Genomic DNA, 287045 nt, shown 5'->3' on the forward strand with positions numbered 1-287045 from the left:
TCTGGGACAGGGCTCAACCATCTGTTCCACGTTCCCAGGTGATGTTGATGCTGCTGATGTGGGGACCACACTTTGAGAACCACTTCTCTAAATTATTTTAGATACATAATGTAAGGAAGTATTTAAACCTCATTGACTATGATACTGCCACTGCACAAAGCTGGAAGTATTTAAATAAAGTAACGTAATAAAAATTTAAAAGTAAATAAAAGCATTTAAGTTTTAAAATAAATTTGAAATAGTATAAATAGAGGGTTTTTTGTTGTTGTTGTTTCTTTTTCTTTTTTTTTTAGACGGAGTTTCCCTCTGTCACCCAGGCTGCAGTGCAGTAGCGCGATCTCCGTTCACTGCAACCCCCGCCTCTGGGCTCAAGCCATTCTCGTGCCTCAGCCTCTCAAGTGGCTGGGATTACAGGCTTGCACCACCACTCCCGGTTAATTTTTGTATTTTTATTAGAGACGGAGTTTCACCATGTTGGCCAGGCTGGTCTCAAACTCCTGACCTCAAGTGATCAGCCCGCCTCACCTCCCAAAGTGCTGGGATTAGAGGTGTGAGCAACCGTGACCGGCCTTTTATAAATAGAGTTTTCAGGATTTATTTTTCCTTCATAATCAGTTTAACACTCACTTCTGCACAATCTACTTGTGCCAGGGAACGTTTCTGACAGTTCTGGATTTGTTGCTTGACGTATGTTTTAGGACTAAAATAAGAAAAGTCCTAAAAGTAATGGTGTGACTACAGTACACCTGTCCACGGAGCAAGAGAACTTACATTCTTCTGCATCATTCTCCATAGAATTTACTGGGTTTTCCAGATTTCACTTACTTTTACTGAGCATACACTGTGAACTAAACATTGTGTTAACACGGTAATGAATTGCATTTCCTTTAACCATCACAGCCCAGTAAGGAAGACGTAAAATCAAATTACCCAAATCACATTCTTTGAAATGCTCACCAGGAATGTGCAGCCGGGAAACCAGTAAAAACAAGCAGGGCCTTTTTCAGTTTATATCTTGTTTTATTTTTGAGAATAATTATTATTTTGTAATTGGCAGACCAAATGCATTTATTACTTCTTCATTTTAGAATCATATAATCTTAGAGCCAAAAAGAGCCTTGCAGCTCATCCATATAGTGAATTAGTCGACAAATACTAACAGAGAGGCTGCTCTGTGACAGGCAGCAGGCTAGGTGCAGGGGACCAGGCAGTGAACAAAATCTGCAGGGCTCCTGTCTTCATGGGGCTTATGGACTAAGGCCAAACTCTTTTTTGTTGTTGTTGTTTTTGTACCTTTGCAACTGAGGAGATTTAGACCCAGTGAGATTAAGTGACTCAGGTAAGGACACACAGAAGAATTGGCAGCCCTGGTGTTTTGAACACTAAGACTAGGTCAGAGCTCTTTCAATGATGCCACGTATTTCCTACACTACGGTCATTAAGTGCTTTTAATATAATAAACATTCCTAAGACCCATCCCCAACCTCAGGAATCAGAACCTGTAGGAATGAGACCTGGGATTCCATAATTTTAAACAAGCATTGCAGTTAAGTCTTATGATCTGATACATCTGAGAAACACTGCCCTATATCATCAGTTGTCCAATTTTCATGCTAAAAAATAATCCTAGGCAAATTAGCATTAAAGCCTCCTTCCTTTCTGTCTCCTCTTGTCACTCAGTCTTAAGGATTAGATAAAGGAATCTGGTTTAAAATGATCTGGCTTAAAAAGTGTGTTGAAAAATTATACTGGTAAATTTTCCAAGTAAGGCAAAAAATAAAGTAAAAAACTGCATAATTAACTAAGCAGACACCTAATACTGCTATCATGGAAGCCTAGTAAAGCATTTGATGAAGTACACTTTTAGAAATCAGGTTATTTCATCTTGATCTAATGCCATTTCAGTGTATTTCTAAAACTTCTCTTGCAATAAATAATTATTACAAAAATAAATTTATGTGAATTGTCTAAAACTTATTTTGCAAGTGTCTAATTTTTATTACAAAGTGAATAAAGCTCTTTAGCTATTTGAACTAAATTCAGATTAACAAGGAATGCAGCTGTACTATCTGATTACATTACCCAAGGAAATCGTCTTGTCAGTGTGACAGGACTTTTTTCTGCTTGGCTATCTTTCAATGCTGATAGCATGTCTTCATGAATATGTGTAAAATGGAAGGAAACCTATTTTACAAAAGGTTATTTAAATTAAACCAGTACATACTGAAGGATTTAGACAAATTATCCCGTGCCCATTTATGCAAGGATTTTGGACTAGAATGCCATATCACGTCAATTTTTGTGACAACTTTTGAGTGTAATTTGTAAGAGTTAAAGAATATCTGTACACTGTCTTAGATAATCCTTCTGTACCTCCCCTTCCAGCTACCCCCACCCAAGACACAACATCTTGGATCCATTGCAGGTATAGACGTTGGGATGCTAACTCACAGAAAAATCATTTAACCTCTATTTTTATAAAAGTGAACAATGCCATTTTGTATAGTCTGTGGATGTCGTAGATGGTAGTTATGTAATGAATGCTTTGGACATTTTTAAACATTTACACATGCAAGGCTTCAATGTTTGGCCATGCAGGGACATTTATTACTTAAGTCCAGAAGGTGACTTTTACATGGACAGCTGTACAATGCCAATTATGCCCCCTAGAGTTGTACAGCAAAATGGTCCTGCAGAAAGGTGCCATTTGATGTGCGGATTTCTTGTTTGTCCAGCATTTATTGACATTTACTATGTGTTAGACATTGTGTGCTTTAGGTTGGTTCATATTATTGTATAAAATACTTTTTAAAAATCCCTATGTGTCCTCTCTCTTCTATCTATTTTTTCTTTTTTCCTTCATTCTCTGTGATGTCTGTAACAGCAGAAGATAGTTTGAGGTTACTTAGGACGATAGTCCATATATATGATTTAACATACACAGTTTTTGTACTACTTTTTCCTTTTCAGAACCTATATTTTAATCCTGGACTTCGAATATTCTTTTTAACATTCACAGATTCCTAAAATTCTGTATTTTTCGTCACTCTGTGGAAGGGAAATGACTCTCATTACTATTCATGTCTAATAAACAATGTATTACTTAAGACGCATATGCAATTTGAAAAATGTTTCTTTTGTGTTTATAATCTGTAGTTTTAACAGTTTATTTTTTCCTCACTATTGTATGGTTGTTTGTATATTCTTTTTAAGTTGGCCAAAGCTTAGGTCAGATACAATAAATTCAGCGAGATCAGTGACTGAGTTTAACTGTTTTTCCTTCAGTAGTGCATTCAATAACATAGTGCACTTAATAGATACACTACTTAGTGACCCATTATTCATTTATTCATTCATTTACCAAGCACCTCTTATATGCCAGACACTTTACTAGGTGCTAAGGATACAATGGGTAAGGGAAAAAACACTCAAACGTGGTCTCTACTCTTACGGACTTTACAGAATAGTCATGGGGGGAGAGAGAGATAGAATAATAATATCATGACACAAATGAGTGTGAAAAGAGTAATGGGTGAGAGGAGTTATTAAGGACATCTTTACATAGTCTGGGTGGTCACAGAAGTCTTACCTAAAGGAGCGATCACAGTTCTGGGGCTTGAAAAGTGAGAAAAAAAATAGCAGAGAAGAAGATGGGCGTGGGGGAGAATGTTTTTGGCAGAGTAAAGAGCATGCTGAAGGGTCTGTGGCAGGAAAGGGTACAGCATGTTCCAGACACTAGAAGAAGCCTGGATGGGTGGAGGGGAAAGCATGAGAAGCCTCTGCAGAGCAGAGAGTACTCATATCATGGGAGGCCTTTTAGGTACCTTGAGGAAGTTGAAGCCAAGCGCGGTGGCTCACACCTGTAATCCCAGCACTTTGGGAGGCCAAGGTGGGAGGATCACTTGAGCCCAGAATTTTGAGACCATTCTGGGCAACATAGCAAGACCTTGTCTCTACTAAAAATAAAACTAAAAAAATTACTGGGCCTGGTGGTACCTGCCTGCAGTCCCAGGTACTCAGGGGGCTGAGTTGGGAAGATCGCTTGAGCCCAGGAGGTCCAAGGCTGCAGTGAGCCATGTTTGTGCCACTGCACTCCAGCCTGGGCAACAGAGCGACACCCTGTATTAAAAAAAAAAAAAAAAAAAATTTGTTACATGTCCAAAACACAACAGGAAACCATTGAAGTGCTTGAAGCCAGTGGGGTGGCAGTGGATGACACAATCATACTTGCATTTTTAAAAGACCACACTGGCTGCAGTGAGGAAAACAAACAAAAGGACTTTGTGATAGAAGAGATATGTGGGGTGAGGAAGACAGAAGCCACAGGAGTCTCCCACTTTCTTGGTTTCCATCGTCAAACAGATGGTATGGCCAATCACTGAACACTGGAACAGGGAATACTGGAAAAGGACCAGGGCTGAGGAATGCTCATGTGTGCGATTGCTGGTTCATATGTTGTAAGTTTAGTTTTGTAGGAAACTGCCAAAATGTTTTCCAGAGTGGCTGTACCCTTTTGCATTCCCACCAGCAATGTATGAGGGATCCACTTTGTCTAATCCTCACCAGCAATTAGTAGTGTTACTATTTTTTATTTTAACCATTTGGATAGGTAAGTCGTGATATCTCATTGTGGTCTTAATTTGCATTTCCCTAATGGCTGATATTTTCATGTGTTTATTTGCTATCTGTATGTAATCCTAATGAAATGTTTCTTCATATCTTTTGCCCATTTTCTAACCAGATTATTTTATTTTTTAATACTGTGTTCTGAGAATTTTTTATATATTCTAGCTACAAGTTCTTTGTCAGATACGTGTTTGCAAATATTTTTCTCTCTACAGCTTGTTTTCATCCTTCTAATAAGGCCTTTCACAGAGCAATAGTTTTAATTCTAATGAATTTTGATTTATAAATTTTTGTCTTTTACAGATTGTGCTTTTGGTGTTATGTCTAAGAACTCTTATCCAAGCACTTTTTACCAAAGACTTTCTCCTATATTATCTTCTAAAGGTTTTATATGATCCATTTTAGGTTAAATTTTTTTTTTTTTTTTTTGACAGAGCCTCGCTTTGTCGCCCAGGCTGGAGTGCAGTGGCGTGATCTCGGCTCACTGCAAGCTCCGCCTCCTGGGTTCACGCCATTCTCCTGCCTCAGCCTCCCGAGTAGCTGGGACTACAGGCGCCTGCCACCACGCCCGGCTAATTTTTTGTATTTTTAGTAGAGATGGGGTTTCACGGTGTTAGCCAGGATGGTCTCGATCTTCTGACCTTGTAATCCGCTCGCCTCGGCCTCCCAAAGTGCTGGGATTACAGGCGTGAGCCACCGCGCCTGGCCTTGAGTTAATTTTTGTATGACATGTGAGATGTGAGGTTTAGGTCGAGGTTCCTTTTTGCCTATGGATATCCAACTGTTTTTCAGCACCATTTGTTGAAAAGACTATCCTTCCTCCACTGAATTGCTTTTGCACTGTTGTAAAAAGTCAGGTGGCCATACTTGTGCTGGGCTATTTCTGGGTTCTCTAGGCTGTTACATTGATCTATGCATCTATTCATCTGACAATACCACATAGTCTTTGTGATGGCAGATATATAATACAGTTGGCCGTTGAACAGTGCACAGGTTAGGGGTACCAATGCATATTTTGTATGTTATATATTTACAGAGTGTATTCTTACAATAAAGTAAGCTAAAGAAAAGAAAATGTTAAGAAAATCTTCATGAAGGGGAAATATATTTACTATTCATTAAGTGGAAGTGGATCATCATAAAGATCTTCATCCTTGTCATCTTCACATTGAGTAGGCTGAGAAGGAGGATGGAGAGAAGGGGTTGGTTTTGCTGTCTCAGGGACGGCTGAAGCAGAAGAAAATCTGTGTATATGTGGACCCAGACAGTTCAAATCTGTTGTTCAATGGCCAACTGCAAATTTTAAAATTAGGTAAAATAATTCTCCCCATTTTGTTTTTCTTTTAAACATCGTTTTAACTACTACAGTTCATTTACTTTTCCACATACATTTTAGATTAATCTTGTCTATATCCATAAAAAAATCTTGCTAGCATTTTAATAGGAATGTGTTAAATCTGTGTATCAATTTGAGAAGAACTGACATTTCTATTACCTTAGAGTCTCCCTTCCAGTTCATGAACACGGCATGTCTTTTTGTATATTTATTCCATTATCATTCCATCCATATTCCATTATAGGTTTTTTCCATTATCATTTCATAGTTTTTGGCTTACAAGTCTTATATGTATTTTGTTAGATTTACAATCACGTGTCTCATTTTTCCGGACAATTCTAAATGGTATCATATTTTAAATTTCAGTGTTTATTGATAGCATGTAGAAATAAAATATATTTTTGTATGTTGATCTTGTATCCTACAACTTTGTTGAAGTCCCTTATTAGTTTTAGAAGGCTGTTCGTAGATTTAAAAAAAAATCTTTGTAATTTTTTTTGGAATTTTCTATGTAGATGGAATTTGTCATCTGCAAATAGGGACAGTTTTATTTCTTCCTTTCTAATGTATACGCATTTTCTGTCCATTTCTTTCATTATTACTCTGGCAAGACCTCCCATTACTCTCATAGCAGTGGTGAGAACAAGCAGCCTTACCTTGTTCTTGATCTTGGGGATCTCATTTAAAACATTTTTTGCTACTTTCTTCTAGCTTCCAATGTTTCTGAAGAGAAACCTGTCCTTTGAATTTTTTTTTTCCCAGAAGTAATGCTTTAAAAAATTTGCTTTTCAGCTTTCAGAGGTTGAGTTATGATGTGTGTTGGTGAGTATGTGTTCCGTTGTTGGGGTACCTCATTACAGCCTGGCCAGGGTGGAAGTCCAGGTTCCCTATTCAGCCTTTGCTGGTGGGAGTGAGGGCACAGTTTTCTTCTGTGATTGTTGGTGGAGTAGACGGGTTATTGTTTAAAACCCTTCTGTCTTGCTGGGCTGCCTATTTCTTGGTTCTTTGGCTACAGAGACCAAGGTTTTGGGAGCTTTTTCCATCTGTGCCCATTGGCATTTCTGGATTGCTGACATCTCCGTTACCCAGTCTTCATACACCCAAAGATGTATGAAGTAAAAGAAAGTAAAAAGAAACCCAGGGTACTTACTGCTCTGTCCTTCCTCATGTCCCAGGTCCCTAACCAGTCTGCCTCCTTCTCTCTGCCTTTCAGAGTCATCTTATATTTGTTTTATTCGTAAAGTCCAGAGTTTGTAACTGTATGTAGTGAGAAGAATAGCAAAAAAGCATCCCTACTCCATTTTTCTGCAAATGGAAGTCCTTGTTGGGCTTTAATGTCAAGGTGATGCTCGCCACATAAAAGGAGATGGTGACCACTTTCTTTTCTCTACAAGCCTTTGTTTCAAGTGAAACTATTCATCCTCACATGTTTATTGGAACTTGCCAGTGAGGCCAGTTGGACCTGAAGGGATTTTTTTTTGTTGTTTTCTTTCTCTCTCTCTCTTTTTTTTAATAGGAAGGTTTTCAATAACACATTTGTTTTTAAAACAGTTATATTCTGTTTTCTTCTATTTTTCTTATGTATTACATATTACATATATATCTTTCTATAAGTTATCTATTTTATATAAATTTTCAAATTTGTGAACATAGTTATATAAAATATATACATTGTCATTTTTAAATATCAACCATTTTCCTCAAATTTTATTTATAAATTATTTAAAGGACATTACTAACCAGCATTCTTTCAGTAAATTATTTTCCCCCTTAGTTAGCCAGAGTTGGTCAGAGTTGGATTCTCTTACTCATAAACAAAACACCCTAACTAATACACTTATTGTCCAGAAAATGGAGAGACATGTATAGTGTAGTTGCGGCAAATTGCTTTTCAATAAATTTCCACAAAAAATCTATTCCTTCTGTTTTCTGAGAGATACCTAGAGCCTGATTTAAGAGGTGTGAGCTAAGGCCCTCCCGTTTCTTTTCGACACACTGCTAACAATTGTGTTCTCAGCAATAGGAACTGAAAAGTGTCCATACAACTCATAAATTGTTCCCACTTCAATAGAACAGAAATTACTTTGCTTTTCAGGAGTTACTACAAAAAGTCCTAGAGAAAGAAAAAAGAAAAAAACAAAAACAGAATCCCAAAAAAGTCCTAGAGAGTGAGAGGAAGGAATGCTTTTTCAGTTGCTTCACATTTAGAATCCCATTCTAGCTTTGAATTTTCCAAACAGTACTTGGCATAGAGTAGCACTAAATATATGATTTCTATGATTTTTGCATATATTCTTGAATGATGAGGGTTATTTGCATTTTGTAATTTTTAATCATACATTTTCCTAAAAACGATATACAGAGGAAATACATGAATGGTTTTGGCTCCCTCTGCTGGCCATTTATATGCACTTTAGGTTTTACACAGAACAAAATCAAGACCACTTTTTCAAATGGATTTGGAATTTTTTCAAAAAGATTATTTAAGGCTGGGTACCATGAGATTTTTATCTTTTCTTTGGAATAAAAGATGATTTTCTCAAGATTTTGTTTCTTTTTTTAAAAGTCAGGGTCTCACTTTGTTGCCCAGGCTGGAGTGCACAATCATAGCTCACTGTAACCTCAAATTCCTGGGCTCAGATGATCCTCCTGCTTTAGCCTCCTGAGTAGCTGGGACTACAGGTGAGAGCCACCACGCCCGGTTAACTTTTAATTGTATTTAACTTTTTAAGATCAGGGCTCGAGTGCTATGTTGCCCAGGCTGGTCTCTAATGCCTGGCCTCAAATGATCCTCCTGCCTCAGTCCTCCAAAGCCCTGGGATTACAGGTGTGAGCCACCATGCCTGGCACTATTTAAACTTTTCAATTTAATTTTTCAAATTTATACTTCAAAAAACTTTAACATTATAACTGTTATAACATTATAACTTTAAAAAAGGATACATTTAGCACAATAAATGAAGTTTAGAAAATGTTTTAGATAAAAGGCCTGACTCCTGCTATGTCTCTTTCTCAAGCTGTCTGTGGTGAAGGTACCCAGTTATAGAGACTGATGCCATTCCATATTGCCATAACAATGCCTCCCTCAGTCCAGTCAATTCCTCGGCCATTCTCCAAAGCAGCTATTTAAACGTTTGGCCTTTTTAACTCCCGACTTCTTTATCCTCTTCTCAATATTGCTGTTTTCTTGGAAATGATAGAGACCATCCGATACATAACTTTGACATTCTGATTTTTTCTCCTGCCCCCAATCCTACTAAGAGTCTCTATCCATACCTCTTTTTTGCCTCCACTCTTGTAGTTTCAGTGAAACAACTTTCTCTCCTGTTAAAGGACAGTCAATTGGGATGGATCCCTTTTCCCTGGGTTCTTTAGGAACAGCACTGTATGAAACATTATCATCTCTCTCTTTTCTATATCTTTGTTGGCTTTTAATGATCATGTGATCATACACTTATTGTTTACGTCAGCTGGGATCTTTCAACTGCAAACAGCTCTGGCTAATTTAAGCAAAAAAAAAGGGGGGTGGGGGGCACTAGATCTAAGAAAATGCAGAAAAGGTTGGCCTCAGGAAGAAAAGGCACCAGGCCAGTTTTATGAGCTGGGTAGCCACACATCATGAAGCAGGGACCAACCATCAGAAACTTTGCTGAGCTGGGGGAGAGAGCTGAACTGCCAGGTGTCAGACTAGTTAAAACAACAAGACAAATGTGAAAGAGGTAAGGGTGTAATCACTTACTGTGATGGTATATGCAAGAATCTAAAAGGAGATTGCTGTGAGATTTAATGAGATAATGCTTGTAAAGCATCAGAAACAATCCTGGGTACACAGCAAACATAACTTGATAAATGATGGCTATCGTTACGTATTCAGAGCATCCACAGTGCCCTGTATTCAGATGAATCATGACACTTTTTCACTTCACTGTTGTTTTGTGGCCTCATACTGATGTGTAAGTTCCTTAGAAGCTTAGGAGAAGGGATTGTGTTTTTTAAGCGCAAGATCCCTAGCACAGAGCTTGGCACAAGGTAGATATTCAATAAATGCATGCTGGATAATGGTAAGAGACAACCTGGATTACATGTTAAGCGCATATGAAAGTAAAGTAAAATAGGTGTGGTTACAAAAGGTCCTCTAGGTTTCCTAAATAGTAGCATAAATTATTTACATTAAAATATTTGATTATTAACAGGCATGGAGGTGCATGCCTGTAATCCCAGCTACTGGGGAGGCTTAGGCAGGCAGACTCCCTGAGCTTAGGAGTTTGAGATCAGCCTGGGCAACATAGTCAGGCCCCATCTCAACCATATCATCTTGGTTATCATTTTTACTTTTTCAAATACTGACTCCTTGTATAAATAGAATTTGAGAGTCTGTCAGACAAAATCTTTTCCTTTCCTTTGTTGTCCTATGACCACCACCACCAGCATCCTCATCGCCAACATAATTGTCTTCAAGTGCTTTAAGCAATCATTGAATAATAATCTTCTTGGTTAGTTTGTCCAGCAAGAAATCCCTGTTGCACGTTAGATTCCTCAGGAAGCAGAATCTGAGATGAGATTCACAAGCAGGAAGTTGAGTGCTGTTGAGTTGAATGCTTAGAAGGGATAGAAGGGAAACAGGGTTGGGTAGAGGGAGAGATTGGGCTGCAATGCAGTCACAATAAGCCCTCAGCTGGCCCCCCAGGAGCTGCGAATTGGAAATGGCTCTTCAGTGTTGTTCCAAGTTGATATCAAAAGGACACAGTGGTGTGCTAGAACTGACTCATTCCAGCTTGGGAGGTGATTGTGTGCATCTCTTCCCCAATGGCCATTCATTGATCACACTTTGGTACTTGATATGGGCTATAGTAGAAATATCAACACTATAGAAACTGGTTAAATGCTACAAATTAGGGCATTTTTCTCTCTTCAGAGATCTGGTTGTTAAATATTACCAGTCAGATACAGACTGCACTGAGAAGTGGACGTGGCCTTGGGCTAAGTGGTACTCTTTAGGTGAGGCAATTCCTGAAGAGGACTGACAGCTCAGCAGTGTCAGTCAGCACCCTTCACTGCAGCTGTGAGAATACATCCTTCCCTCAAAGGGAGGCTTTGGGTGGCACCGCATAGCATTCACAATGGTGCCTGTGACGGATTTGTGCTGCTATGGAAAGTGTAACGGTGATAATATTTCTAAGTTTTGTAAGTGTCATTTTGACAGTAGTACTCCTTTCATAATTCAAAAAGTTGAAAATAGTTAATAGGTTTAAAATAAATAAACTTTATCTTCTACAACTGTTTTAGAAACAGAAAAATTGTGAAGACTGTAAAAGTGGCCATATACTCCACACCCAATTTCCCGTATTACTGACAAATGAGTACGGCATATTTGTTAAAATGAAGGAACCAATAATAAGAAATTATTGTTAACCAAAGTCCATGCTTTATCCATATTTCTTACTTATTGCCCAGTGTCCTTTTTGTGTTCCAGGATCCCACTGAAAATACCACATTACATTTAGTCATCGTGTCTCTTTAGGCTCTTCTGGACTGTGATAGTTTCTTGGGCTTTTCTTGTTTTTGATGACCTTGACAGTTTTGAGGAGTCCTAGTCAAGTATTTTGTAGAATGTCCCCTTGGAATTTGTCTGACATTTTTCTCATAATGAAACCAGAGTTATGGGTTTCTGGAAGAAGACACAAAGACCAATTGCCATTTTCATGACACCATACCAAGAGTACTTACTAGCAACATGATTCATCACTGATAATGTTGGCCTTGATCATCTGGTTGAGGTGGTGTTTGTCAGGATTCTTCACTGTAAAGTGACTCTACCCCTACCACCCTTACAAACTGCACTCTTTGGAAAGAAGTCACTATGTGTAGCCTATAATTAAGGAGTAGAGAGTTATGCTTCCCTCTCTTCAGGGATGGGTATTTATATAAATTATTTGTAATTTTACGCAGGAAATTTTGTCTTCTCTCCCTTCTATTTACTCAATAATTATTCAATTATTTAAATAATGGAATAATTTATTAAATTATTTGTTTAGATCAGTATGGACTTGTGGATATTCATTTTATCATTTGGTTTTAAGCTATTAGGAGTTTTTTTCAGTTGCGTTCTATGGTCCTTTAACATATCTGAATCATTGTGAGTTTTAAAATTTTATTTTAAATTTTTAGCACTTCCTTACTCCCTGCACTACAAGGTGTCCCAGGCTCATTTTGTACTTACTGCCCCAGTCCTAGAATCAGCCATTTCTCCAACAAGTCCAGGTTCTTTTTATTGGAGAATATTAGAAACCAAGATTAGGGCACTAGGTGTGATTGAGTTAATAGGCTTTCACACTAAAGTTAAACCTCAAATCAAATGTTCCACAATTATATATTTACCAAGTTGACCTTGATGAACAAATTCTGCCATACAAAAATAAGGAAAAGTCATGAAGGAATCAAAAAAAATTTTATACACACATTTGAAACACAGTATTTTACCATTAGTTTGTCGAAACATGAAAGTATTGTGAAGCGTCTTGAATTCTGGAAAGACAGCTATGAAAATACAGTATTTCAACTCATTTTTCAAGATCTCAATAAAACTTACTAACTTCAAAGTAGAATAAATCAAGGAATCAAATAAAGTTATGTGTTTAGGGAAACACTATTTCTCTTTGAATGTAGTGTTCACAGATTTCTGCATCCTTAGACATACCATTTAACTAAATTGGCTGTCCAACCAAGAGCTTAAATCTTCACTGTAAAAGGGTTTGAAATAGTTTTATTTTATCTATCCCAGGCACCCATATGATACTGGGTATGATGAGGTCTCTAAAGAAGTCTAAGGATGGATCTATGCCTTTACAACAGTTGGCTAATGAAGAAAGGCAATCATATAGAATTCCTTGCTAAAATGTTTGCTTCATATAAGAAACCCTCTCAAAGTCCAGAGAAGAAGGTGAGTAGGTGGTGTACATTTTAGAAAGTGTGAACTGAGTTGGATCTTGAAGTCTTGAAGGTTTGGTTTCTCCACACAGATGCTATTGGCACCTTGGGTGGATAATTCATCATTGTGTGAGACTGTGATTCCTGCTATGTATCAGTAACATTTGTAAGGCATTGGAACAACTCAAATACCTCTACATATTCCCTTCTGGAGATGTAGGAACTGTGGGGAGAGTATATTACAAAGAAGAGACTACAAAACTAGACACAACTGAGAATGGGCATGGCATGCTGGAACAATGAGGAGACTGGGTAGAGTCATTCAAATAATCTGTATTTACCTATGGCTCTAAGGGGCAGATTGGAACCTCTCGAGCTCTTTGGCTTGTTAGAAGCACCACTTTGTCTTTAGCAATGCCACGCCGACTCTGATCCTGAAGGAAAGTAACTGTACCCATCTTGTTAATTTACTAATCTAAGCAAACTGTAAAGAAAAAACTTTTTAAAATCTTGTGTAAATAAAAAATAGGCAGTTACTCTGAAGAGATATATTTGCCTTTTTCCCAAATGCAATAATATTAATAATTTACTTTAGACCTTTCATTTAACACACAAAAATCTTAAGTATATTTTGATAATAATAAATTAATATTATTTACAAATTACCATAAGAATGATGTTAATGTTAGGTCCCACAAAGAATTTTTCTTGGCATGTAAAATATGTTAGTACCTAATATAAAATATCCTGGGCACATAACTAATTATCTTGGTCTTCATGATCTTTTGAATAGTAACTGATGGTAAAAATAATTAATTCTCATCATTGGAAGTTCAAGTAATACAGAGAAGGTAAAAACTTACAGAAAATCTCACCAGCCTGAAATAATTGTGGACATTAACCAAACCTAATTTTAGTAATCACTGTATGCATATTTATATCTAGATCTCAATCTATATGCTATATATCTAATATATGTGATACAGATATATAGAAATGATTTTATTAAAGTGGAAAAGAGAAGAAAAAAAACTATAGAAATTGCTGTATATTAAAGAGTTGTTTCCTTAACAAAGAGATGTTTGTCCCTAAAATATTCCTCTAAGATGGGGGTCACAAACTTAAATGCCTTTAGGCATAGGGACTTTATGACTCATGCAGCAAACTATAAAAATTAAGTTGCTTCTATTGTTTTCAAAATAAGAATCTCTCTGGTTACATTGTCTATGTCATCACTGAGTAGGTTAAACAAAATAAGCAAGCACAGTATTTCTATAGCCCATGAGCCATATTCAGACTAGAGTTCTCTAGAGTGCCACCTCTGCAAAGTTTTAAAGAGATTATGGAAACATTTGGGGCCTGGCATGGTGGCTCATGCCTGTAATCCCAGCACTTTGGGAGGCTGAGGCGGGCAGATCAAGAGGTCAGGAGATTGAGACCATCCTGGATAACATAGTGAAACCACATCTCTACTAAAAATACAAAAAATTAGCCAGGCGTGGTGGCAGGCACCTGTAGTCCCAGCTACTCAGGAGGCTGAGGCAGGAGAATGGCATGAACCCAGGAGGCGGAGCTTGCAGTGGGTGACAGAGTGAGACTCCAACTCAAAAAAAAAAAAAAAGATTATGGAAACATTTTAAGATGTTATAATCAATTTATTTTTTAAATAATGTATTTCATTTTAATTTTTTAAATTTTGTTGGGACATAGTAGGTATAGATATTTATGGGGCACTGTTGTATTTCTTTAAGAGAATGTTTGATTCATAGCATTTGCTTTGAAAGATAAAGAAATAAGTACTCTTAAAACTTTATTCCACCCAATTTTGTCCATTTAAAAATCAGTTGTCTAAGCTATATGATGATTCTATATTATCAAACATTATAACATTTCTACTTAATTTCATAAATTAACTAAATTTTAGTTTTATATGGATTTAATGTTCACTACATGCCACCGCATCTCTGCTACTGAGTTCTGTATTTTCATTAATCTCTTGGTTGGCTTGTTCTCAACTATTAGTTTTAACAAAAAGAGCCCATGAAAACTATGAATGCAGCCACGCTTAGTAAGATCTGACTTTTGCTTTAATATTGAATAGCATGTTCGCTTTTCTCGACCCTTTGTAGACATTGCTATGAAGAAGTCTGAAAGTTGTTGATTATTTTACTCTTGTAAGTGACATGCTTTTTTCACCATGTCGCTTGAATAAATTTTTCTTTATCCTTGGAATTTGATAATTTTACCAGAATCTGTCCCATAATCATCATATTCTATCAGTTTTTCCAAAAAATAATTTGCTCTTTCATTAGACTGTATATTCAGTTTTTCTGACATTACAGAGAAATGGTCTTCTATTAAATATTTGTTTTGATCATCCTACAGAGGCAAAATGGACTTTGTACACCAAGTTTGGTTAGGTGTTGATATGGTTTGGCTGTGTCCCCACCCACGTCTCACCTTGAATTGTAGCTCCCATAATTCCCTCATGTTGTGGGAGGGACTCACTGGGAGATAATTAAATCATGGGGGCGGTTCCCCCACACTGTTCTTGTGGTGGTGAATAAGCCTCATGAGATCTGCTGGTTTTATAAGGGGAAACCACTTTCACTTGGCTCATTCTTGTCTGCTGCCATATGAGACATGACTTTTGCCTTCTGCCATGATTGTGAGGCCTCCCCAGCCACGTGGAACTATGAGTCCATTAAACCTCCTTCTTTTGTAAATTGCCCAGTCTTGGGTATGTCTTTATCAGCAGTGTGAAAACAGACTGACACAGGTGTCTAGACTGATGATGCCATTCATGCAGCAGGGAGGTATGTAACAAGATTTATTACTTACATAATGAGGTTTTCTGGGGAGAGCAGAGCAGACTCTCAAGCAAAACCAAAAATGGCTTACGACAGCAGGGAAGGCCAATTGGCCTGGGGCTTTATGGTGGTTGGGGGTCGGGCCAGGATGAGGTTTCCCTGTTGCAGTCAGGGGCTTACGTGGCTTGAATTTCTCATCAGTGCCAGAGAAGGAAACAGCTGGGCTTAACACTTTGCCCAGATGTGGGGCAGAAGGGGAAGAGGGAGTAGTGGGGCTTGAAATCTGTCAGCCAACATCAAAAATGGAGTCAGACTCCTTATTATCATATTTGAAAGTATTTTTGTGTCTATTTGTTGGGTTCTTTGCCTTGGAGACAGTAATCTTTAGGTTGGTTTTTGTTATTAGTATCTACTTTGTGTTTGTCTCATTCTTTGCATTCACTCTGAATAGCCCCTCTGCCCTGTCCATAATTCAATTTAAAATTGTGTGCAGTCTTTTCCTTGCAGTTTCTAATTTACATCATAAGAAATGGTGTTTTTAATCCTTTCTTTGATTTCCGTGTTTTACATCTAATTTTGATATTTTGTCAAGTTGTCTTTTAGCTCGTTTCACTGAATTAATTTCCTTCTTAAGTTCTATCTCAAGAAGGATTCAAGTGGAATTTTTGTTTTTTGCATACTCTATACCTTTTATGTATTTTCCTGTAAAATTATTACACAACTGTCATGGCATTTCTTCCTATCCTACTTGTGTTTAGCATGAACAGCTCTGCCCAGACCTCTATTTTCTCTGGTATGTCTTCTTGGTTCTTTTTAATGTGAGATTGATTTGTCTTTCCATCTATGCTAGCTTGATGACTCAATATTCCATTCTACTTTTTAATAAAAGCTTAGGGTTGAGGGTAGCATTTATTAGTGGCTTTAGTTTTTACTTTCTTAGTTCTGAGATTTTGTCAACTGTCTTGTATCAAGATTCACTTGACTGGTATGGGCATGTCCAGTAGCTGAGGGGGTATCCCCCAGGCTTCAGATCAGTCCTCCTTTAATGGTAGAGTCCCGGAACCTCTGATTCTTCCTGAGTCAGCCCTGGTTTTTACTTCCCCATTTCATTCTTTCATTTCCACTTAGTATAGAGAAAGAATCAGAGTGCCTGTGGGTTTCAGCCAGTGTTAACATTAAGGCAGGCAGGGTGAGGGAAGGCTATTTTCACTGTAGCTTCAATGTAATCATCTTTTCCACTGGCTTTTTGTGTGGGTGTCTTATTTTTTATTTTCTCTTTTATCTTCAACTTTCATAGCTTCCTATTCATCATTTGAGATAATTAGATGTATTTTGTTTTTCTGCCTTTTTGCTCTACTTTTTCCCTCACTCAGATACATCAAAAGAGTGACCTCCGGAGCTTCCTCTGGACTCCGCTAGTCCTGCATCAGCCTCAGGCATTTATATTCTCCAGGTATTTTTCATGATTTCTTCTTGGCTGACTATATACCTCCAATTCTGCTCCTCTCCAAGTTTGGGGATATAAAGAGAACGCTCATGGTTTTGTGGAAACCTTCTTTTCCTAGCACAGTTTCAGCAAGTTGGGGACCACCTTTAGGATCCAGCTTAGCTAAGGCAGAAGTTCGGTTTCTTTTCTCGTCAGATCATTTTTCAAGTGTAGTATTAACTTATGCTTGTTTGTTTGTTTGCTGTTAATAAGTTGATTTCTTTTTCCTGTTGTCTATTTATGATGTTTACTTTTTTTAGTTTTTTTTACTAGCTGTGGCGTAAAAGGGAGTCTGTAATCTTGCCTCACTCTGACATGTCCACCGATTCTTTTCAAATGGTGTTCACAGGTGAAAATTACTGAAGAAAGCACTCTGTCTTTCACACATCCTATGTGTAAATATCGGTCCTGTTAATGGCACAGACCTCTGGGAGGCAGGACGGGAAAAACTAGGTGCAAATGAAAATGGACGAGTGATAATTTGAGATGGTCTTCAACTTTTAAGTTTGAGAATACATTAGGAGGGGATCTGTTCATATATTATAAAGTGTATTTTTGCTACATTTTAATAAATATTTCCCTCTCATCCTCTTCCCCACCCTCCATTTGTTTAAGGGTGGGTGAACATAAATATTGTTTTTTATGGGAAAATGTGGCCTACACCCTGGATACTATTCTCTGTTTCTTGCTTCTGTTTTTTTTTTTTTTTTTGAGACACAGTCTCACTCTGGCACCAGGCTGGAGTGCAGTGGCACGATCTCGGCTCACTGCAACCTCCACCTCCCGGATTCAAGTGATTCTCCTGTCTCAGCCTCCTGAGTAGCTGGGACTACAGGTGCGCACCACCATACCCAGCTAATTTTTGTATTTTTAGTAGAGACAGGGTTTCACCATGTTGGCCAGGATGGTCTCAATCTCTTGACCTCGTGATCTGCCCTCCTCGGTCTCCCAAAGTGCTGAGATTACAGGCGTGAGCCACTGCGCCCGGCCATTTCTTGCTTCTTTCTACAGTACAGCCTGTTGTGCAAATATTCAGAGAATAGATTGTGTTCAAGCATTCTTTATTCCCTATGTGTATCACATTAAACAGGAATATTCACATAAGTAACTCATAAATAAAAATATGTAATTTTAAAACTTTATCCCCCTAGGACTCTGGGGAGGCAATGTGAAATGAACAATTACATGTTTACTATCTAGAAGGCTGTTCTTCAGTTCCACTTCAATTGATTCTCTCACACCTATGAGGCAAGTGCTGACTGCAGAGCTAAAAACAGGGCTAGAAACTGCATGTGTGTGATGGTAAGGAGAGGGAGAAGAGCGTGTGCAGTGCGGGGTGGGAAAGAGGAAAACTGGGGCAACAGCGTCTGCAGGTGAACGTGACAAAGCTGTTCAATATGAAGTTTGTGTTTTATAGTCAGTCTGGCAGTCAGACATGGGTAGCAGATAGTTTGAGTCTCCTGCCTTTATACGTCTCTTTGCTAGATGCATTTGATGAACTCAGGATAAGTTGTAGGACTTCAGACTTTCAAAATGTTAAGGAACTGGGTCACATAGTTGGGCAACCCTTTGCCAGAACAATCTGAGGTACATAATAAAATGCCTGCATCCCCCTATTTGAGAATATATATCAAAAAATTACTTAAAAGATCATTTCAGCTGGACTAGGTTTCTGGGGACACTATTCTGGTGGGTGAGTAGGTGTTACTCTTCCTCCAAAGATAATCATTTGCATTTGGGACTGGAATGTCGAAGGATAGATTTGGGTGAGGATCCCTGGTGTCTTCAGAGTTCCTTTAGGGTTGGGGGAAGACTTCTGGGAGAAAAACACCCCAGATCTTGGCTTTACATCACTGGGTGTCAAAAATATAAATCACGCCTGATGGGGGGAGGGCGAGTGTACAGTGGCGCTGTAGGTAGAGGCCACTAAGGAGCCCTTCCAAACAGGACAAAGCTCACACTCAGAGGGAAGTTTTAGCTTCCAGGATACAGGGAGGGCTGACACCAGAACTTACTCCAAGTTGTGCCATGATGTACTCTGGGCAAACTAGGTGAATGTGAATTGAAAAAGCTGCACAGTAAAGACTGAAGCAGTTAGGGCCTAAGCACCTCTTGTTTTGAGACTCCACTAAAGGCTAGAACTGTCTCCAAGTTATGCCCCTCCCCAGGTAAGTTCAGCCCCACTTGTTTCCAAGGCTTCAGCATGTTGCTCTACTTTCCTGACAAAATGGCCCCTGGAAACTCTGACAGTTGCCATGGTTTAAAGCTCCTGTCACTCACTGCCACCCTTGGCAGGGCAGAGGGAGGGGGATAAGGAAGGGGCTATGGGCAGGGACTGAACCATGGGTTCCTCTTCTGCTATAGCTTCAGGACTCAGTTCCTATTCTATTGGAACCAGGGAAGCTCTGAATTTTCCAGTGGGGCTGCCTAGAGGCACCAGGTGACATATCCTAGAAATGCAGGAGCATGAGTTATAGGACAAATTTTGATGAAGAAAGAAAAAATTGGAAAGAGTTCACAGACAATTTCTTTCTTCCACTCCCACGCCATGTTGTTCCAAGACACAGTGATTCTGAATAGCCTCTCTGGAAATATCCCAGAGTACTGAGAAATAAGCTAGGTTTTGAAGCTGTAACCAGTTCGATAACATGCCACCCTGTATTTGCTTTCTCCTTACCTTTCCTTAGTTTCCCTTTTGCCTGCATTCCTACTCCCTTGCAATTATAGTTCCTGATGAAGGATGTATAATAACTAGGCTTGTTTTCTAGAAAAGTCAGGCTAATACAGAATGTAATAAAAAGTGGACTTCATAAAAGTTTGCAATGGATATTTTACTTGGCTGGCAAGATGGCCGAATAAGAACAGCTCCAGCATGCAGCTCCCAGCCAGACCAACGCAGAAAGCGGGTGGTTTCTGCACTTCCAACTGAGGTACCCGGTTCATCTCATTGGGACTGGATAGACAGTGGGTGCAGCCCACAGAAGGTGAGCAGAAGCAGGGTGGGACATTGTCTCACCCGGGAAGTGCAAGGGGTCAGGGAACTCCCTTCCCTAGCCAAGTGAAGCCTTGAGGGAAGGTGCCATCCGGCCCAGATACTACGCTTTTCCCAGGGTCTTCACAACCCGCAGACTAGGAGATTCCCTCAGGTGCCTACACCACCAGGGCCCTGGGTTTCAAGCACAAAACTGGGAGGCCGTTTGGACCGTGCTAGCTGCAGGAGTTTTGTTTGACTCCAGTGGTGCCTGGAATGCCAGCGAGACAGAACTGTTTACTCCCGTGGAAAGGGGGCTGAAGCCATGGAGCCAAGTGGTCTAGCTCAGTGGATCCCACCCCCATGGAGCCCAGCAAGCTAAGATGCACTGGCTTGAAATTCTCACTACCAGCATAGCAGTCTGAAGTCAACCTGGGACGCTTGAGCTTGGTGGGCGGAGGGGCGTCTGCCATTACTGAGGCTTGAGCAGGCGGTTTTCCCCTCATTGTAAACAAAGCCGCTGGGAAGTTCCAACTGGGTGCAAACCCACTGCAGCTCGGCAAAGCCACTGTAGCCAGACAGCCTCTCTAGATTCCTCCTTCCTGGGCAGGGCATCTCCAAAAGAAAGGCAGCAGCCCCAGTCAGGGGCTTATAGATAAAACCCCCATCTACCTGGGACAGAGCACCTGGGGGAGGGGTGGCTGTGGGTGCAGTTTCAGCTGACTTAAACATTCCTGCCTGCTGGCTCTGAAGAGAGAAGCGGATCTCCCAGCACAGCACTTGAGCTCTGCTAAGGGACAGACTGCCTCCTCAAGTGGGTCCCTGACCCCCATGCCTCCTGACTGGGAGACACCTCCCAGCAGCGGTGGACAGACACCTCATACAGGAGAGCTCCAGCTGGCATCTGGTGGGTACCCTCTGGGACAAAGCTTCCAGAGGAAGGGGCAGGCAGCAATCTTTGCTGTTATGCAGCCTCTGCTGGTGATACCCAGGCAAACAGCATCTGGAGTGGACCTACAGAAAACTCCAGCAGACCTGCAGAAGAGGGGCCTGACTGTTAGAAGGAAAACTAACAAACAAAAAACAATAGCATCAACATCAACAAAAAGGACACCCACATAAAAATCCCATCAGAAGGTCACCAACATCAAAGACCAAAGGTAGATAAATCCACGAAGATAAGAAAAAACCAGCGCAAAAAGGCTGAAAGTTCCAAAAACCAGAATGCGTCTTCTCATCCGAAGGATCACAACTCCTCACCAGCAAGGGAACAAAACTGGATGGAGAATGAGTTTGATGAATTGACAGAAGTAGGCTTCAGAAGGTGGGTAATAACAAACTCCTCTGAGCTAAAGGAGCATGTTCTACCCAATGCAAGGAAGCTAAGAACCTTGATAAAAGGTTACAGGAACTGCCAACTAGAATAACCAGTTTATAGAAGAACATAAATGACCTGATGGAGCTGAAAAACACAGCATGAGAACTTTGTGAAGCATACACAAGTATCAATAGCTGAATCAATCAAGCAGGAGAAAGGATATCAGAGATTGGAGATCAACTTAATGAAATAAAGCATGAAGACAAGATTAGAGAAAAAAGAATGAAAAGGAACGAAAAAAGCCTCCAAGAAATGTAGGACTATGTGAAAAGACCAAACGTATGCTTGATTGGTGTACCTGAAAGTGATGGGGAGAATGTAACCAAGCTGGAAAACACTCTTCAGGATATTATCCAGGAGAACTTCCCCAACCTAGCAAGGCAGGCCAACATTCAAATTCAGGAAATACAGAGAACACCTCAAAGATACTCCTCGAGAAGAACAACCCCAAGACACATAATCGTCAGATTCACCAACGTGGAAATGAAGGAAAAAATGTTAAGGGCAGCCAGAGAGAAAGGTCAGGTTACCCACAAAGGGAAGCCCATCAGACTAACAGCGGATCTCTCTGCAGAAACCCTACAAACCAGAAGAGAGTGGGGGCCAATATTCAACATTCTTAAAGAAACGAATTTTCAACCCAGAATTTCTTATCTAGCCACACTAAGCTTCATAAGCGAAGGAGAAATAAAATCCTTTACAGACAAACAAATGCTGAGGGATTTTGTCACCACCAGCCTGCCTTACAAGAGCTCCTGAAGGAAGCACTAAATATGGAAAGGAAAAATCAGTACCAGCCATTGCAAAAACAGACCAAAATGTAAAGACCATTGACACTATGAAGAAACTACATCAACTAATGGGCAAAATAGCCAGCTAGTATCATATGACAGGATCAAATTCACACATAATATTAACCTTAAACGTAAATGGGCTAAATGCGCCAATTAAAATACACAGACTGGCAAATTGGATAAAGAATCAAGACCCATTGGTGTGCTGTATTCAGGAGACCCATCTTGTGTGCAAAGAAACACATAGGCTCAAAATAAAGGGATGGAGAAATATTTACCAAGCAAATGGGAAGCAAAAAGAAGCCGGGGTTGCAATCCTAGTTTCTAGCAAAACAGACTTTAAACCAACAAAGATCAAAAAAGACAAAGAAGGGCATTACATAATGGTAAAGGGATCAATGCAACAAGAAGAGCTAACTATCCTAAATATATATGCACCCAATATAGGAGCACCCAGATTCTAAAGCAAGTTCTTAGAGACCTACGAAGAGACTTAAGACTCCCACACAATAATAGCAGACAACTAAAAGGACTTTTCATGGACATAGATGTCTATATTCCAGAGAATGCAGAAATATCTTGGGTGAGGTTCTCATTTGAGGTGTGAAACTATTCACAGCATCACGCCTTTATAGAAACATGGTAATAAGAAGTAATCAGCCCATCATTGAAAATGAAGAGCATTAGAGTGAGTCGCCTCTGTGTCCACTGGAGACTTGCTTTTGTGAACACCTAAGAGGTCTGGGTTTTGTTTTCTAAGGAGGGTAGAATGTTTCTTTTACATACGTACCACATTATTTAAATCTCATTAAGATCCAAGGGAGCAGACATTATTCTCATCCCCATTACAGATTGGGAATGAGAAACTTGTTGAGGTTAAGTACTTTGTCCAAGGTTACATGGATTTGGGATTTGAGCCATCTTGATGCTCTTTTGCTCAAAATTCTGGCTATATATTTTTAAGGCAATCAGAGGGTGAACTTCATTAGGGATTTGAAACAGTTTTAGTTGGTTAGTGGTTCTACTTCAGGTAAGGAATCAAGACAAAAGGGAAATGATTCAAAGAATGAGGGAACTGGGACCCTTTTAAGTTGCAGATGAGGTCATCTGTGTTTGGATCAGAGACCTATAATTTATGTAGATTCACATACATCTTTTTCAGATATGCATACATTGGGGACTGTAGAGTGTTGTGGAACTAAATGTATTTGTATGTGTTCAACACACTGTATAATTGACTCAATTATCCATGTGGAGATTATTCAGATTTAATGTGCAATCTGGTTTCTCCTTTCAGTTAGGTTGTTCTTGGGCTGCTCCAGGAACTCCAACTAATTTAAATAATAATTTAAGTAAAACATAATTAGGAAGGAAAATTAAATTCAATTTTTTGGCAGCTCTTGAATATTCTACTGCTGAAACGTAACTAATCCATCCACTATCTTTTAATTCACCAATGCCTTTTTAGTACCACAGGATTTTACTGCTTTCTATAGATTATTGCAGTAGTTTCCAGGTAGCTCTCCTGCTTACCTCTTTCCATTTCAATCATCATTCTGCTGACAGCAACCTTCAAAAATCCAACTCCCACTGCAAAATTTCTTTGGTTCAAAACATTTAATGGATAGAAAAAACATTTAATGCTTACCCATTTCTCACCAGATTAAGTGCACATGCCACAACCAGTCATTAAAGGCTTTTTCTAGTCTAAATTCCTGTTCTTCAAACGTCAAACCGCCCTTCTACTCTACTGACCTGAAACACACAGCCTCACCCTCCACATCTCTGCAGACCCACCGCATTTGCCACCTGCCCTAGGGAGCTTTTCCTGATCTTACCTCGGATGCCTTTCACTGCTCCCACATCTGAATTCCTTTAACTCACTCCATGTTTTTCTCAAAGGCAGACCAAGGTATTTATGCAAACATGGTGTCTCCCTAGTCTTGGGTGAGGTCTTTGACATCACTCACTGCAGCGATTCATCTCCCCTACTCTGCACTGTCAGACTCTAAAGAAGGGTGCAACAAATACTTGTCCATTTAGACTGCCGGCAAACCCTGAGGGCAGGAATTTTGGCCTTTTGTATCTCCAGTGCCTAGAACAGTGCTTGGTACACAGTAGGCACTCATTCATTGAACGTTGCTGAAGGAATTGAACGTACATACTACAAGCCCTGCAGATGCAGATACAGGAGGGGTTGACGGCACAGTGCTTAGGGTGGAACTGGAGGCACCACCTCTCCTGAGGGGTGATGCGCCGCTTCCTGGGCAGGCTCGGGGGAGCTCGCTCAAATGCCTGCCTCTCTGTAGCCCAAACGCTGGAAAAAAAAATACTCACAAATCACCTATCCAAGTATGTACACACAGGCTCACTTAAACCCGCCCTATTAAAAAAATATACACACGCACACACCATTTATCCAAGTATGTATACACGGGCTTGCTTAAACCTGCCCTATTAAAAATAATAATGTATATATTTATGCACGAACATACACACATATATCTATACAGGTCTGTACATAGACTTGCTTAAACCTGCCCTATTAAATACAGACACACACCCCTATCCAGGTATGTACATACATATATAATATATAAATATAAAGACATATATATGCACAGACTTAACTCCAACACGATTGGAGTGTCGGGAGGGCAACTGGGCTGCCCTCTCCGCCCTCCAGGACTGCGGGACAAGTCTCCCGGCGCCCGGGTCGCAGGAGACCCGGAGCCCTAAAACGGCCCCTGCGCGGCTTGGGCCTTCCGGCTTTCCGTCCGCCGCGGCCGCCATTGGCTGGGTTCGGCGCAGCTAACAGACGGCGGCAGTGCGAGAAAGCCGAAGATGGCGGTCCCCGCGGCGCTGATCCTACGGGAGAGCCCCAGGTAGCTGATCCGTTAAGCTCTTGCGGTAGCCGCGCCCAGGAAGGCCCAGATCGGGCTCGCACAAGGCTGTCCTTGCTGCCTGCCGCCTGGGCGCCGCGGCGGGCCCGGTTGAGTGGGGTGGGGTGGGGTGGGCTGCCGAGGTTGCGACGCTGCGTCTGCGGAGTGCGTGGGGCCGTGTAGCGCCTCTACAGTCACGGTGGTCCACCTGTGGGGCTCACAGTGCGCCTGGCAGCTGAGGTCTGTACGGAAGCGTGTGGTCTGCAAGCGTGGGGTCTGCGTCACTGTTCGCGGAGTTTGGTATCAGAAGTTCCCGGGTGCTGCCTTCAGTGCTGCCGAATCACGTGGAACGGTATTCCGTTTCCGATTTCAGTTCCGGTTCAGACACTCTGGTGGGAAAGGCTCACGCTGCTGCTGGAGGGTCTTTAATAGCCAACATGTGTTAATACCCCTTTTAAATCAGTATCGAATAGGGGACCGAATTTTTGGTTGGTAGAAGAATCTAGCCTGGCTTTGGTAGCATTTGCTTTTATTTGCATTTTAAACAGATTTTTAGTTAATTTCTACTTATGGTAGATAAAGTTGGTTGTCCATGGTAGTGATATAAAGCTCCCCTTTAACATTATTTAAGTAAAAAAAGACTCAATTTGTGAAAAAATAAGCAATAGTGCAGGTAGCGTGTGGATACAGAAAAAGTACTGAAGTATATAGGCAAAATAGTGTTCGGAAGTAATTTCTTTGTGCTTGGATTGGGTAGAAATCTTTCAGAAGAAAAGAGTTATTTTAAAGTTTTTCCTTCTTTCTGGATTCCTTTTGTTACCAGTGGAGGGTGTCCAGGTTCTTGGCGTCTTGAACAAAGAACTGGAGAAGACGCACAAAGAAAGCGAGGAAAGAATGAAGAAGACATTTATTGAAAATGAAACTACCCTCCACAGTGTGGGAGCTGCTTGAGCATAGGGGCTGAAGGGCCCCTACAGAATTTTTGGGAATTTAAATACCCTCTAGAGGATTCCATTGGTTACTTGGTGTACTCCCTATGTAAATGAAGAGGATGAAGTAAAGTTACAAAGTCATTTTCTCCGCCTATGCCATATGGAGAGGACATTTCTTGTCATAGCTGAAGTGGGAATCAGCTTTATGTTCCCAGCCTCCTGACCCTATTTTCCTGCCTCACTTTGGTTCTGATCGCCAGTTTCTTTCCTCATACCAGTGTCTTGGGGAACACCGCTACATCAGTAAACTGTATCCAATATGGTGCAGTATAGAATTGTTCTCATCACATCATTTAAAGTTGATTATTACAGGAAAGGTGCTGTGGCTCATGCCTGTAATTCCAGCACTTTGGGAGGCTGAGGCGGGCTAATCTCTCTCTCTTTTTTTTCCCTGAGAGGGCGTTTCCCTCTTGTTGCGCAGGCTGGAGTGCAATGGCGCCATCTCGGCTCACTGCAGCCTCCGCCTCCTGTGTTCAAGCGATTCTCCTCCCTGAGCCTCCTGAGTAGCTGGGATTACAGGCACCCGCCACCACGCCCAGCTAATTTTTTGTATTTTTAGTAAAGATGGGGTTTCACCATGTTGGCTAGGCTGGTCTGGAACTCCTGGCTTCGGGTGATCTGTCCTCCCTGGCCTTGCAAAGTGCTGGGATTATAGGGGTGAGCCACTGCAGGACTGATTGAGCTCAGGAGTTCAAGACCAGCCTGGGCAACAGGGCAAAACTCTGTCTCTACAAAAAATACAAAAATTAGCCAGCGCTGTGGCCCGCGCATGTAGTTCTAGCTACTTGGGAGGCTGAGGCACAAGGATTCTTAGAACCCAGGAGGCAGAGGCTGTAGTGAGCTGAGATCGTGCCACTGCACTCCAGCCTGGGTGACAGAGTAAGACCCTATCTCAAAATTGATTACTGTTGTAATAATAAATTTGATTTTACAGTTGAAACAGGGTTTTAAAATAACTGTGTGCTTAGTGACCCCAGATGATTTTGTACATAGTATTTGAAAAGTTATTTGCCTTGCAGTATTCTTTTATGTTTTTGGTGTAATTGCCATAATTGCTATTCCTCTCCTCCCACCCCTTTCAGAGTTCCATTTTTGGGTTAAGTGTTTATATAAACGCTCTACTAAATTAAGGCTCTTCCCTGCGCAGTACAAGGTTTCCCTAGTAGTTTGGTTTGCCCAAAAGAAAGAGAAAATTTGCCAAATGGACCTTTTCAGCAGAAGTAATTTTGGGGGCATCTTTTTGGAAATGTACCCGTTGCCCTGCCTTTTTTGCTGGCTGTCATCTGTTTTTATTTCACTCAGATTTACCATATAGCATTCAGAGTTGTTGGAATGAAAACTTATAGACAACTATAGAAAGTGCAGTTCAACTTGGAAAACTCATTTCAAAACTCTGTTTTATAATTTTGTTTAGCATGAAGAAAGCAGTGTCACTGATAAATGCAATAGATACAGGAAGATTTCCACGGTTGCTCACTCGGATTCTTCAAAAACTTCACCTGAAGGTTTGTATTTGTGTGTTTCCATGCCTTGTAATCTTCCTTCTGATTTAATTGAAAGTCTGATTATTTGGAGAACTTTTTGCAAAGCATAGTGTTCTCCAATATGTTCTTAGAGACACTGGTTCTGTGGAAGATTTGGTAATGTTTCATGGTCAGAAGTTTGAGAAACTCTGTCTTCAATAAAGTTAAATGTTTTAAATTATGGAACTTTTCAGAGTATTTTATATGCTAGTGTTTGTGGTATGTATTCGAGGGTGATTATGGCAGGTAACATTTTCCAAATGTGTTTGACCTTGGATCTGTTTTATTATGGTATATATTTTGGGACTAAAGTTCTAAAAATATACTTTAGGGAAAAATTCTGATGTCTTGGTTTTATTTTTCCGCTTAAAAATAATTCTGTGGTATTTTCTATCAACTGGTATTTAATCTTTCACTTAATTTTGTTTCTCTTTCACTTTTATTTTAAGGATATGGTTGTTTTGGACATGTGGATGCTTTGTAATTCTCTACCTGGCCCAATCCAAGTTAATTTAGTTAATTTCTTTATCAGGTTATAAAAATTTGATTCCATCTCATATTTATGGAGCACCCACTAACTGCTCTGTGCAGTGCCATGTATCACCATCCATTGAGAACCAAGACTCTTACTCTGTCATCTTGTTTTTCTTGGCCAAGAGCCAGCCTCAAAACTGTGCCTTTCCCCTTTGAAGTGTCTTTCAAATCCAAGTTCTCACAATTCTAGGTCAAATCTTTAGTACCTCTTTTTTAGATGACAATAGTTACCTTCAAGCTGGTTTCCCTGCCTATAGTCTTCTTGCTTTCTACTGCTTCATAATACTATGTAAATTACTTTCTAAATTTTTTTTCCTGAAACAAAGATGTATTATATTTTTTACAGTGTTCAAAGCCATCAGTGACTGTCCATTGCCCTATGGAGAAAAGTTAGAAATCCTTAACATTGCGTACAAGTCCCATTGTAGTATGGCTGCAGTCTACATTCTCCTCATTTTGTAAGTGCTGCAGTTACACTGGATGGTACCCATTTACTACAACTTGCCATGAACTTTTTCAGCAATGTGTCTATGCATATACTCTTTCCCTTGCCTATAAATGTCCTTCTTCCCCTTTACTGAGTAACTTGTTCATCCTTCAAGGATTTCACAATCTCAGTCTCAGCAGTTTGTTCTTTCTTCTGTGCTCCTAGTTCATTCTCACCTGATTTTAGTACTGCATCATAAGTATTTGTTTCATGATTAGCAGGCAACCAAATCCCCAAACCTATTAATGTGTCTTCCTCTGGTTTTAAATATCTTGAGGATTATGTCTTACTCATCTTTATGTTTCCCATTCCTAATACATTGCTACTAGTATAGTTGGCACTCAGTAAATGTTCTTGAAGTTAATTATTTTCCTTGCTGTGGAAAACACAAAACAAACCTAAGTCTTCTATAATATATTCCTTTTTCTAAGGAATTTGTGAGGTGGATGGAGAGAAAGGAGAAACTGCAATGATAGCGGCAACATTCTGTGGTATTTGCTGTTCATAAAGTTACATTGGCTTGTTTTTGACTGTTGTGGTGCTAATGGCTTTGTGTTACTAACTCATCTAATCCGTATGGCAACTTGAAAACATAGGTACTGTGGTCATCTCTGGTCATCTTCATTTTATCTATGAGGTAACCAAGATAGAGATAGAGATCAGTTAAGTAACTTTCCCAAGGTAACACAGCTAGCTAGTTGGGCAACTTGGCTCCGTAACTCTCTCCCTTATTACACGAAACCTCAGGAAAGAGTATGGAACATTTCATAAATTGGCCCAAAAGTGAATGATGTGGGTAATACAGATATTCTGCTTTATTTCTTCAGCTGGTGGGTGCTTGCTTATGTATAAAAATATGGGACAAGAAACTCTTATACATGTCTTTTGTTCTTCACACTGAGGGAGTGGAGAACTTGCACAGAAAATTGTGATGTTTAGTTTGTCTTTGACACTCTCAGTCATGTATGGAGTTGAGAATAGTTAGTATCTATCTTAGAGTTAACTGAGTGGCTAAAGCATTCCATGGAGGAGCTTGAATGCTTTGCCATCAGAGGTAGGGGAGTGGAGAGGAGAAGAGGTGCTTGTTGAAAAGTGAAGTTACCCGTCCTGCTGGCATTTAATGTCCAGGGACTTTTAAATAAAGAAACATATGTATGTGAATACTTGCCTGCTAAGAAGACGTCAGGAAAGGTCTAATTGTTTTTTTCCTGTACAGTTTCAGGGGATCTTCTTTTAGAGGGGCTCCTATTTTGATAAGGGCTTTTCAGTCAAGTTTGCAGTGCATTTCAGGATCTGCCTACTTTCATTTATGTATCCCGACTCCATCGAGTTGGCCTTTACCTTGAGACAGAATTCTTAGAATAGTGAAACTGAGGCAGGCAGATTGGTGAAGAGGTTTAGGGATTTTGTTGCCCCTCTACTGGTACTTTTATTTTATTAAGTTTGACCTGTTTATGGGCAGAAGAGATGTATTTGTCCAGACTGGTTCCTTGGAATCCCAAGGGGGAATCAATATGAGGGACTAAGACAACTTAGGTATAGAATGTGGGCATGCCAGATTATGGATCTGGGAGTCCTCTTTGGCCATCTTCTTGGCTCATCCTGGCATATACAAATACATGGAGATTTTGTTTCTTTGTTTGTTACAATGTGTGGAGGGTGCTTCTGGTATTTAACGTCCAGGGACTTTAAAAATATTTTACAGTGTTTAGGGCAGTCCTGCACAAAGACTTGTCTCATCCAGCGTGCCAGCGGTTTGCATTGGGAAATGCTGATGGAAGTCAGGTGAACTTGCATAGCTGGGAACTTAGAAATAAACATTTGTGGCCTTTGCACTTCAAAAATAACTGTCACAACTCATGCAATAAAAAAACTCATGTACTTGGCTCCATAGGAGAGATTTTGAGGCCCTCACACAAAGCCTGTTGAGATAACAGTGCTGTATATCTAGTTTTGAGAGGTCAGCTCTCTGGGTTCCTGACCATGGCAGACTAAAAATAGCAAACTGGGGGTTGAAGGTACTGTCATGGGGCATGTAGGCAGCTTCAAGAAATGACTGCTGATCATGAAATGAAATGGGAGAATTATGAAAATCACACCCAAGAAACATAAAAGGACAGAAGTCTGAGATTTCTGTTTGCTCTGGTTAAAAATTATCCATGTATCTCAGCAGTTCTTTAGGATAGATGAGCCCCTTAGCACAGGGCTCTGATGCTTGTAATTATGACCTGCGTCACCACAAGATATTTGTTTAATCTAATTTATTTTGTTTACAAAGGTCTAGAAATGAGCATCATATGTTTTATAAATTTACATGCACATCAGTTTCTTTTCACCATGTATTTTTCTTTAAAGTTCTCATCTCATATACGAATAAATGAATCTTCTGTCAAGTATGAATTTTGAATGCCTGAATATGTGCTAATATAATAGATTGCTATTTGTATTATAGGCTGAGAGCAGTTTCAGTGAAGAAGAGGAAGAAAAACTTCAAGCGGCATTTTCTCTAGAGAAACAAGATCTTCACCTAGTTCTTGAAACAATATCATTTATTTTAGAACAGGTATTTTTATTGCATCAAATTTTCTAGCCATGATTTGTTTACTACATATTTGTATTGTTATGATATCTATGACATTCTGTTTTTTTTAATTAAAAAGTATGCAAGATGGAAGCTGTGAATGTATTTTAGTTAAGAATTTCAGTGTAAAAATATTTGAATATTGTAAAGTATTTAAATATGAATTGAGACTTCATTGATTTGAGACAGTTATACAAGATTTTAATTCATTGGTACTTGGTATAATGGAAAAATGGACATATTTTACTTAAGATATTAAATGATTTGGGGGATATATTGACTAGGATGGTAAGTAAGACATTTAGAAAAGAAGTATTGTCATATTATGTGCCACTAAGCTGCCTTCTGCATCCCTTTTTCTCATCTAAATTCACTTCCTGATTTAAGCTCCTATTCAAGGCTCATCTCCTTTACTTGAGCTGTGACCCCTTATACTTCCTTTATTTGGATTTTTAAAAATCCTTGGCTCATCACAGTAGAGCACATTGTTAGTCTTTCAGCAGTTCATATGCGTTAGTTATACCTCCTTCACCAGATTCTAATTTGTGGGGAGCAGGATCATATTTTTTGTGTATCTTATATAAGCCTACCACATTGGTGTGCTTAAAATAGATCCTCATAAATTCCTGTTGATTAAAAATAATACTTGTGAAATAAAAGTTTAAATAGTTTTGTAACTTCATGAGCATTTTAATGAACATATTAGGAGGACAAGCTACCAGTTATCTACTACAGCCTTACATACATTATAGATCACAAAGATAAATGTGGTTCTAATTTTTGGTGGGTGTTCAGTAGAAGAAAAGGATCATTGAGTAGGACAGCATAGCATGGTGTTCCAGAATAATGTAAGAAACAGAACAGGTATCAGTGTTAAAATTTTTTACAACTTTTAATCATATATTATGTAGGAAATTGGTAGATAAGGTAATTTTGAGAAAGTGCTTCTGGGAAAAAATTTGTTAGTTGGGAAACAAAACTATTGTATACTTATTTGAAATTATTAAGTGAAATAAATGAAATTTTAATTAGGGTACCATTTACATAGCCAAAGCAAAGAAGAAGTTTTTTGGTTTTTAAGTGGATTTAGGATTACTTAAAGCATAGGTAAGAGTGAGAAAAAAATTCATCTTGAATAATTTAGGCCATTTAATCCTGAATCTTCCAGCCCTTGGTCGTGTATTTTATTATGTGTAAAATAACCAAAAATGTTGGTAATAGGACTATGAAGTTTTCTTTTGACTTAAGTCATTTAAAAATAGTTTTGTATTTAGTATAGTTTAAAGTTTCAGTATGAAGATGAGGGACATATGTAATTTTTTGTTTCTTTTTAATAGGCAGTGTATCACAATGTGAAGCCAGCAGCTTTGCAGCAGCAATTAGAGAACATTCATCTTAGACAAGACAAAGCTGAAGCATTTGTCAATACGTGGTCTTCTATGGGTCAAGAAACAGTTGAAAAGTTCCGGCAGAGAATTCTGGCTCCCTGTAAGGTATAGAACATACTGTCTTAAATATGTTTTTCAATAACATATGGCATAAATTATTATACCTGAAGAGTTTTTAAAGTGATAATATTTTGTTGAGAGGTAGAGTCAGGCAAAAGAAACACAGATGCTCCTCAACTTACAATGGCCTTACATCCTGATAGACCTGTCACAAATTGAAAATATCGTTAAGTCAAAAACAGAGTACACTCTAGAGAATCAGTTGTTTACCCTTGTGATCACATGGCTGACTGGAAACTATCGCTCGCTGCCATTGCCCAGCATCATGAGAGAATATCATACATATTGCTAGCCCAGGAAAATACAGAATTCAAAATATGAAGTATAGTTTTTGCTGAATACATATTGGTTTCATGCCATTATAAAGTAAAAAAATTGTCTGGTATGGGCCCTGACTTAAGTTTAGATTTTACAGTAGTGCAAAACTATCGCAATTTCGATATACTTTTACTTTTGATCTCTTCTTCGGCTAGTGGTGTGGTACATAAGATATTCCTGTTTTTGGAGGCTTTTCAAGATGGCTGACTAGAGGCACAGGACACTTCTCCACAAAGAAGAACCAAAATAGTGAGTAGGTAATCACACTGTAAATAAAACATCTAAAAGAGAATGCTAGAGTTCAGTAGAGAAGTGACCGGAAACACCTGAGGAGAGGGAGGAGAGGTGGACAGCCTTGCTGGGATCAACCAGAAGCCTGGAGAGGCTCCTCAGTGTGGAGTTGGGGTAAGTGAGAGATCCCTAGCTGTCCACATTCTTGCTGCAGACTCCTGTAATCCTAACTGTGGGAGAGTTCTTGAACCCCATGGGCCCCGAGACTGGCATAGGGAGCTCCCTGAAGTTCATGCAATGGTATTGCTCTAGAAAGGGTGCTCTTGCTGGGTTCCATGCTCCCCCTGAGTCTTAGGTAGCTGGAGCACGGCTCCATTTTAAGAGTCTAATCCCTGTTAGAAACAGAATAATCTTAAAATTTGTATGAAACCAAAAGAGAACCCAAATAGCCAAAGCAATCCTAAGCAAAAAGAACAAAGCTGGAGGCATCATATTCCCTGATTTCAACTTGTATTACAAGGCTATAGTAACCAAAACAGCATGGTGTTGGTAGAAAAGCAGACATATATACCAATGGAACAGCATAAAATACCCAGAAGTAAACCCATGTATTTATAGCCAACTGATTTATTACAAAGTTGCCAAGAGCATACAACTGGGGAAAGGGCACCCTCTTTAATAAATGGTGCTAGGAAAACTGGATAACTATGCAGAAGAATGTAATGGCCCTTCTCTCTCACCATGTAAAAAATCAACTCAAAATTGATTAAAGACTTAAACATAAGACCCACAACTGTTAAAATACTAGAAGAAAACAGGAGAAATACTCCAGGACATTTGTCTAGGCAAAAATTTTATGGCTGACCTTCCTAAAACATGGACAAAAAACCCCAAAATAGACAAATGGAACTATATTAAACTAAAAATCTTCTGTACATTAGAGGAAACAATCAACAAAATGAAGACACAACCTGACAAATGGGATAAAATATTTACAAACTATTGACTTAGCAAATGATTAATATCCAGAATATACAAGGAACTCAAACATCTCAACTGCAAAGTAACTAATCCCATTTAATGTGGACAAAGGATCTAAACAAATGCTTCTTGAAAGACGATATATAAATGGCTAACAGGTATATGAAAAAATGCTTAAAATCACTAATTATCAGAGAAATGCAAGTCAAAACCAAACATGCCATATCATCTTACCCCAGTTAGAATGGCTATTATTAAAAAGAGAAAAAAATAATGGATGCAGGTGAGGATGTGGAGAAAAGGGAACTCTCATATGCTTTTGGTGGCAATGTATATTAGTACAGCCATTAGGGAAAAGCAGTGTGGAGATTTCTCAAAAAACTAAAATTAGAACTACCACACAGTCCAGTAATTCCACTACTTGGTATATATTCAAAGGAAAGGAAATCGGTATATTAAAGAAATATTTGTACCCCTGTGTTTGTTGCAACACTGTTCACAATAGCAAAGATAAGAAATCAACCTAAGTGTCCATTAGTGGATGGATGAATAAAGGGAATTTGGTATAATTACACACTGGAATAATATTCAACCATAAAAGAGAGTGAAATGTTGTTTGCAGCAACATGGATAGAACTAGAGGTCTTTATGTTACGTGAAATAAGCTAGACACAGACAAATATAACAGGCACTCACTCCTATGTGGGAGCTAAACAAGTTGATGTCATGGAGGTAGAGAGTAGAATGGTAGTCACCAGAGGCTGAGAAGAATGCATGGGATGTGGGGTCGGAGGGTGGATGAGTAGAAGTTGGTTAATGGGTACAAACATATAATCAGAAGTAATAAGTTTAATGTTTGATAGTTTAGTATGGTGCTTATAGTTGACATCAATATATTGGTCATTTCAAAATAGCTAGAATTAAGGAAGTGAACTGTTCTGAACACACACAAATGATAAATGCTCAGGGTGGTGAATATCTTAAATACCCTGACATGATCATTACACAGTCTATGCATATAAGAAAATATAACACATATCTCATAAATATGCAAAAATATTATGTATTGATTAACAAATAGGCTTTGTGTTAGATGATTTTGCTCAACCACAGGCTAATGTAAGTATACTGAACATGTCTAAGGTTAGCTAAGCTAAGCTGTGATGTTTGGTAGATTAAGTGTATTAAATACATTTGTGAATTATTGTATTTTAACTTAACGATAGATTAATTGAGGCATAAGCCCATTGTAAGTCAAGGAGCATCTGTATATTCTCTAGAAGTCCTCTGTGAGATATATGATTTGCACGTATTTTCTCCTAATCTGTAGCTTTCCTTTTCATTCTCTTAACAGTATCTTTCCCAGAACAGAACCATTAACTTTGATGAAATCTGTTGTATTTTTTTTTTCTCTTTTCATGAACCTACTTCTGGTTTTCTAGGAATTTGCAGCCTAATCATGACATAAATATTTACTGTTTTCTTCTAAATGTTTTACATATTTATATTTTATGTTTAGATCTAAAATCCATTTACTGTTAATTTTGTATGATACATAAAGTGCAGGTCAAAGTTCATTTTTTCTATGTATGGATGTTCATTTGCTCCAATGTGATTTGTTGTTAAAATTATCATTTTGTCATTGAATTACCATGTGTTTGTCTAAAATCATTTGATATTTTTGTGAGTCTTTTTCTGGAATCTCTCTTTGATTTCATTGACTTATTTGTCTATGCCAATATCACACTGCCTTAATTATTATAGCTTAATAGTAAGTGTTAAAATCAGGTATTGTGAACCCACTGACTTTTTTCTTCTTTTTTATAATTGTTTTGGCAATCCTAGTTTCTTTGCCTTTTCATATGTTTGAAAATCAGCTTTTGTATTTCTGTAAAAAATCCTGCTTGGGGTATTGATTGGGGTTGTGTTTAATTTGTAAATAACTTTATTGAGAAATGACTCCTTAATAAGTATTGAGTATATCTATTTATTTAGGTCTTCTTTGATTTCTTTTATCAGTGTCTTTTGTTTTCAGCTTATCAATCCTGCCCTTATTTTGTTAGGTTTGTACCTTAAGTACTTTTTCTTTCTTTTTTTTTTTGTTGTTGAACTATTGGTAGTATTTTTCAAATTTTGTTTTCCAATGGCTTATTGATAGTATATGGAAATACAGTAGACTTTTCTATACTGATCTCTATCCTGTAACTTGGTAAATTCACTAATTAGTTTTAGCAGCTTTCTTATAGGTTTTTTGTGATTTCCTTTGAAGGCAGTCACGTTGTCTGTGAATAAAGACAGTTTTATTTCTTCCTTTTCAATCTGTAGAGCTTTTATTTTTCTTGCTTTATTTTACTGACAAGGACTTCCAACGTGATGCTGAATAGGAGTGGTAAGTCTGAATATCCTTGCCTTGTTCCCAATTTTAGGGTGAAAGCATTCAGGCTCTTATCATTAAGTAGGATGTTAGAAAATGCCCCTTTATTGTTTTCACTTCTCTACTTCCCTTTTTAAAAATTCTGTATTCTTACTACTCTCAAGTGTCTTCTATGTCATTGCTTCATTTTTTATCATTTTAAAGTCTACTTTTTCCTATATCCTCTATAGATTTTAAGCTTTCCATTTGTTTCCCTGCAATTCTTTTTTTAAGCCATTTTCATTTTTAAAAAAAATTCTTGGCTTTTTAATAGTAGCCTGTTTTCTGTTTATATTTTTCCTATATTTTATACAGTCCGTTTTTTTCCTTGCACTTTAGTAGTCATAACAATTAAAAATATTTTTGTTTTCTGCTTCTAATAGTAAATTACTTTTTAGTGTCTTCATGATGAAAGTTTGTTTTTTTAAAGGTAATATTTTTCCCATAGTTGGATTACAGAAGCTTCTCTTTAAGAAATTAATTAATCATTTGTCATATAAAATATGCAAATAAAGAAGTTGGAATGATCTGATTAATTGTACATTGTCCCATTGAGAATGCTGGAAATTATCTTTTGGTAATTCTGGGTATATCATAGGATTGCTAATATACTATTTTAAAGTCTGAAATGCTTAAATAATATAATGATAACAAGCATTTATTGTGCTTATTGTGGGTCAGATGTTATAATGAGTTCTTTGTATGTTACAAAACCCATTAATAGTTCTAGTTTATACATGTACTTATAAAATTGAGGCTTAGAGAGGTTTAAAAAGTTGCCCATGATTGTACAGCTAAGTAAGTGGCTGAGTTGGGATTTGACAAGAATAGTCACATTCCTAAGCTATTATGCTATCCTAACACATAGATGTTAGCTGCGGAATTTTTCTGCGTCAGGCATTATGCAGGGTGATTTATATAGTTGTTTGTATGTACTTCATATTAGTCCATTCTCACATTGCTATAAATAACCTGAAATAGGGTAATTATATAAAGAAAAGAGGTGTAATTTGCCCACGGTTCTGCAGGCTGTACGGGAAGCATGATGTGCTGGCATCTGCTTGGCTTCTGGGGAGGCCTCAGGAAACTTACAGTCATGGTGGAAGGTGAATGGGGAGCAGGTGTCTTTCATGGCAGGAGCAGGAACAAGAGAGAGAGGGAGGAGGGAGGGGCTACATACTTTTGAACAAGCAGGTCTTGCGAGAACTCAACTATCACAAGAATAGCACTGAAGGGATGGTGCTAAAGCATTCATGAGAAGCCTGCCCCCATGATCCAGTCACCTCCCACCGGGCCCACCTCCAACACTGGAGATTACAATTGCACATGAGATTTGTTGTGGTCACAGATCCAAACCATGTCACATACCTTTTAAAAGTGAGGAAATAAAACTTTAGAAAATATTAGTCACTTTATCATATTATCCCAAGTGGTCCATGATGAAACTGAAATGAGGATTGGATCTGTCTGTCTCTAAGTCTTATTCCTTTTATATCATGCTACCTCTGGCAGCTGTAATGCTATCTTTCTTTTTCATTCTGAGAACTGTTTAGGATACTGTGGCCAAAATAGCCAGATGTGAAAACAGATCATGCCATTTAAATTGTAACAAAAATATATTACACTGACTTATATGATGAAAAAAGGTGTACATGCAATGACTTTAACTGTTTTATGGTAACTTAGGGTCCTACCCACATAAACTGTGGGGTGCTTGCAGCAGAACACATGTTGGTAGTACAGTCAGCCCTCTGTATCCCTGGATTTCGTATTCATGGATTAAACTCGCAGCAGATCAAGAATATTTGGGAAACAAAAAATTCCAAAAAGTGAAACTTGAATTTGCCATGTGCTGAGTACTATGTTAAATCCACAGAAATGATGTGTTGTCATTGTATTAGTTATTATAAATAATCTAGAGATGATTTAAAGTATAAAGGAGGATATGTGTAGATTATATTTAAATACTGTGTCATTTTATATGAGGGACTTGAGTATCTGCAGTTTTGGGTGTCTGTAGGGGGTCCTGGAACCAGCCCTCGCTAGATACTGAGGAAAGACTGTGATTCTGAATTCAAAGAGGGTAAGATCAATGAAATAATGTTAAAAAATCAAAAGGTGTTTATTTTTATTCCATTTTAAAAACTTCTTTTTTAAGCTTTATCGAGGTATAATTGATAAACAAAAATTATGCGTATTCAGGGTGTGCAATGTGATGATTTGATAGCTGTATACATTGTGTAATGATTACCATAATCAAATTAATCAACATATCTGTCACCACACAGTTACCACCTTTTATGTGTGGGTGAGTGTGTGCGTGAGGACATTTAAGATCTACTGTCTTTGAAAACTTAAAGTAAACAACGTGGTATTATTAACTATAGTCACCATGCCATACATTAGATTCCCAGAACTTAATTTGTTTTATAGCTAAAAGTTGTACCCTCTGACCAGCATCTCCTCATTTCCCTCATACCCCATCCCCAGGCAACTACCATTCTACTCTCTGCTTCAGTGAGTTAAACTTTTAGAGTATGCGTATAAATTAGCTCATACAGTGTTTTGTCTTTCTGTGCCTGGCTTATTTCACTTAGCATAACACCCTCCAGGTTCATCCATTTTGTCACAAATGGCAGTGTTTTCTTTTTAAAGGTTGAATAATATTCCATTCATTATCTGTTCATTTGTTGACAGACACTTAGGTTGTTTCCTTATCTTGGCCATTGTGAATAATACTGCAGTGAACATGAGGGTGCAGATATCTCTTCAACTGATTTCATTTCCTTTGCGTATAAACCAGGAGTGGGATTGTTGGATTGTATGATAGTTTTATTTTTAATGTTTTAAGGAACCTCCATACTGTTTTTCATAAAGGCTGTACCAATTTACATTCCCACCAACACTGTACAATGGTTTCTTTTTCTCTGCTGTCTTCCTAACACTTGCTGTCTCTTGTCTTTTTGATAATAGGTATTTTAACGATGTAACGTCATGTTGTATTATGCTTTTGATTTGCATTTCTTTGATGATTAATGATATTGACCACTCTTTTATATACCTGTTGATCATTTTTATGCCTTTTTTTGGTGGGGAGAATGTCTGTTCAGTTCCTTTGTCCAGTTTTTAAATGGGTTATTAGTTTTCCTGCTATTGAGTTTGTGAGTTCCTTATGTATTTTGTATGTTAACCTCTTATACATGGTTTACAAATACAGGTTGGGTATCACGTATCTGAAATGCTTGGGACCAGAAGTGTTTTGGATTTTGGATTTTTTGAATTTTGGAATATTTGCATATACATAATGAGATGTCTTGGGGATGGTAAGCAAGTCTAAACACTGAATTCATTTATGTTTCAAATACACCTTATATACATAGCCTGAAGGTAATCTTACACAATATTTTAAATAATTTTGTGTATGAAACAAAGTTTTGACTGTGACCTGTCATATGAGATCAGGTGGGAAATTTTCTGTTTATGGTATCATGTTGGAGTTCAAAGAGTTTCAGATTTTGGAGTATTTTAGATTTTGGATTTTTGGATTAGGGATGCCGAACCTCTGTTTTCTCACATTCTATAGGTTGCCTTTTCATTTTGTTAAGTTTCCTTTGTTGTGTAGAAGCTTTTTAGTTTGATATAATCACACTTGTTTGTTTTTGCTTTTGTTATGTATTTCATATCCAAAAAGTGATACGCTTTTGGTGTCCTATCCAAAAAATCATTGCAAAGGCCAGTGCTAAGGAGCTATTTTTCCTGTATTTTTTTCTAGAAATTTTATAGTCTCAGATCTTTCATTTAAGTCTTTAATTCATTTTTAGTTAATTTTTGTGCATGGTATAAGATAAAGGTCCAGTTCCTTTTTTTTTTTTTTGCATGTAGATTTTCAGTTTTCTCAGTACCATTAGTTGAAAAGGCTTTTTCCCATGGTGTATCCTTGGTGCCCTTGTCAAAGACTGGTTGAAAGACACTTCTTTTTATCTCTTATTGTTTAGATTTAATAAATGAGAGGGCCAATTGAAAAAAAAACTTGACATTAATAGCTTTTTGCAGAATATGATTGAAGGGATTTTAAAATTTCATCTCATCTCACTTTAATACGTCTGTTTTTTGCCATTTATTTATTTTTCTTTGTATAAATTCATGGTGTACAACTGAAATTTTGTTACATGCATAGATTTCATAATGGTGAATTCAGGACTTTTAGGTAATTTCTCATTATCCACCCTCGCAGCACCTCCTCTCCCTTCTGAGTCTCCATTGTCTGTCATTCCACTTTTTACATCCATGTGTACACATTATTTAGCTCCCACTTATGAGTAAGAATATGCAGTATTTGTCTTTCTGTGTCTGACTTGTTTCACTTAAGATAATGGCCTCCAGTTTCATCCAAGTTGCTGCAAAAGATATGATTCTGTTCTTTTTTATGGCTCAATAGTGTTCCATTGTCTATATATACACACCATATTTTCTTTATCCAGTCATCCAATGATGGACACTTAGGTTGATCCCATATTGTTGTTATTATGAATACTGTGATAAACAGGAGTGCAAGTACCTTTTTAGTACACTGATTTCTTTTCCTCTGGGTAGATGCCCCATTGAGGGATTGCTAGATTGAATGTTAGTTCTAGTTTTAGTTATTTGAGCAATCTCTATACTGTTTTCCATAGAGTTCCCTTTTCTATACTATTTTCCATAAGAGTTCTCTTTTCTCCACATCCTTGTTAACATCTATTATTTTTTAACTTTTTTATTTTTTATTTATTTATTTATTTATTATTTTGAGACGGAGTCTTGCTCTGTCACCCAGGCTGGATTGCAATGGTGTGACCTCGGCTCACTGCAACCTCCGCCTCCCAGGTTCAAGAGTTTCTCCCACCTCAGCCTCCTGAGTAGCTGGGATTACAGGCGCACACCACCACGCCCGGCTAATTTTTGTATTTTTAGTAGAGATGGGGTTTCACCATGTTGGTCAGGCTGGTCTCGAACTCCTGACCTTGTGATCCGCTTGCCTCAGCCTCCCAAAGTGTGGGCTTACAGGCGTGAGCCACTGCGCCCGGACTTTCTTCACTTTTTAATAGCCATTCTGACTAGGGTAAGATGATAGCTCATTGTGGCTTTGATTTGCATTTCTCTGATCAGTGATGTTGAGCATTTTTAAATGTATCTGTTGGCCATTTTTATGTCTTCTTTTGAAAAATGTCTATTCATGTCCTTTGCCCTGTGCCCACTTTTTAATGGGATTATTTTTGTTGTTGTTGTTCAGTTGTTTGGGTTTTTTGTACATTCTGGATATTGGTCCTCTGTCAGGTGCATAGTTTGCAAATATTTTCTCCCATTTTGCAGGTTTTCTATGTACTATGTTGATTATTTCTTTTCCTGGGCAAATCTTCTTAGTTTAACTAAGTTCCATTTGTCTATTTTTATTTTTGTTTTCTGTCCTTTTAAGATCTTAGTCATGAATTCTTTGCTTAGAACAAGGTCCAAAAGAGTTTTCGCTAGGTTTCTTCTAGTATTTTAAATTTCAAGTATTCCATTGAAGTCTCTTAATTCATCTTGAGATTTTTTTTATATGATCAGAGACAGGGGTCTAGTCTCATTCTTCTGCTTTTGGCAATGCAGTTTTCTCAGCACCATTTATTGAAAACGTTGTCTTTTCCTCAATTTATGTTCTTGTTGACTTTGTCAAAGAACACTTAAATGTAAATATGTAGCTTTATTTCTGGGTTTTCTAGTCTGTTCTCTTGATCTATGTGTCTATCTTTATACTAGTACCATGCTGTTTTGGTTATTATAGCCTTGCAGTTTAATTTGAAGTCAGAGAGTGTAAGGCCTCCAGGTTTGTTCTTTTTGCTTAGGACTGCTTTGGCCATTCAGGTTCTTCATTGCTTCCATATGAATTTTAGGATTGTTTTTCCTAATTTAGTGAAAAATGACAATGGTATTTTGATAAGGATTGCATTGAATCTGTAGATTGCTTTGGGCAGTATAGTCATTTTAATAATAATTCTTTTTATTATTATGTTTTAAGTTCTGGGGTACATGTGCAGAATGTGCAGGTTTGTTACATAGGTATACACGTGCCATAGTGGTTTGCTGCACCCATCAACCCGTCATCTACATTAGGTATTTCTCCTAATGCTATCCCTCCACCAGCCCCCCACACCCTGACAGGCCCCAGTGTGTGATTCCCCCACCCCTTATGTCCATGTGTTCTCATTGTTCAGCACCCCCTTATGAGTGAGAACATGCGGTGTTTGGTTTTCTGTTCTTGTGTTAGTTTGCTGAGAATGATGGTTTCCGGCTTCATCCATGTCCCTGCAAAGGACATGAACTCATCCTTTTTTATGCCTGCATAGTATTCCATGGTGTATATGTGCCACATTTTTTTTTAATCCAGTCTTTCATTGATGGGCATTTGGGTTGGTTCCAAGTCTTTGCTGTTGTGAACAGTGCTGCAATAAACATACATGTGCATGTGTCTTTATAGTAGAATGATTTATAATCCTTTGGGTATATACCCAGTAATGGGATGGCTGGGTCAAATGGTATTTATAGTTCTAGATCCTTGAGGAATTGCCACACTGTCTTCCACAATGGTTGAACTAATTTACACTCCCACCAACAGTATAAAAGCATTCCTATTTCTCCACATCCTCTTCAGCATCTGTTGTTTCCTGACTTTTTAATGATCACATTCTAACTGGCATGAGATGGTATCTCATTGTGGTTTTGATTTGCATTTCTCTAATGACCAGTGGTGATGAGCTTTTTTTCATGTGTTTTTGGCTGCATAAATGTCTTCTTTTGAGAAGTGTCTGTTCATATCCTTTGCCCACTTTTTGATGGGTTTTTTTCTTGTAAATTTGTTTAAGTTCCTTGTAGATTCTGGATATTAGCCCTTTGTCAGATGGATAGATTGCAAAAATTTTCTCCCATTCTGTAGGTTGCCTATTCACTCTGATGGTAGTTTCTTTTGCTGGGCAGAAGCCCTTCAGTTTAATTAGATCCCATTTGTCCATTTTGGCTTTTGTTACCATTGCTTTTGGTGTTTTAGTCATGAAGTCTTTGCCCATGCCTATGACCTGAATGGTATTGCATAGGTTTTCTTTTAGGGTTTTTATGATTTTTAAGTCTTTAATCTATCTTGACTTAATTTTTGTATAAGGTGTAAGGAAGGGGTCCATTTTCACTTTTCCACACAGGGCTAGCTAGTTTTCCCAGCACCATTTATTACATAGGGAATCCCTTCCCCATTTCTTGTTTTTGTCAGGTTTGTCAAAGGTCAGATGGTTGTAGATGTGTGGTGTTATTTCTGAGGCCTCTGTTATGTTCCATTGGTCTATATGTCTGTATGGTACCAGTACTACACTGTTTTGGTTACTGTAGCCTCGTAGTGTAGTTTGAAGTCAGGTAGCATGATGCCTCCAGCTTTGTTCTTTTGCTTAGGATTGTCTTGGCTATGTGGGCTCCTTTTGGTTCCATGTGAAATTTAAAGTAGTTTTTTTCCAATGCTGTGAGGAAAGTCAATGGTAGCTTGATGGGGATAGCATTGAATCTATAAATTACTTTGGACAGTATAGCCATTTTCACGATATTGATTCTTCCTATCCATGAGCATGGAATGTTTTTTCATTTGTTTGTGTCCTCTCTTATTTTCTTGAGCAGTGATTTGTAGTTCTCCTTGAAGAGGACCTTCAAATCCCTTGTAAGTTGGATTCCTAGGTATTGTATCCTTTTTGTAGCAATTGTGAATGGGAGTTCACTCATGATTTGTCTTTCTGTGTCTGTTATTGGTGTATAGGGATGCTTGTGATTTTTGCACATTGATTTTGTATCCTGAGACTTTGCTGAAGTTGCTCATCATCTTAAGGAGATTTTTGGTTGAGATGATGGGGTTTTCTAAATATACAATCATGTCATCTGTAAACACAGACAATTTGACTTCCTCTTTTCTTTTTTTTCTTTTTTTTTTTGAGACGGAGTCTCACTCTGTCACCCAGGCTGGAGTGCAGTGGCACGATGTCGGCTCACTGTAAGCTCCTCCTCCCGAGTTCATGCCATTCTCCTGCCTCAGCCTCCCTAGTAGCTGGGACTACAGGTGCTTGCCACCAAGCCCAGCTAATTTTTTGTATTTTTAGTAGAGACGGGGTTTCACTGTCTTAGCCAGGATGGTCTAGATCCCCTGACCTCGTGATCCGTCCGCCTTGGCCTCCCAAAGTGCTGGGATTACAGGCGTGAGCCACCGCACCCAGCCTCCTCTTTTCCTAATTGAATATCCTTTCTTTCTTTCTCTTGCCTGATTGCCGTGGCTAGAACTTCCAATACTGTGTTGAATAGGAGTGGTGAGAGAGGGCATCCTTGTCTTGTGCTGGTTTTCAAAGGGAATTCTTCCAGTTTTTGCCCATACAGTATGATATTGGTTGTGGGTTGTCATGAATAGCTCTTATTATTTTGAGATATGTTCCATCAATGCCTAGTTTATTGAGAGTTTTTTTTAGCACAAAGGGCTGTTGAATTTTATCAAAGGTCTTTTCTGCATCTGTTGAGATAATCTTGTTGTTTTTTCATTGGTTCTGTTTATGTGATGGATTACTTTTATTGACTTGCATATCTTGAACCAGCCTTGCATCCCAGGGATGAAGCCGACTTGATCATGGTGGATAAGCTATTTGATGTGCTGCTGGATTTGGTTTGCTGGTATTTTATTGAGGATTTTTGCATTGATGTTCATCAGGGATACTGGCTTGAAATTTTCTTTTTTTGTTGTGTCTCTGCCAGGTTTTGGTATTAGGATGATGTTGGCCTCGTAAAATGAATTAGGAAGGATTCCCTCTTTTTCTGTTGTTTGGAATAGTTTTAGAAGGAATGGTACCAGCTTCTCTTTGTACCTCTGGTAGAATTTGGCTGTCATTCTGTCTAGTCTGGGACTTTTTTTGGTTGGTAGGCTATTAACTACTGCCTCAGTTTCAGAACTTCTTATTGCTGTATTCAGGGATTCAAATTCTTCCTGGTTTAGTGTTGGGCAGGTGTATGTGTCCAGGAGTTTATCCATTTCTTCTAGATTTTCTAGTTTATTTGCGTAGATGTGTTTCTAGTATTCTCTGATGGTAGTTTGTATTTCTGTGGGATCAGTGGTGAAGTCCCCTTTATCATTTTCTATTGTGTGTATTTGATTCTTCTCTCTTTTCTTCTTTATTAGTCTGGCTAAGGGTCTGTGTATTTTGTTGAGCTTTTCAAAAAACCAGCTCCTGGATTCATTGATTTTTTTGAAGGACTTTTCATGTCTCTATCTCCTTCAGTTCTGCTCTGATCTTAGTTATTTCTTGTCTTCTGGTAGCTTTTGAATTTGTTTGCTCTTGCTTCTCTAGTTCTTTTAATTGTGATGTTAGGGTGTCGATTTTAGATCTTTCCTGTTTTTGTTGAGTTTTGTTTTATTTTTTTTTTTGTGTGGGCATTTAGTGCTATAAATTTCCCTCTGCACACTGCTTTAAATGTGTCCCACAGATTCTGGTACCTTGTGTCTTTGTTCTCATTGGTTTCTAAGAACAACTTTATTTTTGCTTTTATTTCGTTTTCTACCCAGTAGTCATTCAGCGGCAGGTTGTTCAGTTTCCATGTGTTGTGAGGTTTTGAGTGAGTTTCTTAATCTTGAGTCTAATTTGATTGCAGTGTGGTCCGACAGAGTGTTTATTAATGATTTCTGTTCTTTTGCATTTGCTGAGGAGTGTTTTACTTCCAATTATGTGGTCAATTTTAGAATAAGTGCGTTATGGTGCTGAGAATAATGTATATTCTGTTGATTTGGTGTGGAGAGTTCTGTAGATGTCTATTAAGTCCACTTGGTCCAGAGCTGAGTTCAAGTCCTGGATATCCTTGTTGATTTTCTGTCTTTTTGATCTGTCTAATATTGATAGTGGGGTGTTAAAGTCTCTCACTATTATTGTGTGGTAGTCTAAGTCTCTTTGTAGGTCTCTAAGAACTTGCTTTATGAATTGGGGTGCTCCTGTATTGGGTGCATATATACTTAGAATAGATAGCTCTTGTTGCATTGATCCCCTTGCCATTATGTAATGCCCTTGTCTCTTTTGATCTTTGTTGGTTTAAAGTCTGTTTTATCAGAGACTAGGATTGCAACCCCTCCTTTTTTTTGCTTTCCATTTGCTTTGTAGATCTTCCTCCATCCCTTTATTTTGAGCCTATGTGTGTCTTTGCATGTGAGATGGGTCTCCTGAATACAGCACACCAATGAGTCTTGACTCTTTATCCAATTTGCCAGTCTGTGTCTTTTAATTGGGGCATTTAGCTCAGTCACATTAAAGATTAATATTGTCATGTGTGAGTTTGATCCTGTCATTATGATGGTAGCTGGTTATTTTGCCCATTAGGGTTTCTGCTGAGAGATCTGCTGTGGGTAACCTGACCTTTCCCTCTGGCTGCCCTTAACATTTTTTCCTTTATTTCCACCTTGGTGAATCTGACGATTATGTGTCTCGGGGTTGCTCTTCTCGAGGAGTATCTTTGCGGTGTTCCCTCTATTTCCTGAATTTGAATGTTGGCCTGCCTTGCTAGGTTGGGGAAGTTCTCCTGGATAATACCCTGAAGAGTGTTTTCCAACTTGGTTCCATTCTCCCCATCACTTTGAGGTACACCAATCAAACATAGATTTGGTCTTTTCACATAGTCCCATATTTCTTGGAGGCTTTGTTCATTTCTTTTCACTGTTTCTTCTCTGATCTTGTCTTCTCACTTTATTTCATTGAGTTGATCTTCAATATCTGATATCCTTTCTTTTGCTTTATCGATTCGGCTATTGATACTTGTGTATGCTTCATGAAGTTCTCGTGCTGTGTTTTTCAGCTCCAAGAGGTCATTTATGTTCTTCTCTAATCTGGTTATTCTAGTTAGCAGTTTGTTTTACCTTTTTTTCAAGGTTCTTAGCTTTCTTGCATTGGGTTAGAACATGCGCCTTTAGCTTGGAGGAGTTTGTTATTACCCAGCTTCTGAAGCCTACTTCTGTCAGTTCGTCAAACTCGTTCTCCGTCCAGTTTTGTTCCCTTGCTGGCGAGGAGTTGTGATCCTTTGGAGGAGAAGAGCTGTTCTGGTTTTTGGAATTTTCAGCCTTTTTGTGCTGGTTTCTCCCTATCTTTGTGGATTTATCTACCTTTGTTCTTTGATGTTGGTGACCTTTGGAAGAGGTCTCTGAGTGGCCGTACTTTTTGTTGATGTTGATACTATTCCTTTCTGTTTATTAGTTTTCCTTCTAACTGTCAGGCCCTTCTGCTGGAGTTTGCTGGATGTCCACTCCAGACCCTGTTTGCCTGGGTATCACCAGTGCAGGCTGCAGAACAGCAAAGATTGCTGCCTCTTGCTTCTTCCTGAAGCTTCTTTCCAGAGGGGCACCCACAAGATGCCAGCCCCAGCTCTCCTGTATGAGGTGTCTTTCGGCTCCCACTGTGGGGTTTCTCCCAGTCAGGATACACAGGGGTCAGGGACCCACTTGAGGAGGCAGTCTGTCACTGGATCAGAGCTTGAATGCTATGCTGGGAGATCCACTGCTCTCTCCAGAGCTGCCAGGCAGGGGCGTTTAAGTCTGCTGAAGCTGCACCCACAGCCACCCCTTTCCCCAGGTGCTCTGTCCCAGGGAGATGGGGGTTTTATCTATAAGTCCCTGACTGAGGCTACTGCCTTTTTTTCAGAGATGCCCTGCCCAGAGAGGAGGAATCTAGACTGGCAGTCTGGCTGCAGTGGCTTTTTGAGCTGCAGTGGCTTTTTGAGCTGCAGTGGGCTCTGCCCAGTTCGAACTCTCTGGTGGCTTTGTTACACTGTGAGGGTAAAACCGCCTACTCAAGCCTCAGCAATGGCGGACGCCTGTCCCTCCACCAAGCTCGAGCTTCTAGGTCAACTCAGACTGCTGTGCTAGCAGCGAGAATTTCACGTCGGTGGATCTTAGCTTGCTGTACTCTGGGGTTGGGACCTGCTGAGCCAGACCACTTTGCTCCCTGGCTTCAGCCCCCTTTCCAGGAGAGTGAACGGTGATTCACTGGCATTCCAGGTGCCATTGGGGTATGAAAAAAACAAACAAACAAACTCCTGCAGCTAGCCTGGTGTCTGCCCAAACGGCCACCCAGTTTTATGCTTGAAACCCAGGGCCTAGGTGGCATAGGCACCCGAGGGAATCTCCTGGTCTGCAGGTTGTGAAGACCGTGGGAAAAGCACAGTTTCTGGGCCGGAGTGCACCGTTCCTCTCGGTACAGTCTCTTACGGCTTCCCTTGGCTGGGGAAGGGGGATCTCCTGACCCGTTGTGCTTCCCGGGTGAGGCAATGCCCCACCCTGCTTCTGCTCACCATCCGTGGGCTGCATCCACTGTCCTATCAGTCCCAGTGAGATGAACTGGGTACCTCAGTTGGAAGTGCAGAAATCACCTGCCTTCTGCATCGATTTTGCTGGGAGCTACAGACCGGAGCTGTTTCTTTTTGGCCGTCTTGCCAGCATATCATCATAATAGTTCTTTTGACCCATGAGCATGGGATGTTTTTCCATTTGTTTGTGTCGTGTTCAGTTTTCTTTCGTCAGTATTTTGTAGTTCTCCTTGTGAAGATTGTGCATCTTGGTTAAAAAAATATTCCTATGTATTTGGCTGAGCACTATGGGCTCATGCCTGTCATTTCAGCACTTTGAGAGGCTGAGGTGGGTGGATCACCACTCCTGGGTGATCCCCAAGAGTTTGAGACCAGCCTGGCCAATATGGTGAAACACCATCTCTACTAAAAATACAAAAATTAGCCAGGCGTGCTGGTGCGTGCCTGTAATCCCAGCTACTTGGGAGGCTGAGGCCTGAGAATTGCTTGAACCTGGGAGGGACAGGTTGCAGTGAGCCGAGATAGTGCCACTGCACTCCAGCCTGGGCGACAGAGTGAGACTCTGTCTCAAAAACAAACAAACAAAAAATTCCTATGTATTGTATTTTTCTTGTAGCCATTGTAAATGGGATTGTTTTCTTGATTTTGTTCTCAACTAGATTGTTACTGGTGTAAGAAATGCTACTGATTTTTCATGTTGATTTTGTGTTGTGCAGCTTTACTACATTCATTTATTAAATCTAAGAATTTTTCATGAATCTTTAGGTTTTCCTAGATATAAGTTATATCTTCAGCAAACAGTAATAATTTTACTTTCTCTTTTCCCATTTAGAAGCCTTTTATCTCTTGCCTGATGGCTGTGGCTAGGACTTCCAGTACTATGTTAAATAGGAGTAGTGAAAATGGGCATCCTTGTCTTGTCCAACGTTTTTGAGGAAATGTTTTTAACTTTTCCCTGTTCAGTGTGATGTTGTCTGTGGGCTTGTCATATATGGCATTTAATATTATGATGCATATTTCTTCTATGCCCAGTTTGTTGAGAGTTTGTATCATGAAGGGGTACTGCATTTTATCAAATGCTATTTCTCAGTCTATTGGTTTGATCATAAAGTTTTTCTCCTTCATTCTTTTTATGTGATGAATCACATTTATTGACTTGTGTATTTTGAACCACTCTTAGATCCCTTGACTAAAACCCACTTGATTGTGGTGTATTATCTTTTTAATATGCTGTTGGATTCTGTTTCCTAGTATTTTGTTTAGGACTGTTGTGTCTATGTTCATCAGGGTATTGGTCTTTAGTTTTCTTTATTCGTTGTGTCCTTGTCTGGTTTTGGTATTGGGATGATACTGGAGAATGAGTTAGGGAGAATTCCTTTCCCCTGTTCCAACTTTTTGGAACAGTTTTACAAGAATTGGTATTAGTTCTTTGTATGTTTGGCAGAATTCAGCTGTGAATCCGTCTGGTCCTGCGTTTTTGGGGGGAAGATTTTATTACTGATTTAATCTCACTACCCATTATTGGTCTATTCAGGCTTTCTGTTTCTTCTTTGTTCAATCTTGGGAGGTTGTGTATTAGTCTGTTCTTACATTGCTACACAGAAATACCTGTGACTGGGTAACTTATAAAGAAAAGAGGTTTAATTGGCTTATGGTTCTGCAGGCTGTACTGGAAGCATGATGCTAGCACCTGGGGAGGCCTTGAGAAACAAAACAATCATAGCAAAAGGTGAAGGGGGAGCAAACCCATCACATGGTCAGAGCAGGAACAAGAGAGGAAGGGGGGAGGTGCTACACACTTTTAAACCACCAGATCTCAAGAGAATTCACTATTGTGAGGACAATACCAAGAGGGGTGGTGCTAAATCATTCCTGAGAAACCTGCCTCCATCATCCAATCACCTCCCATCAGGCCCCACCTCCAACATTGGGTATTACATTTCAATATGAGATTTGGATGGGAACATACATCCAAACTATATCAGGTTATATGTTTCCAGAAATTTACCTATTTTCTGCAAGTTTTCTAGTTTATGAACATGTAGTTGTTCATAATAGTCTCTGATGATCTTTTGAATTTTTCTCATATCATTTGTAACGTCTCCATTTTGATTTCTTATTATATTTGGATCTTCTTTCCTCTGGTTAGTCTTGCTAGCACTTGATCAATTTTGCTTATCTTTTTAAAGAACGAGCTTTTTGTTTCATTAATTTTTTAATTTTTTTTTGGTCTCTGTTTTATTTAGTTTTGCTCTGATCCATGTTACTTCTTTACTTCTGCTAATTTTGTGTTTGGTTCGTTCTTGCTTTTCTAGTTCCTTTAGATGTATTGTTAGGTTGTTAATTTGCAATCTTTCTACTTTTTTGATGCAGGTATTTATTGCTGCAAAATTCCTTCTTAGCACTGGTTTTGCTGTGTCCTACAGGTTTTTGTATGTTGTATTTCCAGTTTCATTTGTTTCATAAAATTTTTTAATTCTCCTTAATTTTTTCATTGATCCAAAGGTCATTCAGGGGCATATTGTTTAATTTTTCTGTATTTGTATAGTTTCCAGAGTTTTTCTTGATATTGATTTCTTGGTATTGGTTTTATTCTACTGTGGTCTGAGAAGTTACTTGGTATGATTTGATTTTTAAAAATTTGTTGAGGCTTGTTTTGTGGCATAACATATGGTCTATATTGGAGAATATCCCATGTGTTGATGAGAAGAGTATTTATTCTGCAGTTGTTGGATAGAATGTTCTATAAATGTGTGTTAGGTACATTTTGTCTGAAGTCCAATTTAAGTCTGATGTTTGTTGATTTTATGTCTCAGTGAGCTGTCTAATGCTGTGAGTGAGATGGTGACGTCCCCTATTATTGTTTTTCTGTCTAACTCTCTTTAGGTCTAGTAATATTTGTTTTATGAATTTGGGTGCTCAAATGTTGGGTGCATGTATGTTTAGAATTGTTATGTCCTCTTGTAGAACTGACACCTTTAATATCAGGTTTTATACTTTTGTGTTTTCTTGATGGGGTTGCCCTGTCTCTTTCAAGTTTAGGACTCCTTTGAACATTTCTTGTAGAGCTGGTCTACTTTTGACAAATTCTCTTAGTATTCTGTTAATAATCTGTCTGGGAAAGAAGATTATTTCTACTTCATTTATGGAGCTTGATATTTCTCGATGTAGAACTCTTGACTGATAATGACTTCATTATTTTTTACTATTTTTATTTTAAAGTATGCTTTATCTGATAAAAATATAGCTACCTCTGCTTGCTTTAGATTTTCGTTGGCCCATAATATCAATCAATATCTTTTTCCACCCCTTTACTTTTAGTCTATGTGTCTTCACAGATAAGGTGGGTTTCTTGTAAATAGCATATAGTTGATTTTTTTTCTTTTTTTTTGAGATGGAGTCGCGTGCTGTCGCCAAGCTGGAGTGCAGTGGCGGGATCTCAGCTCACTGCAACCTCCGTCTCCCAGGTTCAAGCAATTCTCCTGCCTCAGCCTCCTGAGTAGCTGTGACTGTATATAGGTGCGCGCCACCATGCACAGCTAATTTTTGTACTTTAAGTAGAGACTGTCACCATGTTGACAGAATGTTCTCTATCTCTTCACCTCATTATCCGCCTGTGTTGGCCTCCCAAAGTGCTGGGATTACAGGCATGAGCCACCGCTATATGGCCTATAGTTGATTTTTTTTATTCATTTAGCCAACGTGTATTTTTTAGTAGGACATTTAATCCATTTATGTTTGAGGTGGTATATGAGATTTTGTTCCTGTCATATTGTTTTTTTCATCATTTTGTAAACTTTTGGGTTTTTTGTCTGTCTAAATTTATGGTTTGTTGGAATTCTGTAATGGTTTCATTTGATTCTTCTTCTTTGTATGATATCTTTACTAGTGTATTTTATATTTTTGTGTGTTTTCACAATGATAAATATTGTCCTGTCTCTTCCAAGTTTAGGACTTCTTTGAGCATTTCCTGTAGGACTGGTCTAGTTTTCATGAATTCCCTCAGTATTTGATTGTCTGGGAAAGACTATTTCTCCTTTATTTATGAAGCTTAATACTACCTGGATATACAATTCTTGGCTGACAGTTGTTTTCTTTCACACTTTGATTATGTCGTCACATTTTTTCCTGCCTTGTAAGGTTTCTGCTGGGTAGTCTGCTGTTAGTTTGATGGACTTTCCTTTATAGATGACACTTTTCTCTTGATTGTAGAATTTGTTCTTTCACTTTGACATTAGACACTCATTATAATATGTTGTATTGAAGTCCCTTTTATGTTGTATTTGCCTGCAGATCATGGAGCCTCCTGTATCTATTATGTCTGTATCTCTTGCTAGCCTTGGGAGTTTTTCAATCTATTATTTTGTTAAAGATTTTTGATGTTTCTGTCCCTTTGGGAATACCAGTAATTCATAAGTTCAATGCTGTATGCAGTCCTAAACACTTGGAAAGCTTTGTTCATTTTTTTCTTATTTTTAAAATTTTTATCAGACTGCACTGTTTGAAAAGACCTGTCTTCATGTTCTGAAATCTTTTCTTCTGCTTGGCCTAGTCTATTATTGGAGTTTCCATGTATTTTATATCTCCTTCAGTGAATTTTTTAGTTCCAGGATTTTTTTAAAGACGTCTATCTCCTTGGTAAATTTCTCATTCATATCCTGAATTGATTTTCTGATTACTTTGTATTAGTTTTCAGATTTCTCTTGTATCTCATTGAACTTAATTGAAATCAAAATATTGAATTCTTTGGGGTTGTAAGGTTTTCTTTTTGGTTCTGCTCTATTGTTGGAGAATTATTGTGTTCCTTTGATGGTGTCATATTGCCATGCGTTTTCATGTTTCTTGTGTTTTTATGTTCATTCTAGCACATCTGGAACAATTGCTTTTTTTTTCAATTTAACTTTTGTTTGGAGTAGACTTTGCTCCTTTATATGTGACTTCGATGTTGGTTGAGTAGGGCCACTTGTTTTTATTTCTGGGTGTGCGCATTGGTGAATACTTTATGATATTCTTGGCTATAAATATTGTTATTGGTATCTGTGGATTCCTTTGTGTGTTAGGGTGTGGGTTTTGATGGAGGATGTGGTGAAATTATGCTAGGGACTGGAATGCTTGATAGGTCCTTCTTCAGGTTTCAGTGGTAGCAGTGGTTGTCTAAGCAGGTCTATATCTAGGGCAGTGTGTGCTGGCACATGAGTTGGCAGTTCCATGCAGGCTGATTATTGGGGGCTCTGGGTGGCTCTTTTGGATACCAGTTGTGGTAGCAGTGTACTGGGCAAGTGAGTGGGCTCATGAGCTCTTGGGTAGCTGGGTGGCCTCAGTAATGGTGGCAGCAGTAGTGGTAAGATGCTCTCCCCAGTGCCCTTGTGTTGGGAGTGATTGCAATTGGCTGTGTGGGCTGACCTCCAGGCTGGGTGGCACTTGCAGATAGAAACCAACCGAGAGAGTAATGGCAGGGTTTTTATGCCCAAACTCTGTCCCCTGGGAGAAGTGCTTGGGTGTCTCAGGCAGTGGGCTGGACTGTGGGACCTCCAGAAGTCCAGATCCTGCATTGTGTCTCAGAGAGTAGGGCAAAGCTGGGTAAATCTGGATTGGGAAAGCCTGGGCTTGTCCTATGAAATGCTTGCATGAGGGGTGACAACACCTTTGCTGAAGTACTGCCATGATGGGAGAGTGGGGCTACTGGTCCCAGTGGTTTCAGCATTGGCTGGCAAGTGGGGAATCTGTGTCCCTCTCATGTCTCAGTCCTGGTGGGGCTTCCTCCCTTATCCCGACTCTTGCAGCTGATCCTGTAGTTTAGTCGGACTGGGTAGTTGTCACCTATCTCATAACTCAGCCCTGCCCAGGTCAGGACCAGACTGCTTTGGCGGCTCTTATTCTGCTCACATCTTGGGGGTTGCCTAGCTCCCAAGCTGGGGGCTGGAGTTTATGTCACGCTTGCTTTTCAGTCCTGGTTGCAGAATCCCATTTCCTACACAGGCCCCAGTTCAGCAAACCACAGATTGAGTTACTCTGATACTTAGGACTGGTGCTATAGGTTCCCAGGTCACACAATTTGTTAAACCCTAGGATTGAGAATGGCATCTTACTGTAGCTGCTTAGGTCTCAGGGAAGGTGTGGAACCCAGGGTGTGTTATTTCCCTATAGCAGTTCCTTTATACAGTCTCCTGGTTGCTTCCCAAGTCAAATTCAAGGTTTGGGAGGGTCAAGATACACTCCCATGGCCTGGATTATACAATTGATTCTCCAGTAGGAAAGTGAACCACAGAAAGACACTCAGTTACCTTCTCCCACGTTGCAGACTCCCTTTTGGTTGCCAGCCTGCCCTGTCCACATTAGCTGTTTGTTGTCCTCTCTTTTTGGAGTTTCTGTTTGCTTTTCTGTTAAATGCCTGTGTTCTGTCTTGGAACACTTACATTATAAGTGTGACTTTAACACTTTATCTTAACCTCTTTGGAGACTTGAGACTGAAATGTCACTACCACTTATTAGAATTTGTATTCTTCCCTCTTGAATCTGTGTTGACTGTTAGCAGTGTTCTTCTAACAGGGTTTTCTGTTTGATTTTGTTGTTGTAATACCTATGTGTTCATAACATTTATTAAATCATGAATTCTTTTCAGACAGAAATTGAATGCTATGTTTAATTTTATTCCTGAAATTCTATTTGGAGCTCTTTTACGTGTATTCCTGCCATACTAAATGTAAAAACTGACATGTCAAATGTTTTTGACATCAATGTATCTTTTCTGGGAGATACCTAAAGGAAACGACTTGAGTTCTTTTATATATATTTTCTAAAATATTTTTACAAATAAGATTATGAGACTTGTAAATAATATTTTAAGCACTTCTGAGTATCTTGCTCTTTAAAGCATGCATTTATTGACTCCTTAAAATGCACTTATGGTTTTGTCAGGGAGTTTTAAAATATAAATTCAACAGTTCTGTCTAGTTTGAATGTTTAGAATGTGTTTAATGTGATTTTCTCCTGCTAAGAATGTTCTTTATTTCGCCAAGTACATGGCAGATTTTCCATAATATAAACTATTATATAGTGAAACTTTGTATTTTCTTACAGGTTCTTGAGAAATCTACATGAAAAAATGGATAGACAATAGTCCTAAGATAATAATGTTCCTATAACATTAAAAAAATCCCCTTTAAGCCATTGTAAGATTTACTTTATTGTTAACAACTAGTTGTTTCATTAATTATTGAATACCTATCTTTTATATGGAGTATAAGAAATTATAAATTGTTACTTTAAAAACTTATGTTCTCTTGTTTTATTATTTTCTTTAATTTGATTTCATTTCTTTTGGCATTCTATGGATGGTCGAATGGCTTTGTCCTAAAGAGGACAGAAAAAGCATACTTTATGCAGCTAAAGCTTGAAACACAATATGTAACTGTGAATACATATCTGAGAGCTTCTTCAAGATTTAAATGCTTCTGAACATTATTGTCTTTGTTTATAGCAAGGGTATTTTGTTGTAATTATATTCACATGCAATTCAAATTTCTGCCTTTTTTGTTACTTTAGTTTCGGTATGTTATGTAAAAGGCATAGGTTTTCTGTATGCTTAAATTCACTGACTATACGTGGTTGTGAGCTTTAAATGCTGCTATGTATTCTCTACCTTTACTGAAATGTTTATCTGCAGTAAAATGCAGAGATTTTTTTTTTTTTTTTTTTTTTTTTTGAGACGGAGTCTCGCTCTGTCGCCCAGGCCGGACTGTGGACTGCAGTGGCGCAATCTCGGCTCACTGCAAGCTCCGCTTCCCGGGTTCACGCCATTCTCCTGCCTCAGCCTCCCAAAATGCAGAGATTTTAATTTAATTGTTCAGTCTGATGGGTTTTAGAAGTTATATACACACATTTAATTATGATACCTAACAAAGTATAGAAAATTTTCATCAGCAGGAAATTACTTTCAACCTCATCCTCACTTTTTTATTTCTGTCACCACAGATTAGTTTTGTCTGCTCTTGGATTTAACGTAATGGACTCATATAATATGTATTTGACTGTCACTCAAAATAATTTTTTTGATTCATTCATATTATTACATTTATTAGTAATTCTTTTATTGCTAAGTGTCATTCCATTATATGAAAATATCACAATTTGTTTATCTGTATTTCTGTTCATGTATGTTTGGGTTTTTTACAGTTTCTGGCTAATATGAGTAAGATTGCTATGAACATTTGTGTTCAAGTCATTTTATGGATATTATATTTTTTTCCCTTGCGTAAATATCTAGTAATGGGGATTGCTGATCCCCCAAGCCAAAAAGTCTGAGACTTCCTATTTAAGTTTTAGTCTCTCCATGCTACATGGATTGGGAAAAGTCATATATGTGTGAATCTCACCTTGAGTGGTTTCCTTTAAGAGTCAAATTTCCTTTAACTTTTGCCTGATTTTAGTCATTCTTTTTTGTTTGTTTGTTTTTGAGGTAGGGTCTCGCTCTGTGGCCCAGGCTGGAGTGTGCAGTGGCACGATATCGGCTCACTGCAACCTCTGCCTCCTGGGTTCAAGAGATTCTTGTGTCTCAGCCTCCCGAGTAGTTGGGATTACAGGCACGCACCACCACTCCTGGCTAATTTTTTTGTATTTTTAGTAGAGGTGGGGTTTCACCATGTTGGCCAGGCTGGTCTTGAACCCCTGAACTTAAGTGATCTGCCCGCCTTGGCCTCCCAAAATACTAGGATTACAGGTGTGAGCCACCACACCTGGCCTGATTTTAGTCATTCTTAATGCATTCAAATTGTTGTTTTAAAAAAACGTTTTGTATAGAGATTATATATTTTTATATTCAAGGAGGTTGGTGTGATATAGGCTATTTCCCAACCATTACTAGACTAAGAACTCCAAAAGTGATTTTTTAAAAATGTGTCTTATTTTATCCACCCCACTCCATTTCCATTTTAGGGTTTCCATGTTACTCATTGTAGAAGTTGGAGTTCTTACAATTGTCTTTAAGGAACTACATGCCCTGTTGTCTCCTCAGCCCACAACCTACATTGTTGACCATCTCCTTTTAACATCCTCTATCTGGCTTATTGAATACCTCTAATCTCTTTACTTCAAAAGTTCTGCTGGATGTTCATAGGGCTGGCTTGGTTCCTTTTTCCAGCTGATTGTTTAAATGTCACATTTGTCAGTGAATCTTTCCCTGATAGTGCCACCTCCTCTGTGGCATTTTATTATCTTATTTTTCTCCATAATATTTATTTTTTTTGTGGCCCACTATATATTTTACTTATTTACTTTTTTGTCTGTCTCTACCACCAGAATATAAGCTCCTCAATGGCAATAATTTTTGTCTGTTTGTTTACTGCTGTTATTTTCACTACTTTTGGTCTTTGGGAGATAGTAGAGTGTCAGTAAATATTTGTTGAATGAATGCATGTGCAATATTCCATCCTTACAAACTGTGCTATTTTTAAGTTCACTTTATTCGGTTTCCTTATGAAGAGGGATATTTTTTTTATTGACAGAGAAAGGACAATAAAAGGAGGAGGCTATGAACTGCATTTTGTATTTCCTAATATTCTTTTGTGTTTTCATTTTTGGTTGTACTTCAAGCCTTTTTGTGGTTCATTTATTTTATGGCTCTTGAATTTTGCTAGAGTACTAGATTCTAGTCATTTAAAAAATTTTCTCTTTAAAAGTGAAAATATAGAAAGAATTGCTTTAGGTTGAAACAGATGGAAATTCTCCAGGAAAAAAAAAAAGTGATGGACTTAGCTGTTGATGCAGAAATCAATTTAAAAATCTTTAGATCTAAGAGACCCTTAATCAGTCTTATTTGAAACAGAATGTATTTCTCCACTGCATAAGTAATTGGCTGAAACCAGAACCATTAACAAATTGAATGAAGATTTCGTTAATGCCAGGGAACTGTGCTGTTAGCAAAATCACTCTTATTATGTCACAGTATTCAAAGATGTGCATTTGTTAAATAGAGTTGATGTACTTTTTCAGAGTGTTGCCAATTGTGAGAACATTTGTTGAATGACATTTCAGTGTCCTCAAACTTGTGCTATTATCTTCATATATTCTTGGTATGCAGAGGTGACAAACAATTTGAAAAAAAAATACATTGATGATTTCCCTCACTTCCCTCCAACTTGAATATGAAGGCCAGTCTTATGATTTGGTACTTTGGTCAAGTCTGTGGGTCAAGGGATATAATTAAGTTCCTTGTCACCCTAACAGTGAGACTAGGCCGACTTTTGTGGTGTCTAAACTTGAGGGTATTGGTTAGGGAATATCCCTGAATTGTGTTTGTAATAAGGCATTTGCACTTCTTATTGTGATTTGATGTAGCAGCCAAATTAAAAGTACAGAGTGCCAAAATGAATGTGTTGGCTTAGTCACTTTTGGAGTTTTGCAGAGGGCAACAGACTCCTGAGGTCTTCTGGAGGCTGCCTAATGGGTAACCCTGTTGGAGATTTGTGCAGTATGTCTTATGAAAGTAGGCAGTCACTTGGATATGGTAATATATTCACTTCTGTGTTTTATAGGTTATATATTGTATACCAGTCATCTCTGATACCCTGGCCCTGGCATCTTATTATTTTTTTTCCAGAGACAGGGTTTTGCTCAGTCACTCAGGCTGAAGTGTGCAGTGGCTTGTGGTGTGATCATAGCTCACTGCAGCCTTAAACTCCTAGGCTCAAGGGATCCTCCTGCCTCAGCTTCCCAAGTAACTAGGACTACAGGTGTATGCTGTCATGCCTAGATACTTTTTAAAGAACATTTTCATAGAGACAGTGTCTTGCCATTTTGCCCAGGCTGGTCTTGAACTCTTGGCCTCAAGCAATTGGTCCCCCTGCCTCAGCCTCCCAAAGTGCTAGGATTACGGGTGTGAGTCACTGTGCCTGCCTTGTATCTTTAAAAAATAATGTTTTATAATTATAATTTGTATAGTATATACTGTATTCTTTTGAATTGTATGGTTCCATGAATTTTGATAGCTGTATTTCCATGAGATCACCATGGTAATCAAGATACAGAGCATTATGTTTATAGCGGCACAATTTGCAATTGCAACAATATGGAACCAACCTAAGTGCCCATCAACCAACAAATGAATAAAGAAAATATGGTATATATACACTATGGAGTACTACTCAGCCATAAAAAGGAATGAAGTAGCGTTTTTTGCAGCAACTTGGGTGACACTGGAGGCCAGTTTTCTAAATGAAGTAATTCAGGAATGGAAAACCAAATATCTTACGTTCTCCCTTATTGGGAGCTAAGCTATGAGGTTGTGGTGGCATGAGAATGATATAATGGACTTTGGGGATTTGTGGGGCAAGGTTGGGAGGAAGATGAGGGATAAAAGACTACACATTGGGTACAGTGTACACTGCTTCGGTGACGGTTGCACTAAAATCTCAGAAATCACTGCTACAGAACTTACCCATGTAAGCAAATACCACCTGTACCCCAAAAACTATTGAAATAAAATTAAAAAAAATTTTTTTTAAAGATAGAGTATTTTCATTACCCTCAAAAGTTTCATTTTCCTTTGCAGTCCCTTACTGCCCTAACCTAGCCCCAAGCAACCCCTGCTCTACATTCTGTCACTATAGATGGCATTCTCTAGTATTTTATATAAATGGACTTACAGATATACTTTTTGTATGTGTCTGGCTTCATACACTGATTATAATGATTTTGAGACTGATCATTTTGTTACTTGTATTAGTACTTTTTTTTTTTTTATTACAGAGTAGTATTCTACCATTTGGATATACCTCAGTTTGCTTATCTGTTCACCTGTTTGTGGATATCTGGGCTATTTCTAGGTTTTGGCTATTATGAATAAACCTAATTAATGTTTATCTGTGATTAACATTTATGTATATGTTTTGTATGTTTTTGTATATGTTTATGTATATGTTTTGTATGTGTATATGTATATGTTTTTGTATAGGCCTATATTTTCTTTTTTTTAATTATACTTTAAGTTCTAGGATACATATGCACAACGTGCAGGTTTGTTACATAGATATACATGTGCCATGTTGTTATGCCGCACCCATTAACTCATCATTTACATTAGATATTTCTCCTAATGCTCTCCTTCCCCCTGCCCCCCACCACATGACAGGCCCCGTGTGTGATGTTCCCCTTCCTCTGTCCAAGTGTTCTCATTGTTCAGTTCCCACCTATGAGTGAGAACATGCGGTGTTTGGTTTTCTGTCCTTGTGATAGTTTGCTGAGAATGATGGTTTCTGGCTTCATTCATGTTCCTGCAAAGGACATGAACTAATCCTTTTTTATGGCTGCATAGTATTCCGTGGTGTATATGTGCCACATTTTCAAAATCCAGTCTATCATTGCTGGACATTCGGGTTGGTTCCAAGTATTTGCTTTTGAGAATAGTGCCGCAGTAAACATACATGTGCATGTGTCTTTATAGTAGCATGATTTATAATCCTTTGGGTATATACCCAGTAATGGGATGGCTGGGTCACATGGTATTTCTAGTTCTAGATCCTTGAGGAATCGCCACACTGTCTTCCACGATGGTTGAACTAGTTTACACTCCCACCAACAGTGTAAAAGCATTCCTATTTCTCCACATCCTCTTCAGCATCTGTTGTTTCCTGACTTTTTAATGATCGCCATTCTAACTGGCATGAGATGGTATCTCATTGTGGTTTTGATTTGCATTCTCTGATGGCCAGTGATGATGAGCATTTTTTCATGTGTCTGTTGGCTGTGTAGATGTCTTCTTTTGAGAAGTGTCTGTTCATATCCTTTGCCCACTTTTTGAATGGGGTTATTTGTTTTTTTCTTGTAAATTTGTTGGAGTTCTTTGTAGATTCTGGATGCTAGCCCGTTTTCAGATGGGTAGATTGCACAAATTTTCTCCCATTCTGTAGGTTGCCTGTTCACTCTGATGGTAGTTTCTTTTGTCATGCAGAAGCTCTTTAGTTTAATTAGATTCCATTTGACTATTTTGGCTTTTGTTGCCATTGCTTTTGGTGTTTTAGACATGAAGTCCTTGCCCATGCCTATGTCCTGAATGGTATTGCCTAGGTTTTCTTCTAGGGTTTTTATGTTTTAGGTCTAACATGTAAGTCTGTAAGCCATCTTGAATTAATTTTTGTATAAGGTGTAAGGAAGGGATCCAGTTTTAGTTTTCTACATATGGCTAGCCTGTTTTCCCAGCACCATTTATTAAATAGGGAATCCTTTCCCCATTTCTTGTTTTTGTCAGGTTTGTCAAAGATCAGATGGTTGTAGATGTGTGGTGTTATTTCTGAGGCCTCTGTTCTGTTCCATTGGTCTGTATCTCTGTTTTGGTACCAGTACCATGCTGTTTTGGTTACTGTAGCCTTGTAGTATAGTTTGAAGTCCGGTAACGTGATGCCTCCAGCTTTGTTCTTTTTGCTCAGGATTGACTTGGCAATGAGGGCTCTTTTTTGGTTCCATATGAACTTTAAAGTAGTTTTTCCAATTCTGTGAAGAAAGTCATTGGTAGTTTGATGGGGATGGCATTGAATCTATAAATTACCTTGGGCAGTATGGCCATTTTCATGATATTGATTTTTCCTATCCATGAGCATGGAATGCTCTTCCATTTGTTTGTGTCCTCTTTTATTTCATTGAGCAGTGGTTTGTAGTTCTCCTTGAAGAGGTCCTTCACATCCCTTGTAAGCTGGATTCCTAGGTATTTTATTCTCTTTGAAGCAATTGTGAATGGGAGTTCACTCATGATTTGGCTCTCTGTCTGTTATTGGCATATAGAAATGCTTGTGGTTTTTGCATATTGATTTTGTATCCTGAGACTTTGCTGAAATTGCTTATCAGCTTAAGGAGATTTTGGGCTGAGACGATGGGGTTTTCTAAATATACAGTCATGTCATCTGCAAACGGGGACAGTTTGACTTCCTCTTTTCCTAACTGAATACCCTTTATTTCTTTCTCTTGCCTGCTTGCCCTGGCCAGAACTTCCAACACTATGTTGAATAGGAGTGGTGAGAAAGGGCATCCCTGTCTTGTGCTAGTTTTCAAAGGGAATGCTTCTAGTTTTTGCCCATTTGATATGATATTGGCTGTGGGTTTGTCATAAATAGCTCTTATTATTTTGAGATAATCAATACTTAGTTTATTGGAATACCATCAATACCTAGTTTATTCCAACAAAAGCCAATGGAAACTAATACAAATGGAATCTAATACCTCTAATACCATCGATACCTAATTTATTGAGTGATTTTAGCATGAAGGGCTGTTGAATTTTGTCGAAGGCCTTTCCTGCATCTACTGAGATAATCATGTGGTTTTTGTTGTTGTTTCTATTTATGTGATGGATTACGTTTATTGATTGGCGTATGTTGAACCAGCCTTGTATCCCAGGGATGAAGCCGACTTGATTGTGGTGGATAAACTTTTTGACGTGCTGCTGGATTCGGTTTGCCAGTATTTTATTGAGGATTTTTGCATCAATGTTCATCAGGGATATTGGTCTAAAGTTCTCTTTTTTTGTCGTGTCTCTGTCAGGCTTTGGTATCAAGATGATGCTGGCCTCATAAAATGAGTTAGGGAGGATTCCCTCTTTTTCTGTTGTTTGGAATAGTTTCAGAAGGAATGGTACCAGCTCCTCCTTGTACCTCTGGTAGATTTCAGCTATGAATCTGTCTGGTCCTTGGCTTTTTTTGGTTGGCAGGCTATTAATTATTTCCTTAATTTCAGAGCCTGTTATTGGTCTATTCAGAGATTCAACTTCTTTCTGGTGTAGTCTTGGGAGGGTGTATGTGTCCAGGAATTTATCCATTTCTTCTAGATTTTCTAGTTTATTTGCATAGAGGTGTTTATAGTATTCTCTGATGGTAGTTTGCATTTCTGTGGGATTGGTGGTGATATCCCCTTTATCATTTTTTTTTATCTATTTGATTCTTCTCGCTTTTCTTCTTTATTAATCTTGCCAGCAGTCTATCAATTTTGTTGATCTTTTCAAAAAACTGGTTTCTGGATTCATTGATGTTTTGAAGGGTTTTTTTCTGTCTCTGTCTCCTTCAGTTTTGCTCTGATCTTAGTTATTTCTTGCCTTCTGCTAGCTTTTGAATTTGTTTGCTTTTGCTTCTCTAGTTCCTTTAAATGTGATGTTAGGGTGTCAGTTTTAGATCTGTCCATCTTTCTCTTGTGGGCATTTAGTGCTATAAATTTCCTTCTACATACTGCTATAATTGTGTCCCAGAGATTCTGGTACATTGTGTCTTTGTTCTTATTGGATTCAAAGAACATCTTTATTTCTGCCTTCATTTCGTTACTTACCCAGTAGTCATTCAGGAGCAGATTGTTCAGTTTCCATGTACTTATGCAGTTTTAAGTGAGTTTCTTAATCCTGAGTTCTAGTTTGATTGCACTGTGGTCTGAGAGACAGTTTGTTGTGATTTCTGTTCTTTTACATTGGCTGAGGAGTGCTTTACTTCCAACTATGTGGTCAATTCTGGAATAATTGCGATGCGGTGCTGAGAAGAATGTATATTCTGTTGATTTGGGGTGGAGAGTTCTGTAGATGTCTATTAGGTCTGCTTGATGCAGAGCTGAGTTGAAGTCCTGGATATGCTTGTTAACCTTCTGTCTCATTGATCTGTCTAATTTTAACAGTGGGGTGTTAAAGTCTCCCATTGTTATTGTATGGGAGTCTAAGTCTCTTTGTAGGTCTATAAGGACTTGCTTTATGAATCTGGGTGCTCCTGTATTGGGTACATATATATTTAGGATAGTTAGCTCTTCTTGTTGAATTGATCCCTTTACCATTATGCAATGGCCTTCTTTGTCTCTTTTGATCTTTGTTTAAAGTCTGTTTTATCAGAGACTAGGATTGCAACCCCTCCTTTATTTTTGCTTTCCATTTGCTTGGTAGATCTTCCTCTATCCCTTTATTTTGAACCTATGTGTGTCTCTGCACGTGAAGTGGTTCTCCTGAATACAGCACACTGTTGAGTGTCTTGTGTCAGTCTGTGTCTCTTAATTGGAACATTTAGCCCATTTACATTTAACGTTAATATTGTTATGTGTGAATTTGATCCTGTCGTTATGATGTTACCTGGTTATTTTCCTCGTTAGTTGATGCAGTTTCTTCCTAGCATTGATGGTCTTTACAATCTGGCATGTTTTTGCAGTGGCTGGTACCAGTTGTTCCTTTCCATGTTTAGTGCTTCCTTCAGGAGCTCTTGTAAGGCAGGCCTGGTAGTGACAAAGTCTGTCAGCATTTGTCTGTAAATGATTTTATTTCTCCTTCACATATGAAGTTTATTTTGGCTGGATATGAAATTCTGGGTTGAAAATTCTTTTCTTTAAGAATGTTGAACATTGGCCCCCACTCTCTTCTGGCTTGTAGAGTTTCTACTGAGAGATGCGCTGTTAGTCTGGTGGGTTTCCCTTTGTGGGTAACCCGACCTTTGTCTCTGGCTGCCCTTAACATTTTTTCCTTTGTTTCAACTCTGGTGAATCTGACAATTATGTGACTTGGAGTTGCTCTTCTCCAGGAGTATCTTTGTGGCGTTCTCTGTATTACCTGAATTTGAATGTTGGTCTGCCTTGCTAGCTTGGGGAAGTTCTCCTGGATAATATCCTGCAGAGTGTTTTCCAACTTGGTTCCATTCTCCCTGTCACTTTCAGGTGCACCAATCAGATATAGATTTGGTCTTTTCACATAGTCCCATATTTTTTGAAGGCTTTGTTCGTTTCTTTTTATTCTTTTTTCTCTAAACTTCTCGCTTCATTTCATTCATTTGATCGTCAGTCACTGATACCCTTTCATACTGAATGGGCAAAAACTGGAAGCATTCTCTTTGAAAACTGGCACAAGACAGGGATGCCCTCTCTCACCACTCCTGTTCAGCATAGTGTTGGAAGTTCTGGCCAGGCCAAGCAGGAAAGAGAAAGAAATAAAGGGTATTCAGTTAGGAAAAGAAGAAGTCAAATTTTCCCTGTTTGCAGATGAGATGATTGTATATTTAGAAAACCCCATTGTCTCAGCCCAAAATCTCCTTAAGCTGATAAGCAACTTCAGCAAAGTCTTAGGATACAAAATCAGTGTGCAAAAATCACAGGCATTCCTATACGCCAATAACAAACAGAGATCCAAATGACGAGTGAACTCCCATTCACAATTGCTTCAAAGAGAATAAAATACCTAGGAATCCAGCTTACAAGGGATGTGAAGGACCTCTTCAAGGAGAACTACAAACCACTGCTCAACGAAATGAAAGAGGACACAAACAAATGGAAGAACATTCCATGCTCATGAATAGGAAGAATCGATATCATGAAAATGGCCATACTGCCCAAGGTAATTTATAGATTCAATGCCATCCCCATCAAACTACCAATGACTTTCTTCACAGAATTGGAAAAAACTACTTTAAAGTTCATATGGAACCAAAAAAGAGCCCTCATTGCCAAGTCAATCCTAAGCAAAAAGAACAAAGCTGGAAGCATCACATTACCGGACTTCAAACTATACTACAAGGCTACAGTAACCAAAACAGCATGGTACTGGTACCAAAACAGAGATATAGACCAATGGAACAGAGTACAGCCCTTGGAAATAATACCACACATCTACAACCATCTGATCTTTGACAAACCTGACAAAAACAAGAAATGGGGAAAGGATTCCCTATTTAATAAATGTTGCTGGGAAAACAGGCTAGCCATATGTAGAAAGCTGAAACTGGATCCCTTCCTTACACCTTATACAAAAATTAATTCAAGATAGTTTAAAGACTTAAAAATTAGACCTAAAACCATAAAAACCCTAGGAGGAAACCTAGGCAATACCATTCAGGCCATAGGCATGGGCAAGGACTTCATGTCTAAAACACCAAAAGCAATGGCAACAAAAGCCAAAATTGACTGATGGGATCTAATTAAACTAAAGAGCTTCTGCACAGCAAAAGAAACTACCATCAGAGTGAACAGGCAACCTACAGAATAGGAGAAAATTTTTACAATCTACCCAACTGACAAAGGGCTAATATCCAGAATCTACAAAGAACTTGAACAAATTTACAAGAGAAAATCAAACAACCCCATCAAAAAGTGGGCAAAGGATATGAACAGACACTTCTCAAAAGAAGACATTTATGCAGCCAACAGACACATGAAAAAATGTTCATCATCACTGGCCATCAGAGAAATGCAAATCAAAACCACAATGAGATACCACCTCACACCAGTTAGAATGGCGATCATTAAAAAGTCAGGAAACAACAGGTGCTGAAGAGGATGTGGAGAAATAGCAATGCTTTTACACCTTTGGTGGGAGTGTAAACTAGTTCAACCATCGTGGAAGACAGTGTGGCGATTCCTCAAAGATCTAGAACTAGAAATACCATGTGACCCAGCCATCCCATTACTAGGTATATACCCAAAGGATTATAAATCATGCTGCTATAAAGACACATGCACACGCATGTTTATAGTGGCACTATTCTCAATAGCAAAGACTTGGAAGCAACCCAAATTTCCGTCAATGATAGACTGGATTAAGAAAATGTGGCACATATACACCATGGAATACTATGCAGCCATAAAAAAGGATGAGTTCATGTCCTTTGTAGAGACATGGATGAAGCTAGAAACCATCATTCTGAGCAAATTATCGCAAGGACAGAAAACCAAACACTGCATGTTCTCACTCATAGGTGGGAGTTGAACAATGAGAACACTTGGACACAGGGTGGAGAACATCACACACTGGGGCCTGTCTTGTGGTGGGGGGAAGGAGGAGGGATAGCAGTAGGAGATATACCTAGTGTAAATGACATGTTAACGGGTGCAGCACACCAACATGGCACATGTATACATATGTCACAAACCTGCACGTTGTGCACATGTACCCTAGAACTTAAAGTATAATAATAATAATAATAAAAAAGGTGGGAAACATAACAGATTATCAGAGAAGACTGCTCTGGATAAAAATTGTTTTGTGAAACCTTTGTGTATGTGTGTCAGTTCGCAGCATAAAAAGTATTCTTGCTGTGGGACATAGTCGAAAAAACTTTAATGCTGCTGTTTTTAGAGAGCTTCTAGTAAAAATTTAGCTGGTAAATTTACATTTTCTTTTCCTATTTTGAGGAGTTAATGTAGTAATTTTGTCTAATTTGAGATGTGCTTAGAATTTTGGTTTACAGAGTAATTGTAAGAATTTAAGATTATATTGAAGTTATAATATTTTGAGGTGACATTTTAGTAACATTCTCAGGTAAAAGGTAATGTAAGTGAGATGCCTAACTACTGTGTTAACAGTTTTGGCATGGGTTGAAAACCATTATAAATATTAGTGGCTTATTTTCCTGTGTTTTATATTATTTTGATCATATTTAAACCTAGGACATTAAAGTGTAAGGACCCTCAGATTTAAATTTGAATATGAAATAATAAAGAAATTACATTAATATAATTCATTGATATGATGTACACAGGATAGTTTTATTTTAAATAGAAGCAAATATAATTAGCTAACTTAAGGCAAAACTCTATACTGGGTTTTATTTCACATGTAACTAAAATATTGGTGATTGTCTTATTTGCTTAGTTATGAGTCTCAGGAATAATTAAATGGTATGAGATTTTTCATCTTTGTATAGTAACTGTATCTTGTTTATGTCAGCAATGCCTACTATAGGTCTGGCAAATAATATAAGAATATATTCTAAACAATGTAAGGAATTATTTATTCCCTTTGCTTTTAGGACATTGATATTTCTGAAGTATACGTGCCACTTATTTTATGGCGTATCCCTCAATTTTTATTTTTCTGTTGTTAATTCATGATCAGATTTAGATTGTGATTTTTTGGTTAGAATACTGTGTAAGTGACGTTGTGACTTTTGCAGAATATCACACCTACAGGTGCTTGATGTTCATTAGCCACTTTTTGATAATGTTAATTTTGATCCCTTGGGTAAGGTGAGGTTCTCCACTGTATCACTACTCTTTTCTTTTATAAATAAAGAGCAGTCGTGGGTAGATACTTTGTGACTATGTAAACATACAATTCCACGTGAGACTTTCTCCACTTTGATTCAGTATCTACTGATGATTCTTACTTGATTGAACTTCTTGTAACTTTTGATTTTGATATAATTTATATAATTTTAAACTTACAGAGAAGTTGCCATAATGATGTAAGGAAGCCCCATATATTCTTTATCCTGATTCACCAATTGTTTACATTTGTTTTACGTTTTTAATCTGTAAAATGGGGGTAATAAGCGTTACCTGTCTCACAGGGTTGTTAGTTTTCTTTGTCTTCTTTTTTGTATATATAGTATAGTATATATATGCTATATACTATAGTATTTTATATATATTAGTATATATACACTATATACTATGTAATATACATTAGTATATATATACTATATACTAATGTAATATACATTAGTATATATATACTATATACTAATGTAATATACATTAGTATATATATACTATATACTAATGTAATATACATTAGTATATATATACTATATACTAATGTAATATACATTAGTATATATATACTATATACTAATGTAATATACATTAGTATATATATACTATATACTAATGTAATATACATTAGTATATATATACTATATACTAATGTAATATACATTAGTATATATATACTATATACTATGTAATATACATTAGTGTATATATATACTATATACTATGTGATATACAGTATATATATATACTATATACTATATAATATACATTAGTATATATATACTATATACTATATAATATATATTAGTATATATAGTATAGTATATATACTGTGCTATGTAGTATAGTATTATATAGCTATTAAGTATTAGTTTGTAATAATAGTTATCCTTTCTATATTTTCTATTCATTTAAGCTTTCTGAATACTGATTATTCTCTGTGAAGCTGTGTGTGTGGGTGTTTGCATGCACAAACACATATGAGGTCAGCAATTTTATTTACTTTTTTTATTACTCTGTCATATGGCCATGGAACAAATATTTTTCAATGACAAAGTTTAATAGAAAAGGCTCTGGAAATTAAGAAAGCCAATCCATGAATACTTTTAGTCATGACTCTTTTAAAAATTACTTTCCTTGTGCATACTCTTTAATTTATTTCAATTCAATTCTACAGATAGATGTAGAATGTGCTTACTGTATGCGGGACATTATTTTAAGTGCTCCGGGTATAGCACTGATAAAAAGGGCAAAATCCTTTGTTCTCAAGGAGTTTAGAATCTTAGGTGGTAGTCAGCAAGCAAATAAATACTATATGTTATGATAGATGGCAAAAAGCCCTAAGAAAATAAAGTGAGGCAAGTAGTGACACAGTTCACTTATTAGTTTTCTGTTATCCGGGGACTGAGAATACAGTTTGTTAATTTATTGACCCTGCTTCTCCGTCTTCTGGACGTTTGTTATGTCAGTCATTCTTACTGTTAGTTGAGGCCAAAGAAACTGTAATCTAGAAGTTATTTAGTCCTCTACTTAGGGAGTGGGTAGTGAATGAGTCTTTCAAAATTTGATGCAATTATCCAAAATTAGTGAATGTGTATGCGTTTTTCTGAGACAAGTTTCTATACTTTTCATTCAGTTATCAAATAGTCTGTGACCCAAAATATTTAAGTGGCGACTCTAATTTGTCCTTTCTTCTAGCCACATGGCTAAGGAGTTTTGTGAATGAGTAACACAGTCTTGATTAACATGAGGTTTGCAGGCTAGCCTTTGTGTACCTATCTCTAGTTAGTAACTTTTAAAATTAGAGTTGTATCCTTTTGTCAGATGGCTTTCTAATAATTTTCTAAAATGAACATAATAAGTATAACATTGTAAATATTTAAAATATGCAATTTTGTTTGTAGTTTTAAAATCAAAATACTTGATAGTTTCTTGTGTGATGATATATATTTTGAGTAGTATTTTCCAAAGACAATTTATAATATCAACAAAGAAGGCTAACTCATGGCAATATTACAAATATACACGTATCTAGTTGGGGAAAGAATATACTGATTGGACAGAACACTTAATTGGAGAAATTGGGAAAGGAGGTGCCACTAACTCAATATTTGACAATGTATCATTTAACCCTTTACAACTTAGTGAGGCAGGTCTTATTGTGTCCATTTTGCAGATGAGAATATCGAGGCCCAAAGAGGTGAATAGAATATGTAACTTGCTTAAGGTCAATTAGTATGGAACTTCACAGCCCACACTCAGCTGCTACTTTAGCAAACCAAATGAAAGCTAGGGTAATGTTTACTCATTATAAAAAGGATTTCTGGACATGCTTTGGCCTGCAGATAATATTGTATGTGTGACAGGTGGGAGGGGTATGTGTGTGTGTGTGTATGTGTGTATGTATGTATGTATGTATGTATGTGTATGTGAAGAACCAACCAAATATTAGCTCTATAGGTTGCAGTCCTGCCTCCTACCAAAGCCATAGCCAAGTGGAAATACAACTTTTTTTCTTCCTCTTTCATACATTCATTTTCATGTGAATACTTCTCCTTGAAAGTTTGTATATGTTATGTGATTGATCACTTGTCTGAGAGGAATCTTTAGTGTTGACTCTGTCAGAGGCTGTTGTAGGTCACAAGGATATAAAGGTGAATAAGACTCCAGCTGTCTCCTAATGGAGATTGCACTCTACTCTGAGGAGATAGACATGTAGACAAATTATTGCAATACACTGATCTAAATGTTAATAGAGAAAGATGCAGAGTGCTGAGGGAACAGAGTAGCAGACTACAGAGGGAAGGGAAAGGAAAAAATAACAGAGGAGGTGACACTGGAGTCAAAGAAGAGGCATGTGAAACAGCATAGTATGTTTTGGGAATCTTATTTGTTTCACTGTGGCTAAATTATAGATAATTAGTAATATGTTTTAGAACGTAGGAGTGGAAAGGTTGTTATCCCATCCTGAGGGGTTTTGTATATAGAGTTTGGATTTTATTTTGTAGGTAGTAAGGAGCTATTGGAGAATTTTAAGAAGGGAAGTGGGATGATGGGACGAGGTTCTATAGGAGGCAGGTAGCCCAGTTAGAAGACTATTGTGATAGTCTGGGAATATGTGGATGATGAGAATCTGAAATGAGTCATGAATTTTGGAAAATATTTGAAAAATATTTAGAAGATACTGTAGAACAAATTAGGTGACCAAAATGCCTTATATTTATAATACTTTATAGTTTCCAAAATCCTTTAGGTGTGCATGTTATTGGATATTATCAGTAACCCAGAAAAGTAGGTAGTTCAGATGGATTTATTTCCATTTTATATGAGGAAATTGAGATCTTGAAAGATTGTGGCTTAGCCACGGTCACATAGCTGGTGATAGTTTAAGCATGAACCAAATCATAAACTTCAAATATAGGGTTCTTTTTAATTTGTCTGCATCATCTCTATGCAGTGCCTAAGCATACATTAGTTAATATCAAGGCCTGATCACAGTGGGGTGTGAGTTTTAATTTATTCACTTGATATCTCTCTTCATTAGTTATGTTAAGTGCCTAATGGAGAGGGATAGGATCAATTAAATAAGGTAAATGCAACATTTTACAGGTCTATATAAATACCTAGAAAGTGCTTTTCAATTAAGACGGCATGTATGCCAGTGCTTTTTTATATATGAGAATGGTTATGACATTTATTCCTATTTTATTGGAGAGTCTATTGCATGGGACTTGATAATAGTGGCAGGCTGGTATCAGAGACTATGCTTGCTGTAATCAGTGTTAAAGATCAGTATGTAAAGAATCCTTACTTAACATGTACCATGAAATTGATTTTTTATTAGTTATTATAGAGATATTATAGATTATATCTCTACAACATCTTCCTTCTTTTTACCCATAACCTCTAAAAGGCTTAGTGCCAGAAGGAACAGAACTGTATCTTTATTTTCTCATCACATCCTCTCTCAAATAGATAATACTTCCATTGCTGTCTTTCCAACTTGGCTTTGAGTCACTGCTGTGATTCTAGCTGTTGAACAGTCTTTCAAATTAAGTGATTAGTATTCTAGTCAAGGAAAAATTGTGAGCCTGCCATTCTTACCCAGTATTGCTAAGGTAGTTTTACTAAATCTATTATTAGGGTCATGTTCTCAGAGGCATATGACAATTGCATTTCACAAAACTTCCCTAAATATTGATACTTGAGATTTACAGGAAATTAAATCTAAAACCTTACACTTCTGAAGCTGGAGGCACCATAGAGCTGTGAAGTTCAGTATAAAGTCACATCTGTGCTCAATACTTTATAAGAAAAGTTACTCTGCCTTAGTCTTCCTTTACTATTTTTGTCTTACTTGATTAAAATTTTGCTGTTGTATTAACTAATAAATTCAAAGGAAATGTTCTGATTAGTTTCTGTCATAACTGGGAACGATAGTAAGAGTACCTTGGAAAGTATGATAGTCTGTTGCGTAACACTTGCTGGGTAGTAGATATCAATTCTCTGCCTGTTTCAATCTCATTGTGTCTAAAGGTGTGAACCTCTTACCATCTGGATACTTTAGTTTCCCTCTAAATTAAAAAGAAAAAAAGCAAATCTTACCTGTATAGTACCTACGCAAAGATTTTGGAAGATAGTGGGAAGTCATTAAAGTGCTTTTCACCAATTTATGCAATTTACTAGTTGAAATTTGTAACTATTTAAAAATCATTAGTTTTAAAAAATACTATTTTAAAATAGTAATTTACTATTTAATATTTAAAAACCATTGGCTCTTTTAATATATTTCATTGCTTGGTATTAGAATTTTTTATTTTTAGAATAGAGTATATTTAAAGATGACTTTTGCTGTTAAATTTGACAGGCGTGGCAGGAGGCCAATCTAATAAGCCCAAAGGGAGAATTCGCAGAGTATGCAGGTTAAAAGAGCCCTGGAACTGACTTTCTGTGAAGCCTAGGCTATCCATATACATTCCTGCTGAGTGGAGATTTGCTTAAAGTTGACTGTTTTCTTCCTTCTGTACCATCTGATTCCAATCTGCACCTGTCTTTTATAGCTAGAGACCGTTGGATGGCAGCTTAACCTTCAGATGGCTCACTCTGCTCAAGCAAAACTAAAATCTCCTCAAGCTGTGTTACAACTCGGAGTGAACAATGAAGATTCAAAGGTAAGAAATGGTATCCCATTAAAAGGATGTATTTTGTTTGTTAGGACTTAAACTTTTTATTCTTAGCAGTCTTTGCTCTCTGGATTTAGAATTTAAACATAATTCAGTTAAACAGTTATTAATAAGTGGATCTTTTTTGACAGAAATAGCTTATCTTGCAAGGTGCCTTTCTTACAAAAACATTTCATAATGTCTTCTTTTAAATTCTGCAGTGAAAAAAAATTGTTGAAGACCATATAAAATTATGATTTTAATGTTTTAGGTATTTGCAGATATTCCTGAGTGTTTCATGTTTTAAGCTGAATATATGTGGTAGAGAGAATATTGTTTGTTGTCCAGCTAGAGCCTGGAACAATAAATATGATGGTGACCTGAATTGTGTTTTTGTGTGTGTAGTAGTATAGTATGCCTGCATGTGTTTAAATCCCAGCTTTTGAGAAATACAATTTATTTATTTTTTTTGAGACGGTGTCTTGCTGTCGCCCAGGTTGGAGTGCAGTGGCGCGATCTCGGCTCACTGCAGGCTCCGCCCCCTGGGGTTCACGCCATTCTCCTGCCTCAGCCTCCCGAGTAGCTGGGACTACAGGCGCCTGCCACCTTGTCCGGCTAATTTTTTGTATTTTTAGTAGAGATGGGGTTTCACCGTGTTAGCCAGGATGGTCTCGATCCCCTGACCTTGTGATCCACCCCCCTCAGCCTCCCAAAGTGCTGGGATTACAGGCGTGAGCCACCGCGCCCGGCCTACAATTTTTTTTATACCACAGGATTTTACTTTATTATTAATTTCAGAACAACTTGAACGTGATTATTAAAGATCAAAGCATTGCTATGAAATACTTTTTGTTACTGCGGCATATAGGGAAATATATCTTTCAGATATGATAAGAGCTTTTTATCATATTTTATACTGTAATGGATTATCTTTTAAGGTAGAAAAGGGGGAGTGACTTTTTCCTCCTAAGTAGATAAGACTATCTCATCTTAAGACAAAATAGAATTGAGAATGAGGTATTAGAGAAGATCTGAGGCAGGAGATTACAGTGACTGAATGATAATAGAATAATGGAAGAAATGTTATTATTTATAACAGGAATTGAAGGATGGGAATATTATTACTTTTTTGTTAAAACTTTCGCTATTCATTCTATTATGCAGGTTTCTGGCTTCTTTAAGAAGTATCTAGCCCAGATTATATGACTATAAAATTCTGTGGAATTGACTTGAGTCTTACATATAATGTATTAGTTTATTACAGTGTTTCAAAAGTATCATTTTATTTCACACATTTTCACTGGAACGTAATATGAACTTAGTGGTTAGAGTCAAGCTATTAGAGTATGTCTGGTGGTTTCCCTTTATGTGCAGTTTCACTTTCCATAGTTTCAGTTACCCGCGGTCAACTGCCGTTTGAAATAGGTGAGTACAGTACAGTAAGATGAGAGAAAGAGACCACGTCCACATAACTTTATTACACTATGTTGTTGTAGTTGTTCTATTTTATTATTATTGTTGTTAATCTCTTACAGTGCCTAATTTATAAATTAAACTTTATCATAGGTTTGTATATATGGGAAAAAACAGTATATATTGGGTTTAGTACTATCCATGGTTTCAGGCCTCCACTGGGAGTTTTGGAATGCATCCCCCCACAGTGGGCAGGGGGACTACTGTGTGCTCTGCAGTTTAGTGTAGTGTAACCTCAGGCAAATTACTTAATCTTTGATTCTCAGTTTCTTTATCTGTAAAATATAGGTAATAGTATCTATCTACACAATTTTTATGAAGACTAAATACCTAGTATATGTAAAGTGTTTAGTCCAGTGCCCAGTATTACAGCGTGTGCTCAATAAATGCTGGCTACTACCATCATCATCAATAAAACTTTTTTGTTTTTGGCTAAAATAAAGAAATCAATCCATTTGTTTTAATTCAGAGCTCTCACTAAATTTATTTCCTGATGAAGTTATTACCTCTTCCCTTGTTCCTTGCATTCCCTCTCCCTTTTTTCTTGATTATATTTTTCACATGTATCCTTACTGGAAATTAGGAGGGGAAAAAGAGCCTGAAAAGTCCCTTTTGTTTCTTCTGTGAACTGAGTAAGTTATTCCTTTAGGTGTAGGATGATGATCTGGAACTCACTAGCATAGACTGGAGCTATTCCATGAGTGAAAATACATACATACATGCACATTCCAAGTAGCTATATACTTCCTTTGTTTTATTTTTCGTGACTACCTAATGTTAAGTCTGCGTAGCTAAAAGCATTTTGTATGTTGGAAGTGTACTATTTTGACCACATACATTGGATATGCTTTAAGCATCATGAGTTCAGCAATGCTTGTCTTTGGGATTCTCAAGTCCTTCTAGCTTCTTTGTTACATCTTCAAAGTATGCCTATGTGTCTGTTATATTTTTAGGCAGTAGGAATAAAAGAGTAATGCTTCTAGTAAGACAGCCATGTTAATAAGACATTCAGATTATTCAGGAAGATGTGAATATCTAGATGTGAAATCTAACTCATTTGAAATATGAGCTTGAGTACATTTATGTTTTTCTGTGTTTGTATTTTGAGATTTTGGATAGATGCATATATGCACATTGATTAATCTTATAACTTGCAGAGCTAGAGCACCATTTTCATTAACAAATATGCTGAGGAAGAAGAGGAGAAGCACACATACATAAAAGATATTTCTCTTTCATCTTGTATGTAGACTTAAGTGACTTCTTTGTATTGTCTTTCTCTTCTATGGCATTGTACACATTTTGTGCCTGTGTCTTATATCTCCTAAACAATAGACAGACACATAATGAGGTATAGAGCTACCATCACCTAGGCAGAAGCATGCCATCTCCAAGTGTTATGGTGTGCCCTAGCTGTAAAGGAACAGTTAACTACTATACCTCTTTTCCTCAATGAACTGCTGCCTGGAATTACTGCTCTTTCTCTTGTTTACCTTCTCCTTGATTTTATGATTTGGTATTCTATTCTTTGTACTCTTCATCTTATTCCTTATGTTAATTTTTATGTGACTCCTGTTATTAAGGACCACAAACTACTTTTCTTTCAAATATTTACAAATATGAAATGAGAATTCTTCACAGGTTGGAATATTAAGTAAAAAGGAATGAGGGTATAGAGCATGTTTTAAAAAACAAGTTTATTAAAGGAAAGGAAAGCTTTTACAAAAAGGGAGATTAAAAGTTACCACTGCTTAGTTTATGATATAAAGTATCTTAAAGTACAAAACTGTCATACTTATGAAGTTGGTGTTGGTTTAAAACAGGAAGCATTGGGTACAGTTCTCATAAATGTGTATTTTATAGGGTAGTTATCCTGAAAATATACATATATTAAACTACTGGGAGGATTAGAATCACTGTAAATTGTGAGGGATTATTTTGGTTGTATTTACTTTTGAGCTGTTGTACTGAAAACTTACTGTAATTCACTGAAGAGTACGGTTTATAAGGAGCTCCTTATCTTCTTTTTCACTTCTAACATACAAATGAAAAATGCAGCCTGCAGTGAAGTTTTAATTGCTATCACACTGGATAACACTGTTTGACTGTGGTCTCCTTTCTTAGAACACTTCTGTCTCGAGGCTTTCCTGTTTTGCTATTAATTTTATCACAAAAACTAGGTGATTGTAGCTTTCCTGCAGTATTTTGATATGTATTCTAGTTGTTTTTGGTTAATTGTCTTAGTGTTTGTCTACTGTGTTTAGCAAAGTGAGATTATTTTCCTGTTCCACAGATACCTCAAATCGAGTTTTCTGACTTAAAGTTTTTTTCGTTAGGGGGCAGTAGAGTGCTTTGCTTACCTAGCCTTTTCTGGCATTCACAGTGTTATTTGAAATAACATTCAAAATAATTTGTGAAGTCAGTAGTTGAAGGAAATGCTAAGTGTTTACATTTCAAATCTTTATAGAACAATAGAGTTCTCTTATTTATTTCCATAAACAAAATTAATGCTTATTAATCATATACATATAGAACAAATAAATGAAATCATCATGATTTGGCTTTTGAAATTTGTATATGATCATTTGCCAAAATGAAATATATTAAAAGCTTTCTACATTATTGACTTTTTTGTTACATTCTGTCACTTGTATTAATTTCTTCATGAGAAAAAAGAATAAAATAGTCCATAAGATAATTGAATGGCTCTATTAGGTTATGATGTAACTAGTTCTAGGCCCATTGTAGTCAGCTGAAAATTCTTTATTTCTAGAGAGTAATGTCATTTGTAACAAATGTTGATAATTTTGACTGACACCAACACTTTAACTTTGAATATCTTAAAATACTTAAATTTTGCTATTAATCTTAGTACATTTTTTTCCCCAGTAAATTTCCTGTTAAAGACAAACCTGTTTTGTTAATACAGGGATTCCAAATTTTATTTGTGCATCTTTTGAGGAAGGATCCTTGTGTTTCATTTTTTTTTCTTTTACAGTAACTGTGGTAAAATCACCCTGACAGTAGAATTTTTATTTATCTTAATGTTAAATTAGATTATAATCAGATTGCAGAAAGTACTTTATGTAGAAGTAATTATGATTTTGAATGAATTTGGGGCTTCTAATACTAGTTTTCTGACTTAGAGCTCTTCATTCTTATTTCCAAAATATATGACAAATTCTGTTTAGTGTGAGAAAATGGGCAAAAGTTCTTTTTTAAAGTGTTTACTCTGTGCTACACATAGTATCACTTCTTTTTGTGGTTAAAACCTCTCTTCCAGGCATGATTTCTTATTATTCTTATTTTATTGATAAATGGAGACACGGAAGCACAGAGAAGTTAAATAATATTCCCATGTTATACAGATAGTAAACAGTAGACCTAGGATTTGAATCCAGGCAATTTTATTTGAGTTCCAGTTTATCAGTAGGATGCTGTATCACCTTGTTAATTTAATAACTTAGCAGTTGAAATTGTAATATGTGTATATGTTTCAAGGTGTTGAAAGCTGTTGTAAAATGTAAGGTTGTTCATAGGATTATCGTTACATGGACTCTAGATTTAATTTTTCTTTCCCCTTTATTTGACTAAGTTGAAACAATTTTACATTTTTAGTCAATTAGAAACACCATTTATTCTTATGTAGTAAGTAAAGTATAAATGATGTCAGTTCAACAGAGGCTGCCTTTTATTAACAAATATTATTGTAAGGGCTACATGACATCAATGATGTTGATGTGAGCAAATAACTGCATCAGTTAAAAAGAAAAGATGTCCTCAGATCTATTTAGGATAGATTTCTCAGAGAAAAATATGTATGCTATTCAAATCATGAATTCTTGTTATAGAAATTTAAATCTTTTCATCTTAAAGGTGGTGTTAGTATTGACTGATTTGGAATGACCTTCACATTTTTTAGCTACTTATGTGAGTTCGTCTGCATTTTCCTTTTTTTTTTCATTGAAGTATCACGTATCATATCTTTATTAGAATAAATCACACTAAAGCATACTTTCTCACCCTTAATTACACATACAAATGAGATAATTCAACTGATAGGACATAATTCAAATATAAATAAAATCATTCTCTCACATATTTAACATTGTTGAGTGGATTTTAAATTGTATATATTTAAGGTATACGGCATGCTGTTTTGATATAAATATACATAGTAAAATGATTGCTACTATTAAGAAAATTAACCCACCCATCACCTGCCATTATTACCTTTTTTGTGTTTGTGGTTAAAGCACGTAAAATCTATTTTCCTAGCAAAATTTCAGTTTACGATACAATATCATTAATTATAGTCCTGATGCTGTACATCAGATCTCCAGACTTATTTATCCTACATAACTGCAAGTTTATATGCTTTAACCTGCTTCTCCCCATTTTTTCCCTTTCCTTGTCTCTGATAATCTCTGTTCTAATAGGCATTTTTAAAAAATTCCACATATAAGTGAGATCATGCAGTATTTTTCTTTCTACGTCTGGCTTATTTCACTTACCATAATGTCCTCCAGATTCATCCATGTTGTTGCAAATGGCACTATATCCTTTTTCAAGGCTGACTCATACTACTATGTGTGTGTGTGTGTGTGTGTGTGTATGTGTCTGTCTGTATATATGTCTATGCGTATATATATGTACACATATGGACACATACACATACCACAATTTATCCATTGATAGATAGTTACGTTGTTTCCATATCTTGGCTGTTATGAATAATGCTGCAACAAACATGGGGGTGCAGATATCTCTTTAACATACTGGATTCATCTTCTTTGAATATATACCAAGCAGGAGATTCCTGGTAGTTCTAATTTGAATTTTTGGAGGAACCTTCAAACTGTTGTCCTTAATGGCTATACCAATTTACATTTCCACCATCAGTGTACGGGGTTCCCTTTTCTCCACATTCTCACCAGCGTTTGTTGTCTCTTGTCTTTTTGATAATAGTCATTCTAACAGTTGTGAGATAATATTTCATTTTGGTTTTGTTTGCATTTCCCTAATGGTTAGTGATATGGAACATCTTTTCATGTATCTGTTGGCCATTTTTATGTCTTCTTTGGAGAAATTTCTATTTAGGTTCTTTGCCCCTTTTAAAATCAATTAATCTTAGTACATTATTATTATTTTGCTATTGAATTGTGTGAGTTCCTTATACATGTTGTATATTAACCCCTTATCAGATATGTGGTTTGCAAATTTTTCTTCCAGTCTGTAGGCTGTGTTTTTTGTTGATGGTTTCCTTTTCTGTACAGGAGCTTTTAGTTTGATGTAGTTCTACTTGTTTATTTTTTGCTTTTGTTCCTCAAGCTTTTGGTGTGATAATTCAAAATATCAGACTAGGATGAACATCAAGGAGCTTTTTCTCTGTGCTTTCTTCTAGGAGTTTTATGGTTTCAGATCTTATGTTTAGGTCTTTTATCTCTTTTGAGTTTGATTTTTGTGTATGGTGTAAAGGTCCAATTTCATTGTTTTCACATGGATATTCAGTTTTCCCAGCACCATTTATTAAAGAGACAATTCTTTCGTTATTGCATCTTCTCGGTAGCCTTGAGAAAAATTAATTGAACATGTATGCTTGGGTTATTTCTGGGCTCTCTATAGTATTCCTTTTGTCTGTGTATCTGGCTTTATGCCAGTACCATACTATTTTGGTTACTATAACTTTATAATGTAATTTAAAATTAGGAAGTGTGATACATCTAACTTTGTTTTACTTTCTCAAGATTATTTTGGTTATTCCATGCGAATTTTAGAATTTTTTTTCTCTATTTCTGTGAAAAAATGCCATTGGAATTTTGATGGAATTGCATTGAATCCATATATTGCTATGGGTAGTATGGACATTTTAACAATGTTAATTCTTCCAATTCATGAACGTGGGATATCTTGCTATTTAATTATGTCATCTTCAATTTCTTTAATCAGTGTGTTATAGTTTTCAGAGCTTTCACTTCTTTAGCTATATTTATTTATAGGCATTTTATTCTTTTTGCTCTCCTAGCAATGGTATAGTAGCGGGGGGCTGGGAAGAGGGGTGGTGGCTGGGAAAGTGGGAGCACATAAATAAGATTGTTTTCTTGATTTCTTTTTAAGCTAGGTCATTATTTTTGTGAAGAAATGCATCTGATTTTTGTATGGTGATTTTGTAAGGTGTATGCTACTTTACTGAATTTATTTGTTCATTTAACTTTTTTGTGGCGTTTTAAGGGTTCTTTTTCTTTAAATGTAGGATAATGTCATCTGCAAACAGGAATAATTTTATTGTCCTCTCTCAAGTGAAATGATTTTTTAATATTGCCTGCCTTTTTTTAAAAATCATGATTCATTTTTCTGTTACCAAAGCTGTATGTGCTTACTGTAGAAAACTTAGAAATTATAGAAACGTGAAAGGAAAAACTGTTAAACTTACCACAAAGATGCAGGTAATCCATTTGTTTTATTTTATTTAGTGTTTATTCAACATAAACTTTTTCTCCAGTCTGATTATAGGACTTGTTTAATTTTATATTCTACCTTTTTTCACTTAATGCTGTAACAAATCATTTTTTATATCATTTCAAACTCATCATTAATATATTCTAAATGACTGCATTATGTTATGGCTATGACAGACATATTAGGATTTCTTAATAATTCTTACCCTGTCAAATACTGGGTTTGTTTCTAGTATTTTCCTGTTACATTGTAATAAACATCTTTGTGAATATATACTTAGATGCTCAGTAAACCTTTATGCATTATGAATGAATTAGAGAAGCCTTCTTAGGATTTAGGGTTATTCCTCAAGAGGATGATTACTAGGTGAAAGGGTATAAACCAAAATAAAACAAAACATCTTATTTAGTTTGATAAATGGCTTTCTGAAATCATTTTGGGGAATATACACAGAAACGCAAACGTTGCATTCAGAAGATTTCTTAGCTTCTAGAGAAAGATATAACACTATTTCAAAAATAGGTTCTTTAATAACTAGGTAATTAATTACTTTGGATTTTAGGAGGCCAGTAAAAAGCCCAGATATTTTTGTAATATTATAGCGCCCCCTCTTTTAAACTTTTGTATTACTTTAGTGCACAAATTAAACAAGCTTTTGTTATGTGTATTTTGTTTTATTATAGAACATGTAGAAGGAATCTGATCAAATACTCAAGCAGTTAGAGAAAATAGAAATAACTCTTATGTGTTAGATAATTGCCAAGATACTTTGAAAACAAAGCCTGCTTCTTTGGAATCAAATTTATTTAAATATTTTTAAGGCTTTGTGACTCTGGTTTCCTGATTCTTTGTTTTGTATCCTTTTTCATTGTGATCAATTTCTCAATGAAATTATCCTTCAAGGTTTTACGTTTTCTAAATAACAGCAATACAGAAATGTTTTCCCTCAATTTAATGTGTGTTTTTGGTTTTTTTTTTTTTTTTTGGTTTTGTGGTCAACATGACTTTTTAAAAGACAATATTATGTAGTCAGGTATATTGATACAAATCATATGTATATAATTTCTGCATAACGCAATGCAAACTTCCTCCATATATGTGGGTGTGTGTGTAAGATTTTTTCATATTTCAGGCTGTCAAGTGGAAAGTCTACATTTATCCATAATAAGATTTTATAAGCTAACAAAAATACTGTTTCAGATGCTACTTACCTTTGAAGAGTGAAAATACACAATATTAATACACCATTAGAGGTTAGTATTTATGTGGAGAAAATGATAATAGAGACTTGGAGGAGAAAATCTCTGTTAAAAATACTCCAAACATTTTAGGCAATTTAGAATTAAAATATTGTTTTACTAAAATTCTTTTAAAAATTTTGTGGGATTCCATAGTAAAGAAACAAATACTGTCTTCACTTGTCTTTTCTAGCTTCTGAATCGTGTAGTCTCTGAAACCCAGAGGCAGTTGATAAATACAGAATTTTTAAAACAGAATATGTTTAGAAGTACCTTTAAATTTCATTAGATACCTTTTCATGTATTAGAAATGACAGTAATGTAAATGAATAATATAAATATTTTGACATAAAAGTATTAACAATGAATTAGACATCTGGACAAGTAAAATGCTCAATTCAATAAAGTAAATATGCACTAACTTTTTAAACATCTTGAATTCAGTTCCAGAAATAGTTTTTAAGCATTTACTACATGTGAGTTACTAGGCAAGGTATTCGTGATATAGGCAGGTTTTATTTTCTGTCATGGAGCTTATGGGCTAGCAGGAAATACATATGTTAAGCCAGTAAATATAAGTTTGATGACTAGTACAAAGGAGGAAGTACATGGAAACCAATAGCAAGGAATTAGAAACTGTGACAGGCAGAGAAGTTTTCAGATGGAGGAAAAAGCACCTGAAAGACGACAGGTTTATTTTTTGAGCATTTCAAATATGGAGGTACCTGAGATATCCAGGTGGAGATTGTCAGGTTTGTAGTCTGAGACATGGGAGCAAATTGTAAACTAGAAATTGAGGTTTGGAAATCATTGAGTTTATAATTTCAGTCATGAGAATGGAAGAGATCACTTAGAGGATATATTAGAACTAACATTTAAATGACAAGTAGAATTGAAGGAGCTTATGACAGTGATTGGGAAGGAACAGCCAAATACCAAAGGAAGAGAGCATTTCTTAGGGGTGAATCATGTCACATGTTGCTACTAAGTAAAGTTAGAGGGAAGCAGGGTCAGAGAGAGAAGATAATAATTCTCACAGCCATGAAGTAGGTGCTAGTATTTTCCTATTAACTAGATGAAGAAACCCAGACTCAGTGGTTAAGTATCTTTCTCTAAATTGGATACTAGAAAGTGATGGTGCTATAATTTGAACCCAGGTCTGTCTGACTCCATAGTCTGAGCTTATAATCACTACATAGTGTTAAAAAATGAATTTAGTGACATGGAGATCATTGGTGATCAGTTTGTGGGACAGGAGAAGGAAATATTTCAAGATGGAGGGCAGTATTGGATGCTATTTGAGAGGTCAGAAAAGAGAAGAATGGACATGTGACTGTTGGATTTTGTAAAATGGACTTCTCTGATAACCTAGACAATTATGATTTCAATAACAATTGAGAGGAGAAGAAAGAAACCTAATTGGGATAAACTGACGAAAGAATATGAGGTGAGAGTGGAAGTAGTGATACAGGTAACTTTCGGAAATAGGACAGTTTATGTAGGGGAATGTGGATTCAGTAAATGGAGATACTAGAGGAGGTTTGTATGCAGATGCCACAGATCCATTGGGGGAGAAAATGATGCAGAATGGAGAGGGATATATTAATACATTTCTTGAGAAAGTGAGATGTGAGATTCAGAGCACAAACGGAAAGGTAGGATTCAATCAGAGTGGGAACATTTCACTTGTCTTCATAGAGAAGAGTATGGGTCAGGTGAGTGGTTTTGATGGTGGAAAGAGAAAGTTGCAATGATCTGATTGCTTCTGTTTTCTCAATGCTGCTGTCATGAGGTTGGGAGAATGGGGCGGTTCTAGTAGGTTTGAGAACAGAGGACAAAGTGTGAAATGGTTATTTTGGATATTGGACAATTGAACAAACTGGGTATTTTAGGGTATTTTTACTATTACTACACAGTGCTGATTGCCCAATTGTGATTTGTGATCACGACTTTGAGAGGAGAACTGTTGGCAGGTTGTGTAGTTTTCTTCATCTATTTTTAATTGCTCAGGTGCACATGTGGAGTAGGTGGATAATTGGGTTTAATCATGCTTTTATCTTTGCCGGGTGTTGTCAGTGGAGGGTGAAAAGGACAAAGGGTTTGTCTGTGTCTATGAAAGAGTAAATTTTAGTAACTGACCCTGGAGTCTAAATTGGGCCAGGTGGAAAGTGAGGATATTGTGTATGTGTGTTCGGGGCAGGGTGGTAAGTGATGAGAGGGAGAAACTATCTAGAAATATGCTGGAACCTAGCCATACTCTCTGATGTGGTTAGGCTTTGTGTCTGCACCCAGATCTCATCTTGAATTGCAATCCTCACAATCCCCACAATCCCCACGTGTCAAGGGAGAGACCAGGTGGAGGTAGTTGAATCATGAGGGTGGTTCCCCCATGCTGTTCTCCTGATAGTGAGTGAGTTCTCACGAGATGTGATTGTTTTATAAGGGGCTCTTACCCCTTTGCTCAGCACTTCTCCTTCCTGCCAACTTAAGAAGAAGGTGTCTTGCTTCCTCTTCGCCTTCTGCCATGATTGTAAGTTTCTTGAGGCCTTCCCAGCCATGCTGAACTAAACTGTGAGTCAATTAAACCTCTTTCTTTTATAAATTACCCTTTCTTGGGCAGTTCTTAATAGCAGTATGAAAATGCAGTAATACAGCTTTCCTAGAGGTTTATAGAGGAGCCTCAAATAGATGCATTATTTTCCAGGATCACTCAGTGACTTTTAATTTGAGTCTTGAGATGTCTGTGGCTTGACCTGGTGTACAGTTTATCTGTTAAGACAAAGAAGTGGATACATGTAAAACTTGAAAGCTGGTCTTTTGCGAACCTTTACCCTGCATCACCTTGGAAACAAGTGGTCTAATTATATGAAGATTTATTCTGTATCCTAGGAGTTCCCAATGTGTGTCCAGTGGCTACTCGTTGATCTCTTGCTTCCTTGGTTGATAATATACCCAGCATCTGCTGGAGATAGTAGAGTATTAATTTCATAATGAGCCCATTACCCCAGTGATACTATATCCAGAAATCAATTAAAATGTGAGAATTTTGTATGTTGTTTGAATTATATTAGCTTTTGAACATCAGTGGTGATTTTTGGAATTGTTTTTCTGAATCTGGTATTCTTATTTTGAGGGTATTATTGTAAATTTTACTTCAAGACAGAGTAAAGATGTCTAGATTAAGTTTTCTTATGAGTAATTTGCATTATTGGATACTGAATCCAGTCCCAATTATTTTGGCAATAAAAGGAGTTGACAAACACTTCTTTCCTGGCATAGTTTAAATAAGATTTTAAGCATGTTTACGGTGTTAGTTACTATGTGAATACTTAAATATGTCTTTAATGGATTGTGGGGATTTTAGTCTTTTCAGATTTTTTCTTTCCTTTATATGAGAATTATTTAGAGGAAGTTAAACTTATATGAAGAGGAAGAATACTTGTAACTATATATTTCTCAGAAGAAATTATTGGGCACTTTTGGCTGTTTTGATGGTATTGGGAGAAGGGAAGATTATTCTATTAAGTTTTCATATAAAATCTCTTTATTTTTGTTTTTCAAAGTTTCTCAGCTGTCCTTAATACTTATGATCCAAAGCTGCAACCTTTCAGAAATGCCATGTCCATATTTTAAAAAACTAAAATGCTTTAAGGATTTAATCAGATCCTCGAGTCTTATATCACAGGACTTATTTGGAAATGTGGCCATCCCGAGATAGCTAATGATGATGAGTCTGGTTTGGGTGTTTTCTTTTTGCATATTTAGCATCAACCCAGCACCATCGGTTCTGTGTTTTTGGTGTGTATCTGGATGATGTATTTGAGAATCTGCTGAAGACAGCTGTTCGGTTAGTGCACAAGGAACAGTCAATTTTAGTTACTTTATCATATGCTGGAGATTGATATTCATAAAGCAGTGGGAATATACCGTAACTAGGGTCATTGATGAACAAAGGGATAGAAATGGGGTTGATGAAGCAGTATTATTCTTTATCTCACGAATTATCCTAACCTTTGCTACCAGCACAAAGAAGAGACAGATAGGATTAATATAATCGAATTTTTACAAACTCATTTTAACTTGCTTGTTTCGTAAATGTTTGATTCCTAAGTATAATCAATGAATAGCAAATTATACAGTATTTTAAAAAATATATCATATTTTAAGCTTTTAAAAATTGGTTGACTATCTGAAATTGACATAAATTTTGCTTATAGTCAGTAACTGCTATTATGACATCAGTGAAACTGTATGTTGTGATTGTTGCGGCTGGTTAACCAAAACATGTATTTCACAAATGACATGTAATGGGTGAAGATGAAATGTAATGGAAAATGAATGTGTAGAAAGAAATTCTTGTTTATTTCATGTTTAAAGAACCTTGATTTTGTCTTTTAAAAAATTATTTTATACTTTTTAAAAATTACACAAGTAATTTACATTGAGGAAAAATAAAAAAATGTAAGAAAATAAAATTCACCTAGAATCCTACCTAGAGGTAATCACTTTGAGTGACGTATTTAATTGGCATATATCTTTCCAAGTCTGTCCATTGTAAACTAGTTGTCTTTCCCCATAAAGCATTATATTGTAAACAACATCTTTTATTGTCAGTACATGAGCTTCTACTCAGCAACATCATTTTAAATGACTACATAGGATTCTGTTGTTTGTATGTTCCATTTCTTATTTCTTTTTTTGGTAAATATAATTTATTTATTCAAATAGTCCTTCAGCAGTACATTTGCCTTTAAAGCCATATTTAAAATACTATATACTAACATGTTGACTAAAGTGATCAAGAAGATTTTAGAAATTCTATTCATGTAAATTCTGTTGGAATTCTAGTAATTGCTAAAATATTAGATTTTTATTGCTGAGAGACTTCCTTTTTCAGGGATTAACATGTTTAGACATATAGTTTAGAATGTCTTTTAAAACTATATGTGTGTTTGTTAATTCATGAGGTTTCTAAACCATGAGATTTTGCTCCTTCCCTTTCTTCCTCTCTTTCTCTTTCCCCCTCTTGGCTTCTTCTTTATGATAGAGTAGATACGAAGTTTCTTTCAGACATAAAGAAGTTCTACCCTATCCATTATAAAGGGGTAATTTTACCCATATTTAATGTGCTGCTACCTCCTTGGTGAGAGCAGTACCATAAATATCCCAGGATAACACCTTTGTTGTTGTCAACAGTAAAATGACCAGAATTGTCTAGGTACAACTTCATTTATGGAATCAGCAAAGGCTGGTGGAATTTTCTAGCCGAAAGGGATCTTAAGTGGATTTGTCAATGGATTCTTTTTTTTTTCTTTTCTGACAATGGATTCTTAATATGACACCAAAAGCATGAGCAATCAAAGAGAAAAGATAAATTGAACTTCATTAAAATTGAAAACTTTTGTGTATCAAAGAACATTGTCAAGAAATTGAAAGGACAACCTGAAGAATGGGAGAACACATTTTAAAATTACATATATTATGGGATTTGTATTTGTTTTTTTGTATTTTATTATTATTATACTTTAAGTTTTAAGTTTTAGGGTACATGTGCACAATGCGCAGGTTAGTTACATATGTATACATGTGCCATGCTGATGTGTTGCACCCAATAACTCATCATGTAGCATTAGGTATATCTCCTAAAGCTATCCCTCCCCCCTCCCCCCACCCCACAGCAGTCCCCAGAGTGTGATATTCCCCTTCCTGTGTCCATGTGTTCTCATTGTTCAATTCCCACCTATGACATAGTGAGAATATGCGGTGTTTGGTTTTTTGTTCTTGCGATAGTTTACTGAGAATGATGATATCCAATTTCATCCATGTCCCTACAAAGGACATGAACTCATCATTTTTTATGGCTGCGTAGTATTCCATGGTATATATGTGACACATTTTCTTAATCCAGTCTATCATTGTTGGACATTTGGGTTGGTTCTAAGTCTTTGCTATTGTGAATAGTGCCGCAATAAACATACGTGTGTGTGTGTCTTTATAGTAGCATGATTTATAGTCCTTTGGGTATATACCGAGTAGTGGGATGGCTGGGTCAAATGGTATTTCTAGTTCTAGATCCCTGAGGAATCGCCACACAGACTTCCACAATGGTTGAACTAGTTTACAGTCCCACCAACAGTGTAAAAGTGTTCCTATTTCTCCACATGCTCTCCAGCACCTGTTGTTTCCTGACTTTTTAATGATTGCCATTCTAACCGGTGTGAGATGGTATCTCATTGTGGTTTTGATTTGCATTTGTCTGATGGCCAGTGATGGTGAGCATTTTTTCATGTGTGTTTTGGCTGCATAAATGTCTTCTTTTGAGAAGTGTCTGTTCATGTCCTTTGCCCACTTTTTGATGGGGTTGTTTGTTTTTTTCTTGTAAATTTGTTTGAGTTCATTGTAGATTCTGGATATTAGCCCTTTGTCAGATGAGTAGGTTGCGAAAATTTTCTCCCATTTTGTAGGTTGCCTGTTCACTCTGATGGTAGTTTCTTTTGCTGTGCAGAAGCTCTTTAGTTTAATTAGATCCCATTTGTCAATTTTGTCTTTTGTTGCCATTGCTTTTGGTGTTTTAGACATGAAGTCGTTGCCCATGCCTATGTCCTGAATGGTATTGCCTAGGTTTTCTTCTAAGGTTTTTATGGTTTTAGGTCTAACGTTTAAGTCTTTAATCCATCTTGAATTAATTTTTGTATAAGGTGTAAGGAAGGGATCCATTTTCAGCTTTCTACATATGGCTAGCCAGTTTCCCCAGCACCATTTATTAAATAGGGAATACTTTCCCCATTTCTTGTTTTTGTCAGGTTTGTCAAAGATCAGATAGTTGTAGCTATGCAGTGTTACTTCTGAGGGCTCTGTTCTGTTCCATTGATCTATATCTCTGTTTTGGTACCAGTACCATGCTGTTTTGGTTACTGTAGCCTTGTAGTATAGTTTGAAGTCAGGTAGTGTGATGCCTCCAGCTTTTTTCTTTTTGCTTAGGATTGACTTGGCAATGCGGGCTCTTTTTTGGTTCCATATGAACTTTAAAGTAGTTTTTTCCAATTCTGTGAAGAAAGTCACTGGTAGCTTGATGGGGATGGCATTGAATGTATAAATTACCTTGGGAAGTATGGCTATTTTCATGATATTGATTCTTCCTACCCATGAGCATGGAATGTTCTTCCATTTGTTTGTATCCTCTTTTATTTCGTTGAGCAGTGGTTTGTAGTTCTCCTTGAAGAGGTCCTTCACATCCCTTGTAAGTTGCATTCCTAGGTATTTTATTCTCTTTGAAGCAATTGTGAATGGGAGTTCACTCATGATTTGGCTCTCTGTTTGTCTGTTATTGGTGTATAAGAATGCTTGTGATTTTTGTACATTGATTTTGTATCCTGAGACTTTGCTGAAGTTGCTTATCAGCTTAAGGAGATTTTGGGCTGAGACAGTGGGGTTTTCTAGATATACAATCATGTCATCTGCAAACAGGGACAATTTGACTTCCTCTTTTCCTAATTGAATACCCTTTATTTCCTTCTCCTGCCTAATTGCCCTGGCCAGAACTTCCAACACTATGTTGAATAGGAGTGGTGAGAGAGGGCATCCCTGTCTTGTGCTAGTGTTCAAAGTGAAAGCTTCCAGTTTTTGCCCATTCAGGTATGATATTGGCTGTGGGTTTGTCATAGATAGCTCTTATTATTTTGAAATACGTCCCATCAATACCTAATTTATTGAGAGTTTTTGGCATGAAGCGTTGTTGAATTTTGTCAAAGGCCTTTTCTGCATCTATTGAGATAATCATGTGGTTTTTGTTTTTGCTTCTGTTTATATGCTGGATTACATTTATTGATTTGCGTATATTGAACCAGCCTTGCATCCCAGGGATGAAGCCCACTTGTTCATGGTGGATAAGCTTTTTGATGTGCTGCTGGATTTGGTTTGCCAGTATTTTATTGAGGATTTTTGCATCAATGTTCATCAAGCATATTGGTCTAAAATTCTCTTTTTTGGTTGTGTCTCTGCCCAGCTTTGGTATCAGGATGATGCTGGCCTCATAAAATGAGTTAGGGAGGATTCCCTCTTTTTCTATTGATTGGAATAGTTTCAGAAGGAGTGGTACCAGTTCCTCCTCGTACCTCTGGTAGAATTCGGCTGTGAATCCATCTGGTCCTGGACTCTTTGGTTGGTAAGCTATTGATTATTGCCACAATTTCAGAGCCTGTTATTGGTCTATTCAGAGAGTCAACTTCTTCCTGGTTTAATCTTGGGAGTGTATATGTGTCGAGGAATTTATCCATTTCTTTTACATTTTCTAGTTTATTTGCATAGAGGTGTTCGTAGTATTCTCTGATGGTACTTTGTATTTCTGTGGGATCGGTGGTGATATCCCCTTTATCATTTTTGTTGTGTCTATTTGATTCTTCTCTCTTTTCTTCTTTATTAGTCTTGCTAATGGTCTATCAATTTTGTTGATCCTTTCAAAAAACCAGTTCCTGGATTCATTAATTTTTTGAAGGGTTTTTTGTGTCTGTATTTCCTTCAGTTCTGCTCTGATTTTAGTTATTTCTTGCCTTCTGCTAGCTTTGGAATATGTTTGCTCTTGCTTTTCTAGTTGTTTTAATTGTGATGTTAGGGTGTCAGTTTTTGATCTTTCCTGCTTTCTCTTGTGGGTATTTAGTGCTATAAATTTCCCTCTACACACTGCTTTGAATGTGTCCCAGAGATTCTGGTATGTTGTGTCTTTGTTCTCATTGGTTCAAAAGAACATCTTTATTTCTGCCTTCATTTTGTTATGTACCCAGTAGTCATTCAGGAGCAAGTTGTTCAGTTTCCATGTAGTTGAGTGGTTTTGAGTGAGTTTCTTAATCCTGAGTTCTAGTTTGATTGCACTGTGGTCTGAGAGACAGTTTGTTATAATTTGTGTTCTTTTACATTTGCTGAGGAGAGCTTTACTTAAATGAATATAGAAGAAGAATACCACTTCCTTAATTACTAATATTCTATTGTAGGCTACTTGAACTCTCTCCCTGTGGGATTTTTTTTCACAGTGACCTTTCAGAGAGTATGAGCTGTGAAAGAAGAAATCCACAGGGATAGTATGGCAGTGTGCCAACTGTAAATGTAGATAAAAAATCTGGCTACTATATCATCATCCTCAATTTTAATACTTTGTATTTACTTAGTAGCTTTCAGCTATAGGACTCAAAAGTCTACAAATAGCCTCAAAACACCCCATTGAGGCAAGCATAGAGTAATCATTATTTTTTGTTAAAAGAGGAAGTGAATGGTGTTATTTAATTGTCAGTTTTAGAATAAGAGAATAAAACATCTTTTAAAAATATGCTGCTAGTTACAGCATGGTCTTTTTTTAAAATGAGAAACCAGAAGTTTTTCTCCTTCATGTTAAGGGATGGTCCAATTTTCATCCCCATTTTCCTTTGGTTATTTTTGCCACTTTTTTACTGATTGTAATTATGTGTTGACCTCATTTGATTCTAAAGTATAAGAAAATATGAGAATTATAAGCATAAACTTTAAGTAGTTTCATTGACCTATTTTAATTTGTGAAATCTTTTTTTGCTATAAACAGATGAGTACAATAATTTATAGGTAGCTTTGTGAGTGGGTATTTTGTTTCCAGCTATACAGAAGTTGCATAATAGCTACCCACTCAGGTATTTTAGATTGGCATGGTAGTAACTGTTTAATAATAAGACTGCTACTACATAATAGCATATTTGTGCATCTTTTCGACACTACACATGAATGACCTTTATGAATAAAATAGTGCTACCTAATTCTATATATTTTGGCTATATGTTTCCTAAAAGTGATAATCTTTGGAGATGGACAGATCTTACATAGGTTAAGATACAGGATAAGTTTAAAAATACAAATTAAAATGGAGTCTAATTAATAGTCGTTCCTGAAAAAATATAAGCCTTTCCCATGAGGACATTTTCTGTCAAGAGGTAAGTGTGGGTCAGGCTCATTTGGAGGCTGAGGGGGCATCTGATTTCTTCATAATATTATATAAAATTTGTGAGTGGCTAAGCTACCTCATTGTTTCTTCTGTGGATAAGGGCCTGCTGCCTTGAATTCTAGTCAGCCTGGATGGGTGGGGCTGATCTAAGCTGAGGGTCTTGATAGCTGCAGAGCACACAGTAATCATCATACCTGATAACACCATATTGAAATGATCAAGACAATAATGATAATAGATAGCATTTATTGACCAATTAATATGTGCCAGGTATTGTTCTGTGGGCTTTTATGTTTTTTTCTCATTGGAGCTTTGCAATTAATAAGCAGTGAGTTACTTCTTTTATTGGCCCAGAGGGCTGAAAATAATTTGCAGCTTAATAAAGTAGCTACTTTGCTTCTATAGTGATTGGTTTGCCACCTGTTTTAAGTGTGGGCCATGGCTTCTCTAATAAACCCTATTCTTTATCTTGCTCTTAAACATTTTGTTTTGATAGCCATGAAACCCTCCTCAGGGTAGGTGATTTATTTCCATTTGCCAAATGTGAAGAGTGAGAGAATGACCTTGATAAAGGGTTGGGTTGAGAATTGTTCCTGTTTTTTTCCTGGTGGGGCTTTACGGGTGATGGAGCACTTAGAATACTAGAGAATTAGAGAATTTAGGGGCATAAAATAGAATCCATACTGGATTTTATTAGAGCTTAGCCACTCAACCACAATAAAAGTAGGCAAGAGGTCAGCTGAGATACTGATTGACTTCATATGCCCTTGGAACAGACAGGCAGTGTCTGAGGGGACCTGAGTTCCCAGCCACCCAGCCTCAAGCTGCGTTATTACTTAACTGCTTTGTAGAGTGTAAACATTATCATTTTCTGTCAGTGCCAGAATGTGAGTTAGGCTTGGGAAGCATAATTTCACTCAGAAATGGAAAGAAGAAGAAATGTTATTTTGTTACTTTTATTTTTAAACTAGTTCTCTCTCCTATTGTTTAATTGATGATGAGATATATAAATATTCATATTGGATTTAAAACTTGAAATTTGTACTGGGTAGTTTATTGTTAGTGATGTCAAAAGTTATAGCATAAAAGTTACTTGCATAAAAGTGTAAACATTTCCTGAGCAATGCAATATGTGGCCACCAGTCAGTTGTGTTAGTTGACAAAGGGCAAACATGACCTGTTTTCTGAGAGTGCTGTTCACCTGGGTTCTTTTCATTTTCAGTACTCCTTTTGGAGAAGTTTGGTTTACTAGTAGTTTCAGGTAATCTTTGGAGCTCTGATATAAAAATTCTTTCAGATAGTTTAGGTAAGACTTATACATTAAGTGATTTATATGGCAAGTTGGCCCAAAGTCGTATACATAGGCCACCTTTATTCATCACACAGTTTTCCTTAATCCTCATCTCTGCCAGCCTTGACCACAGAACTTACTTTTCTTTTTCTTTTTCTTTTTGCACATACATTTTAAAGTGAGTGATAGCCCTTCATTTTTTTTTTTTTAATATACAGTGGGACCTCGTTTAGGGAGGGATGGAATTTAGGGTCTCACTTTAGTGCAAAAGGTAATAATCTCAGAGACAAGGCTGTTCTTGAGAGGGAGCGGGAGTGCTTTGGGAAAGTACCACATTGGATCCCAGTATAACATTTCTAAATAAGTCCATGATAGCTATGCTATTTTTCTTTAGCAGTTTTGTTGGAACTGTTGCTGTTTCTTTAGTTAAGCACTCAGAATACATTTATGTATCTTTTAACATTGGTATCATCTTTAGCACACATGAGATCCTGGAAACATATGAGACCTTGGCATACATTGACTGAGTAAACAGCAGATTCACCTTTTCCATCTCACAGTCACTCTAGGGCTTACACTTTTTCAGGGGAATTGTGGACTTAATTGTCTGCATTATTTAGTTATTCTATTTCTGGTTGCAGAGTTTATAGTTGAATTAATACAAGTGAATCATAGTTAAATTCACATAAATATGAAGTTTCTATTAACTGATGACTTGGGTTGTTTGTGCATTGTCCTTATGTTTTATTTATATATGCCATCAGAATCTTCAGATTCTCATTTCTTTGAATTTAAAAACGCTACTATTTTCATTAAGAAAGTCTCCTGTCTGTTTCCATTTTCTACTGATTTTAGCATCAGAGGCTGTTAGGGGAGATAAAAGATTCTTAAATATATATTCTATATTTGTTAGATAAATGTATTTTTGTAAAAATTTTGTAGATAAACAGACATCCTGTGTATTCTGGTAAGAAAAAGAGAGGATAGTATAGATGATTGCTGCTAATTTTTAAATTGACAAAGTGAGGAATGTGACTATATTGGTTTAATGAGTGCCTAATTTGAAGAATTCTAACATAGTTGTTTTTTCCCCTCCATATGTGTTGATTGTGATTCTATTGCTTTCAGCCAAATTATTTTAATTAGATTTAGATTCAGGAATGACTGCCTCCCACAGTTTCTACTCTTGTAGGCTTTACTTACACTGCTTTAAACAATAGGGGTTTACCTTTATATTAGGAGCATTAATTATCTATTAATTTTCCTCATTTAGAACCATTAAATTTAATATATCACATTTATTAATATAAGAGAAAATTATAGAAGTCAATTATCTTAACAAATTGAGGTCCTACAATTTTTGAGAAGTGTTAAGTTTATTATATTTAAAAAAGTCTAGCTGAGGATTACTATTTGTGGTTTCTTTTTTCTTCATGTTAATAATAATGTAGAGAGTGCTTAGACTTTGTTACTAAATAGCTGTGTGCCCTGAGACCAAAACATTTCACCTCCCTGGCCTTCCTGCATTTATGTACAAAATAAAGGGTTAAGCTGTCCTACTATCCAGTTCCAAAATAACTCTGTATTATATTTTTGACAAATAATAGAGAATAAGGTGAAGGACCAGTGGTGGCACTGGTATGTAGTAAAAACAGTACAGGGTTTGTTATCACACTGTCTTGACACTTAGGAAGTTGCTAGAGGATGTCAAGCAGATTACTTAACTGATTGAGGCTCAAATTCTGATCTGAAAATTGGAACAATAGTAGGTGCCTCACAAGGTTTTTCTGGAAATTAAATATGACAGCAAATATAAAAGCATCTATTACAGTACAGTTTCATTCATTGATATCTTCATTTCCTTGAAGAGGTCTTTCCAGATTGGGGCTGGAGAATTAAAATGCTCAGGTTCTTACAACACCATTATTTGAGCTGGAAAATATGCCCTTTAAGCAACATTTTCGTTCTACTTCATATCTATAGAAAGTTGGGGGCCTGAAGGCCTTTTGAATTTTGAATACTTTCCATCTCTTTTAGTCTAGGTGGTATCACTTTGGCCAGTACAACTCTTAGAATTTTTGTAGGCATTCTTTAATCTAATTCCATAACCCCCTCAAGTTAGAAGAAGTTCTTTATAATTCTTTTAGAGACATTAACAAAGGGTTTTGTAGTTACTCTTCTGCTTTGATCTGTCCCAGACTATATTGTATTTGGAGACTATTTTGCCAGCTTATACACTGGAGATGAGAAGAGTTGTATTTTCCAACCCTGCACAGTCCTTGCCCCCTTTATTTTTTCTAAATTCTCCTTGTAACTGATCAGTTGTTTGTTTAGCTCATCTCTTTGTTGCCATATTGCCTTATGGTGTACAGTTAGGAACAACCAGTTGATTTTCAGTTTTCTGCCTAGAGATCTCAGGCAAATCCAAATGTTTATTAAGTAAATATTTCATCCTCTGAGTTTTATAGGGAACACAATTTTGCCGATTTTTTGTTGCTACATATCAGAAGTTCCTATTTTTTCAGCCACCAATAACAATTTTTTAATGAATTTCTAGTTTTTCCTAATAGATTGCTCACTGTTTTTCAAGCTGAAGGCCACTGTTTAACTCCAAAACCAATACTACATATTTTATTTTTATTTTTTTAAATTGTGGCAGGACCTTACCTTTGGTAACATCAGTTAGCTATTGCTAATAACATACCATTTCAAAATGTAGTGGTTTAAAACAATAACCATTTATTATTGTTCACAAGTCTGTAGGTGGGCAAGGCAGTTGGCTGGCTGGGCTTGGCTGATCCAAGGCTGACTTGCTCATGTTTCAGCAGTTTGCCGGGTCTAGTTTGGGATGATTTTAATCAGTGGGATGAGTGGACTTTATGTCGGTTATCATTTAGCAGGTTACCCTGGGCTGTTCACTTGGTTCAGAGACAGCAGAAAAGATGTAGGATAGGTCTTTGGAGATCTGGTACAGAACAGGCACACCGTTATTTTCATCATATTCTGTTGGCCAAAGGAATTTGAAAGAATAGGCCAGATTTAAGGAATAGGGAAGTAGATTCTAATTGTTGATGGAACATGCTGCAAAGTCACACTTCAAAGGTTATGTTTATAGTGAGAGGTGAAGAATTGGAGTCATTTTTGCAATTTACCAAAATATATGTGTTTAATTTTAAAGTAGTTGTACAGTTTATACTCCCACCAGCAGTGTATATAAGTTGTGATTGTTCTACATCATGTCCAGAACTGCTAGTAACAGTCTTTTTAGTTTTAGCTATTTTGGTGGGTGTCTAGTGGTATTTTATTGTGGTTTTAATAGTCTCAATTGCTAAGATGGCTTTCCTTTACTTTTTTTTTTTTTTTAGTCAACCATTTGAATATCTACTTTTGTGAAAGGGAAGGGGAGGTGTGCCTCCAAAGTCTGTGTTACCTTTTGGGCTGCCATTTCTTCTAGATCCTGGCCTGTAAATCATGACTTGTTAACTCTCCAAGGCCTTCAAGCAGATGCCTGCCTGCCTGCAGATTCCTTCCTCCCTCCCTCCCTTCCCCTCCCTCCCTTCCCCTCCCTCCCTCCTCTCCCTCCGTCTCCCCTCTCTCCGTCTCCCCTCTCTCCGTCTCCCCTCTCTCCGTCTCCCCTCTCTCCGTCTCCCCTCTCTCCGTCTCCCCTCTCTCCGTCTCCCCTCTCTCCGTCTCCCCTCTCCTCCCCTCTCTCCCTCTCCCCTCTCTCCCTCTCCCCTCTCTCCCTCTCCCCTCTCTCCCTCTCCCCTCTCTCCCTCTCCCCTCTCTCCCTCTCCCCTCTCTCCCTCTCCCCTCTCTCCCTCTCCCCTCTCTCCCTCTCCCCTCTCTCCCTCTCCCCTCTCTCCCTCTCCCCTCTCTCCCTCTCCCCTCTCTCCCTCTCCTCTCTCCCCCTCCCCCCCCTTTCTCCCTCAGGCTGAAGTGCAATGGCGTGATCATAGCTAACGGCAGCCTTGATCTCTTAGGTTCAAGCGATCCTCTGGCTTAAGCCTCTCAAAGTGCTGGGATTATAGGAATGGGCCGCCATGCTTGGACAGCAAAACTTTTAAAATTTTCATTTTAAATTATGTTTTCTTAAGTGTTTTTACTTAATCCTTAGTGTGAAAGTCTCCTATTACTGAAAGACTAATTCATTCCTGTCTTTGTAGTTTTGACTTTCATTAATCTAATGGATTTGAGGATCCACATCTAAAACTTTAAGAATTAATGTACATTATGTAATGTCATTTGCCTTGCAAACAGTTGTTTTTTTTTTTCCCCCCCTGAGGTCAGACTAATTTATTGACAGTTTTGTTGTGCTTGACAAGTAACAGGTGCTAACATCTTTTTCAGTCTTGTCACAGGGACTAGAGGGTCTAGGTCACCATGTTCATTAATGTAGTCCAGGAAATTTTATTTCTCCTGTGGCTAATCATTTACATTTGACATGAATCTGTCATCTGTGCCTCTAGTCTCTCTGCTTCCACCTTTGTCTTCTATAGTGTGTTGTTCTCATAATAGTCATACTTTTAAAATATAATTCAGATTATTTCTTTGCTCTGTATATTTTACAGGCTTTCCTTATAACTCAAAGTGAAACCCAAAGGCCTGTAAGAACCCACATGATCTAAACTCATGCTGCCTATTTGATTTCACCTCTTACCTTGTTTCCCAGCCCCTCCACTCTGTTATGACCATAGAAGTTGCCTTGTTTTTCCTGACACTCCAAAATGCTCTTGCCTCATGGCATTTGCACTTTTCATTTCCTCCTCTAGAATGCTTCTTCCCTAGATATACACATGGATTGCTGTTTCCCTTCTGTTAGGTCTCTACTCAAGTATCATTGGAGAGAGGCCTTTCCTGAACATACATTGCAAATACTTGCAGTGTCCCTCCTGTCACTCTTTATCCAAGTTCTGAGCTAGGTGCTGAGCAGATAAAAAGGATATTAAGGTTCCTGCTCTGGACAAAGTCAGTGATGTGAGAGAAAAAGGCTTGTATGCAGTGCAGTTAATTGGGAAATGTGTTAAGCCCCTAAAGTGGTGCCCCAAACACTAGATGCTTGTACATGATAATGAACTGTGGAGGTTTATTCCAAGTACAGGCTGAGTGCAGAGATGCATGGGGTTGATATTGTCTAGATCCATAGAGAAGACTCCACAGAGGAAAACATCTTTGAATTAGGCCTTAAAAAGTAAGTGAAAAAAGGAATGCATGGTCTGGGTAAAAGGAAGAGTATACACAATGACTAAATTTATTAAGATTGAAACTTAAATGTATTGCCTGGAAAAATGCTTAATTCTCCTCCCTAGTGGCTTAAAAAAATAGTTAGAAAACATGTCATTTACAATATGAATAGATTGTTCCAATAACATTGTATTATGACTTTTCAGGATGGAATAGTTATGGACCAGGAATTGGAGGCAGTAAATTACCTAATGTGATGTTGATATGCGAGACACTTATAAATGGTAGTGAATTATAGAGGTCCATTTCAAGTGCAGTGGGATAGCAAACAAGAGGTTGTTTTCTGCCCATTTGCCTCCTTTACTAGACCCTTGAACCTATTTTCTGCCTAAAGAGTAAATGAAACTAGAAATAGAGATATGGGAGAGACTGTAATGAGTATTTAGATATACGTGTTACAGAATTGTTACAACTTTTGCTGCAGGTTACTGTTTTGAGGACAAACTATGAGTTTTTAAAAAATATAAATTTACTCTGAAAATTTAGCTCAAATTCATTTGTTAATGAATTTGTTCCTGCATTTGGCAATGAGCTAAATCCATTGTATTCTGACCTTCTCATAGTAACTTAGCATCCTAATATCAGGTGCTGTATTAAAATGTGAAGAAGACAAGATGCTCTTTTTAATTAAATGTGATTGATAAAGCTAGAAAGACAGGAATGCAACTGAAGTTGGATGAGTCTCTTAGGTACAAGGTAATAGATTTATACTCTTTAACAGCTGGTTTGATTGCATCAGATCTAAAGATTTTATTTGAAGAAAAAGCCTAAGGAAGAACTGCTATCTGTGAAAGTACAAAGTAATGCCTGTATTGAAAATGAACAATCTGCTGATACTAGAAACTTCTTTATTTTTAAAGCCTGTATAATTTTCTTGGTCATCAGAACCTTGGCATATAAAAATTTCAGAAATCTCATGGCTTTAATTAAGGCAACATGCATTCTCTGTAATGAAAGTAGGAAGAGGATGTAGGAGAATGTTTCAGGTTCTGTTTTCTGCCTCTCTGTTACGGGAAGCAGTGTGATTCAGTACAATTGTTCTCCCTTGCCAGTTGGTGAACCTGTGCTATTCTGTGTTGAAAATATTGGTATGAGGCTTTTTTCCCCAGAAGGCTTTTTTCTTAATTTCAGGTATTTTTTTCATGTTAATATCATTTTTAAAAAAATAATACTGATGGTAAATAGTAGGGCTTTGAAAAAATATCTCATTTCTTGGGAAATAAAATATTTATGGGCCCATGAAGCCTGCCGGTTGGTTGGTTTGTTTTTGGTATATGTGTATGTGCATGTGTATCTGTGTATCGTACTGATCTGTGAAATCTAAATGTCTGAAAACTACTGATTATGTAGAAGGATCATGGGCTTTGGATTCAGCAAACCTGGTTTAAATTCTTTCTCTGCTTTGTTCTTATCTTCGTCATCTTTAAAATGGGGATGTGAATGCTTATCTCCTAGGGTGGTTGTGAGAATTGACTAAGATAATGGATATATAATGGTTTAGTGCCGGCTGTATAATAGAAGCTGAATAAATGTATTTCTTCCTTTTTCTTATAAGTTGTTGGGGATAGAGAGAATTTCAGGTGAAGTTACAAGTGCAGTTGACCCTTGAACAATACCGGGTCTAGGGGTACCAGCCCCTGTGCAGTGACAAATCAGCATATGACTTTTGACTCCCCGAGACCTTTATTACTAGTTGCCTACTGTTACCCAGAAGCCTTACCAATAACAGTCAACACATATTTTATATATTATATGCATTATGTACTATATTTTAGCAATAGAGTAAGTTAGAGAAAAGAAAATGTTATTAAGAAAATCATAAGGAAGAGAAAATATATTATTTCTTCATAAAGTGAAAGTAGAAGCAGATCTTCATAAAGATCTTCATCCTCATCATCTTCATGTTGAATAGGAGGAAGAAGAGAAAGGGTTGCTCTTGCCATCTCAGGGGTGGCAGAGGGAGAATAGACGGAGGAGGTGGAAGGAGAGGCAGGTGCACTTCATATAACTTTTATGGAAAAAATAAACTCACGTATAAATGGACCCCTGCAGTGCACACCTATGTTCTGTGGGCTTTTAAATCATCTTCTGAAAATATGCTGCTAGTTACAGCATGGTCTTTTTTAAAATGAGAAACCAGAAGTTTTTCTCCCTCATGTTAATGATGGTCCAATTTTCATCCCATTTAAATTGGTTATTTTCGCCACTTTTTGACTGATTGTAATATATGTTGACCTCATTTGATTTTAAAGTACAAGAAAATATGAAAATTATAAGCATGCCCCTTAAGTAGATTCATTGACCTATTTAAATTTGTGAAATCTTTTTTGCTATAAATAGATAAGTACAATAATTTATAGATAGCTTTATGAGTGTGGGTATTTTGTTTCCAGTTATACAGAAGTTGCATAATAGCTACCCACTCAGGTATTTTGGATTGGCATGGTAATGACTGTTTAATAAGACTGCAGTACAAGAAAATATGAAAATTACAAGCATGCACCTTAAGTAGTTTCATTGACCTATTTAAATTTATGAAATCTTTTTTGCTATAAACAGATGAGTACAATAATTTATAGATAGCTTTGTGAGTGTGGGTATTTTGTTTCCAGTTACACAGAAGTTGCATAATAGCTGCCCACTCAGGTATTTTAGATTGGCATGGCAGTGACTGTTTAATAAGACTGCTACTACATAGTAGCACATATAGATAAGTGATATATCTATATATGTACATAAATAGATTTTCTCTTTTTATCATTTATCATTCTCTATAACTGAGCTTACCAATTTAGAAATAATTTGGTTGAAAACGTTAAATTGTAGAAAACACTATAATTAGCAACAAAGGTGTGTACTTTTCTATCCAGAGGGACAGTTTGTATACTGTTTGGTCAATTTTGTGAGATTAAGTTGAGAAACCTAAGTGTTTTAGAGACATAGTGGTAAATGTCTCCATCAGTGTTGGGTTATCGCACAGAACACCTTCTAGGGTCTACTTCAGAGTAGTAGTTTTGGAACTATTTTAGATACAACACCTTTTTAAAAAATTATCAGATATTCAGAGCCCTAATATGTATCTGACAAAAATGGAGCAACTCTTGTTGGGTGAATGGGAGTGAAGGAGCCAGGCATTGTTAAGAATTTGTCCTGCTTATACTCCTCTCTCAGTTTCTAGAAACCTCTCTGCCACCTGTGGGGCTCCTTACCACTTCTTTAGAGGTTCAGATAAGAAGAGTCTTGACTTAAAGACTAAGCTAAAGGAAATACTAATTATTTTACCAGAGTGAGTAATTTTTAGATAATTCAGCATTAGATATATACAAATAACTTTTAATATCAAAAGATAGAATGTATTTCTTAGTGTCTAGTAGCTGGATCTTAGATTTTTAAAAGCATCTTTGTAATTAAAAAAAGTATTGGCGTTTTCTTCTTGAAAATGTCTTATAATTTAAAAAAAGATAAACCAGGGCCAGGCATGGTAGCTCACTCCTGTACTTCCAGCACTTTGGGAGGCCGAGGCAGGTGGATCACCCGAGGTCAGGAGTTGGAGACTAGCCTGGCCAACATGGTGAAACCCCACCTCTACTTAAAAAAAAAAAAAAAAAAAAGCCAGGCTTGGTGGCGGATGCCTGTAATCCCAGCTACTCAGGAGGCTGAGGCAGGGAATCACTTGCACCCGGGAAGTAGAGGTTTCGGTGAGCCAAGATTGCACCATCGCGCTCCAGCCTGGGCAACAATAGCAACACTCTGTCTCCAAAAAAATAAAAATAAAATAAAATAAACCAAAAACTCAACACAAGGAAACTATCTTGATGATTTTGTGAATAGTTTATAGTATATAGGGTTAATTTTATGGTATGGCATTATTGAATTAGTCAGAGATTATTCTTTTATTATAAAGCACTAAGTTATGTCTTCTTAAACCACTTTTTGTTTAGAATACTTTCTATGCTTTTGAGTAAAGATGAAATTATATGTCTTTTTTAATTTTTTAAATTGAATGATGTTCAAGGGAAAAGCTACCCAGTTTCCATTTGTGTGAAATTTATGTATATTTTTGGTTTTGTCTTGTATATGAGTAAATAAACGTAGTTTCTACCCTTTTTCTACCCTTTCCCATTGAAGTTACAGGTTTATCTACAAAGGGGTGATGGAAATACTTTGTGTAACTATTTTCCTTAGTCAATATAACACTCTGAGGCCAGGCCTGGTGGCTCACGTCTGTAATCCCAGCATTTTGGGAAGCTAAGGAGGGCGGATCACCTGACGTCAGGAGTTCTGGACTAGCTCTGCAAACATGGTAAAACCCTGCCTCTACTAAGAATACAAAAGAAAATTAGCTGGGTATGGTGGCGCACGCCTATAATCCCAGCTACCCAGGAGGCTGAGGCAGGAGAACTGCTTGAACCCAGGAGGAGGAGTTTGCAGTGAGCCGAGATTGGGCCACTGCACTCCAGCCTGGGCAACACAGTGAAACTCGGTCTCAAAAAAAATAAAAATAAAATAAAAAACCACTCTGGATTAATTTCTATTTTGTATTTCTGGTTAATTTTTCCCCTACCTCCAAATAAGTGGGGGTAATTGACAGTTGTTCACACAAAGGTTAGGTAATTCTATAATTAATTTTTCATTGGTTTAGAGAAGTCTTCTCAGTGAGCATGCCTTTGTTGTCAAATGTTCATGCCATTACTGCTAATGAAATAAAAATGTTAAGCAAGAACAGTAACTGTCTATTTTAGTAACTGTCTATTTTCAGTTACTTTTTAAAACCCTAATTATAAAAGCCAACTTGTAGTTTACAAATGACCACATGTATCTTTATTTCAAGGAAATTCTGGATTACTTCATGTATTTACTCATAATAATATCTGAAATAGTAAAAAGAGTGTGGATCTGGGTATCACCACTTAACTAAGAGTTAGTTGCAAAATTTTGGGGGAAAAATTTATAATGTTCTTAGGGGGGTTGTGTTGCACAGCTCAAATATGATATTTTATGTACTGCCACTTAATAAGCTATAATGTGCCCTTGGCAAGGAGGATGAAGAGGAGGTATAGCCTGAGCCCTGGAATTTGTCTGAAGTCCTTGCAGACTAAAGTACCCATGAAGACTTGGATTTACACAGAATGAATCATGGCCAAGACATGAAAAGTCAGTGATAAAGTCAGTATTGATCTCAGTCTGTAGCTTACAGCTTTTCTAATTTTTTAAACTTATTTAAGTAAAGTGTATATCCCTCTCAAGTTTCTGACATATCCTTATGCTGTTGAGGCCTGAAGAGAATCTCTGAGACTAAGATGAGAATTGTCATTGAGCAATGAAAAGGAATTAAAATGAGAAAAGTCTGAATTATCTGGTTCCATTGATGAGGGAGTGCCTATGGTGAAAAGCATACCTCAGGCTATTTAAAATATCCCCTTAATCGAGTTCTCCTGGCTTTCATGCTTTGCTTGAAACACAGCTCTGATAATGCATATTTTTGGTAATTGTATTTAAGGAGTATTTTTGGTAATTGTAATTTCTTATTACAAATTAATAGCCACTCACATACATCTTATGTACTTGGTGTATTAGTCTGCTAGGGCTGCCAAAACAAAATATCACAGGGTGGGTAGTTTGAAAAACAGACATTTATTTCTCACAGTTCTGGAAGAAAGTTTAAAATCAAGGTCTTGGCAAATTTGGTTTCTGGTGAGGGCTGTCTTTCTAGCTTGTAGATGCCTGTCTGCCTTGTCTTCACATGATCTTTCCTAAGGGTGTGTGTGTGTGTGGGTGTATCTGTGTGTGTGTTTGTGCGCACACACACGCGTGTGCACAGGGCTGGTAGAGAGTGAGCTCTCTGGTGTCTCTTATTGTTTCTTTTTCTTTTTTCTTACCTTGTTATTTTCTAATCTAGTCTTCAGAGAGATGGTGTCTCTTCTTATAAAGGCACTCATCCTAACAGATCAGTGCTGTACCCTTGTGACCTAATTTAACCTTAAATACTTCCTTAGAGGCCCCATCTCCAAATGCAACTACACTGCTGTTTAGGGCTATAACATGAATTTTGGGGTATACAAGAATTCAGTTAATAATACTTGATTACCCTTTATCTGCCCCTGAGAGGGTGGTTCATCTTACCCTTTTTTAGTCAAATCACATTTGGTAACATGAATTGAGGTGGGTCAGCTATGGTGGCAGACTCACTAAGAGTGTCATCCTCAACTATCCTGTATTGCTTGTGGCATACCTAGACATTCTATGGCCGAAAGAGCTTGCATGTTTAAATATTTCTATAGTTTTAGTCCTTGGCACATGGACTTGAGTCCATTTCTCTGTCAAATGGCGATAGTTGTTCCTCAGAGTTGTTACTGGTCATAATTTAAGGGAAAATATATTTTGAACCATAAGATGCAAAGATTGTTTTTTATAAAAATGTACAATGTTCCTTTTTCTATTATTTGTAGAGCTTAAGGACTTGAATCCAGATCTTCTAATTACAAGTATAAGACTCTAAGTAGCCAGACATACCCATTTTTTTCAGGATAATTGGAATTCTCCATAGACAAGCACTCTAGGGGAAGTTCTGGCAAGTTTTATTTGCACCATGTAATGCATTGAAATAAATTGTACCATCTAATAAATTGAAATGCTGTGCGTTTAGCCCTCAAGCTCTGTTAAGGGACAGACTGCCTCCTCAAGTGGGTCCCCGGCCCCCGTGCCTCCTGATGGGGTGACACCTCCCAGCAGGGGTTGACAGGCATCTCATACAGGAGAGCTCCAGCTGACATCTGGCGGGTGCTCCTCTGAGACGAAACTTCCAGAGGAAGGAACAGGCAGCAATCTTTGCTGTTTTGCAGCCTCCTCTGGTGATACCCAGGCAAACAGGGTCTGGAGTGGACCTCCAGCAAACTCCAGCAGACTTGCAGCAGAGGGGCCTGACTGTTAGAAAGAAAACTAACAAACAGAGAAAGGAATAGAATCAACATCAACAAAACGGACATCCACACAAAAACCCCATCCGAAGGTCACCAACATCAAAGACCAAAGGTAGATAAATCCATGAAGATGAGGAAAAAAACCAATGCAGAAAGGCTGAAAATTCCCTAAACCAGAATGCCCATTCTCCTCCAAAGGATCACAGTTCCTCACCAGCAAGGGAACATAACTGGTTGGAGAATGAGTTTGACGAATTGACAGAAGTGGGCTTCAGAAAATGGGTTATAACAAACTTCTCCGAGCTAAAGGAGCATGTTCTAATCCAATGCAGGGAAGCTAAGAACCTTGAAAAAAGGTTGCAGGAATTGCTAATTAAAATAACCAGTTTAGAGAAGAACATAAATGAGCTGATGGAGCTGAAAAACACAGCACAAGAACTTCATGCAGCCTACACAAGTGTCAATAGCTGAATCAAGCAGAAGTAAGGATATCAGATTGAATATCAACTTAATGAAGTAAAGCATGAAGGCAAGAATAGAGAAAAAAGAATGAAAAGGAATGAACAAAGCCTCCAGGAAATATGGGACTATGTGAAAAGACCAAACCTGTGTTTGATTGGTGTACCTGAAAGTGATGGGGAGAATGGAACCAAGTTGGAAAACACTCTTCAGGATGTTATCCAGAAGGACTTCCCCAACCTAGCAAGACAGGACAACATTCAAATTCAGGAAATACAGAGAACACCACAAAGATACTCCTCGAGAAGAGCAACCCCAAGACACATAATCATCAGATTCACCAAGGTGGACATGACGGAAAAAATGTTAAGGGCAGCCAGAGAGACAGGTCAGGGAAGCCCATCAGACTAACAGCGGATCTCTCGGCAGAAACCCTACAAGCCAGAAGAGAGTGGGGGCCAATATTCAACACTCTTAAAGAAAAGAATTTTCAACCCAGAATTTCCTATCCAACCTAGCTAAATTCCATAAGTGAAGGAGAAATAAAATCCTTTACAGACAACCAGATACTAAGGGATTTTGTTACCACCAGGGCTGCCTTACAAGAGCTCCTGAAGGAAACACTAAATATGGAAAGGAAAAACTGGTACCAGCCACTGCAAAAACATACAAAATTGTAAAGACCATCGACACTATGAAGAAACTGCATCAACTAACAGGCAAAATAACCAGCTACTGTCATAATAACAGGATCAAATTCACATGAAACAATAATTAAACTTAAATGTAAATGGACTAAATGCCCCAATTAAAAGACACACACTGGTAAATTGGATAGAGTCAAGACCCATTGGTGTGCTGTATTCAGGAGACCCATCTCGTGTGCAAAGACACACATAGGCTCAAAACAAATGGATGGAGGAATATTTACAAAGAAAATGGAAAGCAAAAAAAAAAAAAAAAGGGATTGCAGTCCTAGTGTCAGATAAAACAGACTTTAAAGCAACAAAGATCAAAAAAGACAAAGAAGGGCATTACATAATGATAAAGGGATCAGTGCAACAAGAAGAGCTAACTTTCTTAAATATATATGCACGCAATACAGGAGCACCCAGATTCATAAAGCAAGTTCTTAGAGACCTATGAAGAGACTTAGACTCACACACAATAATAGTGGGAGACTTTAACACCACACTTTCGATATTAGATCAATGGGACAAAAAATTAATAAGGATACTTAGGACTTGAACTCAGCGCTGGACCAAGCAGACCTAATAGACATCTACAGAACTCTCCACCCCAATCAACAGAGTATATATTCTTCTCAGCACTGCATCCCGCACTTATTCTAAAATTGACCACATAATTGGAAGTAAAACAGTCCTCAGCAAATGCAAAAGAATGGAAATCATAACAGACTCTCAGACCACAGTGCAATCAAATTAGAACTCAAGATTAAGAAACTCACTCAAAACCACACAAATACATGGAAACTGAACAACCTGCTGCTGAATGACTACTGGGTAAATAACGAAATGAAGGCAGAAATAAAAAGTTCTTTGAAACCAATGAGAACAAAGACACAATGTACCAGAATCTCTGGGACACAGCTAAAGCAGTGTGTAGAGGGAAATTTATAGCACTAACTGCCCACAGGAGAAAGCGGGAAAGATCTAAAATTGACACCTTACCATCACAGTTAAAAGAACCAGAGAAGCAGGAGCAAACAAATTCAAAAGCTAGCAGAAGACAAGAAATAACTAAGATCAGAGTAGAACGAAAGGAGATAGAGACATGAAAAACCAATTCAAAAAATAAATTCATTCAAAAAAAAATCAATGAATCCAGGAGCTGTTTTTCTGAAAAGAATTAACAAAATAGACCTCTAGCCACACTAATAAAGAAGAAAAGAGAGAAGAATTAAATAGACACAATAAAAAATGATAAAGGGGATATCACCACTGATCCCACAGAAATACAAACTACCATCAGAGAATACTATAAACACCTCTATACAAATAAACTAGAAAATCTGGAAGAAATGGATACATTCCTGTACACATACACCTCCCAAGACTAAACCAGGAATAAGATGAATCTCTGAATAGACCAATAACAAGTTCTGAAATTGAGTCAATAATTAATGGGCTACCAACCAAAAAAAAGCCCAGGACCACACAGATTCATAGCTGAATTCTACCAGAGATACAAAGAGGAGTTTCCTTCGGAAACTATTCTGAACAATAGAAAAAGAGGGACTCCTCCCTAATTCATTTAAGAGGCCAGCATTATCCTGATACCAAAACCTGGCAGAGACACAACAAAAAAAGAAAATGTCAGGCCAACATCCCTGATGAACATTGATGTGAAAATCCCAATAAAATACTGGCAAACTGAATCCAGCAGCATATCAAATAGCTTATCCACCATGATCAAGTCAGCTTCATCCCTGGGATGCAAGGCTGGTTCAACATATGCAAATGAATAAACGTGATCCATTGCGTAAACAGAACCAATGACAAAAACCACATTATTATCTCAATAGATGTAGAAAAGGCCTTCGATAAAATTCAGCACCTCTTCATGCTAAAAACACTCAATAAACTAGGTACTGATGGGACGTATCTCAAAATAATAAGAGCTATTTATGACATACCCACAGCCAATATCATACTGAATGGGCAAAAGCTGGAAGTATTTTCTTTGAAAACCGGCAGAAGACAGCGATGCCCTCTCTCACCACCCCTATTCATCATAGTATGGGAAGCCCTGGCCAGGGCAATCAGGGAAGAGAAAAAAATAAAGGGTATTCAAATAGGAAGAGAGGAAGTAAAATTGTCTCTTTTTGCAGATGACATGATTGTATATTTAGAAACCACATTGTCTCAGCCCAAAATCTCCTTAAGCTGATAAGCAACTTCAGCAAAGTCTCAGGATACAAAATCAGTGTGCACAAATCACAAGCATTCCTATACACCAATAATAGACAAACTGAGAGCCAAATCATGAGCAAACTCCCATTCACAATTGCTACAGAGAGAACAAAATATCTAGAAATACAACTTACAAGGGATGTGAAAGACCTCTTCAAGGGGAACTGCAAACAACTTCTCAAGGAAATGAGAGGACAGAAACAAATGAAAAACATTCTATGCTCATGCATAGGAAGAATCAATATCGTGAAAATGAAAATACTGCCCAAAGTAATTTGTAGATTCAGTGCCATCCCCATCAAGCTACCATTGAACTTCTTCACAGAATTAGAGGAAACTACTTTAAATTTCATGTGGAACCAAAAAAGAACCCGTATAGCCAAGACAATCCTAAGCAAAAAGAACAAAGCTGGAGGCATCACACTACCTAACTTAAAACTATACTACAAGGCTACAGTAACCAAAACAGCATGGTACTGGTACCAAAACAGATATATATACCAGTGGAACAGAACAGAGGCCTCAGAAATAATGCCACACATCTACAACCATCTGATCTTTGACAAACCTGACAAAAACAAGGAATGGGGAAAGGGTATTCTATTTAATAAATTATGTTAGGAAAACTGGCTAGCCATGTGCAGAAAACTGAAACTGGACCCCTTCCTTACACCTTATATAAAAATTAACTCAAGATGGATTAAAGACTTAAACATAAGACCTAAAACCATAAAAACCCTAGGAAAAAATCTTGGCAATGCCATTCAAGACATAGGCATGGGCCAAGATTTCATGGCTAAAACACCAAAAGCAATGGCAACAAAGGCCAAAATTGACAAATGGGATCTAATTAAACTAAAGAGCTTCTGCACAGCAAAAGAAACTATCATCAGAGTGAAAAGACTAGCTACAGAATGAGAAAAATTTTGCAATCTGTCCATCTGAGAAAGGTCTAATATCCAGAATCTACAAATAACTTAAATAAATTTACATGAAGAAAACTGCATCAAAAAATGGGCAAAGGATAGGAACAGACACTTCTTAAAAGAAGACATTTATGCAGCCAGCAGACATACGAAAAAAAGCTCATCATCAGTGGTCATTAGAGAAATGCAAATCAACATCACAATGAGATACCATCTCACGCCAGTTGGAATGGCGATCATTAAAAAGTCAGGAAACACCAGATGCTGGAGAGGGTGTGGAGAAATAGAAATGCTTTTACACTGTTGGTGGGAGTGTAAATTAGTTCAACCATTGTGGAAGACAGTGTGGCGATTCCTCAGGGATCTAGAACCAGAAATACCATTTGATACAGCAATCCCCTTACTGGGTATATACCCAGATGATTATAAATCATTCTACTATAAAGACACATGCACGTGTATGTTTATTGCAGCACAATTTACAATAGCAAAGACTTGGAACCAACCCAAATGCCCATCAATGATATACTGGATAAAGAAAATGTGGCACATATACACCATGGAATACTATTCAGCCATAAAAAAGGGTGAGTTTATGTCCTTTGCAGCATCATGGATGAAGCTGGAAACCATCATTCTGAGCAAAGTAACACAGGAACAGAAAACCAAAGACTGCATGCTCTCACTCATAAGGGGGAGTTGAACAGTGAGAACACATGGACACAGGGAGGGGAACATCACACACTGGGGCCTGTCACGGGTGTGGGGCTAGGGGAGGGATAACATTAGGAGAAATACCTAATGTAGATGACGGGTTGATGGTGCAACAAACCACCATGGCACGTGTATACCTATGTAACAAATCTGCATGTTCTGCACATGTATCCTAGAACTTAAATTATAATAAAAAAATCTGTCCGTTGTTTTGTGAATTATCATATTTAAACTCAGTTTCTGGTGGTTGATGTCCAAAATAAGATTTTGCTTAGTGGTATGTCCAGAGCTTACAGAAGAATAACCAAAGGCTGGAAAAATATATCTTTCAGCCCAGCAACTTTATTATAGTACATATGGTAAACTGTGTAGAATGTTAAGGAAACATCCCATATTGGCTTACCAGCTGCTATTTTTATGGCAAGATTTTATTTAATATGTAAGGCTGGAGGGAGGTGTGAGAGGAAAGTAAAGAAAAGCTTTGGATTATTAAAGGTGTGGGAAAGCTATTTACACTGCTTCAGGGATAAATAGGAGGGAAGGAGTACTCAGACAGAGGGAGCGAGTGATTATATGAAGAAAAATACTATGATGATACTAATTGTGTTTTGTAGGAATATGGATGCTGCCTCTTTGTCTCTAAATGTGCTACCCTGAATTACAAGTTACCTTTGGCTTTTTGATTCTACAAAATCATAGGAGCTCCCTGAAATCTGGAGCATTTGCTCAGACTATTGCTTTCTGTTATCTACCCTAGGTCGGAAATATTTAAGTGTTTTTTCTTCAGTCCTACAGAGTTTTAGTCTGATACTTTAGAAAACAGAACTGAGTTCCTATTCGAAAAGATTTACTCACAGTGTTTTGTGTTATAAAGTCATACTCCAGGGTATCTTTTAGAGCAACAGCCCTGAACCAGGCTAAGAGGCATGGAGAAGAGCAGCACAGGGCTTCTGAATCCTGGCTGTGCATAGATGTGGGTTAAAATTAAAATATTACTAACCTTTCCTCATCTGAGATAGTAAGATTTTGGAGCTTGAATTCTTCATGCTTTTTAATTACAAAAAATACGATGAAATTTCAGTGTTCTTGCAAAAATTTGACTAATACAAGAATTGACAATATGAGAGGATGTCTTTAATAATTTTATGTAACACAATCAGATCTTTAACTTTTGCTCATGTAAAGTTTATAAAATTTAAACTGCTTAAAATAATGGCAGTATTAGAATACTGAGATTCATAATAATGTAAATTAACACATATAACCCTTTTTTCTGTTTGTATATTATCTTTTAATATATAATGAAAATGTTTAGGTAGTAAATACTAAGGTTAAGGTAAAGTCATATAATCTTAATTCATCTAACAGCTGCCTGTTGTTTCATATTTATTCCATTTTTGAAGTAGTTTACAAATGAAAAAAATTGTATGAATGCCTTGGCATTAAACAGCAGTTCTTGGAAATCAGGAAATTCCTAAGTTATACTTCCTCTAGCAGTGATATATCAGCGTTATTTCTATGAGTTTAGTTATATTCAATTTTCCAGTTATATATACACCTTTAAAGTGTTATATAAGCCAATTTAAGCAAGTTAGTATTAGAGTAGAAGTGTAAACTTTGGAATTTCCTGATTTTTAACATTTTACTTTCTATGTTATTTTGGTGAACTGGATCATGCAACTTAATTTATACAGTTAGTATGAATATACTTACAAAGAGCTAGATTTTATTTTCAGCCATCACATTATGAATAGCTTTTTTTAAAAAAGACTATTTCATCCTCTATAATGAAGTACTTAGTGTTTGCCATTCACTTTTGGTAGCTTTTAATTTTTACCTCTTCAGCTATGATCTGAAGTCATTCCAAAAGTTATGGTCTGTTCTATGTCTTCAGTAGAGAGTTATAGTTTCATAAATTATCCACCTGCTCTAGATGCGTTGTAGAGATACAAATAGAATTGCACATACTAACTGCAGAAGCCAAAGCATTGGGTATCACCTTCCTTGTTAATCCATTTTTTTTCCAACTGTTTTTGGGTTTTTGTTTTGTTTTGTTTTGTTTTTGTTTTTTTTTTTTTGGAACAAGGACAGTCATAATATAGTAATATGAATTCATTCCTTAATTCTTTATTCAACAAACATCTATTGAAAATATGCCATGTGCCATATACTTCCAGGTATTGAAGATACAGCAGTAACCAAAGCAAAGTCCTTCTCTCTTAGAGCATTCATTCTAATAAGTGGAAAAAGAACATAGATTGAATAAGTGTATACTCTATCAGGTTGTGATTAACACTATGAAGAAAAATTAAGTAGGATATGGAGATGGAGAGCAATAACGGTACTATTTTAGGGAAGGCTTTTCTTCCTGATAATACCTAACTGGATACCTGAAAAAGATGTGCATGTCTTAAGGAAAAACAATCCAGTAAGTAAGAACACCAATTGCAAAGGCCCTGAGATGGAAGTGTGCTTGCTAAATTCCCAGAAGGAGGCCAGTGTGGCAGGAGTAGAGTATGTGGGAAGAGAGGTTCAGATGATAAGGTGAGAGTAATAATGGGTATGGGAGGACATGGAATTCTGTATTGCCTTATAGGACTTGGTAAAGACTTTGAATTTTCCTCAAAATGGAGGATGTTGAGCAGAAACATACATGTTCTGAATTATAGTCTACAAGGATCACTATAGCTACTGCACAGAAAACAGATTGCAAGGGAGCAATGATATAACTGATGGATAATCAATTAGTAGAATAACCATTCAGTCACGAGATGGTAGTGGTTTAGACCAGAATGATGATGGTGGAGGTAGTGAAAGGGGAATTCCAAAATACTTTGAAGGGAATATGGTAGGATTTGTTGGTTAGATACAAAGTGTGAGATAAAGTGAGTCATTAAAGATAACCCCAAAATTTACCTGGATAACTTGTGTCTCTCTTACTTGCCTATAGTTGTCTTTACAGAAATCCTTTCCTAACCATGTTGGATCTTCTCTAGGTAGTAGCCACTCTTACTCAATTTTTAATCAAAGCTAACAGTTGTCCTTGAAGTCTATTAATGTGTCCTATTTTAACTTCTCTATAAAGAAATGGTCAGTTTCTAAATGTTTACCAAAGTTTGAAACTCCTTTAAGCAATTTAAAACATAAGATTAACTTTTCGTTTTTTTAAATAATTGTACCTTATGGCAGATATAATATAGCTTGCTGACTAAGAGATGTGGAGAACCAGTTTGCTGGGGAACAGAGCTCTTTGTGATCTTTCATAACTATTTCCTTTACTTCCTGAATGTCTTTCTAAATGCCACATTCAGAGTGGACTTTTCTCACCACCACATTTAAAACACTCCCGCATTACTTTCTATCTCCTTACCTTGTTTTATTTGTCTCAGTTGTATTTAATATATGATATATATATTTGTTTTTTATTTTTGTGTCTGTATCACCTCACTAAAATACAAATTTCTTAAGGGCAGTGGCTTTAAAAAAAAATTGCTGCAGCTCAGTGGGCTAGGTAGTTAGTAACTTACTATAAATGAATTGAATGAATAGATGGTTTTAAGTAGATGTCCTTATGTCACATAATGGGTGTTTATTAAATGGCAGCATGAAAAGAATAATGGGTATCCTTGTACATTACCGGTGGCAATGAATGTAAAATTGTATAGCCACTCTGGAAAACAATATGGCAGTTCATAAAAAATTATACATAGAATTACCATATGACCTAGCATTGCTACTTCTGAGTGTATATTCAAAAGAATAGCAAGGACTCAGATATTTATCCACCCATGTTTGTAGCAGCAGAATTCACAATAGCCAAAAGGTGGAGGCAACCCAAGTATTTATTTGGCAGATGCATGGATAAGCAAAATATGGTATATATATGCAACGGGATATTATTCGGTCATAAAAAGGAATGAAATTCTGCCATACGTTGCAACATGGATGAAACTTGAAGACATTCAGCTAAGTAAAATAAGCCAGTCACAAAAGGACAAATGTGGTATGATTTTATTTTATGAGGTACATAGAGCGGTCAAATTCATAGAGACAGAAAGTAGAATGGTAGTTGCTAGAGGCCAGGGGGAATGAGGAGTAGGGAGTTATTGTTTAATGGGTACAGAGCTTCAGTTAAAGAAGATGAAAAAGTCTGGAGATGGATGGTGGTGATGGTTGCACAACAATATGAATGTACTTGTTGCCACAGAACTGTACTCAAAATGGTTAATTTGGCAAATTTTATGTTATGTATATTTTACCACAATTTAGAAAAAAAAATGTTCTGAGCTTGAATGTCACATTCACCTTGTTGGCTTTTTGGACTTATTCACTGTTTGTTTATTTGTTGAGATAGATTGTCTTTGTCTCCCAGGCTGGAGTGCAGTGGCACGATCTTGGTTCTCTGCAACCTCCACCTACAAGATTCAAGCAATTCTCATGCCTCAGCCTCCTGAGTAGCTGAGATTACAGGCATGTGCCACCACGCCTAGCTGATTGTTTTTCTATTTTTAGTAGAGACAGCGTTTGCCAGGCTGACTAGGCTGGACTGGAATTCCTGGCATCAAGTGATCCACTCTCGTCGGCCTCCCAAAGTGTTGGGATTACAGGTGTGAGCCACCGTGCTCAGCCTGGACTTATTCACTGTTCTGCTTTAGGCTTTTACAAATAGAATCTAAAACATTTAACCTAACATCTGAGATGTGGGTTTACCACTGTTATTCCAAGTCCTTTAATTTTGTATGTCTTCATTTTAAAGTCCCTAAGTTCATGTTATTAATGGTTATTTTCCTATATGTTTTACTTTCTCATGTATATAAAATTCATATTTTAAAGTCTTAAATTCTGTTTTCTGATGTTGAGGGTCCTATAAGGTTGTACTCTTAATGGGTGGCTTACTTTCATTTTCTCATTTAATTATTATTTTTAAAAAATTTCCTAGTTATTGATTCTCATGTTATTTCTTATGATTGTTGTCAGTATCTCCCTAAATCTAATAAGGAGACAGAAACCACAAAGTAATTTTAAACAGGGGAAGTTTAATATAAAGAATTAGAAAGCTATGATACGTGAGTAACTATAAAAGTGTAAAGAGAACTGTAACAAACATACTAGGCCTGAAGGAGGAGAGTATTTAAGGAAAAGAACAACTTGGAAGAGGGTCCTTCCCCAAAGTTAGAGTTCAGACCTTGTTAGAGAAGGTACAATCTGCTAAGGCCAGAGTTGGTCTGTAGTTGCTGGGCAAGCAGGAAACAATCTTTTGGGGGTGCAGTCAAGCTGAGGCTCCTGGATGGGCTTGCAAAGGTAGTCACAGTGCCACTGATAGGTAGCATGTTCTAGATCACGTACTATTGTGTTGGAAGAGCCTCAGAGTGGTGATTAAGACAGGGATCCAGTGGACAAAGTGTCTTAATGGAGATGGGAAACTTGGGAGGGGTTGATTGTATTGGGTGGACCAGAAATAAGCTGGGACATTTGGAATGGGTTTTGAGAAAGGAAAGAAAGAGACAGCTTTCTCTCTCATCTTCATATGTTTAAAATACATGTAAATGTAAATGCTCTTTGCATTAATATCTTTTCATCTTCATTGCTTCAACTGAAGCTTTTATTATCTCCATCCTAAGGGACTGCATTATTCTCCTAATTTATCTTCCTGCCTTCAGAATCTTCCTCTTCCAACCTAGTGTCATTTTTCTAAAACAAAGTTCTGATATGATACTTTCCTGCTTAAAATGTCTAAGTGACCCCCCCCACCCCACTGCAGAATAATGTGACTTTGTAGGATCAGATCTCTGCCTACTCTGTTAGTTTCTTTTCATCCCACTTTCCCATAGTCATCCTAGGAACTTTCTGTATTCAATTTTTCAAAGATTTTCAAGCATCATTTTCTTCTCCTTTGCATATTTTGTCCCTTCTCTTCTCCCTTACCTTTGCGTCTGGAAAAATCTATCAATCCTTTAAAACTTATATGCTACCTTGTTTGCCCAAACCTTTCTCAGTACTAAGTGGCCATTTCACTTTGAACATGCTTTCATTTGTATATGTATCTCTCATCCCACTTCATACTGAGTTTTGTTTCCTTATTCATATTTTTCCTTTTGGAATTTACACAGCACATAGTGGGTGCTTAATAAACGTTTATTATCTGAACAAATAAACCTGCATACTTGGCTTTAATATTCTTTTACTCAGATAATATGAGCATGTACCTTAACTTAAAAAGATAGGGTTCAGAATGGTACACACTATACTTGAGAGTTATTTGGGCTCTTTTGTGTTTTCTGCCTGTAAAAGAAATAAATACTTCATTTTCCTAATGTTTAGGTATTTAGCTGTATGATAGATAAAGCAAGTTAGAGATAAGGAAAGTAAGGTGAAAATGAGCCAACTGCTTAAATGAATGATGGAGTTGAGATAGAAACCACTTCATTTTGGATTGTCTTCTTTTATTCTCATTAGTATTATAAGATTGCTTAGATAAGTATTTATTTATTGAGCCTCTACTATGTAACAAACATTGTGTTAGACCTGTGATTCTAGGTTCTTTCCCACTTCTTAAGATTCTGCGATTAATTAGTAAGATTAAAGCCTTAAACAAAACTTACTTTATAAAATTGTTCTAAAGTATATGATTACATTACATATTTGGAGTTATTATAAAGTTACTATCAAATTAACGGATAATAAAGTACAATAAAATCCCTGAAGGCACCAAAAATGTATCTTGGGTATGCAAATGTAAATGTGTAAATATTTATAATTTTAAAAATGTGTGCATAACTATAATAACGGGGATGATGCCCCCTATTTGAGTTCCTGTCCCTAAAAACATTCACTATTCTAATTCCTAAGAAGCACTTAATATTATAGCATCAGGAGATATATCATCTCAGGCCAAGTTTACTTTCTAGCCTAGATGGGCCTTTTGCAGTTAGTTGACTCTGCTTTTCTTAGCAGCATTAAGGAAAGTTGGTTTATAATAAGGTTTTAGCACAAAAGTTAATGCCCTGATTTATTCTCAGAAGTGGTTAGCTGTAGTTGATGCAGATGGCCACTAGAATGTATTCATATAAACATCTTCCATTCCAAAATGTTAAGAAAATATAACATTGTATACCTTAATTATTCAATTACATTAGATACATGTTATTTAATAATATACCTGAACCAGAGGCTTAGGGATTTCAGACGCTCTGTGTTAAAGGAATACAAAATAAGCTTGTTTTAAAATGTAATACATCATGCTTCTGTCCCCATGTTTACCTATGTAATTTTATGATTCCATAGGTAAAATAGCTGAAAGAGAACCATTATGTTATCAAACACTGTGTCATGCTTGCTGAGTTTGCAAAAATGTAAAACGTACAATGTGTAACTTTTATCTTCAGGAAGTTTATAACCTAATAAATAAGATTCAATACACATAAAACCTTTAATGTACGATTAAGTGATAAAGTATTAAGACTATAAGTGTTGTGGGAGTTAAATAATTTTAAAACAGATTTTAGGAATAATCTAATATCTCATTTTATTGACGAGGAAACAAAAGTCTGGACTAGCTGTTTAACTCAAAAATCTGCCCAGAGTTACACTACTGGATAATGTCAGAACCAGACTAAGAACGCAGGTTTCCTGACTTTGGCCTGGTACTCTTTCCATTCGTAAATACCCACGAGCCTGTGTGGAATGGGCTTGATTCAAAGCATGTAGAAGAAATGAGACATTGAAGGTTATGGGTAGGTGGTGGGGAGAAGAGCTGTTCCACAATGGAAGGAACAAGAAGGAAGCTTAAAAGACCTGGCACAGAGCATAAGGAATGGCCTAATGAGAGTAGAAGGTATACAATAGGAATTAATTTCAGTTAGTAACCTGGGCCTGGATTGAAGCAGTCCTTGCAAACCAGGTAGTTTTTATGGGATAGGCACCAGAATGCTTTTATAGATTTCTTGAGCAGGATGACTTGATAAAAATTATATCAGTTTTATCAACTGGAAGGTCAGTGTGATGGTAACCATGAAAGATTGAAGTAATATTGAGGCAGGAAAAGGTAGTAGTAGTAGGAATGAAGTAGAAAACTCAAATCTACAAGACATTTCTTGGGGGAAAATGATTGGACGAGATGGCAGTTTTCTATAGAAAATAAAGGTAAGAAGAGTGTAGCAAGCAGAATGCTATTTCCATGGACAGAAATAAAATAACTTGGAAGGAGGGCTGGGATGAATTGAGGTTTTTTGTTGTTACTCTTGATATTAAAAAGATTATTACTCAGTATTAAAGCTTACTGTAAAATATAGGATTTTAGGTTTTTGAGAGCTTTCCATATCTTTGGACAGTCAATACTGAAATTTTTGAATTTAGGGTTAATTGATTATATCTGTTGTATACACTTAGAGACGCTTGGGTTACCTCTGTACATTTTCAGTTATATGTATAAAACATTTTTGAATGGAATAATACGTACATTCAGGTTTATAGAAACCTTGATGGATATGATTTAATACAAATTAGCAATAGTATATCTAAATTTGTAATTGTCACTGATCCATTGCTTAGGATATATTTTAAAATATGTTCACTAAATTCTGTTTTCAGTTAAGTTATTCATTTATCTTTTGTTTAGGTCCTAGGCCACTGAAATGGAGTACAAGAGAAGTGGGTATTTTTTCTAATTTGATTTTTTTCCTGTATTAGTGTTGGGATAATGGATTTGTATTTCATACATAATTTTAAGTGCCTCATATTTTTAATAATAGTTGCCTAGACAATACAATTTATTGTGAAATTTTCTATTAGCAGTTCATTCTAAATGTTTAAGAAATTATACGTTTTTCTCTTTTTGTGACCTTCAATCTTAAAAGTTTATTTGAAAAACGAATTTAGTGAAACCAAAATTAAAAAAAAATAAACTCCCTAACTAAAAAAATATATTCTTAAAACTATTTTTATAAAATCAATTTTTTTGACTTGGGATCATTTAGGGGGATCGCATATATTGTAGTATATCAGCTATTGACGACATTTTAATTCTTATCATTTTAATGAGTTTTTTGTTGTAATTTTTAGGAGAAAATGATGAAATGCTTATTTAAAAAGTCTTTATTAGGCTCATGTCTCTCATCCCAGCACTTTGGGAGGCTGAGGCGGGCAGATTGCCTGAGCTTAGTAGTTCGAGACCAGCCTGGACAACATGGTGAAACCCTGTTTCTACAAAAATTACCTGGGCATGATGACACACACCTGTAGTTCCAGCTACTTGGTGGGCTAAGGTGGGAGGATCACTTGAGCCTGGGAGGTTGAAGCTGCAGTGAGCTGAGATTGTGCCACTGTACTTCAGCCTGGGCGACAGAGTGAGACCCTGTCTCCAAAAATTATAAAATAAAAAAGTCTTTATTATTATTGCTGTACTTTCATTTTAATTAGAAATCTGTTTCTGTAGTGTACTTCTCTGTTGGATTACATTGAGATCTCTGGAAGTAGTATGTGAATGTATGGTCAGTTGATAATATGTGAATTCTAAATGCTGAAATTTATGCTTTTGGGGTGTTTGTTTATCAGTGTTCTTATTATTGACCAAGATTATGCTTTATATCTTCTATCTTCTGAAGTTGTGTGAAATAGTGATACAATACAAATTAAAGCTGAGCTGGTGTTTTACATCTAGTATGAAAGAAATTAGCAGAAATCAGAGCAGTTTAAACCTATCTACATTATTGCTACTGAGTTTTGAGTCATAGATTTTTTTAAAAAGTATGAAACATGGTTAATCATAAAAATCCACATAAAGAAGGAAATAATAATAGGAAGTCTGTTTTGTCGAATTCTAGAAATATTTTTAGAGAACTATTATTTTGAAATGTGCAGGATGCTTCTGGTCCAAGGACCATACTTTGAGAATCATTGTTATAAATCATGGTGGAACCGTTTGACCTAATCAAAATTAAAATGAGAAGGAAGGTTTTTTAATTTAAGAAAGTTATCTTTAACTTCTGGCAACATGATCTTGCTTATCACAGTAGTAGGATATTATAAAATTGGCCAACATCTCAGCATTTCTTTAAACTTGCTACTATATTCATTTATTCAGTAAATATTTACTAAACATCTAATATGTGCCAGGCATATTTCGAGCTGGAGATAAAGAGTAGGATAGACATAGCTCCTGCCCCCATGGAGTTTATATTCTCTTAGGGGACATATATATGAACAAAAACAGGTAAACAGACAAATTATGTAGTTGCCAGTTGAAATATGTCATGTGAAGGACAAGAACAAGGAGATGATTGATACTATTAGCAAACTATTTTAGGTGTAGTGATCTCTGAGGAGATGACATTGAAATTGAGACCCACAGAAGAGAAACAACTAGGTCTGTTAAGAGGAGGGAGGCGCATTATTCAAGCAGACAATTGAATGTATACAGGCTTTGAGGCAACAACAACAACAAAAAGTTTCTTTACTCTAAGAACTGATAGTAGTTTAGCTCTAGGCTACTATTTAATATTAAGATTATGGATGGAAGGCAGGGAGGGAGGTGAAAGAGAAAGAGGAGAGAAATTAAGAACAATAGGTTTCCGATTTATGTAAATTAATTAATGGTAGTATTGTTTACTGAAATGGGGAAGAGGTGTGGGGGGTGGGTGTCAGTGAGCTCAGCTGTTTTGAGAGAGTTTGAGCAAAAAAAAAGTCAGTTGAGGTGATTAAAAATTGATACATTAAAGTGAGAAATCAAAGAAGAAACTTTGTTGCTGAGACATTTAGACTATTTCTCAGATATTAATAAAATTTAGAGAACAAAACAGTATTCTAGAGAAACACTAAGGTTATTAATTAAGAGGAAAGCAATCTATTTGGGGAGGTTTAAGGGAATGTTGACATATACAAATACTAAAAAATTAGAAAGCCAAGTAAAAAGGGATTAAAATTCTATCTCCAAGTGGAAAAAATCAGGTTGTCCAGAAAATAATAAATACATGATTGATATGGTTTGGCTGTGTCTCCTCACCCAAAATCTCATCTTTAATTGTAATCCCCATAATCCTCAAGGGCAGGACCAAGTAGATGTAATTGGATCATGGGGGCAGTTTCCCCCATGCTGTCCTTATGATAGTGAGTCTCAAGAGATCTGATGGTTTTTTAAGCATGTGGCATTTCCCCTGCTTGCACTCACTCCATCCTGCCACCCTGTGAAGAAGGTGCCTGCTTCTCCTTTGCCTTCTGCCATGATTGTAAGTTTCCTGAGGCCTCTCCAGCAATGCAGAAATGTGAGTCAGTGAAACCGCTTTTCTTTGCAAATTACCCAGTCTTCGGTATTTCTTCATAGCAATGTGAGAACAGACTAATATAATGATCATAAAGAGATTGTTGGTGAGAGAGGCCATTGACTCACCAGAGAACCTAGAAATAAATTACCATGGGCATATAATATCTAACATTATATTGAGTTAGTCAAAATATGAAATGTTAATATTTATAGGGGAGACTAAGGATGATGCCAGAACTGAAAGAAAAATGTTTCTAGAAGACCTAAAACCTAAAGAACTTAGCAGACTCCTTGAGAAAAATGTAAATGCCTGAAGTAGTTTTGAAAATCTGGGTTTAGCTAGCTCATGCCCTAGAATTTCAGTGACTACATAGACTCATTAAAATGAAATTCAATCTTGTTTTTATTTTAAACATATTTTTCAGGTATCCAAGGGACTGTTAGGAGGACTTAAATAACCCATATCCTTATGAAAGTGAATTATAGGCCTCCTTGAAATTAATAAAAATCTTCAAAGTAGTATTTAATTTAAACTTGTAACTTTCTTTGTGTTCTGAGAGAGTGCTGTTTCTTTATATTTTAAAGAAATAGACCATTTCTGTTTTGTTCACCAATATATTCACTGCACTTAGCACACTGACACAGAGTAACCATTTAATAAATACTTTCTGAATGAATGTATAAATATAAATTTTACATTTAGTTTTGGGTTACCTGGATAGCTGATAATTAATGAAGCAGTTCCTTTGTGGCCCTTAGGAAATGTCTCTACTGTGACCATATTCAGGTATATATGGTGGCAGGCTATACGTGAATAGAATTAGTGCTTATTAGAAATGAGGTAGGATGTTTTTGAGATTATATGTTTCCATGCACTGCAGAGCATACTGGTGTTATTTTAAACAAAATATAAATAACTTTTGGATTTTGTGTGGATTTTAATTATTTTAATCAGTCATCCGTTAAGGGTTAATAATCCAGTTAACTATGTTGTTCTCAAATTCCAAATACTAAATTACTGAGGTCATGATGCTTTGGGGAACAAATACTATTAATGACTAGTGAAAGAAGTTTTATAGATCTCACATTGTTTCTGGAAGACCAATAGATGTATTTATTACCATAATAACACGTAGAAAAAGGACAGACATTTCTATGTGGTTCTTAGTTCTGTCTCTCTTTTTTTTTTTAATCCAGGATGTCAATCCTTTTGTGTTCACTCCCTAATTATGTATTTACATTTTCTTTATTTTTCTTAACTATATATCTGACCTTTTTTTTTTTTTCTCAAGGTCTTGATTAAAATCAGCTTTACTCTACAATAAGTTGAATTGATTTGGGCTTCTTTTTCTCATGATCCTATTATTTAGTGACTGTTTTCTTCAAATATTTGTTTCCATGACTTTTGTTACTTCTTTATAGACATATTTTTAGTAGTTGCAATTTCACCTCCACCCCGCCTTTCTGGGTTGATAATATTGGTTAACACTGACTCCTAGGGTACAGTCTCATCAATGTTGGTGTAGAAATAAGATATAATGAACACCAAACCTAAAAAAGCAGCGTCAACTTTTACTCCAGCAGCAGTGGAGTTGTTATTTACCAAAAGAAAACAGATTCAGCAGAGATCTGTTAGAATGCCTATGTTATGCCCTATTAATCTAAAACAGTTCCATGATAATTCTCTAGGGTTGAACTGTTTTTAATGGTATGTATGAGAAAACGTTTTATGGGCTTTTAGCCAGAAGATTTTATATATAAATGGTAGTAGAGGAACATTGTTAAATTCATGAATCTTGGAGGCAATGTAATATAATCGATTTTGGGGCTTTTAAATCAGCTTTGAATCCTGACCCCTTCACTTATTAACTTTGTGACTTTAGGCAAGTTACTTGACTCCTCTGGGCCTTAACTTCCTATTTTGCAAAATGAGAATAATATGACTTCCTGACAAGAATTTTGAAAGAATAGAAGGCAGTTATACAAAATGTGTGATAAAAGTTTTGGCACATACAGGTTTCTTCCCAAAGATGAACAAGTCCTACTGCTAAGTATAGAAAGGGAGATATAAGTACAAGTTCCTCGTTATTTCTTAGAGCTTTGCGCCCATAGATCTTTATATTGTCTTAACCTATGTGATCCACAATGACCCAAACTACAATGTATGTCTTAAGAAAGCATAGAATTTTTACTTTTTTTTCAGTTTGAACAAAAATGGTCAGTTGTGCTCTGAGTCCTAGGTGTCTTCTAGATATAAATATGTGGGAAGGACAAAGGCAAGGGGCATTTAACAGAACCTCAGGTCCTACTTCTAGCAGAGCAGCTATACTTTTCTGTTTTACCATTTGTATTTCTGTGCAAGATATTGATTGAACAAAGGGGTCTGTGTATTACAAAAAAGCTTGAAAAAACAAAAGCAGGGTCAAGCAGTCTATTTCTTGGCTTTCCTTTTTCTCCGATGCCACCCTGCTTTCTCCTTGGCGTTTTAAAGTTTGTGGGAATGGGTGGGAGTTAGGGTGGGGAAGTAGGGAGGAATTCCATTCTGTCTTATTGCATGGAGTTCTCTGAGAACAAAACATAGCAAAAGGACAAGGGTCCTATGTAAAGAGGGCATTTCTGGTGGAAAAATTCCTTGACCTCCTTAGCTCTTGCGTTGAACTCTATCAACAAAGAGCTATGTTTTGAGCCTTGATTACAAATTTTAAAACTGGTAAATAACAAATACATCTTGCCTCTGATTGCTTCCTCCTCTGACTACATTGAGATATCTTTATTAGACCCTTAATATTTTCATTATCTTCTTATCTTAGACTCTAATCACTTTACTCTCATTTCAGTGTCTGCAAGTTCTTTTCCCATTAGTCTTCTCTGTACCAACCAGCAAGAACTCTGACCCTGGATGAATGTTACCTGACTTTACTGCCATCAAGCATTTTTGGAGAAAATAACACATTGGGCTAATGGTTACCTATGATTTCCTGAGGTCTGGGTTCGACCCCTTTTAATCATCTGAGGAATTTTTCTTTCCTCCATCTTCATTATCTTTCTCCCTGTAGACTTTTTACTGTCAACGTTTAAACATGTTCAAATAAATCCAAGCATCGAATGAAGGTAACAAATTAATCAACTTATTGGTTCAGCTGCAACTCTGTTTCTCACCCCGCAGTCAAACTTTTTAAACAAATTGTTTATTTTCATTGTCTTTAGCCCATTCCAATACAGCTTCTGCTCCCATAACCCCAAACTGCTTTTGTAAATTTGTTTCATTTCCGCACTTAACAGCTTTCCCATTACCTTCTGATAGTCTCATATCCCTAACATTATATTTGCACAATTCTACCTCTCCTTTCTAGCTCTAAGCACTTTTTTCATTTCATGAAATACAGTTAATATTCTCCTTCTCTGGGTTTTTGCAGGTTCTATCCTTTAACTGGGAAACACTCTCTGCCTTCCTCAACTCCTCCCACCTAACTGTTCAGTTATCAGATGTGATCTTCTGAAGGAGGTTTACCTTGACCTGAACTGGCTGAGTTCTCCTACTTCATACCTTCTCTTCACAGCACTTGTCACATTTGTAATAATGTATTTGTCATTCTCCCTGTGCCTTTTAATGTTGGCTTCTAGAGATTAGGGATCCCACTGGTTATAGGACTGGAGAGGGGAGCTCAAGAAATATTTGTTGAAGAAATGACTGAATAAATTAACAACTGTAGCTTTTCCCAGTTCAGTGCATCAGTTGTGTCCTTGGCCTTATTGGAGTTTCTCTTCCTTAGCAGCATAATGAATTTTAAGTGGAGGAAAAACTATTAGTGATTCCACTAGAGTTATTAAGCACTGTAGCCCGTAATGCATCATAGGCGCACAACATATATACTTTTCCATTATTGTCCTCTCCTTTTTGCTTTAAAAATAACTAGAAATATGTAATAATTTCAAATACTAGGAAGCTGAGTATTTTGTTTCTTATGGCACTTTTAATCAAATCACATTATTTATTGAGTACTACTCAGTGTATATCCTAAAGTAAAAAATAATAATAAACAAATGAATCAAGTTTCTAAAAATCAAAACAAAAAACTTTAAAAACAGTATGGGAATACATGTGTTCAAAAGAGACCCCAGAAAGTGTTTTCTTCCTGAATATATTAGACCCTTTTCAGCTCCTAATGCTGTAGAATAAATGAAGTGTTATGAAACTTATAATTAGGAACTATCTGAAAGCCAAATGTTTAGCTAAAATGTGTGATAAATTAATGAACATACAAATGAATAGATAGCAGTGGCAGTGTATTTGTTTTGTGAATTTTATTTATATGCAAAATAATAATTGTATATGCATTTAAATATAATTGAATGGTATACATATGTATAGAGATTGCTACCATATTTGATGGATTGGTAAATAGTATTAGAGGTAATTTCTGAAGATATTTTAGTGTAAAGATATTGATGTAAAAAAAAATTCAGCAACCTATCTATATATGGCTGTAACAAAGAAGAGTGATTTGGACTACTGCTACAAAGTAGGTTAAATGATCTCTACATTACTTCATGCATTAACATTCTCTAAATTACTTCATATATTAACATTTACATGTAATATATTTGTAGTATATTCTAATTTAAATATCCAACGGAAATTTGGAAATGAATATAGTTTGTGTTTAACTGAGTTGAGAAAGCATAGTATGGTAATTAAATTCTTTTTTTAACCAAACATTATTATAAATAAAATTGCTGAATTCCAAGTATTTATACTTAAATAACTTTATGTTGTAAACAGTGTTTTTTTAAAGTACTTTCTTTATACCTTACACTTTATTTTAGTTAAGTTATAGCCATGTGTCTTGGGTAGAATTCTGAGAGAATAATAAGGGACTTTACCCTGTAATCACAGAAGCAGTTTGGTAATATAGGAACCAAGTGACAGCTTTTCTTTTTCAAGTATATAGATTCAGATCTGGACAGGAATCTTTAAGGGTGACCTAAAACATCATTACGTCAGTTTACAACAGAAGGTTTACTCTGTTAGTTTCCAGTAACTATAATGGAAACTAACCTAGATGAACATTGGTACCTACTTTGCAGTTAGTGACTGATTTTATTTGACCAATTAGTACTCATGATGGAGAGGAAAATAACTTGTCTGTGACCTGTCATGATCAACTCCTAAGGGACAAGCTTTGATTACCTCTTAGGTTTATTGTTTTTGCCTTATCAAGTCCACTTGACTTAAAGTATGTTCTACAGGCGGAATACACTGGGGGTGGCGGGCATGGAATTTTTTTTTGCTAGAATTAGAGCTAATAAGTTTGATTTAGAGTAATCAGTTTTTGCCTCTGTTCTCCCAACAATTGTGTGATATTAGGAATATCTTTCTTGTGTTTCTTTTTAATAGTTTTTATTTTATTTAAAAAAAATGGAACACTTCACAAATTTGTGCAGGGGCCATGCTAATCTTCCCTTTGTCTTTCCAATTTTAGCATATATGCTACTGAAGTAAGTGAGCACATGGTTTTTCTCTTTCTTTCTTCTTTCTTTCTTTCTTTCTTTTCTTCTTTTTCCTTCCTTCCTTCCTTCTTTCTTTCTCTCTCTCTCTTTTTTTTTTTTGACAAGGTCTGGCTCTATCATCCTCCAGGTTGGAGTGCAGTGGCACGATCTTGGCTCAGCTTCCACCTCCCGGCTCAAGCAATCCTCCCACCTCAGCCTCCCAAGTAGCTGAGACTACAGGTGCACACCACCACACTTGACTAATCTTTGTATTTTTTTGTAGAGAGGGGGTTTCTCCATGTTGCCCAGGCTAGTCGTGAACTTGTGAGTTCAAGCAGTTCACCCACCTTGGCCTTCCATAGTTCTGGGATTATAGGCGTAAGCCACTGCACCCAGCCCATATGTTTGTTATTAATGAAGGTTGTGCTATCAGACACATAATATCACTGTGAAAACAACATTTGCCACCTAATTCCTTAAACAGTGTTCTACAAGAATAAAAAATTTATTGATGGCTCATTGTATGTTAGGGTTTATTCTGAGTGCCTTAGGTTCCACTTCCCTCTGTGGAAGCCAAAGTGGGGCAGATAGTTCCTCTCATAACTCCTGTGACAGCTAGAGTTTGGGGCATATGACCTCCTGTGACAGCTAGAGTTTCCATCAACTAGTTGGAAATCGCTGCATGAGACTTCACATCTAGGAAAAGTGATGCAAAGACATAGCAACAGTTTAGAATTTATTCTTCTAGTGGTTTCCAACTCCCAGGCTCAAGCAGTCCTCCCACCTCAGCCTCTAGTGGCTAGAGCAGCATCCAGTGTCTCATACCAGTGGAGATACTGGTACCAGCAGTGGTGGTGGTGCCACATTCTCAGCAGAGGCTTCCTAGGCTGTCTTTTTTCCAGCATGATTTTGGTTGCAGTTCTGGCTTCCTAACCTTCTTTAGTGCCATCTTGTTTCCCAAGTCTGTTTCTTCAGCTTCATCATTTTGTGTGCCATCCGAATTGTTTCCTACTTAACTTAACCAGAAATCACTTCCATTCTTTGTGACCAAGAACTGGACTAGTACAATTCTCTTGGAAAAATTGGCCTTAATCCCTAGCTGTTTGGCAATATCTTATTATGATTAATTTTTTATAGCCACAGCTGCCAGAACCCTAAATTTCAGTTAACACTGTAAAGAGAATTTAAGAAAGAGGAAATAAGTTTATTTAAGTCATGACATCAGAAGAAAACAGTAATGAAAATCTAATGAACAGTACTATTTTCAAGAAATTGTTCATGTATTTTAGCAAAATGAAAACCACTTAAAGCATATTTTCAGTTGTTGCTGTTTATTAATATTATCTTTATTATGAAAGGAGGTAATTTGTACTAGGCATGTACTCCTGACCTTCTGAAAAACCTCCCTTCATTTTTCTTTGAAGAATCTTTCCCTTTCCTGCTCTTAGAGTAGGGCTACCTCCACCAATTCAGAGGTGATGTATGTGACCTATGCCTAAGCAATCAGCACGCTTTATCTCCTTCAACACAGTGATTGGTTGAGATTGGATGAGTATATATCAGGGTACCTCCACTGAAAGATAGCTATTGCAGCTTCAAGCACCACAGCCTCACACATCACATGGAGCTGAGAAGACCAAAATATCAGAAAGTAGGACTGAGAGGATGGAGGGAAAGAAACTGAGTCCTGATGGTGTATTTTGAGGCCTATATATATATATCTAGTAGAAAATGTTATGAAACTTTTATAATTAGGAACTGTTTGAAAGTTAAATATGCAGCTAAAATATATGATTAATTAATGAATGTACAGAGGAACAGATAGCAGTGACAGTGTATGTTGTGGAATTCTACTTACATACAAAATAATTGTATGTGCATTTAAATGCAACTAAGTGGTACACATATGTACAGAAATTGCTACCATATTTTATAGTTTGATAAATACCCAGCTATTTTAAAAACTATTTCTAATCCTACAGTTTCAGTTCCATAACCCATTACACTGCTTTTTTGCCTATGCCAGTTTGGGTTAGATTTTCTGTCACTGGCAACCAAGAGTTCTCTGTTTCTTTGGAATATAAATGCTAAATCATCTTGAGTTGGGATTGTAAAGTCTTGCTACCATGTTTTGAGGAATACCTCTTATTTATGTTTTAGTTACATATAACTTTTGTACCTAAAATATTAACAAGGAAAGCAACTAACAACTTTAAGCTGAAATACTAATCCTGAAAGATAAGAATGAAAACTCAAACCTTAAGTTCTATAAAACTTTGAGATAGCTACATGTTTACTTTCAGAATAATTTAAATTGGTAGAGTACAAGTTGGGAAACAAACACTTTAAGTGAATATTTAAGTCATGTAAAATATGTATTTTTAAAAGTCAAATTAAACATATTACCAAATTTGCTGGAACTATATATTTTATTTATAATAAGCACTTTTCTACATTTTACACCCTGTTGCCTTACATAACTTTCCACAGTTTTGACATTATAACATTGTGATTTTCTGTCAAACATGAATGAAAATACGAGTTTATGGATGATAGACTCATGCTATTTCCAGATTTCAGAGGGGTAGAGGAAGCAGCAGAAAGGCCCTGGAGCTCGCTGGATCCCCTAGCAGGCCATTCCTGCATGACACCACAGGGATCCATCAGGAGGGTGGCCAGAGGAGCAGGGGGCAAAACTCCACAGAGAGAAGTAAATCTCTAGCTGAACTTTGTAACAATTTGAATGGGGTGAGAAGCCTCCTGGCCAGAACTCGGGTGAGGACACAAATCTGGAGGGCACACTCAACAGGTGGGGGAAGAATGAAGCCCTATTCTTTTGCAACTGGGTGGCGGATAGCCTGGGGCAAGTTTTCAAGCCTGTGTCACCCACCACCTGGAAACAGACTTGGGGCTCTTGTGGGGCTCGGTGGGAGTGAGACTGGCCCTTTGGTTTGCATAAGAGCTGGGTGACGCCTGTGACTGCCAGCTTTCCCCCACTTCCCTGACAACCTGCATGACTCAGCAGAGGCAGCCATAATCCTCCTAGGTACACAGCTCTAGTGACCTGGGAATCTCACCCCAACCCCCAACAGCAGCCACAGCAAGACCCACCCAAGGAGAGTCTGAGCTCAGACATACCTAGCCCTGCCCCCACTTGATGGTCCTTCCCTACCCACCCTAGTAGCGGAAGACAGAGTGCATATAATCTTGGGAGTTCTAAGCCCCTGCCCATTGCTGGTCCCTCTCTGCACTACTACAGCTGATGCTCTCTGGAAAGCACCACCTCCTGGCAGGAGGCCAACCAGCACTAAAATAGAGCATTAAACCACCAAAGCTAAGAACCCTCATGGAGTCCGTTGCACAACCCCCCATCCTCCCACCCCCCACTAACTCCACTGGAACAGGTGCTGGTATCTACGGAGAAGAGACACATAGATGGTTCACATCACAGGATGTGATATTGTGCAGACAACCCCCAGTACCAGCCTGGAGCCGGGTAGACTCGGTGGCTAGACCCAGAAGAGAGACAGTAATCACTGCACACAGTAATCACAGGAAGCCACGTCCATAGGAAAATGGAGAGAGTACTACATCAAGGGAACACCCCATGGGACAAAAGAATCTGAACAACAGCCTTCAGCCCTAGACCTTCCCTCTGACAGAGCCTACCTAAATGAGAAGGAACCAAAAAACCAACTCTGGTAATATGACAAAAGAAGGCTCTTTAACAACCCCCCCCCCCAAAAATAACACTAGTTCACAAGCAGTGGATCCAAACCAAGAAGAAATCCCTGATTTACCTGAAAAAGAGTTCAGGAGGTGAGTTATTTAGGTAATCAGGGAGGCACCAGAGAAAGGTGAAGCCCAATGCAAGGAAATCCAAAAAACAATACAAGAAGTGAAGGGGGAAATATTCAAGGAAATAGATACTTTAAAGAAAAAACAATAAAAAATTCAGGAAACTTTGGACAAACTTATAGAAATGTGAAATGCTCTGGAAAGTCTCAACAATAGAATTGAACAATTATAAGAAAGAAATTCAGAGCTCAAAGATAAGGTCTTCAAATTAATCCAATCCAACAAAGACAAAAAAGAATAAGAAAATATGAACAAAGTTTCCAAGAAGTCTGGGATTATGTTAAACAACAAACCTAAGAATAATCAGTATTACTGAGGAAGAAGAGATTTCTACAAGCTTGGAAAACATATTTGATGGAATCATCCAGGAAAACTTCGCCAGCCTTGCTAGGAACCTAGACATCCAAATACAAGAAGCACAGAGAACACTTGGGAAATTTATCACAAAGAGATCATGGCACACTGACTGTCATCAGGTTATCCAAAGTTAAGACGAAAGAATCTTAAGAGCTGTGAGACAGAAGCACCAGGTAACTAACTTATAAAGGAAAGCCTATTGGATTAACAGCAGATTTCTCAGCAGAAACCCTATAAGCTAGAAGGGATTAGCCTTATCTTCAGCCTCCTCACACAAAACAATTATCAGCCAAGAATTTTGTATCCAGCGAAGCTAAGCATCATATATAAAGGAAAGATAGTCTTTTTCGGAAAAACAAATGCTGCGTGAATTCACCATTACCAAGCCACCACTACAGGAACTGCTAAAAGGAGGTCTAAATCTTGAAACAAATCCTGGAAACACATTAAAACAGAACCTCTTCAAAGAATAAATAGCACAGGACCTATAAAACAAAAATACACCTTAAAAAGCAAAAACAAAGTACGCAGGCAACAAAGAGCCGGATGAATGCAGTGGTACCTCACATATCAATACTGACATTGAATGTAAATGGCCTAAATGTTCCACTTAAAAGATACAGAGTGGCATAATGGATAAGAATTTACCAACAAACTATCTGCTGCCTTCAGGAGACTCACCTAACACCTAACACATAAGGACTCACATAAACTGAAAGTAAAGGGGTGGAAAAAGGCATTTCATGCAAATGGACACCAAAAGCAAATAGGGAAAGCTACTCTTATGTCAGACAAAACAAACTTTAAAGCAACAGCAGTTAAAACAAAGAGGGACATTATGTAATGGTAAAAGGCCTTGTCCAACAGGAAAATGTCACAATCCTAAACATATGCACCTAACACTGGAGCTCCCAAATATATAAAACAATTACTAATAGACCTAAGAAATGAGATAGACAGCAACATGATAATAGTGGAGGACTTCAGTACTCCACTGACGGTACTAGACAGGTCATCAAGACAAAGTCAACAAAGAAACAATGAATTTGTACCTTGGAACAAATGGACTTAGCAGATACATGCAGAACATTTTATCCAACAACCACAGAATATGCATTCTATTCAACAGTGCATGCAACTTTTTCCAAGATAGACCATATAATTGAGGCCATAAAATGAGCCTCAATAAATTTAAGAAAACTGAAATGATATCAAGCCACTCTCTCAGACCACAGTGGAATAAAACTGGAAATCAACTCCAAAAGGAACCTTCAAAACCATGCAAATACATGGAAATTAAATAACTTGCTCCTGAATGAGCATTGGGTCAAAAACAAAATCAAGATGGAAATTTAAAAATTCTTTGAACTGAACAACAATAATGACACAACCTACCAAAACCTCTGGGATACAGCAAAGGTAGTGCTAAGAGGAAAGTTCATAGCCCTAAATGCCTAAATCCCTAAAAAGACTGAAGGAGCACAAACTGACATTCCAAGGTCACACTTCAAGGAACTAGAGAAACAAGAACAAACCAAACCCAAACCCAGCAAAAGAAAGGAAATAACCAAGATCAGAGCAGAACTAAATGAAATGGAAACAAAAACAATGAAAAAGATAAATGAAACAAAAAGCTGATTCTTTGAAAAGATAAAAAAATTGATAGACCATTAGCAAGTTTAACCAAGAAAAGAAGGGAGAAAATCCAAATGACCTCACTAAGAAACAAAACAGGAGATATTACAACTGACACTCCTGAACTACAAAAGATCATTCAAGGCTACTGTGAACAACTTTATGCACATAAACTAGAAAACCAAGAAGAGATGGATAAATTCCTGGAAAGATGCAACTCTCTTAGCTGCTTACATCAGGAAGAATTGGATTCCTTGAACAGACCAATAACAAGCAGTGAGATTGAAATGGTAAGTTAAAAAATTACCAACAAGAGAAGTCCAGGACCAGACAGATTCACAGCAGAATTCTACCAGACATTCAAAGAATTGGTACCAATCCTTTTGATACTATTCCACAAGATAAAGAAGGAGCCCTTCCTAATTAATTATGTGAAGCTAGCATTACCCTAATACCAAAATCAGGAAAGGACATAACCAAAAAAAGAAAACTACAGACCAATACCCTTGATGAACATAGATGCTAAAATCCTTAACAAAATACTAGCTAACCAAATCCAACAACATATCAAAAAGATAATCCACTATGATCAAGTGGGTTTCACACCAGGGATGCAGGTATAGCTTAACATATACAAGTCAATAAATGTGATTCACCACATAAAGAGAATTAAAAACAAAAATCACATGATTATCTCAATCGATGCAGAAAAAGCATTCAACAAAATCCAGCATTCTTTATGATTAAAACTCTCAACAAAATCGGCATACAAGGGACGTACCATAATGTAATAAAAGCCATCAATGACAAACCCACAGCCAACATAATACTGAATGAGGAAAAGTTGAAAGCATTTCCTCTGAGAACTGGAACAAGATAAGGATACCTACTCTCCCTACTCCTCTTCAGTATAGTACTGGGAGTCCTAGCCAGAGCAGTCAGACAAGAGAAAGAAATAAAGAGCATCCAAATTGGTAAAGAGAAAGACTGTCAGTGTTTGACAATATGATCGTTTACCTTGAAAACCCTAAGGACTCCTCCAGAAAGCTCCTAGAACTGGTAAAAGAATTCAGCAAAGTTTCCGGATACAAGATTAATGTACACAAATCAGTAGCTGTTCTATACACCAACAGCGACCAAACAGAGAATCAAGTCAAGAACTCAACCCCTTTTACAATAGCAAAAAATAAATAAGTAAGATACGTAGGAATATAACTAACTGAGGAGTCAAAGACCTCTACAAGAAAAACTACAAAAGACTACTGAAAGAAATCATAGATGACCCAAACAAATGGAAGCACATCCCATGCTCATGAATGGGTAGAATCAGTATTGTTTAATATTACTCAAATCAGTAAGAAAAAAACAATCCCATCAAAAAGTGGGCTAAAGACATGAATAGACAATTCTCAAAAGAAAATATAACAAATGGCCAACAAACATATGAAAAAATGCTCAGCATCACTAATGACCAGGGAAATACAAATCAAAACCACAATGCAATACCACCTTACTCCTGCAAGAACAGCCATAATCAGAAAATCAATAAACAGAAGATGTTGGCATGGATGCAGTGATCAGGAAACACGTCTACACTGCTGGTGGGAATGTAAACTAGTACAGCCATTATGGAAGACAGTGTGGAGATTTCTTAAGGAACTAAAAGCAGAACTACCATTTGATCCAGCAATCCCACTACTGGGTATCTACCCAGAGGAAAAGAAGTCATTATTTGAAAAAGACACTTGCAAACACGCATGTTTATAACAGCACAATTCACAAATACAAAGTCATGGAACCAACCCAAATAAATGCCCATCAACCAACGAGTGGAGACTATTATTCTAAGTGAAGTAACTCAAGAATGGAAAACCGACCATTGTGCGTTCTCACTGTTTTGTGGGAGCTAAGCTATGAGGACACAGAGGCATTAGAATGATACAGTGGACTTCGAGGACTTGGGGTGAAGAGAGGGAGGGGGTGAGGGATAAAAGACTACAAATATGGTGCAGTGTATACTGCTTGGGTGATGGGTGCACCAAAATCTCACAAATCTCCACTAAAGAACTTACTCATGTAACCGAATACCACCTGTACCCCAGTAACTTATGGAAAAATAAATATGTTAAAAAAAAAAAGTAATAGCCAAATCTGTTAACTCTGTGATTCCTGCTTTGGTTAATGTAGATTATTATCACATGATATTAAAGAGTCAGGATTATGGAGTTAATGTTTTACTGGTGCTTTTTTTTTTAAAAAAAGAAAAATGTTTATTATTTAAGGCTGTGTGCAGTATGTGCTTATATTCAAACATCCCTTATGCTGTTAGTCACAGAAATACTAACTATGTGTATATGAATGGCTTTTCACAGTCTATATAATGATTGGAAAAATAACTAATATAGTATATTCTAAATGATGAATCTTTATCTTCCTATATAAAGGACATCATATTACTAATTTTCAAATTTATCAGTAAGACACTGAACAAAGCCTAAAAATTAATGGATATTGTTTTAATGTGATGTATGATTTACTAAATTAAGCTTAGGAGCATTTCTGTCGATGTATTCCTATCTTTCAGTATGTGCTTACATACAAATAACAACTTTGTAAGTATTTTCTTTTTACAGATTTTCAGTAATTTATATCAGAAGTATATAATCAAGAAACTTTAGTGTTTCTGTCCGTTAAATATTTAAAATATTTTATTCTAAAGTAAACCCTTTTGGCATTTTTTAATGTGGGGTTGCCTCATCAAATTTTGCATAGCCTACATTACAATCATAGAATCTTGAGTTTTGGAAGAGACTGTAAAGTTCATTTCATTCATTCAGCATCCATTTGGTGGTAGTGTGCTTTGAAGACTTACTAAGAAATTAACACCTAGGATAACATTTTTTACTTTGCAAAATGTCATTGTATTAATATTTTACGCAAACAATACATGAAATTACAGTACTTTTTTTCTGTTTCTTGCCAAATTGTAAGTAGAGTTGAAAACAGAATTATTTTTTGGAGATATGATCTTGCCCTGTTGCCCAGGCTGGAATGCAGTGGTGTGATCTTGGCTCACTGCAACCTCTACCTCCTGGGCTCAAGTGATTCACCCACCTCAGCTTCCTGAGTAGCTGGGACTTGAGTGCCACCAAGCCTGGCTAATTTTTATTTTATTTTATTTTTTGTAGAGACAGGTTCTCACTATGTTGCCCAGGCTGGTCTCAAACTGAGCACAAGTGATCCATCCCCCTCGGCCTCCCTACGTTCTGGGATTACAGGTGTGAGCCACCGTGCCTGGCCCCAGATTTTTATTGTCTTTGAAACAGAAAATTCATGAAAGGATTCTGCCATTTTATTCACCTTTCTGACACTGCAGTAAAGTGCAGATTAAAGTATAGTTCCCTGTGAAATAGCCAGTTACCCTTTGAGTAGACTCCAGTTCACATAAAGAAGTACAGGGAGATTACATGACTTGCCTAGGTTATATATTGAGTCAGTAGGAGAAGTAGAAATACTAAGTGCAGATTCACAGTTCAGTTTAGCCCAGAACTATGGATGCTTTCCTTATGGTTATTACCTGGAAGGCTTTACAATCACTGATGTACCCTCCCTGCTGTCTCCTCTCACTTACACATATGCAGTCTTGATTATTTTGATAATTTTTCTACATTTATACACACTTCACACATAATTTTTGTTTTTTTAAACCTCAGTTTATAGCCTTAAGTTATACTCAGGAATGTACATTGTACTCTTAAGCAGAAAGACCTTAATATTAGTTACAGCTGAAGAGTGAGCTTAATTTCTAAGTACATTTTGGTTTTTCCCTTTTTGTATGCCTTTTATAGGTGTTCACCTTTAGCAGCCAGTCTCTTGACTTTGCCTAATACTATAAAGAATAGCAAACATTGTATTGACATAATTGGTTGTTATGGAAGTCATTTTTAATAGAATGACCATACCTTATTTATTAAAAAATAATAAACTTTATTTTTCAGAGCAGTGTTAGGTTCACAGTAAAACTGATAGGAAGGTATAGAGATCCCCCGTATATTCCCTTCCCCTATGCATGCATAGCCTATCCAATTATCAGTATCCCCTATTAGAGTGATATGTTTGTCACAATAGATGAACCTATATGATTATCACTCAAGACCCTAGTTAATATTAGGGTTCACTTTTGGTGTCATACATTTCATGGATTTGGACAAGTGTATAATGACAGTACATCCACCACTGTAGTATCATATACCATAATTTCTACTACACGGAAAATCCTCTACAGTCCTGTTTTACATTTTCAGAAGTGTCATATACCTGGAATCATACAGTATGAAGTCTTCTCAGGTTTTCTTCTTTCACTTATTAGTATGCATTTAAATTCTCCATGTCTTTTCATGCATCGATAGCTCATTTATTTTTAGTACTAAATAATCTCTTGTCTGAAGGTACCACAGTTTATTTATTCATTTACCTACTGAAAGACATCTTGATTGCTTTCCAGTTTTGCTAAGTATAAATAAAGCTGCTGTACCATCCATGTGCAAATTTTTGTATGCACGTAAGTCTTCAACTCCTTTGGATAAATACCAAGGAACATGTTTGGTGGATTGTATGGTAACAGCATGTTTAGTTTTGTGAGAAATTGCCAAACTGTCTTTCATGGTGGTTGTATCTTTTTGCATTTCCACTAACAATGAAATGAGGGTTCTTGTTGCTCCTTATCCTCACCATCATTTGGTGGTGTCAGTGTTCTAGATTTTGGCCATTTTAGTAAGTGTGTAGTAGTTTCTCATTTTTGTTTTAATTTGGATTTCTCTACTGACATACGGTGTGGAGCATCTTTTTATATATTTATTTGGCATCTGTGTAACTTCTTTGATGAGGTTTCTGTTTAGGTTTTTGGCTCACTTTTAAGCTGTGTTTTCTTATTGTTGAGTTTTAAGAGTTCTTCATATATTTTGGATAACATTCCTTTATATCAGACATGTGATTTGCAGATATTCTCTCCCAGTCATCTTTAGCTTGTCTTTTTATTCTCTTAACAGTGTCTTCCCCAGTATAGATTTTTTGTTTTTAATTTAATGAAGTCCAGCTTGTCACTTCTTTCTTTTATGGACTGTAGCTTTGATATTGTATCTAAAAAGTCTGTTTGTTCAAAATAGTAATGATTTGGATCTGTTAGATCAATTAAGAATGAAACAAAGTTATTTTACCATTATGTATTCTTTCCCTAATGCTCCCTCTTTATGTAGATCTGAGTTTCTGACCTGTCTCCTTTAACATCTTTTAAAGAACTTTAAAAAACATTTCTTGTGAGGCAGGTCCACTAGCCTAAAATTTTCTTGATTTTTATTTGCCTGAGAAGATATTTATTTCTCCTTCAGTTTTAAAATAAACAGGGTCTCGCTATGTTGCCCAGGTTGGTCTTCAACTCCTGGGCTCAAGCAATCCTCCAGAGTATCTGGGATTACAGGTATGTAGCACCATGCCTGGCTTTCTTCTTCACTTTTAAAGGGTGATTTCAAAGGGCACAGAATTTTAGGTTGTTGGGTTTTTTCCTCAACACTAAATATTTTACTCTACTCTTTTTGTATTTTCAATTTTTGTGGATACATACTAGGTGTATATATTAATGGGGTACTTGTGATGTTTTGATACAGGCATACAATGTGTAATAATCACATCATGAAGAATGGGGTATCCATCCCCTCAAGCATTTATCCCTTGTGTTACAAATAAATTATATTATTTTAGTTATTTTAAAATGCACAATTAAATTATTATTAACTGTGGTCTCCTTGTGCCATCAAACAGTAGGTCTTATTCGTTTTTTCTACTATATATACTTTTTTGTACCCATCACTCCACCCTTTTTGCTTGTACTGTTTCTGAGGAAAAATTGGATGTAATTATCTTTGCTCCTCTGTAAGTAAGGTGTTTTTTTCACCACTTTGGCATCTTTCAGGATTTGTCTTTATCTTCGATTTTCTGTAATTTGAAGATGGTATCCTTAAGTGTAGTTTCTTTGGCATTTATCTCTTTTGGTGCTCTGTGAGCTTCCTGGATCTATGGTTTCGTATCTGACATTAATCTGAGGACATTTTTAGTCACTATTGCTTTACATTTTTTTCCTGTTCTTTTCTCTTTCTTCTTCTACAATTTTTATCACACATACGTTATACCTTTTGTAGTTGTGCCACATTTCCTCCTGGGTTTTTTGTTTTGTTTTGTTTTGTTTTTGTCTTTGCTTTTCAGTTTTGAAGTTTTCTGTTGAGATATTTTCAAGCTCAGAGGTTCTTTCCTGAGTTTTGTCCATTCAACGGCATTCTTGATTTCTGTTACAGTGGTTTTTTTGGTCTCTAGCATTTCTTTTGGTTATTTCTTAGATCTCTCTTCTTGTACTTCCCATCTGTTATTGCTGTCTTCTTATCCCTTAGAGCCCTTAGCATATTAATCACAGTTGTTTTAAATTCCTGATCTTATGATTCCAACATCCCTGCCATAGCTGTGTTTGGTTCTGATGCTTGTTCTGTCCTCTTCAAACTCTGTGTTTTTATGTTGGGAGAAGAGAAGTGTTCTGTTGTCCTATGATTAGGTATCACTTTTTTAGTAAGCCTGTGCCTCTTGACTGTGAATTTCACAAGTGCTTCTCAGTTTTTTTATCCTTCTCCAGTTGGACAGATGGCTAGAGTGAGCTGGAGTTGGGTATTTTCTTTCTCCCACCTGGAAGGCTAGTGCCAACTGGAGTTGGATATTTTCCTTCCTGTAAGTCAGTTAGGCTCTGATAGAACTCCAACAGGTTAAGCTCTGTTTAAATAGTTTCCTCTATGGGCAGACCTTGGTAAGAAGCACAGAGTGATCCGGCATATTTTAAAAATGGCGTGTCCTTTCCTTTGCTGGAAGCATGAGTGGATTTTTCTCCAGTATTCACTGTGAGAACCAGATCAAGTTTCTGGAGGTTAAACTCAACAGAAGTGAGGAGCCTCCTTATGGCTGGGTGCCCCTGCATTTTTCAGTTTTTACAGTTGTCCACACTGACTCCAGCAATTAATTGCTGTTTAAGTTTTCTTACACTGGCACTAGCTCCCATGGAGGTTTCTACTTCTGGGTTTCTACTCCAATAAGTTACAATTCTCTGTATTTACATCTGTCTCTCCAATCTGGGGGGCAATGGTTTACCCTATGACTTGACTTCTCTTATGGATCCGAGAAGAATCGTTGATTTTTCAGTTTGTTGAGATTTGTATTTGTTGTTAGGATGAAATGGTGACTTCCAAGCTTCTTACATGCCAGACCAGAAACCAGAAATCCCAGCTTAATGTCACAGACTGACATGGACTGCACTGCAGCATTAAAGAGAATAAGAAGTTGTCGTTGGGTTTCAAGTCTGTGAAACAAAGTAAGGTTTTTAATTTATCCAAAGTTACACACCCTGCAAGTGACACAGGTGGGAATAGAATCTAAATATTTGGACTCCCAATTAAATTATCTTTCTTTTTATTTTATTTTATTATTATTATACTTTAAGTTTTAGGGTACATGTGCACAATGTGCAGGTTAGTTACATATGTATACATGTGCCATGCTGGTGTGCTGCACCCATTAACTCGTCATCTAGCATTAGGTATATCTCCTAATGCTATCTCTCCCCCTCCCCCCACCCCACAACAGTCCCCAGAGTGTGATGTTCCCCTTCCTGTGTCCATGTGTTCTCATTGTTCAATTCCCACCTATGAATGAGAACATGCAGTGTTTGTTTTTTTGTCCTCGCGATAGTTTACTGAGAATGATGATTTCCAATTTCATCCATGTCCCTACAAAGGACATGAACTCATCATTTTTATGGCTGCATAGTATTCCATGGTGTATATGTGCCACATTTTCTTAATCCAGTCTATCATTGTTGGACATTTGGGTTGGTTCCAAGTCTTTGCTATTGTGAATAGTGCCACAATAAACATACGTGTGCATGTGTCTTTATAGCAGCATGATTTATAGTCCTTTGGGTATATACCCAGTAATGGAATGGCTGGGTCAAATGGTATTTCTAGTTCTAGATCCCTGAGGAATCGCCACACAGACTTCCACAATGGTTGAACTAGTTTACAGTCCCACCAACAGTGTAAAAGTGTTCCTATTTCTCCACATCCTCTCCAGCACCTGTTGTTTCCTGACTTTTTAATGATTGCCATTCTAAGTGGTGTGAGATGGTATCTCATTGTGGTTTTGATTTGCATTTGTCTGATGGCCAGTGATGATGAGCATTTTTTCATGTGTCTTTTGGCTGCATCAGTGTCTTCTTTTGAGAAGTGTCTGTTCATATCCTTTGCCCACTTTTTGATGGGGTTGTTTGTTTTTTTCTTGTAAATTTGTTTGAGTTCATTGTAGATTCTGGATATTAGCCCTTTGTCAGATGAGTAGGTTGCGAAAATTTTCTCCCATTCTGTAGGTTTCCTGTTCACTCCGATGGTAGTTTCTTTTGCTGTGCAGAAGCTCTTTGGTTTAATTAAATCCCATTTGTCAATTTTGGCTTTTGTTGCCATTGCTTTTGGTGTTTTAGACATGAAGGCCTTGCCCATGCCTATGTCCTGAATGGTATTGCCTAGGTTTTCTTCTAGGGTTTTTATGGTTTTAGGTCTAACATTTAAGTCTTGAATCCATCTTGAATTGATTTTTGTATAAGGTGTAAGGAAGGGATCCAGTTTCAGCTTTCTACATATGGCTAGCCAGTTTTCCCAGCACCATTTATTAAATAGGGAATCCTTTCCCTATGAATGAAATGAAGCGAGAAGGAAAGTTTAGAGAAAAAAGAATAAAAAGAAACGCAGAAAACCTCCAAGAAATATGGGACTATGTGAAAAGACCAAATCTACGTCTGATTAGTGTACCTGAAAGTGACAGGGAGAATGGAACCAAGTTGGAAAACACTCTGCAGGATATTGTCCAGGAGAACTTCCCCAATCTAGCAAGGCAGGCCAACATTCAGATTCAGGAAATACAGAGAACGCCACAAAGATACTCCTTGAGAAGAGCAACTCCGAGACACATAATTGTCACATTCACCAAAGTTGCAATGAAGGAAAAAATGTTAAGGGCAGCCAGAGAGAAAGGTCGGGTTACCCACAAAGGGAAGCCCATCAGACTAACAGCGGATCTCTCGGCAGAAACTCTACAAGCCAGAAGAGAGTGGGGGCCAATATTCAACATTCTTAAAGAAAAGAATTTTCAACCCAGAATTTCATATCCAACCAAACTAAGCTTCATGAGTGAAGGAGAAATAAAATACTTTACAGACAAGCAAATGCTGAGAGATTTTGTCACCACCAGGCCTGCCCTAAAAGAGCTCCTGAAGGAAGCACTAAACATGGAAAGGCACAACTGGTACCAGCCACAGCAAAATCATGCCAAAATGTAAAGACCATCGAGACTAGGAAGAAACTGCATCAACTAAGGAGCACAATAACCAGCTAACATCATAATGACAGGATCAAATTCACACATAACAATATTAACTTTAAATGTAAATGGACTAAATGCTCCAATTAAAAGACACAGGCTGGCAAATTGGATAAAGAGTCAAGACCCATCAGTGTGCTGTATTCAGGAAACCCATCTCACGTGCAGAGACACACATAGGCTCAAAATAAAAGGATGGAGGAAGATCTCCCAAGCAAATGGAAAACAAAAAAAGGCAGGGGTTGCATCCTAGTCTCTGATAAAACAGACTTTAAACCAACAAAGATCAAAAGAGACAAAGAAGGCCATTACATCATGGTAAAGGGATCAATTCAACAAGAAGAGCTATCTATCCTAAATATATATGCACCCAATACAGGAGCACCCGGATTCATAAAGCAAGTCCTAAGTGACCTACAAGGAGACTTAGACTCCCACACAATAATAATGGAAGACTTTAAATTATCTTTCTATTTCACTAAATTCCACTTTTCTGAAAGGTGATATGAATGGTTCATATAGGGAAATATTACAGTGAGGCTTGTTATTGTTTGTAATACCATATTCATTTAGATGTTTTCTCCATCCTCCTTTTTTTTTCTTTTTTTACCTTCTTTATAATTTTCCTTTTAGTTCTGGTTCCTGATGGTACTGAATATTAAGAAGATTATCTGCCATTTTTGAGGAGGAAATATCTAATAGTATAATCTTTTTCCTCTATGTTACAGGCAGAAGTATAACTGCAGCAGCAATCTGCCTTTCCCCTTTATTTGAATTTACAGAATATGTTAAAATCAATAATAAGATGCAAATAAAAAATCACTCATTGACACTTAATATGCTGAATACAAATTCAGCACCATAATTAAATTGCAAAGTTTAACATTATACTCCATTTTGATATTAATATTTGATCTTGCAATGAATGTCTGCTTGTCAACCTTTTATTTACTGTGGAGGTCGTGGTATACGGTATTAAAGAAGACATTCAACTAGAGCTCAATTTTTCTGATGAGCTCCCAGGTTCCCATCGCAATTTTAGACAACACATGCTGTTTTACTGGAAGAGTATCTAAAGGATATAGTCTGATCACTCTCTACCTCCCATGGTAAACCTTCTGTTTGTTTTTTGAATTTGGTAGTTAAAGGTGCATGATAAAACTTGCCATCTCTGTTAGATGCTGCTAAATGAGACTAGTAAAATGACTGCCAAGCTCCAGCCGCTCTTTATTTTATTGCTTTAAACATAGATTTCCTAGATGGTCATGATCTGGTTTGTCCAAATCCACCTTAACTCTTAAAGCAATAATAAATATAAATTTTAAATTCTAAATGAAAGAGAGGAAGGGGTCTCTTCATAAGTGAAAACATTCCTTAAACAAATGAAAGCAAACAGAATTTTTTTCATGGACCTGTATTTTCATTTTTCTGACCATTATACGATTTTCCTAGCAATATAAAAGAATTCTGCAGTCCCTCCCTATTTAGTTGTTGGAAGAGAAAAATACATTAAATCTTAATTAGTATACTACCTATAGTAGCATCTGGTGTTACTGAATTTTTACCATCTTCTGAAAGCAGTAATCATTCTTTACCTGGAGGAAAAGATTCCAGTAATCTGTTTTATTAGGAAACTTTTCTAGCCTTCCTTTCAGTTACGGGATTTATTGAAAACTACCTCATATACATATGCACATATACCCATATATGCATATGTATATATACATGTGTGAATACATATATGGCTATAGATCTGTGTGTATGTACACATATAGACACGTGTGTATGTTTTTGTGTGTATATGTTTTTATGTGTATCTGTATGTTCCTTTCTAAATAGCATTCTATTTCATACCTTGGAAAAATATAAAATTAAAAAATGAGGTCAAGATGGCGCCTTTTAAGAAATAAGTTGTTATAACAGTTCCTTTCAGCTTCACATCATAAGTGTTAAGAACACTTGAGTATTTTTAATGTAAACATATTTTAGCATCTATTTGATTTTTACTTTATTTTCTTGATACTTTCAGATATATATTTGCTTTACATTATTCTCAGGGTTTCTTATTTCCCGAAAACACTTTGAATCATTTCCACTGATTCTTTTTCCTCCCTTGTTAGTTTACATGTATCATTTGTATGATAGTGTCTGGAAGTAAAAGGGCACTTGAGAAACAAAGTTGAATAAAATTTCATCATACTTAATTCTGAAAATTGTTTTCTGAAATTATTAGCTCACTGCTGAAATATCTTCAGATCAAACGTTCAGAACATCAGCTCCCAAGGAGCTTCATATTTAGTTTATGGTGGGGTATGATTGTGTATTTCACAAAATTCATGAAGGAAATTTGTACAAATTTATTATGGATTTTAGGCCAGCGGAACTGTTTAAACTTCCTACTCTATTTGTTCCATTGAGTAGCCTTAGAGTTGAAACAGCAGTTTCCATTTTTCTCATGGGTAGATCAACCCATATGCACATTTATCATTGATTTCTAGCACTGGAAAAGCATAGACATTGGAGACGGTGGTCGGGCACGGTGGCTCATGCTTGTAATCCCAGCACTTTGGGAGGCCAAGGTGGGCAGATCACCTGAGGTCAGGAGTTCAAGACCAGCCTGGCTAACATGGTGAAACCCAGTTTCCACTAAAAATACAAAAAATTAACTGGGTGTGGTGGTGCACGCCTGTAATCCCAGCTACTTGGGAGGCTGAGGCAGGAGAATTGCTTGAATCCGGGAGGCAGAGATTGCAGAGAGCCAAGATAGTGCCATTGTACTCCAGCTTGGGCAACAAGAGTGAAACTCCATCTCAAAAAAAGAAAAAAAGAAAAGAAAAAAATTGGAGACAGCTGTTCACGTATTTAAAGGAGGGAGAATATTCTTGGAGAATATAATTGGTGAAATAAAAATACAATTCATATGTACTCTATGGAAGATAAACTGCAATAAGCAAACCTCTTTGGCAGATTTTAAAATCAGAAATATATTCCAGCCAGTGTGGGATATTCAATCTAATTTCCTTTGAGAACCTGATTCTGTTGGATTGGTAGGCATTAGGAAGCAACAGCTCTTCTCTCTCCATCTCCTCAAAAAATTGTAAACGGAAATGTTGTATGAAAAAAACTTCAAAGATACATTCTAATTTTTTTCTTTTGCTATTTTAATAGGCTTTTTTATTTTTTAAGAACTGAGGTTAGTGAACATGTGAGAGAATCTGAAGTACTTTTCATATGTTTTTGTCCTTGAACTGAGTTATTTGAATCTGGCAAATTTCTCTATTAATAATTACAATTATTATATCACTATGTCAGTATGTGTGTTATATTCAATCTAGAATATTTGCTCTTTTTACTCCCATGGTTTTGAAATAAGCATATAGGCATTTAATTTTTAGGAGTTATAAATGTCCAATAGCTATGTTTTATATCAATATGAACTGCATTGTGTTTTATTACTAATAGTTTAGATAAATCTGTATATCCAAATTGTGAACCACTGAAATGAATAATTCCCTTTCTTAGAGAAGGACATGAATATAGTGAGAGATCTGTTACTTTCTGGATTCTTCTTTTTGGTCCTTCAAGAAGTTGTACAAAGATAATATCGATGTTCTCTTTTATTCATCAGTTTCTCTCAACTGGTTTCAGAACATTGCAGTATCAGAGAGGGGAAAAAAATAAGTATTTCAGATTTTTTTTTCTTGAGACAAAGTCTCACTCTGTCACCCAAGCTGGAGTGCAGTGGCATGATCTGGGCTCACTGCAGCCTCCGCCTCCTGGGTTCAAGCGATTCTTATGCCTCAGCCTCCCAAGTAGCTGGGACCCCAGGCATGCATCACCACACCCAGCTAATTTCTGTGTTTTTAGTAGAGATGAGGTTTCACCACGTTGGCCAGGCTAGTCTCTAACTCCCAGTGATCCACCTGCCTCAGCCCCACAAAGTGCTGGGATTACAGGTGTGAGCCACCATGCCCTGCCAAAAATCAGTATTTTCTCTGTATCACACTCCCAACCTTTAACATTGCCTCCCATTCTTTCTTTTGGCTGTTATTTAATGAGAGACTACTATGGGTAGGACATTGTGTTAATCTCTGGGAATAAGAGACCTTCATATTCCTGCTATTATGGAGTTGCGGTTTAGTAGAGATGGTAGGTAAGAACATGGGCTCCTGAATTGCAATGCCTGGGTTCTGTTCTTGGTTGTGGTTGTACTGCTTACTAGAAAAGTTGAAGAAATCACTTCATTATTTGTTTGAGTTTCCTTCTTGCTGAAATAAATATAACTCTATCTTAAATAAGATAATGTATGGGTTAAACAATGCATGTAAAACATTTGGCACTGATGTTAGAAAAGGGAACATACAGGTTAGTATCTCTAACCATGTTGTAAAAGTGATTTGACCAGCTGTATTCAGTTATAAACATTTTATTGCACTTTTGGAGCCTTTTCCAAGTCCTGTGTAACCTTTGGAATACCCTCTGTTCACCTCCCCCCACCAAAAAGGCTCCTGTAAGTCCATCACTTCTTGGAAGCTTCCTCATTTAACATCCCCTGTCTAGCCATTCCTATACATGAAGCAGACACGACTCCTTGGTATGCACTGTGCAGTAATGAACAGTTATTCCCTCCTTGTACATGTTGCTAATGTGGATTATTTATTTGAATTCTGACTCTTTGGGATCCCTTTGTTTATAATTTTAAGTTCTTAGAAGGATAGGGACCACAGTAATCTACCTTGGTCTATGTGACACTTGCACCTTTAGTATTCAATAATTGAAACACATAAAAGTGATTTCAGTGGAGGTGAGCACAAGCTTCCTTTTTTCACTGTGTGAATAGACATAGAGGTGACCACACGTTTTTTTCTTGTCTTGCTTTTTCACTAAGCTTTCTCTGTGATTGAGAACAAACAGGGAAGTCTGAACGGTTCCCTGTTATTTTATCTTTTGGATGTAGAGGCATACATACAAATTTCTGTTGAATGCTTTGTAAGGGTTACCTCATTTATTCTTAAACTTTTACACAGTTACTGCTGTGTATTTATGGGATGCAGGTACTGTTTATCCATTGTAATTATAGTTCGTTTGTTAGACCAAACATTGGGAAAATCTTTTGTTGTGAATGGTGATTTTCTAAATTTTTACTTTTGTTTTTTATTTGCCAGATTCTGTCTCTCTTTTCTTTGTTCTTGGTGTACTAATCTGATTCCTCTTCCATGGCTATTCCACTTTTTCCAAGTCTTACCCTAAAGCCTTTTAAAGCGATACGTTTAGATCAACTTTTTTTTTCTTTTTGTTTGTAGTTTGCACATTATATGCTGTACTTTGACTAATTTAATAATTTTTTCTTATAATTCCATGTGGAAATTTTAATTTTAGTTTTGTTTTCCCCTGACCTTTATAAAAACAAGAGATTAAGTGTAATATTTTCTACTTACTGCTTCAGGCTTTGTAAATTTGGCACTTAATGGTTTCATTGTTTTAGAACAGAAAAGATTATCTTAACTGACCACTAACAACATAGTTGCCAGTTTGGCGCACCAAATCTGTAGTTAATACTGATTTCAAAATAGTGTTTCTTGGCAAATCACAACCAAAAGCTTAGAATATTCTGTATGACTTTTAGTTCTAAAGTACCTTGCAAGTATTACTGTTAATCTCATTTTGTAGCAGAAATAATAGACCAGGAGCATTAAAAGGACGTATTTGTTTATTCATATGGCTAGTATGTGTGGTACTACTGAACTGAACCCATGCTTCTGCCTAGTTAAATGGTCTCAAAACACTAAGAAAAAAAGCCAACGTATAAAATTCAATAGCGGTTAGTAGCAAGGAATGAGTGTTATCTGAAGTCATAGCGTGCTTGTTAAAGTATTTTCAATTAACTTTCTCCACGCGTCTCTTAAATATATGTTTTTGTATATATTTACAGTTTTTTTGGACAGATCTATTTGGCAGTCTTCTTTAAGATATTGTCAGCTACTCATTCACAAGAATGGTGACATCTTAATTTTAAAAAACATTTTATATAGTTACTCTCTTTATTCTGGTGCAATAATAATACTACACACTGGGTAAATTGTAAAGAATAGAGATTTATTTGACCCATAGTTCTGAAGGCTGAGAAATCTGAGAGCAGGATGCTGGCATCTGGTAAGGGCCTTCTTGCTGCATCATTATGTGGCAGAAGGCATCACATGAAGAGGAGTTGTGCTTAGAAGACAGAGAAAAAATCGGGGCCAAACTTATTCTTTTTATAACTACCTACTTCCTTGATAACTAACTCACTCCTGCAATAACAGTCTTAATCCATTCACAAGGGTGGTATCCACCTGACCTAATCACCTCCTAAAGGTCTGACCTCTCAATACATTTGCAATGGCAATTAAATTTCAATGTGAGTTTTTGAGGAGACAAACCATAGCAGTTATGTATTTTGTTAAACTTAAGCATTTTATTCTGTTAAATTATGTATGTATTTATATATATATATACATATATATACACGCAAGCACACATATACAGGCATACTTATGTGTTTATATGTGTGTTTATAGATCTTTTTCTTAGGAAGATAATTATATTTTAAAAGTCATTGATGGTAGGGATGATAGCAGAGGAAGTTGTGAAATACAATCTAAGTAATATTATAGAGCATACGTTCAGTATTTTGAAAACTGCTCAATAAGGGTATATTTGTTGACAAGTAATAGATCACATTACAAACTTACTATTAGACATTGTTTATCTAGTCAGCATTTATGAATAGTCTGTGGTGATCTGTGTGTTTATATTCCACATACAGTCTATCAACAAATCCTGTCATTTCTACTTTCAGAATATATGCTAAATGCAACCACTTCTTACTACCTTTATCACTGCCACCTTATTTCAAAACCAGGTTTTACTTATTTACTATACGATCTTGTCCAAGTGTTTATAGTGTTAGGATTTTTCTTTTCACAATCATTCGTCATAGGTAAAGAACTTATTTTTCTCTCACATGGTACATTAAAAATAGAAGCAAGCAAGTAATTGTCTTTAAAAATTTTTTGCTTTGCCTATTATTATTCCTCTAGAAAAGATAATAATAATACATAGTTACAAGAACATTTACATTGAAGAAGGTGACTTAATATTTGAAATTATTGTGTTTAATATTATTTCGGTTTTTATTAATGCTTGGTATATTTTGTTAATAATTTAAATATTGCTAAATTTTGGAAAAAATTATAATGGAATCATTATATTAGAGTTCTTCAGAGAAATTCAACCAATAAGGGATGGTTATATCTCTATATAATTATGTTTATGTGTGTGTTTATGTATATGTATGTATATTTGTATGTATATGCAGTCATGCATCACTTAATGACAGGGATACATTCTAAGAAATGTGTTGTTAGGCAATCTGATCCCTGTGCAAACATCATAGAGTATACTTACACAAACCTAGATGGTATAGCCTACTACACAGCTATGCTATATCATATAGCCTGTTACTCTAAGACTGTAAACCTATACAGCATGTTACTGTGCTGAATACTATAGGCAATTGTAAAACAGTGGTAAGTATTTGTATATTTAAACATAGAAAAGGTAATGGGTTGCACTACCACATTATGATGGCTACAGCATCACTAGGCCATAGGAAATTTTGGTTCTATTTTAATCTTATGGGGCCACCATTGTATGTGCAGTTCATCATTGACCAAAACATCATTATTCAGTGCATGACTATATATATATTTGTCACTTATTAGCACATTAATATGGATTTGTATAAATAAATTTCTAGTAACGCTCAAATAACATACATGGATGCATTTTCAATTGCTTCTCAAATATATGGAGTATTTTAAATAAGTAGATTCCAAAAAGCAAAACAAGTTTAATAAATGTCTATTTGCAGCTACATTACACACTCATACACACACATGCACACGCACACTCTCTCACAGAGGCAGTCAACTGTTCATGAAATATTAAGATTATATTTTACAATGATATTTAAAACTTGAAACATACATACAAAACAATGAAGTGTGATAGCTAACAGCACAGACTTGGATCAGATAGAATGACATTTGACTTCCAGCTCTGACTTTCTGAGCCTTGGTTTTCTTATGTGTCAAGTAATGATAATACCTGCTTCTTTGTGTTGATTAAATGAGAATATATGTAAACTACTTGCCATGGTGCCCTGTACACATCATACACAGTAAACTATTACCATCTGTATTTTAATTCTTAATTCCTTCCCCTGAACACAACTTGATAAATATTCTTTAGGTTTCTGTTCCTCCTTTCAAAAGTTGATTTAATTCATAATGTAACTTAGCGTAATATAAATAATACCATAGAAATAACCATCTGTAGCAGTGGTTTGATGGGAAAATACAGTCACAGCTACAATTTGATAAGCCAGGAACTGTATTTTTCCCTCCTGAAGTTATAAAAGTAGAAGTAGTAATCCTCTCTCCAGGCATCCTTTTATCTTTTGAAGAATAGAAGTAAATATATCTACATATCCAAGCCAGTGGTAGTCCTTCTGTATTGGGGCTTTTTGCAGAGGATTGGGGCTTTTTGCAGAGCAGGCCTGCAAGGGGAATGAATATCAGAAATGAGGTTCCAGTGACAGAAGGTACTGAAATGCTGTGTGTGTGTGTGTGTGTGTGTGTGTAGAATGTGAGGGGGGTTGGATAGGTTCATGTGGGTGTAAAGTGAAGAGATAGGCCAGGGTGATAGATGTATAGAACTTCTGATTTTAAAATAAGCATGTAAGCTGTATACTATTTAATGAAATTACTATTGACATTTTATTGAAATTAAATAATGAATTCATCACATTTTATGAGACCAACTTTAAGAAAACTAGCTGGATTTTTAATGGTTTGCTTCAACTTAATAGTGGTATATAACTTAGTACAAACATCGAAGGCTATCAGAAAATGTATGTTAGAATTTTAATGATTATAGAAACTGTGGAATATTCTGTATATATCTGACACTTAAAATTACTTGTTCTGGGGTATCCATAATAAAATTTATGTCATGTGGTTTTTTGGGTCAGTATTTTCAGGTATAAGCCTGGTGTGTAACAGTGAATGCTCTTAGAAGATTGGGTCTGTATCTTTTGTCTCTGTAAATTACACAATGATAGGAAGTTAATATGTTAGGGATTTAATAAGTATGTTAATGATTATCTATAAAGATAATATGCTTTATTTTTTGATTGGTTTGTCATATTTTATTGGCCTGCTTTCTGCTAGAATACCATTATGATATAACTTGCCAAGGAGCCCTAGGGTATGAAAAAACAGTCTTCCCTTTTTAATTATGAGAAGTTCAGAGACCTTCTGAATATATTAATGATTACTACTAAAGCAATTCTTAATAATTTTTCCACTAATAGGAGTTGTAAAGATGCCAGACTCAAACAGATGTGAATACTAGGCTCCCTTGCTAGTTGAGTTCTTGTTACTTCACATCAGTCTTACAGCTTTCTGTTAGTGTGAGTCACATGTGGGTCTCAGCAAAATGATAAATTAGCATAGACCCTGGACCTCTGGGTCATGGTAAAAATAATCACTGAATATTAAGGATCTGTGTAAAGATTCTTAACCTGTATAGGGTCTGTGTTCAGAAGATCTGTGAAACTCCTGAAATTGTCTGCCACATTTTGTGTATACGTGCATACACATTTTTTCTGTGAAGGATATATGAGTATTTTCAAGTCTGTAACCCATGAAAGGTTAAGGACCAACGGATTTATAACCTGTTCAGAAGTCTTTTACATTGAGTTACCATTTGCCATCTCATTTCCTCACTAATTGCATATTAGTGAGGAAAAACTTAGATACCATATATTTTTTTATTAGTCTTATTTTAATTTTCCAGAAAATTTGTGACCTTTTCATAATACAGTGTTATTTCTTCTTTATGTGATTCGTATTTTAGTACAAATACCATGTTAAGGTGCTTGATAAAATGTGAATGATTTATGAAATTTTACTTATATACCCAAATTTGTTGTTAAAAGGGACAAAAAGGAATTTTTTTGTATTTTACATTCAGTCCTTTTCATGGAATAGAATATTTTAAAACAACTTTGGCTTGAATTTTTAATTATCATATTTAGAAATCCTGCTTTTATGAAAATACAGAACCCTCACTCTGTGGCTTACAGACAATAGTAGTATATTATGTAGGGTAGCCTAAACAATGGTTGATTATTGTGTTTGTGTATATTTCATTCTCTCTGAATTGGACTTGAGAGGCAAACTTTGTCTTTAAACCTTTAGCTGTTGCTTTCTGGACCTTTGTATTGCCTAAGGGATGCAAACTTCTTGGAAAGTAGAACCATAAAGTTGTAAATGAACAAGGGAAGAAATAGAAAATATAATTTTTGTCTTCATTAATGTTTCTAAAGTAGACAGTAATTTCACAATTACAGTATCCACTCTCATGAAATTTACTAACTACATTAATGAGCAAATGTGAAGCTGTTTTGCTAATGTGGAAATTAAATTTTTTAAAACAAAACTTTTTTATTCTGTCACCAAAGAAAGAAGCACATTGGTTATGTTAATAAAAATAATAGAATAAACAGTCATTCATTGGATGTTTAATTGTTACAGGCACTTTTACATATTACCTTACTGGATCTTAACCACTGTAAGCATTAAATGGTATTGCCATTTTGATGAGGAAACTAAAACATGTAGAAGTTTCTTCAAGGTGTTCTATGTGACCTTCAAAACCAGGCAATTAATGGGTGCTTAATATTTGTTAAATTGAATTGCATTGAAATCTCTTTTTACTCTGATCTTTTCATTAGTATTATCATTTTTTCATTTATCTGCGGTTAAATTATGGCCTCAATTTTGGGACTCCAGGCCTCAGTATACATTAACATAGGAAATATACCCATTTAAATGTCTGCTACATTGTTTCCTGCAGTGATTCTTCTTTTTATAATCAAAGCAGTGTGTAGCAAGCTTTTATCATAATATTTTGGAAAAATACGATCTCTTTTATAATCCTAACTGTTAGCTAAGTGAAGCAGATTTTCTATACTTTCATTCCCACTTATTAGTCACAAATTATGGGGCTGGAGATGAGTTGAGATATTGGAGGTCTTTTCTCCCCAGCCTTCTATGCAAATAGAGGATTTTCATTTTTTCTTAATAGTTTGTGGTGTTTTTCCTAAAAAGTAATCCTTAATATAGTTTTTACCCATATTGGTTTAGTTTCTTTTGAGAGAAAATATATTTTATTGATATATAATAATTATACTTTTGGTATCTCTCATTTTAAGGTATTAGCCTCATTTTTAAATAGTGTTTGAATCGGCAAATGGGTAAAAAATTTGGGTGTTATGGAATATAAGAAAAAGAAATGAATAGTTGTATAGTCAACATTTTATACAGATGTAAGTATATAAAGTTTATATCAAAGAAAATACTTCAAAATATTTTAAGTATTATAGCTAGTATTGATGCAGTATGGTCAAATTCATTTAGTGAGGGAGTCATTACTGCTACATCTAGCTTTTATAAAATTTGAAAAATTCATGAATATTATATTAAATATTTTACCACTTTGGGAGGCCAAGGCTGGTGGATCATGAGGCCAGGAGATCAAGACCATCCTCGCCAACAAGGTGAAACCCTGTCTCTACTAAAAATACAAAAATGAGCCAGGCGTGGTGGCGTGTGCCTGTAGTTCCAGCTACTCAGGAGGCTGAGGCAAGAGAATCGCTTGATCCCGGGAGGCGGAGGTTGCAGTGAGCTGAGATCAGGCCACTGCACTCCAGCCTGGGCGACAGAGTGGGAGTCCAGCTAAAAAAAGAAATATATATATATATATATATATATATATATATATATGTATATATAATTCATATAAATATAGTACTTTATTTAAAAATAAATAGCATTTTCTCCTCTTCTCATTTGTTTATACTTTTAATATGTTCTGTTTACTTGTAATCAATGTGGAGTCTTCTTTTAAAAAAAAATTAACATTGCTGTTGTGAAGAAAATTTGCAGATGAATATTGGAAAATATACTGAATACCTAGAAGGAAAATAATGTTTTTTGTCCTTCTTAATATAGAGGTCAAAATAGAAAAGCTATTTCTAAAGTTGCCATTCGTGGGAAAGGAAAGGCCTTATCATTTATAGAATTTGATATCAGGGAACAGTTGTTCTGAAGTAAAACAATCCAGACCATTACCACATTGATAATTTTCTCCAATTAGACAGATTAGAGGTTTAATCCTAAAAGAACCCCAGTATCCAATATTTTTGCCTACATCTTTAACATTAAGGAAATCCTGTTTTTAAATTTATATTTTTAACCATTACACAAGATCTTTATTATTGGAAAAAGGACAGACGCAAATTAATCAGAAAATTTCTCATTGAGGAAGATTGAGTTTTTAAATGTATGTTAACAAAAGGTAGAAAAACTCATCACACTTAGCATGTATACAGTACTTATATGGACTAGAAAGTTTGTTCTTGTGCTTTCAGTAGAAGCATAAAACAAATCTGATGTTGTCATAGAGATAGTTTCATAATAGGTTATGTTTTTGTACAAGTCCCATATTTTCACTAGAACTATTACAAACATTACAGTCATCAGCAGATGTTACACATGTCTAGCATAGAAATTTCTTTTTTTGTTTTTGTTGTTTGTTTGTTTGAGACGGAGTCTTGCTCTGTCACCAGGCTGGAGTTCAGTGGCGCGATCTCGGCTCACTGCAACCTGTGCCTCCCGGAGGTTCAAGCAGTTCCCCTGCCTCAGCCTCCCGAGTAGCTGGGACTACAGGTGTGCGCCACCACGCCCAGCTTATTTTTGCATTTTTAGTAGAGATGGGGAATTTCACCATGTTGGCCAGGATGGTCTCGATCTCTTGACCTCATGATCTGCCTGCCTTAGGCTCCCAAAGTGCTGGGATTACAGGCGTGAGCCACTGCACCGGGCCCTAGCATAGAAATTTCTAAAGTGGATATAAATTAATCATATCAATTCTAAATTACAGTTTAGTTAACATTTTTTAACCTGTTCTTCAGTTATTACACTGTATTTTTAGTCCAAAAAAAGATGAAAGGATTTATCAGGATGTTTTGAGGGGATAGATTTTTAAATAGGTCATTTTGAAGATACTTTTGAGTAGACATAGTCATTACATAGTCATTAAAAAACCAGAGCTTTACATATTTTTATAAAATAATTTTTAAATTCTAAAAGTAATAAATGACCTTAGGGAAGATTTGGAAAATACAAACAAGTATGAAGAAGAAAAAAAAAAGTCCCCGCAATCCCACTGTGCAAATCAACCACTCTTTTTTTTTTTTCCAAGCCAAACTGTATCCAGCTTTATTAAAGATACTTTCCATAAACAGTCGTGGTATTTCAGGCAGAACATGGGCAGACAGTCATTAACAGTACACAACAACTTTCAAACTTAACTACCTTCTTCAATGGACTACCGAAAATCAGAAAGCCACTATAAAACCCAATGAAGTCTTCATCTGATGCTCTGAACAGGCAAAGTTTAGAGTGAGGGTTGACATGTCACATTTAGCATGTTGTTTAACAACTTTTCACAAGCTGACCCTGACTATCAGGAAGTGAAATGAAAACGGCAGAATTTATCTGAAGATCCACAATCTAGAAACGGAACCACTGCTCTTTTGACAGGTGCCATCTCAGTGGCATCCCGGAAAAGTCCAGATTGCCTGACACACTGGTAACCAATGACTGGAGGTCAGGTCCCAACAGATGTCTGGGCTTAAGGGAGTTAAGTCTGTGCTGATAGATGGGAAGGGAGAAGAGAGATAAAAATGATTTTGTTTTTCCATACCACAAGGCTTTTGTGCCAAGGTGGCCATATGTGTCAAAGTCGCGGAATCCCTCCTGGGAGCCAAGAGTAAGTCTCTCAAAACTAGAAGGGAAAAGTGTTTTCCCCACATCAATCCAGCTTCGAAGACACCCTATTAGTGACATATGCCCCTTCCCCACAAAACAACAATGAAGTGTTCTGTGTGCTAACAGCATAGCTCAAAAAAAAAAAGTAAAACAAAATTTTGCATTTTTATAAAACTTGGTAAAAATAGTATTTCAAACTGTTCAGTCACCAGAAGTACACAGTTATCAAAAATGCACACACTTCTCTTGGCACCTCCAGCACCTTCAGCTTTCTGTGCCTGATCTGTTTTGACATCTCCATTTTCTGCAGGGTTATTCCCCTCCTTGCCAGCATCAGCTTTTCCCTTTCTCCCTTTGGGTACCTTCTCTCCCTTCTTTGCAGGGGCCTTTTTAGGCCTGGGCTCTGGCTTTGGAGAAGCAGGTTTAGCGGACAACCTTGCAGATCTTCTCTGTGGTTCGTCCTTTACCTTGGCTTTATCTCCTTTAGCATCCCCTTCAGCCTTTCTCTTGGGCATGGTGGTGGCAGTGATGGTGGTGGGACATAGGCACTGGGCGTAGGATGCAGAGGCATGTGGGCTTTGGTGAGTCCAGGGGTCGTTCTTGCCTCTTGTTCATACTGCTCCAAATCAACCACTCTTAATAGTAAATTCTTTATAAATATTGACTATTGTGTACATTTAAGTTGTTTATTACTTTTCACTGTTAAAAATAGTTTTTCCTCACACAATTTCTAAGGATGCTTCTTAATGACAGCAAAATGCAATTTTCTAAAGAAATTTATCCAACTTGATAAAACCAAGAGTCCTTTACTTAGGACAGGTATATGGGGTAGTGGTAAGAGCTTCCCTATTCCCTGTTTGACACAAATTTTCTTGGAAGCAAGGAAAGTAGAACCATATTCCCAAGAAGCATTCTCTTGGTGAGGCAGAATAGAAGAAAGAATAAATACTATGAGAACATTTTAGGGACAGTCCTGAATAGTAGTCGAGTAGTAAGGGCTCCAAAAGAACTTACATTCCTTCCTTTGTCACTGGAAAATCCCAGTTAGCTTTGAATAGGGCGTTGACTCTACCCCCATATTAATATTTTTAGACAGTGTTATAGATTGAATTGTGCTTCCTCAAAATTTGTATGTTGAAGCTGTCACTCCCAATGTGTCTGTATTTGGAGATAGGGCCTTTAATGATGTAATTAAGGTTAAATGAGATCATAAGGATAGGGCTATTATCCAGTATGACTGGTGTCTTTGTAAGAAAAAGACTAGCTACCAGGTGTCTGCTTTAATAGAGAAAACCTATGAGACAAGACCATCTAAAAGCCAAGGAGGGAAGCCACAGGAGAAACCAGCCCTGCGGACAACTTGATCTTGGACTTTCAGCTTCCAGAACTGAAAGTCTGGAGGCTGTTGTTGAAAATCTGGAGGCTATTGTTGGTGGCTGTTGTTTAAGCCACCCAGTCTGTGGCATTTCGTTAATGGCAGCCCTAGCAAACCGATACATACAGTTTTCTCCCTTTCCCTTCCCCTTCCCCTTCCCATTTTAGTAGTAGTGCAGTAGGCGGAATAACAGCTCCTCACAGATAGAAACTGCTACTCTGTGGACTGTGTAAGCATTACCTTAAAAGGAAAAAAGATTGGGAGACTATCCCGGGTTATCTAGGTAGGCCATAAGCACAATAATAAATGTCCTTATAAGAGAGAGGCAGAGGGAGATTTGACACAGACATACATAAGAGAAGGTGGTACGATCACTAAGGTAGAGACTGGGATAATGGCCACAAGTCAAGAAATGCTGGCAGCTAGAAGGAGGAAGAGGCAAAAAGCAGATTTCCAAGAGGGAATATAGCCCTGCTGACTCCTTGTTTTCTGCCCAGTGAAACTATTTTGGACTTTGTGAGGGAATATATTTCTTTTTGTTTAAGCTATTGAGTTTGTAGTAATTTGTTTTCAGCAGCCATAGGTAACTAATGCAAATAGCTGCTGAAAATACCAAATACTTTTCTGTGTCTAATGATGTAATCTTATGGTTTTGAATCATATGATGTTTGCTTTCTAATTTGTGAAAAAATCATATCGATTACTTTGCTATTTTTTTGTAAACTGCCTCTTTCTGGTATTTTTTTCAAACACTGATGGATTTGATAATATTTTGATAGAGTTTTTTATTAAGGAATTAAATAGTCTCTACTTTTTCTTTTTTATACTGTCTTTGTCAGGTTTGGGTCATAAGGTTATATGTTAAATTGTTTTGGATACATAGTCGGAGCCCAGGTTATTCTAACCTTGAAAGTCAGTTATCAAAGCTGAAGCTTTCTATGATAGACAATTGGGAGATAATTTTGGTTCTTAAGTAGAAGAAACCATATTAAAGTGTGTTTTTTAAGATAATAAGACATAACAGTACATCCAAAAATTGTTTGTAGGTACCTAGGGAGCAAAATCAGGCATAAAGTCTCAGATAACAATCTAGGTACTGAGTTTCTCAAACACATTCTGTCTCATTCATGTTCTTCAGGAGTGAAGACTACGTGAATTGAGTTTTGGGGGATTTAATCAGGAAGTAAAGGAATTCTAAGCCCCTAGAGAATGTCACAGTAGATGACTGAGAGGTGATCATGTTTATCTTTTCCCTGTAATTCTTTCATTCCATTTTTTTTTTCTTTGGAAGAGGTGAACATCGTAGATAATAAACTTTGGGAGTGTTAGGGGATGGAAGGGAACATGTCTGTATAGGTCAGAGTTTCTGAGGTTGGTAGCCTTGGACTTTTTGTGAGAGAAAGAAGAGTAGAGTTATAAGGATCCAGGGATACATATGCAACCCAAGCATTGTATAAACACTGGAAAAATAATATAACTCACACGTCTGTTATTCCACATTTTCAAATGTACTTAATTACTTTGTAAATCTAAATCATCAACTGAAAAATTATGTTTCTAAATTTGTGGCACCTGTAGTTAATGCTTTCAAACAACAAATAATAACAGCTTATACCTATTACCCTATGGGAATCTGTAGAGTGGGTTTAAAAAATTATTTTAAAGGGACCATCTTTTAAATGAAACCCTCCCTATAAACTTATAAAATTAATCAGGGAAGAAGGGATGGGGAGAAACAAAAACCAAGCTTGCAGCACATTCAGCGTTAATCACTAGGTGAGGCTTGCTCTCTGGTCTGCTTCTTCATAGTTGTTTGGTGCCTATTGTCCTACAATCACAAAGACCTTAGATTATAATTCTCCTTAACTGCTCCATAGAAAACAACTTGAACATTATGAAACATTAAGTTTTCCCTTTGAGATACTCTTTTTTTTTTTTTTTTTAACTGTTCCAAAGGCACATTGGCACCTTTGAGATACACTTTCAGGTCCTGCATACCAGTGAAACTACAGGCACCAGCTGGTCTGACGGTGAGCTGTCTCAGCAAATGCACTCGGTATCTTCATGATTTCATCTCCCTTATTCCAACCAATCAATGACCCCAAATTTCCAGCCCCTTGCCCTCTACTATCTCCTTAAAATCCCCAGCCCAGAACTCCTCTGGGAGATGGATTTGAGGGTCTCCTCCCATCTCCTTTCTCAGCCACCCTGTGGTTATTAAATTCTTTCTGTGTTACAAACCCTGCTATCTCAGTATATTGGTCCGTTACTGTAGATCAGGCGTACAAATTTGTTGGTCTTGAATCTAAACACCAGTCCCTTAATCTTATTACTGAGGATACTCTTGGCTATGTAGTTACTCATGGTTACATTGCTAGTTAGTTACAGAACCCTGGTGAGAGCCTGTGTTTTCAAGATCTCTTAGAAATGCTGTGAAGAAAAGGTCTTAGGTTTAGGTCTTAGTAGTAATTATTTGGTTTGACTTTGGAAAAGTGTAGATACCTGCATCTCCTCACTGTGGGCTATGCACAGATGAAATGTAGCATTATTACGTTTTGAAAGGTGCAGGATAGCTTCTGTTTTTCAACATTATGCTTTAGTTGTTCTAGCCACCATTCTTTATTTAAATGAGTAGGAAGCCAAGAGCAAAGTAAAGATGGATTTTTGGAGTCCTTTGCTTATTTTCCCACATTTTTTCTTACCAGAGAACACATAACATAGACAGGTAGATAGGAAGGGAGGGAGGTAGATAGGCAGGCAGTTCAACCAGAAAAAAATCAAGCCTGTTTTAGCAGGTTGTGAAAAGATGAACTGAATCTGTCAATGTCCGCATCTTCTTTAGTTACCAGGAGTGGATGTGGGTAAGCCTTGGTGCAGCAGATAATACTGATAAGTGTATATGTTCCAAATAGAGATGTGGTCATAGGAGGAAAAAGAATGTTAATGCCATCTGGGATGTTAAGAAGTTAGGGAAGGACACAGAGCATAATTGAGATGAAATTGTAACTTCTTACTCTCTTCAGTGATAGTCAAATCTAATTTAAGTCTGTTACTCTATTCTCATGAAAACATTCTCAAGAGTTGAAGAAAATAAATAGTAAGGCAGTCTGTATGGACCTTAACAAAACTTAGTTTTGACTATTGGAATTAAATTTTAATATTTTAATTTGGAAATCTCATCCTGAAATCTCTTTTGGTAAAAACATGGAATCTTTTTAGTATGAATTAGAATTATTCTGGTCAACAATTATAGTTTCTGTACCCATTAGGGTATCAAAGTCTTATATTCAAATTATATTAAATTGACTCATTGACTCATCTAGTTCAGTGGGAATATGATTTTAGAAGTAGAATAAAGTCTACTTGTATTTGTAAAGTTGACACTATGTTTTATGAGGGAATTTAATGTTCTTTTCAGGAACATGAGGCTGGACAGAAAGATAATCTTACAAGAAATTATCTCAGTTTTTCATTTTGGCCTTTTGTTCACAAAAGAGCTAGAATTCAAAAGAAAACAACATTTAGCCTATTTATTTATTTGTTTATTATTTTTTGAGAGGGAGTCTTGCTCTGTTGCCCAGGCTGGAATGCAGTGGTGCCATCTCGGCTCACTGCAACCTCTGCCTCCCAGGTTTAAGCGATTCTCCTGCCTCAGCCTCCCAAGTAGCTGGGACTACAGTTACATGCCACCACGCCTGGCTAATTTTTTGTATTTTTGGTAGGGACAGGGTTTCACCATGTTGATCAGGCTTGTCTTGAACACCTGACCTTGTGATCCACCCACCTCAGCCTCCAAAGTGCTGGGATTACAAGTGTGAGCCACTGCGCTCAGCCGCCCTTTTTAATACTATGGTTATTTTAGTTGATATCTTCAGATTGCTCTTGATTGGAGTATATAAAATATGTCATAGATTGTGTTATTTTAATTTTACTTGTCTATGTTCTTATTTCTTTGAAGTTGCTATTTTTCACTATATTTTGCTGTCACCTATAAATTATAAATATTAGTCTTAACAGAAGTCAGATATTTTCTATATTGGATTTTTTTTTGAAAAAAAGGAGATAGGATAAAATGTAAGGAAATCAAATCTAGGAACTAATTTAGAAAAGTCAGAGGATTTTTATTTAGTATTGAGAAGTATAAGATAAGTTAAATGTATACACCAGAGAAAAAAAGTTCTTATTACAATGTAATATGTGGAACAAAAAAAAATAGTAAGGATATGGCTATCTATATTTTATTTTAATGTTTATTTAACAAATATTTACTCAGCTCCAAATTAGGTACTAGAAACTGTCTCAGACTCTGGGAATATATTTCCACACATCCTGGTCAATGAAACATTAAATTTCTAATTAGAAATTTTAGAAGTTCTAAGAAAGCAAAAAGCTCATGGTGCTTTTGGAACATAGTCCAGGGAGATTTAACCTAATCCAGAGAAGCTCGGGAAAAATTTGTGCCAGACTATAAGGTGAGACCGTAAGGTTGAGTCAGAGAGGGACAGAAGGGGTTTGGAGAGAATGTTATTGGAGTGTAGGAATAGTATGTTCAAAAACTCTGAAGCGACTATAATGTATTGTAAGATACCCTGAAAGAAGTTCATGATCGTAGGAGTGGAGGCAGTGAGAAGAGGTGAAGCCAGACTGGAATGGTTCAAAGGCAACACTTGAAATTACCTGATTAAAATAAGGCACTCAACATAGCCTTAAGAATGAAGGTTATTCCATTTGGTATTCTTTGCTGAACTGCTTAACAGTATTTTTATGTTTCCATGTGCTGAATTCATTTTATAAATTTTTTTAAAAGTAATGCATGTGTTTGGAGCAGCATTATAAGACCATGGAAATGGTTTTACTGTTTGTCTCTTTTACGTTTTTTAAGAACAAAGCTTCCATTTTCCACTTCCATCTCTTGGACTATTCATTTAACGGTGATCTTTCTGTTTCTTAATCCAGGTTCTAAGGATTCTGGGGTTGGTAGTTTAACTCTTAATCCTTTTAAAAAATTGAACCAATGTATCTTTTCAATGAGAAATAGTTCATAAATCTTGCTACTCAAATAAATCATGAGTCTATATGAGGACTTCAGTTGGGAATTCGTTTATTCCTGTTCACTAGAATTAGGAAACTCTATGTAGATAGGAGCCATCTCTGTGTTTACTTACTGTCTCTACAGTTCCCAGCCATTGCCTAGTATATTAATCCATTTTTGTTGGTATAAAGGAATATCTGAGACTGGGTAATTTACAAAGGAATGATATTTATTTTGGCTCATGTTTCTGCAGACTGTACAGGAAGTGTAGTGCTCTCATCTGCTTCTGGTAAGGCCTCAGGAAGCTTACAATCATGGTGGAAGGCAAAAGGGGAGTTGGCATATCACATGGTGAGAGGAGGGAACAAGGGTCCGGGGCCGCGGTGCCGCACTCTTTTAAACAACCAGATCTCATATGAACTCAGAGCGAGAACTCATTTATTGTGAGGACAGCACCAAGCCATTCATGAGGGATCTTCCCCCAAGCCCCAAACACCTCCCTCTAGGCCCACCTCCAGCATTAGACATCCTATTTCAACATGAGGTTTGGAGGGGACAAAACATTCAAACCGTATCACCCGGGATATTGTTGATGAAGTATTTGTTGATTGAATTAATACTAAATTTTGTTGGCATTACATTTTATTTTGACTTTAAATGCTGATGAGTATTTGATAGTTCATGGTTCTGTGATAACATTTAGGCTTGTAGTGAATAAAACATTACAATATTGTTTAAATCTTTTCTTTTACATTTAAATAAAAGATGGATAAGAATGTTACTTTAACATTTTATATAATATCCTTTAACAATCTGTAGGCTAATCTTTAGTTTATGGGGCTTCTAACCCATAATGCAGTTGTACTGATTCTTTTGCCATTTCCAATTTGTTGCTGTGACCATTTGGTGAATATTTTATTTCACTTATTATACTTTTTAGATCTAGAGTTTTCTGTTTTTGTTGTTTCTTTTTTTCTCTTGAGATTTATTCTGTGTTCACTCACTGATAGCATATTTTTCTTCAGTTCTTTGAATATATTTATAATAGCTTTTTTGAATTACTTTACTTGCTAAATTCAATGTCTGAGCCCAGTTAGAGTCATTTGTATTGAGTGTATTTTTTCTTAAGTAATTTCCTGAAGACTTTCCTGTTTGTTTTTTTGGGGATTTTTTTTTTTTTTTTTGCATATGTAGAAATTTCTGGTTGAAAACTAGACATTGGGAAACATATGGTGAAATGACTCTGGGTTCTGTCATATTCTTTTGAGGACCTTGGTTTTTTGTTCTAGTAGGCAATTAACTTCCTTGGGTTGAAACCACAAACTGTCTCCTGTGAGGTATTCAGCTTACACCTTTCCTCTGCTGCTTTGTTAGCCTGAACACCTATAGGTCCCCCTTGTATATGCACAGTGTGGTAGCCCAAAGATTTTGGCAGATGCTCATCTTCTTTGTTGTTTCTTTGTGTCTCAGAATTTCCTCCTAATTGACAGTAGCCATGCCAGCTTTGGGCCCTATACTCTGACACATCAAGCCTGTCTAGATTCATCTTTCTACCACTCAAGCTGTAAATGATTGAAAAATGTTCTCAGTTAATAAAAGAATCACAGATTCTAAAATCTTGTTTTTTTTTTTTTCTCTTCCTGCTTTTTCACTAGGCTTCATAGGCCTCCCTTGCTCATGTGTAAATTTTGTTGTCAGCTAGGAATTTGTGTAGCTTGTGCTCTGAATTTGAGTCTCGTGCCTTCTGTGATTAGCTTGGTGCTAACATTTTTCCTTTAAATTTTCAGCTCTTTTTCCAGCTCTCCACTCCAAGTTCTAGCATCTTTAGCCAGTGCGATGCCATTTTTTTCTTCTCCTTTTTTGTAGCTGTAGCTATGGAGTTTGGTCAGTGCCTTGCAGCCAGTATGAACTCTCAATTCTTACCCCTTCTAGTTTTCAAAATAAAACTCTCTTCAGCCTTATGTCTGCATTTGAAAGTTTGAAGTATCTTCAAGTAGTTTGTTTGCTTTAATCTAGTATCTTATTATTGGTATCTCTGGGGTTTTGTATGACCACGTCAGTTTTTCAGCATGATCAGAAGTTAAACTACTTCATCCCTATTGATTTCAAATAGTACATTTAAAACAAGGGCTTCTAAACATTCAATGAAATTCAAATGATGTTTTAGACATTAACTTACACCTCAACTCTTCCAAATTTGTAAGTTCATGTTTGCACTTTGTACTTCCCTTTTTTTTTTTTTTTTGAGAACAGCAAATTATATTTCAGCTGATGGACTTTCCTCAGTTTCTGTTAATTACATGTGTGTCTCTATTTAGTAGTGCATTTAGAGTCACTATTTTTCACTGCTGCAGATATCTAGACATTTGATTGGAAAATAGTTCGGCATTGAACTTAGTAGCAATATTGGGGGACTTGGGACTAAAAAGCACCAATCAACTTAGAAAACCAAGCCCTGTAGTAACACAAGGGAAAAAAAAAATTCCTGAAGCCAATACCTTGGGAAATAAAGATAATAGAAATGAAATCATCTAAGTAGATGGCCTTAATATTTCTGGACATGTTCCATAACCCTCACAGGTAACAGTGGACTGGCATCTGGGAGACAGGACAAAACATAAATGTGGAATTTCAAGGATATTCCTATTTTCTGTTAAAGTTGCAGGAAGTATGAATTACTAAAGACTTTACATATGGTCAGATTGCTGAGTTTCAGTTTCAAATATTAAACACTCTTTTTCAGACGTTCTCCCATTTCACTCTCATTTCATATGAGTTCATATTATTTTATGCCCCAGGCCCGAAGTGTAGATAAGTTTACTGCTCCATTGTATACTGTTTATCTGATTCACTCTCCCCCTCTTTTGCCTTCTGGTGTTACAGAGTGGTAAGCAGGAAAGCAGGGTCTGTATCTATCTGTGCTATAGGTTCACTATCCTTGCCATAAATTAAGTTGATCGCTTAAAAAGTATCACTACTTTAGCACTAGATTTAGCTCGCTTTTAACAGAAATTTCATGGTGATCTTTTCTCATTTCAAGGCCCTTGAAATAAGGGCCTTGTTTTCTCGTTAATGGAGCATCTCATTCTCCTTCAACAGGGCTTGATTTCCTTTGAACAAACATTATTCTTACCAATAATTCTGATAACTTTCTGGTAATTTAATTGTGGTTATCCAGCCTCTTTATTCTCCATCAGTTCATTTTAGATATTCTTCTGATTTCCTTTTGTCTTTCACAAGATCTTTGAAATCCCATTTTCTCTACATCTTTAATATGACCTGAAAAAAATGTTTGTTCAATTTATACATCCTGCCACAAAATAGTACTCTGCTTCAAATTCCACATTTATGTTTTGTCTCCTCTGCCACAGGTAATAACCCGTCCACTATTACCTGTGGGGGTTATGGAACATGTCCAGAAATACTAAGGCTGCCCACTTAGGTGATTTTATTCTTATTATCTTCATTTTCCAAGGCATTGGCTTCAGGATGTTTTTTCTCCTTGTGTTTTCTGACTTGATTGGTGATGCCGAGCATTCACACAGCTTTTCAGTTTCTCAGCTTAGAAGCAAGGAATGTTAAAAAGTTACTATCAGTGCCTTTAATCATGAAAAAGACAAGTAGAAGGAATTAGTTCTCTCACCCAGGGACATCAGTGTGTATGTATACCAGTGGGAACCAGACATCGTGTCTAGGTAAAATCACTTATCACACTGCAGCTAATTTTTTCACCTGGTAATTTTAGCCAAACTAGGTCATGTTATAAATGTCAGCAAGGCAAAAGAGAGAATAAAATGTCATCAGAATAATGCACATACATTTCAATGGAGGTTAAAATCTTTTATAGGAAACAGGATTATGAGGTAGGAGATTTTTTTCATTGCAGCAGTGAATGTGAATACAGTTACTATGATTCTTAAGGTATTCACTTTGGCCTCATTCCTGCTTTCTTTAAATTAGAAAAAATATCTCAAGTTTGCTTACAGGTAAGAGTTTTAAGCCAAATAAATAACAGTTATTGTAGTGATTTGGTTGAAAAATAAACTTCTAATTCCCCTTTAAAAACTGAGAAGAAATGAAATATAGTGCAACGTCAGCCACAAAATCATTATTTTGATAGCTAACATCATTTGTATTCTAGGCTAGAATTTTAAAATTTAAAGTTCAAAAAATAAAATTTTATTCACATTGTTGATTTTGCCCAATGACACAAGCTATATGTTAATATTAAATTAATATAGACAAATTAAAGAAAGTACCACATTTATCACTTTCATATGTAGTAATTTTTATTTCAATAACCAGAATTGTAGGTTTCAAAAAATGTTTGAAAATTTGCTTTAATTAATAGTTTTGACAAAGAACCTTTAATAGACCGCTGCTTTTCTTTTCAAAGTTTCAGTTAAACCTGAAGAAATAATATGGTCCTGCTGTGATTTTTGAATGAATGCTTTTGTGGTTGCATAAATTGTGTTTTTTCATGAATATTAGGATTGTAAATGAAAATTAAGTCTGGATTCTGATCCTTTTCCTTTCAAGCTTATTAAAATAAGATCTTTTAGGATCACTGTGACTCTCTCCTTGTTAGTTTTATGTCATAACTTAGCCCTGATTATAAACAAACTTTAACTGTTTCTTAATTCAGTTTTTTCTTTTGTCATGAGCAAAGAAAAATTACTGAAATAAATAAGCATTGAGACATATTCTTGTAGTTGAAAACTTAGTGTGGGAATCATATTTTTGACTCCCAGCTCAGGATAGTATTAGGTAGGGTAGATTATTTTATCTTCTTGTAAAATAGTGTAAAATAAATATTTGCCTATAGACATTACAGTTTAGAGTAGAGAAGTTTCACATTAGAAAGATGCTGATTCGTCTTTACATTTAGGCATAAAAGAGGGAGTACATAGAGAGCATTTATAATTTATCTACTTTAAACATAATTATTTTTTATTATTTCCCTTTGCACTATTTTTAATCCTACTCATAGAATGAAAGATGAGGCATTGAACTTGTATCTAAGATTGATGATTTGTTTTGAGTCTGGGGCAGACAGACACAGTAATGGCTTAGTCTGATACAGGCATTTTGGGTTCAGTCTCTAGGGACAGGTATTCATATGTAATAAAACCACTTGAACTGGCATTGATTGCCATTGTTGATAATCCTAGCAGGATCAACATTGATTGAGTAAATAAAAAGATCGAATTTACCTTCTTCTGGCAAGGCAGGCAGAGAAGCAGGACAAAGCATAAAGACTTGACAGCACTGTAGCATTACCTCTATTCAACTGTGCTTCAGAGAAAAGAAGTGGCAATGATTAAGGGTACTGTTCAATTCAGCAAGCAATTATTGAGCAGTTCTGTAGCGCAACACTGTTAGCTGCTAAAGGACTCAAAAGGAGAAGACAGTATGATTTTGCACTAAAGTAGTTTATCATCTAAATTGGAAGACAAACGGTTCATATGTGAAACAGCTAGAAAACAAATTATGACAGTATATAATTGAGTGTACAGTTGTTCATGCAACAGAATACAAGCACAATTTATTTGTCCAGCAAGTGAAAAGATATATCTTTATAATGTTTATAATGTTAAATTTTGTGTGGCAACATAAAGTAACATAGCCTGAGTTAATTCAGGTCTTTGGTTATTTAAGATGAAAAAACCCCCAGCAATTTAAATGGTATTTATTTAAAATATCCTTTATTTTATTTATCGTCCTTTATTTAGACCACCTAAAAACACTAGATATATGATTATTCATACCTGAGCCCCCCCAAAAAAAAATCAAGACTAGCTTACTCCCTGTTAATGATTCAATCAATTGAGTATAAACTTTATTAGGTTTTGTTCACTATTGATTCTTTGCCTCATATATCATAAAGGTTCATTCTGTCTATTTTGCAGTATTTTCCAATGTCTAGGTATTCTGAATTATGTTCACTAAAAAGTAGGTCTCAAAGAGCATCGTAATCTCCTTAGCTTTGTATAAGGAAGCCATGTAACAAAGCAGCCTTACTACGTTTCTGTTTTTGCTTTTGTTTTATTTTTATCTCCATTACTTGTTAAGTGGTAATGGTGTAGTAGCATCTTAAAATACCATACTATTAAGATTGAGCCGGGGAACCTTCTCCTATTCTTTGCTCTTCAGATATTTCTCTACTGTAACCCCATAGCTCTTGAACATCTCATGACATATATCATTGTATTTTAATTTAATAAATTCATTTTTCTATGCACTAGACTGGCTTCTTTGCATTATAACCAGGACTTCACATAGATGCTGGTACCTCATAGATTTCTAATAAATACCTGCTGAATTAAGGAAACACAAATTTATGTTCTACATCACGATGTTAGTGAAAATTTGTTGCTGTGTTTATTTCTCACAATAAATAAACATGGGGTGCCTCCTGTAGTAGTGTCCTATGGGAATCAATTATTGATACCCAGTGATGTAGACAAGTTGTTTTAAAAAAGAAAAGATTGAAGGAAAGCAGTCTCCTCTTTTACCAGCCCCCACCTCAACTATATAATTTTAAGAAAATTGATATCAAAAGCTGTGATATCCGTTTCTCTTTACCATCCAAAGTTCTTGAAGTTGCCTTGACAAGCAGAGATTCCTTGAATCAGTCCAAATACATGATATATAGATAAATAATACGTGTGTGTGTGTAGACATCTTTAGTAGAAACAGCTTTTCAGATACTGATTTCATACTGTCTTCCTCCTGGCTTTCCATTGACTTACTGATTTCAGATACAGTTTCAAATTGCATCTTAATTGTGGGGAGTGGGGATAGTAGCTAGCCTCTGGCTCCTCTTTTTTAAGGTTATTTCTGAGACTGCCTTGGAGTGGTTCAAACCAGAATAAATGCAGTTTACTGCCTATCACTCCATACTCTTAAGATGGTTTTGCCAGCTTTTAGAGCCTCTCAGATGTTCTAAAATAAGGTCAAGCTGATTCTACATCCTATTGGTGGTAGGTGTTAGTGATGTCAATTTGGCACAATGTTTTTGACTTGAGATAGAATCATTAATCCAGGGATATCTTGTTAATAAATTTACCGACTACTCACTTGGAATTTTTGATGTAGCAGTTTTTAATAATATAGCTTTTTCATGTCAACAAGAGTACATTCTGACTGATTCTATTTATAAAAGTATGCAATACTAATGTTTAATATTAGAACAGTTAGCAGTAGTTAACTTTGGAGAACAAAAATGGTAGAGGTAAGGGGTCAGTAAGAGGACTTCTGAGGATGCAGGTAATGTATTTATTCAGCGAGTCGTGGTTATATGGGTGTGTTTATTTTGTAGTAACTCATTGAGCTGTATGATTGCTATACTTCACTAAAATCTATGGAGATCAAAGGCTACTTTGGCAGCTTTAGTCTAATGACAAACTTATTATTTTCTTAAACAATGGGCAAAATTTTCTTCTGACTTTCAGATTCCTACAGTCTAAAGGGAAAGATAAAACTATTTTAGTATGATAGCTAAAATGCTTTTGCTCTTTTAAAATTCTCATTATAAAGTGTATTGTTTATTTTAACTTTTATATGACTGTTATTGGCTACTTAAAAGTCTTTAAAGAAATTAATTGGGAAATAACAGTTGAACATGAATATGGGAGTACTTACTTCAAGACAATCCAGAAAAAAAAACAACAGAATATAAAATGTAATGTTTAACAAAAAACAAATGTCATTTTGTATTTAAAGAACAGTTTAAGGTATGTTTAAAACAACTACTTCTGAACTGAATGATACTACTTCTCACCCCCTCCATGGCAAAGGGGTCATCTAAATTAGTTGTAGTCAGCTGCACCAAGCTGAAGAGCCACTTTACACTGAACTGAATTTTGTATGGAAGCTGGAAAGAACCACAGACTTTACTACCACATTCTAATTGGCAGGAACCCTGCTTCTGATGCTAAACAGCATGTCAGGATTGCATACTGTATCAATTTCAGAAGTCCAAGTTACATTTGGGTTTATTGTTTATCCAGCCACAAGTAAGCTGCCTTCTGTAACTTACCCATTGGCTTACTGGGTTATGATTTTCTAATTAGAAATGGAGGACTTTGAGATGTTAAAAGTGGGGGCCCAATAATGAGTATTGCACTGCAGATACACAGACTGAATATCACTGTCCTAAAAAAAAAAAGGCTTTTAAATTGAAATATCAAAATCATGATTAAAATCGAAAGGTAAACAAGCAAGATAGGATAAATTCAATCCATGGTGTTGGTACCAGTACTCTTCACGTGAAAAGGACCTCGGCATAAGTGTTCAGAAATAACAAAGATCAACCAGCTTGGCCAACATGGAGAAACCCCATCTCTACTAAAAATACAAAAATTAGCTGGACGTGGTAGCGGGTGCCTGTAATCCCAGCTACTCTGGAGGCTGAGACAAGAGAATTGCTTAAACCCCAGGGGGGCAGAGGTTGCAGTGAGCCAGGATCACACCACTGCACTCCAGCCTGGGCAACAGAGCAAGACTCCGTCTCAAAAAATTAGCAAAAATAACAAAAATCAATAAGCTGAAAAATGTTATAAAATTTGACGTTGAATAATTCATTAGACATGAAATTACAGAGTGCTTACATTTGTTGGGTACTCTTTTAATTGCTTTACATATATTAACTTGTTAAATTCTCAAGCAACCTATGAGATACAGGACAAGACAAAGAGAAGTTAAGTACATGTAGAAGGTCACACAAATGACATTTAAATCCAGGCAGTCTGATTGTAATTCTATGCTCTTACCCTTAAAAGGATTCGTCAATTCCGGCTAAATGGTGTGCCTGAATAAAATGTGGAGCACGGTAGCATTTATAATATTTATTCATTCAACAAATATTTATTGAACGCTTACGATTGGGCCAGGCACTATGCTAGGTATTTATGGTTATAATATTCCCCCACTTATTTTTGGGGTTTTACTTTTCATAGTTACCTTTGGTTAACTGTGGTCTGAAAATAGGTGAGTACAGTACAATAAGATAATGTATGTGTGAGAGAGAAAGACTACATTCTCATGACTCTTATTACAGTATATAGTTATAATTATTCTATTTTATTATTAGTTATTGTTAATCTTTTACAGTGCTTAATATACAAATTAAATTTTATCATAGGTATGCATAATAGGAAAAAACATAGTATATATAAGGGTCAGTGCTATCAGCAGTTTCAGGCATCCTTTGGAGGACTTGAAATATATCTCCCACAGATAAGGGGGAACTATACATAACAGTTTATGAAAGTCCTTGACCCTTGTGAAGTCTGTATTCTAGTAGAGGTCTACAGACAATAAACAAAAAAGTAAAACAACTAGGTTGTCTAATAAAATATTTACATAGAAGCTATGAAGGGGACTGTAATTTCATAAGGTGGTCAAGGAAGACCTCACTGATAAGGTGACACTTGAGTAAAGATTTGAAAGATGTGAGAGGATAAACCACGAGGAATGTTCTGGAAGCAGAACATTCCAGGTAAAGAAATCAGCAAGGACAAAGTCCCTGAGAAGAAAGTGAGCTTGGTATCTTCATGAACAAGGAGAGAGTTTTAATGAAGCACAGTAAGCAAGAGGGAGATTGGAAGAGGAGAGGTGAGAGGGGTGTGGTAGGACAGATGATGTAAAGCCATTGTTAGGATTTTAGCTCTCGTTTTCAGATGGGAAGCTATTTGAGGAATTTGCATAGAAAATCAAACCTCAAAATGTTGAGAGAAGGGTTCTAGAAGAATCCTTGATAACTGGAAAGGTGAAGTTTTTACATTAACAGAAGAGGTAAAGAGTAATAATCAAAAATAGGAAGATCTTCAGTCAGTGATGCTAATGTGTCTGAAGAGTCAGGGTCCCCAGTAGGGGAAGGAAGAGGAAGAAAGTGAAAGGAGGCTAAAATTTTCACTGGCATTGTAGGTAGAAAGACTAGGGTTTGAGTGGACATCTGCTATGGAAGTCAGGTGACAGTGGAGGCCAAAGTAACAAAAGCAGGCAGGGAAATTCTCAGCAGCATCAGAGTAATACAATGAAATTCCTCATAGAAATACTATCAAGGAAAGACAGAGAAAGCCATTGGACACCTATGTCAATCAACTAGGGCAGCTTTGCTAACGAACACACTCTTAAATCTGGCAATCGAAAGCTGCCTGTTTAAAAACAAAAAAGTAATGAATAGCAATGAAAAGAAAAAAATTTCAATTTTAGAATAATTATTAGCACAAGGTCACATGGACAGGAACAATTACCCATTGTTTACATAAATTCTCATGGTAGCAATAATGTAATGCATATGGCTTTGAAGATGGGTAAAATTATTACTTTAATACAGTAAAACAGGTAAATCATGAATGATGTAGACTGCTTGTGCCAGTATATTTGAAGTAAAGTAAAATTCAGTGTTCAAATGGAGAAACCATTGAAGTGTCCAGTAATGATGCATTTAAATAAGGTGATTTGGCTGCAACTGCATTCATCTGTAAATAATTTACACACAGATCGAGTTAGGAACTTCCGAAAAAATAGTACTCGTTCTAAAAACATCCAATTGGATAATTTCACTTATAAGGGTAAAGAGTACTGATTTTAAAAGGTTCTCAGAGTCTGTTTTGTGAAGAGATCCCTTAAAGTATAATGGTGGCGGAGCACAGGGAAGAGCTCACATGCAGCCGCAGGAGAGCTAGGGAAAAAGGGTGACAGCTCTGCTAAGCCGCCACTTAGAAAAGAGTTGGATAAGAGCAGTCTCTTCAGAGTCTGACACCTTTCATTTTACGGAAAACCTTCACCTAGTCTGTCTATCTCTTACCAGTGAACTTCTTCAAATGTAAAGGTGTTTGTAAAAGGACATAAAAATCAATCATTTGTATAATATAATTTCAGATCTGTGCCTTTTATATATATACTTTTACCACTTATTTTTTCCATCTGTGAAATGTGCTGACACCTACTTTAACAAACTGATACAATTGAGAAGAGAGAGTGTGGGCTGCTAATAAGAAGCTCTCAGTCAAAACATAGTCAAAAACAGAGAACAGATTGATAATGAATACTTAATTCTTTTTAGGAGTGTTTTTGGTCCTACAGGATTCAGAATTATAAAAGCTGTAATTCCCTTTGGCTGCAAATTGTAGGCATGTTGCTTGCTTGTTACATTTCGAGTTCCAAGTTGAATCAGTTGCTTTCTTGAACAGTTGAAAAGCTGTCATTTAAGCATTTCAGGTATTTCATTTTCCTGTTACAATCCTGGGTTAGATTTGCTGTTACTTAGCTCTCACCTCTTCATCTATTACAGTTTTCTCCCTCATTTAATTGGAGTATATCCTCAAAGATCTTCCACAGAAAAGGCATACTGGAGATACAATTTCAGAGTTCTTGAAGGTCTGAATTATCTGTTTGCTTTCATATTTAATAGATAGTTTGGGTATATAGAATTCTGTTTTCAAAATCATTCTCCTATAGAACCTTGAAGACATTTCCTCCATTGTGTCCTGGAATTTAGGGTTGCTGATGAGAAATAGAATTCCAATTTGATTCACATTCTTGTGTTGGTAACATCTTTTTCCCTCCTTGGAATCTCTTAAGGGTTTTCTTCTTTATCTTCGATGGATAAAACTTCAAGAGAATATATTTGGATTCAAGTATTTTATTCATTCAGTTCGCTTGATACTTGCTCAGCCCTTCCATCTTAAAATCAATAGTTTTCTTCAAGTCTGGTGGTTTTTAAAAATTACTTGTCTGATTTTCTTTCTATAGCATACATACATTATTTGTGCCCACCTGTTATCTTTGGTTATCTTTGAACACTCTTTTATATGTTTTATTTGCGGCATTATGTTACTTAGAAATAAGAACATCATATAGTTTGTTAGAAAAGGATACATGTTATTGTAACAGAAGAAGTAGAGCAGAGGAGGAAATGTAGATAACCTTGGGTATGGAAGCATCCAAGATGTCTTCCAGAGGATAAGTAAACTTGGTACAACCAGACAATGGAATATTATTCAGTGCTAAAAAGAAATGATTCGGCTGGACCCAGTGGCTCACACCTGTAATCCCAGCACTTTGGGAAGCTGAGGTGGGTGGATCACCTGAGCACAGGAGTTCAAGACCAACCTGGCCAACATGGTGAAACTCTGTCTCTACTAAAAGTACAAAAATTAGCTGGTCATGGTGGCAGGCACCTGTAATCCCAGCTACTAGGGAGACTGAGGCACTAGAATAGCTTGATCCCAGGAGGCGGAGGTTGCGGTGTGCCGAGATCACACTACTGCACTCTAGCCTGGGTGACAAGAGCAAGACTCCGTCTCAAAAAAAAAAAAAAAAAAAAGAAGTGATCCGTTGGGCCGTGAAAGGACATGGAGACCCCTTAAATACACATTACTAACTCAAGCCAATGTGAAAAGACTCTATACTGCATGATTCCAACTATATGACATTCTAGAAGAGACAAAACTGTGAAGAGAGTAAAAAAGATCAGGGGTTGGGGGTGGGAGATGAGTAGATGGAACACAGATGATTTTTAGGGCTCCAGTAAATACCATGTATGATACTATAATTTATTCAAACTCACAGAATTTACAACACCAAGAGTGAACCCTAATGTAAACTATGGACGTTGGTTGATTATGATCTGTCAGTATAGGTTCATTGACTGTAACAAATGTACTACTCTGGTGGGGGATACTGATAATAGTAGGGGTTATATGGGAAATTTTTATATCTTCCTCTCAATTTTGCTGCGAAACTAAAGCCGATCTAAAATAGATTTTTTTAAAAAGTAGAGCAGAGTAAAGGGGTTAATGTATTGGGGTGGGGGTATGCAAATTGCAATTATTGAATAGAATGATCAAGGTAGGCCTCATTGAGAAGCTGACGTGAGCACTGAGCAAAGACTGTGGCTATCTGAATGAAGAATGTTACGGGCAGAGGATATAACTAGTACAAGGATCCTAAAGCAGAATGTCTCTGATATGTTTGATGAACAGCAAGCAGGTTAATGTGGCTCAAGTGAATTGAGTGAGGGAGAGAGAATGGTGGGAAATAAGATCAGAGAGGTAAATTGAAATGGGCTGCGTCACTAGTCTAGACTTTGTAGGCTAGTGTAAAGATTTCTTAGTGTGACAGAGATGGGAAGTGTTTACAGAGTAGAATAGTAATGGTTATATTTGAGTATTTTTCTCTTTGGTAGTTTTATTAAAACAGATGTAACATTGCAGTTTTACAAATCACATGATTTTCAATTTAGTTCTATCATAAGTTCATAAACTTGAAAAAAAATACTACATCAAGCTTTTATTTTAAAATGTAGATAAACGTTACAGAAAAAAAATTGCCAAGCGCAATGGCACATGCTATATAGTCCAGCTACTTGGGAGGCTGAGGTGGGAGGATCACTGGAGCGCAAAAGTTTGAGGCTAGCCTGGGCAACGTATTGAGACCCTGCTTCTAGAAAAAAAAGAGGCAAGATTTTTAAGCTGAAGTACTCTTAGGAAATATTTCACATGAGCAGGTATTATCTTTAATCTGCTTTTTATTATCATGGTTAAATTATGAGCAAAGCTCATAAAATGCAATAAATGCATTTTGTATTTCTTGCAAGTTAGCAGTGGTGTTAAATCTTAAATCTCTGATCTGTACTAATATCATCAACTCCTACTGAGAATTAGAATAACAGTAGAAACTTTGGGAAAGATTTTAAATGACAACAAAGCTAAAGGGTCAGAATGTCGTCGTTTCAAAGCAATTTTCTTAGTTGTAATAAAGGTAAATTTAATAAAAGTAAAAGCAATCTGCTCCCAGAATGTTACAGTATTTTGTTTTGAATAAATTTATATTATCTGGAAATCAATATGGCTCATGTTGCACAAAAAACAAGGTCTGAAAATAGTAATGCCCTAGAGTTCCAGTAGGAGGCCATCGCCTTGAACTGTTTAGACCAATATGAAAGGCTACTTCCTGGAAGAAACAATGCTTCTCAGCAAGATATTTCTTAAAATACCATTTTCAGAATTATTTGTAGCCACTATAATAAAACTATCAGTAAATTGTCAGATTGTTCTTGGCATTGGTGACAGAAAAACTGCACATATTTACTGGACTGCATGACAATTAAGAACAGAGTTTTTCATGATTAATGGGTTAAAAGGCAAGAGTTTTGAATGAACTTAAATTGGGCAATTCTCAAATCTTTGATGATTTTATTATATGTCATCCTGACCACTTTTAGCTGGTTTAATGTAATTTTGAAATGTTTCCCTAAATGTTACATCTGTTAATAGTTAGAAACCAGCTTAAATTCCCATTAAGTTTTATTCAACAAACCTAAAGCTTCTGTTCTGAGAACCTCATAAGTAAGTACCCTCTGTGCCATAGAAGGACTAACAGTATACTTCAACATTTTACAATTGGTTTTGAAAATTAAAAAATATGTAGGCTCCCCAGGAGTTCATATTCAATTTAACAACATCAATTCTACTTAAGACATAAAAATCTATTTCTACTGGCAACAAGATGAAAATCTCCAGCTCATACTCCTTATATGGGGTAAACACCCAGGGAATGATTCCAGCAAAGCACAGAACCAGGTTTGTGAGGGAGAGACTGGGCTTTGACATAGTACCACTGGATAATACATACATCAGTAATTGTTTCTGTCACTTACAAATATGTATCTGTTTAATGTCTTCAGTTGTTTAGACGAACGATTTGGATGATCCTAAATTTCTTTGAAACTTTTACATTTAGAGTTCCAAAAATTTGTTTTTCTCCAAGATTAAAGCAATTCTAGCATAGTAGCAGCATGCTGCATCAACAAGTTGATTTTTTTTTAAAGTGTATGTCTTCTATTGAAGAGCTCGATGAAGTTCTTAACTGTTGTCTCTTTAATTAAACAGAGAACAGCAAAGCTTGTTTTTTTGCCAATCGCAAATTTATACTCAATTTAAACCATGGCTTTTAACAAAATTCCTATACTAAAATAACTCTTCACACAAGAATCTTAGTGGATTTTTTATAGGTTCTTGGTTAACCAGCAAAACTCAACAAAATTTGTTGGCATTAGTAACAAATACTTTTTAAATATGCTTCTATTTCTCCCATCAGAACTTTGATTTCTCTTCAAAGAAGCCTCATCATAGACTTACTCACACATTTGTGAGAGTTATTAGAATTGCCATAATCAATGGATACTGAAGAAAAGGGAAGATTTGAGGGTTGGTTTTTGTTTTTAATTTTTAAAAAACTCGTATCATGATTCTGGAGCTAAAAGCAGCTCACATGGGCCTTATATGAGCTTTGCCTCTCTTTGAGCAGTACATTTTAAAAGTCAGGAAGAAAATAAAATCTGACTCTTGTAGCATTTAGCTTTGTATTGGAGTGGCCTTTGCAGGTAATGCCAACTTCCACGACATTTAGAAGATTCATAAAGTGCTGGTCAAAATAATGGAAAAAATAGCAGCTGTCATTTGATCAGAATCTGTGTGCAAACCAATTAAAAGCCCTGTCATAACTATTTAAGCATGTAAGGTGATTTATGATTACCTTTCATAAATTAATGAATTCTACCAATAAGAGCAGGGTGCTACATTGGGTGCTCCTGTTCTCGCAGAGTTTACAGCTACACATTACATGAGGACTGCTCCAGGTTTGCTGTGTTTAAATGATTGACAAGGCAGAAACTTTGTCTTTTCTTCAACTGATTGGCACTATCTACTTATAACTTATAACTTAGCTTATTTTTCACTCCCCCCCAAGGAGAGTAGAGTCCAGAATGGCCGGTGGTAGTCTCAGAGTAGAAGAGTTGAGGTGTCATAAGATAACGACACCCTTGAATTTATTTCTCCTATACTTTGCTTTATAAAAGTGAGCACAAGGACAGACAGGCAGAAAATAGTAGATCACTATGTGAGGCTAGAGAGAGTCCTCTTTCAGGTTCAACAAAGGAAAGACAGAAGAAAAGTGAATAAGGTACATAAATATAAGAACATAAGTGTAGACAGGTAGATGATGAAAAATGGGAGAAATGGAAGACGTAACAAAAAAGAAAAAAGATGAAGAAAAATATGGGAAGAGAAAGGTAAGGTGAGATGAGGAGGGCAAAAGAAACAGAATGGAGAAGAGAGAAAAGAATGGAGGCAAAGGAAAGAAGGGAGAATACAGCAATCTCCTCCTGAAATCTGCCTGTCCCAAGCATAAAGATTAATTGTAATATTTTAATTACAAATTAGCTTTTCCTGAGAAAACTTCATAAGCACATAATTCTTATAAAATTGTGTTACCTCAAATATTTAAAATGCTTTCTAGTCAAATATTTAGGGGGTCATCATTCTCCAAAACTAGCTAGCCTTATGCAGCTGGTAGGAGTTCTTCACAGCTGTTCTTTAAGCCATGTTGCATGAGAACTTCATAGAGAACCTGAGAAGTTCCATTTTAAGAGTTTCTCCTGCTTCGGTATCCTAGGCAAGAAATCAGGAGAAAGGAATGAGAAGGAAGAATCACTAGTGTCAAGTGACACATGAAACTCCAGTAAATCTGGGTATTACTTAGGTCAACTAGAGTAATTCAACATAAAGGTAGAATAGTTGTTAAGATTTTAAAAGCCAAGTGGTGATTTCGAACTTGTAGCTATTGTTCTAATATGATGGGTAATCACTTCCTGCAATGGTGAACTATTTATAAACTGCTGGCTCCTCAAAATGTAAATAAAGAAAAATTATTCCAGGCTACAAGATTAATTTTCCTCTATGTCTTTAATCTGAGGTAGATCCATTTTTTGTTAAAACACACTTGTTTTATTTATTTAGTCAAATTCTTCACATTAAGAAGGAGGAATCTGAGACCCAGTAAGATTAAGTGACTAGTTTATGGTCCTTGGGTAGAACAGGAATGAAGCAGAGGTTTCCATTCCTAGGTCACTTCAGAACTACTAATTGAGGTTCATCAGAAAAAAGACATAAGCCAAAGAAATTAGAACATGAAGTTGAGTATCATCTTTAGTAAAAAGGATCTAGTCATTGCTTCCTTATAATATTGAAAATTAGTTTAACCGTAGGTGGACATTTCTTTGAAATGGTTTCTACCACTAAAAATAAAACTGAAGGTAGAGGATTAGGTTAGACCCTGGAGCAAAATCAAAACAGCTTATTTCAGCCTAAGAACTTTTTTAAAGTAAATGGCAAGCCCCAAATACCTACATATCTGTAATTTTCTGAGCCACCATAAAATCTGCATACTCTGTACCAAAGTAAAAAACTTCACTTACTGACACAACCTTTACTAAAAAGTGCCACAGACTGTACGTAAGAATACTTTTATTTAGAGAAGAATAAAATACAAGCTGTCTAGTTCTTAATATGGTAAAACTCTCTATCCTCTTACACTCTGCTTTCTTATTTATTTATTTATTTATTTATTTATTTATTTATTTATTTATTTTGAGATGGAGTCTCGCTCTGTCGCCCAGGCTGGAGTGCAGTGGCGCAATCTCAGCTCACTGAATGCTCCGCCTCCCGGGTTCTCGCCATTCTTCTGCCTTAGCCTTCTGAGTAGCTGGGACTACAGGCGCCCGCCACCACGCCCAGCTAATTTTTTGTATTTTCTTTTTAGTAGAGACGGGATTTCACCATGTTAGCCAGGATGGTCTCTATCTCCTGACCTCGTGATCCACCCACCTCGGCCTCCCAAAGTGCTGGGATTACAGGCGTGAGCCACCACGCCCAGCCAATTTGTCTTTTAGTTAGCCTGAATAAATTTAACCTCTCAGAGGATCCCTCAACTCATGTGAAAAAATCCTTAATAGTTTCTGTCTTACATTAAACAAAAAGGCAGACCTATGTCACCTGGAGTCATAGGACCCTGAGTTATCTCCTAAGGTAACTCTAATGTACATTCCTTAACTCTGAAGCTAACAGCTATGAAGGTGAATGCCGATAGCTGCTGTAGGTTTCACAGAGAGACTCAATGATTATGAAGATTCTGACCGTATCTAATAACAGACAACAGATAATTGTACAGTAAGATTTAGGAAAAAAAAGTCATTTCAGTTTTGAAAGTTTTGTTAAGGTATATAAATGCATATCTGTTGCCTATTAGTATGATGATATGGTAGACAAATTGCCTTTGTCAGGTTTTAGTTTTGGCTCTGCCATTAATTAGCTATGTGGTTTTTGAGAATTTCAGTCACTTTAACACATGTTTATAGATGGTTACATACCAGGCACCGTGCAAGTCATTTTAACAGTTATCTTAGGAAATCCTCTCAGCAACCCTGAGGGTTTGACATTATTATTATCATCATCTTACAGGAAAGAGAACTGGGGTTTAGATTGAGTTTTTTCTCAAGGTTCAGTAGCTAGTGGCCTGCTTCCAAAGCTTGTATTATTTTGAAAAGCAGCCAGTTTCTGGAACTATGTCCTTAACAAGTACTTTTGACCCAGTGGGAATGAAAGGGGAGTGCAGAAAGAGGTATATAGGATTCCAGCCCTCCTACTTCTGCTTCAGCCAGAGCAATTGCCTGTTCATTGTTTTAATATATTGAGCTTTTCAGGTAAGATTTTAGAGGGGAGAGGGTTCTGTAGCATTAAATGCCTGATCTCACAGTATTATGCTTCACTAGAATGAAGGGGTAAAAGTGGTATTAAGCTAATATAAGAAAAGTAAATAATAATCGTTGGATAGGCTTCAAAAAAGAAATGCATTTGAGATGGACCTTGACAAGCAGATAAAATCTTGATTTAGTTGAAGGACTCCATCTGGGGAAACATTAATGAAAGTGCTTAAATTTTCAATGCTAATTAAAATGTTTATTTTTAAAATGTTTCCTTTGATCCTGTTTTTCTTTATTAAATAATACCCTGGACAGGAATTAAGAGCACAGCCTGAAGTGATTGTGATGTCCAAGAAGTACTACTCATGGAACAAATAGACAACTTGTCATATTTCAAAATTAAATGCTGACTGCACTATGAATATAGAAAAGTACAGTTGTAAACACTATATTCTGTACCATGTAACATCTTATGTATGATTTCAGTTCTTTTTAAGACCACCAGACTACAGTTACAAGAAAGCCAAGATCAGACTGACTCAATTTGCATTACATACATGTTCAGGGAAAGCCTAATTAGGGAAAACAGAAACTTCAAATTTCACTCTTTTAAACTGAATAGGAGAGTATCTTACATCCACTGCCAGAAAATATCACCCCAGAAGTGAAAATTTACATGTTTTAATTTCTGAAATAATGACTTTGAGGAAAACAGTTAGAAATTATAAAACATACAAATTCCTATTTGTCACACTATGGAGACTTTGGAGAATATGATTCTCCAAGTATCTTGGTGTTTAAACAAATAAAAATATAGTTCAGCCAAAAATAAACTAGCTCACATGAAAAAGCTGTAGTATTAAAAACTGCTACATCAGAAAGTCGAAGTGAGTATTCAGTAAATTTATTAACAAGATATCCCTGGATTAATGATTCTATCTCAAGTCAAAAACATTTTGCCAAAGTGACAGCACTAACACCTACCACCAGTAGTATGTAGAATCAGCTTGACCTTATTTCAGAACATCTGAGAGGCACTAAAAGCTGGCAAAACCATCTTAAGAGTATGGAGTGATAGGCAGTAAACTGCATTTATTCTGGGCTTGAACCACATCAAGGCAGTTTCAGAAATAACCTTAAAAAAGAGGAGCCAGAGATTAAATACTATCCCCACTCCCCATAATTAAGATGCAATTTGAAACTTTATCTGAAATCATTGAGTCAATGGAAAGCCGGGAGGAAAACAATGTTAAATCAATATCTGAAAAGCTGTTTCTACTAAAGATGTCTATACACACACACATATTATATATCTATATATCATGTATTTGGACTGATTCAAGGAATCTGTGCTTCTCAAGGCAACTTCAAGAACTGTTGATAGTACAGAGAAATGGATATCACAGCTTTTTTCTTAAAGAAAATATAGGTTGAGGTAGGGACTGGTAAAAGAAGAGACTGCTTTCTTTCATTTTTTTTCTTTTTTAAAACAACTTGTCTACATCACCAGGTATCAGTAATTGATTCCCACTGGACACAACTACAGGATACACTCCATGTTTATTCCTTGTGAGAAATAAACACAGTAACAAATTTTCACTAGCATCATTATGTAGAACATAAATTCATGTTTCCTTAATTCAGTAGGTATTTATTAGAAATCTATGAGGTACCAACATCTATGTGAAGTCCTGGTTATAATGCAAAGAAGCCAGTCTAGTGAATAGACAAATGAATTTATTAAATTAAAATACAATGATATATGTCATGAGATGTTCAAGAGCTATGGGGGTACAGTAGAGAAATATCTGAGGAGGGGTAAAGAATAGGAGAAGTTTCCCCGGCTGAATCTTAAAAGTAAGGTATTTTAAGATGCTACTATACCATTACCACTTAACAAGTAAGGAAAAAAAAAATTACAAAAAAAAAAAAAAAAAAGAAAACAGCCATATGATTACATGAAAATTGAATACCTTCTCCTGAATGATTTTTAGGTAGACAATGAAATTAAGGCAGAAATCAAGAAGTTACTTGAAACTGCTGAGAACAGAGATACAAAATACCGGAATCTATGGAATCCGACTAAGGCAGTATTAAGAGGGAAATGTATAGCACTGAATGCCCATATCACAAGTTAGAAAGATCTCAAGTTAACTTACAACTTAACATCACAACTAAAAGAACTAGGAAACCAAGAGCAAACAAATCCCAAAGCTAGCAGTAGACAAGAAATAACCAAAATCAGAGCTGAATTGAAGGAGATTGAGATAAGAAAAATCATTCAAAACATAAATCCAGGAGCTGGTTTTTTGAAAAAAAAAATTAATAAAATACATAGATCACTAGCTAGACTAATAAAGAAGAAAAGAGAATATTCATATAAACACAAAATATTCAAATAAACACAATCAGAAATGATAAGGGGCGATTGCAACTGACCCCACAGAAATATAACCATCGGAGGATATTATGAATACTTCCGTGCACATAAACTAGAACATCTAGAAGCAATGGATAAATTCCTCAACACAGCTACCCTCCCAAGAGTGAACCAGGAAGAAACTGGATCTCTAAACAGACAATATCAAGCTTGGAAATTGAGACAGTAATAAATAGCTTACCAACCAATAATGTCCAGGACCAGACGTATTCACATCTGAATTCTCCCAGATGTATGAAGAAGAGCTGGTACCATTTCTACTGAAACTATTTCAAAAGTTGATGAGCAACTCCTCCCTAACTCATCCTGTGAGGCTAGCATCACCCTGATACCAAAACCTGGCAGAGATAAAACAAAAAAAGAAAACCTCAGGTCACTATGCTTGGTGGACATTGATACAAAAGTCCTCAACAAAATACTGGCAAAATAAATCCAGCGGCACATCAAAAAGCTTACCCACCCCCATCAAGTAGGCTTTATCCCTGGGCTGCAAGGTCGGTTCAACATATGCAAATCAATAAATGTCATTCATCACATAAGCAGAGCTAAAGACAAAAACCACATGATTATCTCAATAGATGCAGAAAAGGCATTTGATACAATTCATACCTTCGTGTTTAAAACTCATAGCAAACTAGGTATTGAAGGAACATACTTCAAAATGAGAGTCTTCTATGACAAACCCACAGCCAACATCATACTGAATGAGCAAAAGCTGGAAGCATTCCCCTTAAAAATTGGCACAAAACAAGGATGCCCTCTCTCACCACTCCTATTCAACATAGTATTGGAAGTACTGGCCAGGGCAAATAGGCCAGAGAAAGAAATAAAGGGCATCCAAATAGGAAGAGAGGAAGTCAGACTATCCCTGTTTGCAGATGAAATGATCCAATTTCTAGAAAACCACATAGTCTCAGCCAAAAGCTTCTTAAGCTGATAAACAACTTCAGCAGAGTCTCAGAATACAACATGAGTGTGCAAAAATCGCTAGGATTCCTATACATCAACAGCAGTCAATCCAAGAGCCAAATGAGGAACATACTCCCATTCACAATGGCCACAAAAAGAATAAAATACCTAAGAATACAGCTAACTAGGGAAGCAAAATATCTCTACAAGAAAAACTACAAAACACTGCTTAAAGAAATCAGAAGTGACACAAATGGAAAAACATTTCATGCTCATGAACAAGAAGAATCAATGTCATTAAAAATGGCCATACTTCCCAAAGCAATTTATAGATTCAGTGCTATTCCTATTAAACCTCCATTGAGATTCTTTGTAGAACTAGGAAAAAAAAAAAACTATCTTAAAGTTCATCTGGAACCAAAAAAGAGACTGAATAGCCAAAGCAATTTTAAGCAAAAAGAGCAAAGCTGGAGGTATCCCATTACTTGACTTCAAACTATATTACAGGGCTACAATAATCAAAACAGCATGGTATTAGTACAAAAAAAGACACATAGCCTAATGGAACAGAATAGAGAACCCAGATATAAGGCCATATACCTACAACTATCTGATGTTCAACAAACCTGACAAAAGCAAGCAATGGGGAAAGGATTCCTATTAAATAAATAGTGTTGGGATAATTGGCTAGCCGTATGCAGAAGGTTGAAACTGGACCGTTTCCTTACACCATAAACAAAAATGGATTAAAGACTGTAATGTAAAGCACAAAAGTATAAAACCCCTGGAAGACAACCTAGGCAATACCATGCAGGACAATGGCACGGGCAAAGATTTCATGATGAAGACACCGAAAGCGATTGCAACAAAAGCAAAAATTGATAAATGCGATCTGATTAAAGAGCTTCAGTACAGCAAAAGAAGCTATCAACAGAGTAAACAGAGAACCTAAAGAATGGGAGAAAATCTTTGCAAACTTTGCATCCAACAAAGGTCTAATATCTAGTATCTATACGGAACTTAAATTTCCAAAGAAAAAAACAAAACAACCTCATTAAAAACTGGGCAAAGGATATAAACAGATACTTTTCAAAAGAAGATATACATATGGTCAACAGTCATATGAAAAAAAGCTCAACATCACTGATTATTAGAGAAATGCAAATCAGAACCACAATGAGATACCCATCTCAGTCAGAAAGGTTATTATTAAAAAGTCAAAAAATAACAGATGTTGGTGAGGTTGTGGAGAAAAGAGAACACTTATACACTGTTGGTGGCAGTGTAAATTGCTTGAACCATTGTGGAAGACAGCGTGGTGATTCCTTGAAGACCTAACAGCAGAAATACCATTCAAGCCAGCAATCTCATTGCTGGGTATATACCCAAAGGAATATATTAATAAACCATTTTATTATAAAGACACATACGTATGTTCATTGCAGCACTATTCACAACAGCAAAGACAGGGAATCAAGCTAAACGCCTGTCACTGGATAAAGAAAATGTGGTACATACACACCATGGAATACTATGCAGCCATAAAAAAGAACGAGATCATATCCTTTGCAGGGACATGGATGGAGCTGGAGGCCATTATCCTTAGCAAATTAATGCAGGAACAGAAAGCAACAACCACATGTTCTCCCTTATAAGTGGGAGCTAAATGATGAGAACACATGGATACATACAGGGGAACAACACAAACTCTGGGGTCTATTGGAGGGTGAAGGTGGGAGGAAGGAAAGGATCAGGAAAAATAACTAATGGATACTAGGCTTAATATCTGGTTGATGAAATAATCTGTACAACAGATCCCCATGACACAAGTTTACCTATGTAGCAAATATGCACATGTACCCCTGAACTTAAAAGTTAAAAAGATAACACAATATCAAAATTTTATGCAATACCTACAAATTTAATAAAAGTTGTACAAAGAATTACTGACAGAAATTTCAAGACCTAAGCAAACAAAAGAATCATATTCACTGACCAAGAATACCACTTTTACTGCTGTGAGTAGAAAATATTGTGCTAAGCCAAAAAAAAAAAAATAACTGAGCATTTTTCTTTAAGCTCTATACCAGCATGTGCTCACATCAGAATATTTATTAAACAGTCATCCTTCTATGACCTTGAATTTCTCTTAATTACAATTTAGGAGTGCATAAATTGACTTAAGTGTAGCTTTTGGACAGCATTGAAAGTTTCAGATACAGATGGATACAGATGGAACTACAAGGCAGCCCTGTGAGGGATAATTAGAAAAAGTATAATATTAAGAGTTAGGCATTTGTAAAGCAGGTAACCTGTTTGACAGAAAAAGAATTAAGGTTATTTACAACAAAGACTCCGGAAAGGTAAAGGAAGATAGGAGAGAGTAAAGCCCTTAGTGCTGATCTATGCCAGGTGTGCGAGACCCTAGTTAGGTATCAAAATAGCCTGTACAGTTCTGTTTTTGTTGTAATTTGGTTTTGTTTTGTTTTAATACATTTGTCCTGGTCTAAAGACTTGCACAATTTCTGGGAGTGGCCTTCTGTATAGCAGTTATTCATACAGGTCTCTGTTGGTTCTGTTAGAGACAAAGTTGAGTTACTGTGGCCTGGCTGTGCAAATACTCTTGTTTTCCTTTTCTACCAACTTTAAAAACAACACTAAAATAAAAACAAAATGTGTCATGTGAAGCAACTCATGTATGTTGCTATCTCTTGGATCCGGAAATATACTGACAAAATTGAAATGGAAGACCAGAGACAGAAAAAAACAAAAAAGCAATTTCTCACCATGCATATTATTTGAAACAAAAGAAATTTAAGTTACTGACATCTTGTTTGAACATCTTGTTTGGAGATTTCTAAAATCAAGTAATAATAAGTAACAGTAAATGGTACTGTGCCCATTATTATACTTTTAAGCTGTGTTAAATGTTAATGATATTGTCTTTAGCAATTTTTATTGTTTTTAGTGAAAGAAAAATATATTCACATCAGAGCATGGTTACCATTCATATTCTTCCTTTAAAGTCATATTTTTCATCATAAATTCTTATTACCTTGGTATATTTGGGACTGCTATGGTTGGGGCTATTTCAGATAACAAATAATTGCAAAGAAGTATTTACTTTTCATTGAAATATTCTTTAATTTTGTTTTATGACAGGATTGAGGTATGCCCTCAAACATTATTTCAGTGATTATTGTAGATAAGTATTCGAATCTTTCATCTGTTGGATATCTGGATAAATCAAATGGCCTGGCCATGGCAAACCACAAAATCCAGTTTCGTAGAGCTCATTTGTTTCAATGAAAGATTTTAATTAATCATATTGGTTGCATCACAATGATTTTGAAGTTACTTTGATATTAAATAAAAAAGAATTCTTATATAAGCAATGGTAATAAAGTACTAAAGTATTAATAAAGTATTGAGAATTTGAAATTGACTAGAGAATTCAAAAATGAGAAGAGACAAGTCAAGGTAAATTCCCTCATATTCACATCTACACCTTATGGGTTACAAACATTTGAATTCTGAAAGATAATGCTGGCACGACTGTGATGGTCAATGGGTTTATATCAAATAAACTATATTGTAGTTTATAAAATGGTTTTCTCTTACTATAGCCAATTAAAATCTTAAAAATAGAGTGTGTAATGTAGTACAGATTTTAAGTTGCCTTTATATGGCTTATGCTTCTTGTTATATTTGTGTTTTGGGGGGAATTCTTGGCAAGAGATTAGGTCCACATCTGATTTTATGAAATGAATCAACAATGACAGTAAAGTAATAAAGTCAACATAATGATTTAATTGTCTATGATTCACATAAGTCACTTAACAATTATATTTGTTTAGTGGTATGTTTATCATAAAGTTAATATGTTTCCAGATTGTTCAAGTTTTATATTGTTATATTTTTCAAATTTCATTTTATGAATAATGATAATTTATATTCCCTCAAACTTCCATGTATTACCATAGTTGATCTTTTCTGTTCATTCTCTGTTTTGAAAGAAATCTGACTTTTTACTTTCAAACATCTAGTTTTCATTATCTTGGAGCTAATTCAATCGCTGTGATACCTGGAAAAAATTACATTTTTTATCTTTTAGTTTGTAAGGAGACTTTTGAACCTGAAACAGAAACTGAATATTTTTGAGATTCACTAGATGGATTGGTTTTCTTAATATGCATTTGGTATAGTAATAATAACGTGTTATCTTTCAGGTATAATTTTCAATTCATATGAATATGAACAATTTATATTGAAATGCTGTGGCGTTTTTATTTGTTTAGTTCTTAGAAAGGGTAGCTGTTCTATGGGTTTACAGAGACAAGATTTTTATACATAATTGGAGATACTAGATGGAAGTAGTTTGGCTAAAAAGGAAAAAAAATTCTATTTGATTGAAGATGGAGGGCTGAGCATACATGATGACTTCTTATCCTTCCTGACACCTCACCTCATAGAGGCATATACATAAAGGAATAGATCCATGCAGCAAAGAAAATCAGAGAGACTTACTAGCACTTGGTATGTTTTCAAGAAATTACTAGGAGAAGGAAAAATGGGAATGAGCTAACTGATGGAACAAGCAGTGCAGAGGAGGAGATGGGAGGGAACTGATCAGCCTGCCTGAACCTTGGAGAGTCTCTCTTCTGAGAATCTGCAAGGATGAAGATACAGAGCTCAAAACAGGAGACTCAATTAAAGGACCATATCTGCAACTGGGACAATTGGCTCACCTACTTCACTTTTACAACCCAGATTAGAAACCAGTCTGATTTCAGTTCTTCTGAGCAATGAACCATATGGGAAAGGGTGACGTTTCTGTTGTGCCTCTTGGCATGCCACTACTAAGCCTACATTATTCTGGCTTGGGTTGGGGGGTGCAGTTTTCCTACCAGTTCCTGCCTTAAGTGAAATTCCTGCCTAAAGTGAAGCTTGCCCGTATCCAAAGCTACCCATGTGCACAGAGCTCCTAGTTAATGCTACCAAGTAGGCAAGAAGATAGGTGCAACCTGTTTTTATTATTATGCTTGTTCATTGTTTTCTGAAGCTGTCATTTCAAATGCTTGATTTTTCCATTATGTTCTTACCTTCAGTTTATTGTTCATTAAGTATTTGTTCCCCATTACACAGATTTTTCAAAAATTAAAGCAGACTCTTTTCTTTTTATTTATTTATTTATTTATTTATTTATTTATTTATTATTATACTTTAAGTTTTAGGGTACATGTGCACATTGTGCAGGTTAGTTACATACGTATACATGTGCCATGCTGGTGTGCTGCACCCACTAACTCGTCATCTAGCATTAGGTATATCTCCCAATGCTATCCCTCCCCCTTCCCCCCACCACACAACAGTCCCCAGAGTGTGATGTTCCCCTTCTTGTGTCCATGTGATCTCATTGTTCAATTCCCACCTATGAGTGAGAATATGCGGTGTTTGGTTTTTTTGTTCTTGCGATAGTTTACTGAGAATGATGATTTCCAATTTCATCCATGTCCCTACAAAGGACATGAACTCATCATTTTTTATGGCTGCATAGTATTCCATGGTGTATATGTGCCACATTTTCTTAATCCAGTCTATCATTGATGGACATTTGGGTTGGTTCCAAGTCTTTGCTATTGTGAATAATGCCACAATAAACATACGTGTGCATGTGTCTTTATAGCAGCATGATTTATAGTCCCTTGGGTATATACCCAGTAATGGGATGGCTGGATCACATGGTATTTCTAGTTCTAGATCCCTGAGGATTCGCCACACTGACTTCCACAAGGGTTGAACTAGTTGACAGTCCCACCAACAATGTAAAAGTGTTCCTATTTCTCCACATCCTCTCCAGCACCTGTTGTTTCCTGACTTTTTAATGATTGCCATTCTAAGTGGTGTGAGAAGGTGGCAAATCTCATTGTGGTTTTGATTTGCATTTGTCTGATGGCCAGTGATGGTGAGCATTTTTTCATGTGTGTTTTGGCTGCATAAATGTCTTCTTTTGAGAAGTGTCTGTTCATGTCCTTTGCCCACTTTTTGATGGGGTTGTTTGTTTTTTTCTTGTAAATTTGTTTGAGTTCATTGTAGATTCTGGATATTAGCCCTTTGTCAGATGAGTAGGTTGCGAAAATTTTCTCCCATTTTGTAGGCTGCCTGTTCACTCTGATGGTAGTTTCTTTTGCTGTGCAGAAGCTCTTTAGTTTAATTAGATCCCATTTGTCAATTTTGGCTTTTGTTGCCATTGCTTTTGGTGTTTTAGACATGAAGTCCTTGCCTGTGCCTATGTCCTGAATGGTATTGCCTAGGTTTTCTTCTAGGGTTTTTATGGTTTTAGGTCTAACATTTAAGTCCTGAATCCATCTTGAATTGATTTTTGTATAAGGTGTAAGGAAGGGATCCAGTTTCAGCTTTCTACATATGGCTAGCCAGTTTTCCCAGCACCATTTATTAAATAGGGAATCCTTTCCCCATTGCTTGTTTTTCTCAGGTTTGTCAAAGATCAGATAGTTGTAGCTATGTGGCATTATTTCTGAGGGCTCTGTTCTGTTCCATTGATCTATATCTCTGTTTTGGTACCAGTACCATGCTGTTTTGGTTACTGTAGCCTTGTAGTATAGTTTGAAGTCAGGTAGTGTGATGCCTCCAGCTTTGTCCTTTTGGCTTAGGATTGACTTGGCGATGCGGGCTCTTTTTTGGTTCCATATGAACTTTAAAGTAGTTTTTTCCAATTCTGTGAAGAAAGGCATTGGTAGCTTGATGGGGATGGCATTGAATCTGTAAATTACCTTGGGCAGTATGGCCATTTTCATGATATTGATTCTTCCTACCCATGAGCATGGAATGTTCTTCCATTTGTTTGTATCCTCTTTTATTTCGTTGAGCAGTGGTTTGTAGTTCTCCTTGAAGAGGTCCTTCACATCCCTTGTAAGTTGGATTCCTAGGTATTTTATTCTCTTTGAAGCAATTGTGAATGGGAGTTCACTCATGATTTGGCTCTCTGTCTGTTATTGGTGTATAAGAATGCTTGTGATTTTTGTACATTGATTTTGTATCCTGAGACTTTGCTGAAGTTGCTTATCAGCTTAAGGAGATTTTGGGCTGAGACAATGGGGTTTTCTAGATATACAATCATGTCATCTGCAAACAGGGACAATTTGACTTCCTCTTTTCCTAATTGAATACCCTTTATTTCCTTCTCCTGCCTAATTGCCCTGGCCAGAACTTCCAACACTATGTTGAATAGGAGTGGTGAGAGAGGGCATCCCTGTCTTGTGCTAGTGTTCAAAGTGAAAGCTTCCAGTTTTTGCCCATTCAGTATGATATTGGCTGTGGATTTGTCATAGATAGCTCTTATTATTTTGAAATATGTCCCATCAATACCTAATTTATTGAGAGTTTTTAGCATGAAGCGTTGTTGAATTTTGTCAAAGGCCTTTTCTGCATCTGTTGAGATAATCATGTGGTTTTTGTCTTTGGCTCTGTTTATATGCTGGATTACATTTATTGATTTGTGTATATTGAACCAGCCTTGCATCCCAGGGATGAAGCCCACTTGATCATGGTGGATAAGCTTTTTGATGTGCTGCTGGATTTGGTTTGCCAGTATTTTATTGAGGATTTTTGCATCAATGTTCATCAAGGATATTGGTCTAAAATTCTCTTTTTTGGTTGTGTCTTTGCCCGGCTTTGGTATCAGAATGATGCTGGCCTCATAAAATGAGTTAGGGAGGATTCCCTCTTTTTCTATTGATTGGAATAGTTTCAGAAGGAATGGTACTAGTTCCTCCTTGTACCTCTGGTAGAATTCGGCTGTGAATCCATCTGGTCCTGGACTCTTCTTGGTTGGTAAGCTATTGATTATTGCCACAATTTCAGATCCTGTTATTGGTCTTTTCAGAGATTGAACTTCTTCCTGGTTTATTCTTGGGAGAGTATATGTGTCAAGGACTTTATCCATTTCTTCTAGATTTTCTAGTTTATTTGCATAGAGGTGTTTGTAGTATTCTCTGATGGTAGTTTGTATTTCTGTGGGATCGGTGGTGATATCCCCTTTATCATTTTTTATTGCGTCTATTTGATTCTTCTCTCTTTTTTTCTTTATCATTCTTGCTAGCGGTCTATCAATTTTGTTGATCCTTTCAAAAAACCAGTTCCTGGATTCATTAATTTTTTGAAGGTTTTTTTGTGTCTGTATTTCCTTCAGTTCTGCTCTGATCTTAGTTATTTCTTGCCTTCTGCTAGCTTTTGAATGTGTTTGCCCTTGCTTTTCTAGTTCTTTTAATTGTGATGTTAGGGTGTTAATTTTGGATCTTTCCTGCTTTCTCTTGTGGGCATTTAGTGCTATAAATTTCCCTCTACACACTGCTTTGAATGCGTCCCAGAGATTCTGGTATGTTGTGTCTTTGTTCTTGTTGGTTTCAAAGAACATCTTTATTTCTGCCTTCATTTCGTTATGTACCCAGTAGTCATTCAGGAGCAGGTGGTTCAGTTTCCATGTAGTTGAGTGGTTTTGAGTGAGATTCTTAATCCTGAGTTCTAGTTTGATTGCACTGTGGTCTGAGAGATAGTTTGTTATAATTTCTGATCTTTTACATTTGCTGAGGAGATCTTTACTTCCAAGTATGTGGTCAGTTTTGGAATAGGTGTGGTGTGGTGCTGACAAAAATGTATATTCTGTTGATTTGGGGTGGAGAGTTCTGTAGATGTCTATTAGGTCCGCTTGGTGCAGAGCTGAGTTCAATTCCTGGGTATCCTTGTTGACTTTCTGTCTCGTTGATCTGTCTAATATTGACAGTGGGGTGTTAAAGTCTCCCATTATTAATGTGTGGGAGTCTAAGTCTCTTTGTAGGTCACTCAGGACTTGCTTTATGAATCTTGGTGCTCCTGTATTGGGTGCATATATATTTAGGATAGTTAGCTCTTCTTGTTGAATTGATCCCTTTAGCAGGATGTAATGGCCTTCTTTGTCTCTTTTGATCTTTGTTGGTTTAAAGTCTGTTTTATCCAAGACTAGGATTGCAACCCCTGCCTTTTTTTGTTTTCCATTTGCTTGGTAGATCTTCCTCCATCCTTTTATTTTGAGCCTATGTGTGTCTCTGCCCGTGAGATGGGTTTCCTGAACACAGCACACTGATGGGTCTTGACTCTTTATCCAATTTGCCAGTCTGTGTCTTTTAGTTGGAGCATTTAGTCCATTTACATTTAAAGTTAATAGTGTTATGTGTGAATTTGATCCTGTCATTATGATGTTAGCTGGTTATTTTGCTCGTTAGTTGATGCAGTTTCTTCCTAGTCTTGATGGTCGTTACATTTTGGCATGATTTTGCAGCGGCTGGTACTGGTTGTTCCTTTCCGTGTTTAGTGCTTCCTTCAGGAGCTCTTTTAGGGCAGGCCTGGTGGTGACAAAATCTCTCAGCATTTGCTTGAGCAGACTCTATTTTCAAGAGAAGTAGTTGAGTCTTAGGAGTCTGCAGAAACTACTTTTACCTCTGAAGACATTTGCTAATATGTTGATGGGATATAATTTAGGAACAATTAGTGTTTACATTTTATCATTTTAGTTTGAATTTAATAATAGCATAAGCTAACACTGTTATTTAATAGTGTACGTAAATGCTAACTGAATATATATGTATTCAGTTACTTATTCTTTATATCTTACAGGCAAAAAAGATACAACCCATGAGTGCTTACTTTTTCGGGTTGTACCTTTTTTGCCTGTAAGCCATAAAGAGTATTTTATTAAAACATTAAGAAATGTTAGTCTCATTAAGTAGAAGAGAAGAACATAATTCTTATTTTTAAGCCATTTAGTAGTGGGAATTGAATGTAGTGTTCAGAAACGTTGCAGTTAGATCCACTCTTAATTTTTCTCATTTCCTTAAATTTCATGGATATGCATATTGAGCTATTTTCGTATTCAATCTCAGCTAAATAAAGTAGCGCAAATATGCATGACTGAAATTACCTTCTATAAAAAGTTCCAAAAGCATTTGAAAAATATCCCACGGGTGATAAGTCTGTAATATTTTACTTTATTAAAATGCTGTACCTGGCTTCTGAGTGGTTATCTAAGAAGAAGAAAAGAATCTACAGTATAATGAGAGTTAACCATGTTTTGTCCAAAATGATTTTGAATCACCGTTCGGACAGATCTTGAAGACTAGTGGAAACTTCAAATGGCAGTATCGAACTTCTGTTCCTTTTGGGGTTGTTGAGTATATGAAGAATATTATTTTTCTGTGTCTGACAGTCGGTAGCTTTGACATGATTATAGTGAAGTATAATTTAGATGTTAGTTTTAACTATAATAGACTGTAACTCCTTGTATTTTGGGTGCTGTAGAAATTACCTTTCCCTTTGCATGTACGTGACAGTTAAGATCTGAAGAATCTTGATTAATGGTTCTTGGATTTATGTTTAAAGAAATCAAGGATGGGCATTTTTCTCATCTCCGTCTTTGGCATTTGAAACAGTATACAGGTTGAGTATTCCTTATCCAAAATGGTTGGAACCAGAAATGTTTCAGATTTTGGATTTTTTCATATTTTGTAATGTTTTCATACACGTAATGAGATATGTTGGGATGGGACCCAAGTCTTAACGTGAATTCATTTATTTTTTATGTATATCATAAACATATAGGTTGAAGGTAATTTAATGTAATATTTTGAATAATTTTGTGCATTAAACAAAGTTTGCATACATTGAATCATCAGAAAGCAAAGGTATCCCTGTCTCAGCCAGCCACGTGGATACTCTGTGGTGTTTGGCATCACTGTCATTCCTGACTCTGAATTTGTATGCTACTGATAAACAACTCTTTTATTAGACTTACTCACACATATGTACTTAACAGTGAAAAAAATGAGTTCAGAGTAACTAAGCAGCATAATAGCATCAAACAATGGCAGGCTTTCATACTTTACCTACAGTGCTGTTTTTGTTAAAAGGTTACTCTACTCTGTATTTTATTTTTTTTAGGTAAGAAGAAATATTGGAAACATTTGAGAGATCAAGAAATGGGTCCTCTAGGGATGAGGAGACCTTCTGAATAAACTATGTCCTGTGTTCCTGCATTTTGACAGCAACCCATCACATAAGGCCACTTACGGAATTTTCTACTTGTAGTGTCATGTCAGTGCTCAAAAACTTTCAGATGTTGGAGCATTTCAGATTTCAGATTTTCAGATTAGGGATGCACAACCTTTACAAAGGGCCTTTATAGAGATTTTAAATATATAACTTGTTGTCTACTGAGTAAAAGATGGGCTGCTTCTGTTTTTCTCCTAACAGTATTTTCAGCTTCTGTACTAACCAGTTCCAGATGTTCCACGATAAAGAAATATTTAATTTTCATATGAAATTTATGAAAGGAAAATGCATAGGAGGGCATTTTAGCAAAACAATAAGACAAAACAGCTTTTGACAGTTGGTTTGCTATTAATAAGTACATAGGAGTACACAGTAAATGGAAGGCTCATTTAGACCCTTAGAATTTTTCTTAGCAGGGGGCCCTTTACCTGAAATCATGGTACTAGTTTTAAACTTCATGTTCTTTTTTGTAAAGACATTTAAGGCGATCAGCTCTTTTCAAAATTAGGTTAATTTTTCAGAAAGAAATAATATATCAAATAAAAGGAATATTATGGTGGGTTCAGATGAATTTTAATTGAAACATAAGCAACAGAAAATTTTAAGATTCTTATATGTGGACCACTTTGTATAATGTGCCTACAAGGTAAAGATTTTGTGGTCATCTGAATTTTGGGAGAAGTAATTTTCCAAGAATTAATACTTAAGCTTTTTGAATCACAGTTTTGTATACCCAATTTCATTATTTGGTTCTGTGCGATATAGAATGTTCAAGGCTAACTATAATCATTTTTGTCCAATTTGTTTTAAAGAGGGTTCAGCAGCTCCAGGAATGGTATAATGGTGAATGATGTTTCCATATCAATACAGATCTACAAATATGAGTATATTTGAAGAAAAGCAAATTCATATTGAATTTAAAGGCATATAAATTGGATTTCTTTTCCATTCATGGACATCTACTTGTATAAAGAATAAAAATTACAGTTTGAATACATCCAAAACCTTTTCTCTTACCGAATTTCAATACTCTTTTCTAACAATGTCTTAGAATTTTGTAGTATATCTATTCCTCCCCTAGATAAGATCTGTAGCACACTTACTCTCTTCCTCCCTGTTACTATCCTAGAATGCTTTTGTATTTTAATTTTAGATTATTTCCTTTTAAAATTATGCATAAATAATTATTTAAATTTAGCTTCCTACTTTTTGGACACTACTATTGGACACCACCACATCTTTTTTTCTCTGGATTGATTTTTTTTTGTTTTACTGGAGTTGATCATTTAATAATTCTTAGATTGTATCTGAAGGTATTAAACTAGCCTGTTTTTGCATGACTGAAAATGTATATTTATTCTCACTTGATTGCTGATTAGACTTGACATAGAGTCCTATGTTTAAGTCATTTTATCTTAGATCTTTGAAAATACTATTCTATTGACTTTTCTGATATTGCTAAAAAGATTTCTGATATCAATATAATTTTTGTACCACTGTAGATGACCCTTTTTCATCCCTTCGTCCTCTTTCTTTCTCTTTGGAAGATTTTGGAATTTTTATCCTTGGGGTTTGATACTACGCTAGGATGCCATATTATTAATGCTTTGCCTCATCTGCCTCTCCCTGCACCTCTGCTTTTGTCTGAAACCCGAATCTACCTTTAGCTAAGGGAAATTTTCTTCTTTCATTTCTGTGATTGCTTTTTCTACTCAGTTCCGTTTTATTCTTTTTTTCAGTAGCTACTAGAACTTCTAGATCTATCCTCCTTTTCTCTTACTTTATATTTCCTCATTTTGCAGGGGATTCTGAATAATCTTTTGTCTTTGTCTTCTATCTCAATAATTTTATCTTTAGCTACGTCCTTTAATTTTTTTTTTTTTTTTTTTCCTGAGAGTCTCGCTTTCTCACCCAGGCTGGGATGCAGTGATGCAATCTTGGCTCACTGCAACCTCTGCTTCCTGGGTTCAAGTGATTCTCCCACCTCAGCCTCCAGAGTACCTGGGATTACAGGTGCACGCCACCATGCCTGGCCAATTTTTGTATTTTTAGTACAGACAGGATCTCACCATGTTGGCCAGGCTGGTCTTAAAGGTCCTTTAATTTTTCATTTTCTTTTTTAAGGCTTTGTATTGTCATTATTTTGTTAGTCATGTTTTTAATTTTGTAGCAGTCTTTTCCATAATTGTTTTTTTTTGTCTGTGTGCTATCTTTTCAAATCTCACTGAGAATTACAATTATATTTAACGTTTTCCTCTGTTTCTTTTACTCTGCTGAGTGTTATTTCTTCAATATGTTAAGTTTGGTGACTTTCTTGCTAATTTTTCCTCAAGTGTTTGGTGATTTTTGGTTGTTTGTTGTTTGTTGAATAGTTGAGAGCCTAGGCTGAACAGTCTTGGTGGCTGGAGGGTATTTATTTCATCAGCCCAAATGAGAATCCCTTTTTACTTCTTGTACTATGTAGATTCTCATTACAGAAGCCTTCATCCAATAACTGCAGGGCAAAAGAAGTGGGTGTGGCTGGGCAGGGTATTCCCGGTTGTAGAAGTTTTTCACCTGGGTTTCGGACTACATTTCCATAAATTGGCTGCTACCTTGTTCTGTTTCTCTAATCTGGGACTCTCCATAGTCAGAAATTGCATTTGGGAGAATGTACTCCTGCTTTTGTTATTTATTGACCATGAGCTTTGAGTTTCTCTGAGCCTCTATAGCAGACTCACACTTTCTTGTTTTAGCTGCAGGTTTCTCCAATGTGATTTTGCCTTTAAACTAATCACATCTCCTCTGATTTGTGTTTGTTTACAGAGCTTCTTCAAAATTTTTGGTCTGCAGTGGTATTATTTTCCTGCACTATCATTCTTTCTTCTTTTTAGTAATATATTTTATATGGAATTTGAGGGGAAAGGAAAGAGGTAAATGTGTCCTCATTGGCCATCCATTCTTTTTTAAAGTAAAATGGAAAAATACAGATTTTGAAATTAAGAGAACTAAGAGATGATGAAACCATTTCAATGGAGACTTATCAACATATTATGAAGGGAGGAAAATGTGCTGAATATTGCTGATGTTTAATGAATTTAGAAAGGACATTTATTTAGCATTAGCCTCTGTCACCAATTTATTATTTTTCCCTGTGGAAACTAATGACTTTGGAGAAATTTCTTGGGTAATGTTTATTGTTAGTCATCCTGTTTAAGAACAACTTGCTTAAGGTGATATTTTTATTTCATGGTAGCAAATGGATTGTTTTGACATATTCAGTGTGGACCCATTTAAAGTAGGCATGTTATTTTCAAAAGTGCCATGGCATGTCAGTATCTTGTAAATTCTAACTTAACCAATATTAAAGAAGTAAACCTTCATGTACTTTAATGGAGATCACAAAAGGACTTCACTGTCTTGTTCTATGCAAGATTTAGTAAAAACAGAGTATTAGGTGTTATAGTAATGGTCATGCAAAGCAGTAGCTCATCTGTACAAGAAAATTAATGGTCTTCTAAAATGGCCAGAGATTTGTTTATAACTTCATTTTAATTAATTACATTTTTGGAAAATGAGTTGAATTTAAGATTAGACCCCAGGCTTGAATTTGTCATATTTTTTATAATGGTATTTTGAAACAAAGTTTGCTAATAGATGTTTAAAAGAGAGTAAGAAAATATTTACATAGGGTTTATTTGTGGAGTAAGTATTGTGTCTTTGTCATTATTCAAAAATAGAAAAAAGTTGTGAAGCAACATGTTCTCTTTGTGAATGTTGAAAATTACTAACAGATCTGTGCGATTGGTTTTGTATGCCTTGTGAAGACTTGCCAAATTTGATTTTATTTTTCTCTTTTACTTTTTTCTAGTAAAGCCAAGTCCTACTTGAGAGACATCAGTAGCCTATGGAAATTTGTTGCTTTTCTTTGAAAAGTGCACCTGCATCCAAAACTGAGTAAAAACATATTTCAGGAAGAAAACTATAACTAATTAAATTTCTCAGTACTACCTAATTTGCCAATATAACTAGTTTTGGTTAAAAAGAAGTTGATTATAATGTTCATAACTGTATATTGAACAGAAAAACTGGATGCAATCAGAAATCATAGGTGTAGTCAAGGAGATGAAAATTGTAGATGTGACCGTTGCTATTTGCTTTTAAGGTTTCCTAATCTTGCCTAGCGTAATGACTGAGTTTTATGGGTATTTGGAGGATTTTCTTGTTCCAGGTGGTGGTCGTCCTCCTTATTTTATTTTTTGGTAAGGCTAGGAGTAATGTAGATGTGTATTCTTCTCATAACTTAGTAAAACTCTTTTATCAAATTGGTCAGTGCAGCCTGCAGCTGGGGACTTCTAAAAACATGTTACCATGACTAGAAATTTTTATTTCAGTGCACTTACTTGACATCTTTCTGGTTATTATTGACCAAAACACTTGACTCCTGCCTCTTCTTTCTTTTTATCCATTTTGTTGTCCTTATTTTGCATATTTTTGCATATGTACAGATTTCTGGCTTCCTCATTCCTATCAACAACCAGAATAACTTTTAGTGGTCTAACTTGTATCTTCACTTATCAACTTAAACTGTTCTTTTTGAAATGTTACCAGTGGGTTCAGTGCTCCTGTCTCTGTTCTCTGTCTCTGGATCTCTCTTCAACCTTTGGTTCCACTGGCCAGCCATTCTTAACTGTTTCGGTTTCAGAAATATTTTTTCCCTTTAGTTTTATAATAATAATTAGCTAATTTTTCTTGAGCACTTACTTTGTATCTTTGACTATTCTAAGCACTTTACATGTCATATGATCTTTAACACAATCCTTAGAGATCTAAGTTTGTATTATTTTTTCCACTTTCAGATAAAGAAGGTAAGGCACAGAGAGGTTAATTACTTTGTTTGAGGCCACACTAATAAGTGGTAGAATCAGGATTCAGACACAGGCAGTCTGACTAAAGAGCTGGTACTTTTCCTCTTTAGATGCTATACTATTCTGATGAGTGTCTCCTCTCATCTTTTTCTGTTTGGATCTAGTTGTGTATATTTTCATTTGCCCTACACTTACCTGGTTAGGTTAAAATTTCTACATCCCTCAAAACTGCTGAAGTATCAGTTAAAAATATAGTTTTCAACAGAATAGAAGTTTAATACATGTTGTGAACCAATTTCTTCGTGTTGCCTTTTGAAATTAAATTTAAAGAGAGCAGTCATTAATGGCTCAAAGTTAGACCTAAGAGGATTTATAGGTGATGTGTATATGTGTTTTTGTTTTATCCATCATTCTTCAGTTTCTTAATTACCAATACTATACCAAGACAAATGCCTGCATTTCATCATTAACCATTAAAATATGATTTTCTTAGAGTTGAAGATTGAATTTAGGGCCAGTTTTTTCAAGTACATTAATTATGTTTAAATGTGTAAGTCTACTCATTATAAAAGTGAATTATTTTGTAAGTGTTGGTTATTAAGTCTGTGTATTCCCAAGATTTTCAGTCTGAAGTGAGCTGCAGATACAATGCCTAAGCATTTTGTCCTTTGTATTTTGTACCAGCAAAATGAAAATCATTTTTTATAGCCTCATTACTCATTCCCAAAATGACCTGAGGTACCAGTTAGGTCCATTTGCACAATATCTGGCAATATTTCTATGTCAAATATGTTACAATCTGGTATTTAAAATGGCCACTGTAAGTATTATCAGGCACTATTGTTCCTTTTTAAAAAACAGTATAAAATTTGAAAACAGTGCTTTGGAAATTATGTCTTTAGTGGCTGTAATATAAATGGTTAACCTTACAAAGGGAAAACATGAAATTGTTTGAAATTGGTTTATATTGGTTGTCATGCTAAACATATTTTTTAATAGTTTGCTTATTTGGTTTGATATTGGTTGTCATGATTTAAAATGCTATGGTTGTGTAGAAGTTCTTCACGAATATATAAGCCGTTTTTACTTACACATATATTTTAGAAAATGAATAGTTTATATTTTTGCTGTTGGAGGACTTTTTAAAAACATCTATGAAACACTAAGATACGTCTGAATTGGAGCTGAGGACTAAGCTCTCATTTATCTTGCCCAAATTCCTACATAAGGGATCTAGAGAGTCATGCCCTACAAACCATAAATTCTCATCAGATGGGTTTTATTTGACCCTATGTATCATGACTTACTTTTCAATCTGACTCTGGCATAACATTACGAGACAAGGAAAAAATATTTAACCCCAAAATATATTTCCTTGCCATACCTTGAAATTGCCCTGCAAAGTCTCTTGTGGGAAAAATCCACATCTTATAGAGAATCCCCTTTCCTCTTTGTTTTCCTTCCTTTCTTTCCAGATCCAGGCGATAATCAACTAAGAGCCAGGCACCCTTTTAGGTCCGATAAGAAACATTTTACAGCCTGCTCTCTCTCTGAAGTCTGCTCTCTGAGAGATTCCTCTGCCCAATAAAACTTGGTCTCCACAATCGTTTTTCTTAACTTGAACATTCCTTTCCATTGATCCCAGGTCTTGAGATAAACTCGACCAATTGTCAACTAGAAAATATTTAAATTTACCTATAGCCTGGAAGCTCCCCGCGCCCCTACTTTTTGTTCTCCTGCCTTTCTGAACCAAACCAGTGTATTTCTTAAATCTATTTGATTGATATCTCATGCCTCCCTAAAAATATATAAAACCAAAATGTACCCCGACCACCTTGGGCACATGTTCTCAGGACCTCCTGAGGGCTGTGTCACAAGCCATGGTCGCTCATATTTGGCTCAGAATAAATCTCTTCAAATGTTTTACGGAGTTTGACTCTTTTCGTCGACAGAGCAAACCGTACTTCCTGAAAAGATTAAGAGTTAGACAGCTAGACTTTATTCAGAGTGTGAACCTATGTACCTACTATGTAAAATGCAAGAGCTTTAGAGCCTTTAACTAAAGGAGTGGCCCCTAAATCAAGTCAAACTCTTCTGTTTCCCAACTACCTCTTGCTGTATAGGAGCCATCTGGCTCTGCTTTCTCAGGTGTACATTCTTAGAGGAATTTTAGTGATTAAAGTACAGGCCTTGGTGCTGGGGGAAGAAAGAGGGTTTTCTTCTGCAGGTTTGTTAAACTGTAATTCAGGTCAAATTTCGAATATACGTATGAAGGCACAAAAGTGTTTAATATTTTAGTTTATTCCCTTTAGTAGTTACAAAAATTACTGCTTAGTGAAAACTTAGCATCAGGATATCCCTTCACTAAAATCTAGGTCTGTAATTTGACAATTCATTTCACAGCACCTGACATTACTGTTACATTCACTGTAGCACTTAGCATGCAAAGATTATATTTTCTACAACTCTCAGTCTCCTCTGTTATTGGATGATGCGAGCGCATTAACTACAAAGTCACGTAAAGGTCAAGTCAAGGCTTAATTTGAAAACAGAAGCCTGAGACCCATCCGTTTACATAACAGACACAGCACTGTGGTCTCCTGTGTGACTGTTAGGTCTGAGCACTGCCCCATATTGCTAATTTCTCACATTGCTTTTCTTAACATTTTTTTTCTTTAGGAGCTTGATGGAGAGATATACCATTTCTGTCAGGTTTTGCAAAATGTCTTGAGCTCCTTGAAAAATAGATGTCATGTAAATGCAAAGTACGGTCAGTTCTTTTAGCCTAAGACATTATTTGATTTTTATAGCAAGTCTATTCCATGTAAATGACATGCAGTCATATAGCTTACCATGAATACGTTCATGTCCTAAAAATCTCAGATACTGCCTATATTCAGAGTAGCTAACATTTAATTTTGTTTTCATGTGTTCTTTGAAAAGAGTAGGGAAAATGTTTTTTATATTATTATGGCTTAATCTCTGGATTTGGTCACCAGTGAAATGAATTTCATAGCCTCATTCTATTACAGACATTTTGTCTGCTTCGCAAAATAACACAATTTTGCATTATTGGTGGTCTGTGTTCAAGAGACATTACATCTAAAGAGAGCTAGAAATTGCAATTTAATACTAAGCAATGTGATGTGGGAAAGGAGGCCAACTCTCCACATGCTCTTTCTGCTAGAGCATAATATTCTGCATATTGACTTTTTTTTCACTATCCCCAAAAGTCAGGATTTTTCATTAAGTTCTGATAATACTGTTGAAATTGACCTTGATTATTCATGTAAAGGGCCTCTCAGACAACCTATAGGTATGAGAATAGCTTTCAGAATTGTAATCATATTTAGGTTATATTTAAGCAGTGATGTTACACACTTCCCAAAAAGTAATTTATTGGGACATTTACATAACTCTGTGTACTTAAATTTATCTACTTATTGCTTATTTAAAACATTACATATGAGAGTTTGTGTTTTCCTTACTCACCATTTTCCATACGGCTTTATTTTCCTCTTAGTTTGAAAACTTAAAAAAAATTCAAGTTAACAAGCATTTATTAAACATCTGTTGTATTCAAGGCCCTGGGCTACGTACATGTGGAACATAAAAAATGATGATGATGACAGTGATTGCAAACACTTGCAATAAGTCCTCATATTGCTGTCAAGTAGGTGCTGTTGTTATGCCATATTACAAATGAAGCAGATGAGCCATAGAATATTTCATAATTTGCTCAAGGTCACACAGCCAGTGATTTGAGAAGACTGGCTTAAAACACATGCAGTTCGACACCAGAGATGACACTCTTAACCACTGTGCTATACTAAAATGAAGACAAGATCCTACCCTTAAGAACCTTTCATCCTACTAGAAAAGTGGTAATACATATTCAGAGAAAAAAACAAAAAGAAAACAGTAAGTCAGTATGTGTTAGGTGCTGCATTACTGGCTCAAATATGGAAGACATTGGTGCTCAGAAAGAGATGTATTTCTTTTGGGAGGTGGGGAAGGCCTCCTGGAAGAAGTGTTTTAGCTGACCCTTAAAAAAGCGGCAGGATTTTGTCAAGTGAAGTTAATTAGAGGAAGACCTTCTCCTTAAGGGGGCAATGAGAACAAAGGCATTGTTTTCAGGAAAATGCAGTGCCCAAAGTTAATTTGACTATATGAAAAAGAAAAATATTTATACCTATGCAGACCTTTGAATGTAATGCATGTTTTCATTTAAAATTAGAAATTTATATAATTTTTGAGGTATTATGGATCCAAATTGTAGATTTTTTAAAGGTTAAGCTGTTATATTTTTCTTTTTAACTAAAGGGGTATATTTCAATGGAAAGGAGTTGCCCAAACTGAAATCCGCAGCGATGCTAAGGAATAACATTTATTTCATATGAAAATATTGTAAAATATTTTATGGATATTGTTTTTTACATCTAATCTTAACATTATCTGTAAGCTGAACTTTGATGCAGTAGTAGTAAACCTACTTTCTACAGGAACTACTTCTATTACACTCTTTAATTTAAATCTCTTTCCATAACCTGTCAATATTTAAAGTACAACAAAAGATAGTTGCACTCAGAATAAAAATTTGTTTTCACAGAGAATTTTAGCCCATTATCCCTGATGAACATCGATGCAAAAATCCTCAATAAAACACTGGCAAACTGAATCCAGCAGCACATCAAAAAGCTTAACCACCATGATCAAGTGGGCTTCATCCCTGGGATGCAAGGCTGGTTCAACATACGCAAATCAATGAATGTAATCCATCATATAAACAGAACCAAAGACAAAAACGACAAGATTATCTCAATAGATGCAGAAAAGGCCTTTGACAAAATTCAACAGCCGTTCATGCTAAACACTCTCAATAAATTAGGTATTGATGGGATATATCTCAAAATAATAAGAGCTATTTATGACAGACCCACAGCCAATATCATACTGAATGGACAAAAACTGGAAGCATTCCCTTTGAAAAGTGGCACAAGACAAGGATGCCCTCTCTCACCACTCCTATTCAACATAGTATTGGAAATTCTGGCCAGGGCAATCAGACAGGAGAAAGAAATAAAGGGTAGTCAATTAGGAAAAGAGGAAGTCAAATGGTCCCTGTTTGCAGATGACATGATTGTGTATTTAGAAAACCTCATTGTCTCCAGCCCAAAATCTCCTTAAGCTGATAAGCAACTTCAGCAAAGTCTCAGGACACAAAATCAATGTGCAAAAATCACAAGCATTCCTATACACCAATAACAGACAAACAGAGAGTGAAATCATGAGTGAACTCCCATTCACAATGGCTTCAAAGAGAATAAAATACCTAGGAATCCAATTTACAAGGGATGTGAAGGACCTCTTCAAGGAGAACTACAAACCACTGCTCAACGAAATAAAAGAGGACACAAACAAATGGAAGAACATTCTATGTTCATGGATAGGAAGAATCAATATCATGAAAATGGCCATACTGCCCAAGGTAATTTACAGATTCAATGCCATCCCCATCAAGCTACCACTGACTTTCTTCACAGAATTGGAAAAAACTACTTTAAAGTTCATATGGAACCAAAAAAGAGCCTGCATTGCCAAGACAATCATAAGCCAAAAGAACAAAGCTGGAGGCATCACATTACCTGACTTCAGACTATACTACAAGGCTACAGTAACCAAAACAGCATGGTACTGGTACCAAAACAGAGATATAGCTCAATGGAACAGAACAGAGTCCTCAGACATAATACCACACATCTACAACCATCTGATCTTTGACAAACCTGAGAAAAACAAGCAATGGGGAAAGGATTCCCTATTTAATAAATGGTGCTGGGAAAACTGGCTAGCCATATGTAGAAAGCTGAAACTGGATCCCTTCCTTACACCTTATACAAAAATTAATTCGAGATGGATTAAAGACTTACATGTTAGACCTAAAACCATAAAAACCCTAGAAGAAAACCTAGGCAATACCATTCAGGACATAGGCATGGGCAAGGACTTCATGTCTAAAACACCAAAAGCAATGGTAACAAAAGCCAAAATTGACAAATGGGATCTAATTAAACTAAAGAGCTTCTGCACAGCAAAAGAAACTACCATTAGAATGAACAGGCAACCTACAGAATGGAAGAAAATGTTTGCAATCTACCCATCTGACAAAGGGCTAATATCCAGAATCTACAAAGAACTTAAACAAATTTACAAGAAAAAAATCAAACAACTCCATCAAAAAGTGGGTGAAGGATATGAACAGACACTTCTCAAAAGAAGACATTTATGCAGCCAAAAAACACATGAAAAAATGCTCATCATCACTGGCCATCAGACAAATGCAAATCAAAACCACAATGAGATACCATCTCATACCAGTTAGAATGGCAATCATTAAAAAGTCAGGAAACAACAGGTGCTGGAGAGGATGTGGAGAAATAGGAACACTTTTACACTATTGGTGAGACTGTAAACTAGTTCAACCATTGTGGAAGACAGTGTGGCGATTCCTCAAGGATCTAGAACTAGAAATACCATTTGACCCAGCCATCCCATTACTGGGTATATACCCAAAGGAATATAAATCATGCTGCTATAAAGACACACACATATGTTTATTGCGGCACTATTCACAATAGCAAAGACTTGGAACCAACCCAAATGCCCATCAGTGATAGACTGGATTAAGAAAATGTGACACACATGCACCATGGAATACTGTGCAGCCATAAAAAAGGATGAGTTTATGTCCTTTGTACGGACATGGATGAAGCTGGAAACCATCATTCTCAGGAAACTATTGCAAGGACAGAAAACCAAACACCGCATATTCTCACTCATAGGTGGGAATTGAACAATGAGAACACTTGGACACAGAGAGAGGAACATCACAAACCGGAGCCTGTTGTGGGGTGGGGGGAAGGGAAAGGGATAGCATTAGGAGATATACCTAATGTAAATGACGAGTTAATGGGTGCAGCACACCAACATGGCACGTGTATACATATGTAACAAACCTGCATGTTGTGCACATGTACCCTAGAGCTTAAAGTATAATAATAATAATTTAAAAAGATAAAAATGCTTAAACAGAAAAAAAATTGGTTTTTACTGTCATGAATTTTTCCCACGTTTATGTTTATTAACAACTGACACAAACAAAACCTGTACAGAAAGTACTCTTTATTATACACTTTATTTCAAAGTACTGAAATAGTGTTTTATGATCATAGTATTTCTAGAGGAAAGATTTTCTCCCAAGCCTTTAAGGGGAAAGCTAATCCACTTGGAGAAATTTTGGGCCACCCACCAAACCTGTGATTTCCTGCCCCAATTTATGAACCAAGTTATACTGAGATCGTTAAATGGTGTGATTTCTCCTTATGACTTTCACATTTTACTTTATAGGTTATATTGACTTTTAGATTTCAGGTAGTAAAATAAAAAATCTTATGCAGTTCAAGTTAGAAAAATTGGATTAGTCCAAGTGATATTTTCACCTGGTATTTTTTTTCAGGCATTTCAATGTTACTTTTTATTACATTTATAAAATTATATGTTTTAAATTGTATGGTTTTCCCTTATCTTTTTGAAAAATACCATACTGATTCATCTCAAATATTTTAGCCTCTTCTTAAGTTTCCCTTTCCCCTCAACTTTTCCGTAAGCGCACAAAAGAAAGTATTGATTTTTGCCAATTATTTTGGTTGCTGAGGTTGTAAGCCATCTTGGTTTGCTTACATGTAGGTTATTAAAGTACCCTTCCTAGTCTGACTTGCCAGTCTTACTTCTCTACCTTTTGTTAGAGGAATAAGGGATGAGGATGAGAGAATTAATATATATTTTTTACCCCATTTCTGCATATTTTAATCCCATCTCCAGAAACCAGGTTAATTTCACCTCTGTCACAAATTTGAAAGGAAGGGAAAAGATGTATTAATTGCCATTTTTATTGTTATTTTCTGACTTTCAAGCCTTCTAATCTAAGGTTAGTAAATGGACAGCATTTAAAAAAATATTCTTGTTATCTTGACATAATGAAGAATTATGTTTTTGAGTATTTTGTCCATTGTTTCTTATTTCCTACTTTACATTTTTATTTACAGCAAGGTTTTATCCTTTTACTAAAGGGAAGGAGATGGGATGAATGGCAGACTTTAACTGGATGCTTTATTTAGGCTTTTCGAAAGCAAAAAAAGTTTATACATTGTTACAGCTGGGTGTTGGGTTACAGGCTGTTTGTTATATTCATGTATTAGTTCCTGTTATTTTAACATTTTAAATATTTCATAATTGAAAAAGGAAAAATTAGACTGGGACCAGTTTATAGAAAGCTTTAACTTCTAGGCAAAAAAGGTAGAACTTTACAGTTGGTTGTGGAGAAGATATTGACTGTCTTTTGTAGAGAGTAGCATTTCGAAAAACTGAATTTGGCGTCTGTATTTAGAACGGTCTAGAGAATGGAGATACTGATGAAAAGGAATGTTAGCAAATTCAGCATTCTGATTTCTGAAAAATGAGTGCTTAGATTAGGTAGTGGCATGGGGACTAGAAAGAACAGGGATGCTGCTGCTTTGTATAATCATTCCCATTATATAAAGGTTATATATAAATTAGGACGGACACGGTGGCTCACACCTGTAATCCCAGCACTTTGGGAGGCCGAGGTGGATGGATCAGCTGAGGTCAGGAGCTCACGACCAGCCTGACGAACATGGTGAAACCCCATCTCTACTGAATACAGAAGAATTAGTTGGGCTTGATGGTGCATACCTGTAATCCGAACACTACTTGGGAGGCTGAGACAGGAAAATAACTTGTACCTGGGAGGTGGAGGTTGCAGTCAGCCGAGATCACACCATTACACTCCAGCATGGGCAACGAGCAAAACTCTGTCTCAAAAAATAATAATAAAGATTATATATAAATAAATAAAATCACACCATTTAACAATCTCAGTATAACTTGGTTCATAAATTGGGGCAGGAAATCACAGGTTTGGTGGGTGGCCCAAAATTTCTCCAAGTGGATTAGCTTTCCCCTTAAAGGCTTGGGAGAAAATCTTTCCTCTAGAAATATATGATCATAAAACACTATTTCAGTACTTTGAAATAAAGTGTATATTAAAGAGTACTCTCTGTACAGGTTTTGTTTATGTCAGTTTTTAATAAACATAAACATGGGGAAAATTCACATGATAGTAAAAACAATTTTTTTTCCTGTTTAAGCATTTTTATCTTTTTAAATTTTTATATATTTAATATATAAAATATATATAAAATATAAATATATATTTATATTTATGATTATATAAAATTCCTATATCTTTATATTATCATTTCCATAACCATTTTAGTAAGCATCCCCAAATAGAAGTTAGGGTGTATTACTAATTCTGCTTAATATACTTTGTATACTTTTGTTTCCTATCTCAAATCTAGTTTCTATTATGTAAGTATAAGTACCCTCCATGAATTGGGTTAACATTCTAAACCATGACCAGACTGAGAGCATGACGACTAATGTGGTTTTTACTCCTAAGCTACCAGTATGGAAGATCAACATTTAAGAAGGCATTAGTCATCTGTGCTGCTGAAAATAATGGTTTCACATTAGTCTGGACCAATTAGAAGGAGCCTATGTCTACTTGGAAGAGTTTGATTTGCAGCATAGTCCTTGGCTGCTTCTACAAGACTTGGCAAACTTTTGTTTAAGTCAGACCCTGCTTAAATGTCTAAAAGGAAACTCTTAGGCCATTATTTCCCCCTACTTTACATAATATTGCTCCATACAAACATTCCACTTTTACAAAATCATTTACTTTTTCCCAACTCTGTGATACAAATGAGTTATCTTTTCGTAACCACCAACCTCTCAGTTTTATATTTGTTAGCTCAGATCTGACATGAAAGTAAAAATTACTTATAACCACTTTGGGATTACACAAATTTAACCTGTTCCCATGTTGTATTCAGTCCTCTGTGAAATACGAGGGTACTTCAAAAAGGTCAAGGAAAAATTGAATTAAAATATAAAAATAAAAGATGCAAATTTTATTTCTCAACATAGGCTCCATTAAGGTCGAGACACTTTTCTAAGCGATAATACCAGCCATTTAGTCCATCCCTCATTTCTTTTGGAATTGAGGAATTTAGCCATGTCAGTGCAGTCTTTTTGTACCTTACTAACTGAAAAAAATGGGTATTCTTTATAGATATTTTTAAGATCAGGAAATAAAAAGTCAGAGGAGGCAAATCAGGTTTGTAAGGGGGATGCTTAATGGCTTCCTATTGAAACTCTTGTAAAATTGCTCTGTGTGATTAGAGGAATGAGCAGGAGCTTTGTCGTAGTGGAGGAGGACTCTAGTGAAGCTTTCTTAGGTGTTTTTCTGCCAAAGTTTTGGCTAATGCTCTCAAAACACTTTCATAATAAGCAGATGTTATCATTCTTTGGCCTCCCAGAAAGTCAGTAGGCAAAATGACTTGAACATCCCAGAACACTGTTGCCATAGCCTTTGCTCGTGACTGGACCACTTTCATCTCTTGGTAGCCATTGTTCTGACTGTGCTTTGTCTTCAGGATCATACTGGTAATGCCATATTACATATCCTGTTACCATTCTTGGAAGAAATGCTTCGGAATCTTTATCCCACTCATTTAAATTTTCATTGAAAGCTCTGTTCTTGTCTGCAGTTGATCTGGGTGTTGTAAGAGTTTTGGCATCCATCTAGTGGACAGTTTGCTGAACTTATTTCTCAATCACAATCGTGTAAGCTGAACCAATTGAGATGTCTGTGGTGTTGGCTCTGGTTTCTGCTCTTAATTTCGGTTCTCTTAGGGCATGAACAAGATTATTTTTTTCCTCTCAAATGGATGTGGATGGTCTGTCACTGTGGGCTTCATCTTCAATGTTGTCTCGTCCCTTCTTAAAACAAGTTATCCATTTGGAAACTGCTCATTTCTTTTGGGCATTGTCTCCATCAAGTCTTTATAAAACATCAATGATTTCACCACATTTCACCCACAATTCATCTTAAATGTGATGCTTGTTCTTGCTTCACTTTTAGAAGAATTCAGTTTGCTCTGATAGGGGCTATTTTTAAATGAATGTCCTATCCTTCTTAGTGCCTCAAACTAGATCCTGTTCAGACATACTGTAAAAAGTTAGTATATTTTGGTGCAAAAGAATTTTGAAATCCATGCATAGTTTTTTCATAATATGCATTTTTCATGAGCTTTTTGAAGAACCCTCCTTGTAATGTATCTTAATTCCCTATTCCATTAAATCTATGATTTTGAACCAGCCATATGTGACCTGTAATCAAAAAGTGATGTTTGATAGATGCTGTCACCATTCTGTCATTTTTCCTCATCCAAGATAGAAGATGTCTTCGAAAGCTTTGTATATGTTCCAGTCCTATAAAACAATTCTACAAAACAATTTCAAGTTCAAAATTATTATTGAGAACTTTTAAACAGGATATTTAGAAGTTTGTTTTATTAACTTGGCCTAGGTCACAAAACTCATTAATATTAATGACTAGACTACAGAGGCATGTAGCCTGTCTAAACATTAACAGATACAAAACATTAAACCAAATTGTGAAGCTTCGTTATGCTATGAGTCATTTCAGGCAAAGACCAATATAGCAAGCAAAAGCTGAACAGTCCAGTTGAAATGTTTCTGATCTAAGCCTTTGACTTCTGTTTGTAGATGAACTGGAGTTTTGAAACTGACACTCAAATTTTTTATTGACTTCATATGAATAAATGATTCATTAAAATATAATACTTGGAACTAAAGTCATCATTCAAAAAAGGCATTTATTATTAATAAACTACAGAAAAGAGAAAATTTGAGGGTACAATTTACTTTTTTTAAAGTATCTTAAAATTGCATTTATTTTCTCTTAGAGAACTTTAGATGATATCAGTCATTACTAATGTCATAAAATGTATGTAAATATGAGCTAAGTGATGTATTTTATTTACCCAAAGATATGATCTAACAGCCTCTGCAACTGTCACCAACCTTTCCTATAAAACAGCAATATATTAAATGATAGTGAAGAGGGTCTGAAATTTCAACCTTGAGATGCACTTACACTGTATTCAGTACAGCAGATTTATACTTCTACTTATATATCAACAACAGGTCTTTCTAACTGGCAAGTCTTGTGGTAAACATGAGAAATATGGATGCTTATTAGGTCACTTTTGGTAAATAGAACTAATAATTTGAGACATTTGTCTACAATAGAGTTTGGCAAACTTTCTTCTGTAAAACACCAAATAGTAAATTCTTTAAATTTGCAGACTATACAGCTCTGCTGTTACAACACAAAAGTAGGCTTAGACACTATATAAAAGAATGAGTGTGGCTGTGTTCCAATAAACCTTTATTTACAAAAACTGAAAGTAGGTCAGATTTTTCCCAAAAGCTGACAGCAGGTCACACTTGGCCTGCGGACTATCAATCCCTGAGCTACATTTGCTTGATTTTCTTACTGTATACTCATTCCTCTGTTCAGCTGGGCTTGGCTTTTCCCCATCACTGCACCAAAATACTTTTGCCAATATCAGTAACATTCTCATCATTGAATTAAAATGAACACTTACCAGTCCTTGTCTCATTTGGATTCTTGGGAGCAGTTGACATTCTAATCAATCTGTCCTTAAAATTTTTTCTTTCTTTAGTGTCCCTGACCTACCTCTAGTTTTTAACCCACCTCTCAAGGCAGTCTCTTAATTATTGGTGTGCCTTAAGGATTTATTATTGATCTTCTTGACACATTTGCCTTAAGCAGTACTTTGTGTTACTATAGCTCTAATTTCTGTCTGTTTTTCTCCCTCCTGAGCACTCTTAAGTATTAATCTGTAGCCCAGATTCCTAATTTAAATACTGAGTTTGTACATCTAATGGCCTGCTGGTATTTTCTACATGCTTATCCAAAGATACTTGGAAATACCTGTCTTAAACTGAACTTGAAATTCCCAACCTCTATTTCATCCCCAAGATTACTTCCCTCAACCCCCATTCTATCTCAATGAATGGCCCTACCCATCTTTCACTTGCCCAAGGCAGATACTTGTGCTTCATCTTTGATTCCTAACTCTTCATCTCACCCATGTCTTTCATTGAAAGAATCAGTTTTGTGGATGTACCTCCAAAATAGCTCTTAAATCTGTATGTGTTATAGTCTGTTGCTTCTATGCTAGTTCAAGCCACCATCATCACAAATTTAAATTACTAGTAGACTGCTCTGCTTTTCCCTTTCATGTTCTCTTTTGCTGGTGGGAATATCCCCCATCCTGCTTTATTCCCAATAATTTATCTTTCAGGTATCAGATTAGATATCAGTTCTACTAGGAATCCTTTATTGACTCCAGAATGTAGGTGTAGTGTTTGTTCTCTGTGCCCTATACTTTGCCTGTTAGGGCAAAGTATGTCATTTTGTAACCTCAGTTTATTTGTCTCTATTGGACTCGTAAGCTCAAGGAAAACAAAGATTGTACACATTGTCTTCATCATTGCTGTAACCCCAACACCCTAGCGTGTTGCTCGTAAATCTATGTTGAAAACAAGTGAAATTAGTCTCAATATCCATAAAATACACCATGTTCTGTATAAATCAAAGCACCAGAACATATCTGATGGCTTAATTTGCACTCAAAGTAAGTATATAATTAGAAAGTTGAATAAATTAATGAAATAAAGATGTCATACTTCACAAAGTTGTATGTAGAACATCAGATCCTAAATCATAAGGCATAAACTGCTAATGGCCAGATTTGCTTCACCATATGTTAATGAGCGTACAAGTAATCACTGTGCTTATAAGTAATATAAGTATCCCCTATTCTTATTTAATCCTGGCTCCTTTTAGAGGGAAAGTAAAGAAATAAACTGAAAAAAAAATGTATATATATATATATGGTACTACCCTTGACCTTAAGGAACACACTATGTTTTGGAAGCCTTCATTGTAAAATGATCGTAAGTACTAACACAGGTATTCTTACTGTGCTGTACAGCACCAAAGCAAGCAGCAGGTGGATAGGAGGGGGAGAGGAAATCAGGCGAGGTTTTGCAGAGGAGGTAACACTTCAGAAGAGTCTTAAAGTATCAGTAAGACATTGCCAGAAAGAAAAATAAAAATTAATTTCAAATAAAATATATATAAGCATGTGAAGCATGATTGAGAAATATCTTCTTTTTTTTCTTCTTTTTTGAGATGGACTTCTGCTTTTGTCACCCAGGCTGTAGTGCAATGGCACTATCTCAACTTACTGTAACCTCCACCTCCCAGGTTCAAGCAATTCTCCTGCCCCAGCCTCCCAAGTAGTTGGGATTACACCTGGCTAATTTTTGTATTTTTAGTAGAGACAGGGTTTTACCATTTTGCCAGGTTGGTCTCAAATTCCTGACCTCAGGTGATCCACCCACCTCAGCCTCCCAGAGTGCTGAGATTACAGGCATGAGCCACCATGCCCAGCCGTATCTTCTTAATTGTCAAAGGAAAATCAAAGTGTGTTAGTAGCATTATCATATATTATGTTTTTGTGTCATACATGATTTTTTTATTCTAAATTTTAAAATCTAACCTTAATTCAGTTATTTAAATTAAGATACAAGCCTTGCTAAACAGAATTTTTACTGATACATGCTACAACATGGATACATCTCAAAAATATTATATTAAATGAATGAAACTGGTCACAAAAGACCACATATATGATCCCATTTAAAATTGATAGGATTTCCAGAGTAAGCAAATCTGTTAGAACAAAGTAGATTGCTGGTTACCTAGGACCGGGAGAGGAGGGAGCAGGGGGTAAGACAGGAGAGTTGGTGGATAATAACTAAAGGACATAGGGTATCTTTTTGGGATGATGAAAATGTTCTAAAATTAATTGTGGTGATAGTTGCACAACTGTATGAACATTCTAAAAACCATTGAATTATGCACTTTAAGTGGGTGAACTGTGTGGGACATGAATATTTCCATAAAGCTGTTACCAAAAAATATAAGTTAAATTCTCCAGTGTTGTTATTTTCACTAAGTTATGAAAAAAACCCATGTTCCATCCTTTATTTAGGTATCATTGTACAAACTGAACTATCAGCTGTTGCTGCATTGAATTCACAGTAGTACACAATAGACATATTTCAAACATAAAATAAAACCTTATTAGCTCCAGATATACTAAGGATTATAGAAATATATCAACTCATTTAAACCATGTACTTTTTAGAATATGCATCATTTGTTCACTTGATTCCAAGAAGATTTTGTGAATCATAATCAGGTAATTAGGTTAGCAGAGAACTAATGTGCATGGAAAAATGAACTCCAGTTTTTATCAGTCATATTTAGTTGGAAGAGCCTCATTAGAGGTTAAAATTTTCTTCTGGATAGTTACTGCCTTAAATTAACCACATATCTTATCAAATTAGTTATTGTACCTGCCTGTCTTTAGGAATTTGGTTCCACAAGTGTTGGAGGTAAAATAGCATGTTTCCTATTATTATGCTGCAGTTTACAATGGATTTTCAGTTGCCTGTTGTATGATAAACTCACTGCCCTTCATAACTTGAGGTAAATGCTGAACTTGCCCTTTTTAATTTGTTGAAACAGAGCTTCCATTCACTGATAAGAAGTGTAAATTTAACTAAATTGTCAAATTAACCTCATTTAGGTGCACACATTGGTTCTCTTTTCCTTGAAGACTTACGTGACAGCACAAGATAGAGAAAAATTAAGCCTGCACATGTTTTCAGTTACCTTTTTCTTACTCTGTGAATTACATTAGGTTATTTCATTCAGGATGCCAAATACATAGTAGCTCCTGAAAGTACAAATGCATCATTTAAATTTCTGTCTATGAATCTAATGCAGTCATTTTATAAAGAAAAGAGAAACCTAAATTTGAATGTTGAGATCATAATCTTTAAAACTACACACTAGAAACAATAGAATTTCAATTTATTGTTTAAAATTTACCCAGAATCCCTCAGCCAAGATAGTAACACATGTCTTGAGAAGTTAAATAATGTACCTATTACAAATGATGTTTCAGTCATCAGATATGTACTTATCCTTAGAATAAATTATAAATACTTAGAAAAATATACCATTACCTATAGTATTGAGTACAGAAAAAGCTCCATTGTTTTTAGCTGTCAATGCTCTTTTCAACCTAGTTTCTCACTGTTAAAAAAGCTTCAAATAATCATATTCAAAACCTCTTAACTTGCTGATTATATTCAGCAACCATAGCTAAATATTTCAGTACCAAAGCTGAAAAATCATAATGGCATATCAGCACACACATAATAAATTATGGTTAATGAATACTATACAAGGTGTGTTTTGATTGGCTCCAAGTTTGTGATCTGCTCATGGATAGCACATTGTATTTTTAAGAGGAAGGAAAATATAGTGATGATATGACTGCCAAGCATATTGCTTTACACTGAAGCAAAGTGGTATTTTAGCCAAACTCAAAATGTAACATATAGACAACAAGTCAAGTGACCTAATAGCCAAAATGAATATATCTAATTAAACATTTCATGAAAATATTTCATGCGCTCTCTTATACGATTTTTATACTGAATAAAGGTTTCTGGTCAAAGACAGTTTGTTATGTTGACAGCTAAAACTGTTGTATGTTTTAGCTAAACATGTATAAAACACAAAAGCATTTGCCTTAACCAGCTTGAGGTGGGGACCTTCAAGTGTGAGGTGCTACCTTTTTAAGCTAACTACAGAATAAATACTTAGAGTGTAATTACTATTTAGCCCATATATTTTCTGAGTAAACAAGACTTATAAGACCTGTAAGACTACTACCATTGGGGTCAAATACTACAATATAATTAGAAAATATTGAAATCATTTAGACAAAATCCACTTATTCTGATATTTTCCATATCCAATATTTTTTTCCTTCAGGGGAAAAATGACTTGATGTCAACTGAACTATACTAAAAGATCTAGCTAAATGAAATCACTGGTGTATGCATGTATGCCCTAGGATGTGCATGCATGCAATTGGAAGCACTGTTGGGAGAACACAAGAGACAACATGAAAAAAGACCCAGAGAGAAGTATGTAAAACCCTACTGGTACTTCCGTACTGCCTGGACATGCAGTGCATTAAGAGGATATTGAGAGATGAGTCCGTAGGAATCATGGGCCAGAGTTTGGAAGTCTTGAATGCTATGCTAACAAGTTTAGAGTTTTTGCTGCTTACATTCTTAAATAGGTAATCATTTTGTTAAACTGTACTTTTCAAAAATTAAAAGTTATTCGATTGATTTAACACTGGGAAAATGCCTTTTGTTGTGTATTCCATGTATTTGTTGCAGTTGTCCTTTTGTAACTTTTATCAAACTTTGATGTAAGCTCAGGAGTTTCCGTTTGCCCAGTGCCCTTCTTAAAGAATGGGGACATTCCTGTGAGGTTTTGGAAACTGCTGGACTGCATAATATTTTAATGAAGTCTTTGGAATCACAGGGCTTGAGGTAGCAACAGAGATCAGCTGAAATTCAGGTGAAAATGATAATTATGTAGTATATTCACTGGACTAACTTTTTTTATTTGTTTCATATTAGAATTTTAACCTGAATGAAACCTAGCTTTTTAACTTGGCAATGGTATTGCATTGATGTTTGTAAAATGCTCACAGTGGCTGTGAAAATTTTGTTGGTCTAATTGGTGTAACAGATACAAAGAGATTTGATTACATTTTTTCAGACCATTTTTGAGAAATTGAAGACTTTAACCTTGCATTACCTCTTATTATTAAGACAGTGTGACACCCCATCCGCTATATTTATCAAAATACCCTCAGCAAAGCTTTTAAATATTTCTGTATAGAATGAGTTACTGAATGGAAGTAATTGTGCAAACTGATTAGGACATAGGTTCTATGTATTATCTTGATATACAGGTGAAAGTGCTATAGCGATCTGAAGTTACCACAGTAATGCAATGGCAAGAACAATGACATGTTTCACTTTTATGTATTTTATGAGTTATTTCACCGTTATGGGCGCCATTTTCCTCATCTATTAAATAAGAGGATTGGGCAAGGATACTGCTGAAGTGTTTTGTTACTGACATTTCGTGGTTCTACCTACTTCCATTCACTAGTTTAACTTGCATACATAGGTGTACTTTTCAACATTCTTGAATCATAGAATTGGAAAGAATCTTGGGTAGCCAGGCTGCCTCACAGAAAAGTAGAAATTTATTCATTCACTCTGCCTAGGATGCTTTGCTTGCACTTTCTCAGGCTGGTGCCCTTTGAGCCAGAGCTGGTTGTGACATCAATTATTATCCCTTTGGTTGCCAAGATTGATTTCATGGTTTGGAGAGATGGGAAGAGAATCCTATTCTCCCTCGTTGCCCCACGTACAGTTCTTCCCAAATTTGGGAGCTTAGTTATAAAAGGCAACCTGCAGACATAAAGAAGGATCTTTCTTTGGTTAAACGTCTATTCCTTGCCATGGTACATTCATCTTTGTATCATGAGCACTTTTCTCGGGCAGCACATGTTACTCTTAAATGTTTACTGAATGACTGAATATAGTGGATGACAAAAATGACTAACAGTTGTAAATGTAAGTAGAGTTTCATGGTTTATTTAGCCTATGGTGGAGCTGAAATTATATCTCTAGGTTTTTGAACAATGATGCTTAGTAAAGATTGTCAACAAATAATAATAGAGATATTGGAATATGTTTACAATCATCTATAATTATATTGTTATAGAGAATATATCTGTAGACATATTTAATAAATGGTGCCTAATGAGTTTTGTTTTATAAACTCATTCAGTAAGACTTGAAATATTATTTACATTTTATCTCTGCCTTTTATTTCTGTAACTAAGAAGAAAACTTCCTCTTTAAGTACCTACCAAAGTATTTTTACATTCAACTTGGACAAGAGTTTAGTACTATTTCTTTTACTGAAATATTCTATCTCCTGATTTTCTAGTTGAAAAGATAATTGCATCATTTCTAATTCTGATATCCAATTTAAGGTTTAAAGCTAAGCAATGTAAATTTGGTTTAATTCTTACCTAGTTTATATCTGTATTATTTAGAGGATATTTCTGCTTGGGTAATTTGTGAAGAGGTTAATGCATTTCTGTCTTGAAAAATGTATATGTGTTCCTAATTCCTAACTAATGGGAAAACAGAGGGTATTTTTAGTGTCAGCTTTCATCAAGTCAGACCTTTCTGAAGACCTTACTGAATTCTATTTCCATGGGAATTTTGCTAATGGGTATGTGCAACATTATCTAGGTACTCATAGATAGGATTACAAATTAAAAATAAAAAGGAATGGGTGGTGAACAAACACATCTTTCTTTTCTTTTAAGAAATTGACAGAATATTAATCTTTGCACTTTCATTTTCACTTTCGTTTCACTTTGCATTGTTTTTAGATTAGGTGCAGAAAGTCCAAGTTTGGTACTAATGCATGAGATCAGCATAGACAATATAAGTAATGCATTTATTAAGGAAGTTCTTAGTTGTAATCTTATATGTACAAGCAGAAGAGAGAAAGTCTTCCAGTTTCTCTATATTTAGTTAACAATATTAGTGACTTCAATGTGTTTTACAGGAAAATGGAAAATTTAAAAATAAGCCATCCAGTTGTATTGCCTGTATACTCGTTTACTGATTTATTTTGATTCATGTAATGCATGTGCACTGTACATGTCAAAATACTGTGCAGAAAACGTTAATGAAGCTGGTGATATTCAACATTTATTGAACACCTGCATACCCTGGATATTGGAATTTCCTTATGGCTCAGCCTCAGGCTACCTCTGTTTTCATACTACTACTTTTTTTTGGTCCCATGTGATCTGGGAAAATACCTTCTTTTCCTGGGCAATTTCATGTACTTTCATGGTTTTAAATATCATCAATATATCAGTGACTCCCAAATTCTCTTTTCTGGCTCTCCAGACATATATTGTCAAGGAAATCTTGCAGATATATCAAGCTAATTGTGTCTGAAACTGTACTTTGGATCCTGCCCTTCTTCAGATCTGCAGCTCTTAAGAATTTCTAATCTCACTCAGTTCCATCCCTCCAGCTTCTGCCAGAAACCTGAGAGTCATTTTTGACTCGTTTTATTTTTTCACTACCCTTCATCCCAATTCAAGTCTGTCATCAAGTGCTGTCTCATCTACCTCTAAACATTACCTCAGAATTTTTCACTTTTCTCTGTCATTGCTGCCATCACATTTGATCAAGCCACTGTGTCTTGCCTGGACTAATGTAGTTTGGAGAAACTCCAAACTGGTTTCTCCATATACAGTTCAGCCAGTTCTAATTCATTTCCAAATAAAAGCCAAAGTAAGTTCTTAAATATGTAAACATAATTATATCACTCTTATATCTAAAACTCTATAATGCTTTTACATTGCTCTTATGATAAAGATCTCTTTTATCTATCCCAGAAGAGGTGTTTGGTCTTAAATTAGCTTCCTAGGGCGACCATAACAAAGTAACACAAACGAGGTAGCTTAAACAACAGAAAATTATTTTATCACAATTCTGTAGGCTAGAAGACTAAAATCAATTTGGTTTCTTCTAAAGCATCTCTCCTTGGCTTGTAAATGGTTGTCTTTCTCTGGTGTCTTTGCATGGTCTTCCTTTTGTATTATCTGTATCCTTGTCTCTTATTAGGGATACCATTCATTTGGATTAGGGGCCACCCTCATTGACTACATTTTACCTTAATTACCTCCAAGCTCTGTCTCCAAACAAAGTCACCTCCTGTGGTACTAGGCGTTAGGACTTCAACTTAAAAATTTTGAGAACACAGAATTCAGACCATAACAGAGCCTAAACTCATAGTTGATAGACGAGGAATAAACATGTACACATAGGAGCAGAGACTTCTGGTGGGTTTTGTGGGAACTAAGCAAGTTAGATTAGAGAAGATTCTGTAGAACCAAGAATGGAAGACTAAGAAAAATGTTATCCTGCTTTATTCTCCCTTAAGCAGGTATCATTTGCAGTAGCCTCCAAAACATCTTACATATAAATGCTTTTATCTCAAGAGGAATCATGCAATACTGCAGATGACTCAGTAAAAATCCATCACCTCTCCTACAAAAACAACCATTCTACCTACAACAAAAACGATGACAGCAATAAAACAAAAACTCTACCTTATTTACTGACTTCATCTTTATGTTTTAAAACTTATTCATTTGTATGGAAGGGTGTGTATGTATATCAATATCTTGGCCTATCTAGCTATCACAAAATAACAACTTTTTTTTTTTTTAAGACAGTGTCTTGCTCTGTCACCCAGGCTGGAGTGCAGAGGCACAGTCTTGGCTCACTGCAACCTCCACCTCCCGGGTTCAAGCGATTCTCCTGCCTCATCCTCCTGAGCAGCTGGAATTACAGGCACCCACCACCACGCCCAGCTAATTTTTGTATTTTTAGTAGAGACAGGGTTTCACCATGTTGTCCAGGCTGGTCTCGAACTCCTGACCTCAGGTGATCTGCCTGCCTTGGCTTCCCAAAGTGCTGGTATTACAGGCTTAAGCCTCAAAATAAGACCTGTTATTTTGAGGCCTGGCCTCAAAATAACAACTTTTTAACCAAATCTGATCAATGTTTCGTATTAGTCTTACTGCATAATGGCAGTATCCATTGATACTGCTGTTAAACAACCAATAAAAAATCCTTCCAGAAATAATTTATATTACATATCCAGTTATTATATTCCTTTGAAAGAATTCCTGTTACAATTATCAGCAAAGGCCAGGTACAGTGGCTCATGCCTGTAATCCCAACACTTTGGGAGGCTAAGGTGGGAGGATCACTTGAGCTCAGGGGTTTGAAACCAGCTTGGGCAATATAGTGAGACCCTGTCTCTACAAACAATAAAAATAACTTACTGGGTGTGGAAGCGCACTTCTAATCCCAGCTACTCACAGGCTGAGGCAGGAGGTTCGTTTACACCCAGGAGTTAGTTCGAGGCTGCAGTGAGCTGTGATTATACCATTGCACTCCAGCCTGGGCAACAGAGCAAGACCCCATCTCAAAAATAAACAAACAAAAAAGAATGATCAGCAAATTTAATTTCTTTAAAATCTTTTAACCTAAAATCCAATTTTGCATTATATGAAAATATCCTTGTATCTGGTTTCTGGAAGAATGGAGATGTAATGTCATTAACTTTTATGCTAAAGACAGCTATTTTTAAAAACTACGCACAGTATCATCTAAAGGATTGTATGTGTGTGTGTATGTATGTGTGTGTGTGTGTATATATATGTATTTAGATAGATATACTTTGGTTTAATTCAAGATAGTTTTGGCTTATGGATGACAAGATGTGGATGTGTTTTCATAACTCACAGCTGTCGTTTATGCCATAAGGGTAATTCTCTTCTTATTCAGTATGACATAATATGCTACATTTTATTATCCAGACTATCTTTCTGACTCTGAGGAAAAAAATAGGTCCAAATAGTCAAATTCCATTATCTAATGACAGTGGTAGGCAGGAAGCACATGGATAATTATATATACATTGTCAGATTCAGCCTATGAAACTACTTTAACCAGGAGTTTCTACATTTTCCACCATGAAGTCTGTTGTTAGAGTTGCTACTGATAACTAAGATGACAGGTCTGAATTTCATTTTATTTTCTCTTTTTCTTCCCTTAACAAAGATACTAATGAACTATGAGTTGACTCATAGGCCAGAAGTATATAAAATTAAGGACGAAATATGTAGAGCCTAGACAATCCAAAGAGAAGCACCTTTAATACTAGTAATTGAACTTTCATTGAACTTAATGCATTTCATATATCTTTGTTGGGTGGGGGCTGCAACTGGTTTGTGTTCAAACTGAAGATAAATTGTTTGAAAATCCACTTAATTGATGGATAAAACCTTCTGTACATTTTATGACAGGTAAAAAATGAAGTTAGTTGATTCTGGTTTTATAAGCAAACTTGTGACTTCCTAGTTATAGTCCTAAGGAAAGCTGAATGTGTTTTCCTCCTAAAAATGCAATGACTCCAGGGTAGCTTTTGATCAAACCCACTCCTAATATTTGTAAGACCTGAAACAAGAGTAAAAATGGAGACCCATATCATACATGTAAATGTAAAAGTCATTTAAAAAGCTACCGAACTCTTAAATGTGCTCTATACTCCTTACTTGATAAGATAACTTCTTGATATCTTGGAAAGACAGATTTAAATTTAAAATTTTTGGACTCCTTGGGATTCTATGTCAGAACATGATAATGTGGGGAGTTGGCCCTTGGCCTGCCACCCTTTCCTTTTTATCCTGCACATCTAAGCTCCATTCTTACTTCCCCACAAAACAACTGCCCTGGGCCACCCCTTGGAAGACTATGGAGTATATGCTGTCTACAAATAGACATGAAACACTTACCACTGCTGTATTCCCCATGGTCTTCTCTAAGTCATTATGGATTGAAAGAGAAATGGCAATGATTATGACAGACATAAGTCAGATGCTTTTCTGTATCAATTTAGATGATTATGTGTCTTTCCACCTTTATTCTGTTAATGCAGTGTAATACACTAATCAATTTTCATATGCTGAACCATGCTTGCATTGTAGAAATAAATACTACTTGTATAATGATATGTAGTATACCATGGTGTATAAACCCTTTAATGTGCTCTTGACTTTAGTTTGCTAGTGTTTTGTTGAGGATTTTTGCGTCAATACTTACGGATATTGGTCTGTAGTTTTCTTGTAGTGTCTTTGTCTGACTTTGGAACCAGGATAATACTGGCCTCATTAGAATAAGCTTGGAAGTATCTCCTCTTGTTCAAGTTTTTGGAAGAGTTTCAGGACAATGGATGTTAATTCTTTAAATGTTTTGTAGAATTGTCCAGTGAAGCCATCTGGTCCTGGGCATTTCTTTGTTGAGGAGTTTTTAACTACTGATTCAATCTCTGTATTCATTATTGATCTGTTCATATTTTCTATTTATTCATGATTTAGTCTTAGTAGGTTGTTTCTAGGAATTTATCCATCTTGTCTTAGGTTATTCAACTTGTTAGCAAACAGTTGTTCATAGTGGTCTTTTATAACACTTTTTTATTTCTATGGCATCTGTTATAATGTCCTCTCTTTCATTTTTAATGTTAGTTATTTGGGTCTTCCTTCTTTTTTTCTTAATTAGTCTAGCTAAGGATTTGTCAATTTTATTGATCTTTTTAAAAAACTAACTCAATTTCTATGAATTTTTATATTGTTTTTTGATTTTTCTATGTCATTTATCTCTGTTGTAATCTATATTATTTTCTTCTTCCTGCTTACTTTGACCTTAGGGTTTTTTTTTTTTCCTAGTTCCTTGGATGTAAAGTTAGGTTGTTAAGTTGAGATATATATGTATTTTACATTATACACTTAACAGCTATAAACTTAACCCTTTAACACTAGTTTCACTCCATCCCAAAATTTTGGCATGTTGTGTTTTCACTTTCATTTGTCTTAAGATATTTCCCAGTTCCAGTTCCCCTTATTACTTATTTGGCCCATTGATTGTATGAGAATGTGTTTAATTTCCACGTATTTGTAGATTTCCCAGTTTTCCTTGTGCTACTGGTTTGTAGTTTTATTCCATTGTAATCAGAAAAGATACTTTGTATGATTTCAGTCTTCTGGAATTTAAGATTTGTTTTGTGGCCCAATGCATGGTCTTATCCCAGAGAATGTTCCATGGGTACTCAACAATACATGTTCTGCTATTTTTGATTAGAGTGTTCCGTATATGTCTGTTAGGTCTAATTGGTCTATAAGGTTATTCAAATCTTGTTTCCTTGTTGATTTTCTGAATAATTCTGTTCATTGTTGAAAGTGGAATATTGAAGTCTCCTACTATTATTGTGTTGTTGTCAAATTTCTTCAATCCTGCCAAAGTTTGTTCCATATATTTAGATTCATGTAAATACAGTAAGTCCTCATATAACATTGTGATAGGTTCTTGGAAATTGCATCTTTAAGCAAAACAATGTACAGCAGGCTTTTAAATAATGTCATTTTGTTCAGTGTCCTTTTATCATAATGTTGAGGGAAAAAATGGCTTTGTTGTTTGTACTTTTTCTTAAAGCTGCAGTTTTCAAAAAACTGTGACAACATTGAGAACTTACTGTATTTATGCACCAAAGCTATGAGGTTTGGTGCATAAATATTTATAATTGTTTTATTTTCCTGGTAAATTGACCCTTTTGTCATTATATAATGTCTTTCTTTGTGTCTTGTAATGGTTTTTTATTTAAAGTATATTTTGTCTGACTTTAATGTAGCCACTTCTGCTCTCTTTTGTTACCATTTACACGGGATATCTTTTTCCATCCTTTCACTTTCAGCCTATGTGTATTGTTAGATCTAAAGTATGTCTCTTGTAAACAGGGTATAGTTGGATTCTGTTATTTTATCCAGTTAACCAGCCTGTATCTTTTGATTGGGGAGTTTAATCTGTTTACATTTAAAATAATTACCGATAGGCAAGGACTTATTGCCGTTTTGTTAGTTGCTGTCTATGTCTTGTTCCTTTCCTCTCTCATTGCCTTTCTTTGTGTTTCATTGATTTTTTTTTCTAGTGGTATGCTTTCATTCCCTTCTCACTTCCTTTTGTGTGTATTCTACAGATATTTTCTTTGTGGTTACCATTGTAAATCCATAAAACATCTCAAAGTTATAGTATTCTATTTCAAACTGATAACAACCTAACTCTAATCACATATGAAAACTTTCTCCTTTACTGCTCCACTTCTCCATTTGTTACTGATGTTACAAATTACATTTCTATATATTACATGTACATTAATATAGATTTATGGGTTTTGTTTTGTTTTGGGGTTTTTTCATTTAAATTTCACATACTAAATTTACAGTATTACGTATTACTATATTTTTCCATGTATTTACCTTTATTGAGAACCTTATATTTTTATACAGCTTTGTGTTTTTGCCTGCTGTCCTTTCATTTCAACTTAAAGAACTTCCTTTAGCATTTTGTATAGATTAGCTCTAGGTGATGAACTCCCATGGCTTTTCTTTATCTGGGAAAATGTTAATTTCTTCTTCACTTTTGAAGAACTGTTTTGCCAGATGCAGTATTCCTGATTAATAGTTTTTTTGTTTTTGTTTTTGTTTCCTTTCAGCACTTTGAGTATATCATCCTACTCCTTTCTGGCCTTCAAAGTTTCTGCTGAGAAATTTGCTGATAATATTATGGAAGCTCCCTCATATGTGATAAATCACTTTTCTCTTGCTGCTCTTAAGTTTCTGTCTTTGACTTTACACAGTTTGACTATAATGTTTCTTAGTATGGTTATCTTTGGATTTTCCTCGTTGGAGTTCTTTGAATTTCTTGATCTGTATGTACATTTCTGTCCACAGATTGGGGAAGTTTTCAGCCATTTTTTCTTCAGATAAGCTCTCTTATTTTTTTCTCTCTTACTTTCCCTTCTGGAATACCCATCATGCATATATGGACCTGGTTGATATTGTCCTAAATCCCTTATCATCTCTTCACATTTCTTCTTTCTTTTTTCTCCTCTGCTCAGTGATTTCAGATAACTTGTCTGCAAGTTCACTGATTCTTCATTCTGCCTAAAACTGTTGTTGAATACCTCTAATAAGTTTTTCCATTCCGTTACTGTATTTTTCAGCTCCAGGATTTCTGTTTGGTTCTTTTTTATAGTTTCTGTGTTTTTCTTGATGTTCTCGTTTTGTTCATGTATCATTTTCCTGATTGTTTTCAATTGTTGGTGTTCTCTCTCTTTTTTTTTTTTTTTTTTTTTTTTTTTGTGAGACAGTCTCACTTTACCACCCAGGCTGGAGTGCAGTGGCATAATCTTGGCTGACTGCAACCTCTGCCTCCTGGGTTCAAGTGATTCTCCTGCCTCAGCCTCCTGAGTAGCTGGGATTAAAGGTGCATGCCACCATGCCTGGCTAATTTTTGTATTTTTAGTAGAGATGGGGTTTCACCATGTTGGCCATGCTGGTCTCGAACTCCTGACCTCAGGTGATCCACCCACCTCAGCCTCCCAAAGTACTGGGATTACAGATTTGAGCTACCGCTCCCAGCCTTCTTTTAGCTCATTAAACATCCCTATAATAGTTATTTTAAATTCCCAGTCAGGTAGCTGATAGACCTTTGTTTCTTCAGGGTAAGTGTCCCGAGTTTTATTTTGTTCCTTTGATTAGGCCATATTTCCCTATTGCTTTGTATGCTTTGTGATTTTTGCTGGGCATTTTGAAAGACAACTACCTCCCCTAGTCTTTGCATACTGGCTTTGTGCAGGGGAAGACCTTCACTAATACCCCAGCTGGGAGTTCTAGGGCCTCTCAAATGTTTTCTGATATTTTGCTCCCTCTGGCACCTGCCCGTGGAACTGCAGCTCTAATATGCCTCTCACCTCTGTTTTCAGTGCCTTCCAAACGCTGGTGCTGGGCGTGTGAGTGCCCTTCTTTAATTAATACAGAAACCAGTTCCTTGGGAATCCCCCAGAAAGCCAGAATGTTGGATGTATGGTTCATTCTTTTATTTCTGTCCTGAGGGAGGAGCTCTGGCATGGGGGGTGGTGGGTTCTTCTTGGTTGCTCCGCTATTCCACATGGGAGAGAGGCATGCATGAATACACTGAACACTGTGAAATTCATTTCCTACCACTTTCATTGGAATTCCTTCTTGGTTTTATAATGGTGTGGGTGCTGTAGCATCTCAACTGGTCTCTCAAGTTCTCACAAGGGTATTCTGATCCGTATATTGTTAACTTGGTACCTTAGTGGTGGAAAGAGGGCCTCTAGCTTTCTAGTCTACCCCTATAGCTATTGTTCTTTTAAGAAGTATGTTTTCGAAGTTACATTTCTTCTCTTTCCTCAATGTAACATTTTAGGAAACACCACCTTAAAACAAAGCAAAGCAAAATATAGAAAACAAGAACCTGGCTTGACTGCCACCTTTAGGGGTACATCAGATCAGTTGTTTACGTGCTGATTCAGCCTTCATTCTCTCCTATCTTTTTGGATGGAGGTGAGAGTGATGAACTTGTCTTGCTTTTCTCAGAACTTTAGGGTAAACCTAGGCTTATCATCCTTCCTTAACTGCTAGGAGGGCATATACTATGTATAGATGATGCTGATTAAATCTTTGGAGCTTTAATGATGTGTGACAGCCAATGAATTTTTCTAATATAGTATAAAAACTTCATGATTTTATATCATTCTTAAAGGAAGAGGCTTTAAAGCAGATGTACTTCTTTTTTCATTTTAAAGCTTAAGTACTTAGATATATGAGAGAAAATGAAGAAGTATGGAAATTTGATCCTGTACACTTAGCTTCATGAAGAGTGAGATGCATTTTCTGAACATAGCCCCATTGACTCTTCTGGAATTAGTTGGAGATAATTTGGTTTGAAATGTCGGCTTTGTAAATAGAAATGGAAATCATTAAAACAGATAAAAGTGAACATAGAAACTGCGAACTAGAATAAACAGTATGTTGGAAATGACCATGTGGCTCAATTTTGCATCAGTTTTCTACTTCTTTAGTTCATGATGCCCATTTTATGTCATGTGATTACAGCAGTGTGATCAGAGCAGTTAGCATATTCTTGGCATTTTCTCCTCATTAACTTTCACTTCTTCAGAGGGACCTTGAGTAAAATAAACACATTTGAGCAGTCTTAAGCAAATTGTTTGAATTGTTTCCTCAGTATACAGAATCAACCAAAAGTAGGTTGGATTGAGTTGAGTTGGGTTTAGTTTAATATCATACTTTACTACAGCATCATACATACATATACAATATTACCTAGCATCTGTAGCACCCATAAAGGATTCTCTAATGCATGTGAAGTAAAAGGAAAGAGAGTGTTTAAGTCCTGACTTTGAAACTGTTGTGTTAATTGTGAACTTTTGCTGAGTCTATACATTGAAGAAGGTAACACTCAGCATGTTGAGATCACAACTGCTAGATTAGTGCTTGGAGGCAGTAGCTGTGCTGATGTGAGGCATTAATGGCTGGGTGAGTTCAATCAGATATCCTGCCTCCAGTGTCTTTGTGTAATGGTATTTACTAGATTTCAAACAGACTGCTGAGAAAGATGAAATATAATCTCATGTATTATCTCTGTCTTGAAAAAATTAGATAATAAAGTTGTTCTCTTACTGGCATATGTTTTATTAACCTTCGTAGAGTCAACTTAAAGGACAGATGTCTGTAGAATTGAAACCTTTTGCTAGAGTGTTATTAAGTGCATTTTTGAGTTCTAGGAATCATGGGGTTGAGTAGAGCAGGTAAGCATTTTTTAAAACCACTCAGAGGACAATCTTATGTCATATTCTGAGGTTAGCTGGAGAGAAAAAATGTGATGTAAATTGTGTGCAACTACATTCTTTTTGTTGTTTTTCTTCCTTACAGAGCCTGGAGAAAGTTCTTGTGGAATTCAGTCACAAGGAGTTGTTTGATTTCTATAACAAGGTCTGTATTTTTAAAATAATTTTCTAATATGTGGAGTTTTTTTCATAATATTTTGTTTCATTTTATGAATTCTTATTTTTAAATGTCATATTATGGAACTAAGTTCTTTAAACTTCCCTTATAAAAGACCTTATGTTTCACAGGAGGAAGTATAGCAGAAATGAAGAGAATTTGAAAAACTAAATCAGGAAGAAAAGGAAAATAGTTTTAATTAAAGCAATAGGATTGTTGCTTTAATATAAAACATTAAGTAATGAACTTTGTGATTCCTAGCCACACTGACACTTTAAATATATATAATGTCAAATACTTTAATTTCTGGGCCCAAGGGTAAAGGGAAACATGCCTTTAGAGATTTATCTGTGAGTATATTTCATGTCTCTTTCTGAAGACTGATTTTGTAATCCAGGAAAATATACTCCCTCCACCCCCCAACTTTAAAATATTATCAAGTAGGCAGTTCTTCTGCCAGTGTACTGCCACTGGAGCATGCGTGTGGTTATCCTGTTCAGCCCACCACCACTGTACCCACTCCCTCATATGTAAGCCTCCAATAAAACCCCATGTCTCATTAAAAAAAAAATTATGGAGTGATAATTTAAAAGGAAACAGCTGAAGACACTTAAAACAACAGTATTAAGAAATCTTCTTTCTTTGAAAATTTGAAAACTTAAATTTTCAAGCACAAATTCTAATATCTTCACCTAAAAAGAAAAATATTCTAAGTGGTAATTTTATTGCTATGTGAATGGATTTAATATTCATAGTTACCAGTGCTATTTTTTCCTTTCTATTTGCATGTGTCTGAATAACACTTGATATGAGTTTCGTTCCCTTCACTAACGTCTTTTTTTTTTTTTGTCTTTGTAAATAGCTAGAGACTATACAAGCACAGCTGGATTCCCTTACATGATGTTTTCGAAGACTGTTTTTTTCATCACGCTCCTGCCACCTCATTATTTTGCATTGAAGATACATTGCCAGGTTGTGTTTTCTGAAGGATTCAGTGACTTGCTTTCTGTAAATTATATGGCTTATCACTTCTTAGACAAATAACAACCAATAGAGATCATTGTTAAGAATACTGAGGTTCTAATATACTTTCTTTAGTTCTGTGAGCCAACAGTAATTATTAAGAACACTTTCCCTTTAAAGGAAACAAAAGTGAATACCATATTGTTTTTACTGTCATAGTGTTGCTTTCTTGCCTGTCCTGCTTAGTTTTTACTTGCTGGATGATACCATAATGTATCAAGGAGCGTCCATGGATACAAGATAAGATGTGTACCTTAGTAGAATACAGAGCTTTGGTAATTACATGAATAAAATTAAGAAAATAGCCATATACAATCAAATACACTATGGCATTTTTATTTGAATATGATGAGTATATTTTGCTTCGGAAATAATATAGGAAGGAAATGTAAAATAGTGAGTAGTATGGTATCAGTTAATTCCAGTCTGAGCTTCTCTGTCAACTTCAGTTTCTCTCTCAGTTTAATGATTTAATAATAGTCCAGGTTTTTGTGTGTTTTTCTTTATACTGCAAATTAATAATGATTCACTTTATAGTTTGGGAGACAGAATCAGGTCTTGAATAAAATAATTGTAATGAGTGCTAAATGGGCACCATTATTCGAATCAGATACCTTTTATATTCTCTTTCCATAAATACGTTGATTTCTGTCAATAAAATTTTTGTGTCTTAGGATTGGTTGAAGTGTACATTTTTTAATTATATACATTATAGTATATTTTATGCCATGAATGTATGTAAATGAATACATTTACGTACATTTGTTAAAATGTATGTAATGAATACATTTACATACATTTGTTTAAAAAAAACTTGAATTTTTTATGAATGAAATTTCTGTATTGTTTCCAAAAAGAGAGAGATTCAAACATGACTTGCTTCACATGAAGAAATTTGATTTCAGAAATGTCCTATATTTAAATAAGCAAAGCCATTGAAATTGAAGCACATTTCTTATTTGAAGCATCTGGGAAATACAACTGTTAAGTATCTCTCAAATATTCAGTATATGGAATTTATACCCACATTTGTTTGTATATCTATTTGTAAGCTGTTGCTTAGAAGAATTGAGAGTTTGGATTATTTCAGAATACAACTATTACAGTTTTCCATAGTTGATTGAAAGTTTTTAAACTCAAACTTTCATTGGTAGAATATCTGGAAGGCATGTTTGCAATATAATGTGGCTTGTAGGATCTCTCCTACTTTTTTACGCTCTGTTTTGCCAGTTCTCAAAAGTAAATACCTGAAGTCCTAGAGGTACTATAAACATTTTGGTAAACATTCTTTGAGACTTTTTCTCATGTACATGTAAATATACATCATCCCAAGTTAAATTTGATAGGCCTTCCTGACAGTAGCCATATAGATAAATAGAAGTTTTCGTTGGTTTAGTGGCAAAACTGAATTCTTAATGTAGGTATACAAGTTAAATATGATGGTTAGAAATGAAGTTTTCTGAAAGTAGTTCGTTGTATGCTCCCTAAAAGAATTAGCTTTATATTTATCTTAAGAATATCTCTAAACCTATGCAAAAATATGGCAAATAGTCTTCTTTCCATTAGTCTAGTTCAACAAAATCTGACTCAGAGACAGTAAAGAAAGGGCAAGTAGAAGATCTAATGCCAACTAAGAAGATAATTATTTCTGAAATATTTAGTTGAAGATAACTTTCTTTCTTAAGACATTACTGTTGTTATGATGCACAAGTCAAAGAACATGTGGCATTTCCAAAGAGTATTAAATGCATGTTACTTTTTTATAAAAATAAGATAAATGAGATTAATGGGGCTTGGAACTGCAATCTTGGTAAATAAAGTTACTGTATGTCTTTCACGAGTGTGTGACATGAGGATTGAATAGACAGAATTGCTTGTTAGAAAGAGGAACTAATTTTTGTATCTATTACAAATTATATTTGTAATTCTTCCCTAATTATAAATTATCATGATTATTTTTATTTGGGAAATACCAAAAAATCATAAATAACTAATCTAAACTTACAGAATCCTATCATCCAAAAATGGCCATTAATGACAGTTTGATAGATTTATTGCAGTTTTTTTGTATCCATTTATCTTTCTTGTTCATTTTTTCTTCTTTCCTAACAAATTGAAGTAATGCCATAAATTCTGTTTCATACTTTGCTTTATGTACCCTTACAGCATGAACATTTTTCATATCTTTATTGCCCAAACATAATTTTAATGTATATTAAATAGTTCATCATTTGAATGATCTATACTTTATATACTTTATATTTCTCAAAATAATTAAATTGTCCAAATTTTGGCACATTTAGATTATTCAAATTTTTGAACGTAGGGAACTCACTGATAAATATAATTATACATAAACCCTAGACCACATCTCTCGTGATATTATTAGTATAGATTCCTAGAAGTAGAGTTGCTATGTCAAAAGTATGAAGATTTATTTTCTATTTTCATCTTTAATCGGATTTTCATTATAAAAAAACAAGGCCAGGTGTGGTGGCTTATGCCTGTAATCCCAACACTTTGGGAGGCTGAGGCAGGAGGATCACCTGAACCCAGGAGTTTGAGAACAGCCCACGCGACATGGCAAAGCCTTATTTCTATAAAAAAATACAAAAATTATCCAGGCTTGGTGGTGCATGCCTATAGTCTCAGCTACTCAGGAGGCTGAGGTGGGAGGATCACCTGAGCCCAGGAGGTTGAGGCTGCGAGTCATTCTATCATCCCACTGCACTTCAGCCTAGGTGACAGAATGAGACCTTTTCTCATACATATATATATAGCTGCCCATTAAAACAAAGTTGCACCATTTTGCCATCTCACTTCCTGGAAGTACCTACCTAATACTGCAGACATTTGGTGGGTGCAGTAGCTCATGTCTGTAATCCTAGCACTTTGGGAGGCTGAGGTGGGCAGATTGCTGGAGCCCGGGAGATTGAGACCACCATGGTCAACATAGTGAGTCCTGTCTCTACAAAAAAAAAAAAAAAAAAAAAAAAAAATAATAATAATAATAAATTAGCCAGGTGTGGTGGCACACACCTGTGGTCCCAGCTACTTGGGAGGCTGAGGTGGGAGAACTGCTTGAGCCCAGGCAGTTGAGGCTGTAGTGAGCTGTGATCATGCCACTGCCCTTTAGCATGGGCAACAGAGCAAAACCCCATCTCAACACACAAAAAACCAGACATCTTATAATACAAATATACACACCTCTTGTGTATTTTCAAAAATACATTTATATTTATTTCAAGGCCTTTGATATATATTGCTAAATTGTTTCTCCAAAGGATTATATTAATTTGTACTCCCACAAACAATGAATGAGAACTCACTTGCCTCAAGCCACCTTCAGCAGCCCCTTCTTCCTTCTATACATTTCACCCTCAACATTTTTTATAACCTGAGGTCAGTGTTTGTTTAGGAAGAGTGATGGGACATATTGAGATATGTCACTTTGATAACTATAGAAGGATTGAAAAGGAAATCTCTTTAAAAATCAAATATGAGAGCCAATAACTCAGTATTCAAGTGTAAGGGCTTCGAAGTCAGGCATTTATTTATTCAACAAGTAATCACTGCTGAGTATGGTGAATATGGTGGCAGGAACTGTGTATGCTAGGTACCATGTTTACAGTGATAGGCAAAACTAGTTCTTGGCCTCTTGAAATGTAATGTGTTAGTGAAAAGTAAACAAATATGGAATAAATGAACAAATATGGGACAAAATATAATTGGATTCTATTCAGAGAAAATTAATGATGGAACCAAACTTGGACTGGGGCATCAAGGAAGGATTCTCTGAGGAGTGAGATTTGAGCTGAGTCCAATATGATGAGTTAAGATGGCACAATAGTAGAATAGAGTGACAGGCATTCTAGAGAGAATGGCCCATGCAAAATCTCAGAGGATGGGAAAGGCTTAGCGCATTTCAGGAACCAAAAGGTCAGTGTGGCTAGAGTGTAGTGAACAGATGGCATAGTGGAGTGCACTACAATTAGGTAGACAGGGAGCCATTCTCTTACAAGTTTTGTCGTTTTTACCACCAAAATGTATTGCAAGTGTATCTCCAGGGCACTACCCTGTCCAAGCTGCCATCAACTTTGCCCTGGACCACCTTTCTTCCATTCTAGCCCTCCTCCAGTCCAGTCGTTGTACAGAGCTAATTTTTAAAAAATAACCTATTAATTATACCATCTCCCTGCCTAAAACCCTTCAAAGGATCCTATTACACATTAAGTAAAATTTAACGATCTGGTTTCTCAGGACAGTGCAAAGGTTATATCCTTGTTCTTCTACTTTGTGTGTGTGTGTTGAGCAAGTTAATTTGTGAAAGTTCACTTTACTTATCTTTGTAATAGGAATAATAATCTAACTAACATGAGTGTTTTGAAGATTAAGTGAAATTCATGTTAAACATTTAGCATAATCCTTGAATCTCAATCATATAATAAGCATTAGCTGACATTTTTATAATCATTAAGAAAATAAGCAGACTCTCTGTTGAAATTTTTCCAGGTGAAGTTTGAATTAGAGTCAAAATTGTAGAAAGCTTGCTATGAAGCCCCTTCACTTTAAACTTATTTGGCATTCTAATAACAACTCCATTTTATAATCACAGATTCTAACACAATGCCAATTCTGCTTTTATTTTTTATTTAAAAAATGAGGTAATACATGTATTATGGGACCAGAATGAAAAAAATACTTTCTTCTGAGTACCTTTCCACGTGGCTCTTCTGGCTCTGAGAAATCTTTTTCTCTACTCAGTGAACTTTGATTTCTTCTTACCGTAAATAATGTCTTCTACACTTTATTCATTATACCAAGGATCAGCAAATGATGGACATGACCCACCACTTGTCTTTGTAAATAAAGTTTTATTGGAACACAGTTGTCTTGCTACCAAACTCACTCTTGAGACTTTCTCCCTTCCTTGCTTTGAAGAAATAATACCATGTTATAAGAGAGGCTGCGGATAGGGCTACATGACAAGGAACTGAGGGTGACCTCTAGGGGCTGAGGGAGAACAGCCAGCAAGAAATTGAGGCCCTTAGCCTTATAGCCTCTATGAAATAAATTCTGCGAACAACCTTGAATTAGCCTGGAAATGGGTTTTCTTGTCGTTTTTTTGTTTGGCTTTGTTTTGTTTTTTTCCCTGTTAAGCTTCTGGATGAGAGCACAGTCCAACTGACTCTTATTGCAGCCTTGTGAGATTTTAAACAAAGGACCCAACTAAACTATGCTTGAACTCTACCCATGGTAATTGTGAGATGATAACTCTGTTGTTTTAAACCTCTAACTTTGTAGTAATTTGTTACGCTGCAATAGATAACTAAAACAACAGCCATGCTCAATTGTTTACATATGGTCTGTAGCTGCTTTTGAACAACAGCAGGGTTGAGTAGTTGCAGCAGAGACCATATGGCCCACAAAGCCTAAAACCTGGCCCTTTATAGAAAGAAAGGATGCAGAACCCTGCTTTATACTATGCTCTCTAAACCGGAGCATCCCTAGAGAAATAAAGTAGTTGGTAGGGAACACAAAAAGTCGTAAGATGGACGTTGTATATATTTCAATAGCATCACTTCTACTTTTTGCCAGAAGTAGAAGAAATTACATTTTCTATCCTCTTTTGCAGCTACTGCAGCCGTGGAACTAAGTGTTGCTAATGAATTGTGAATGGAAGTGATCATTCATCTCCAGTTGTCTTCCTCTTTCTGTGATTGAAACCCAGATTTGGAGCTGAGTCAGCTTTGAGCAGACAAGAATGCTAATGCTTAAGAGGTAGGGAGCAACAAGATGGAAGGAACCTGGGTCCCTGAATATACTTATAGAACACAGCTGTCTCCATGCCCTTGACAGAAATAAAATATCTTGTTTGAGTTATTAAATTTGGGGTCAGTTTAGGCTATACACAGCACGTTTGCCTGTAGCCTAACTAATATGGTGGCAACATAATTTTATTATAATTGGCCAGTAATGTACAACATATTTTAAAATGGAGATTTACATTTTATGGCAAAATGCATATAAATGTTAAAGAGGAAATGGGAAACCTTAAAAAACAGAACAAAACCTTTGTGCTTGCAGCCTGCGAATTCAGGCTAAATTCTCAGTGTTACTGGGAACCTATATTCACCTCCCTCCTTCAGTGTGGTTATTTTGAGACAAATGTTTTGAGAAACCATAAGGGTATATTGTAAATTTCCCCCAAAGTCTTTCCATAATTCTTTTTCTACTGTTGAATAAGAGGACTGGGATGGTTCTGATTTATTCAGATGCATTAGTCAGAAGCTACTCAGGAATTATAATTTAAATTTCTGATCAATTTTGCTTCCCTAAAACTTTGATTTTTTTTTTGCCATCATTATGCAAATAGTCCTACTCAATAGACCAGCTTCATTTAATGCTAAAATTAGGAACACATTAATTTGAGGTATTTTATAGTAAAGCTTAATGGCATTTTTAATTTTGGAGAATTTTAAGGATTTTTAACCATTGCTCCCATCTCGCCATATGCACACTCCTGAAGTATTTTTGAAGCTCTTTTGCTTTTCTCTGAACTATAAGGTTGTACTAGCTGTTATGGAGGCCTACAATCCAAATCTAAATGATGGCAGTTTTCATAGCCTACTTTGTTTTATTTGAAATGGAAAGTTACTGATTTTTATTTCAAAAGAAGTAGTCTGCAAAGACAGGAAAGGTGAAGCCAGTCCAGTCAACAAATCTGTAAGGAAGATGGTGCTAGAGGCTTAGAGAGACTGTTTCAATCTCCAAGGCAGGAAAAATAATGAATATATAATAATCTTCTTTTAGTGAAACCAGAGTTCAGTCATTTTTAGCATCTTTTAATGAGAACCTGATTTTTTAATGATTTTTAAAGATTTTTCCTTCAAAAAATCTAGGTAAAGGAAAGCAGTTAATAGTAAATTTAATAGTTGCATTTATTTTTTTCTGACTTATGTTTGTATTTTTTTAATTGGCAAATAAAAATTAAAAACACTGTACATTCTACCCAAAACTTTAAAGGAAAGTCAATAATAAAGTTTTTTAAATCTATGATAAATATAGACTTGCTGTAAGGCAAGGAGTGCAGTGATTTCTCAAGGCCTTTCCTCATCTCTCCTTCTGAGATTTCTAAGTTTCCTTTGTGCACTATTTTTAGTCCACATTTCAAATTATTCTGCAGTTTCAACCAGACTACATAAGGGGACAAAGGAAAAAGCTGCTGTCCCCTGGATAAGGCTGCTTTAACACATCAACCTTGGAAGCTCCAGCATTCCTCTCCATCCCAAGAATGTGTTTATGCTTTGACAGAGGAGCAGAGTAATTTCCAGCTGATCAGAGAAAAGGTGACTTGTGTATTCCAGACCATGTGTTCTACTTTGCAGTCCAGCTTCTTACTCTCTTTCATGCTGCTGCAAGTAGTTCTACGAACATTGGGGTGCTTTAGAAATACTGAATGAATGAATTAATAGAGTATGTAGTTTTTTTCTGCCTTGGGCTCTCTCCATTTATTTGCACAGTACTATCTAAATTCTTAAAATAATTGTAAACTTAAAGTTGTACAAAAGTAGTTTTCAAACTGGTTTAGCCAGCTATGCTGGTATTTGGTAATTCCATTAGGGAATAGCCACATCCCTTCTAGGGAGTATCTCCTGAGGTCACTGATCCTTTTATTCATCATCCAGGAGATAAACATGAGAATAAAAGCCTTATAACCAGCCAGAGACCCAGATTTCTGCCCTCCAGAAGGCTAGAGCAAGTTCTCGCATTGCTGTGAAGAGATTTATGATAGTCATGAAGTTGACCTACACATGCTTCTGGGTACTGATGCTGCAAGACTGAAAACAGTTACATTCCTAGCAATTTCAGAGTTGTTTTATGTGATAGGGTCAAAATGAAGTGCTCCAGAGAGACATCAACAACATTCTTATACTGAAATATATGTTCAGTGTGTATAGATTTTCTGAGCTCATTACCCAGAAGATTTTAATTTCCTGCTGAAAAGAGTATCTTGATTAAAGACACACATAGACACACACACACACACACACACTCCTGTACACACTGCCTACAAACAGGCTTTCCTCACTGATGTGGGACAATTCTGACAAAGTTTTTTTAAGTCTCCCTTTACATGGCACAGATTGTTCCAACTTATCACAAATATACCAGCTGGACAAAAATCAGATAAAGTTGACATAGATAGTACAGAAAGCAGGCAAGATAAACAGAGCCACACAGAAAGCTGTTCAGTAACAGTTTAGTTTAATTTTATGCAACTAAGACTGTGCCTTTAGATGTAGAGCCCAATGTGAGGGATCAGTTTCTTATGATAGAGTAATATTTATAACATCTAACTTTTCTACCTTATGGCAGAATGCCCTGTGAATCCTTGAAACTCAAGGCCTTCTTTGTCAGAGTTTTGGTTCTTACTGCAAAGTATGTTCTTTCCTTATGTCATCCAAACAAAGTAACTAGAGTAGTAAAAAGAAAGTCAGTGAGTTTGGATGCATTGGCTTTCTGGACTTGCAAATTATCCAGTGCAGGCATTTCTCACACAGCAGGCTTGGAGGACTCTGGGGGTGGCCACCTTTGCTAGATATGCTATTAACCTCCTTCATATGGTTGGGTCAGTGATCTTGTAAAGTTCTGCTTGGCAGGCTCATAGGTGTTGATAGGTGCCCTAAACTGATGGACCAGTAGAGGGTGGCCACCATCTGTGAGGTTATTTCTTCAGGCCCTCAATAAGCACTTACCCAAATGCACTGATTTTACAGTGCTGTGGTTCTGTACTGGATTCCATGAAGCACCCTTCCCGTCTCTGATTTTCCAGGATCATTTTCCTTAAGTTAATGCCATTCCTGTAAATGCATTTCTACTCTTTGATCCCTTTTCTTTAGTTTACACTTTCAGTTAAATCTGTAAGCAAGATAATCTTTGAAAATTATTTTAATTAATGTTTATATTTAGCTCTATAGTCTGTGTAAGGAGATCCAGGGTTACAAGAGTCTGCTTGAAAAAATAGAGCCACATCAGATCAAATTTTCTTTCCATAGGATTGTATTTTTTGAAATGTTAAAAATTCTCCTATAATTAAATATTTAAACCTTATTTCATCATTTTTCTAAGCGTTTTTACTTTAGGGTTTACTAAAGGAAGCCAAATCAATTTCATAAACTTCTCTGTATAGGATTTCAAATAGAACATTTTTATGGAAATAGGGTGAATATGTTATAGAGGAAGAAATGCTTCTGCCTCTCTGCCTACTTCCCTATTGGCCCTCTCTCTCGTTCTCCCACATCCTTTAGGGAAGAATGGCTTGCCATTCATGTTTGGTCAGTTAAAGTATTGGTTGGCCATGTTTATCGATGGCCAGATCAACCATAAAAAGACCATGCCCATGGATGGTGCTCCTTTTGCATTTCTTGTTTCCACTCTATGGGATGGAATAGAGAGAGTCCAGATTTTGAGGAGAAGCTGAGATGTGTGGGGAAGAGGGGCAGGTAGGGAGGGAGTGTCTTTCTTAGGCCTTAAGAATGAACCATATGCTCTTACCCAACCTTACCAAGCTCTGAAAGATAATTGTCATTTTGGTTCCCAGTTGCTATCAGTCTTCCTATGTGTAGCTCTTCTGGAAATGTCAGCATCAGGAGTGAATGGCAGGATAAGATTTGGGCATTTGTGAAGTTCTCTAGTCAGGTTCCATTAATGCAATCACAATTCCAGCCTCTGTCCTTTATCAGTCGTCTTAGCAGATCTGTCTTATTTTTCAGTGATAAACGTAGAGAGCTATGGGCAAAAACATCAAAGGTATCATTCATATCTTTCAATTCTCAAGTAGGCCTCGAGTAAGAGAAGAAGGCTTTGAAATCAGTTACTCTGACTCCCAAAGAAGACCTGCTTGACACTTCTAACTCTCCATTCTAAATGAGCAAAAATTTCATCTCCCTGAAAGCAGAGGGAAGACATTGCTGGGTCAGTTTCAAAGGCTCATTGGTTACCTTCCTGCCACAATAGACCATTGAGAGTCTCTGCTCCCCGTTCCTGGCATGGTGGAAACTGACCTTACACTCACCTTCCTCTATGTACTTCTGAGTGAGAACTTGAACTTCAACATCCCCCTCTAGCTCCCTAGGAAAGTGAAGAGGTATGGAATATGCCCTCAGTAGCCTGGCTTGATTCTATCTTTTGGCTGTTTGCTGCATTTGTAGAAGGAAAAGAACAATAGAAAACATTGCTTCTCTCTTTGCAGACTAAGCATTTACAGTGGAACATAGCTAAGTAGGAAACCAAGAAAAAGAGAGGATGAGATGTTAACTGACGAATCAAGTTACTCTTGTGTGCTCCAGTAACAGATGTCCAAGAGGCTTCAGGCCTACCTTTGTGCCTCCTTTTTTAAACGTATTTGATCATCTGCAAGTTGGACTGATTTACATCATATGAAACCCATGAGATGTGCTTGAGGCAGGAGAATGAATGAATTAAAGGCTTTTTCCGTATGTTATTTTCACCCTGAAGTAGTTAACCTATCCCAGTGTGTATCAAAAGCAGAAGAAACTGATTCTGCAATGCCAAGTTGTTTCTGCCTTGGACCATTTACCATACCTGAATCTTATGTGTCTTTTTTTTTTTTTTTTTTTTTTTTTTTGCTGAACCTCATCCACAAAATGTGTTATAGGCAGTACAAAAAAAATTATTTAAATTAAATTAGTGATAGTTAGCTTTAAAAAACATGCAACATTTCAGTTCCCTGCAAGGGGCTCTGAAATGTCCAATGATATGTTTCAGAGCCATTAAGCTTGTTTGCCTCTTTCTGCTTCTCCTTCCTGACCACTGTTGTGGGGGCAGAGAGCCAGATGTCAGGAGGTTCCTTTCCCAAACCAGTTAGCATGTCCTCATATTTTGCCCTCTTCAGCCACAGCTTGTTCTCGGCTCTCTCCCTGCATGAATCAACAGCAGTCCCAGGACAGGCAGAGACCATCAGGAGCTTAACCTTCACACAGAGAGAGACTCCAGATCTCAGAGAGCAGTGCTCAAGATTCCAAGACAGAACCCTGGGATTTTCTACTGTGAGTTTCATGCTGCAAATACACAAATCAACAGTTATTTTGTATGTATACTCAGGTTTCTTCATTTATTTGAAAAGGTGGAGGAAGGAATGGAGAAAAATGGACAGAGGTAGGAGTGTGTGGGGGTGTGTGTGTGTGCATGCATGCACGTGTGTGTGTGTGAAAAGGCATTATATTTAAAGAACAATGGTTTTTGATAGCCTTATAATTACTATATTCTAATAGGATGCTGAGCACGGCCTTGGCCGGTTAACTCTATTTGCTTAGTCATTCGTTCATTTACACATGTATTTACCCATTAACTAATAGGCCAGTCAAATGAGGTTACTTCTGGAGTGCTGTAGTTCTGTTTGCATATCAGGATCTACAATAAAAGCATTGCCTTAGGTCCTCAGGTAGAGGTTGATCAGGGGCAGAAAGGCTTTTCCTGCTGACTCCACCAGCAGCATTCTGGTAAGATGAAAAATGGAGAATGATTAGTGTGGGCCACCCTTGAGAGACTATGGTTAGTCATAATTGAGTAGACACAGCAATACCTTCACGAGACTATCCATCAAGAAATAAGTTTTTTAAACTGTAGTTCTAGTAAGAAAGACAAACCTATTTATTTTGTTTAAGTAAGTGTGCTTGGTGCCAGGGATTCGAAATAAGATAGGGGCTCATCTCTTTGGCCTTAATTCTAGGCTAAACATTACTCAGCTTGATGGTAAGTGTAAAACTGAATACAACTACTACAGCAATGACCCACTGGAAATGTGTAGCACTTTACAGTTTATAGAAATCCTTTTATATGCTTGTTCTCGTTTGATCCTTGCATTATTCTTTAGTTAATTGAACAAGTGTTATTTCCATTTTCTAAATGAACAAACTAAAACGAAGACACCTAAATCACTTGCCTAAGATTACACAGCTGAACTCAGACTAGAACTCAGAATGTCTAATCCCTAGTTTAAGGCTCTTTTAATACTTCACTGTGCCAATTATCAATTTTTGTCCCTCCAAATTTTCCCTTGAGTTCTCTCTCTGCCGTTAATGTTTGGAATCCCTTTAAGCTGTCCTCCTTTATGTGAGCACCATATTAAGCTTTCTAAGTAGAGGGTGCTGGAGGGATATTGCAGGAGGAAGGGACTTCTCTTGTAGGCTCCAGCAGCTGCACTGTTGGTCACTGGTATGAGTGTGAGTGCATCTGGTGGTACTGTGCCCCAGCCAGAGCACACAGTCCCTTGGTAAGCTTGCAGCCCTGACCTATCCTAGTGATCACCTTCTCATAGCCCTCCCAACACAGACACTAGAAATTCTAGCCCTCTTGCCCCTCTGCATGCCCACTCACCTGCCTCACCAGTTGTGACTCACTTGTACCCTGCCACTCAGATTTGCCCTCCTGACATGGACACTAGGAGTGCCAAGCCTTCTACCCAACAGTGATAGTCCCAAAGTATCTGTGCATACCCAATCTGGCTGTGGCTCATGTACTTCCTAGAGAGTAGCTTTCTTCTTACTCAGTGACTGTTAACCAGCTCTGGCATGAGCAAGCCAGCAAACCTCTCTTCCATCCATTGAAGTGCAACTAGACCTTCTGCAACCAGATAAGAACCTGAGCCTTGAGGAAAGATCCCCTTCCATCCTTCCTTGAGCACTCTCCCTCAGCCCTGTGGAACATTATAAAGTTCTCTTACATCTTATAGTTACTGTTTTCTTATAGCTTAATCTTTTTTTTTGAGACAGGTTGTCACTCTGTTGCCCAGGCTAGAGTGCAGTGGCGTGATCTTGGCTCACTGCAGCTTCTGCCTCCCAGGTTCAAGTGATTCTCCTGCCTCAGCCTCCCAAGTAGTTGGGATTACAGGTGTGTGCCACTGTGCCCAGCTAATTTTTGTATTTTTAGTAGAGACGGGTTTCACCATGTTGGCTAGGCTGGTTTTGAACTCCTGACCTCAGGTGATCTGTCTGCCTTGGCCTCCCAGAACGCTGGGATTACAGGTGTGAGCCACCGTGCATAGCCAGCTTAATCATTCTTTATATTAAGCTTCCCTTATTTAAATCACTGTTTGGTTCCTGTCTCCTGATTGGACCCCAGTTGATGCACTCACTAAATGTTGGTGTGAAGTCACAGACAAGGTAAAGTTTCCTATGGGTAGGACTTTATCATATATCTCACATCACTACAAGCACCTGCCTATTTTAATGCCTGACACACAAAAAGTCTTGAATAAGTTCTGATTAATTGAGCACAATTTAAGTTAATTTTAACACCCCTATTTGTTGAGATGTAATAACAGCCTACTGAGAGGTCCAGCATGCTGAGAGGAAAGAGTCAAAAATTTGTTCATGTATGTGATCACTTATTTGTTCAGTAATGTTGATCAATAATGTTGACTGGGATAAGCAGCACTGGCTCCAACTGCAGGTCAAACAGCAGAATTGGCCCCAACTGGGAGGCGGAGTGAATCATTGCTGTTAGAGGACAAGCAAAGGGAACATTCAGAAGGAAAGAATGAAAACAACACAGAAAGACCCAGAAAGAACCAGGGAAATACAGAGTACTCTAATCACTTCTGAGGCTCAGAGGGGACAAATGACCTGTCCCATGTCATGTAGCCCTCTTCTTGGCAGAGCCAAGAGTAGAGAGCAGATTCTATAATCCTCAGTCTAAACTCTTGACATTACATATTGCATTGCTTCTCCAAGTGGGGCAGGAAGGGGTGGTAATGCAAACTGCCATTTCGGGAAGTGGTTAAAAAAAATACCTTAAAATGTGGTTATCCTTTACCTAGTAGTTCTAAAGGAGTCCATGTTTGGGATCCAAGAAATTCCCCTGCCAATGCTATTACCTTTTGGAAAACAGCTAGCAGTCTGTCAAATATGCTAGATTTGGGGTTTGACGCCCCTCAAGGTAATCAGTGACCTGTTAAACCACAGTATCTCAAGCCTTGTAGGCAAAGCAAAATGTTACCTGTCCTACCCCTGCTCAAAGTATCCATCATTTCTCTAATGTAGTCTCACACCCATATGTAAAGCCTCTCTAGCACTCCTTTCCAAAATCTGTAGCTTAATTATGCTAATGATCTTCATTTATCATGTTGGTTTACTTATCAGGACATTTTCCTATTTCTGGTCAGATGTTTTTCCAGGGATTCAAGGCATGGAATCCTTCATTAAGTGGGGAAGAACCAACAGAATTTGTTCCACATATTCCTCTGACACATCCCCAAAAGCATGACTTCTAGCCTGAATCCTACAATGAATGTATGGGTGTATGTGACACACTGTAATTTTTCATCAACAGATGGGTCACATATGAGCCAAAGATGAATGTAGATGTAGCAAGGTCTGTATGAACTAAGCCAAACCATGTTTAGAATGTCTTTGTTGGCTGTCATTGGGAAGTAGTGCATGCTGATTAACTGATTTGAGATGTGCATACGCCTCTGTGCTGGAAAGCAAGAGACACGTGGGTCCAGAGAAAATGGACCAGCCTGTAAGTGTCTTAGCAGAGGCCAGATGCTCTGCAAGGAGTTCCTGTGAAATGAGAGCTATACTTTTCAGACCACCTCTAGCTGAATACATCTAATTGGGAGTTGCAGGTGCATGGGAAATAAAATTTCCCTCACTGGGGAATTTGCTGCAGTGAGGATGGCTCTATTAAATCAGTGAGGAAGCAAACTTCCAGGACTTGGACATACTTACTTAGGCTATACACTTTGTAGGCTGGGCTTGCTCTAAGAGCCAGTCCTGAGATGCTTTCTGGCCTGATGGTTTTCAACAAAGCCACTATTTTTCTTTCTCTCTTCTTCCCTGTGTCTCTCATTCCTTGCACATATACTGTTCTAGAGATCTAAGGTTTTCTCCAGGAATACTCTTCTTTTACTTTTGTTTTATTCATTTAAGAGACACTGCTAAACTCTGGGAATACAGCAGCCCTCCGTGCAACTTCTTTTTGTTCGTTTTTAAATTGGGCAACACCTAATTCCATAAAATAGAATGAGTGTTTCTGAGACTTCTATTTTAGTCAAAATCTTGCCATCCTCTCTTAATAACCAATATAGGATTCTGTTACAGAGAGATTCAGAATAGTAGACTTCTGGACCTTGGATGTCACTGAGTTTAAGAGAAAGGTAGTCCCAGGACTCTGGTCTAGCAGCTGAGTAAGGCTCAGGCCTTAGAATGGCTTAGCTTGCTCCATTGCAATGCATCATCCTGGATGTTAAAATCCAGCTGTCTCTCTGAAAACTAAATATGAAAGACTGAGATTTAGTCAACTTTGCTGAGATTTAATTTACATATAATAAAATGAATCATTTTAACTGTGCAGTTCAGTAAGTTTTGAAAAATGTCTATACAGATTCATGTAACTGCCACCAAAATTGAGAAAGGACACTTCCACCATCTCAAAAGATTCTGTGTGTTCCTTTGTAGTAAGTCTCTTCTACCCCATCCCTAGACAACAGCTGATGTGCTGTCATTGTACACATATATTAGCTTTGCCTGTCCTAGAACTTCATGTTAATGGGAAGCATCCTGTATGTACTGTTTTGTGTCTGGCTTCTTCAGTGTATTTTTGAAATTTATCCACATTGTTGTGTGTATCCAAAGTGTGTTCTTTTTCATTGCCAAATAATGTTCTGCTATATGAATATATTACAAAATATTTGTCTGTTTATCTATTGGTGGATTTTTGCATTCGTTCCAGTTTGGGGCTATTATGAATAAAGCTTCTGTGAAAATTCGTTTCTGTCTTTTGGAAGACACATGTTTTCATTTCTCTTATAGAAATGCCTAGGAGTAGAGTGAGTCGTATGGAAGGTGTTTAACTTTATAAGAAACTGCTAAACTGTTTTCCAAAATAATTGTACCATATCACATTCCTACCATGCTTTTATGAGGGTTCTTAATGATCCATATCCTCACCAACACTTGGTATTGTGAGTCTTTCTAATTTAGCTTTCTAGAAGATGTGTGTTTTGATTTGCATTACCATGATGACTAATGATTTAACAATTTTTCATGTGCTTATTGTTCATTCATATATCTTTTAAGAATTGTCTTTTCAAATACTTTGCTCATTTTAAAAATTGCATTTATCGTTACTCTATAAGAATTATTTATATTATATGGAAACAACTCCTTTGTGAGATATTTTTATTGCGATATTTTCTCTATGTCAGTGCCTTGCCTTCAAAAGAAGGAGTGCTTTATTTTTTAAAAGGCATGCTCTTATTTTTTTCTTTTATGATTTGTGCTTTATGTGTTCTAAGATATATTTACATTTTCTGATGTCACAAATGTTTAAGTTTTATAGTTTTAGCTTTTATATTTAAATCTAATTGGATTTTTTAATTCTTTTTTATCCTTTTTATTGAGGTAAAACATACATATAAGATTTACCATCTTTACCACATTGAAGTGTACAGTTCAGTGCTGATAAATACATTCATATTCTTTTGATTTCCCTTTATCTTCCCAGCCCTGCTACCCTTCCTAGTCTCTGACAACTACCATCCCACTCTCTATTTTTATGAGATACACTTTTTTAGCTTCCACATATGAGTGAGAACATGCAGTATTTGTCTTTCTGTGCTTGGGTTATTTCAGTTAACATAATGGCCTCCAGTTCCATTCATGTTGCTGTAAATGATAGGATTTCATTCTTTTTCTGAGACAGGGTCTTACTCTGTTGCCCAAGCTAGAGTGCAGTGGCATGATCATGACTCACTGCACCCTTGACCTCTCAGGTTCAAGCAATTTTCCTACCTCAGCCTCCCAAGTACCTAGGACTACAGGCATCAGCCACTATGCTTGGCTAATTTTTTAAAATTTCTTGTAGAGACGGTGTCTCATTTTGTTGCCCAGGCTGCTGTCAAATTCCTGAACTTAAGTGATTCTCCAGCCTTGGCCTCTCAAATTGCTGGGATTACATGCATGACCCACCTCATCTGGCCAGAATTTCATTCTTTTTTATGGATGAGTGATATTCCATTGTGAATGTATGCCACTTCTTTTATTCATTCATTCATTATGGAATGTTGGATCATAGTAGTTCTATTTTTAGTTTTTTGAGGAACCTTCATACTGTTCCCCATAGTGGCTGTACTATACTAATTTACATTCCCACCAACAGTGTGTAAGAGGGTCCCCATTTCTCCATAGGCTTGGCAACATCTGTTATTGCCTGTCTTTTTGATACAAGGCATTTTAGCAGGTGAAGTGATATCTCATTGTGGCTTTGATTTGCATTTCTCTGATGTTAGTGATTTTCAGCATTTTTTCATATACTGGTTGGCCATTTCTATTTCTTGAGAAATGTCTGTTCAGATCTTTTGCCCATTTTTTAACTGTTTTTAGGGTTTTTTTGTTTGGTTGGTTGGTTTCGTTTTGTTTTGTTTGCTTTTGGAGTTTCTTGAGCTCTTTATATATTCCGGTTATTAATCCCCTGTCAAAGGGAGAGTTTGAAAATGTTTTCTCCCATTTTGTGGGTTGTCTCTTCACTTTGTTAATTGTTTTCTTTGCAGAAGCTTTTAAGCTTAATGAAATGCCATTTATCTATTTTTACTTTGGTTGCCTGTGCTTTTGAGGTCTTACACAAAAAAATCTTTGACTCAGCTCAATGTCCTGGAGCACTTCCCCTATGTTTTCTTACAGTAGTTTTATAATTTCAGGTCTTAGATTTATACCTTTATCCGTTTTGATTTTATTTTTATGTATAGTGAGAGATAGGGTCCAGTTTGATTCTTCTGCACCTAGTTATTCAGTTTTCTCAGCATCATTTACTGAAGAGATGTCCTTTTCCTATTTTGTTTTCCAGCTTTGTTCTCTTGCTGAGGATTGTTTTGGCTATTTGAGGTCTCTTGTGGCTCCATACCAATTTTTGGATTCTTTTTTCTGTTTCTGTGAAAAATGTCATTGGTATTTTAATAGGTATTGTATAGAATCTGTAAATGGCTTTGGGTAGTATTGCCATTTCAACAATACTCATTCTTCCAGTCCATGAACATAGGATATCTTTCCTTTTATTTGTCTTCTTCAGTTTCTTTCATTGGAGTTTTACAGTTTTCCTCATATAAATCTTTCACTTCTTTGGTTAAATTGACTTGAAGATATTTTATATTTTTTGTAACTATTGTAAATGGGATTACATTCTTCATTTCTTTTTCAGATTGTTAGCTTTTGGCATATATAAATGCTACTGACTTTTACATGTTGATTTTGTATCCTGCAACTGTACTGAATTTGTTTTTCAGCTCTAACAGTTTTCTAGTGGAGTCTTTAGGTTAATGAATGTACTTCTCTTGTTCTAGTCCTTAGAGGAGAGGCTTTTAATTTTTCCCTGTTTTGTATGATGTTGGCCATGGGTTTGTCACATATGGCCTTTGATATTTGAGGTATGTTTTCTGTACCCATTTTGATGAGGGGTTTTAAATTATTAAATGCTTTTCAAGCATCTATTAAAATAATTTGTCAGAGATGAGTTGGCTGTAGATGAATGGATATATATCTGGGCTCTCTATTCTTTTCCATTGGTCTATGTGTCTGTTTTTATGCCAATACCATGCTGTTTTGGTTACAAAATGTGGTACATTTTGATATCAAGTAGTATGATGTCTCCTTCCAGCTTTGTTGTTCTCTTGCTCAGGATTGTTTTGGCTATTCGAGGTCTCTTGTGGCTCCATACCAATTTTTGGATTTTTATTCTTGATTCTGTTCATGTGATATATCATGTTTCTGCATTTGTGTATGCTGAACCATGCTTGCATCCCTGATATTCATCATACTTGATCATGGCGAATAATCTTTTTAATGTGTTGTTGAATTTGGACAGGCAGTATTTCATTGAGAATTTTTACATCTGTGTTTTTCAGTTATATGGGCATGTAGTGTTCTTTTATCATTGTGTCCTTGTCTGGTTTTCATAGAATGAGTTTGCAAGTATTCCCTTCTCTTCAGTTTTTTTTTTTTTTTTTAAGACTTTAATAGAATTAGTATTGGTTCTTCTTTAAATGTTTGGTAGAATTCAGCAATGAAGCTGTTAAGTCCTGGGCCTTTCTTTAATAAAGACTTTTTACTATGGCTTTGATCTTATTACTCATTATTGGTTTGCTGAGATTTTACATTCCTTAATGGTTCAGTCTTGGTAGTTTGTATATGTTGAGTAGTATATCCATCTTCTAGGTTTTCCAATTTGTTGGCATGTAGTTGTTCATAACTGTTTCTAATGATTCCATTTCTTTTTTTTTTTTTTTTTTTTTTTTGAGATGGAGTCTTACTCTCCACCCAGGCTGGAGTGCAGTGGCTTGATCTTAGCTCACTGCAGCCTCTGCCTCTTGGGTTCAAGTGATTCTCCTGCCTCAGCCTCCCTCCCAAGTACCTGGGCCTGCAGGGGCCCACCACCACGCCCAGCTAATTTTTTTTTTTTTTAGTAGGGATGGGATTTCAACATGTTGACCAGGCTTGTCTCAAACTCCTGACCTCAGGTGATCCACCCACCTCGACCTCCCAAAGTGCTGAGATTATAGGCATGAGCCACCGTGCCCAGCCTTCTTTCTGTTTCTGAGGCCTCAATTATTATGTCTCCATTTTAGTTTCTGATTTTATTTATTTGTATCTTCTCTCATTTTTTCTTAGTCTGGGTAAAATTTGTCTATTTTGTTTATCTTTTTAAAAATCCATCTTTTTATTTTTTTGATCTTCTGTATTTTTAAATTTCTATTGCATTTATTTCTGCTCTGATCTTCTTTATTTCTTCTACTGATTTTGAATGTGGTTTGTTCTTGCTTTTCTAGTTTCTGAAGATTCATTATTATAATGTTTATTGAAGTATTTCTGCCTTGTTTTTGTTCTTGTTTTTTTGCCCAGAGTGGAGTGCAGTGGCATGATCACAACTCACTGCAGCCTCAACTTCCCAGGCTCAAATGATTCTCCCATCCCAGCCTCCTGAGTAGCTGGGACGACAGGTGTGCCCTACCATGCCCAGCTAATTTTTTATATTTTTTGTAGATATGGGGTTTTGCCATATTGCCCAGGCTGGTCTCAAATTTTTGGGCTCAAGCAATCCACCTGCCTTGTCCTCCCAAAGCACTGGAATTTACAGGCATGAGCCACCGTGCTTGGCCTCTTTCTGCTTTTATGATACAGCCATTTATCACTGTGAACTTCCCTCTTAGGACTGCTTTTGCTGGATCTCACAGATTTTGGTATTTTGTATTTCCATTTTCATGTGTTTTAAGAAACTTTTGATTTTCTTCATAATTTCTTTATTGATCCATTCGTAATTTGGGGGCATTTTGTTTAATTTCCATGTATTCATGTATTCTCCGAGGTTCCTTTTGTTATTGATTTCTAGTTTGATTTCATTATGTTCAGAAAAGATTACTGATATGACCTCTGTTTTTTTAAAAATGTTCTCAGACTTGTTTTATGACCTAAGATATCATCTATTTTGGAGAATGTCCCGTGTTTTAATGAAAATAACATGTATTCTGCGTGTATAGAAATTTGGGTGAAATTTCTATAAATGTCAGAGAGGCCTATTAGATTTGGTGTGCACTTTAACTCTGCTGGTTCATTGTTGATTTTCTGTCTGGATAATATGTCCATTACTGAGAGTGGGCTGTTAAAGTCCCCTACTATTATTGTGTTGCAGTCTATCTCTCCTTTTAAGTCTATTAATGTTTGCTTTATACACTGTGCTCTGATGTTGGCTGCATTGCTATTTATAATTGTTATATCCTCTTGCTAAATTGATTCCTTTATCACTATGTAGTGACCTTCTTTATCTCTTTTTACAGTCTTAGATTCATAGTCTATTTTATCAAAGTTTAGCTACTCCTGCTATTTTTTGGTTTCCAATTGCAAGAAATAGCTTTTTCTACACTTTCACTTTCAGTTTGTGTGGGTCTTTTATAGTTGAGATGCATTTCTTGAAGGCAGCATATAGTTGAGGCTTCTTTATCCCAAATTTTAATTTTTTTCCCTCTCAGGTAGCTAGTCATAGAGATCTTTCCATATGGCCTGATAGATGTGGCAGGCCTTGGTCTCATAAACATCACTTCCATCCAATAATGGATTGCTTCTTGGCCTGCTCACCTTTATAGATAGGGAGAGCAGAGAGCACTCATGGTGAATAGTTTGGATTATGTGGTCACCCACTGCCCCCTGTTCAAAATCCATCAGAGCCCAGTAAGGACTCAAAGGAGAAGGCCTTGCTTCAAAACCTTAAAGGCCTCACCACAGGCTTGAGATGATACTCCAAGCTTCTGCAGATACCACAAGCTCTTTTGGAATTCACTGGGTCACTAGCACTGATGCCTAGGCCCAATAGAGCCTTTTCTTGCCTTAAGACCTACTGAAATCTCAAATCTCACAGCTTTTTTTAAAAAGCACATGTCAAATGAAGGCTAAGTAGAAAAAGTATGTGCTTAGTAGAAGAAAGACAGAGCAATAGTGATTAATTTATCTTTATGAATGTATCTAGATTTTTGAAATCTAGAAAAAAATTGTTTAATTTTAACAAACACATATATTGTGCCTTTTCATAAGTTAAAATTTTATTTTGGATCACATAGTAGGGTAGAAAATCATTTCGGTACTTAAACGTCAGCAAAAGGTCTTAATCAGATATTTAGTGAATAGGCCAAAGCAGCCACCCATTGAAAACTGTATTACCTCCAGAAACGAAACAAGTCCACCAAGCATTATGCCCCTTCTATCTTGGAATGGGCACAAGATTCAGCAACTTGTCTGGCATATACGTGACCATGGGTCAGGTTCTCATGTATTTAACTGAGGTGAAAGGTCCCTATATTTTCATGGATATAGTGAAGTAGCATCCTTGTCTGGGGAAATACCCGAGATTTCTTGTCATGCACCAAGAAGATTAATGTCACGGACACACACACATGGAGTGGGTTAAGGAATGGAAAGTTTAATAGGCAAAACAAAGAAGAGAGGAGAGCAGCTCTCTCTCTCTTTTGTGAGAGAGAGGCATCCGAAAGAGGAAGGCTGCCTGCAGCGGATTGCACCAGATTTTATAGGCAGGCTTGAGGAGGTGGTGTCTGATTTGCCTAGGGCCCACAGATTGGTTCCATCAGGTGTGACGTTTACATGGTGCACAAGGGAGGCTGGTTGCCCCACCCTAATCCTATGCAAACGGATTTTCTACTTGTCCAGGGACATCTTGCCTATTCCATACTGTACACATGGCTGGCAAAGAGAAGATGGAGCTGCCGTTTTGAATGTGCCTATTCCCAGGTAGCTTCTTTCTGTTGGCACAACCGCTGGCATTCACCTGTGCAAGCTTCTAGCTTGTTAGTCTATGTTTGCAGCTCGATTTTACAGGCTACTCTTTGTTAGAAAAGAAAGTGATTGGGGGGGCTGCTTTTCATTTAAAGGAAAACCTTGCCAAGGACTCCTGTGCCCTCACTATCTGCCTAAGTAATTTCTTTTTAACTCCTGTATCAACAGCTTTTTCCTGTTGACACATATATCTTTTCAATTCTTTAAGCCGTAAGCAGCCTAGTTGAGGGTTCAGAAATCCTCCAAGGTTTACTCCAATATGATAGAGAAATATTTATTGTGTGTAGGATGATGTGAGAAAAAGTTTGGGAGGCACTGAGGTAAGTAATATGAGATAATGGTGACATGTAGTAAAAAGAGTTCTTAACATTTCCTTAGAGGCTCTAGTGAATTTTTCTCTAAACTGTATGGTATTCTCTTCTCAGAGAAAATTAAATCATTTATCAACGCAAGGTGATAAATGCATTCTTCTTTAGTAGTTATAGTTTTGTTTTTAAAAAGCCTTAATATTAGCTAATTCATTCCTAAGGAAAACCTAAGGCCTGTGCCTATTTGTCCACCACAGGGATCACCATGCAGCTGAAGACAGTCACCTAAATTCAGTTCTTGAGCATAGGAACAGTTCATCAGGCTCTGTAAAGTTTGTTCTCTAATTCAAAGCTTTCGATTATGGAGAATGTCACTTAAGGAGAAAGGAGATCTTATCTATATTACCAAAAACTATACTACTGTATGCTTGTGGTTATCCTGCTCTGTGTTTTGGAGTGGTACATCTTATCACTCACTTGACTGTGGCCAGAGGGTGGGAAGAGTCCTTTTATCTCGTAACTCCCAAAATGATGCCTGGAACCACAATGGTTTGTGGAATCCATGATCAAATCACAAAAAAGATTTTTTTTTTTTGTCCTGAGACTGACTCCTGGGTTTCTAAGGAGGTGGTTGAGATTGCAGTTTCATCTTTTCTGTTATCTCACCAGCATTGACACATAAAAAGGTTGTTTTTTTTTTTTTTTCTCCTTGAGCCTTTTTTAATTTAAAGAATTACAGGGAGGAAAGATCACAGAGAGATTCCCAGTGATAAAGCAAAAAAGACAAATAACAAGTGTCCGCACATGTTCCTGTTCAAAACATGATCTCCTGAGGTGTTAGGAAAGTCACACAGGCCCCTTCTCCACTCGACATGATTTCCACAGGTAGGGGTGGGTTGCCTTGTGAGGCTCAGAGAAGGGAAACATCAAAGAGCCATCCTCAGTCTCATCTCTTCTTCCTGGGTCCTCTCAGTGCGGGGAGCTGTGAAGGTTACCCTTGGCACTTTTTCCAGAAGTGGTACTTCTTCCAGACCCAGACACCATTAAGTAGGCACAGGGTACGGCTCTTTTGTTTGCTTAATCCCCAACAGTAGAGCCTTATAAGTCCTAGGTATTCTTTCCTATGGGGAACAGTCCCCAGGATACTTTCTGCTGCATTCAGATGAGAGCTAATAGCTAATCTTTAAAACCATTAAGCTGCACTTAGCTGAGCCTTCACTTACAGATTCTGGGAGACCCTTTGCTATTACACAGTGGAATCAAACTTTGTGAGGTCATGAGTGTAGTCAAATAAGCCTTTTCTGTGAGAAATCAGTGAGACATACATTTCCTCAATCTCAGTGCTCAGGTGGAGTATATGCTTTGCTGCCTTTTGTTTAAAACAGAAATTTTTAGAAGGTTTTTAATCCTAACATCCCTCTGAATTTTTAATAGAGTTACTTATTTAAATTGAATTGTATTAAAATTTCAGTGTTTTCATCTTCAAGACAGCAGGAGACCTGGAGTAGGGTAGGCAAGTAAGGCACTTAACTCAGACACAAAATTTAAAGGAAGTTCAGCAATCAATATAAATAATATTTTAAGGCAATATTTTTAAAAACAAAAATTAACAAAAAAAAATGAAGAAAATAATGAAAATTGTAAAGAAAGACTGGGTCAGGAACAGTGCCGTTCTGAGCCATATTGGAACCTGAGGCAAATGAAAAACTCAGTAATATTTTGTTCATCATGGATACATAATCTCTTTACAATGTGCAAAGAGATTCTGCTTATTATTGCTTTGTCCTTTTGGGGAGGTCATAGTTCCTTGCTTGCTGTTGTTTCTTGTGGGTACAGATTTATGTCTTTGCATTGAAAGATTAGTTATTTATTCCATTTTATTCTGTTCAGCTTATTTTGGTTTTTATTGGATATATTGGCTAGCAAATATTTAGTGCTAAGTTGCTGCCTCTTTTTTGGCTTTAAGTGGTACCTTAAGCCCAGGTTCATCTTGCGTTGATGAATGATCAGAGCTCTGCCTGTCATGAACAGGGGCGGCCCCAAAGGGATTATCCCAGCAGTGTGTCAAGGCTGACTGGCTAGGGGGTTTGTGCCTAGGAGACCTGTGGAACATACCTCCTACAGCATGTTGCTGTTGAACAACCTCTTTCATATGGTGTCTCCTGCCAAGTAACAGAGCAGAGTTTCCAGGCTGTGGATGACAGTCTTGCCTCCCTCTTTTTTCTCTGCCTGTCCTTAGGGATATTTCTTCCTTCAAGGAGTCACAGTGCTTCACATGGGTCAAGGCAAAGACAGGTCTCCTGCCAAGGCACCCAAGATGGTGGGTAAGCTAATTGATCACTTCAATCTTATTTTTCTAGTGGAAATTCTGAGTTTGGGGCAGATTTTCCATGCATTTAGTGCTGGGTAGAGGTGGGGGACACATCACATATGTGAAAGTCCAGTTCTCTAACCATTTGCTCAGAGTTTTTCACTCTTCTGTGGCCCTGGGAGCTGTCTTATCCTCATATTTGAGTTCTGAATTGTTGCCGGTAAAAATGTTGGTGCTGTGTATTTGTTTGTGGTTTTCTATTAGGGGGAGTGAAGCCAGCTTGCTTCTGTGCTACCATTTTGGAACCAAAAGTCTGTAAGTTGTTTTAAGATAATTTTGATAAATGATGTGAGAGAGAGCCAAGGTTCACTTCTTTCTAAAAGGATATCCCATTTTTCCAGCATCATTTGTTAAACAGATCATTTTTTTCCCCTCTGAGTTATCTTAACACCTTTGTCAAAATTATTTGGCCATTGATTATGTAAGTCTCTTTGGTTCCATATACTGTATATGTTTATTCTTATACCAAATGCACATACTACTTGATAACTGTAGCTGTACAGTAAGTTATAAAATAAACATAATAATTTTTAACTGAAATAATATTTTAAAAATCAAACAGAAATCTTGAAAATGAGAAACACATTTGCTGAACTGAAGAATTCATTAGAGGCTCTCAGCAGTAGAATGGACCAGGCAGAGGAAAGAATTGGTAAGCTCGAAGACTGGGTTTTTGGTGGGTTTTTCTATTGGCTATTTGAAAATACACAGATGAGAAAACAAAAACAAAAACAAAAAGGAATGAAAGCCACCTGGAAAATAACAGAAATTACCACAAAAAAACCCAAATCTGTGAATTATTGCTGTTTCAGACGAAGCTGAGCAAGAGCAAGGGGTAGAAATCTTAGATTAGATGATTACAGAAGATGTTGCATATGTTGGCAGCTGCAAATGCTGGAAATGGTCAGCTACAGTATTATGGTCCCACTCAAGGTGTCTGGAAGGACAGTAGAGTAGTAATATCTTCCCAGTAGTCAGAACTTTGATCTGTACATATTGTTGTTCATTTGCTGGGAAGTGGAGATGGCCTAAGCCCAGGAACACGGTCTGTGCTAATTCGAGGCATTTGAATCTTGCACAAAGTTTGAAAACAGTTGAAACTTTTACAGTTAAATGTGTGAAGTACATAAAGGCCCTGGCAACCACAGAGTGCCTGTCCATCTACATACATCAGCCTAAGTGATTCCAAGCCAAGTTTTACAAGTTTTTCCTGTTATAGTGACAGATAGAATGAAAAATATGTCCTTGGATAGTTGGGGTAAAGTAGCTAAATTTTTCTCCAAAGTTCAATTCAAGAAACATTCATTGAGCAAGCACTTACCCTGGGCCAGGCACTGTGTTATGTATTTGGGATATGGAAGCTCATAAAATGTGGTACCTATTTCAAGACTCAGTGAAATATCTCCCTCCCATAGTCTAGGAACTTAAATGAAAATAAATTTCTCTAGGATCCCAGGCTAGTTCTCTGTTGCAGATTTATATTAATATATTACTAAGCTAAGAGACTGGCATGTTGGTGAGTCCAGAGAGCCAGATTGTCATGAAACACAGTAGGAGTTTGGTAAATAATAGTTGGATTAATGACTAAAAATGATACTCCTGAACCCTCTTTCCATATCTGGTAGCAGCTATGCCATAAGAGTCAGTCCCAACAGACACCTACTAATTAATCAGTTCCTGTGAAATTCCTGATAGCCCCATGTGAGGCATCATTTTGAACCCATTCTGACCTGAAAACTGGAACATGGAGGATCATACTAAGAGTTACATTCAAATTGCACACTGTCATGTCTGTGTTGTGTGGTGTCTTGGTACTCTAAAGTTTAACTGCACGCTGCTTCCGGTTTCTCCCCTTCATGCATGTTCATTGACTAGCCATAGACATGAGCTCTTTCCACCGCTGGCCTTCTATTTTCCAGAGTTCTCCTTTCATTCTTCAGTGGCTGTGGTTGTCTCTGGATCTTTTCCCTGCTTCCTCTGGACAATAAGTTTAAGGGAGTTTTTCTATTGGCATTTTGGAGACCTAGCACTGTTGACAGTATGTCTATTGCTGCCTTCAGGGCAAAGCAGTATAAAAATGGGAGATTCACTCTGCTGATCACTTTTCAAAGTTCAACTCTCCTTCATAATCAGCCTGTGTTTTTCTATTTCCAGAGCCTTTAGATAATTTTTCTTTTTGTTTTGTATTTTTTAGAGTTTATAGCTGCCATTTGAAAGAGGATTGGTTGTATGAGAAGCTGATCCCTTCTATACTAGAAGCAGAGCCTCCCAGATACTGTATTTTACAGTTCTAAAATGTCAGTTTAATTAAAGTATAGATTCCCTATAACAAAATTTCATGTTTCCATACCTGTGTTCTATCTTTTTTTCTATTTTTATTTGTTTATTAATCTTACTTATTTTGAAGTCTTTGTTTGCAAGCCTGGTATTTGGTTCATTTCTCAGTCTGCTTCCATTATGTGTTTAATCTCTTTATTATCAGTCACTTTACTGCTTCTTAACTCTAGTTTAATTGTATTGTATGCTGGACATTGTGGATTTAAAAAATGTTAGAGTCTTCAAATGATGCGTATCTTTCACCAGAGTTGACTCATCCTTTATTAGACATAAAAAGTGAGAATTGATTATTTAATCTGATCAAGAGCCGAGCTAAGAAAATGTTTGGTTGCAGTTTTTATAAGTCTCAATCTACCTAGTGTTTGTTCCTGCTCTTAGGGTATAGCCCTTCAAATTTTTCCGTTGAGAACCTGGTATGGCCATGGTGACCCCCATTTTGGTAAATCGTGAACTCTTTCTTTGTTTCCTTAACACAGTGAGACTTCCCCAGTGTCAATTCTGCTTTTATAAGGTGTTCTGCTTAAGCTTTTTAGGCCCCCAACTAAATGTAGCTTCAGAATTTGGCAAATGTGTTTAGGGAAAAACTGGAAGTATGTTGAGAGCCCTTTGGTCTCCAGCTCTGCAATACTTCCAAAAAGTTCTGCTGGTTTCTCTGCCTCTGTGCAGTCAAAGCTTGATTCTCAGGCTCTTGGCCTTTGGCCCAAATCAACAAATGCCTCCAGAGAAAAAGCAGCTACAGGGAATCAATTTCCTTCTCTTCCTTCAGTTTCTCTCCAGAATCTTGACCCTCAGATGTCTTTATACAAATAATTTACAAAGCAATTAAAAATGCATATGACTTTTTGTTATAAACATAATCAATGGGAGCCTTAATTTGTCACAAGTCAGAAACCTGTCTACAAGAAAAAGTAATAGCTATATAAATAAAACCTGAGCAGACCAATTGTGATACCATTTCATAAACGAAGGAGTATGATTCATTTTAATCTCTGCACTTGCTCTACACAGCCAAAATAGGAAAGAAAAAACAGAGACAGAGACTTCACAAACATGCTCTACAATCTTATGCCTCCCAACCTTATCACATGCTGTTCCCTCTGCTGGAAATATACAAATTCTCACACAAGACTTAAGACACGGCAGACAGTAAGATGTCACATTTTGGCTATAAATGTGAAGTGTGAGTCCATCAGAGAAGGCATATCTTTGATAAGAGGAGGACTGAGCCCCATCTGGGTTAATTTTCTTGTCTTCACCACAGCCTCAGCAATGGAAGGAAGAGATATGTGTAATACTCCTCTGCACTGTACCCAGAAATATACTAGGCACTGAAGGCACAGAAGTAAAATACAAGTCTCTGCCCCAGAGGAGTTCCCAATTCTTTATCACAGCTCTTTTCTACATTATTGAGAACCTAGTAGGGAAGAATTTTAATAATATGGGATGTTCTTTGGTTTTTTCTTCCTTCCTGTACCTTCTGCCATTTTTATAGTTCTTTATTTAGAGCTGACCAGGCAGAAAGTTGTAAGCAAGAGAATTGTGAAAGTTTTGTGCTTCTCATCACCTGAAACTAACCCCACAGGCTATTATACTCTGCCCAGTGTATTAATATATTCTCAGAGCTTTAAGACTGTGTTGAAAATGGGAAAGAAAACCTTTTACTGTGTTTATTATATCAGCCTGATCCAATCAGGCCTGGGTCCTTTTTTGTTAGGGTAAATGGAGAGATTACTCTCTAACAATTTTCAGACAGTAGTAGTTAAACTGTGTATTTGTATCTAAATAAAAGGTTAACACTACTGGCATGCAGAAATTATAGAAATGTACATTTTATCATGATAAACAATCCCAATTGTGTAGCTTTAAAAATACAAAATTCTACTTGCAATTATTTTCAGAGACTTAAAAATTAAGTTTCCTTCCCTGTAGTATTTTAGCTGTCAGAATGGCTACTTCCATTATCTACCCATCCAAAATTATTCAGTTGATTTAATACCTGCAAAATTAGTGAATTTTTACCATGGGATTTAGGCAGGGGATTTTTCCAGCTATACTGATATCAACATTTAAGGTGATTATGAATAGACTTTTTCTATTCCACTAGTTCCTTAGGAAATACGGTTTTCACAATTTATCTTCAGTGGAAAAGAGATCAGGACTGGGTATGCTATCAGGATTCAACTCTGTGCCATTTATTGGAAAAAATAACCACAAAAATTGCTGCTGAGTTCCCTCCGTCAGTGTATTCTCTTCCCAATATCCTGCTATACTCCTGCCAGAGCTGTTCAGGTCAGAGAAAAGTAGGGTGTTAGGTTATTGACATAAGAAAGCTTGGATAGCCTAGGGAATATTTGTAGATATAGTCAGAGGTCTTTGTAATAATATAGCTTCTCTGAGCATCTCTGTTCAGAGTGTTAGGAGACAAGGAGAGAGAATGAACAGTATAGTTTTGTTATCCCACATTTTTTTCAATGACATGAGGTAGTGGGAATTGGCTCAATTCAGTTATAGAGGTTAAATTTTAAGCCCTATTCACAAGGGACAGAGTGCACAATAGATTTTTACCTAAACTTTATAAAGCTGGACCATTTATTATACTCAGATACTAACCCCTTTCATCTTGCATTTCTTGCTTTATGTTGAACAGGATCCAAAGAGCAGAAATTTTGTTGGCTGTAAAAATCTGAGATATAATCCTGAATGGCTTATTTCTAAGAATAGAATATATTTTAGCCTTAGTCAATTTTACGCTGCTATAACAGAATACCTAAGACTGGGTAATTTATAATGACCAAAAATTTATTGGCTTACAGTTCCAGAGGTTGGGAACTCCAAGATCAAGGCACCTGCATTTGGTGAGGGCCTTCTTGCTGCATCATTACATGGCAAGAGGTAGAAGGGAAAGGGCTCAAAAGAGCAAACCCACTCCTGGGAGCCCATTTTATGATTTCATTAATTTATTCATGAAGGCAAAGACCTTATGATCTAAACACCTCCCATTGTGCCGCACCTTCCAACACCGTTTTTTTGGGGGATTAAACTTCAACATGAGTTTTGGAGGGAACAAAAACATTCAAACCACGTTAAAATGCTTAATACATAAATATTTTCAAATGTATTTCTTAAAAATAACTGTAGGTAATTTAAGTCTTTGGGATTTGAAAAGTTGAGGGCAAAAACATGATGCAACATTTCTGCATCTCTTTCTATCTTCATTAAACATAGATATAGTGACTTCTCCTTCTGCTTACAAAGGATTAACTGCTATAGAAGTGTTCATGGAGTCCCTTGCAACTTTGGTTGATTATCAATCTCTGCATACTCTGTTAAAGGAATTAAAGGAAAACATAAACATAATGAGGAGAGAAATGGAAGATACACCACCAAGTTGGGCAATAACAACTTCCAAAGTAAAATAATTGTAAGGAAACTGTAAAGTAAACAATTCCCAGAGCTCACACAGGACTGGGATTGTTTGACTAATGTTGCCCAGTCACAGTGAAGAGACATTATTTAATTCAAGGACATTCAATAGAGACTTGAGAAGGGTCAAGCCTTAGAAATGGGGCAAAATCACCCTAAAACAAGGGCTTCTCTATGTGATCTTAAGTAGAGCTTTTAAAAAACACCTCAAGTGGCTGGGCACATTGGCTCACACCTGTGATCTCAGCACTTTGGGAGGCTGAGGCGGGCAGATTACTTGAGCCTAGGAGTTTGAAACCAGCCTGGGCAACATGGTAAAACCCTGTCTCTACCAAAAATAGAAAAAATAGCCAGTCTCATAACCCAGTCTCAGAATAAATAGATAGATTAAAAATTTTAAAAAAACCTCAAAATGGATAAATTTGTGTGAAAGTAACATAACTACCTCCTAGAAAGCGCTTACCACTAAAGAGAGACAACAAAATTGAGCACTCTGCAATGTGAAATTCACCATGTCTGAGTATCAATAAAAATTATTATACAGAATAGTTTATATTTTATACAGAAAATAAAATTTATACAGAAATTTTATTTACTTATATAAAATGTTCTTTTATACAAAAAAATTATACAGAATAGGAATCTGAAAAATGCAATCCATACCTGGGAGAAAAATCCATTAGTAACAAATAAATCTGGAAATGACAGAGATTATGGAATTATCAGAAAAGTGTATTTAAAAAGCTATTATAAACATGCTACATTTGTTCAAATGATTTTTAAAATGTGGACACAATGAGGGGAGAAATCGAAGAAATAAAGAAGAATTGAATGGAACTTCAAGCAATGAAAAATGCAATAGCTGAAATGAAAAATATACTGAATTCAAGAGCCCATTAAACACTGAAAAAAGAAAGATCAGTGAACATGAAGTTATACAGATGTAAATGATCCCAAATGAAACAGAAAAAAAAAACAGACTTGAAAAAATAACAGCATCAGTGAGTTATGGGACAATATTAAACAGTCAAACATATGTGCAATTGCAGCTAGAAGGAGAGGGAGGGGGATCAGAAAAGATATTTGAAGAAGTAATAGCCAAAACATTTTATTCCTTGACAAAATCTTTAAACCCACAGATCCAAGAAATTCAGTAAACCCCAAGCAAAAGAAACATAACAAGGCTGGTTACAATGGCTCATGCCTGTAATTCTAGCACTTTGAGAGGCCAACATAGGAGTAGGATCTCTTGAGCCCTGGAGTTCATGACCATCTTGGGCAAAATAAGGAGACTCTGTCTCTATAATTTTTTTTTTCCCCCGGAGACCAAGTCTCACTCTATTGCCCAGCACCCAGGCTGGAGTACATGGCACGATCTCAGCTCACTGTAACACCTGCCTCCCAGGTTCAAGCAATTCTCGTGCCTCAGCCTCCTGAGTAGCTTGGATTACAGGCATGCACCACCATACCCAGCTACATTTTTTTTCTTTTTGGATTTGTAGTAGAGATGGGGTTTCACCATGTTTCCCAGGTGGGTCTCAAACTCCTGAGCCCAGGCAGTTCTGCCGCGGCCTCCCAAAGTGGTAGAAGTACAGGTGTCGGCCACCTCACCTGGCCCCTATTTTTTTTTTAATTAGCTGTGCGTGGTAGTTGGTTCCTGTAGTCTTAGCTACTTAGGAGGCTGAGGTGAAAGGATTGCTTGAGTCTAGGAAGTCAAGGCTGCAATGAGCTGTGGTCCCATCACATCACAAGGGAAACTGTCTAAAGAAAAAAAAAGAAACAAAAAACCAGGTTTGTTCATCATAATCAAATTGCTGACAACTAGTGATGAAGAGAAACATCTTTAAAAGCCTCCAGACTTCTGGTTTCTGGTTCAGCATGTAAACAGCTTGAAAGTCATCACTCCATCTTAACAAGTACAAAGCTGAACAAGAGGAATGAGATCCTGGGAAAACCACTGCCTCCAAAGCTGGAGAGACAGAGGACAAAAACAGAGAATCACAACTCACCAGGGCAGAAACCTGCAAGCAGAACCCTCTGCTGGAACCAGTACCAGGGTAGGAGAACCTAAGCTATAATTAACAAATTGCCGGAAGCTTGGTGTGCACAAGTTTGAGATGGGAAACAGTTTACTCGGAGCCTAAGTAACCTGGGGGAAGGGAAACCGACTTCAGCATATTCTAGATGTTCTATCCCACCTGAGCTTGGAGATAAAACTGAGAAGCTCTTGTCAAGTTCACAGCCCAAAGGCTCACTAAGAGACTGAGACCTAATCATAGAACTATAGAATGTTTCCCCTTTTCTCATGCCTTATTGTCACATAATAAAAGGCCTATTTACCAGAATTTCTTCTACCCAGTATGGCATGTTTGGCTTTCAACAAAAAATTTTGAGACATACTAAAAGGCAAAAACAGTTCGAGGAGACAGAACCAGCATCATAACCAGACTTAAATATGGCAAGGATGTCAGAATTATTGGAATTTAAATCAATTATAATATGCTGAGGGCTCTAATGTAAAAAGTAGAAATGGTAAAAATAAAAAACACTAATAGAAATGAAGCATGTCTTTGGTGTGCTCATTAGTAGACTGGACACAGCTGAGGGAAGAATCTCTGAGCTTGCGGTTATATCAGTAGAAACTTCCAAAAGTGAAAAAGACTAACAAATTTGAAACAGAGTATCGAAGAACTTTGGGACAATTACAGAAGGTGTAGCATATCTATAATGGACATACCAGAAGGAGGAAAGAGAAAGAACAGAAGAAACATTTGAAGCAATAATGGCTGAAAATTTCCTCAAATGAATGTCAGATACCAAACCACACATCTAGAAAGCTCAGAGAACGCCAAAGATAAATGCAAAAATCAAACAAGCAAAGAAATGACACCTAGGTATATCATATTTAAAGTACTGAAAATAAAGAATTCTTGGAAGAAGCAAGAGGATAAAAACAGCTATAGATGGACAAAGATAAGAATTACATCTTTTGCCTCGGAAGCTATGCAACCAAGAGAAGAGAGTGCAATATTTAAACTGCTATGAGAAGGAAACCCACCAACCTAGAGTTTTGTATTTTCTGATTTTATCATTCAAAGCTGCCTTAGTCAGTTTGGGCTGCTAAAACACATTGTTATAGACTAGTTGGTTTATAAACAAAAGAAATTTATTTTTCACAGTTCTGGAGGCTGGAAATCCAACATCAGGTTGCCAGAATAGTCATGTTTTGGTGAGGGGCCCTTTTCCACGTTGCAGATGGCCAACTTCTTGTATCTACACAGGGAAGTAAGAGAGTTAACTAGTTCTCTGGCCTTTCTCATAAGGGCACTAATCCCGTTCATGAATGCTCCACCCTCATGACCTAGTTAACTCCCAAAAGCACCATCTCTATAAACTATTACATTGAGGTTAGAGTTTCAACATATGAATTTTGGGAGGTCACAAACATTCAGTCCACAACAAAAAGTGAAGAAGAAATAAAGGCTTTGTCAGACAAATAAAAGTTGAGGGAATTTGTTATCAGTAGAACTGTTTTGCAAGAAATGTTAGAAGTTTTACAGCGAGAAGGAAAATGATACATGTCAGAAACTTGGATGTATATAAGGAAAGAAAGAGCATTAGAAAAGAAGTAAGTAAAAATAAAAGCATCCAGAGTAAAAATACACATTATATACAGAGAAATAAAGATAAATATGACAGTAGACTTTTTGAGAACACATTTAAAAATGACATCTTTACAGAGTGTATGGAGGGGGGTGATTGAAAGATCTGTCAACCTAGAGTTCTAAACCTAATGAAAACATCATTACAAGATGAAGGCAATAAAGACTTTCAGACAAACAAATACAGAGAATCACAACTCACCAGAGCAGAAACCTGCAAGCAGAACCCTCTGCTGGAACCAGTACCAGAGTAGGAAAACCTAAGCTATAATTAACAAATTGCCAGAAGCTCGGTGTGTACAAGTCTGAGATGGGGAACAGTTTAGTCAGAGCCTAACTAACCTGGGGTAAGGGAAACTCGAAGAAAATTCATTGGTACCAGGTCTACGCTAGTAAGCAGTGTTAAAGGGAGCTCTTTTGGCTGAAGTGAAATGGTTTCTGATGGAAATTTGAAACCACACACATACTACACACACACACACACACACACACACACACACACTCTCTCTCTCTCTCTCTCTCTCTCTCTCTCTCTCCCTCTCCCTCTCTCCCCCTGCCAAAATAATGAAAAGAACTGGAAATAGCAAAACGTTTGGGTAAATATTTTAAAAATGCTGTAATTTTTACTGTCATGGAAATGTAACTATTTTAAACAAAAATAATAATAGTGTTTTGTAGAGCTTATAGTATAGGTTATAGTAAATGTGTGGAAATAATAGCACAAAAGATGGGAGGAGGGAAATGGAAGTATACTACTTTTATAAATCTTTACAATATAATATGACAGTAGGCTGTGATAAGTTGTAGCTATGCATGTTAAACCTTGGCATAACCGTTAAAAATAAATATAAAAAAGAGATATTGCTAATAAACTAATAATAGAGACAAAATGGAATTCTAAAAACATTCAATTAATACCAAAAAAGGCAGGAAAATAGATGAAGAAGCAAAGAGTAAATGTGACAAGTAGAAAACAAAGATGTGGCATATATAAACCCAATCATATTAATAATTAAATACAAGTTGTCTGAGCATGCCAGTTAACAGACAGAGATTGTAAGCTGGGCATGGTAGGGCATGCCTATAGTCCTAGCTATTGGGAGGCTAATGTGGGAGGATAGCTTGAGTCCAAGAATTTGAGGCCGCAGTAAGCCATAATCTCACCACTGTACTCCATCTTGGGTGACAGAGTGAGTCTCTGTCTCTGTTTTCTTTTCTTTAAAAAGGAGTTTATAAAATAAAAATAATAACCAACTCTTTAACAGTTTACAAAAACCCTTTTTCCAGTATAAAGACAGAGATAGGTTAAAAACAAGGGAAGAGAAAATATTTACCATATAAACACTAACCAAGAGAAATTTAGGGTGGTGTATTAGTCTGTTCTCATGCTACTAATAAAGACATACCTGAGACTGGGTAATTTATAAAGGAAAGACGCTTACTTGACTCACAGTTCCACATGGATGGGGAGGCCTCACAGTCATGGTGGAAGGTAAAGAAGGAGCAAAGACCTGTTTTACATGGCAGCAGGCAAGAGAGCATGTGCAGGGGAACTACCCTTTATAAAACCATCAGATCTTGTGAGACTTGGTCACTGTCATGAGAATGTCAAGGGAAAGACCTGCCTCCATGATTCAGTTACTTCCCACCAGTTTCCCCTTCATGACACATGGGAATTATGGGAACTACAATTCAAGATGAGATTTGGGTGAGGACACAGCCAAACCATATTCTGCCCCATCCCCTCCCAAATCTCATGTCCTCCCATTTCAAATCCATTCATGCCTTTCCAACAGTCCCCTAAAGTCTGAACTTATTCAAAGTCTCATCTGAGACAAGGCAGGTCCTTTCCGCCTGTGAGAATGTAAGATCAAAAGCAAGTTAGTTACTTCCCAGATACAGTGGGGGTACAGGCATTGGGTAAATATACCCATTCCAAACGGGAGAAATTGACCAAAACAGAGGGGCTGTAGGCCACATGCAAGTCTGAAATCCAATAGAGCCATCATTAAACCTTAAATTTTCAAAATGATCTCCTTTGACTCCATGTCTCACATCCAGGTCATGCTGATGCAAGAGGTGGGCACCCATGGCCTTGGGCAGCCCTACCTCTGTGACTTTGCAGGGTAAAGCCCCTCTCCTGGCTGCTTTCACAGGCTGGCGTTGAGTGTCTGTGGCTTTTCCAGGTGCATGATGCAAGCTTTCAGTGGATCTACCATTCTGGAGTCTGGAGGACAGTAGCCCTCTTCTCACAGCTCCACTAGGCATTGCCCCAGTGGGGACTTTGTGTGGGAACTCCAACCGCACATTTCCCGTCCACACTGTCCTAGCAGAGTTTCTCCATGAGGACCCCACCCCTGCAGCAAACTTCTGCTTGGACATACAGGCATTTCCATACATCCCCTGAAATCTACGTAGAGGTTCCCAAACCTTATTTATTGACTTATATGTACCCATAGGTCTAAAACCATGTGTAAGCTGCCGAGGAATGGTGCTTGCACCCTCTGAAGCAACAGCCTGAGCTGTACGTTGGCCCCTTCTAGCCGTGGCTACAGCTGAAACAGCTGGGATACAGGGTAATGTTTGAAGGCTGCATAGAGAAGGGGGATCCTAGGCCCAGCCCACAAAACCATTTTTTCCTCCTGGACGTCCAGGCCTGTGATGGGAGAGGCTGCCATGAAGGTCTCTGACATGCCCTGGAGACATTTTCCCCATTGTCTTGGTGATTAACAACGGGCTCCTTGTTACTTATACAAATTACTGTAGCAGCTTGAATTTATCCCCAGAAAAATGGAGTTTCCTTTTCTATAGTGTGATCAGGCTGTAAATTTTCCAAACTTTTATGCGCTGCTTCCTCTTGAATACTTTGCTGATTAGAAATTTCTTCTGCCGGTTACCTCAAATAATCTCTCTCAAGTTCAGAGTTCCATGTATCTCTAGGGCAAGGGCAAAAAGCTGCCAGTCTCTTTGCTAAAGCACAGCAAGAGTCACCTTTGCTTCAGTTCCCAACAAGTTCCTCATCTCCATCTGAGAACACGTCAGCCTGGACTTTATTGTCCATGTCACTATCAGCATTTTGGTCGAAGCCATTCGACAAGTCTCTAGGAAGTTCCAAACTTTGCCACATCTTCCTCTCTTCTGAGTCCTCCAAGTCTCTAGGAAGTTCCAAACTTTCCCACATCTTCCTATCTTTTTCTGAGCCCTGCAAACTGTTCCAACCTCTGCCTGTTACCCAGTTCCAAATTAGCTTCCACATTTTCAGTTATCTTTATAACAACACCCTACTCTACTGGTACCAATTTACTGTATTAGTCTGTTTTCACACTGCTAATAAAGACATACCTGAGACTGGGTAATTTATAAAGGAAGGCAGTTCAATTGGCTCACAGTTCCACATGGCTGGGGAGGCCTCATAATCATGGCGGAAAGTGAAGGAGGAGCAAAATCATGTCTTACGTGGTTGCAGCGCAGGCAAAAAAACGTGTGCGGGAGGACTTCCCCTTATGAAACCATCAGATCTTGTGAGACTTAGTCACTTTCCCTAGAATAGCATGGGAAAGACCTGCCCTCATGATTCAGTTACCTCCCACTAGGTTCCCCCCACAACACATGGTAATTATGGGAGCTAAAATTCAAGATGAGATTTGGGTGGGGACACAGCCAAACCATATCAGGTGGCTATATTAACATAATACAAAATAAGTTTCAGATCAAGGAATGTTTACGGGAATAAAGAAGGCAGCTACATAATTATAAGGAAGTCAAAATATCAACAAAGAATAACATTGTTACATGTGTATGCACCTAATTACAGACTTTGAAAACACATGAAGCAAAAACTGATAGAATGGAAAAGAAAAAAGACAAATCTGCAGATAGAGTTGAAGATTTCAATTAGTAGAACCAGTAGACCAAAAAATAATTGTCAGTATATAGGAGATTCAAGCAACACTGTCAACCAACTTGATATATTTGCCTTAAAGAATGTGCTGACAAAAATTAGAAACATGGAGAAAAAAGTTTCCAAGATTTTATGTGTAAAAAATAAAATTATAAAATTACAAGAAGAAATCATGTGAAAATAATTATATTTTTTAAATTTTAGACTAGAGAAAATCTAACTGTAGTGCATAAGTTAAGGAACATAATAAAATAATGTAAATATAATCATATGAAGTTAAAAATTCCTTCAGGGCAAAAATCATAAAGTCAAAAGATAAGTTAAAAAGGGAACTATTTGCTACTGCAATCATATATGAAACAGATAATCTTATTACATAAAGTGATTCAACAAATAAATAAACGGCCTTCTAGCTCCAAAGAGAAATAAACCAAGGGTATAAAGAAATAGCTCCTGGAAAAGTTTTCTCCCATTCTGTAGGTTGCCTGTTCACTCTGATGGTGGTTTCTTTTGCTGTGCAGAAGCTCTTTAGTTTAATTAGATCCCATTTGTCAATTTTGGCTTTTGTTGCCATTGCTTTTGGTGTTTTAGACATGAAGTCCTTGCCCATGCCTATGTCCTGAATGGTATTGCCTAGGTTTTCTTCTAGGGTTTTTATGGTTTTAGGTCTAACATGTTAAGCCTTTAATCCATCTTGAATTAATTTTTGTATAAGGTGTAAGGAAGGGATCCAGTTTCAGCTTTCTACATATGGCTAGCCAGTTTTCCCAGCACCATTTATTAAATAGGGAATCCTTTCCCCATTTGTTGTTTTTGTCAGGTTTGTCAAAGATCAGATAGTTGTAGATATGCAGCATTATTTCTGAGGGCTCTGTTCTGTTCCATTGATGTATATCACTGTTTTGGTACCAGTACCATGCTGTTTTGGTTACTGTAACCTTGTAGTATAGTTTGAAGTCAGGTAGCGTGATGCCTCCAGCTTTGTTCTTTTGGCTTAGGATTGACTTGGCGATGCAGGCTCTTTTTTGGTTCCATATGAACTTTAAAGTAGTTTTTTCCAATTCTATGAAGAAAGTCATTGGTAGCTTGATGGGGATGGCATTGAATCTATAAATTACCTTGGGCAGTATGGCCATTTTCACAGTATTGATTCTTCCTACCCATGAGCATGGACTGTTCTTCCATTTGTTTGTATCCTCTTTTATTTCGTTGAGCAGTGGTTTGTAGTTCTCCTTGAAGAGGTTCTTCACATCAGCCAAAAAACACATGAAAAAATGCTCATCATCACTGGCCATCAGAGAAATACAAATCAAAACCACAATGAGATACCATCTCACACCAATTAGAATGGTGATCATTAAAAAGTCAGGAAACAACAGGTGCTGGAGAGGATGTGGAGAAATAGGAACACTTTTACACTGTTGGTGGGACTATAAACTAGTTCAACCATTGTGGGAGTCGGTGTGGCGATTCCTCAGGGATCTAGAGCTAGAAATACCATTTGACCCAGCCATCCCATTACTGGGTATATACCCAAAGGATTATAAATCATGCTGCTATAAAGACACATGCACACGTATGTTTATTGTGGCACTATTCACAATAGCAAAGACTTGGAACCAACCCAAATGTCCAACAGTGATAGACTGGAGTAAGAAAATGTGGCACATATACATCATGGAATACTATGCAGCCATAAAAAATGATGAGTTCATGTCCTTTTTAAGGACATGGATGAAGCTGGAAACCATCATTCTCAGCAAACGATCGCAAGGACAAAAAACCAAACACCACATGTTCTTACTTATAGGTGGGGATTGAACAATGAGAACACATGGACACAGGAAGGGGAACATCACACTCTGGGGACTGTTGTCGGTGGGGTGGGGAGGGATAGCATTAGGAGATATACCTAATGCTAAATGACGAGTTAATGGGTGCAGCACACCAACATGGCACATGTATACATATGTAACAAACCTGCACATTGTGCACATGTACCCTAAAACTTAATAATAATAATAATAATAATAATAGCTTCTGGAAAAGAAATGTTTTTAAATATATGAAAGAATACTCAGTCTCATAGACAATATCATTTTTGCCAATCAAATTGCTAACAATTAAAATGTTTGCTTATATTCTGCACAGATAAGGATAGTGTAAAACCTGATTGTGGATGTTTCTTACCAACTCCCCATACAATGGCTTCATGTTGATTTCTTAAAATCAGCCATGGTGGCTGGATGCAGTGGCTCACACTTGTAATCCCAACACTTTAGGAGGCCGAGGCGGGTGGATCACGAGGTCAGGAGTTGGAGACCAGCCTGGTCAACATGGTAAAACCCCGTCTCTGCTAAAAATACAAAAATTAACCAGGCGTAGTGATGCACACCTGTAGTCCCAGCTACTTGGGAGGCTGAGGCAGGAGAATTGCTTGAACTTGGGAGGTGGAGGTTGCAGTGAGCCGAGATCATGCCACTGCACTCCAGCCTGGACAACGGAGTGAAGCTCTGTCTCAAAAAAAAAAAAAAAAAAAAAAAAAAATCAGTCATCGTAAATGTATTTACATCATGGAAATTGACAAATGCTACAAATCAGGTCCCCCTTTCTCTCTCCCAGAAAGCCAGTTGTCAATTATTTACCAGTACATCAGCGGATGAAAGTGTGGAAATATAGGCACTCTCATTCTGTTGTGATTCTTAATATAAAGCAGCATAATCTCCACTCAGCATTTTGTTAATACCTAACAAAGTTACTGACTACACACATCTTTTGCAGTAACAAATCTACTTCTAGGGATGCGACCTTAATATTTTTGTATATATGTATAATAATACATTTTGCAATAGCACAAATGTTTGTCAATAGAAGATTGGTTTGAAAAATTGTAGAACATTTTACACAATGGAATGCCAATCAGCTGTTAAAGTATATGAGAACAAAGGGACATCGTCAAGATGGCAACTAGACTTGCCTGGTGCTTGGTTTGTGCCCCACGACTGCCATCAAAAAGGACCAAAACAACAAATAAACAACTATATCTCAATTGGAGAGTCTGAGACTGTATACCGGGGAGCACCAGGGGAGCAGTCAGATCCCTGTGGAGCATGGAAGTGTAGCGTAACACCACAGAGAGGGGAGCAAGGCATCCTACCTCTCCAATACTGTCTACCCTGCCATGCTTGTCCTGGAGCCAAGGGGACTTCTTATGGGGAGATGGTAAGCAGGAGATCCTTGGCAGTTCCCCATCACCACCACAAACACTGGCAGCAATTCCTACAAGAGGGTCCTCCAGTCTTCAAAGGCCACAAATCTTGTGTAGACAGTTGTCACACATGTACACAGCTGCATTGCCCCAGAGAAGGAACCTCTGGGATAGCCCCCACCCCTGTGGCCTAAGCTGCCATGGCACAGTGCCATCCTGAAAACTGGAACCATTGCTGGAACGTGTCCTGCCCTGGGAGACAGTAGGTACCAAATCCCCCATCCCTGTGGGCCCACTGTCATTTCACTATGTCTACACAAGTGCCTGCACCACACATGCCCTGACTGCCTAGAATCTAGACTTGAAAAAATTACTAAGACCCTGATGTTAAAACCCAGGAGTCACTCTATCCTCCAGGGAAACAACATGACCTACACAGTGTGAAAGCCTCATGCAACTGTCAAGCACATGTGTACCCACCCCCGTCATCATAGGCAGCCAGAAGGCAGCTTTGCCCCACTAGAGAGGATCCTGTGCAGCCGTTGGCCCACTCCCCACCCAACAACCAACCCAGAGTTGACCCTGCCCTCCTAGAGTGATTCCTGTGCAGCTGCCCAGTCCACATGCCCCTGTCCCCAGCCGTACAGCTGTCCCAGAGACACCTTTGCCCCATCAGAGAGAGCCCTGTGCATCTAGCTGCCTGGTCCACATGCACCCATGCTTAGCCTGACAGCCAGCTCATTGGTAGCCCTGGCCTCCCAGACAGCCTGCCACACAGCCTGCTGGCACCCAACTTGCACTCAGCCTGACAACAAACCCAGCACCCCTGCACCATCAAAACTGCACTACCACTGTCACAAACTCCCACAGCCTAGGCCACTGAGACAATTGCAGGTATTGCAGATGAAAATTACAGATAATGAATCTACAAAGACCACAATACTGAGTCCAGCCAGAACCAGAGCCAATGCACCATTCTCAACAGACACTCTAAGGAACTATCTACCAAAAAAAAAAAAAAAAAAGCCACTTATTTCAAAAGCTACTTTGTAAAATTGGAAAAGGTGACTATTTCAGTAGAGGTTCAGATGTCAGTGTAGAAACCCAAGATACATGAAAAAGCAAGGAAACATGACATCTCCAAAGGAACTAAATAAGACTCCCGTAACAGACCCTCAAAAAAGGATATTTATAAAATGACTGAAAAGAATTCAACATAGTGATCTTGAAGAAACTCAGTTCAATACACAAGAATACAATTCAATGAAATTAATAAAATAACCCATGATCTTAATTAGAAATTCAACAAAGAGATAGATGTCACAAAGAACCAAACAGAAATCTTGGAGCTGAAAAATGAAATGAATAAAATTGAAAAATCAATTGAGAACTTCAACAACAGACTGAATAAAGAAGAAAAAATTTCCTGAAAGGGAAGATAGGTCTTTTAAGATAACCCAGTCAGAGATAAAGAGGAAATAAGAATAAAAAGAATGAAGAAAGGTTACATGACTTACAGGACACCATTAGTGAAAAAAATATTTGCATTATAGAAGTGTCAGAGGGAAAAGAAATAGAAAAAGTCACAGAAAACCTATTTAATGAAATAATAGCTGAAAACTTCCAAAGTCTGAAGAAAGCTGTGGACATCCAAATCCAGGAAGCTCAAAGATTCTCAGTGTGATTCAATACCCCCCAAATTGTCTCTGAGTCATATTATAATAGGATTGTCAAAAGTCACTGACAAATGGAGAATTCTAAAAGCTACAAGAGAAAAACATTGAGTCACATATGAGGGAATCTCCATTAGACTGTCAATAAATTTCTCAGCAAAAATCTTGCAGACCAGGAGAGAGTGCAAAAATACATTCAAAGCATTGAAATAAAAAACTGTCAGCCAATAATACTATATTCGTTAAAGCTATACTTCAGAAATGACAGAGAAATAAAGAACTTTCCGGACAAGCAAAAACTGAGGAAATTCATCAATGCTAAACTGGCTTTACAAGAAATGCTTCAGGGGTTGCTGACTGGGAATAAAAAGATGATGATTACTACCATGGAAGCATGTGAAAGTATAAAATATACTCATCTAGGTAAATCCATAATTATACTCAGAATATCCCAGTGCAGTAATGGTGCTGTGTAAATCAGTCCTCATATATCAGTGTCTAAAGTCAAAAAGGTCAAAAACCTCAGCTGCTACAATGAGTGGCTAAAAATACTCTAGACGTTTTTCTCTCCCCATTCCACAGTTTGTATTTTGGTTGCCTTAATTTATATCTTTAGAAAATTAAGACAACCAAAATACAAATTGTGGGATGAGGAAAGGAAAAAGTCTAGAGTATTTTTATGCAGCCAAAGTTAAGTTGTTATCAGTCTAAAATATTCTACCTACGAGACTCTTTTTTTTTATTGTTATTATTATACTTTAAGTTTTAGGGTACATGTGCACAATGTGCAGGTTAGTTATGTATGTATACATGTGCCATGCTGGTGCGCTGCACTCACTAACTTGTCATCTAGCATTAGGTATATCTCCCAATGCTATCCTTCCCCCCTTCCCCCACCCCACAACAGTCCCCAGAGTGTGATGTTCCCCTTCCCGTGTCCATGTGTTCTCATTGTTCAATTCCCACCTATGAGTGAGAATATGCGGTGTTTGGTTTTTTGTTCTTGCGATAGTTTACTGAGAATGATGATTTCCAATTTCATCCATGTCCCTACAAAGGACATGAACTCATCATTTTTTATGGCTGCATAGTATTCCATGGTGTATATGTGCCACATTTTCTTAATCCAGTCTTTATTTTAGCCCCATGGTAGCCACAAAGAAAGAAAAAGAGTAGGTACACAAGTGATAACATGGCCAGATGTGTAAGTATGTACCTGTAGTCCAAATACTCATGAGGTTGTGGTGGGAGGATCACTGGAGGCCAGGAGTAGAAGGGTGTTGTAGGGTACTATGATAAGACCTGCAGATAACTACTACATTCCAGCCTGGGCAACACAGTAAGGCCCTGTCTCTAAAAAAACTAAGCAAAACAATAATGAAACCCAGCTATATGTTGCCCAGAACAGAACCACCTTACTATTAAAGACAAATATAGATTGAAAATGAAAAAATGGAGAATGATATCGCATGCAAATGGAAAGCAAAAGCAAGCAGGAGTTGCCATACTTACATCAGATAAATTGGACTTTAAGTCAAAAATTGTTAAAAAAATAAAAAAAGACAAAGAAGGTGATTATATAATGATAAATCAATTCAACAAGAGGATATAACAATTCTAAAAATATATACACTCAACACCAGAGTACACAAACATATAAAGCATATATTATTAGATCTAAAAGGAGAGACATCCTGCAATATAATAAGAGTAGAAGTCTTTAACACCCCACTTTCAACAATGAACAGATCAACTAGATAGAAAACCAACAAAGAAACATTGGACTTACAATGACATACACCAAATGAACCTAGCAGAAATATACAGAAGATTCCGCCCAACAGCTATGGAATACACATTCTCCTCAACTGCACATGAAACATTTTTCAGGATAGATCGTATTTCAGGCCACAAAATAAGTCTTAACAAATTGAAGAAGATAGAGATAATTTAAGTATTTTTTTAGGCCACAATGGTATAGAACTAGAAATCAATCATAACAAAAACTTCAGTAACCTTACTAATACATGGGAAATTAAACAAGATGCTCCCAAGTAACCAAAAGGCCAAAGAAGAAATTAAAAGGAAAATTAAACCTTTCTTTGAGACAAATGTACATGGAAATACATCATATCAAACCCTATAAGACACAGGAAAAGCTGTTCAGAGAGGACAGTTTATAACAATAAATGCCTACATGGAAAAAAAAAAGAATTTCTAATGAACACCCTAACTATGCACCTCAAGAAACCAAGAACAAAGTAAAACCAAAATTGGTAGAAGGAAAACAATAGTAAAGCTCAAAGCAGAAATGAACAAATAGAAGCTAAAGAAACAATTCAAAAGATCAACAAAAGGAAGAGTTGCTTTTTTGAAAAGATAAGCAAAATAAGAAACCTTTACCTAGACTAAGAAGAAAAAAGATCCAAATCAGTAAAATCAGAGATGAAAAAGGAGATACTACAGTTGATGTCACAGAAATACAAAAGATTGTAAAAGACCATTATCAACAACTGTACACCAATACGCTTGAGTATATAGGAGAAATGAATAAATTCCTGGATACATGCAACCTACCAAGATTAAATTATGAAGAAATAGAAAATGTATCGATTCTGAAAAGACCAATAAGCAGTGAGGATATTGAATCAGTAATAAGGAGTCATCTTCCACTAAAAAACAAACAAAAAACCAGCCCAGGACCTGATGGTTTCACTGCTGAATTCACCTAAATATTTAAACAAACACTAGTACCAATTCTCCTTAAACTATTCCAGAAAATTAAGGAGGGAATACTTCCAAACTCATTGTATAAAGCCAGCATTACTTTGATTTCAAAACCAGACAAGGACACAGCAGAAACAACAAAGAAAACTATAAGCCAATATTCCTGATGAACGTAGATGCAAAAATTCTCAGCAAGATACTAGCAAACTGAATTCAACAGTAGGTTAAGAAGATAATTCACTATAATCAAGTAGGATTCATCCCAGAGATGCAAGGATGACTCAACATATGCAAATCAATAAATGTGAAACACCGAAAGACAAAGACCATGTGATCATTTCAATAGATGGAGAAAAACATTTGGCAAAATTCAATATCTTTTCATGATAAAAAAAAAAAAAACCTCTTAACAAATTAGGTATAGAAGACTCAACAAATTGGGTACGTCATCATAATAAAGGCCATATATAACAAACCCACTGCTAACATCATACTGAACAAGGGAAAAAGACTAGAATGCTGACTTTCACCAGTCCTATTCAACATAGTACTGAAAGTCCTAGCCAGTACAATTAGCCAAAAGAAAGAAAGAAAAGCCATCTAATTTGGAAAGGAGGAAGTCAAATTGTTCCTGCTTGCAGATAACATAATCTTACATATAGAAAACTGATGACTCCACCAAAAAAAAAAAAAATTCTAGAAGTAATAAATTCAGTAAAGTCACAGGATAAAAAAAAAACATGTAGAAATTAATAGCATTTCTACATGCTAATAGCAAACTATCAGAAAAAGAAATCAAGAAAACAATTTTATTTACTATAGCTACCCAACATAAGATACCTAAGAATAAACTTAAGTAACAAGGTGAAAGATGTTGATATTGAAACTATAAAACATTGATGAAATAAATTGAAGAAGACACAAATAAATGGAAAGCTAATCCATGCTCACAGATTGGAAGAACTCATATTTTTAAAATGGCCATACTACCCAAAGTGATCTATAGATTTAATGTAATCTCTATGAAAATATCAATGACATTCTTCACATAAATAGAAAAACAACCCTCAAATTCATATGAAAGCAGAAAAGGCCCTGAATAGCCAAAATAGTCATAAGCAAAAGAACAAAACTGGAGGCATCACACTATCTGATTTCACAATATGTTGCAAAGCTGTTGTAACAAAAACAGCATGGTACTGGCATAAAGGCAGACTTGTAGAACAGTGAAATAGAATAGAGAAGCCAGAAATGAATTGACACACATACAGCCAACTGATTTTCAACAACAGTGCCAAAAACACACCTTGGAGAAAAGGCAGTCTTTTCAATAAATGGTGCTGGGAAAATTGGATATCTACATGCAGAAGGATAAGACTACACCCCTACTTCTCACCGTATACAAAAATCAATTCAAAATGGATTAAAGACTTCAATGTAAAACCTGAAATTATGAAACTACTAGAAGAAAACATATGGGAAATGCTTTATAACACTGGTCTATGCAAGGATTTTTAAAATAAGACTTGAAAACCCAGGCAACAAAAGCAAAAATAGACAATTGTGATTACATCAAACTAAAAAGCTTTTGCACAGCCAACAAGTAACAGAGTGAGGAGACAACCTACAGAATAGGAGAAAATATCTACATACTATCTATCTAACAAGGACTTAATATCCAGAATATATAAGAAACTTAACAGCAAACAACAACAACAACAACAAATAACCCAATTTAAAAATGGGCAAAGAAAAGACCTTAATTAACATTACTCAATGAAGACATACAAATGGCCAGGAGGTATACGAAAAAAGAAAATGCTCCACATCACAAATCACCAGGGAAACACAAATTAAAAACACAATGAGATAACACTTCACTCCAATTAGAGTGGCTGTTATCAAAAACACAACAGAAAACAAGTGCCAGTGAGAATCTAAAGAACAGTGAACACTCATACACTGTTGGTGGAATTAAGTCAAAAATTGTTAAAAAAAAAAAAAAAAAAAAAAAAAGAAGGTCATAATTGTAAATTAGTACAGCCACTATAGAAAACAGTGTGGCGATTCCTGAAAAACTAAAAATAGAACTACCATGTGATCCAGCAATGTCATTCCCGGTATATATCTAAAGGAAATGAAATCAGAATGTTGAAGAGATATCTGCACTCTATGTTTATTGTAACACTATTTACAATAGCTAAACTATAGAATCAACCTACATGTCCAACAATGAATGAATGGATAAAGAAAATGTGGTATATGTACAATGGAATACTATTTATCCATAAAAAAGAATAAAATTTTGTCATTTGAAACATTGAGGGACCTGGAGGACATCATGTTAAGTGCAGTAAACCCAGTACAGAAAGACCAATACCACATGATCTCAGTTATATGTGGAACTGAAAAAACAAAGTTGTTATTATAGAAGCAGAAAGTAGAACAGGGGTTACCAAAGACTGGAAAGGAGGGGGAAGAGGAGGACAGAGAAAGATTGGTCAACAGGCACAAAGTTACAATTAGAAGGAATAAGTTCTGGTGCTCTATTGCACTGTAGAGTGACTATGGTTAATAGTACGGTATTGTGTATTACAAAATAGCTTTGAGTGTTATCGCCACAAAGAAATGATAAATATATGAAATGATAGATATGCTAAATGCCCTGATTTTATAATTATACAACATATATATGTATCAAACATCAAATTTTACCCCATAAATATGTACGATTACAATGTGTCAATAAAAATGAACAAAGGTACATACAGTATTTTAAAACAAAACAAAAATATATAAAAACACCATTATGTACTAATGTGGCATGAGATCCATTCAATATTATTAATTTAAATAAGCAAGACTGTAAGGGGAGAAGAGAATATATTTACATATATTTGCTAACATATGCACAAAATGTCTTTGAAATTATTCACCAGAAGTATCAGTTGCCTCTGCAGAGGGTGATGCCTGGAGGACCAAAGTGGAAGGGAAAGTTTCACTGCTTTTGAATTTTTAAAACATTTTGCACTATATACAGTATTATTTATGCAACAGGTAAATACAATTTAAATGTCCTAACACCAATATGTTGTGAGGTAGGCTGTTTGATACACTATTGGTGATATTCTGAGTTGGAATAATCTTTTTTGAAAGCAATTTAATAACATGAAACAAGAATCTTTAAGTAGTTTCACTTTTTAACATAGCAAATATACTTTCTGGTATCTATCCTCAGAAAATATGCAGAGATAAAATGTTTATCATGGTGTTATTTATAACTATGAAAAATTAGAAATAACCTAAATGTCCAATGAAATTGGAACAAATAAATTTGATGCAGTCATACAACAGAATAATATACAGCTATTTAAAACCATTTTGAATGAATATTTAACAACATGCTCAAAATATTGTGAATAGAAAAGTAAGGTGCAAGGTCTCACACATGGCATGACCCTAATTTTCCCCAAAAGTTATGTATATACATACTCACATGTTTATGATGTGGTTCAGGATATGCTACCCCAAAATATAACACCTTGGCTTAGAGGAAACAGCAGGAACAAGACATTCACTCTTACCTCTTTCACCTATTTTCACCTGAGGCAGGACATACAAGGATTCTGTCTTTCCTATGAATGTCATAAAACCATCATTCCAGAGATGTCCTCCATATATCCGGAGGAAAGGAACATCCTTATCCTCCAAGACACAGAGACACAAAGAACAATCTGAATGGTTTCCCAAGTTTAATACCATTAGATCATATCCTCTTTTGTCCAATCAGACCTTTGCACAACTGACAACTCTTCATCAAACCTAAGCATAACAATACAGTTTTTACTGTTTCTCTGGGTCTTCATTTCTGAAGTCCCCTGTGTCCTGTAAAACTTAAATAGATTTGTGTGTTTTTCTCTTGTAAATGTGTCTTTTGTTACAAGGATCTCACCATGAATCCATCAATGAAAGAGAAAAAAAAATCAGTTTTCTGCTATACTTCTCTTATATACACATAAAAACATAGGAAAGAAACCCCACAACATATTAAGATAATTATCTCTAGATGCTAATTCAATATCACTGAATTTCAATATCTCCTAGATATGATTTTCAGTATCATCTTGAAAATTACTGATATTTTATAAATTTTCTATGTTGAAAATGTATTACTCTTGTTAGCTTAAAGGATATTTAGAAAAAATTGAAATATTTAATGCTTTACAACATTTTAAACATAAAGAAATACCTTGGGTCATATTGTACATTCTCCTCCCAATAATTCTGTACATTGTTAACAAATAAAACATCTTGAGTTACAAAATATATCACTTATGAAAGTAAAGACAAAAATAAAATTATATTTACTCTTACCAAATCATGTTATGAAAAGTAGGGGTTCCAGAAAGAGAAGAGTTCTGTGGTCAAATAAGTTAAAGAAACATTAAGCTACATTTCGTAGCCTCCTCCTCTTAGAGATAATGAATTAATTAATATTATCATATTAATGCTTTTAACAGATCCTGCATTAAGGAAAATTGTTTAACCATTTAACCTAAAGTTTCTCTCTCTTCCTTTCTCCCCTTCTCTAAATATCTAAATATGCCCCAGTATTCCAAAGAACATGGTTAAGAAGATGATGAGCTTGGGAACTTTTAAGACCCCTCTGTCTAATCTCTAATTATGTCTGGTTCTATGGCACTGGCTCACTGCAACCTCAGTGACAACCATAGTGTGAGGGCTATCCTAACTCTCTCCTGATTTCCCCAAGACAAGATATCATACCTGATCATTTTATTGTCCATGTCCACCCTCCCTTCCCCAGTAGGGTTTACCTGCACAGTATCGCTTCTACCTATCAGCATATCAGAAAACATATACTAAACATATACTAAAACACTGTGCAACTGTGTTTCTGATGGGACAAAAATTATTAGTGTAAGAGAATCTCTACTATTTCCACTTTCTTTAGAAGACAGGTCAGTTTTTTAATTTCCTGTGTTCAGTTTTTTCTCTCCCTTGCCCTCCAAGGAAGTCTCTTCCATTTATTGTTTGAGCTTTAACAATGCAGATTTGGGAGAATGGGAAAAAGTAGTGGTAGGCAAGCTGCAAGGAAAAATACTGGAAGAGAACTAGAAGGGGAAACAGTTGAGAGCAGTAGAAGAAAGTGGAGTTTTAAGAATTGTTGCTGTGGATCATGTATTGTCTTTGTAGTGTTTAAAAAATAATGCAGAAAGAAATGTGGAAGAACGTGTCACAGGACTTTTCCTTAGTTCAGCTAAAGACGGGGTCCTTGTCCATCCCATGGCCACAAAAATTTAGGCTCGCGGACAGTTTGAAGGTGAGTGAACAGGGTTTTATTGGGTGAAAAGGAAGAAAGTGGGGAAACAGGGACTCTCGCTAGACCAGAGTCCCTGCTAGAGCACTTCCACCCAGCAGTTCTTCAAATCCCAGGTTTCACACAGGAAGGGGAGGATCCAGGCTCCTTCCTGCTGCAAACGTCGTGAACTTCCCTAAGCTCCACCCTCACTGGGCAGGCTGGTTGGACTTTCTCCAGGGACGCCCTCCCACCTGGCTGTGTCATTCTCTCCTCTAAAGAAATACATCTAGCTGCTGTTAGATTCAGGATAAGGACAAAGACCCATCTTAACTGCTTCCTGCTGAAAGGGGGCACTGCTGTTTTGGGGAAATGACAGAGCTCCCTCAGAGGCCTATTTAAGGGTCCCCAGCAGAAGGGCCCATTGTCAGAGGCTCTGGTTGCATGACAGTTTGGAGTTTGATGGCCTGAAGGCAAGAACAGACAAACCAGGTTATTAGAAAACATGTATCAAAATGAAACAAGGTGCGGGGAAGGACAGCTCAAAAATTCCAAGGCTTTTTACCAGTTTGCACAAGGAGAGGGAAGCCAAAATCCCGACTGGCAAAAAAACCTTACCCTTTGGCCAGCATGTTGGGCTTCTGGGTTCCCTTCCACTGGGCCCTATCCTAACCCAACCAGTTTAAGGTTTGGGAAATTAACTCTTTCCAGTTTGGAGGATGCATCTGAGGGGAGTGTCGCATAGTATGGAGACACAATTACCTATTAGTGAAGAGAAAACCAAGTAGAAGAAAGGAAAAAGAAGGCATTTTTAAAAGGCGTCCCAAGGGTTCAGGATGCATTCGAAAGGGGTACAAACTGAAGATGAATGGCTACCCATTTAGAAAGAGGGAAGCAGGCGTCCCTGGTTCCCTTCTCTTCCCAGCAGATACACAGTGGTAAGTGAGGGAGAGAGAGAGAAGAGTGTCTATTTTCCCTCTTCCATCCTTGCATCCCCAAGTTCTGGTGACCTTGGCACGTGCCACCGTGGGTGTCAAAGCAACTTGCACCCATGAAACGGGGCCCTAGAGAATAGGAATTATCCATTCTCACCTGTGTCTCTTTCCTTCCTACTGTCAGTGGCCTTCGAATTCCCTAGACCTCATTTATGCCATGAATATTAACGTGGTCTTTATCCATGAAACAGGAAGCTTAGTGTTGGCTTATTTGGCAGGAATCAGCCATGCTCACTTGCCCTGTGCCTTTTAACCTCTGTTGTTATTTGCCTCTGGATCCCTCAGATCCAATTTTGTTTCCTAGGGCCTTGACTCGAAGCTTGGAGTTGCATCTGGGAGAAAAATGTATCTCAGGGGTAGGAGGGAGGGGGGTTGCACGGACTCCTTATCATAAGCCAAATGCTAAGGTGAAACTGTGGAACTGAGTCCTCCTCCAAGGGAGAGGAAAGGATGTCTTGTGACATAACTTTCATAACTGGTAGCTATAGTTAAGCTTGCTAGGATTTGGGTGCATGGTACTTAGCTTTGGTTAGCTCCTTTGGTTTTACTTTCCCAAAAGGAAGCCTCTGAGTGACGGGCATTCTATTTATTCCAGTTGCCTGGCAGTATTTGCAGGATAATTGCTCAGAACTAGAACATTGATCTGGATTTCTACACTACCCATCCCTTTTGTTCTTTCCGAACTGCAGCCAGCGATGGCTGCAGTTCACAGGAGCAAGCAGGGTTAGTCTAAAATGTAGGCAAAAACTTAAAAACTAATAATGAGTTTAGAATTTAATGACAAATGTATGATAAGTTTTGAAACATGATTTTTCTCTCTGTAGTCCTCATGTTTGTTAAAAAACAAATCATTGTAGGACTGAGTGGTTTGCAAAATAGACTTAAGTTTTATAATTGGCCTGATTATTTGCATAAAGTGCAGCAAGAATAATTATTTCTATGTAGGCCTTTTGGATTGGCTTTGATGGAATTCTATTCCATGAGGAATCTCAGATAAAATATTTTAAAGCTGAGCCCAACCATGGGTTTGTATCCACAAATACCTGTGAGCTGGGTGATCCTCTCCTCTTAAGGTTGCAAGATAAACTTGGAGCTCCTGACCTGCTAGAAAGTGACATTCTTTACTAACCACAGGTCAGGAACCCTGTACATGGACTGTGTAGATGAGGGTAGGAGGACAGTTCCTCCAGTGGGCTTTTATTGGCTCTGCAGGTCAAAATTGACTCCTTAAAGGGAAGCATATCCTTCCAGTCAAAGCCTTGGTAAAACAACCGTTTTCTCCAGTTGTGTTCTGTTGCAAGAGAAAAATGGATTCTTACTGCACTGATGCAACTATTTATATTGCCATAAGAAAACTCACAGATAGTTTCCAAATTCTAGGGGAGCCAGGCAGAGAGAAACAAACATGCTCCAAATTTTGATCACACGAGTGTACACCTTACTTAATTATTAAAGGCCATAAATAGTTCAAAATAAGTTTCCTTGACTCTGAAAAACAAAACATGGATCAGCAGTATTCCAAGCAAAAGTCAAAAATGTTGCTTCAGCTTTCTGAGTTCAGTTCATTTGTGAACTCTTGTTTTGCTTGATATTCATGAGCATTTCAGCTCTTCATGAGACCTGTACATTTTCCTTTATTCCAATATCACAATCTCCAAAGTTTTCAGAAGCCTGTATTTGGGAGCACCTGTTAAAGTTCTATAGCTTACTATAAGCCATCTTTTGAAAAGGATTAAAACAAAACAACAATTGTCTGAATAGCAAAATGTCCAGGGTAGTCATAGTTAAAAACACGATTGACAAATACGTTTGGTTATCTCTGTAGCTTACAATAACATAACAACCCTAATTATGATTGTTAGCATATACTCAGACATTAAAATTCTAGAAATCCCATACAATTTTGGAACATATGTTTGCATTATTCACCAATATATAACCTAAAGAAGATTGAACATCATTTTGGAAATTTCATATACCTAAATATGTCAAATAATCCTGTTTACCTCTCTTTTCTGGACATTCCAGGGGTTC

The 287045-nt window shown here is 36.5% G+C and overlaps 1 protein-coding gene, 1 non-coding gene and 2 pseudogenes across 6 annotated transcripts, besides 6 other annotated features; 2 read left to right on the top strand and 2 right to left on the bottom strand.

The window, feature by feature from the left end:
* Window positions 16639-16788: an enhancer, noted in NCBI's record as "active region_22943". NCBI's record gives its function as "activates an Ori minimal core promoter by ATAC-STARR-seq in GM12878 lymphoblastoid cells {active_cell/tissue: GM12878}" and the evidence as "EXISTENCE:reporter gene assay evidence [ECO:0000049][PMID:35858748]".
* Window positions 24939-25098: an enhancer, noted in NCBI's record as "active region_22944". NCBI's record gives its function as "activates an Ori minimal core promoter by ATAC-STARR-seq in GM12878 lymphoblastoid cells {active_cell/tissue: GM12878}" and the evidence as "EXISTENCE:reporter gene assay evidence [ECO:0000049][PMID:35858748]".
* COMMD10 (COMM domain containing 10) lies at window positions 25145-233407 on the top strand. 5 transcript variants are annotated; one of them, NR_146220.2, is made up of 8 exons: window positions 25145-25213; window positions 27617-27707; window positions 31199-31309; window positions 32665-32820; window positions 74188-74298; window positions 120522-120553; window positions 125999-126272; window positions 126578-131061. NR_146220.2 is itself a non-coding variant. In NM_016144.4 (7 exons), the coding sequence occupies exons 1-7, from the start codon at window positions 25173-25175 to the stop codon at window positions 232607-232609; spliced, it is 609 nt and encodes a 202-aa protein (NP_057228.1). In that variant the 5' UTR covers window positions 25145-25172; the 3' UTR covers window positions 232610-233407. The 5 variants fall into 5 exon arrangements, 2 of the variants coding, with proteins under 2 accessions (NP_057228.1, NP_001295009.1); NR_146218.2 differs by lacking the exon at window positions 120522-120553; NM_016144.4 differs by lacking the exons at window positions 120522-120553; window positions 125999-126272; window positions 126578-131061 and adding exons at window positions 231637-231696; window positions 232571-233407.
* Window positions 25392-25686: an enhancer, noted in NCBI's record as "tiled region #6; HepG2 Activating non-DNase unmatched - State 1:Tss, and K562 Activating DNase unmatched - State 1:Tss". NCBI's record gives its function as "activates a minimal TATA promoter and a strong SV40 promoter by Sharpr-MPRA in HepG2 and K562 cells {active_cell/tissue: HepG2 | K562}" and the evidence as "EXISTENCE:reporter gene assay evidence [ECO:0000049][PMID:27701403]".
* Window positions 31638-31838: a silencer, noted in NCBI's record as "peak5429 fragment used in MPRA reporter construct". NCBI's record gives its function as "represses an SCP1 promoter by STARR-seq MPRAs in K562 erythroleukemia cells {active_cell/tissue: K562}" and the evidence as "EXISTENCE:reporter gene assay evidence [ECO:0000049][PMID:32103011]".
* Window positions 75725-75774: a silencer, noted in NCBI's record as "silent region_16257". NCBI's record gives its function as "represses an Ori minimal core promoter by ATAC-STARR-seq in GM12878 lymphoblastoid cells {active_cell/tissue: GM12878}" and the evidence as "EXISTENCE:reporter gene assay evidence [ECO:0000049][PMID:35858748]".
* Window positions 128575-128672, bottom strand: RNU6-644P (RNA, U6 small nuclear 644, pseudogene; annotated as a pseudogene).
* Window positions 131594-132094: an enhancer, noted in NCBI's record as "H3K27ac hESC enhancer chr5:115527171-115527671 (GRCh37/hg19 assembly coordinates)". NCBI's record gives its function as "activates a minimal SCP1, AML or CMV promoter by ChIP-STARR-seq in primed H9 embryonic stem cells {active_cell/tissue: H9 hESC(primed)}" and the evidence as "EXISTENCE:reporter gene assay evidence [ECO:0000049][PMID:30033119]".
* Window positions 157946-158522, bottom strand: HMGN2P27 (high mobility group nucleosomal binding domain 2 pseudogene 27; annotated as a pseudogene).
* MIR12130 (microRNA 12130) lies at window positions 195863-195954 on the top strand. The gene has a single exon (NR_162144.1). It is a non-coding gene; the product is annotated as a microRNA 12130 (primary transcript).
* Window positions 233408-287045: the final 53638 nt, after the last annotated feature.

Source organism: Homo sapiens, chromosome 5 (assembly GCF_000001405.40).
Source record: "Homo sapiens chromosome 5, GRCh38.p14 Primary Assembly".
NCBI lineage: Eukaryota > Metazoa > Chordata > Mammalia > Primates > Hominidae > Homo > Homo sapiens.

Excerpts from the sequence above, each read along its gene's own strand:
- COMMD10 (NM_016144.4), top strand. The coding sequence starts at position 25,173 with ATGGCGGTCCCCGCGGCGCTGATCCTACGGGAGAGCCCCAG. Across the intron at positions 27,708-31,198 it reads TTCAAAAACTTCACCTGAAG|GCTGAGAGCAGTTTCAGTGA; the intron begins GTTTGTATTTGT and ends TTTGTATTATAG. Across the intron at positions 231,697-232,570 it reads TGTTTGATTTCTATAACAAG|CTAGAGACTATACAAGCACA; the intron begins GTCTGTATTTTT and ends CTTTGTAAATAG.